At 36.7% G+C, this 258491-nt stretch overlaps 13 protein-coding genes and 1 long non-coding RNA gene across 28 annotated transcripts; 4 read left to right on the top strand and 10 right to left on the bottom strand.

Moving 5' to 3' along the window:
- Positions 1-3691: 3691 nt before the first annotated feature.
- Positions 3692-24818, bottom strand: LOC128014213 (harmonin-like). 3 transcript variants are annotated; one of them, XM_052597599.1, is made up of 27 exons: positions 24669-24818; positions 20635-20702; positions 19386-19529; positions 18819-18957; positions 18240-18348; positions 17994-18018; positions 17842-17899; positions 17650-17753; positions 17307-17391; positions 17151-17210; positions 16998-17054; positions 16502-16644; positions 15980-16045; positions 14312-14454; positions 13765-13814; positions 13438-13602; positions 12648-12764; positions 11930-12553; positions 11447-11500; positions 10646-10759; positions 9889-9956; positions 8208-8253; positions 8015-8068; positions 7827-7926; positions 6150-6259; positions 5161-5216; positions 3939-4970 (listed from the first exon to the last, which is right to left on the bottom strand). In XM_052597599.1, the coding sequence occupies exons 1-27, from the start codon at positions 24702-24704 to the stop codon at positions 4853-4855; spliced, it is 2913 nt and encodes a 970-aa protein (XP_052453559.1). In that variant the 5' UTR covers positions 24705-24818; the 3' UTR covers positions 3939-4852. The 3 variants fall into 3 exon arrangements, with proteins under 3 accessions (XP_052453558.1, XP_052453559.1, XP_052453560.1); XM_052597598.1 differs by lacking the exons at positions 3939-4970; positions 9889-9956; positions 10646-10759; ... (3 more) ...; positions 13438-13602; positions 13765-13814 and adding exons at positions 3692-3917; positions 14040-14071 and having other exon boundaries at positions 8208-8249; positions 24669-24811; XM_052597600.1 differs by lacking the exons at positions 9889-9956; positions 10646-10759; positions 11447-11500; ... (2 more) ...; positions 13438-13602; positions 13765-13814 and adding an exon at positions 14040-14071 and having other exon boundaries at positions 3955-4970; positions 8208-8249; positions 24669-24813.
- Positions 24819-90338: 65520 nt separating this feature from the next.
- LOC128014738 (uncharacterized) lies at positions 90339-94364 on the top strand. The gene is made up of 3 exons (XR_008183639.1): positions 90339-90545; positions 91456-91666; positions 93464-94364. It is a non-coding gene; the product is annotated as an uncharacterized LOC128014738 (long non-coding RNA).
- A 1740-nt stretch (positions 94365-96104) lies between these two features.
- LOC128013920 (myoblast determination protein 1 homolog) lies at positions 96105-98351 on the top strand. The gene is made up of 3 exons (XM_052597119.1): positions 96105-96785; positions 97301-97379; positions 97550-98351. The coding sequence occupies exons 1-3, from the start codon at positions 96279-96281 to the stop codon at positions 97786-97788; spliced, it is 825 nt and encodes a 274-aa protein (XP_052453079.1). The 5' UTR covers positions 96105-96278; the 3' UTR covers positions 97789-98351.
- A 1701-nt stretch (positions 98352-100052) lies between these two features.
- tnnt3a (troponin T type 3a (skeletal, fast)) lies at positions 100053-104270 on the bottom strand. The gene is made up of 11 exons (XM_052597387.1): positions 104235-104270; positions 104084-104097; positions 102613-102631; positions 102490-102535; positions 102273-102389; positions 102114-102191; positions 101234-101347; positions 101032-101144; positions 100865-100955; positions 100690-100730; positions 100053-100267 (listed from the first exon to the last, which is right to left on the bottom strand). Exons 1-11 carry the CDS (start codon positions 104252-104254, stop codon positions 100231-100233), a joined length of 690 nt encoding a protein of 229 aa, XP_052453347.1. The 5' UTR covers positions 104255-104270; the 3' UTR covers positions 100053-100230.
- A 2444-nt stretch (positions 104271-106714) lies between these two features.
- On the top strand, positions 106715-112686 carry LOC128014106 (mediator of DNA damage checkpoint protein 1-like). Its single transcript, XM_052597370.1, has 3 exons — positions 106715-106920; positions 107213-107263; positions 109405-112686. Exon 3 carries the CDS (start codon positions 109420-109422, stop codon positions 112378-112380), a length of 2961 nt encoding a protein of 986 aa, XP_052453330.1. The 5' UTR covers positions 106715-106920; positions 107213-107263; positions 109405-109419; the 3' UTR covers positions 112381-112686.
- On the bottom strand, positions 108448-170883 carry LOC128014107 (caldesmon, smooth muscle-like). Of its 6 annotated transcripts, none has more exons than XM_052597375.1 (16): positions 170660-170883; positions 168371-168449; positions 166453-166577; positions 134613-134962; positions 126796-126942; positions 121947-122301; positions 121711-121850; positions 121213-121471; positions 120867-120995; positions 117548-117591; positions 116654-116735; positions 116229-116369; positions 115458-115556; positions 114522-114614; positions 114271-114379; positions 108448-109235 (listed from the first exon to the last, which is right to left on the bottom strand). In XM_052597375.1, the coding sequence occupies exons 4-16, from the start codon at positions 134654-134656 to the stop codon at positions 109210-109212; spliced, it is 1668 nt and encodes a 555-aa protein (XP_052453335.1). In that variant the 5' UTR covers positions 134657-134962; positions 166453-166577; positions 168371-168449; positions 170660-170883; the 3' UTR covers positions 108448-109209. The 6 variants fall into 6 exon arrangements, with proteins under 6 accessions (XP_052453335.1, XP_052453331.1, XP_052453336.1 ...); XM_052597371.1 differs by having other exon boundaries at positions 121213-121474; positions 170660-170877; XM_052597376.1 differs by lacking the exon at positions 115458-115556 and having other exon boundaries at positions 121213-121474; positions 170660-170882.
- On the bottom strand, positions 156268-179092 carry LOC128014110 (troponin I, fast skeletal muscle-like). 3 transcript variants are annotated; one of them, XM_052597381.1, is made up of 7 exons: positions 158578-158856; positions 158086-158118; positions 157968-158004; positions 157713-157841; positions 156915-157004; positions 156643-156819; positions 156268-156524 (listed from the first exon to the last, which is right to left on the bottom strand). In XM_052597381.1, exons 2-7 carry the CDS (start codon positions 158091-158093, stop codon positions 156435-156437), a joined length of 531 nt encoding a protein of 176 aa, XP_052453341.1. In that variant the 5' UTR covers positions 158094-158118; positions 158578-158856; the 3' UTR covers positions 156268-156434. The 3 variants fall into 3 exon arrangements, with proteins under 3 accessions (XP_052453341.1, XP_052453342.1, XP_052453345.1); XM_052597382.1 differs by lacking the exons at positions 158086-158118; positions 158578-158856 and adding an exon at positions 179084-179092; XM_052597385.1 differs by lacking the exons at positions 158086-158118; positions 158578-158856 and having other exon boundaries at positions 157968-158012.
- Positions 159612-165007, bottom strand: LOC128014111 (troponin I, fast skeletal muscle-like). The gene is made up of 7 exons (XM_052597386.1): positions 164908-165007; positions 164054-164085; positions 163917-163953; positions 160829-160957; positions 160417-160506; positions 160137-160313; positions 159612-159899 (listed from the first exon to the last, which is right to left on the bottom strand). Exons 2-7 carry the CDS (start codon positions 164059-164061, stop codon positions 159813-159815), a joined length of 528 nt encoding a protein of 175 aa, XP_052453346.1. The 5' UTR covers positions 164062-164085; positions 164908-165007; the 3' UTR covers positions 159612-159812.
- Positions 171504-177116, bottom strand: LOC128014109 (troponin I, fast skeletal muscle-like). The gene is made up of 7 exons (XM_052597380.1): positions 177057-177116; positions 172929-172956; positions 172531-172567; positions 172305-172433; positions 172132-172221; positions 171876-172052; positions 171504-171787 (listed from the first exon to the last, which is right to left on the bottom strand). Exons 2-7 carry the CDS (start codon positions 172934-172936, stop codon positions 171692-171694), a joined length of 537 nt encoding a protein of 178 aa, XP_052453340.1. The 5' UTR covers positions 172937-172956; positions 177057-177116; the 3' UTR covers positions 171504-171691.
- Positions 177757-180610, bottom strand: LOC128014108 (troponin I, fast skeletal muscle-like). Of its 2 annotated transcripts, XM_052597379.1 has the most exons (7): positions 180546-180610; positions 179084-179115; positions 178870-178906; positions 178655-178783; positions 178483-178572; positions 178219-178395; positions 177757-178083 (listed from the first exon to the last, which is right to left on the bottom strand). In XM_052597379.1, the coding sequence occupies exons 2-7, from the start codon at positions 179089-179091 to the stop codon at positions 177988-177990; spliced, it is 537 nt and encodes a 178-aa protein (XP_052453339.1). In that variant the 5' UTR covers positions 179092-179115; positions 180546-180610; the 3' UTR covers positions 177757-177987. The 2 variants fall into 2 exon arrangements, with proteins under 2 accessions (XP_052453339.1, XP_052453338.1); XM_052597378.1 differs by lacking the exons at positions 179084-179115; positions 180546-180610 and having other exon boundaries at positions 178870-178926.
- Positions 180611-182946: 2336 nt separating this feature from the next.
- Positions 182947-188911, bottom strand: LOC128013913 (uncharacterized). Of its 3 annotated transcripts, none has more exons than XM_052597106.1 (5): positions 188813-188911; positions 188277-188365; positions 187334-187456; positions 185948-186129; positions 182947-185857 (listed from the first exon to the last, which is right to left on the bottom strand). In XM_052597106.1, the coding sequence occupies exons 2-5, from the start codon at positions 188353-188355 to the stop codon at positions 184985-184987; spliced, it is 1257 nt and encodes a 418-aa protein (XP_052453066.1). In that variant the 5' UTR covers positions 188356-188365; positions 188813-188911; the 3' UTR covers positions 182947-184984. The 3 variants fall into 3 exon arrangements, with proteins under 3 accessions (XP_052453066.1, XP_052453068.1, XP_052453067.1); XM_052597108.1 differs by having other exon boundaries at positions 187334-187420; XM_052597107.1 differs by having other exon boundaries at positions 187334-187420; positions 188277-188868.
- Positions 188912-198160: 9249 nt separating this feature from the next.
- LOC128013950 (synaptotagmin-1-like) lies at positions 198161-203385 on the bottom strand. The gene is made up of 8 exons (XM_052597148.1): positions 203253-203385; positions 202850-203019; positions 201801-201896; positions 201011-201178; positions 200668-200835; positions 200211-200328; positions 199483-199616; positions 198161-199219 (listed from the first exon to the last, which is right to left on the bottom strand). The coding sequence occupies exons 1-8, from the start codon at positions 203362-203364 to the stop codon at positions 198980-198982; spliced, it is 1206 nt and encodes a 401-aa protein (XP_052453108.1). The 5' UTR covers positions 203365-203385; the 3' UTR covers positions 198161-198979.
- A 6442-nt stretch (positions 203386-209827) lies between these two features.
- Positions 209828-229831, bottom strand: LOC128014640 (ras association domain-containing protein 8). Its single transcript, XM_052598321.1, has 5 exons — positions 229550-229831; positions 220894-221098; positions 216827-217791; positions 214182-214326; positions 209828-213322 (listed from the first exon to the last, which is right to left on the bottom strand). The coding sequence occupies exons 2-5, from the start codon at positions 220994-220996 to the stop codon at positions 213201-213203; spliced, it is 1335 nt and encodes a 444-aa protein (XP_052454281.1). The 5' UTR covers positions 220997-221098; positions 229550-229831; the 3' UTR covers positions 209828-213200.
- A 1506-nt stretch (positions 229832-231337) lies between these two features.
- On the top strand, positions 231338-239993 carry LOC128014233 (GTPase KRas). 3 transcript variants are annotated; one of them, XM_052597630.1, is made up of 6 exons: positions 231338-231683; positions 233445-233562; positions 234486-234664; positions 234781-234940; positions 236911-237035; positions 237412-239993. In XM_052597630.1, exons 2-5 carry the CDS (start codon positions 233452-233454, stop codon positions 237028-237030), a joined length of 570 nt encoding a protein of 189 aa, XP_052453590.1. In that variant the 5' UTR covers positions 231338-231683; positions 233445-233451; the 3' UTR covers positions 237031-237035; positions 237412-239993. The 3 variants fall into 3 exon arrangements, with proteins under 3 accessions (XP_052453590.1, XP_052453592.1, XP_052453591.1); XM_052597631.1 differs by lacking the exon at positions 231338-231683 and adding an exon at positions 231725-231961; XM_052597632.1 differs by lacking the exon at positions 236911-237035.
- Positions 239994-258491: the final 18498 nt, after the last annotated feature.

Genomic DNA, 258491 nt, shown 5'->3' with positions numbered 1-258491 from the left:
TCAAGGAAGCGCAAGGACACGGCACAGCGATTAGCTTCCTTTGTGATCAGATTGAGCAGAACTGACTGTCTGACAGAGGAAGGGGAGAGTTCTGTGAGGCTGATCATTCAAAGACATTTAAATACTGAAAGTCCCATTGTGTACACCTCTCTCTCCCCTTCTGCCCTTCTCTTTCTCCCTTCCTGATCAGTGCAATCAGTAAAAGCACCATCTGTTTGGTCCTTGAGTTTGAAAAACTCATTATAATCAGTGAGTGGAACAGCGATTGGTGCAACAATCAAACCAATGAGTTGAAGTCGTAAAGATTCAGTAGCTTATGCATGTAAAAACATGGGTCCTTGTCGTCTTACCATGGTCTCAGATCAAAGAACGTGTCTATGTGAGGTCTGAAAGAGGCTATTTGCTATGTAAAGGTTTGCAGTAATGGTCATAAACTTAAGGTCATTAGATGTAGAGTTGGAAAGAAATCTCTTGATAGGTTTAGCGTAGGGATGGGCGATACCACATATTTTGTTTTCGATACGATACCAATACTTTTAATGGCAGTATCATCGATATCAATATCGATACGATACTTCTAAACTGAACTTTTAGATTATGAAATTTAATTAATTATTATGAGTACAATGGGTAATAATATCTACTTTACATTTGAAATGCATTTTAACATTCAATATGCCTTAATTACAACTTATTAGGTTATATTTTTGTTTACACATGGTTAAAATACGATTACTGTAGTGTTAACCAAGGAAATCTACAAATACTATAGTTAAACTGTGTTCACTTGAACATGGTTCACTGTCATAAGGGACTGCCAGTAATAGGCTGTTGCTTGCATAAAATGCAAACTTTTTATTTGGAGAGTGTATGATTTATATCAACAATACAGAATTGAACATGAGCAATATTAACTTTAACATTCAAATTTAAATAAATGTACTGCACAAACTAGGGTACCGTTTCAATATGTTTATTGTGAAATGTTTTATTTATTTTTTTCTGCATTGTTCTGGGCTGCCTTTTCCAAAAACATAAATGCTTTTTTATTATAGGCTACTCTTGGGAAACGCAGCTCTATTTAAATGCACTGTCAGAAGTGAGTGCACTCTCTGTAATTGATTGATTCTGCCTTATCATTTAAACATTTACGTGTGTTCAGATGAGCAGGAATTTCCCTTCCCCCACAATTATTTGCTAAGAGAGGTTATTCGTCCAATTTAAGGCATACTGTAGGCATTGTTTTTTGTTTAATAAACAAAATCACTGGTAAATAAAAACACCTTTGTATCGATATTTTTTATTGAGTATCGGTACTTTCGATACTAGCATCAGTATCGATTCACCCATCCTTAGTATAGAGAGCTGTTGGAAGGATAGGATATTTTGCACCCTTATTTTATACTCTTCCTCTCTATACTACAGTTTGCATTAAGCTGACCTGCATATGTTATACAAGCATGACAAGTCTGATTTATGCTAAGATTTAAATTTTCCTTTGGAAATACCAATCTTCTTCTCACACTTTTCTTAATTCTGAGACAGACGATACTTACACTTAATGCACAGTCATCTACCCTGACATGCCTGCTAAATAATTACTGAGGAGATATATAAGGAGATATATGTTTGGAATGAACACAGTCAACAAAAATGATCCCTTTTTCAGTTAACAATAACCTGTTAAATAAAATTTCCTTAATGCCATATTGATTATACAACAATTTAAACACATTTCCACTTATGATCAAAATATTAACACCATGCGTTGTATGTATTGTATTATTTGTGACTGAATATTGTAATTTTGTAACAAGATCCTGCCCAGAAACTGCAGATGCAAATTAGCTTTATAGCTAATTCTGGCACAACACTTTAGTTGTGAGTTGTCCCTGTACAAATAAATGAAATAAACTAAACTAAACTATGAAGAGATAATGAATAACATTTTGTAAGTAATAAAGCATAATTATAATAGCATTTATTTATAAAAAAAAATAATAATGAAGTATTTAAGTACATACTGTAGTGATGTGATGCCCTGTACTCTGAATTTGTACTCTACATTTATCCCATCCAAGTGCACACACAAAGCAAAACCCCCAAAAATTCTGATTTTTTTCTTTTTATTAAAGAGTCTTTATTTTAGACACACAGAGATAACAAGAATCAGTGTGAGCATCACAACAATGGTGACCATCAAAAAAGCATGTTGTAGCCAATAAAAACTCATCCATGGCCCCCATCATGCATTGCGACATGAATAAATTATGAGCTGAACTGTCTTTTTAACTTTTTATTCCATCTATATATTTTATTTTTGCTGTTTTTATGTTAATTTTTAGTATCTTGTTTTGTGATGTTCAGAGTAGATCTGTTTATCTGAATATGCTGTTTGTCACCATTGTTGAGATTCATACACTGATTCTGGTTATCTCTGTGTGTCTAAAATAAAGACTCTTTAATAAAAAGAAAAAAATCAGAATCACAGAATCACATGAAATGCCTACAAAATGTATGGAAAATAAAGACTCTTTCATTTTGGAATCAAAGCTGTTATAATCAATAATGAACAATAAGAAGAGAAGAGGCTGTAAATGAGTTCAGTGATTAAGGTCAAGCAACAATTACATTAAAACATAATCATCATCACCAGATGATTTTTGCTCTTGGCTTGACACACAAATTTGAAAATTAAAAAGTTACAAGCCAAGATCCCAACTAAAGCAAACACTGACCACTATAATGGTGACACATAAATTGTGATTTTCTCATTTGGTGATTCTGTTTGTTAACATCAGGTGTCTTAAATAATGGTCAATCATAACTAAATTAACTTCTTAATTATCTCATTAACTTCAACTCTGCTTCAGTGTTACTTTTAACTCTGCTTCAGTGTTTATATGAGTCCACACTCAGTTTTAAATTAACACTGGGGATTTTGCTGTGTAAGACCTTGCTTGATTACCTCTTGCTTTTCATCTTGGGACTTCACACTCATTAGCATCCATTCCCTTTTCGAATCGCTTATCTCCATGCCGTGATCCCTACTCGTTTTGTTGATCTTGTCAATGAGGCTTAGAAGTCAGTGTAATATAAATAAGTTTAAAAAAAAGAAGCGGACCCAAAATGGAGCCCTGAGGTACTCCACTAATCAACTCCAAGTAAAATATAATTGGAGACTTAAACATACAATCAACATCACAACACATAATCAGTGCTATGATTAGCAGAGAAACCTGAATGGAATGGTTCAGATGGTACTGCATGAATGCACATTTTGTGTGTTTATTGGGACATGGCCAAATAGTATCACAAGTGTTTGTGTTGCTGGAAATCACTCATTGAAAATTAATGAGTGCAGGTTGTCACTGCACTCTGCTGTCAGTGTGAATGACCAGAACTGAGAAACTATAGAGTGGTTCTGTTTTGCCCTGCACTTAAATACAAGTGGTTGAGATTGAATTGAAAGGAGAGTATTACTGCACTTGACTGAAAGCAATCCTACAAAACAGTTACTAAGTGACCACTATTTGACATTTGTTGGAGATATTACAAGAGAAAATGAGCTAATCGGGACAGCTGAGGATGTCGTCATCAAAGAAAAAAATCAAATTTTTATGGCTTGAAATTAAGAACTCATTTGATCAACCATATTAGAAGGCTCAAAAACACCTTTTTTTTTTATTAATATTAATGCATGTTTATTATTTTGTAAATTACACCAATATAGTCTAAAGACAGAATTTCTAAAACACAGATGCCTCATTTATAAATTATGTGAATAACTGCATTTGCTGGATTCACAACAAAAATAGTAAATTATTAGCTTTTTGCTAAATTACTACTAAGGAATGGCTATTGATTCTCCCCGTGGTCCGTTGTATGATGCAATGGTGGGTTTTTAAAAGAATGTCCTGTAAAAAGAGTGACAAATATAAAAATCAGATTAATCTGACATATTTAAGAGACGTTTTGTATTGCACATTCACACAAGGGTTAAAGAAAACAAGGTTGCACACATAGTAAGGAAACAGACTTAAATCAGCAGGTTGCTGTATAAAGCCTATAAATAAACAGAAGAATATGTCAGTCCATTGGTTCACAGATTTGAAAAAATGCTCGAAAGTATAGTTCACCTAAAAATTAACATTCTGTCATCATTTATTCACCCTAATGTCATTTCAAATCCATAAAACACAAATAAATAGATTTATAATGGCATTATAATTTCTAAGAATACTTGGATTAAACAGCTTGATTGATGGACTTTTAATGTAATTGACTTTCAGTGGGGACACAGAAATCCACCTTTTCAAAGAAGAATGGAAAACTTATGGCTCTGGAATGACATGAAGGTGAGTATTTTTGGGTGAACTATTCTTTTAAAGGCACAATTACTATCTGCTGCAATCACCACACCATTACCGGTAGCGAAGCAATTAGCGCTTTCAAACACAAATGTTGTTTTCATGAGCATCTGTATTCATCCGTCAACTGTTTTAGTTTCAGAGATTGTTTCTGGGGAACCAATGGCGGTATCTTTTCATGAGTCCATACACAGTAATGCTAAAGACATTTCTAGTAACATGCAGTAGCAAAACCAATCAAAGCAGCAAAAATCAATGCACAAGTCATTACATGTAACAGTCCCTTTGAACAACATCAATCAGAATGACTGCATAGCCTTGACAACAAGAGTATTGCCTAATGCATAACTGAATCATTAGCACAGGATATCCCCAACTGAAAACATCTGGGTTGGTTTCTGGTTTGACAAAGAGATTGTCACATGTACATGATGCACACTGCAGAATGGTATGGATGGGTTTGGAGGGCTTTTACCACTGGGCTAGTGGCGATCAGTTTGGGGGGTCCTCATCTGAAGGACGTAGCCCTGCCTGTACACAGGGGCACTGCCTTGGAAAACATTTTTCTTTGCAGTGGGACTGACTGATGCTGCTTTAGGACTGAAGACATACAGCAGATGACAGGTTCACTACTGAGAGCCGTTTACACCACTGATTGCTTTTTTTCATTAGGAGTTGGAAGACAAGCAACATAATGCATTGAAATTAAGTGAATTTGGGGGAACACTTGAGCTGTCATTGTGTGCGGTTATATATCATTTGTTAAAAGAAGCAATGAAACTATACGTACACTTCATCTTCATATTCCTTTGGTGGAGACACTGCGATGACCAGGTCAATCCAGTCCTGTGAGAACATGCATGGAAAAATGTCAAGCACATGCATACAGTATGAAGGTTTTAATGTTTGATAGGCACAATGACACAATGTTCTTGTTACATTCTGCTGCATTTCTCTTTCAAGCCTTCATCTATATTTGATCATGCTTACTGGAGAAATCATTCTAGCATGTGTAACCATGTGTGCTTTCTTGTGATTCACGTTTTACAAAAAAAAAAAAAAAAAAGAATTTAGAATGTATTAACACAAATAGCACAGAAATACTAAGACTCAATACTTTTTTTTTAAGAATAAGCTTATGCTCTTTTAACTTTCTTTAAGGATCGAAAATTAATGGATAACTACAGCCACGTGAATTTCTGTTACGAAGGTGTAAGAAAATTAACATAAATTTGCAGAATTTATTTTATAGCATTTGTCGTGTTAAAATTACGGTAATTACTCTGTGCAATTCAGACCTTAGAAATTCTACATTTTGCTATTCATGACATTGTATTCTGAAATAGTTCATTTTCGAATTCAATGCTAATAACAATAATAAGATCCTTGTGCAGCTTTGTTATTGATGACGGAAAAATACATACTGTAAATCACTACATTTCCGTGTTCTTCAAACCCAATATTGTGGGAAAAATGAAGAAATTTACATTTTAGTGAATTTGTGGTCAGTTCATACATATTTGCTAAAAAACTAAACATGAAGTTCCAACCCTAAACCAAAAACTCACTGGGGCGTAATAGATTGTAGGAAAATGTACAAATTCACAAAATTCATCAAAAAGTAAATTAGTCACAAACTGTCACCCAGGTGTGTGGATTCTTCCGTAAAATCTTTTAGAATAAGGAAAGAGCACCTGGGCTATGATAAAATGACATATAACAGTAGACCGATCATATGATTTAAAGTGATAAGTTGTTTTATTTTAATAACAGTCATACCCCTCCACTTTTCCAGGCCTGAGCCAATGAGGTCTGTCCTTCAGCTAAAGTCACATCCGTCAGGATCTTTCCATTCACAGCCATGATCTCATCACCTGACACGACACCACCTGAGATAACATGTACAAAAATGGCAGTAACAAATTGAACAAACAATGCAGGGAATATTAAAACACAACCAAATGATCTTAAAGGGGTCATTTGATGCGATTTCAATTTTTCCTTCATCTTGGAAGTCTTATAAGCTCTTGGTGCATAAAGAAGATCTGTAATGTTGCAAAGGCTAAAGTCTCAAATCCAAAGAGATATTCTTTATCAAAGTTAAGACTCTGCCATGCCCCCTAAAACATCTCATTCAAACACGCTCCCACATGTCTACATCACTATGTGGAAATATTTGTGTAATGCCACCCAAATGTTCACACAAAGAAAGAAGGCGTGGTTTCATTAACAACAGTTAGTGTTGAAGCAATCATGTCAAGGACGTTCAGCCAAGTATGGTGACCCATACTCAGAATTCGTGCTCTGCATTTAACCCCAAAGTGCACACAGTGAACACACACACACACACACACTGTGAACACACACCCGGAGCAGTGAGCAGCCATTTATGCTGCGGCGCCCGGGGAGCAGTTGGGGGTTCAATGCCTTGCTCAAGGGCACCTAAGTCGTGGTATTGAAGGTGGAGAGAGAACTGTACATGCACTCCCCCCACCCACAATTCCTGCCGGCCCGAGACTAGAACTCACAACCCTTCGATTGGGAGTCCAACCCTCTAACCATTAGGCCACGACTTCCCCTTTCCCTTTGGCCTTCTGAAAGTAGAAGCATTTTAGAACCTAAAGATTACTTACGACAGAACAGCAACGCATTTTATGGACGACCGTTTCTTGAACCTAAGAGAGGAGGTAACTCTGCTACGACAATCTGGTGCTTCTGAATCAGCTACTTTAAGTATGTTTTTTTTATTAGTTTAAGTATTTGCTATTGACTCCAAATGTGGAGTTTTGCGCGTTACGTGCGTGTGTGTGCACGCGTCTGTGAGTGAGAGAGAGAGAGAGAGAGAGAGAGAGAGAGAGAGAGAGAGACAGGATCACAACAGTGGAGTCAGTTGTCTTAACCGTCTGTGGCTTGTGTACTTCAAACACATAAGAGCTTCATCACTGTGTCTGTCACACCACTCTGTTCCCCCTTCAGGCTTGAAGTGATGGTAAAACTAAGGACATTATTATGTCTTTACATTTATTGTGAAAGATGAAGCTTTGAAATTATGGAAAGGGGCATTACATTTCCAACATGAGCTTGCAGTGTTCGGCCAATCACAATGCACTTGACGCGTTTGAGAGAGGCAGGGCATAGAGGACCAACAATAATGTACAGTATTGGAATAATAATGTGCTTTTTGAATATTAATGCATGTCAGCATATTCTGTTTCACTAAATACACAAAATAATGATCTTTAAAAAAAAGCATCATATGACCTCTTTGAGTCAATATAATCAATCTCACTAATGAATGTAGAGAGCTAAACTAGATTTTTGCATGATATTCGCATGACAGTTTTTAGAGGGTTTCTGAGCAGTTGCTGTGGTTTTTTTGGGGGTGTTTTCTAAAACCTTCAAGTCAAAAGAACCAAGCCCCAAATCTCTATTATGCATTATTTTTGTACAACTCACCATGTTTATCTGCCGCACCTCCCTCATAGATGGATGACACCACAATCTTTCCCAGTGGGGAGTCGATTCCTCCTTCTATGGCCAGATCAAGCTTTCCTTCCTAAATAATGTGTACAGAATTAAACAAATCTTTCATTTTTATTGTCCAATGTCATATGTTGCTCACATTTCTGTTCTACCTAAATTACCTTCTTGATTCTCAAAAGTCGTACATCTCTGCCAGCTAACTCCTCAGCCGTGAACTGTTAAACGTTTGAGCAAATTTGATGAAACAAATACTCCACAGAAGAGCATTTGGTGAGTTTGGAATAAATGTGCTATACAATATAAAAATAGCAAATGGGTACAGAGTGAAATTGTTAATGTAAAGAGTTACTGTACCATGGAATATGGATCAAAATCATCCACATATTTTTGAAATCCCTGTAAAACAGAAGGCAGAAACAGACAGTGGTGTATACAGTCTGTAAAAATGTGAAGTGGCAAACAGAGCAGTGAGGACTGAGCAGAAACAAATTACTGCTCACTCTTTTCAAAGAAAAGACAAATGAACACTATATGTCTGGATAATTGTCACCTCCAATCCAATCAATGGCAGGTTCTACTTCCTCTTAATGAACTATTTAAGGCAAAGAAAGATCCGTGTTTAAAAACATGCCTTATTAGTTTGACCATAAGTCAATTGATGGTATGACCATCAAATCAATCTATAAAAAGCATCTGAACATGTTAACAATCTACTAAATATGTAACTTTATTTTTAAATGCAAAACTGAACAATATACTGTAAACAGAATATAATGTAACAATATTAGAAACAGTACAACACATTGCATCATTATCTACAGTACTGTACTACATATTATAAACATTATAAACTATAAACATATTAATACTGAGCAAGGATGTGTTTGCTTTGTTGGATTCACTGGTAGCTTTTCAGTTGGTTCTGGATCTGCAATGATGTTTAAATACAATATAAAGGCTTTTCCCAATCCACTACACACTCACAACCACTGGCATTCCATCAAGACAAATAATCAATTCATATTTAACACCCACAGAACCAACAAAATGGAAAAACGCAGACTTTCTGGTCAAGATCTCCCTCATAAAAGATGAAAACGTACACCGAGATTCCATTTGGTGCAGAGGCAATCTGATATTTTAGAACCTTCAGTTGCAGTCTCCCATTTGTGCTGTGTATATGAGATCCACTCAAAGGCTGCTTTCACAGCAAACAAGATGTATGATTGCAGTAAACTAGTATGATTGCATGAGAATATATTAGTGTGACTGAGAGAACATTTCAGTATGATGGAAAGGTGAAAATATTATGTCTTAACCGAAATATGCACAATATTGCAATCATACACCTGATGTCCTTAAGCATTTAAAGAGATGTTTAGAACATATAACATAGACATTTACCAGAACAGAACAGAATAAAATCTACACTACTCGGTTACTAACGTAATCTTGGTTCCCTTTCAATACAGTTCACACGCTCTGCATCAGTTGCTGACACTTTGGGGATTGCAATCCTATAGTGCCATGGTGAAAGTGCAGAATGAAGAACCCACCCTGCAAGCCCAGCCTATGGGCAGTCAGGAATAAGGGCCCTAAATAAACTGCTAAGAGCCCGTAGTAGGGCAGAAGAGTCAGGTTTTAGGCTGACAAGGTCATGTCATGTTGTATAGACCACATGATGAGGAGCGCTGGTCTTTGTGGGAAAACAGTACCAGGGAAACCTTTTGCGCTGTACTCAGCTGAGAGCGCAGTCAGAGACATAATCTGCTGCTGGGACTCTTCCATGATGAGCAGGAAGGCTTCTTCATATTCTTATTTGTCTTTTGATGATCTTTGCACTGAATGAGAAAGAGTCTGATGAAATGGCATTCAGTATTGAAAGGGAACTAGTTTTAAAATTACGTCAAGGATACATTTTACCAATATCCTCCAGGGAAATACTGTTAGAAATGTAATAGACACACTCAGACAGCCGAGACTTCACTCAAAATAAAAAGAGAGGAGGGGTTGTAATTCTAAGTAATGACGGAAAGTTACTTGTTGTTTGCTGGATTTAAAGGACGTGTTGTATGTGACCATCCGTTTGAGCATCTCTGGGGGCTGAAACACACAGGCTCTTAAAAACACAGCACAATAACACACACACACACACTAAATGCTTGCACTCATTACATGCAACAAAAAGATTTCCTCAGATTTGTGCCAAAGTAAAGGAAATGGTCCACAGTTTAGCCCATATAGAAGTCTGTTGTGCTCACTATGTGACGTGTGGTGAGGCGTGGTGACATAAGTATTGAAAAATGAGTCCTAGTGATGTTAAAAAAATATATATATATATTATTAATAATACTGTTATCTTGTTCTAATCTAGAACCCTGAACACTAATTAATAAATGCTGAGTACAACAAGGTCTTGTCCTTTCTTGCCCTTCTTGTTACCCTTCTAAAACAACCAAAAAATCGTCAAGACCCCATTTATTAATTAAGGACTTAAATATTAAATATAGGACTGACTATCTGGAGGACGAAGGAGACAGCAGGTCTGGGTCTGTCAGGCTGATGAATCAAAGACATTTAATACTCAAAGTCCCATCGTGTAAGCAGATTTAAACTTTTTTTTTTTCCATTTTCTCTCCCCTTCCGTTTCTGTCTTCTTAATCAGTGCAATCAGTAAAAGCAACATCTGTTTGTCCCGTTTGAGTTGGAGTCAAACAGCAATCCAACCAATGAGTGTCTTATGCATGCATCATCATCATTGCACGTACACACACGGGTACTTGCCATCTTACCATGGTCTCAAAGTGAAGTGTGGGTCTATGTGAGGTCTGACTTGGTAGCATGATGGGTTTGGACATGACAGGGTTGATCTGTCTCCGCTGGTTCGGAGGACTGGGAGCAATTTGCTATGTAGAGGTTAGCAGTAAGCGACACAAACTTAAGGTCAAGGCACGATCTATCTTCAAGAGTTACGCAATCTTAACCAAACAGCACAAGACTTTAGGAACCTTCCATATAGCACAAATACTGAATTGCAGCTTTCATGTCCAACAAAAGATGATTTTCATGCAAAATGTAAGTTATTATCTTTCTAGTAATGATGACTGTCTTTTGAAATGGCTCTTAAAATGTCATTACTTTCCAAGTAAATCCTATGCATAGAGGTATGCATATCTATAAAACGGTTTAAAGAGTTACAGTTTTATAAGTCCCCCTCCCCATATCTCAGAAAACAGGTAAAAAGGTACATATTTATACCTTATTTACCCCTAAATGGTACATATTAGTGCCTGGAGTGTACATATTGGTACCTAATGAAATGGTACTGCCCCAGTGACAATACCCTATTTTTTTTGAGAGTGTGTAAGATATGTGTCAACTAGAAACTAGAAATGCACTTCCTGTAGGTTGTGCCAGAGTAATCTCCTAATATAGGCATGGAGATCTGTTGGAAGACATTTCCTCTTCTAAGATGTAATGTTTTCATTAAGCTGACATTACATATGTTTCACAAGCATGGCAAGTCTGATTTGTGCTAAAAATGAAACAGAAGACCCAGAGCAGCATGTACCATTTAGAAACTGAGGACTCACCAGTGGATTATTAGAGGTGGATACCCTGCTAGCATGAGATGTGTTTCTCTTCACCTGTGCCAAGGATAAAGTATTCAACAGTCTAACAGTGATAGGAATCACTACAACTTCAAGATCATCAAACCAAATGACAGCATGTTTTCTTTTCTTTCAAAAATGATTATCTGTTTTCTGACAAATAACTATAATAAGACACTAATCATGGTTAACCTCATCTGCAAACACCACACTCAAGGCAAAAATGCATGTATGTCCAACATAAGGGGTGGGTATATATAAAAAATAAAAATAAAAAAAACAACGGTAGACTGCAGTATTCACTTCAGTGAAGACCGAAATATTCATGTGAGATGGAATCAATTTTGGAATCGAATTGGATTGAAATATGATGTGCCTAAAGATTCCCACACCTATACAACATACATAATCAATTCTCACACTGCCAAATGCTTTAACTATGCTAACCGTCATGTTGTGGTCAGCCTTCGGGCTGGGTGGGCGTGAGAGATCACTGGGAATGGTAGAGTGGAAGCCCCCTCTCTGTCTGTAACCATTGTCCCCAAACCTGCTTCCCTGTTCGGATAAGCTTGGGGAGCGGGGATAGTTGGACAACCCTACATGGTACTTGTCCTCCATGTGCAGGGGTGGAGGAGGTGGTGGAGGAGGAGGAGGTGGTGGTGGAGGGGGAGGAGGTGGTGGTGGGGGAGGTGGCTGAGATGAGGACAGACCCCTAGAGGAGAATAGCGAGTTGAGAGGAGGTTGTCGGCTATGACCTATTGAGGAAGGGGGCACTCTTGTGGCTGGTGGAGAAGGTGGGCGTTGAGGGGCTAGTCTAGAACTGGGTTGCATTGGGAGCTGTGGTCTTGGAGATGGAGGGCGATGGTTGGATGTGTGGTAAAGACGGGGTGAGGGTGGAGGGAGAGGTAAGGGAGGGGGAGCTTGGTTGGATGTAGGTGGGGTTGGGGCGAGTCTTTTCAAAGGTTGCCTTAGACTCGAGTCCACATCATCTAAGTTGATGTCATCAAGGTCAGTAGTGGCCAAGGTCAAGCCTCCAGGGAACCTCCGATTGGTGGGACCAGTTGACGCAGGGGAACGGGTTGGAGACATCTGAAGGTACATTTTAACTGCTTAGAACTCTGAATTAACAAACTATAGTCTAGAAGAGCAGCACACATAAGGATTGGAACTGGACAGATTTTACCTCTGAAGAATCATTTTCAACTGAGGAGATTTGCTCTAATCTGGTTTGACAGAGCCTCTCCACCCAATGCTGCACCTTCTCCGACTCTTCCAGATCTTCCCTCTCAGTTTCTGACACCTGATTGAATTAGTAAAGCCACATCCAAACATGGAAACCTTGATATACCAATGAGAACTTGCTAGACTGCCACTGGAAAGGGTACAACTTTTCACATGGGAACATTCAAGCAATAAAGGTCAAGTGCCAAAGAGATGGAATCAAATACACACAATTAAAAAGGGATAGGGATTACTCACAAGTCACAAGACTTTTGATCATCTTTGGAACACAACTTAAGGTATTTTTGATGGAATCTGAGGATATTACTACGATCAACGCACAGCAATGTAGCAAGGACATCGGTAAAAGAGTCTATGTGACATCAGGGGTTCAACCATAATGTTTGTGCGCAAAGAAAAAAATAATAACATAATTTATTCAACAATTCTTCTCCACAAGTTAATGGCTTCCACCATTTTAGAGAGTACCCCAGAACATAATCAAAGTAATCAGCGTTGTTTACATTCAGCATGCGCACTCTCTACTGAACATAAACAATGCAAAAAATAATGCTCAAAAATATCTTAATTTGTGATCCGAAGAAGAAAGAAGGTCTTACTGGTTTGGAGCGACATGAGGGTGAGTAATTAATGACAGATTTTTTTTTTTTTGGGTGAACTAACCCTTTAAACAAGTAGTACAATCTGAATCAAAAAACCCTCCTGTAACCTCACTGGAAAATGTCTGATACCTCTTGCAGAAGTCTGCTGATTTTCATCTGCTTCTCTCGCTCAAGTATCTCTTCCTTCTCCTTTGCAAGTTTCAGCTCAAATTCCATCTCTTTTTTGTTCTTTTTCTCAGCTGGGAGAGTGTCAGTCTTGGACATCTTCTTCTTCTTTTTGGTCTCTTTTCCTTTCTAAATATCCAAAGTGATTTGAGAACACCTGGTGGACTTTGAACCAAGGTCAATCCAACTTCCATGCAAACCCTAACTTTTGGGCATATCTCCAAGATGAACAACATATTCCATAGTTCTAGCACACCAAACCAGCACAACATGCTTGCACACACAGTGTACCTTTTTGAGTGTAGGCAACTTTCCTTCGTAACGGTAGAACCAACCGAATGCTAAGAGATTAAGGATGATACATTAAATCCCATGCAAAAAGTTCAACAAAAACTCAACCATGATATGGTGTATTCTGCAGATTCATCCATCTGAAAGCTACCAAAGGATCCAACCAAACAAAATGACAAAGGAAGATAGTCTACATGCAATAGAAGCGTCTCGAAAAAGGGTAAGTTTGTCAAAGGGAGTCTTCTTCTTTAAAGCCATCTGAATTCTTTACTTACTTCGCCAATCTCTTCTTCATCGGACTCAGCAGCTGATGGAACCAGGAATTGATGAACAAGGCACAACAAAAAGGCAAAAGTTCAGACAGAAAGACAAAGATCACGCAAAGAGATGATGCATTCCCAACATAAATGCACATCTGTTCATGCAGAGGAAAATTGAGTAACATTGGGAAAGGGTAACTTTTTGTTTTTTTAGAGAATAATATAGTTCTACAGACTTCATTCAGAGTTCATGCACTGGAGAGGTTTTGTCGGTATTGTCAACTTACTGGAGGTTTTGGGTTTGGGTGAAGGTGCATTACGTGCAGGAGGTGGGGGTGAGGGAGAGGGGGAAGGAGATTTGGATATTTCTTTCGAACCCCCCCAATCTTCTTCCCACTCTTTGTGTTGCTTCTTTTCTGTGGCTTCAATTCTGAGACATACAAAACATACATTCAATGGACTAATCTTGTCTATCTAAATCATTTCTGAGGAGATTTTTTTTTCATGAACAGAAGCAATTTTTCAATCCCGCAGTGAAACTGCATGGCCATTGGTTTGTGCAGTGTATAAAGAAATGAACCAGTGTCCTTGGTGACAAAGCCCGCTAGAATGGGCGGGGCCATCTGGCTTTATAAGCGGGCGTTCGCCACAGCATTCTCTGGTTACTTAGACTGAAAATACAGTACTCGTTCCCATATCTCAGGGAACCAAGGTTACATTTGTAACCGAGTACATTCTCTGTCGATACTACACTTGTACTGCATCTGCTTAAGACACTACTGGAACACAGCACAATCATGCCGTGCTAGGGAAGAGGAACGACTATAAAAGTATTCTAACTTCCATAAGCAAGGAATGCCCATAGAGAAATTAACAATAACCCAAGGCTACTACGGACTGAGGTCACACCCGGCCTGGTTTATCGTTCCAGAATACTCATGCAACGTTGGCACCCAGGGGGACGAGAAGTGACAAGTAAACTAATTCCAGGCCCCGTCCACACGGAGACGCGTTTCTGTGAATACGCACAAATTTTTTATCGGATCGGCGTTTTGTCCACACGGATCCGCCGTTTTCGTAAGGTGAAACCGCTATTTTTTGAAACCAGGTCCCAGAGTGAATAAATTCAGACAGCTCTACGTCACGTAACAGCAACAAAAACATGAACAAACACTGAACGATTGTCTTTTTATTAACTAACATTAACACTGATTAATAAATGTATTGTTCCATGTTCGTTTGTGTACCACGCGCAAGGTTTATGAGCATAGTCCAAGTCTTCTTCTCTGTTTTTAGTGTATCTCTGTGGCAGAATTACAGGGCCACATACTGGTCTGGCATGTATACTACTGTACATCATTATGCGGTTTCGTGTGGACGCGGATATTTCTTGAGACGAGGAAAAAAAAGATTGGATTGGGATAAGCTCCGTCTCCGTGTGCACGGGGCCCCGAGAGCTTGACGGTGATATGATCAAGGGCTCTCTGTCATACTTGTTTGCACAGCAGAGAGGACCCTGGCCTGCAAGAACGGGACTTCCAGGTCAACGGCGAGCAGGCTTCGGGATCAGCATGGAGCGTAGAGTCTTCACTGAAGGTGATGTCTAGGGCCTATGGCTTTGTCGCCATAGGCTCATTGGTTCGTTTCTTTATACACTGCAAGAACCAATAGCCATGCAGTTTCACTGCATGATTGAAAAAAGGCTTCAGTCCAGGAGAAAAATACTTTTTGCATTTTTCAGTTCAGGAGTAAAAGTGCTTTTTGAACTCGTACAGAAGCAGTGTAGTATTGACAGGGAACTAGACCTACAGTATAGTACATTTAGAACAAGCTGTACTTCCATTCCTCACAGCTCTGCTTTCATCAACATCAAATTGCTCTACTCCGCCTTCTGAGGTCTATTTACTTTATTACTCTAAAAATATATTTTTGCTTGGCAGCATTACACGTGTTACCTCTCCATCTCTTTGCGATAGCGTTCTTCTTCCTCTGCAGACTTCTGTGATATCTCCATCTTCCTCCTGCAAAATGTTGCACATATGAAACCATGAAATTGACGACATTTTCGAGCAGATTTCATGCAGGAATTTGAATTATCTGTCACCTTTTCATCAGCGGTAAAAAAAGTAAAAAGTGACTCAGAATTCATGCTATGCATTTAATCCATCCAAGGTGCACACACACAGCAGTGAACACACACACGCACACACACACACACACTGTGAACACACACCCGAAGCAGTTACGATTCATGGTTACGGTGACGTTGACTAACATCATGTAAGTACGTATAGATACATTATGTAACATAAAGGTGTATTTTAATGATAATGAAAACCATTATAAAGTGGATATTTATTTTTGTTTTTACAACAAGAGAACAGTACCTGATATTTTGATGATAAAAGGTTAATTTTAAGAAATCATGCATCAATGTAAAGTAAGTGTAATTGCTTGTGTATGTCTTTTCCACTGACTGGCGCTCTTTCTCCTGCTGTTCTTTGAGGATTTTGTTGGCCTCTAATGCCACTCTCTTCTGATGCATTAGCTCTTGTCTTTCAAGCTCACGGCGAGCTTCAGCCGCCAGCCGCTCCTCATCCGTCATAAACAGCTCGCTTCCCTGAAACATACAGTAGACAAATCAATACTTTCAGAGAAATATGTACACAAATACAGCAGTACGATCCATTATATCCTCTACAGATCACAGACGTAAAGCAAAAAAAGCTTATGTTGTGAAACTCCTTTATTATTGCCATGTCTAAATTGCAAAAGTACCATTTAAAGACCATAAACACACCAATAAATAATGAAGGGGTTTACAGTTAAATACAAACAACATCTCCATAACGCTTTGCCCTCATACAGCTTTATACTAAGCAAATGGCTTTTTTTTTTTGTATACAGCCCCTCAAGGAGAGATAAAAGTACTGCAGTGGCAGGAATGTATTAGTGGGCTCTCAGTAAACTTACAGCTCCAGTGAGGACGGTGATGGTTAGACTCCTGCTGCTCTTTAACACTCGCACCGCCTAAAAACACACACATTAGCCGACACAGCTACCAGTTTAAATACGCAGAGAGGTTTTTAATTAACTGTTTGACATTTTCAGCAAGATCCTGCTCACTTCATGATGACTCAGGTTAGTGAAATCCACCCCATTGACCTCAACAATCTGGTCGCCAACCTACACACACACACACACATATTAGAGTTACTATGCTAAAATCAAACAGTAAATGATCTGTTAATGCAGTTCAAGCTGGGATTTAAATGAAATCACCTGTAAGCCCACTTCAGCTGAGACTGAACCCGGCTTCACATTGCTCACATAGATGCCTGGTTTCTGTGTTGGTCCACTAGATATACTACAATGGAAAGTCATAAGAAATATTTAGGAATTAATACCTTGTCACAAGATTAAACTAATAAAGGTAGGTTTCAAAATAGGCACCAAAGAAACAACAGAATTTCAGTACAAAGACAAATGCTGTGTACCTCATGACATTTTTTAATATTTTGCGACAAAATTCCAATAAACAAAGGGTTTTATTATAATTTTCAATGTAGTTAATCTGTGTGCTGTAGTTGTGTATATAGTTATGATAAACCAATCACTCTCTTACCTGATTCCCATGCCTTTGGTGCCCACCAAACTCAGGAAAACTTTCTTTTCCTTGATTTCTTTCCCTCCAACTGAAGCCAAACCAGCCACACTAGTCCTTTTCTCCTGAGACAAAACAATAAAACAAGACTAAATAAAAAAACAACAACAACAACAACAACAACAACTTCAGCTGCGAGAAGGAAACTCTTACCCCTGATTCAGACACAAACTGATCCACAAACTGCCACTTCAGAGGCTCTTCAGAGGAGCTGACGATGGCAAATGTATAATTTTGCAATATCGTTATGGAAAGCGAGAACATTAATAAATCAGAGAATACTGTATAATTACTAACTAAATTACCTCTTGACAGGAATCATTCCCACGTCTGTGAAGAGAGTGTCACAATGGGAATAATTAAAAAAACATGAATAAATCATGAATAATTAATAGAGTTTGCTGACGGCAATCCCAATAATTAATTCTCTGAAGGAAACCACAGTTTCCTAATGAACAGCAATCGACTGATTAACCCCAGAGGAATTGGTTTTTCGCTCTAATTAATAAATTCAGCTCTGCAAATGACAATATAAAACCCTAAGATCTTACAGCGGACTTTCAGAGACACAATCTTCTTGGTCTTAATGAGATTGATGACCTCCTCATGAATGCAGGAGGAGATGGAGTAGCCATTAATACGCACAATCTCATCGCCAACCTGAAGGAAACACAGCAGACCACATTCATATAAAAGATGTCGTTTGAAAATGTTTATAAAAGTGTGGCGCAAAAAATACAAGTCACAACTGAATTATAGCCAGAATAGACACAATTTGCACTCGAAACACAAGAGCGACATTTGCAGGACACACATTAATCATGTAATGGACAAGTAAAGAGTGTTTGGAATCAGAGGAAGGGAAGAAATTAAGAAGGCTTATTGCGCCCCCTAGAGAAGAGGAGACAAGCTGGTCATGTTTTTTTTTTTTTTTGTTTGTTTTTGTGCAGGCCTTGTAAATTACCTGTTGTCAGATATAAGGCAAGATTAAGTATTTAGTAAAGTACTTTGGGTCAACATTTTCAACGTAGCAACAAACGTGGTACAACGGTACGTTATTTGAAACAGTGAAAGCCATGCTTTGTAAATACATACGAGTTATTATAACATAAACACCTTGAGTTTCTTACCTGCAGGCCGACATTTCCTGCCTGTCCGTCTTTGACTATCTGGGATATGAAGAGGCCACAGCCGAACTCCAGCCCACCTCGAACACTCAAACCCAGCCCCTCAGGATGTGTGCGGTCCAGACGGACTTCCTTCAACTTCCTGCTCACCACAAAAGAGGACAAAATAGTGGCATGGCTTCACTTTAATTATTTGGTTAACTAGAATAACCCAGATGTATATAATCAAATTTATTGTTGTTATTTTTTCCTCTTTTCTCGGAGAAAGACAAAAGACACAATGAGAGGAAACAGAATCCAGTTCACTGTGGGCCTATTAGCGTTGTGTATTAGACACGGTTGAATAGCGCTCCTGTGTCTGTGCTCATAACGCTCTGCCACGTCTGACTGAGCACGAGAGAAAACAATGCTTCTCTTTGGAGATGAGATTCCCAATGTCCTCTTTCTCCCAGCCTTTATTGCTCTGCTATTCATGCACACTAACATTTCCATTCTTCTCAGAAGCATCACGCCCTATGAACCCCTTTTTAGCAGCTCATTACCGTCTGTGTTTCTGGTTTCTTCTCTCACCTGGATCTCTTGGGCGTGAGCTGGTCGTACTGCACCTGGTGCTTCAGAGGAATCAGGGGTCTGATGGCATCAAACAGCGGAAGGCGTTTGGGCTCATTTATCACCAGCTTCAGGTCGCCGACCAGGACAGGAATGTCCATGGATCTAGAAGGGCGGAGCAGAGTGATTTAAACAGGACCTGATTGAACACATGCAAACAACGTACAAACAGTGTGTGGATTAAAATGACTTTTCTTAGACTACACTGATTCAACATACTGTCTTGATACCGAATCTCTGTTATTCAATCATTATATAATATATTCTATAAAGTTAAATGATTATGAACATAAAACATAGGATATGTTCATAGAATAAGGTTGGGTTTAATGGTGAAGTGTCTAAATTCTGAACCACCAAACAGAATTGCAAAAATAATGACTGCCGTCAAACAGGTTTCTAAAAATAATAGAGGGATTATACAGTACATATATATATATATATATATATATATGCATATGCGTTTATTTATATACATGTGTGTGTGTGTGTATATATATATATATATATATATATATATATATATATATATATATATATATATATATATATATATATATAAATCCATACATTAAACGATAAATGGCATTTCTAATTATTATACATGTATAACTTTTCTCTTTGATTTTGTAAGATTACCTTACATTAATTATTTCAAAAATAGTCTGACATGTTGCTTGCTGTGGAAAATGCCACATTATACCCACATAAAGTCAGCTTATGAATTTGGAGGTAGTTGCTCTATGAATCATTGATATTTCACTCCTGACTCAGATATCAGAGACAAAGGGACGCGAGAGAATGGCTGCCCTTGAATGCAGCGAGGACAGTGGAAATGACCTGATCCAAGTTACTTTTCCATTGGATTAAGCCTCTTATTGCAGGCCAGTGGAGCAGTGAAGTGTTGATTTACACAGAAGATTACTCATAAGATGCATTCAGCATTTCCTACCTATTTTTACACTTAACCCACACTTAATACTTTTTGGGTTAAAGTCTTTTTGAATGTGCCATGCAGTTTTCATTTGATCAACAGATTACCAGAACCACTGATGGAAAACTACATTATTCATCAGCTTCTAAAAACTCCTGTATTATATATATATATAATATTAACAACAACAAAAATAACTATCATTTATTTAAATAATTTAGAGAACCACAACACAAGCAAACAAACCAATAAATCATTATTTTCGAGTGTACTCACTGGTGGTACATGCGGAGAACATCATACAGATAGTCCTTCTCTGCTTCATTATCAATCAGCAGCTCCACCTGAACAACACAAACACACAAACCTCTGATCAGATCATCAATAACAACCAGAAAACCAACCATACGCCCATCTTTTACCTGATGGTGGCTAATCTGCTGTAGAAATGTTTTGAGGAAGCGTTTTGGCCAGTCAATGATGTAACACATCTCTCTCTCACTGAGCGAGAGACTAAGACGGAGGGTCAGGAGGAGGTGGAGGAACTACTGTGTGTCTGTTAGTTGAGCGGCTCTCAGATTGGCTGGGTCTGCTGTTGTTTTTTAGTTGAATGGGTCAGGTGGATCTTTTACTGTATTGTGAGTATCATTAGTTCAGATCTGCTCCACTGGACCTGCTAATGTTCCTGAGCTCAGATAAAGACGTTTATCATGCTAGCAGTCTCACCTTACATAAGAGTGAAGGTGCATTATTATCATGAGAATGGTAATGAAGTTAATGTGATGTGAGGTTAGCATGCTAAACTAAAAAACTCTGCTCAAACTAACAAATTGAATCGACTGAATGAACAGACAAATGAACTAACAAAGCAAAAACAAACAAACAATTAAATAAAATAGCTGGATAAAAAAACAAAAACAAAGGAATGAACAAAAACATGGACTGAATGAACAAACAAACAATTAACAAAATAAACATAAAATGGCTTGAAAACAAACAAATAAATACATTTAACTGACCGAATGAACACACAAAAACAGACAGATAAAGAAAACAAATCAAATGACTTGAAAACAAATGAATGAACAAAACCAAAAACAAATAAACAAATGAAATGACTGGATAAACAAACAAATTAACAAAATAAATCAATAAATAACACGGACTGAATAAACAAACAAAAATTACAGTTTTTCGCAGCCACTTTGGTAGTTTCTCAAATCAGAAATGAAATTCTCAGAACTACTTGTCGAACCTCCACACCATCCAGTCATGTACATTCATGCAATTAATTACGCGCATTTATCTGCGGTTTCCTACATTATCAGATGCTAATGTTATGTTGCTCAAAATGTATTATGTAGTTTTCTGTGCAATAGTCTTACCCCTCAAAACATCTAGACTTTAGTTCATCGTAAAAGTCATTAAATGCAAAATGGTTAATCTAGTTTGTCATAAACTGCCAAGCACATTTTTTATTATTTTTACACATTATTACAGTTTTTCTCAGTCACTTTGCTACATTTCTCGAATCATCCTTGCATTTCATCCATGCATTTCTCAAAAAAAAACTCGTACAAATAGCAAAACACCATGGATTACCTGCAAAAACCAGTCTCTTGCTCAAAATCCTCAGTTCATCTCTCAAAAATAAATATCTGTGTCAGTGAAGTCCTTGTGTCATAGTTTACGGATAAGAGTCGTGTCTCAATATAACAGTGTACTCTGGAAGGATGTTCTGATGTAAACTATGGCAATATTTTGGATTACAGTTACTGTATTGAACAGTAAAACAAATTGATAAACAAAACAAACAAATAAAATGGCTGGATAAACAAACAAATTAACAAAATATATAAATGAATAAATAAATAGTATTGACTGACTGAATGAACAAACAAAAATGAATGGATGAACAAAGTAAACAAATAGTTTTTACAATAATTTGTGCACTAATAACAGAGCCTTCATGTCATTTTTCAAAACTCTAGACACAGAATTCACACCTGATGATCAAAATGCACATTTTTTCCCCTAAATGCTTGGATACAATACACATGAACCAAATATCTTTTGTTCACTGAGCTAAAACTGAACTAAGTGTCTTATTCATTTCATTACTATGACCTGACTGATATAACTGCTCAAAATGCTGACTGTTTATACTCTGAAGCATATATTTTATGGAAAATGTTGAGCAATATGAAATGTTAAGATTATGAAAGTGAAGCTATATTACATCAAATTCTATATCAATGTTATCAGCATTTGTTTTTCCTACAATAAATGTCTTTTTAGAGGGTGATAGAGGAGAGGTTGAGAGCGGCCCAGAACAATGTTTTTTGGGGGTCCTGACCACCCCCCACTGAACTTGATATTGAGAAGGCCCTAAAGCAAAATCAGTGCTATAGACCCAGAATTCCTAGAAACAGCACTGAGAGCAATCATGTTTTCAGGCCCATCCACGGTTTATTACTTCACCGCCCAACCGCCTGCTGTAGTTTTTTCTTATCTATTTCTCTTTTTTTTTTCTGAAAAACCTGTTGTGAGTTGATTATTTAATCAATGCTTTTCAAATTTTGTTTAATGATTCCAGTGTCTGTACTTCTCTGCACTGTTCAGTCTGTAGTGTTCTCTCTAGTCTATTACAATGATGTATGTATGTGAACCATAATCAAAGCTGCATTGTGTTTTGAACAACTACAGTTGATGATTCTACTAAAAAGTACACAGTGAAACTATGGTTATCTGATCTAAAGTAATGTTCCTATAATATTTTATATTAATAATTAACCAATTCTTCTGCAAATGCAAGGCTTCTTTAAATATATGAATGCAATATGCAAAGTTTTGCACACTGGACAAACTGTTTTGAGTTTTGTGTCTAGACTCTAGAGTTTTGAAAAATTACATGAAGGTTCTGTTATTAGTGCAAAAATGATTGTTAAAATAAAAAAAAATAAAAAATAAACCCTGTAAAATGACTTGAAAAATACCAAACAAACAAACAAAGAAGTAAATAAAATGGCTATTATGCAAGAAAGAAAGAAAGAAAGAAAGAAAAAAAGTTTTTATTTTAGATTTTTAATTTTGCTTTCACAATAATTACATGAGGTGAACATCTGAATTCTTAAAAAAATATAAAATATCCATAATAAATGATTCATTCTGTAAACTATGTGAACATTGCAGGACAATAAAAAGCATATCCAAATAGTTTGATATCAACACCAGTGTCAGGCAACATAATAAAACTGACTGTGTGCTCAAAGGTCATTTAAGGTGTCATAAACCTTTAATTTAGACGAGATGCCAGCCCACCTTTGGACTTTAGCATCATAAACTGATGCTGAAAGCAGAAATCTGTAACTTAAATCAGCTTCATATCCTCTGCAGGTTATGCTAAGTGATTTGAAAGAGACAAATGAACAGAAAGGTCGACAGCATAATGTATTCGTCATAGAGGGGAAACTAAAATTACATGCAAAGCTTTATAATTTATAGTGTGGCACAGCTTTCCCACCCTCATCTACAGGCAATAAAACAAGCTGGACAATAAATGCCGCAATCGTTTCCGCCTGACCACACATCTCTGCCGCTTCAGCTAATGCTGTGAAACACTGTGCATTGTGTAACTCACACAACAGATGGTACAATTCTACAGTTACACACATGGGTCACATGGTGTCTTAAAAATAAGCTTGAGCATATAAATAGGTATCAGTTAATTAAGTAATTCAGTGTAATTTAAAAACATTTATCAAACATAAAGTTGTAACTTAAGTTTAGGAGATAAAAAAAATTATCAATACCTATTGTACAACAATTTCCAAAACACACAGTAGCATACACCTGTCACCTGCTCAGCCAATTAGAACGCGTACATTATGTGACGTCACACATATCCTTCCTTTCTACCGGTAAATTTTATAAAGTAATCAAATTTGGCATCGTTACGTCAAAATTATAACTACTAGTAATGTTAACTGTAATGATAAAAACATCTAAAACACCACAGAGCTGAAGACTGGCATGCTAGATGTGGACACCTTTTCAGAGCAAAACAAACTTCACCGAACAAATAACGACGGTTTCTATGGATACAGAAACACTTGTCGTGTCGAAAGCTTGGCGAATATTAATTTGACTTACTTCAGTAATATTTTATAGGGTAAATATGAAGCGATGCGTGCTCCTTCGCCATTCGAGAGCAGCGAGATCAAAAGAACGAGACTAATAATAACTAATAATGCGAACAAAACAATTAAGTTAACACAGTTTCATTAGAGAGTAACCGTTTAAAAGCCCACCTTATGCCGAAATTCCCTCGCTACTTTTCTCTCCATGGTGAACGGCGGGTGTTTTCCGGGTGTTTGCTGTTGTGTGCGAGAGTCAGTCAGCTGTGAGCGCGCGCCCGGTCATAGGTCGAGTCCTGCTGCAGTAATATTGCTGTCAGCTTTATTACACGTGCTGACGTGGATGGGGGTTAATCAGAGAGATGTCTAACACCATACCTTTTCATTTTTCATTTTTCAGTCAGTCTGTCTGTCTGTCATTCTATCTCTCTTTCTCAGTCTCTATCTATCTATCTATCTATCTATCTATCTATCTATCTATCTATCTATCTATCTATCTATCTATCTATCTATCTATCTATCTATCTATCTATCTATCTATCTATCTGGCTGTCTGTCTGTCTGTCTGTCTGCCATTCTATCTCTCTCTCTCTCTCTCTCTCTATCTATCTATCTATCTATCTGTCTATCTGTCTATCTATCGTTTTTATGATTATATAGTGAATAATAAAGTTTATGATGAACAGTTTAAAATGTGCATAAACGGTTATGTGTAGACTTGACCAAACAGGAGAGCAACTGCTCACAGTTCCTATTAACTTCTACCAATAGTGTTTTTAATCACACTGTATGTTTATGTACGGTAATTCACAATATTTTACCCTGTGTGTGTTCTTCAGCCCTGTTTCGGGGGTCTTTGTAATTACCATTATTTATCACCATGACAAAATATTAGGCCTAAGACCACACACGTTCACAGGATAGTGTGTGTGCTCGTATGTGTCCTGAGGTTAGGGCTGGCATATTCGTGTGTGTGTGTGTGTGGGAGACTGTGTATGTGGGAGTGTGTGTGTGTGTGTGAAGTGCTCATTTTCAGGGGAAGCAGTCAGGTTGGCCCCTGCTGGTTCAGCTGTTGGCAGTGTGGTGCTCTCGGGGGGTTCGAGGCCCTCCACTGACCCAAAGGCTTACAGAGAGGGATTACAGCCTGTAATACTATCTCATCAACACACCATCAAAACACACGGATGGACAAAACTTTAGAGGGCCAGGACCGAATAACTCTTCGGACTGAATTAAGCATAAATTCATTTTAAAACAGTTTTAAGCATGCAATTTCATTTAAAATAGCTATAGAGATTAATATAAGATGAAAAAAGACCATGTCACTTTAAAGTTCAAAAATATGTGAAACAAAAAATATACAGTTTCTCTCATTTACTTTAGAGGGTTAAAACAAATGATAAAAATTGTGGTGCTAAAGTTTTGAGGTTTGACACATTTCATATTTAACATCATTTACATTTTTCAGTCGCTTTAGTGCATTTCTCGATTCATCCTTAATATTTGCAAAGAAGTATGTGCATTTCTCAAAAAAAACAACAACAACAACAACAACAAAAAAACACAGCAAGCACCACACAGTGGATTACCTGCAAAAGCATGTAACTTACTCAAAATCTTAAATATATCTCTCAAAAGAATTTATGTCAGTCAACATATGATGGCCATCAAAATGAAATGCCCTTGAGTTATTGTTCACAAACAAGACCATAACACTGCTTTGTCATGTTGTCAATATAACAGTGTACTCTGTTGGTATTACCTGATGTAAACTGGCAACAGTCAAAGTTACTGTACTGAAATGCAGAAACCTGCACTTCTTATGTATGCCAATATACATGTCCATTTCAAAAGTGCAAATTCACACATTACTGTATTTAAGATATTGATTGAAAGAGACTGTATAGGGTTCACAGTTAAAAAAATATATATTGGTCTGATCAAAACCAGAAAGAGCTACTGTTGATTTGCCAGGCTAACAGAATTTGTTACTCTTGTGTTGTCCTCTGTCTGTATGCCTTCCAGTTGAAGGTTCATGAGATGCACATTTGCACAATTTCAGAGAACTTGTTTATCATTAGCTGATCTACATTATCTTCATCAGTGAAAGTCAAGATTCACCTGCACAATTCATGGTAAATTTGCAAAAACTCTAATAGAAATGTGTAGAAAATGTGCTTAACAGTTTATGACAACTAGATCAACCATTTTGCATTTAATGACGATTAACTAATGTCTAGATGTTTTGGGGAGTAAGACTGTTGCACAGAGAACTATATAATACATTTTGAGCAACGTGTGCACAACTGACTGGATGAAGTGGAGGTTGAACGAGTAGTTTTGGGAATTTCATTTCTGATCTGAGTAATGCACCAAAGCAAATGAGAGAAACCGTAACCAGAAAATTATAGCTATATTGCATTTTAATATATAGTGTAATATCACTGTAATATGTCTGAATGTTTTGCTTTTGCATTTTTATTTTTCATTATTCACACTGATAATCATGATTTGCATTCATGTAATAAAGTAGGAATAACCTTGCATTTGTTAAATGTTATTACAATCCAATAATATAAAACCAATATATTAAAAAGATGATATATACACACAGAAAATATGAAACTCAAAACTCTTCTGCAAGTCACTTTTGATAAAAGTGTCTCCAACGTAAAACAACGTAATTGTACAAAATATTAAGATGAAGTTTTAAAAACAGTTTCCCCAGTTCCCCCAATAAACGTCATACAAAACAACAAATCAAGCAAAACCACACTTCTTTTGACGATAAGATCAATTCATAAAAGCAGTAATATGATAATTGTCCTCTAGGTGGCAGTATGGGAAGGCAAGTCTTGGTGTCCCGTTGGCGACAGTCAGGCATCAGCCCACTCTTCCTGTAAGTTATGACACTCATGCATCATAACGCGGTCTGGCTTAGCGATGACCAGACGGATTTTTTATATGCATGCTCATATTCTACATCAAGCTTTACTCAATCAATTAAATGGATATTTCACACCAACATTACATTTTGTCATTATATTAACTCACCCTCAGGTCGTTTCAAACATATAAAAGAATGAGTCAGTAATGATGATTTAGTAACTCATTGTAGTAGTAGTAGTATTTCTAAGTTTTATAATTTTTTGACTTCTCGTGTTTTCTATTTCCAGTCACACTCCTCTGTGACACACTTGTAATCATCCTCCGCCCAGCCCTTGTGTTTCAGGCTCACAGGAAGAGCCACATTGTGAAGGTGTTGAAAGGAAACAGGCAAATGTGCTAGCCTAGCACTTACACTAAATGCTCTTGCACCTACAAAAATGTGTGTGGTTCAAAGTGTGTGACTCCAGCAACTGATGTGCGGCCTGTGGCTGAGCATAATATGCGAATAAAGCATCCACAGTTTCTTGTGTAAAAACTACAATTTTATTATTTCTGAAGAAAAAACGTGATTGGTTTTACCACAATGTTAAGGTACGGAGTAGTTTGAGTGGGTTTTACTATGCTGTTAATATAAAATTACTAGGGTGTTGTATGTCTAAATTTGTTCCTTATTTTTTCATCCACTAAGTCTGAGGTTTATTCCCATGCTAAAGGAGCTCTAAAGGCCGTAATAAAAAATAAAAAATACATGTTTTGTTCTTGTATTTTTATTTTTATTATTTTCATATTTGTAGTTAGTCTACATTTACCTGAGCGATTAATCATGCTATTTTTAATTATTATTATTTCCACTAATACTGATTATTTTCCTAATTGTGCTAATGTATATATCTTGAGTATTATTACATTTTAAAAACAATTTATTCAGGGGCCTCAACAAACAAACATATCATTTCTATGTGAAAAACTAAACTAAATAAAAGGAAGCAAAAAATAAAAAATAAAATAAAATAGTATGATTATAATATATATATATATATATATATATATATATATATATATATATATATATATATATATATATATATATATATATATAATAAAAACAATTTCCCCAGAGTCCTCCAACAAACAAATATATCATCTCTATGTGAAAAACAAAACAAAGCAAAACAAAACAAAAAACAAAACAGTATGATTAAATTTTAAAAACAAGTCCTCCAACAAACAAACAAACATATCTTTATGTTCAAAACAAGCAAAAATACATAAATAAATAAAACAGTATGATTACATTTTAAAAACAATTTCTTCAGGGTCCTCAACAAACAAACAAATAATCTTTATGTGCAAAATAAAACAAAATAAACATAAAATAAAGCAGTATGATTACATTTTGAAAACAGTTTCCTCAGAGTCGTCCAACAAACAAACATATCATCTTTATGTGCAATACAAGCAAAAATAATTAAATAAAACAGTATGATTACATTTAAAAAAAAAAAATCATCAGGGTCCTCCAACAAACATGTTATGTGCAGAACAAAACAAAACAAATATTTCACTTGACAATAAGATCAAAACATACTTAGATTTTTTTTTAATCACATTTTATTGTATATACCAAGCCAAAATAGCAGGTCTGAGTTTTATTTTCATGGTTAAAGCATCTCAACAGGCATTGATTAAATATAGCTCTAATATGTTTTCATATTTATGCTTATATTTAGCTGAGCGATTCCTCATATTTTCACTGCGTGAGGTGCTGGTAGTCTGTGAGGGACGTTGGGAGACGTGTGTCCTGGAAACTTGCTGAAGAGAAGTGCGGGACAGTATTCACAGTAACTCATGGTGGCCTGAATATCAGGTTCCTATACACGGCAATCCAACCCCAATTCCTCCGTCCATCTCGCTGTGTGACAAATTATGAGCTGCCTACTACTGCTGCTGAACAGCAAAACAAGCTGAGGGTTGCATGTAAACAACAACAACAAAAACTATTTGACTGCAAAATCAATTCAATGTCATTTGTAATTTGTTATATTTAAGCAAATATTTAATAATGGTAAAGTAGGGGACTTAAAAGACAATATGTGTTCTGTCAAAGCAATTTACAGACATATCTGACCTATTGACCTTTACCTTGGTCAAACTTTACTCAACTGCAGTGACTGGGCATCTTAGTGTCTAAATATGTCTACTTTATGAATGTGTGAGTGTACTTCAAGGTTACACTTTATTTATGTTGTTATTTTTGTTCATTTGCTCATGTCATGGGAATTGAAAATGTATATGTTAATAGCGCAAGACACTTTAAATAAGCCCACCTTTTATTTTATTATTATATATTTTTTTATCCCATATCTGGTTTAAACCCTGAAGCATTGTCACCAATGCTGGTATATATATATATATATATATATATATATATATATATATATATATATATATATATATATATATATATATATATATATATATATATATATATATGACAATAACTTAACAAAGAAAAGCTTTTTTTTCATATTGCAGATTCAGTTAATCAAAAATGTCAGTAAATTGTAATTTACTTTAAAGTAAACATTTTGGAACCAACCATATGAATTAATTTAATTAGTTTGTTTGTTGTTTTTACCCATTTTTACTAAATACTCATTTAACTAATGTTGCATTCAACCATTTATTATTTATTTATTTACATTTTTACTTATTTAATCAATCATTTATTTATTTACTCAGTAATTTATTTGTTTTTTAATTAAATTTTATATTCACTTTTTATCATTTATCATTTATTTAGGTAGGGTTAGAGAGTAGTAGTTAGTAAGTTAGTCTGTCGTTTATTTATCATTTGAACACTGACAAGGGGAATTTTTTTCTCTTTATATATTTACAATTTTAGTAATTAAAAAAAAAAAATTATATATTTTTTTTATTAATTTGACAGTTTATTGATTTACTTTTTCATTTATTTGGTTGTTCGTTTAAACTTTGAACATATTTGCTGTTGGTTTCTTCTCTTTTAGTTCAGTGTCACCTGTTTCTGTCACATGACATCGGGGCTTTTGGGGCCGGCAGAGTTTTCATGACCTGACATAATGCATAGTACGCCAAAGTCTTTACCGCATGCTTGATATATGCATTAAATGAATATTATATTACACCTCCTGCATTACTCCATTGATCTCCATGATCATTGGCCATGGTTGGGTCTGAGGGAACAATGGTTGTGTTGATGGGACACAGGCCCCGCAGAGCTCTGGTCGTCCCTCCAGCGTCCCGGCCAGCAGCCGTGGGGTTGCACTAATGGGCGGGGGGCGGCAGGGCTGCTGGTAAAGGCTTGAGCCCTGCAGCTGTCAGCTGGCACACTCCCACCTCACAGAGAAACGACAGCTTTTGTCAAAGCCAAACGCCTGCACGCTAAAAAATGCTGGGTTAAATATGGACAAACCCAGCGATTGGGTTGTTTTCAGCCAACAGTTGGGTCAAAAACAACCCAATCGCTGGGTTTGTCCATATTTAACGCAGCGCATTTAACGCATTTTTAAGAGTGTGCTGGGGATGAGAGGGCCTTTAATCACACACAAACTAAGATCTGGAGGAGAGTTTACCAACTCCAGCATGCCATGAGATGTTTTATGAGCACTGTCTGGAAATCAATTTTCAATTGTTAATACTCCAGGTGACATATCATGCACTTTCTTTCCCAGCTGTTTATCTTAGCAGACATAACCAGCTTGTGTGTTTTTAACATAATCCTGTGTATCTGACAGTAATAAGACATGAAAGAGAATATCGATAAGTACTCACATGCTGTGTGACAGCTGCTTTCTGTGCGTGTGCTTCATATATGTGTGTTCAGGTAACCCTATATCAGAAATTTAAACGAATATGCTTTAAAATACATGATTTCAGTACTATAGACATGATAATCAAAACCAAACAGATGATTTTAGTATCAGAGTATCTGAGATCCGAGCTGTAATGACCACAGCTCTATTCTGGAAAAGGGGGTGGGGAAGAGCAACTCATTTGCATTTAAAGAGACATGCACGAAAACAGCCTGTTTCTGCTTACACTCAAAATAGGCATTTTCAGAAATATACAATAGATGAACTGTGGGGTAATTTGAGCTGAAACTTAGGCCCCGTCCGCACGGAGACGCATTTCTGTGAATATGTAAAAAAAATTTATCGGATAGGCGTTTCGTCCACACGGATCCGCCGTTTTCGTAAGGTGAAACCGCTATTTTTTGAAACCGGGTCCCAGAGTGGATAAATTTGAAAACGCCGTCTTTGCGTTTTCTTCTGGACGGCTAATCCGTATATCTGTATACACCTCTACGCCACCTAACAGCAACAAAAACATGAACAAACACTGAACGATTGTCTTTTTATTAACTAACATTAACACTGATTAATAAATGTATTGTTCCATGTTCGTTTGTGTACCACGCGCAAGGTTTATGAGCATAGTCCAAGTCTTCTTCTCCATTTTTAGTGTATGTCTGTGGCAGAATTACAGCGCCACATACTGGTCTGGCATGTATACTACATCATTTTGCGGTTTCGTGTGGACGCCTTAATAGCAATATACAGTTAATAAATCAATAAATCCACTGCTCTCTTGTCTCCACTGAGGCTGGGACTCTAAATAGTGTTCTGTGCAGCCAAAGACGGAACAGTTAGCATGCTTTGCTCAAACTTTTGCCATGGCATTAGAACTGGTACACCTTTGTTGCTTGCAAATCAAAATGACAGCCACACGGGTGGAAACTTACAGATTAATGGGTGGTAATATTATAATGAGATCCCTTTCCAACGTCACTAGGAGAGCGAAATCAGACACACTCGTTTTCTTGGATGCCAAAAGAAAGTTACTGGGTCAATCTTTTTCACGTTTCCTTGGTTGGTCGATGCACTGGAGACTGGATTACTCCTAAAACCTGGAAAAGTCAGATTTTCATGACATGTCACCTTTAAAAATAGTGGACTTAATGAAAGTCATGCTGAAATTCAACTCACACAGCAGATCTAAAGCAGAATTGTACTATATAGAAAGTACATTGTCATCCAAAGTAGAATTTCTCAATTTGTCCAAATGGAAAAATCACACCTCCGCCCCAGGGCCATCAGCGCCTCTTAACAGTCTTAACCTGAGTTCATGTTTCACTGGGGGTTTGGGGTGTATCTGTTCTTCTTCCAAGAGCTGGATGCTGAGACAGGCCAATTACTGAAGCTAAAAATATGGCAGCATTTGTTTTAGCTAATGGCAAAGTTACACCCAAGGCCAAACTCCTGCGGCACAGAGCAGATAGAGTTTCGCTGCTGACCGTGCTGGATGCCTGACATACTGCAGTAAGGAGACGGGACGAGGGTCAGAGACACTGCACCCTCCGGAGAGTTCAGATACCTGCGTGAGATAAACGTGACTCTCAACAAAAATGAATTTGAGTTGTTGGGAATGATCAATAATGCAAAATTAAAGACAATAGCAAAAGACTCTGGCACATTACAATAAATACAATGTAAAAATGCACAGATCAGTGAATGAATGAATTAATGAATATATATATATTAGCAACTTAATTATTGTACTTAATAAACAAGTTACTAGTTACCAGTTTATAATGTGTTAGTATAAACATGTTGAGTGTTAATAAATCTGCAGGTTAAGGATTGTGCTGTATGGTGTTAACAGATGAAGTGTGTGCATACCTTGATTGACTCTGAATGGACTGCACACACACACACGCACACACACGTTAGCCTATTTGAGGAGTGTGCCACCAATACAGCTCCATTACGCCAAACACATTTGCTGTGTGCCTTATTTACTGATCCCTCCATGCATTACATCAGCACACGCCACTATCCTGTTTCTCAAAAGTTGAAATATTCATCGCAACATCTGTTTAATTAAAGCCCTGGACATAATCTCCCGTGCCAAAGTTTGTAGATTTAGAGCTCTGCCACAAGTTATGCATTTACATCCCCCTCTCTCTTTTCTTGAATGGGAGTTCTTATCTAACAGTTGTTTTATTATTTATCCTCCTGGCATTAGGCTAACAGTTGCTGTTGGGCCCTCTGCTCCCCCCCGGCCCGTGTCGACACCTGCAGCTGTCATTTCTGCCGTCCCCACGGCTACCGTGGCCCTCTCGCTGGCACGCTCCACCCCTCCTCCAGCGGTGGGCCTCTTTGTAGGCCCCTATCTGAAGAGCCCGAACCTGCTGCGACAGAAGGTCAAACATTCACAGATACTTACATGAATGACATTCACTCCGGACAAAAAGAAATAAGAAACCCATTATATACTATATATATATATATATATATATATATATATATATATATATATATATATATATATATATATATATATATATATATATATATATATATATATACACACAATTATGCTAAACTACTTATATATATATATATATATATATATATATATATATATATATATATATATATATATATATATATTAAAAATATAAAGCAGATATTTAAAATTGTAAGACTATTGTATAATATTACTGTTTTTACTGGATTTTTGATCCAATAAATGTAGCCGTGATTAGCATTTCTATAAAAAACATAAAAAAAATCTTGCAAGACTTTTAAATGGCATATTTATCTTATTTTTGTTTGTTTATTTATAATAAATATATATGTTATTTATAATAATCTATAATTAATAATAATTAATACATGTATAAGTACTATACATATAAAATATTACTCTAAACTGTTTTGGCTCACATGTAACTACTGCTGTGGATGAAATTGTTTTTTGTAATTATGTTTTCAGTTATATTTTACACTAATTATATCATTCAGTAATAATATTTTCAGTCATGTTTATACACTGTAAAAAACATAATTTTTCATATGAAAGATTATTGTTTTCGAAGAAAATACTATTTCAATCTTTCTACTTCAAAATTACAAGTATAGTTCTATGAGATTTTATTGGACTTATTTGTGAAATTTACTAGCAATGTACTTTTAGGAATTTTATATTTTGTTCTATTTATATTCTGTATTTATATTTGCAATGTGGATACTATAATGTAAAATGTTACCCAGACTTCCTGCACAACAAAGTTGCAGCTATGCTCATTCATAGACATTTTGGCTTGCACAAGCTGTATGAACGGCTGCAGCACTTTCTGAAGAACATTTGTGGATTAAAGGCTCACTTTCTCTTGGACTGGACTCCAGTACATCCGCAGGTACAGGGCTCTTGTTTCTGCAGCTGCCGCTGGGCCTGAATTCCCTGGTGGAAATCCTTTGCTAGGAAATGTTTGGTTTTGCTGCACTGCTGTGTCTCCATCTGATCTCTGCCGACCTGTCAGCAACGTCTTTGAACAGAGCACATCTCAAAGCTGGTGAGAAATCTCTGCAAAACATAATGGATAGAATCTAAAACGTAATCATTTTACAACCTTGAGGAACTTTAGAATCCTTTTAGGTTTATAGATGGAATTAATTTATTGGTTTTATTGTATTTAAACAGATTAATTACATATCTTCTATTCCATCACAATTACCATGTAACCCATAATTACATTTACAGAACATCATTATAATGTCTAAATTTAACCTAATCCTAACTAATTTTTAATGATTTTTAAAAACTATATTTGAACGATTTGTAAAAGTTTTTGTTTTGTTTGTATATTACTGCATATATATCCAAAATTACTAACAAATACTGATGAGATCAGAATGAAATAGTATGAAAATTATGCGATTATTGCCATACTTATTTCTGTATGATCTGAATCTTTGAAAAACAAAGCGATAAGGGATCCTTCTTTTCTTTTCTTTTTTTCAGTCTAGCCCCTTTGAAAAATATTTACTTCAATTCCCCGAGAACTGAAAAGTTAATATTTCAAGAATTTCACAACACATTCACATTCATTATTAGCTTCCCGTCAATTTAGGTCAAAAGTAATCTAAAAGTAATCCAAAAGTGATCAGAATGCATTACTTAAACTGAGTTATCTAGATTTCATGAGTACTTGAGTACATCAGTAATTGACTAATTTGTAATGTACTGTGAGATTATGTGGTGCATTGGACCTATGTTGTAAACATGATGTGTAAATGTTATATATGTGGTTTATTTCTGCTCAAAAGTCACTGCCAAGCTTTGTAATAAACATAAAATGTCATTTCATGTCTATAAACCTATATATATATACAGGTCTATACCATCTATATATACAGTGCATGTAGTTCTGTGACCAGCATTGTGCTCATGAAACGAGATTAGCACATTTAGCAAGGTTAGCTATGTCAAACATGATTACAGGCCATGAAGGAAAACAAAATAATGTGAACATTTCCAAACTAGAAAGCATGTTGTACTTCAAATAAGCATTATTGAGCAGACTGTATGTGTGGCCACTAATAAAGCCTCCCACGTGTCAGTAAGGACACTGTCACTTACTGTGACAATAAAATATCCAGTAAAGTCGACAGTTAGCCACGACCGGGACCTACAAAGAGACAACAGCAGCTTCTCCCAGATGGTTTTCTACTCAGTGAGGTGATTCAGGTTTAACACACACAGATATAGTCTACACTTTTCCAACCTAGTTTGAAGATATACACAAGTTTCATTTACCTTTAAATATAAGGGCTTTGGTGTACAGTTTCACACTGTTTAAGCTCAAGTCTCTTGTAAAACAGTAGTCTAGCAACGCTAATGCTAATGCTAATGCAGCAGAATCCAGCAGAGAACCTTCCCAAAACAGGGAATTCATTTCATAAGATCACTACAAAGTCTTAACAATCCTGAAAAAATAATCTTTGAAATCTGATAAAAGTTTTTTTTTTATTTTTTTTTAGACTTCATTCACTTTCAAAATAATTGCCCAAATGTTGTCAACAAAGCCCTAGTGGCCTTGAATTTATAACTCAAACCAAAACTACGTCTTACTCATCGGGCCATGTGGGATTTCATGGTCAAACTTGAGGTAAGAACAGACCACAAAACACATTGAGTCGATCTGTTCACTCCTGCTCTCTGACAAACTGTTTTTACAATAGGTAGAACCCGAATTCTTCCAGTCTTAGCAAGATCCAGAAACGTGAGCCAAGTGAGCATACAGAAGCATCTGAAGCAATAGCATGGTGTCTTGGGATTACTGTTGACTACATTGTACAGTATGTGCTGGGTGAGAAAATAATTTAATTTACTGCATTTTAGTGAACATTAGTGGCAGTAAAACATCAACCACTTGAAATCCTGTTGAAACAAGGAAATAAATCACGATGAAAGATTTTTGAATAATAGATTTATTGTCATGCAGTTCCTTGCACAATGCATCCTATATCAAATCTTTTGTTTTCTGTTTTTCAAAAATACTTGTGTATTGTTGCCTCTCACTTGTGTAACCAGCTCACAATTACTAACCTATTTGAACCCCTTCAGTTGGGTTTTTGTACATTTCACAGATGACTTTGGTCAAACTCACCAATAATTTGTTGATGGCTTCTGGCTTCCATTCTTTGATTCCTTCTTGATTAAAGATCTGCTTTTGTACTGCTTTTAATATTGTTGATCACAGTCTATTACTCAAATGACTTGAAAGAGTGTTTGGTGTTTCAGGGACTGATTTGAAGTGGTTTATACCCTATTTTACTGACCTTTCCCAGTTTATTTCTATGAGTGGTCACAGATCTGAGATTGGCTCTGTTTTCAGTGGTGTTCCTCAGGGGTCAGTCTCAGGCCCTTTATATTTTAATATCTGTCACCACTTGGTCATCTCTTGAGCCTCCATTATCTTTTGCTTGCTGGCGCAGATTTATATGCATTCAAAACTTGATGAGCACTCTGACATGGCTTTTCTTTCTGACTGTTTTACTGAGATAAAAACATAGATGATTAATAATTTACTCATAGATGAGTTTGCTTATTGGTCCCCATCATCAAATTTCTAAAGCTGGATCTCTGTCTTTGATTTTTGATGGCTCAGTTTTGTAAATCCAGAGTAGAGTAAGTAACCTTGGAGTTATTTTTAGTCCTAATCTGTAATTTGATTATTTTGTTCAGAGTATTGTTAAAACATCTTTCCATCTCAGAAACAAAATTGTATATTATGTTAAATTTTACTGTAGCAAAAATGTTCATAAATTCCTTCATAATTTCTCAGATAGATTACTGTAACGCCCTTTTAGCCAGAGTTTGTAAATCCAGAATAAACAAGCTGCAATATGTACTAAATTCGGCCACCAGAATCTGTACAGGGACCAGGGTACGCAACCATATTATTCCAGTTTTAGAATCCTGGCATTGGCTCCTGGTCAGGTTCCGAGTTAATTTTAAAATTATAATGCTTAAATAGGTCATGATCTGAGAAACCAAATATGCTTTGATCTTTTGACATATGAGAGGTCATTGTATAATATGTGTGTCACATTTTCAGAACACAAAACTCAAAACTGTCATCTAAAAGCAACTTATAATCAAGGCAGTATGCCAAAATGTCCGCTTTTGAAAGTTATGTGACATACAGCCAAGTATCCATACTCAGAATTCGTGCTCTGCATTTAACCCATCCAAAGTGCACACACAAACAGCAGTGAACACACACACACACACACGCACCCGGAGCAGTGGACAGCCATTTATGCTGCGGCACCCAGGGAGCAGTTGGGGGTCTGGTGCCTTGCTCAAGGGCATAGTATTGCCAGTCCGAGACTCAAACCCACAACCCTAGGGTTAGGAGTCAAACTCTCTAACCACTAGGCCACGACTTCCCCCTGTTGTAATGTTCTACTCTATGATGCAATAGTGTGGATCAACACCGCCTCTGCAGAAGAAGATCAACACCTTGACATCACTGCCTGTTTAGCCCTGCTCACCATTTTGCGCATGTACGAATGAGGCAAACATTATAAGTGGACCTCGGAGAACAGTACAAATTAATAAACAAAGGCAGTTCATGACCCCTTTAAGATCTATGGCTGACAGGACTTTCTCTTCCTGTGCTCCTGGCCCACGGAATCTCTGCCTTTTGAACACAGGGAAGTTCAGACCCATGACAATTTTTTTTTTAAACTTGCATTTTCTTATTGATGTTGTTTCATGTTTTCAATTCTTTCTACCTTAATTGCTTATATTGTGTACAGCACTCTGAGAAGCTCCTTTTAAACATGCTTTATAAAACAAAGTGAATTGTCATTATAACATTTTTACCATAGTGCATTATTTGTAAACTAATAGTCTTTTTGTGTTTGCATCACATGTCCATATGTGTGTATTTTTCAGATGTAATAAACTTGCTCAATAGCGCACCCGGTACAGCATTGCACTTGTGATCTGGAACACTTGGGTACAAGTCCTGTGAAGCAGGAGTCATGAAGCTTGTTTTACTTGTTTCACGTTTTTCCAATAAGCACAAGTTGATAAAATCAGTGTGCCAATCTGACCACACTCTTTTTGTAAATGGTGTTACCCTGCTAGCATATCAAGTCATATGGACTATTTTAATAGTGCTTTTCACACTTTTGAACTCGTATAATTTGACTGTGTTAGTAAGCACGTGGACATTGTTAAATATATCTTCACTTGTGTTCTACAGAAGAAACCAGTTCTTAAAAAGAGGATGAGTAAATCATTACAACATGAGAACCGTTTAATACCTGAGTGAACTCTTTCTTCAACATGTTGACATTGTCAGCCTGATTAGAAACACTGGCGTCTCATAGACTCAATCTGAGATGGAGCATCGGGGGCAAGGTGGAATCATAGAGAAACGTTAGCATCCACCTGCTGCAGCTGTTGCTAAAGAACCACGCAGCATTCCTCATGCTAACTCATGGCTCAACATCAGTGGAGAGAGGGTAACTGGTAAAGGACCACACGATAGCCACAGCACACAGATTTCATGTGCGAAGGGAGCAACATGTGCACACAAAAGTCTTTCAGTGCTGAAGAAATCCCTCCGCTCTGCTGCCAGAGCTCGAGTTACCTACACAATTTTCAATGGGGTTTAACGTCTTCCTGTGGAAATCAATATATTCTCTGTGTTAAAATGATTCACGTCCATGATAGAAGCAGAGAGAATGTTGAGCCCCATGCCATGCTTGATGCCACTGCTGAAAGGCAGTACTTCAAAGCGCTCATCCAAACTGTCTTCTGACATGAGCTGGAGTTGCCTTCAGGGATCATACTCTTCTGTCCAAATCTTCCCCATTTAAAGGAATAGTTTATGAAGAAATTAGTTATATCTTCTCTCATGTTGCTCACCCTCATTTCACTCCAAACCTAAACTTATTAGTTAAAGTTATCCTGAAGAATCTTTATGCTGTTGCATATCATACAGGGCCTATTTTCTGTCACTCAAGCATCCAAAACATCAAAAAATGACCTAATGCATTATATTTTATCATACATTAGAAGTGTCAATCATGGACTGCCGCTTGGAATTCGGAGCTAAATTTTGTCAAATTTAACAAATCGAGTGACAATTTTTGTAATCAATGCAAGTATTTCAAGAAATATTTTTATCTGCATACTTTGTTTAGTCTTTTCACTTCCAGCTTGAACTCAACTAAAAACATTGGAGAGTCCTAATAATTAAAAAATGTAATATGTAATACTAATAATACTAATAATAATAACAAATTATATGACCTCAAGCGTCAATCTGTTAACAAAAACAAAAGTTTTTGAAGGCAGATGCTGAATTTTGAGTTGGCTGCTTCAAAAAGTTGCTGAAAGAGGAGAAGAGGGTGGAGTAGAGTGTGGCGGGCACGGTCGGAGACTAGTGTTGCTCTCCTCCCCAGATCTATGGCTTTGCTCAGTAAAAGTTACTAGCAGTCGATATTTTTAAGTCCATCGTCTTTATTCACATCAACCCATGGGAAGCTAAAACCCCATGCCTTAAACTATTAAAGGTATACTCCACTACTTACGAGACAGTCACAAGCCTCCCGGATTTCATCCAAAATATATTAAATTGCATTCCGAAGACAAACAAAGCTTTTTACGGGTTTGGAACAACATGAGGGTGAGTGATTGATGACAACATTTTCATTTTGGGGTGGAGTAATCCATAAAGCGAACAGTCTTTCACCTTTGTCTTTTTTTAGCCTAACTTTCAAACACTTTTCTTTTTTGCTTTAAATCAAAGTTTGTAATGTTGTGATACATCTTGTAGCTGGTTGATTTTGATCATGGTCTTATCACTCTTAAACAAAATCTGAAAACAATACTTCACTGAAAAAGTTGGCAGGCACTAATAATATGCTCTTCTGCAATTCACTTCCTGTCATTCAAGTTTAACTTCCTGTGGGATGCAGCCAGTTCAAATTCCAGCCCATGAACTGAATACTGTAACATTTCCTATGACATTTGAAGATAAAAATCCTTTGGATAAAAAGATAATAACGTGACAAAATACAAAATGATGCAATTTCCTGTATCACAGCCGTTCATTATACACAAGCTGAATTCTTTGCTATTATGAATGTGTTTTCAAACGACAGGCCAATTAGCCTGTCGAAAACTCAGCTTCTCTGCTTAATGGTCAGTCCGTGACTCATGGCCGACTTCTAAGTTCACCTCAAAAGAAAGTACCGGGGGTGCGTGAGGACTTTTGGTTGTGCAGGGTTAATATGACCCATGGGGGAGCTTGAACCCCCTGCATCCACTCCACACACACTGTACCAGCCTAATCCTCCCAAAGCAAATGGATTAAGTATAATTTGCACCACAGCTGTCCGGCCTGGAAGAAACAAGAAATTGTACTGCACATGTTCAGCTGCAAGAACAAATGTCACGGAGCGAATGAAAAAACAAGATGCCCCCCCATGAAAAAAGCGAGATGAACAGAAAATCCCCTGCAGCCTGTTCGGCCCGTCCATCTGAACACGTGGGTGTCATGGTCTTATAGTTGGGGGTTTTGCTGGCGCATCGTCCCACTTGATGCATTTACTGTGAAGGATTATTGAGGGGCTGTGCGCGTTCGCGATTTCGCGCATAGAAGCTGCGTCGATCTCCCGTGAGACATATGATTAACTACAGTACTTTCATAATTACGCCCTTAGTCAAAGACAGCTCATTGCTGGAGCTGCCAGAGGTCGAGGTCGTCTAATCTAATGCATGGCTGCTGGCACACACACGGCCCACTCAGGCATCATGGGAAATCTGATGCCTGTTCATAAGCAAGAAAATGATTCTTAGTCTATGTCCAATTTTATCACAATCTGTGAAGAAAAAAACGTCCCACTTTATATAAGTCTCAAATCCAAAGAGATATTCCTTATAAAAGTTGAGACTCGTCCATGCCCCCCTTAATCGGCTCATTCAAACACGAAGAAGAACACAAGAAGGCGTACCTTTTTTTCTCGTTGTAGTATTGTTGTTGCCGCCACTGCCATGTCGTATAGACGCAGTGCGTTTCACTGTGAAAGCGAAATTACTTTGTTTCAGAAGGCAGGGTATAGAGGAGAAATAATAATGTACAGTATGTGGAACATAATGTGTTTTTTGAACCGTAAACCGCATAAACACATTTCACTACACCAAATAATGTTCTTTTAAGCAGCATCATATGACCTCTTTAAAAAACTGCAAAAGTGTGGTACTGCAGGACAATTTCCTTGAGAGTCCCAGGCCTCTGGACCTGACTGTGTGTTTCTTTTGTTCTTTAGCATCGGGCAGCTGCAGCAGGAGTGTGCTCATTGCCCAGATCTGCTGCTGCGTGGGTTCATCCCCCCTCAGTGAGGCTCTAATGCTGAATTTAGCTGCCTGGCATGTGCACGGAGCACTAAAAAGCAACCAGCTAGCATACCGTGAACATCCAGACCCTCTGAAATCGTACGGCAGACAAAAAGCATGAAGCCGTAGGTATCAGCACGGGGCCAAATGCTGGAGCCCTGACAGACAGCACTGCCCATGTGAGAGGGACTGATCATTTGGGCATAAACTGAGCATTTGAAACTGCTTACATTGACTGTATACTCCATATTGCAGCTTATCATAGCAATACTAGCCATGCATCATGCATCAGACAGGAAGACTGCAGAGTCAGCCAGAGGCATTTACCCATGAATGCCAGGAATGGCTTTGGTCTCAGCGAGCATTATCAGCTTCTGAGACAGACATGCCAGCCGACAACAGGACACAACATCATGCCATCCACAGGCATGTGTCTGAGAGTTAATGACCTTTGACCTCTGCTTGATTTAGCACAGGCTTTTAAAATATATCAACATTTGGGTGGATGTAGGTGTGTGAATCATTACACCAATTGTTTTCAATGGATTAAATGTCATTAAAGCTCATATAAAAACTACAGCTAGATTTTCTTGTAGTAGTTCATATATAAAATGTGGTTGCAGCATCAAGACCTTTTCACATTTCTGATCATGCACTTACATGTATATTATTAGAATATATAATATCTATGATTTCCACAAAATATTAAGCAGCACAAGTGTTTTCAACATTGGTAATAATCAGAAATGTTTCTAAAGAATCAAATCAGCATATTGTTCTAGAAGGATTTCTATGAGATCATGTGAAACCGAAGACTGGAGTGAGGATGCTAAAAACTCAGCTTTGATCACAGGAATAAATTTCATTTTACAGTATATTGACATAGTAAACTGTTATTTGAAATTGTAATAATATTTCACAATATCGATATTTTTTAATGTACTGTACTTTTGATCAAATAAATGCAGGCTTCTGAGACTAATTTTTAAAACATAATAATAATAATAATAATAATAATAATAATAATAATAATAATAATAATAATAATAATGTACTGATCCCAATAGTGCCCTATTTTAAAAGGGACTGCATATTACTTGGCTGTAGCCTTTAATACTATCTAAAACATTATACAGTGAAGATATAGAAATTAATCTTAATTTAATTTTATTTATTTTTTACTTTTTTTTCAATAAAGCAAATCATACCAATTTTAGATAGCTAAAATGATTCAGACCCTACAATATGAAATGAGTCATTCATAACAAAACGCCCCCTTGTGGGCAATTCTTTAACTGTGACTCTGTAGCTTTAAAATGTGTTCCTACAAAATGAATGAGAGATTTAAGTTTTTCCTGTTAATAATAATAATAGAATAGGGCCTAAGATCCAAACCGGTGGAAACCATAGAGGGAATCGAATATTAACGTCAGGCCTTGATCTCTGAACTTCTGATCAGCTTCACGTGCTCAGCTCTGATTGGCTAGTGTCCCACTGACGCTGAGGACAAGAATAAAGTCATAAAGACATCTATCAAACACAAATGTTATATAGCCCACTCTTTATGTCCTCATTACATAAATGATAAGGTTCAAAGAGGCTAGAATATTCAGTGAGAACCGACTTTTATGTTGATTTGATAGGATTAGGAAATGAAGGAGGGGAACGGCTGTGCGGTGTGAGAAAGCTACTCAAATTTAATTTGTTTAATCCTGCCTTAATCATAGACACAGAGAGTGCATGGCTGTTGCTTTTCTTTCAGCTTAAAGAGTCTGGTCTCGGAGACACCTCGACATTTCCTCCCAGCCGTCCCACACATGAATGAAAGCCAAACAAATCAGCGCTCACGTCCATATTCCATTCATAAAGAATAACAAACCAATTAAGATTGTTGATCAACTATAAATATCAAACGATTGCTGGCCCCAGATGCACGGGATTATCTGCTTTAAAGTCATTACGTTCACATCCTTCGCCTAATCTCTCAATTCCCTTTGTAATTCCAGCCCAGGATCACTTTTCCATGTTAGACGGCCTGTTTGCCAACAGGATTTATTGATGCTTTTGTTTCGGAGGCTGGACACAAAGGACCTCACCGTGAGATAAAAAGCAAAGCGTGATTTAATCGATTAAATGCTAAGGACAATAATATCAAGAGAATCGGTGGAACGGAGAACTTTGGAGGAAGATCCTCTGACGCACTTTGAAGTGGAACTGCTTCAGACACGAAGAAAATCCCTAGACTTTTTGGAACTAGAGAAACGTGAGTGCTAGCGCTGGGATTAGCACCTTATCGTATTTTTTATAGCGTTTTGATATTGATTAGATTAGCGTCCATCTAATACTGGTGGAATAACAACTGCATTGGTGTGATGTGCTGGTCTAGTCTATCTGTCCCGCAGCGTGTTAAAGAAAGGTCTGTCAAATACACACTTAACTATTAAAACTTGTGCTAACTCAAACGAGAAATCATCTTTCAACTGTTTTGCTGAGCTATATCCTAATCTTTTCCCCACATGCTAACAAGCTAAAAATGAAATGTGATGGCAATGGGTTAAATAATGTGATATACTAGAAGATTAGAAGGCTTCTGAGGCTTTTGACAAACTTGTCAAGCTAGTTAGATCAATATACATCTTAAAAGACTCTTTTAGCTCTGCTACTTAGCCAACTTGTTTAAATATGCTAATCTGAGTTAGCAAGCTATAGTAAAAAATAAAGAGGTAGAACACACTAATATTTTTTTTTTTTACTTCAAACTGCAGCAAAATCAGATATGACAAAATAAATTAACATTTTTTAATGACTATTTTTGGAAATATGGACTGGATTCACATTTCTTTTTTTTTTTCTTTTTTTTGACACCAATGCAGGTATTGGTGTCAAAAAAAAAAAAAATAGAAAAAAAAAATTGTGAATCCAGGTCTGAATCATAAACTGTATGTCTATGGATGACAACTCAATCTTAAAGGGTTATTTCATCAAAAAAATCAAAATTCTGTCATTACTCACCCTCATGTCGTTTCAAACCTTAAGACCATCATTCATCTTCGGAACACAAATCAAGATATTTTTGATGAGTTCCGAGAACTCTCTGACCATCCATAGACAGCAAGGATACTAACACAATCAAGGTCCAGAAACATAGTAAGGACATGGATAAAATAGTCCATGTTACATCAAGGACTCGACCATAAGTTTACGAAGTTAGAAGAAAACCTTTTGTGCGCAAATAAAAATATAGTCAGCCGCAACACGTGGATACATTATTTTCATTCAGATCAAAGCATAAACAATGTAGAAAACATATCTACATGGCGCAGCTGACACAGAACATCATATGATGTTTACGTTCAGTGGATACCCTCCAAAATGGCGCAAGGGTGACGCGGAGGAGACAAATTGTTGAATAAAGTCATTGTTTTTGTTTTCTTTGCACACAAAAAGTAATCTTGTGGCTTTGTAAACTTACGGTTGAACCCTTGATGTCACATGGATTATTTTGTCGATCTACTTGCTGCGTTCCTGGATCTTGATCGTGTTACTTACATTGCTCTCTATGGAGGATCAGAGAGCTGTCAGAATGCATCAAAAATATCTTTATTTGGTCTTACAGGTTTGGTACGACAATTTTTGTGCTCCAGGGTCACAAATGTCTGGGTTTTGGCTTTGTGGTCATATCTGCTGAAGGTAATGAATGAAAAGTTGCTTGACCAATAGTCTGCAGGCATTGAGTAATAATGACAGAACTTTCATTTTGGAGGAAAGTCTCTTTAAGTATGTTGCATGATCTAAATTGTATATTTTGAATCTAATAAATAAATAAATAAATAAAATACTCAAACATAAGATTTATTAAATATTACCACAGTTCTAAGGAAAACTCCAACATCTTATTAGTGAGTTTTGCACAGATGAGCATTAGCATCACCCCCTTTTTTTCGCTTTCCAAATTTATAGATTAAGATAAAAACTTTAAAAAATGGTAATCTATCTATTCATTCTTTAAACTGCTGATCAGTTCATTGTTCCCGTCCTGTTAAACAACTAAGGTTTTTCTAAACCGTGAGATGGGCTGAATCGGGAGGTCTGTTGATAAACCAGCACAATCCTGTCCGTTAATTAACGTGGTCTCTTGAACCCACCCACTGCTTACAAGCGGTATGCAAACATCTCCACGGCCGGCTCTGATTTCAAAGTCAAGTCCAGAGGACCAGCTGTAGACCATGGGACAATTTCATCAGCTTTTTGAAACACAAGCTGGGTAGGCCTGTTTGAGCGGTATTGGGCAAGAGAGACAGAGAGAGAAAGAGAGAGTGAAATGGGAACAAAAACACCAACAGCGATGTCTGAGACACTGCAGATGTCGAATTGAATCTGCTAGTGGCTGTTGACAGTATTTTGAGGAAAGACAGCTTGAAGGGTTCAGTGTGTGTAGAGTGCTTGTACGCACACGTGTGTTTGTTCGTATATATACTCACATGCACATGCGTGCACTCAACACTTGCTTGCTGCTAATGCTTTGATTTGCGGCTCGTCGTGCAGCATGCAATTCTAAATGCTGTGATGCAATGAAAGATGTTTGCTTGAATTGAGACGTTGCCTCGCTTTTCTCTTCACTTTAACACCTTCATTCCACGTCAAGAGCTAATCAGAGGAAACATTCCTTTGCAATCCTTTAATCCCATTTCCTGATCAAAACAGTGTTGTTGATAGTTTCACTAAGGCCAAATACAACCTCAATTAGCCCTGGCTTTACACCACACAAACTGAGAGGTGACAATTTCACAAATTTCAGGCTAATTGTGACACAAAGACTGGCAATTATGATTCTCTGTGATTTAGGCACTATATATATATATACACACACACACACACACAGGTCCTTCTCAAAAAATTAGCATATTGTGATAAAAGTTCATTATTTTCCATAATGTAATGATAAAAATTTAACTTTCATATATTTTAGATGCACACCAACTGAAATATTTCAGGTCTTTTATTGTTTTAATACTGATGTTTTTGGTATACAGCTCATGAAAACCCAAAATTCCTATCTCAAAAAAATTGCATATTTCATCCGACCAATAAAAGAAAAGTGTTTTTAATACAAAAAAGTCAACCTTCAAATAATTATGTTCAGTTATGCACTCAATACTTGGTTGGGAATCCTTTTGCAGAAATGACTGCTTCAATGCGGCGTGGCATGGAGGCAATCAGCCTGTGGCACTGCTGAGGTGTTATGGAGGCCCAGGATGCTTCGATAGCGGCCTTAAGCTCATCCAGAGTGTTGGGTCTTGCGTCTCTCAACTTTCTCTTCACAGTATCCCACAGATTCTCTATGGGGTTCAGGTCAGGAGATTTGGCAGGCCAATTAAGCACAGTAATACCATGGTCAGTAAACCATTTACCAGTGGTTTTGGCACTGTGAGCATGTGCCAGGTCGTGCTGAAAAATGAAATCTTCATCTCCATAAAGCTTTTCAGCAGATGGAAGCATGAAGTGCTCCAAAATCTCCTGATAGCTAGCTGCATTGACCCTGCCCTTGATAAAACACAGTGGCATTTTGGCATTTCCTTCTCCCTAGTCTTCCTCCAGACTCTGGCACCTTGATTTTAGAATGACATGCAAAATTTGCTTTTATCCAAAAAAAGTACTTTGGACCACTGAGCAACAGTCCAGTGCTGCTTCTCTGTAGCCCATTTCCTGCACACACCTGTGCACGGTGGCTCTGGATGTTTCTACTCCAGACTCAGTCTGGAAGATTCTCCACAATCTTCCTCAGGGTCCGGTCACCTCTTCTCGTTGTGCAGCGTTTTTTGCCACACTTTTTCCTTACCACAGACTTCCTACTGAGGTGCCTTGATACAGCACTCGAATAGGGAACAGCCTATTCGTTCAGAAATTTCTTTCTGTGTCTTACCCTCTCGCTTGAGGGTGTCAATGACAGCAGTCAAGTCGGCAGTCTTACCCATGATTGCAGTTTTGAGTAATGAACCAGGCTGGGAGTTTTTAAAAGCCTCAGAAATCTTTTGCAGGTGTTTAGAGTTAATTAGTTGATTCAGATGATTAGGTTAATAGCTCGTTTAAAGAACCTTTTCATGATAAGCTAATTTTTTTGAGATAGGAATTTTGGGTTTTCATGAGTTGCATGCCAAAATCATCAGTATTAAAACAATAAAAGGCCTGAAATATTTCAGTTGGTGTGCAATGAATCTAAAATATATGAAAGTAAAATTTTTATCATTACATTATGGAAAATAATGAACTTTTATCACAATATGCTAATTATATATATATATATATATATATATAGTCATGGGTGGAAGGAACACATGACAAGGAGAGCTCAAAATAAATCCCCCTGGAGGGTTGATTTATTTGTAACAGGGTGAGGACAAGGTGAGTTAACCGGTCCTGAGGTGAGTAGGTGTTCTTCAACGTCGTGTCCAGTGTCTTTGTGTGGTTACTAGTGGCACTCCGGCGGGGTTGATCGGCTATCCAATTGTCTCTGGAAAAGGAGAGGGGAAAGCACATTAGTCTCTAGCGTGAAGGGGTCTCACCCTGGATGCCATGCCTTGAGCGGCTTATGTGGCCATTGGCCGATGATGAGCACATGCAGGTATTCCTCGTCCGTTTCAAGGGCAATGCTGATAGTCGGTCGGTCGCTCGTTACTTTTGGCCTAGCAGGTAGTATCGCAGCTCCACGACTGCCCACTTCACGACCAGCGCTTCCTTCTCCAACGTGGCATAATTGTTCTCGGCCCTGTTCAACTTCCTGCTGAAGAACAATACGGGATGTATTAGAGGCAAGGTTCAAAAGAAAGATGGTTAAAACAAACTAAGTGAAATTTTGCATGAACAAAGAAACAAAAATCAAATCAAGAAACAAGTAACATGACAGCCAAAAACCCCAAGAAAGCAAAAAGGTCTCTAGTTCACTTCCTTGCACGTCCTTTTATCTGATGGTGGAAACTTTTACTGGCAATGGATAGGTCGGTGTCACATTGATTAATGAAGACGGACAGGTTCCAGAGCCAATCAGCAAACAAGGGAGGCGCCTAAGAGATTGACAACCAGGGAGGGAAAAAGCGAGAGAGAGAGAGAGCAGGCACTCACAGGAATTTATGGATGTAACACTCACTCTCCTCAACTTAGGACAGGATGGCTCCCAATCCCGTATCCGAGGCGTCTGTTTGTAGCAGGAAGGGGCAGCTGAAATCCGGGGCACATAGTACCAGCTCCGCAGTGAGTGCCTGCTTGATTCCCCAGAATGCTTATTCTGCCACAGGGCTCCAGACCACGGGCTCAGGCTGCCCCTTCCTGGTCAGGTCTGTCAAGGGGGCGGCTAAAGTAGAGAAGTTAGGGATGAAGCAGCGATAATACTCCGTCAACCCTAGGAATGCTCGTGCCTGCGTTTTCGTGCCAGGTCTTGGGGCGGCACGTACGACATCCACCTATTTCCTGGGGCTTGATAAGGCCCTGCCCTAACCGAAACCCCAGGTACTTTGCTTCAGAGAGTGCCAGATGACATTTGCGAGGGTTGGCGGTGAGCCCAGCCCGCCGAAGCTCCATCAGCACCCTCCGCAGTTGATCCAGGTGGTCTTCCCAATACTCTGAGTGGATGACCACATCATCGATATAGGCCACGGCATACTACTGGTGCGGACGTAGTAGCACATCCATCAAGCGTTGAAAATGGCCAGGGCCCCATGTACCCTGAAGAGGAGGATCCGATACTGCCAGTGGCCACTTGGGGTCGAGAAAGCCGTCTTTGGTTTGGCATCCTCTGACAGGGTTACTTGCCAATATCCCTTTGTGAATTCAAGTGTGGAGATGTTCCGGGCCCTTCCTAGCTGATCTAATAACTCGTCCACTCTGGGCATTGGGTACCTGTCAAACTCTGAAACCTTGTAAAGCCAGTGGAAGTCATTGCAGAAGAGGAGGGTGCCATCTGGTTTGTTTACCAGGAAGACTGGACTGGACCACGGGTTGTGCGATGGTTCAATCACCCGTAACTTGTTGGACTTTCTTCTTCAATAGCCTGCTGACAAGCCTCTGGGACCCAGCAAGGCCATTGCTTAATGATGACCCCTGGTGGCTTGATCTCATGCTGTAGGACCTGGGTTTTCCTTGGGTCTGTGGAGAAACACGTCTGAGAACTGACCGATCAGGTGTTGTAGCTCAGCTTTTTGCCCCTGAGATAGTTCGGCATTCATATCGACCAGCATGGGCTCGAGGGCAGTGGTGAGTGTGGTGGCCTGGTGCCTGGTCCCCACCCATCTCTTCAGTAAGTTTACGTGGTATAGTTGCTCTGGGTTCCTCTGCCCAGGCTGGTGTTCTCAATAAATCGTTGGCCCGCTCTTCTCCACCACCGTGTAGGGCCCCTGCCAGGTAGCAAGAAACTTCCATGCCGTGGTAGGAAACCTTGTAAAGCCAGTGGAAGTCATTGCAGAAGAGGAGGGTGCCATCTGGTTTGTTTACCAGGAAGACTGGACTGGACCACGGGTTGTGCGATGGTTCAATCACCTGTAACTTGTTGGACTTTCTTCTTCAATAGCCTGCTGACAAGCCTCTGGGACCCAGCAAGGCCATTGCTTAATGATGACCCCTGGTGGCTTGATCTCATGCTGTAGGACCTGGGTTTTCCTTGGGTCTGTGGAGAAACACGTCTGAGAACTGACCGATCAGGTGTTGTAGCTCAGCTTTTTGCCCCTGAGATAGTTCGGCATTCATATCGACCAGCATGGGCTCGAGGGCAGTGGTGAGTGTGGTGGCCTGGTGCCTGGTCCCCACCCATCTCTTCAGTAAGTTTACGTGGTATAGTTGCTCTGGGTTCCTCTGCCCAGGCTGGTGTTCTCAATAAATCGTTGGCCCGCTCTTCTCCACCACCGTGTAGGGCCCCTGCCAGGTAGCAAGAAACTTCCATGCCGTGGTAGGGACCAGTACTATCACTCGATCCCCGGTCTGGAATTCCTGGGGCTGGGTCCCCCGTCATACTGCTGTCGCTGGGTCTGCTGAGCTTTTGTCAGGTGTTCCCGGACAAATTGCACTAATATGTTGGGTGGTGTTAGCTGCGCTGAGATGTCATGCCAAGGGATGGGTATGTGTCAGCTGCAGTACAGTTTCCGTCTTGGAGTGGGGTACCACCATTAACTTCTTGTCCTCCTCCCTCTGCGGGGTGACACAATAGAGCAGGTCATTCTCTACTATAAAGTGGGGCACTGGATGGGGTTTTGGCCGCATATCCTTGCCATCCACAGTACAAACCAATGCCCAGCAGTGCTTGAGTCAGTCATCCTCCCGCTGGGCCCGGACAAACGAGCCCCCTCCCGTGACCTGTTGGTAGACATCATAAAAGATGCATGGCGGCGGCCAAGAGACTCTCAAACCCCGGCCAGTCTCTCCCTAGCAGAACCGGCACTGGTAGCTCCTTTACCACCCCGACTTCTGTGGGCCAGGTCCAGGGGACGCTCAGATAGTTACACACAGGGCCGGCACCTGTGGTGTATCCCCATGGATGCAAGTTATCGGCAGTAGAGTCTTGGCTTCTACACAGGGAGGTAAGATGTGCGCTTGGACAAGGCTGACGTCACTACCTGAGTCCAGCAGTGCCCTGAATGTTCGGCCGTTGACTTTTATCTTCACTCTGGGGGCTTTAGGGGGGAGATCTTTGTGAAGCATGCAGCCTCCCAGCCATGTCCGTGCGGGATTGTCCGCACTGGTGACAGCCACACCCGAGCCAGGATTTCCCTCTTGATGTCATCATAGTGCTCGGCGGTTGCTGTGGGTAGGCTGAAAAAGTCAGCTGGGCTTCCCCCGTAAGCAGGGGGGCCAGTGCTTGCGTCCAGTTGTCATGGCCCCATCCCTCCATCGTGGCCATGTTCTGACATTTGGAGATACATTTCGATGTTGATGTGGGCAGGTCATTTTGGGCAGCAGCTGGGTAGCCTGCAACCTTGGGCTAGGTAAAGGAACGCGCTAGCGGGCGGCCGTATGGAGGGAGGCGAGCTCCTGCTCTGTCTCGCCCTGATGGGTGGCGAGGTGCTCCACAGTTTAATGTTGGTGGATGCTGACCTCAGCCAGACGCAGCAAGAGTTCGTCCATTGCGAGGGGAGGAGCATCCGCCGATCTAGAAAGGAAAAAATACAGGGGTAGGTAAGTGTACGGAGATCACTTGCCAGTGTAACTTCCACTAATGTCCCCGCATTCTCAAACAGTCTGTCTCGGGTGGTAGAAACACACGACAAGGAGAGTTCAAAATAAATACCCCGGAGGGTTGGTTTAATTATAACAGTGGTGCCCAAGGTGAGTAAACTGGTGCTGTGGTTCCGTGTTGCGCTCATGGCGGGCTGATCAGGTGTCCACTTGTCTCTGGAAAAGGAGAGGAGTGGGCACATTAGTATCTAGTGTGGAGGAGTCACGCCCCAGATGTCATGCCTCGATTGGCTTATGTGGCCGTCGGCCGATGAGCCATGGCTGGGGCTGATCAGCCTGTGAAGAGCATGTGCAGGTGCTCCTCATCCGTTTCCAGGGCAACGCTGATAGTCAGTCGGGACGCTCATCACAATATATATAAATATATATATATTGCTTTTTTTTGTATAGCGGAAATAAGTTTACATAGATATCACTTTCTCACAACATTCTTCACATTAGAAATGGATTATGAAATGGAGCGCACTGCATTATGCACAATTTTGTATACTGCGCATTTTGGTAAAAGTAATAGATTGTGCTGGTATTCCAAGCATACAGAATATTACTGTGCATTTATGTTTAAATGCACAGTAAACCGTTTCAGGATTTTATGACATGAAAAATATCCCAATACTGCCGTTTTCTTTTGCTACTTTCACATCAACAACAAAGTATGTACTTTGTGTGTAGGAGCCTATTTATAGACACATTACTTAGTCTTCTTTGTCAACAGGCCAGTTATAAAAGTTAGGTAATCACTTCAAATCAAAGGCTTGACATGCTTAACTATCTTTGTAATTTAGGCAACTAAAATGTTCAAGAACTGATTGACTTAAACAATTTCAAATATGCACAAATATAATAATAGGCTATAAAGGAGTTGCAAATATAAAAGAGTCGGTAACACTTTAGTATAGGGACAAAACCTCACTATTAGCTAGTTGTTTATTAGCATGCCTATTATTAACATATTGGCTGTTTATTAGCACTTATAAAACACACATTCTGCATGACCATATTCTACATCCCTAATTTCACCAAATTAGGGGCGCTGCACAAGATCCCGGGCCCTATGCATAGGCAGTCCTAATGGGCCCCCCTCCCTTTGAAAATATATATTCCAGACTTTTCGAGGGCCCTCTCTTCCTTTGAGGCCCTGGTAATCAGTACTGGTTTTACCCCCAGTCCGACGCCCCTGCACCCAATACCCAAACTTTAACACCTACCTTACTAACTCTCGATAAGCAGTAAATTAGTAGTTTATTAAGGCAAAAGTCATAGTTAATGGTTTGTTAATAGTGAGAATTGAACCTTAAAATAAAGTGTGACCGAAGAGTCAATCAAACAATGTTCATTTTATTCTTCATTTATTTTGGATCTCGCTTCATCCATTTAGAACAAAATGTTTCTGAATCATAGCAACACAAGCCGTCAGAATCCTGCTGTAAACACATCTATGACACTGGCCTTCACGTAACAAGAACAAGTATCCATTTACAAGCCACTTCTATATTAAGAACACACACATACACACAGGTTATTTTCATGTATGCCATGACTTCACACAACGTTTTGTGAAAGGATGGTTAATCCTTGAATGTTTGTCGCTGGAAGAACAGAATGTTAGTATGACTGACTCAGAGACCAAACACAGGCTGACGACCAACACACTGTTGAATGATTTCTATATAGTCTATTTTGTTCCATTCTCAATTATTATGGCCATTTTTCTCTCCTTAGTGAGAATTAAATGAATTCAAAGTACAAAGAAAAAACACTACCCGAGTTTAGTAAAGGCTACTTTGTGTAAGCCTCCAAAATCCTGTTTTCCTCTCATGTAGTAGTCATGACTATCCTCATACTTCAGGCATAGAGTCATATCTAATGAAAGTGTGGATTACCTCACTTGATTTTGCATGGTGAGCAGAGTAGTGCTTGACGGAGACATACTTTCCAGTTTAGTCTTCAGAAGATATTGAGCCCACCATCAAATGGAACATCTATGCGTCAACCTGCTTTTATTCGCTTCATGTTGGCTTATGTCATTTATGATTGTCTATCCCTTATTAGGGACACAACATACATTTGCTCGGTGTAATGATAGCACACTAGAAATAGTGTGAAATCTGCTACAAACATATTAGAATTGGTGCTAGTCCCAAAACTACTAATACTAATTTTAAACACAAAATGATTGACTTTTAGTCCATATTTTTTATGCATCTCTAATGGGTAACCAAATCTCAAAAGAAAACATTGCTCTGCGCAAAAAAAAAAGCGTCAGTCTGTGACAATGTGTGCCTTGTTTTGGAGAGTTTAATAAGCCTTGTTTATTTTTGACTTAATTTAGGATGATTTGGTTATCTCTCAATGTTTTTATCAAGATTAGTTGTTTGAGAAAATGGGCTGATTAGTGAAAAAGTAAATGCTTCCCACGAGTGATGCAATCAGTGACAGATAAAACTGCACCCAATGGATTTAGACTGTTATTACTATACTATTACATATTAATTACTGTATCTCATAATTCAAACTATTGAGAAAAACAATGAAATGAGCTAAACGAGTGAGAAGTGAGCTAAGCGGTCAGAAGTGGATAGATAATTGTGCTGGTGGGCTCCCGCAGAGAACTGTCTGTTTAGACCGGCGATTATTTATGAAAGCCACCCGGCTCCTGGGCTACAGTTGCCACTGGGCTGAAGGGGGATAAAAAGTTGGTCATCAGGTCAAGGGCCAAGGGGAGCATGCAGTGAACAGGTGGGGCATACAGAGGCTTCTGGGACGGACTCAGGATGGTCCACACCTGCCCTGACTGTCAATCAATTGCAGCTGAAAGAAAAGAGACACTGAAGTATACTCTAAACTCCTCTAGAGTTTAGAAAGAACTTCTCTGGATTTAACCTTTCTGCTGGTAAGTCTGACAGACTGAGAAAATTTATATTTTTATTGCAGACACAGCCTTGTCTAGGAGAGGTATATCTAATGGCTAACATCCAGAGACCTAAAATGTAGGTAATACTTGGGTAACATTGAAATATTGTGTTAAAAATGGCTTCAAAAACTTGGAGGCTGCCAACATTGCAGGCTGCAGTTAGTTTCCAAAACTTGGCAATATTAAAACAAAGATTTTTGGAGATTGCCTTTGAGGAAAAACCCTAGCGGTCAGAGAATATAACCTTGTTTTTAGACCAACAATGATATAAGTACTAACAAATCTACTAAAAACAATAAACTCTAATATCTTTTTTTATTTTAAAAATACTTGACAAAAATGCTCCAGTAGGCAAATGTGTCCTAAAAAGAATATTTAGAAATTATCACAAAATAAGACATTAGACTGAAAAAATGAATCAAGAAACCAATGACAAACAACAAAAATAAATCCTAAAAATGATGTTCAAGTGCCATTTTCATACAAGCATATTTTTAAAAAACACTTTCAGATCAAATCCCTCATGGCTCCTTTGGGCTACAAAGAGGTTATCACTTCATTAGTTGATTTTCCTCTCATCTGCCTTCATTCTGCATCCTGTAAATCTTTCAAACATCCATGTATCATCCATCCATCAATGTGGGACATCCAGTCCGGACTACAGTAGCAGTTCCCATTGGTTTCGGACAGCTAATGGCCCTTGTGAAATGGCACCAGCTCTTATAGTAGCCAGCCGGACCCGTGTGTGCTGGGTGGGCAGCAGGTGTGAGCAAGAAGGACAGCTCAACTGCTCCACTGTACAGCACACATACATACTGTACACACAACACACATACCGACTCTCAGACAAACCAGAATTTCTAAGAATCTTACAATAACTGGTCAGTTCTATTGTCTGAGACACACAATTTAGAAGGAAATCAGACTGGAATCAAGAAAACATGTAATATGTTGGTATTCATATAATCACTGGCTGATATATATTGTTGTTGCACATTTTAAGATTACTTACTTTATTTGCATCAGCAGTAAACTTAGAGTTCAATTATTCATTCATTCATTCATTCATAAATTCATTCATACATACCAGATCTTGGTTTGCAAGTGGAAAGTCACAAGTGGAAAAGCTCATATTTATATACTTACTGTACATATACTTACTATTTTATTAATATTACATCGATATTGATGTTTTAATTAGTATATACAAATTATACAGATATATATATCATTGTAATAACTGAACATAATGAGCATATACCTACATGTTAATATTAATAAAAATATTAAATCTAAATGCAGTTTTAAAAGTGAAATATTAACATGTATACACAGTATATTATTGTAATAATAATTTTTTTTTTAAAGATATTGTTCTAAAGATTTGTAGATTATTAAATTGTACAGAATAATTATTAATGTTAAAATATGAAATAGATAATTCTAGGTAGATATAGATATCTAGATAGAAAGTCACGTGTCATGTGACTTTCATATTTTAAAATATGAAATAGATAATTCTAGATAGATATTATAATTATAGATAATTCATATTTTAAAATATGAATTATTTTTAACCTGTTAACCAGACCCCCCATTATGGGACTCACAGCTAAAAGTGCCCTCCCTTATTTAAGATTGCAACAGTTCTTCACTTATATGAACTCCTGGAGCAATCTAGAAAAGTAATGGGTTGAATGTCACATGTGTCGTGAGTTTCTGTTTCAAATCTGAAGAAGATTGCATGAAAAATGAGACTCCTGCAACCATTTTTCTGAGAGTATGTTTAGCACCCCCCCCCAAATATAACAAATATTTACCATCTGTATTAAAGGGTTCTATAAAATATTTTAGTCATTAAACTTACCATTGCATAGTTTTTCAGTTACAAAACAATAGACATAATCTTAGACCTCAAATAAGTGATTTATTTGAGCTCTAGAAAAATACTACAAGAATAATTTGAGTAATAAAAAAAAAGAAAAAAAACTATTTAACTATGTATGCCACTTACAGTATATCCCGAGATTGCTAGAAATGCAGCATTTACAATGAATTCTGGTTATATATTAAATTATCACGTGCTGACGTGCTGATGGCCAGTTATAGAGATGGTTATCATAGAGATGCGCCATAAAGTCAATAATCACACTCTATTCATATAGACAGCGTTCACATTGATAGCTGTGATTACACAGTAATAGCGTGTTGATTTTCGCTCAAACGAGCCATCACGAGAGAGCACCAGAATTCAAATAAACAATCTTCTGCTTATCTTTCACTCCATGAGATGTTGTTCAGTGAACCCTTACCTTTCTAACCAAATCGGTATTTACAGCTGTAGATGTGTTTATGACTCGTTATTACGATGAATCTGGTATTTACTGCATTTTTATTCTTCATGTTTTGATGCGTACTGCTTGCACAAATACAGTACAATGTAGCAAATACAGTCTTTATAATCTTTCCATTGAAAAACAGTGATCTGTCATCAATGATTGAGGCTTATAATGATATATAGTTTGTCAAGATTAATTTTGTCCCATATTTTGTTAAATATCATCTGCTAGTGCGAAGCAAATCTGGCTGAGCCTTTATCTTAATTTCGTTATTGCCATATACCCATCTTAATTTAAAATGTATCTTAATTTAATTTGTAAAAAATGACTCGTTTTTATTGGTGTGTTGGTCTATTTATAGGTGAAATGAACCTATGTCTAGAATGATGTTACGATGTCACAGAGGACTTATTTTATTTCTTTATTCCAACTTCCAAGTGGTCGAGTCTACGTTAGTTATGAATAAATACTGTTAAATCATGTATAAATGACTCATTCTTAACAAAAGGCAAAAGAGTTGTGTGCGTGCGCACATTTGAATAATGTCGAGCTGTAAACGGGTTCAGGCTTTAAAAAAGCTGTCAATCAAGATTACTTATCGGGCTCGGGTCCTGTCGGGCCTAACTTTTAAGGCCCGAGTACAGCTCTAGTTCAGTACACTGGTGTCCAGGTGCACGTTAACAGGTTAAAACTGCCACAATACACTGCTGAATGGAACAAATGAGCTGTGAATGAACGAAACTGTCATTTATTTAATCCAACACGCAAGTAAATCCACACTTGGTAAGGAAGGAAGACACACGTACAAAACTGGCAGACCCAACAAACACGGACTGAACAGACTTAAATACACAGGATAACGAGGGAATTGGGAGGAGCACAGGTGAACACAATGACTAATTAGACGGGAGAAACTGGGTCATGGAGCACATGGGGAGGGAAAAAACAACAAAGACAATTCAGGGCGTGACAAAAACATTACAAATAAAAATATATAAACATTAAAATATTTGTGTACATACACACGCCAGTTACCATTATCTGCATATTATCAACATAAAATGTATTATTATTATTATTAGAAAGTTAAACTAAAAATGATCAGATTACTGCAGAACTATTTTTGTTAGTGTTTAAATATTTATGTACATTTTATTCACTTTCTGTAAGCGAATTTTTAGATGTTACTAATACTTAATATTTCTTATTTATGTCGTATTTATCTCCGGAAACAGAAGTTTTGAGGCCTCTGTGAGCGTATATAATACACACACCCTTAGAGGGCGCTGTTCCTTATTTGTGTTGGCTGGTTTGAGGTCAGTGTGTGGTGTGGAGGCCATGAGGGACTTTGGGATTCTCCAATTGCAGGCAGGCAGACTGGCTGGCACCCCAAATGTAGCTTCTTCATCCTGGAGACAGCTGTTGTCTCTGTGACGAAACTAGCGGCCAATGAGGTTTGGGTCCGATCTGGGGGTGGTGGGCTGGAGAGGAGGCTTATGGGTCTGAACACGATCAACTGCTGCAGAATCGGAGGGGGCAGTTGGCCGTGGACAGTAAACACCATTCCAAACCCTGCCGCACACTGGAGCGCTGCTTCACCCGACGCAAATATACATCTTGACACTTCCTCCTATGAGAATACACTCTATATTTTATCTGTTCTCATCTTGTCAACGGGTGGTCCGGGAAGTTCCTGTCAACTCCTTACACTCTAAAGGCATACTTTGCTATATTTGTGAGTTACTTGGATGGGACTTCACATCGACTGACTAATAATACCACTGAGGGTTGAAATTAATACAGATAGATATTTTCAATGTGAAAATGTATACGTCTTCATAAATGAATAGTATTTTTGGTCACACCTTATTTTAGGGTCCAATTCTCACTATTAACTAACCATTAACTATGACGTTTGCCTTAATTAACTCTTTATTTGCTGCTTATTAATAGTTTATAAGGTAGTTGTTAAGTTTAGGGTATTGGGTAGGATTATGGATGTCATGAATTATATGTACTTTATAAGCACTAATAAACAGCCAGTATTTTAGTAATAGACATGCTAATAAGCAACTAGTGTGAATTGGACCCTATACTAAAGTGTTACCGTATTTGTTATAAATGTGTTTAAAATGCTGCATACATAAGATCATATTCACAGCCCAAAATAGCTAGTTTATTTCTACATAAAGTGGGTAGCCTACTCATGGCAGCGGCCATTTTGAGGTCACATGACCAGGCATGTCTTGAATGATTCCCGGCGTCTTGAGTTTAGGGTTTATTACTGTATAATGCTGTCATGTTATGCTCAATAACCGATAAATGCAGCACGAAAACTTGCAATCTATCAACCTTACATTTCAAATGCTATGAAGTGAATTCAGGCATGTATGAACAATCGATTTTATCGATTAATTGATTAACATACAATTAAATATCCAACATCAGCACGCACTGATTAACTTACTGTATTTGTGCACACTTTAAATGCATACAGATAAAACTCTTACTCTACGATGGTTGGAGAAGCTTTACATTTATATTTATCATGATGGCAATATTTTGATCCAAAGGTGCTTAAATGCATGAAATCACAATATGAATTGCCCATGCATCTGAATTTAATTAAAAAAGTAAAAGTTTTTTGAAACAGGATCCATTTTGAAATTTAAATGAATTAGTTTGAGTGGAAAAAGGTCTTAATTTGATTGACATTTAATATGCACTATGTAATGCATAAAATTAATTCACTACATAACATCAAATTGTTTAAAAAAAAATGTGACTTTAGCATTATTTTAAAATATAATGCTGGGTGTGTTCAACCCTTTGACTGGTAAAGTGTAAAAAATCATGCATCAGTGTGCAAAATTAAAAAAAAAAAATATGAGTGCATGTTTATGTGAGCTATTTGGACACAAATATGTATAATGACATGGTTACTTCACTGGTATAACAACATTTCCGTGTTTTATGAAGATAGAGTTCTCATAATTAAAATAGCTTTATAAACATACTAAACAAAGTTTTATTAACAATGTAAAAATGCAGGAAGTTTTATATGAGGGGTAAGTTTAGGGGGATAAAAGATACAGTCTTTGAGGAAAAGTGTGATCACCCAAGCAGCAGGTCCTGAGCTGCACCTGCCTAAACGACGAGGGCCGCGCTCTCCCGCACTCACTCACGAGTCACGACTGATGCAGTCCACAGACGCTAACCGCTCTCACTGGGACTAGAACAGCAGCTGCCTCCAAAACATCACTGCAGCCTTCACCGCACACTAAAACAGCTTTTGAGTAGTGATGATCATCATCTGATGTGTTCAGTAACAATCCAGCATTCAACAGTTTACTGTCAAACCATGTTTGCATAAATAGTTTAAGATTATTTTTACATGTAAATCTGTATTATTAATCTGTCATTATTAAAGGTATTTGTGTGATATCTCACAAATATTAAGCACATAAAGTTGAACAAGGATGCTCTCCAACTCAAGCCTATAGGAAATAATTCAGTTAATGAGAGAAAGCATTATAGTTCTGTATGTGAACAGTATATTGTCCTTTAGGTAACTTCCTTAAACACAATTATGTGTAATTTAATAAAACACATGCCATAATATATATTTTTGTTTATATACATCTGCATATCCTTCTGTATCATTTAGTTTTCTCTATATTATTATTATTATTATTATTATTATTATTATTATTATTATTATTATTATTATTATTCCACCAGCATTAACAAACTTAATTAAATGAATAATAAAATGACATATAAAAAATAAGAAGAAATATATAATTAAATCATAATTATGTAATTCACATTTAAATAAGTATTATTAAAATAATTTAATATATGTAACATAATGATATAATATAATAATTTATATCAGAAAAAAAAACAGTAGGATATAATAACATTGAATAATTAATAGGTAAAAACTGATAGCCTGAATGCACTGTAAGTCGCTTTGGATAAAACCGTCTGCTAAATGCATAAATTTAATTTTTAATTTATTTTAATTTAATTAAATAAAATTGAAATTTACATTGATATATATCATTGTAAATGTTAAACTGAAATTGTAAACTGAATATTATAATAACTAATAATTAACAATATATCTGAAAAAAAGTTAATGTTATAAAAATAAATACCATTATTGCTAAACTGGTATTTTAGCAATAATAAAAAATTTTTACAATAACTTTTTTTTTTTTTTTTAAATATTCTCATACAGTAAAAAACAGGAAAATTAAAACTATTTTTTATATATATTTTGCTGCTCTAGAAATTATAATTTAATATTATTCTATTTTATTATTATTATTATTATTATTATTATTATTATTATTATTATTATTATTATTATTACCTTAAATTGTAAATATTATTATCAATGCTAAAAACTGTTTTCATGGCTGGACTTACCATTGGACTTGAGTGGACTGCAGCCCATGGGCCTGGGATGTATAGGGGGCACACTTGTCAGCTGTGCTTTAGTTTTATTCATTGATTAAATAAGAACTGGACATAAGAGGACACAGATATGACAATACATTTTTTTTATTAATTGTTTTGCTCAAAGTTATTTCAGGGTTTTGATCTCTCAACAGAGAGAACACATCTTGTTTATTATATTATAAGGCATATTTTAAATTACAAATTTTGACTAGCCAAGACATGTTGTATATTAACTGTACTATATATGAACCTCAAAACATATGTTTGTGTATTTTGTGTTACTCCATAATGATGTTCTATTTGAGGCTATTTGTAGTTTAGGTATAGAAAGTCCTGCCCTGGCTGTTATATATTTTTTTGTGAAAACAGTCATACATTTTTTAGTATTCTTTGATAAAAATGAATAGAACAGCATTTATTGGAAACAGAAAAGTTGAAAAAGATGTAAAATCTCTTTTCTGTGGTTTATTGGACTAACCAACGTGAATATTCAAACTGCATAATTACTGTAAATACCACAGCACATGCATAAACATTCGTCAACTTTAGTCAGTTGTCCTTGTTAAGCCAACAAGTGAAAAATCCCCTCAATGACAAGTCGCCTATCAGAGACTGCTTTCACAGACCCTAAAAGTGTGTGATTGGGGTCGTTTCCAGACGGGGGAGGGGGGCTCGAGCGTGGGAACACATGCTAATGTTAGAATCAGGTGTAGCGGCTGCTTTAATGAGCTGAGCACGGACAGGCCTGCTCCTGTCAGCCCAGAGAAATGAAGTGACCATGTGACAGGAAGGAGAGAGCACGACATCTGTCCCCCGTACACCTCTGAGGAAGTGACCTGCCACCTCTCACACACCCACAGGACGAGCTCCTTTTTGTGGAGGTCGTCTTTAACTGACTATTTTGACAGCAGGAGAGGCAATGATGATCTGTGAGGACGGCCGTGGGCTTTTGATCTCCACGAGCTTTGTTTGAAGGCAAGTGGAAATCTGAAGCTAGCCGCTACGCTAAAGTGGATATGACATAAAAAAAAGGTGCAGATATGAGACAAGCTGCAGGACTGCTAACAACTTAATTTGCATAGTGACGATTAAATGTAACAATTGAAGATTAGCATCTTTTATCCTATTGTAGTTTTTACTCTTATGAAAACAAGTCTATTGAAGCTCACTTTAACCACTGTAACACAAAACCTTTAGCTTAGCATGAAACATAGTACATTCTCACTGAGGTAAAAATGTTGTTTCTGATAAGGTTCGATTTGGCATTTGAGAAGCCCACACGGACTAAAATGCTACAAATGTATCCTTTCATCTGGCAGAAACATATTTGTTGATATTCCAGAGGGCAAATCCCAGATCCATTTGCAGGAGGTCAGGGCGTCCTGCTGTATGTGTTTCTGATGATTTGTGCAGTTAGCTGACTGTCAGTGTTGACAGGCCCGTGACAGACTCTGTCACTATACGCCCCGTACGGGGCTTTTCAAGAGCAGAGCGGGACAGGAGCACTTTAGCCGCCCCATCTGGTCCATATCCAACATCACAAGGGGTGTTTGCTTAAATTGTTAGTCCATTAAGGGAACAGAAGAGAGAAATTTGAAACTAATGATGGCACTATGAAACGCTGGAGCCCACCGGGCAATATTTACAAACAATGAACAGAAAATCATGGATTTGATTAGATGTATTAGGCATATTGAGCACTGAATTTGATCTGAGGCAATGGATGTCCTCTATAAAGAAAAAAGTTTATATATATATATATATATATATATATATATATATATATATATATATTTAAATATCATTCTTAGAAATGTATAATTTGTATTTAGCTTCAGAATTATTTTAAGCAATGCATCAAAAAATAAAATAAATCATTCCGTCAATTTACTGACTCTAAAAAACAAATCAAAATGTCAAAATAAGATGCATTATTAATTTATAATTTTTTAGAAAGTCACACCACATGACATCTGAAATATTACAACACAGATTATAATAAGCCTTGAAGCATTTTCTTAAGAAAAACTACATAATTACAGTAATTAAAATCTTGTTATGAGTTTTGTATATAATAAAACATAATTGTTTTTATCTGAGGATGAAAAATAAGGGTGAAAAATGTCAACATGATAATTTTTGAATATTTATATAGGCCTACTATAATAGTATTTATTAATATTTTGAATTATCTTTTATTAAAAATTATTTTTTTATGTTTTATGTTTTGAATAAATTTGTATATTTAAATTCAACTTGTTCCAACGTACATTTATTTTTATTTCATCTGATAATTTTAATTTCATTACATTTCAGTTTAATTTCAATTTTAGTCTACAGTAACAGCAGTGGTTTAAATATCATTTTTCATGTATTTATAAATAAATATACAGAAAGAAAAAAGAAAGAAAGAAAGATGAAGAAAGGAAAGAAGGAAGGAAAGAAGTACGAAAGGAATGAAGGAAGGAAGGCACGAAGGATGAAGGAAGGAAATAAAGAAAGAAAGAAAGAAAGAAGGACAGAGGAACGAAGGAAAGAGAAAGAAAGAAAGAAAGAAGGAAGGAATAAAAGAAAGGAAGAAAAGAAAGAAAGAAAGACAAAGGAAGGACGAAAAGAAGTACGAAAGGAAGAAAGGAAGTCAAGTCAAATCAAGTCTGCTTTATTGTCAATTCTTCCACATGTAAAGTACATACATACATACAGGAAGGAAGGACGAAAGAAAGAAAGAAAGAAAGAAAGAAAGAAAGAAAGAAAGAAAGAAAGAAAGAAAGAAAGACTCAAAAGTGACTCAAAAAAACATGATATAAGTATGGGCGAAGTATGTTTTTTTAAATTTAAAACTTACATTGACTATTAAAAGTACTGAATTTGTACAGTGAAAAATGTAAGCTAAACAGTGAGTAATCTATGGGAGGCTGTTTGAGACAAAACCCATTGAAACACTTGCAATACACATTGAAAACTTGCGATACACATTGAAATGCTTGCGCATACATGTGAAACACTATATATCTCTGCATATATATGAAAGTACGGAGCCCCGCACATAACATGCAAAAAATAAACATTCTGCGCATGATTTACTAATTCGTTCCCTCAATTTACTAAAAGGTGAATTTACTATTGCGTTCTACTATTGCGTTCGCTCAATTTGAGCCTCATTTTTTTTCCTGCGTGTCATGTGCGGGGCTCCGTATGAAAGACACGTGGTTACATAGAAACTCTTTCCATATACCCTGTAAGTAATGTTGTACCTGCACAAAGACTGCACTTTCAAACATTCTCGCCTGTAAGAGAGCATAAACAATTTCAGTGTGTCCGGAAGTCGTTTTGCTGCAAACAGAAGTTTAGTTCATTTGGAAACAGAAGCGTGGTTTTATGCAAAGAGTTTCTATGTAACCGCATGTCTTTCATATATATGCACAGATATATAGTTTCACATGCGCAAGTGATTCACATATATGCACAAGTGTATCGCACGTTTTCATGAGTATTGCAAGTGTTTCAATTGGTTTCGTCTCAAACGGCCTCCCATAGTAATAAGTGTAAAGTTCTTTTTTTCAAATCCAGTTTTCTCCCCCATTACCCTCTGTACCCACAGCCACACTGATCTCAGGTCAGTGTAACGGTTCCATTCCCAGAGCAAGTAAGTGTTTGAAGCTCCGCACTTTTAAGCATGTAATGCATGCATCATGCAGAGATGCTAAACAGACTGTAGTGTTGGCTTTGGACCGTCTACACCACACTGGATGTGATCTCACCTTAATCAGCATGACAAGATCTGAAGCCCTAAACCAGAACAAACTCTAGCTTTAATGTATTTCACAGCAGTTTCCACACAGGCTTTACAGTTACACACCACACAGTGCTATTCCTAAACATCAAAGAATATATCAGAGGGTGCAAAGAGAGCATTAAATCATATGGGGTTTTATTAACAATGACCACGATTAGATAATCATCCAATTTGGCACAGGTGCATCTCGTTTAGCTAACCATCTTAAATAGCACAACAAGTGTATATATATATATATATCGGCATCCTTCCTCCACTCCAACTCCTCACTTCTAATCTATTTTCTCCAAAATTAGGGATAGGGAGAGCTCTTTGGGTTTGGGCTATGCTCCGGACCCCTCCCCCAGGACAGCGCGCCAAAATATGCTTACCATTCGCTTTCAGATTAGATGTAAGGGTGAACCCGTGAACTGTATAAATCTGTGATGAATGTACTAGCTATTAAAGACTTTAATTGAGTTTTAATTTTAGGCAGAGAAAAGTCTTAATGAAATCCACGACAGCTGAAATAATACCGTGACTGACCCAGATCAGATTCAGATCCAATAACAGTTTCCCATTACTGATAAACAGGATAAAACCATAATGAATTTCAGCTTGTTTCTAAACAAAATAACTGTTATGGAAAGTGTGGCCTAAGTGATGCCTTAAAGGGACAGTTCACCCAAAAATTACAGTTGGGGTCAAAAGTTTTCATCCCCCCATAGTATATATATATATATATATATATATATATATATATTAGTATATATATTATTCTGCCTTTTAGATGTCAGAATCAGAACTTCTTTTCATGTGTTTAGGAGACATTTGTAGAATTTAGAACTATCAACCTACACTTTTTTTCTTGCAGAAAAAAAAAAAGTCAATTTACAATTTACACAAGGAATCCCAGTCTTTTGAATTTTGGTCAAAGCAACATTTTAAAATATTTCATATTTCCTGCCCAGTAGGTCCTGCAGGGCTGAAATTGTGTATGTACATTCAGAACACGCTTGTGACTACCAATTCTGATCTGAATATGCTAAAGTGGAAAATTTCTCTTAAAAAGTGTGTATTTTGGTGTGTTCTTGGACAAATTTGTTTGTGCATTATTCAAAAATGGTTTGACTAATAACTTTTAATTTCTTAAATTTTTGTCATTATAGTCTGTATATGATCTGTGCCAATTTTGGTAAAAATCGGACAAACAGCTTAAAAGGAGTTCGAAAAAGTAAAAATGTAAAGATGCATATATTTTTTTTTTTTTAAATGCTTTTTCATATTTTCTTGCAAGTTTAATATGTGCAGAAATCCCACACATCAGCATTTCTCCAGCTTTCTGGTCCAAGGGTCATTTGTCAGCATTAACATGGATCATGTCAAGAATCAGACATTAGGGTTAGGACACAGCAGTTGAGTAAACAGTGGCTGGAATCATCACGCCGTATCCATTTCCACACCTAAATCATGGAACGACTAGGTCTACCTAAAGATAAACAGAAAAGTCAAAAAGAAGAGAATATATGTGGTCAGAATTTAATATACACAATTACAATTTTAAAGTTGTGTAACATTGACAATTAAAGCTCTACCAATAGCAATAGTTTGGGGTGGGACTACCTGTTTAATTGACCAATGGAAAACAAAGGGAGTGTTCATTTAATAAAAAATAAAAAAAACGTTCTATTTAGTTTTATTGCAATATAAACAATAATTGCCATGACTCGAATTAACATAAAATAAGACATTAGTATAATCAAGTTTCCCTAAACTCAAATCTTTAATACAAATACAAAATTTTTCTTGATGAAGGCGTTTTCTGTCCTTGGACTTGGAGCTTGTTGATTCCAGTGTATTTACTAGAAGATTAGACTGATTATAAAGCTTCATCCGTGTCTGGTTCTTCCCAGACGTCTGACCCGGCTTCCTCAGCTGCTGATATGCGTGTTATGTGAGTATGACTTGGCTGTTCTTATTTTGGTTCATCACTATCAATCAAACTTCTGGATGGGATGGCCAACTTGACCCTGACGCCCTGAGAAACCTGAGGCGAGTAGAACAAGAAACTCCCCATTTTTTTTAAAGCCAACTGGACCAATGAGAGTCTTGAAATAAACCAGAATGGACTGGTTATGAAATGTTCTGCTGGAAATGAACATTTCAGTAAACATGTATTGGGGTGTGTCTACATCTTTGGGCGTTTTTGTCCCTGTGGACTAAAGGAACTAAATTAACTCCTGAAAATAAAGGTTCTTTATTGGAATTGATGGTTTCATGAAGAACCTTTCATATTCATGGAACCTTTCTTGAGATTTTAAAAATGTTCTTCACACTATATCTTTTATGTTAAGAACTGTTCACTAATGACTTCTTTGTGAAACCAAAATATGGTTATTCTATAGTATTGTTACTTCTTACCATTTTTCCATTGGAAGTAATGAAAATTCCCGCTACAGTGTCATTTCCACGACATCCAAAATTATATTTTGTGGTGGAAATGACAAAAATGGAAATAAGATTTTAAAAGCTTTTTGAATAAAATGGCAGACTACTTTGTCTAGTTAAGGCTATTTTCATAAATAAACGTTTTATTCTATTTTCTTTTCGCATAATCTCAGTTTGATTGGAAATGACGCACAATAAACATTTTGCGCATATGGATAGTGATATCAATTTACAGTACCTATCTTCACACATCAAATGTCTTTTATCTAAAACATCTTTATTAACAATCTCATCTCCTTGGTAAACACACTCATTTTCTACACAGTAAATATAACAAATGTTTACGATTGTTTTTGATGATCATAGTTCTAAACATTTCATAATTTACATTTATATTATAGAATCTATGCATATTGATATTATGGTTTACATGGATTATATTTGTGGTGAATAATGGTGAAAGCATTTTAAAATGTTTCCAACTCCAAGTTTTAATGTGATTATTTAAAAATAAAATACTAGCTTTTATTAAATGAATTCAACTAAATTATTAATATTTAAAAAGTATTTTAATTTAAATCATTTTAATAACCTCAGGGACATGAAAGTTCCCCCTTTTTTGTGGATTCACCACTTGCATATTCAATTTCATAGACAAATGTACAGGGTTTGTCGAAATATTCACAGTTGCTTGGGTTTCTGTCTTGCTCTAAGCAAAAGCTGAATCATGTTGCTCACACATTGGCCCAGATTATCACCATACCAGAATCTCAAGCACAAGCAATAAGGGTTTGGGCTACATCACACAATAACACACTCATGGGACTATTTATAATGTGTCTTGTGCCACAGAAGGTAACATTTTTTTCACACTTTCCTTGCAAGTGTTGAAAATGTCCTGCTTCAAATGGAGTAGCCAGACGGAGCATTTAAATGCTGTTTTCATCAGGTTCCACTGCGTTTTCACCTCTCGGGTCCTCGCTGTTGATAGCTAAGAGGATCTTTAGCTTTTTTGTTTGGAGCCAGACTGACTCGGATTGATGTCTTGGAGAAAGTCACTGGTTAATTAGAGAGAAAGCTGTGTAATGTCACAGTTCACGTTATCCCGAGGGATTTAAAGTTGAAGGAGAGACAGCAGCTAAAAGAAATAACAAGGATATGACCATGACTTTGTCGCGTTCATGCTTTAAAATCCATTTAGACACCAATTGCTCAAAAAAGTTTCAATGAAAGTTTGCACTTAAAATGTGTTGTGCCTATTGAAATTTGGTTATGTTTACATGTGTTAGTCAGATTCATTGCTCAGTTGGACTGAATATCCTTTGAGAAAACACCTCAAATGATCCAAGTGAGCTTCAACCAAGTACACTTTAGTTCAGATTGAAAAAGGTGGTGTAGATCTGAAATCATTCAAATTTAACTGACTTATCTCCCGGATATGATGTCAAGGCTTTGCATAACATTATATCTCATAAACAGAAGAATGTTCCTTACCCTATGCTTCTATACATGCCATCCATCTCCATCTAATCATTCTTTTGTTTTCGCTCTTCTGATAGTTTTCAGGTTTCTCTTTCAGCAAAATATATAGAGGTTTTCCGGGTCCAAAAATTTTTGCCCGAACCCAAAAGAGACCCATAATTTAGTACACCGAACCGACCCGGACCCGTCTATTATTTCAAAAGCTGGACCCAGACCCATGTAGATCCGAGAAATGCCGACCCGGACCTGTCTATTATTTGAAAGCTGGACCTGAACCCGCCGGGAAGACACAGACCTGACTGGACCCGATTGTCACATATTCCACCTTAAATTGCTATGACAAGTCGATAAACCTGTTGCGAAAAATACAACTTTTTGCCTACATTATTTAAGGAGCCGTAGACTCTCTTACCTGACTGCCTGTGGTGCATTACAATACTCCGACAAGAAAGTTATCCAAGTTATCCAAATGTTATTCCTCTCATTATTCCAAGTCCAAGCTTAATCCACTCACTATTTCAGCTTCAAAAGTCCAGTTTTGTTTATCTTTATTACCGTGCTTAACTTGGATTAACTCTGAGTCTGCACGCTCTGCTTCTAACAGCAGAGAGAGTGATAGAGATCGCTTTTTTTTTTTGGCTCATACTTTTCTTTTCCTAATTTTACAAGTTGCAAGTTATAAAAAACACAATCAGTGTTTGATCACGGCCGGTTGTTCTCCGAGTCTGATGACTCCGATCGCATGGGTATTACACACAATCTTAAACAGACCCGGGACCTGAGGTAATAGATTCGGACCTGACCCCGACCCGGCTGATCATTTAAAATATAGACCCGAACATGTACGGGTCCCGGGTCGACGGGTCGACGGGTCGACGGGTCGACGGGTCTCAGGTGCACTGTGAAGACCTCTAGTATGGTGTATTAGCGACCCAAAATACAATCAAAACACTCCAACACAGTCTCCATTCTTCACGAAAGATAAATAAAAAGACGCAGAGGTAACAAAAACAATACAGAGATCTGGATTAAATAATAACAATAATAATAAATAAATGTTCAATTAAAAATTATAAAACGGATGGTTCTAGTCCTTGATTTTGAATTGGTTGTGCCATGTTCGAAGCTGTTGTAAATTACCAAGAAAGATTACTATAAAGATCACTATAAAGATAACGATATTATCGTCCACACCAGCGAACGATATTGTCTGTTTAACCTTAGCGCAGGCGCGTCTGCCGCTTTAAATTCTCAAGCTTGTGATAGCGGTATAGATTCTGATTGGCTGTCAATATTTTTATTGTTCATCAGCAGGGAAAAAATAGTACTGAAAGTTATTCCGACGATATTGTTTCTCCTTTATCGTTAAAGTTGTTGTGTGGACTCTGCTATTTTTTAATATTGAGAATAATTTTTATAACTATATCTTTATCGTTATCTTTATAGTTATCGTCCTTGATGTGAACGGGCCCTTTGTTTACATTTGTGTGTCGCTTTGCAACCACTTTATTGCAACCACAACTGTTTCTGAGGAACTACATTGTTTGGTAGAAGAATACTCTTTTTATTAACATCATTACACTTTATTTGCTCTGTTTTAATTTTTGAAACCTTACTACGTATATGAAATAACCGTTTTATAAAAGCAATAAGCCCCATGAAGCCGTGGTTTACAGTGAATTTATAACAGCTAAAGAGGTTTTAGGCACTCTGCTTTGTGTAAACCACAACTTCTTGGGGCTTATTGCTTCAAAATAAAATAAAATAAAATAAATGTAGTGTTCTCATTTTCAAAACTCATTTACTCAATGCTCATTCTTGAAAATAAACATTCCAAAAGGAATCGCTCCAAAGCCATATAGGAAAAAAAAAAAGTTGGCTCCCCAAAGATATTTTTAATGAACAAAAGCCCAGTGCAGAAGCCCACCTTAAACATCTCATCCCCAGTCGGGGGCCACAGACTCCTGGTAACTGAAACTACAGCACAGTTGGACAACACAGCATGATAATTGGAGAATTACAGCTGTTAGTCACACTAAATACACTGCAGTTGTAGGTCGGGGACCTGGAGGTCGAGGCACAGGAAGCTGAAGTGTAATTTAGAGGCAGCCAGTGCCAATTTCATACCCACAACCCCCTCCACGAAGTCCACCTGTTAACTAGAGCCTTGTCAGGCAAAGACTAAACATAATCAATGAATAATTCATAACAATTCATTTTCGCTATGCTGGCATGTCTCTCGTCATTTCTATTGAGATTAATGAGTTGGGCTTGTCTGATGTGTGCTATGAAAGAAACGTTTAATGTGCCGATATTGCTGCTCTATGAGCACTTTAGCCACAAAGAATCGTATCGAAGTCGATGTCTGTTTAGATGATGTGTAGTTACTGTTGGCCAGACACACTTTAAAAACTAAAATATATGAGAATGTTATGTATAATATTCGATCTGCTTTATGAAATGAGGATTTCCCTCCATGAATGCTCAGAGAATTCGAGATCGACAGACTAAAACAGAATGCAATGCTATCAAGGGGTCTCTTTTAGGGGTAGACGTGCTTATGCACATTTTAATAAAAGTGTAGTGAGTAAAGTGTTACCAGTATTTGTTGTAATAAAGCAGGCCTATTTTTCAACACTTTTCAAATGATAAATTGTACTAAATGAACATGTTAAACTGACAGGCCTCACTGTGCAGTGTTTCTTTTGAATATTTCTGGTTTATGTGTTTTGCAGATGTCCAGTCAGAGTTCAGACCACCTGTTTGGATTTCCTGTTTCAGAGTAACCTGTCCAGGAAGGTCATTGTGCTTTCCAGTGAACAACAAAGCACAATAGTGCTCAGGTCAAGGGTGAGGACAGGATCTGTAGACACAGAACACGATAACATCAGTACAATTCCAGATCATCAATACATAAATCATAGAGTCATCTGTGCATTATAACAGAGAAGACACAAACAAAACGAAAACACAGCAAAAACTAACATAAACAAAGCAGTACTTGGGGAAAATCCCAGCGCTCATATGGAAAGTTCATCTGAAGTCACCTCAGTAAAGACCCCTCATTCAGACGGCCCTCTAAAGACCCCCTGCAGGGGCAGGGCAGGTTGGGGACAGTCCAGCGTGATTAACACCCAGGCGGGAACAGCATGTTGGAACATGTCCCTTCCAGGGATCCCTCCCTTTGACGGAAACGCTGATCTGAGATCAGCTTCTAGTCTGTTTGGTAAAGCGTGTGACTGAAGACGCTGAGCTCAGGTCAGAGAGGAAGGGAGCGTTGTGACAAGCGCTTCTCAAGTCAGTGCTCCAGCGATTGGGAAGAAGCTGGAAGTGTTGGTCCCACAGAACCCAACCTGTCAAAGCTACCGAGGGCGCCCTAATTAGGGTCAAAGATTTGTTTGCAGAGGAGCGCAATGTGGTGGACCAATTCAGAGCAAACTCATGAGAAAGCACTGAATCAGAAGTGGGACAACTCATCTGACAGTTAAATCCTCAGATCTGGAGATTTTCAAAGCTGATAACACCAAAATATATCATGGATTATCAGATTTTGCTCTAGTGTGTGGAGATCGTGTTAGCTTGCATGCTGCTGCCAAGAAAGTGCAGTTTTAAAATTCAACCTTTTACTCAAATTGTTAATAATATGATTGTGCTATTGACATGATTTCAAATCCTTCAACGCCAAAACGTCTATGACACTTTTAACTTAAAATGCATAAAACAAAGTTTGATTAGAAGCTTTAGAGAGTGTAAATAGTTCTTAAGTTAGATTTTAGATTTTTTTTTTTTATCGTCAGGCAGTTCTTAAAATGACAAAATCTGGTGGGAAAAAAAAAAGTGCTATGAAAGTACGGCAAAGTGATGTACACAACCAATGCACTGCAACCTCAATAATCCACAAGTAATCCACACCACTCCAACAAATACATTGTGAAGGATTTATTTTTTTATTTTTTTATTTTTTTTTACTTCAAATCATTGCTTTTGACTAAAATACAAAGTTCCCTATCCATAGTCTTGTTTTCTCCAGTAAAAAAAAAAAAGAAAAAGAAAAAGAAAAGAAAAAGAAATCATCCTGTCTGAATCAGGAGAGAAATATGCACAGATCAGACACTGTTTACGAGCAAAAGCAGTCCAAATCAACTCTTAACAAATATGTGTGGTGGGATTTGATGTGAGAGGACAAGAGATGGACTTTCTCACTAGAAGAAGGGTTTTAATCATGGATTGTAGATGTTTTGTCCAGAAGTAATGATTTAAAACATGCAGCTTCTGGCTTCACAAGATGTTAACTGTTGCTCTGAAGAGGTGTGGGTTACTTGAGGATTATTGTGATGTTTTTATCAGCTGTTTGGACTCTTTTTCTGACGGCACCCATTCACTGCAGAGGATCCACTCTGGTGAGCAAGTGATGAAATGCTAAACTTCACCAAAACTGTTCTGATGAAGAAAAAAACTCATCTACATCTTAGATGGCCTGAGTGTGATTAATTTCCACCATTTTTTTATTTGTATTTTTGGGGTGAACAGTTCTTTTACAAACATCACTAGTGCTAGTTTAGTATATTTTGTGTGTATTCAAAGATGTAATATTGAGCCTAGAACATTTCTAAAGCCTTGAAAGAATCCTCTCAAATGACAAACCTGCCAGAGAGACCCAATCTGAAGAGATGAGCGAATCAGAGTTTGTATACAGTCAAAAGAGAGAAAACTCTCTACTAACGGCAATGTTTCCCACAGGCCTTGAGTGTCAAAACATGTCACATCTGGATTTTTAAATGGATTACAGCAACACAACTATATCCAAAAGTCCAGACCAACCAATTTACAACCCTGTCTGCCACCCAGACTAAATACACCTGGATGTGGCGCGATTATTCACACTCGCTCACGTTCCAGCATGCATGGGGCACAAGCGCTTTACCACGCTCTTTAGGAGCACAGAGCATACAGACATACAGGTTGATATTAAATCTGATACCCAATGGTGTTTATCCTGCCAGACAGGGCAATCCAAAGCGGTAAAACACATTGGGCTTTAACTACACACAGTACGAGACTGTGAGAAAGGCGAGGTTCAGCCTGTTTAGTCCTGAGCTTGAGAACGGGTTGTGTTTCAACTTAATTAACTCCGTAATGGCACCAATCACAACAAATCTGTGAAGTAATGAAGCTGACATGAAACTCACTTAGGATACTGAACCTATGAATTGTAATACATTTTTTTGAAGAAACGATTAATGTAACATTAAGAATAAGAAGTTCTTTAATAAATGTTTGAAAAAATTTATAACTTACTATAAATAATTGAAATTTTTCATTACATCGTACTGTATATTAAAAACATAGCATTATATTTTAAAAATCATTATATTTGTATTTTTTAATGTTGCATAAAAAACACACACACGTATATATATATATATATAGATCTTTTATAGAATTCCCTGAATAAAAGTAAAAAACATATATATATATATATATATATATATATATATATATATATATATATATATATATATATATAGCTTGTTATATTGAATTTTCACTTTAATTGCATGTATTAATAGTATATTATATAACATTATATATTTACATTTATTAATATATTTTATTTTATTTATAATTTAAGTCTATTTAAACATTTGAAAATCATATATATATATATATATATATATATATATATATATATATATATATATATATATATATATATATATATATATATATATATATATTATAGTGTTACCAAAAAAAATCATACTAAACTAAACTGGACCACAAGACATTTTACACAAGGATCCGAACATGAGAATTTTCCCAAGTCATACATGAAAATTTATTGCTGTGAGAGATTAAGTTAATCAGAATGTATGGCAGTGGGCTTTCTGTGTCTCTTGCTTCAAGTGTGCAAGAGCAGACGTTCAGGAAGTGATCGCATGTTAATGGGCCGTGTGAATGCAGCGTGGACGATGGGATTGGGCATGGCAAGGACCCTAGCAGAACGTCCACTGTCAACACCTCGCAGAGCCTTTCCATGCCACCCCACTAGAGCAGTTAAAGAGTTAAGCCATTGAGACGCATTGTGCCCAGAACTGCGGACTAGATCAACTATCAGAGCTGTTCTCCTTTTGCTGAAAACAAAAAAATCACATGTTTGGATTTTACACTTTTAAATTAAGTTCAAATAAAAGCTTTTTAACGGAACAGAAAATTAATAAAGAATTTAAATTCAGTTGATATATACTCACCCTCATTTTGTTACATATGCACAATTTAATAGAAAAAACTTTTCATTTAAAATTTTCACAAATTTAATTTCAATTTAAACATATCAATTAACTAAAACAACCATAAAGGTATTAGTAAAAAAAAAAACATTTTAACTTGTGTTCCACAGAAACAGCATTGAGAAAATAATTCTCATTTATGGCTGAACTGTTTCTTTAAAGTGGATCAAGCTTTTGGTCTCTGTGTAAACAAGTATGAACACAGCCGTGTCTCTTCCGTGGCATCAAAGCTTTTTTCTTTGTGTCCGGCCCTACTGGGACAGGGGTTGGTGGAGGGCCATGACCACAGCCCCTCGGCATCTCTCATCGTTTGGACCCGATTGCCACTTCGTTGACATTCCTCTCTCTCCCGGCAAAACGCGTTCCCATTTTCCGAGCTCAGTGCCAGCAGCACAGACCCCCCACCCTGAGGCTGGCATGGTGCCCGCATTAAGTGCAGAACAGGCTGGACGGCGCCACTGGCGCTTAAAGAAACATTTAATGTTTCACAAGGCTGTAGGAGTCAGGATTACACTCCGCATACTTTAAAGCCTGCAGTGCGGGAAACAATCAGCATGCTGCTTTTTTGCCTCGGTACACAAGGGCACGGTTGGGGAAAGGATCCAGATCTGGAGGGCTACACCTGCACCTGGCATGGGCATGAAATGACCAATAAAAGCCTTTCCCAGTGCCGCCTGACATTTGATCTAACCGAATGCGGCCCATTGCGTTAACATTTTCAAAACCACTTCAGAAATGGTAATAAAACCTTGTTTGGGAAGGAAGGGGGATTTGAGAGTCTGGATTTGGTCAGAGTGCCCCTTTGAGACAACTGGTTTGGCATTCAATGAGAAATGACAGGAGCACTATAGAATCTTTGGTTAATCTTCAAAACACACATTTCAATCTGTTCATCATATGAGGCAATCGTATCTCTTCACAAGACTTGGATTAAACGGTTCATTTCATATGGTTCGGTTTTATGATGCCTTTATGAGGCATTCAGTCCTGCTCCTGGAGAGACACTGTCCTGCAGAATCAAGGAATCAAGGTTTTCAGACTCACTTGAACTTCCGAGCAAGTGTGTTGCAGGATACTTGGATCTCTCGTAAACACGTTTGACAGTTAGTGGAAGCTAGAGATTACTTACTTACTTTAGAATGTTTTAATAAGGATATTTTTCTTACACACATGCGTTGATTTGCTTCAGAAGGCCTTTATTTACCCCACAGAGCTGTGCAGAGTACTTTTTTATGATGGATGGATGCTCTTTTTTGGGCCTCAAAATGTCAAGACCCATTCACATTAATGATAAAGCTTGGAAGAGCCACAACATTATTTAATACGGAGGTTCCCAACCACCGCGTCGCAACCCACTACCGGGTCATGGAAGAATTGCTACCGGGAGAGCATTCTGGGAAAAATGTGTATAGATATGACACTCTGTTATTTATTGTGTTTTAATGATTGCTGTTATTGTTCAGTATTTTCGTTGTATGCGGTTGATATGGAGTAGCAGTTTGATGATTTCATGTTAAATAAGTAAATGAAAGATTGCTCTGATGTGTCAGATATAAGGGGTCAAACAGATTGCAGTTGATCCTTAAGTAACTTACGGACGAGGTCCTATACTGTTCAACACGCACATGATTCGCAGATTAATTTGCCAATTTACCCATTCAAGCAATTTTAAACCAAGAAAATAAGAAACGAAAGAGAGCTCAATTCGATACTAACACGCTGTTCTCACACTCAATCAGTGCGCACAAGCATATAGAGACGTGTTTCCGCCCCTTTCCCTCGCGTCCAGCTGATCCGCAAGAAAATTTTCCAAATGTAACAGTCCGTGGTGTAAAAAAGGTTGGAGACCCCTGCTTTAATATAACTCCAATCATATTTGTCTGAAAAAAATCTAATATACACCTAGGATGGCTTGAGGGTAAGTAAATCATAGGGGAATTTTCCCTTTATAAAACGCTCCAGGTTCTACCAAACCTTCATCTAAACGAATGTGGTCCATTGGCCACAATGGCTGTGTATGAAATGATAATAAATAAAAGGAGGGGGGATTTGAAAGTCTGGATTGGGTCGGGAAGCTCCTTAGATGAGACACTCAGCATGGCATTTAAGGAGAAACAATGGAAGCGTTACAGAATCCAAATGGCGCTGTCAGAAATGCAGTAGTTTTGCCAACGCACTCAAAATCCCCTAAAGTGATGTCCACCCATTGCATGTTCTACTCAGGACATTAATCACATCATTTCCATTCCCATTTTGTCTGTACGCTTTTGTTTTGAAAAAGCGAAAAGCTCCTGTTTCACTTCTTGGAACCTTAGTAGGGCCTCCAGAGTTCAGCTCTGGGCTTTAATGTGCCACTTGGTTTCAGACACTTTTGCTCCGTTTGACCGAGGCCAGTTGGGGAGATTTGGCAGAGGGCGCAAGTGCTGATAGGACAAAGTCCATAATGTTGCACACGCACGCCAAAGTTTTCAGTAATGGCAGCACTGACAAAAAGAGAATTATGAGGGGATGGCGTAGCTGAGAGTTTGCCAGAGGGGAACTAGCATTTTGGACATGGGGGATATTAGATCTCAGCATACCAAAGGTACTGAATTCAAGCTGTAGTGTAATATATGACCTACACATTTAAAGGGACAGTTCATACAAAAATGAAAATTCTGTCATTGTTTACTCACATTCACATTGTTCCAAACCAATAAAGCTTTGGTTCATTTTCTTTTACACAAATTATGATATTTTTAATTAAACTTGAGTGGGCACAACCTATGTCATCTGCTTGAACACCAGTCTCTCATGAACGCGCATATGGTAGTTAACGAAAGGTAAAGATTACAGTTTATAAAGTTTTTAATATGGATGTGTATCTTACAAAAATGCATCGATTTGCATCAGGAGGCCTTTACTAACTCTCTGGAGCTGTGTGGAGCACTTTTTACGATGGATGGATGCACTTGATTGGACTGCAAAGTCTCAATACCCATTCACTGCCATTATAAAGCTTGGAAGAAGAAAAAAATAGCATTTTCAAGACCCCAAAACACAGTTGTCATGTAAATGAACATAAAAAAAAAAAAAAACACACAAAGTTTGACATTTTTAGTTGAAAAGGGTGCAAAGTAAATGCCCCCTTAATTTTGGTCGCTTTGACTTTAAATGGGGAGACAGAAACTTAATTTGGGTTTCGAAGATTAACCAATTTTACAGATCTGTACAGATGAAGGTGAGTAAATGATGAAAGAAGTTTAATTTTGGGTTGAACTGGCCATTTACGGTGAACTGCATTTCAGAGTTGGTGTTAATCTTGAATTCAGGTCTCATTTAAGAGTTTTTCTTCCACTATCTGCACTTTTGTTCCTGTATGAAATGTAAAATTTAGACTAGACTTAAAACTTTGTCTTCCAATATTGTCCAGCACTAAATAGTCATAGGTCACAGACGGATTATGCCATTTTCTGAATCAACAAATCTCATTTCCACAACAGTGTCATGTATTGTGTTTAATAGTATTTTATGATACAACATGTTTTTAGCTAAATGATAGCATTTGATTACAAACAATTACAAATTTCATACCGACTTTGAATTAGACTTCAGTCAAAATATAACAGTAATAATGAGCAATGTCAAACACTTTGTGTAGATTTTTAGGCTTAAAGCCCCAAAACCTGAAAGCACCCACTGGCTATTGTGAAGTTCACCCTCATGCTCGTGTAACCTAAGATAGCAGTATTACAGGGGTCCCGACACCTCGCATTAGGAGGGGAACTGCATCTCTCTGGCTGTAAACACCAAGGTGGACTCATAACTGTCCACACCAAGCACATTCCAGAGCTTTTGTCACAGCCACGCTTCAGATTAGCATTAAATTATTTTAGCAGTAACTAAGTCCCTTGAATGCTGAGAGGGTAATAACAGGAACTCAGGGAATTAAGACGTAAAAAGTTCATTATTTAGGTCATTGTGAATTGAGAGAAAATTAGGTTTGCAATCTTTATGCGTTGCCTATTAAAAATGCCAGATGCAATGCATTTATCATTGATAATGATAATTATTATTGTCAGTTATCATTAAGAAATTTGTCAGTCTTATTTTATTTTAAAATATTTAAACAAAAATTATATTTGTATATAATATTATTTACTGACACAAAATCTGCTAAATTGTACGTTTTTATTGTCATATTTTCAGTAAAATTTCAAGAAGACGTATCGGTGAAATTAAACTAAAGGAAACAAATCTGATGCAACTAAACAAAAGAACAGAAAACTCGACTAAAAATGTTCAACAAATGCAAAACGTTTTACAATAGCTGAATTTATTTCATAATTTGAAAAAAGTTTGGGTATCTGAAAGTCTGAGATTTATTTCTTCACATCAAAATGAAAATAGAATTAACAATTTTTTTAGAATGTGACATTTTGTGTGAATTGTTGACACACCACCAAATAAGAAATTATTATTTTAAAAACGGAACCTATTTAGAATCAACGAACAATGTTAAACATTAAAGTTTGATTTCCTTTCAGAAAAAAAAGTCCCCAAAATAATTGATGTAAAGTTACACACTATGGTGCTTGTCTCTTTAAGGACACACCCAGTGTTAACAGGTTGAACCAAATGTTAACAAAGACCAGGTCTTTCAAACAGTAGGTGACAGATTTAAGATATTCTCTTCCATCCATGCGATTAGTGACACTCAGTAAATAAGCCAGGTGGATGAGAGATATGCCCACCTCACTAATTACTGTAAATTAGAGTAATTAGCAAGAAGCACCTTCTGTTTCACACAATCTCTTCCCAGTATGCATGTGGCATCCATTTAGCATCAGACTGTTAATACTTAAATTAGCCTTTTAAAGCTAAAGGTGCGAACCATTTTTGAAAAGGATACTGTAAATTTTCAGTTTTTGTCTAATTGACTTGACAAGCATTCCTTGGCATTCAATTTTTTTTTTTAAAGACCAAGCAAAAGTTTTCATTTAAAAATACAGTAAATTACTCATTCAACACCATTCGTTGCATTCCATTCCATCTACAAACAATTAAGACACTCAAAGGTGTGAATCTCGCTGAGTGAAATTGCCACTGGTAGCAGTACACATTCCTCATATCACCTAAAGCCTACATTTGGGCCACCATGCATCTCAAACCCTTCCACCATTTGCATGTGACAAAAATGTTGCAAAATGGACCACCAAGACAAAAGCAACAAAGCCATGGAGGTGACAGCAGCTAACTACAACAGAGACATCACTCTGGGCCATCACCCCCTTATTCTTGGCCTCCAGTAGCTAAATTTGGCAAAAGTCGGTGTGTCTTCAGGCTGGTTTTCACACCTGTCACCCCGTCACCATCCATGTCCCAAACCCTGAGCTTACGTTTTAATGTCCTGTTGTCGCAGGGCAAAGTCACTGTGTGTGTTCCCCAGGACTCTCACCATGGGATGCAAGCTAACACAGGGAGATCAAAGAGAGGACACTATGAAAATATTGAATTTCTCTGATCTTGGTCAGACTGTTGAAGGATACACAGTGGACCCAACAGAGGGCCGTTACTGCTAGAAACATCTTACGAGAGAATCGAAAGACGGAAAGGTCGAGCAGTTCTTTTGTATTCTTCTTCATGCAGATATCTCAAACTTAAACCACATTTTTCAATATGCTAGCAAGGATATATGAAGGTGAACATGAAAACAAGAAGATGCCATCCTGCTTTGTGATTTGTATCGCCATAATGTACTGGTATTAAAGGTAAAATTAAGAAGATGTGCCTCATCACTGTTCTTAAAATATTTCTAAGAGCACTTTGGAACCACTGAGAGGTGAAAGACCTCACAGAAAGCCCCCTGTCTCTTTCACACGTACCACACTTTGGAATGACTTCATGCCTAACCTATAATGTAACATAACTCTCATTAAAATATTCTGGATTATTTGGAGTGATCATGAGGGTGTATATAGAACAAAGTCCCTCTAGCCTTGTCCACTCCACTGATCAAGATTGGCATGACGGACATAGCTCATTACAGAGGACATCATGAAGGTATTCTCTCTGGCCAGATAAGTGAACCCGAGACTAGACCACTGATGTCATAGATGTACATTGACAATCATCTGATGCACATGATGTCTGTGTCAACAACTTGGACTCATTTATCTAAACTCAATGAACAGAAACACAGCAACAAAAATAACCCATGAAAGTTCCCAGCAGAACTTGTCTTTGGGTGGGCCAAACTGAAGGTGTACCTTGATGACCACTAGTGTTGTTTTTATAGGACTCCTCTTCAAAGCACATGTTTACAGGGGTGCCAAAAATTGGGCACAGAACACCAGGGATTCTGACACCAGGGACACACACACACAGAGAGAGAGTTAAGTAGGGCAGCTATGGACCCCGTTCCCAATCCACGTTTCTAGCTATTCAAGTATTCAATCCCCAAGTATTCAGTTTCATCCCTGTATCTTCATAGAGGTGAGTTTAGATTTAAAGCCCTACTGAGTTCCCCTTCCCCCACCTCGTTCAAGTCCTTGGCCATCTGAAAAATCCACACCATGACACTTTATACACCTTTAATCCATTCATTATCATGTGTCATCCCCATTGCCCAACTACTTTAGTGGCTAATAGACATAAGAAACAAGTTTTGGGTACTGACAAATTATTGTTGCCAGAAGGAAAACATTTGTTGAAGTATGTTGTACTCTTGTTCAGGGGTCTCAATTTTGAAAAGGCATATCTCATTTTAAGCTAGTGCCTATATGGTCACTAATAGGCAAGGTATAATTAAACTTTTGAGTAGGAAGTAGCCAGCCCAACAATACGATGTCGATGGAACAGTTATGAGGCCAAGATGACTTTCATATGGTACAGGCGTCATCATCACTATTCACAGAATCTCCTGAAACATGAGCCTGTGGTCAGCGCAGCAGTGCCAGAGCTCTACCTTCCCAAATATTTCCCCCGGACCAACTCATGCCATCACAACCTACTCACTTTCTACTCAACGTCAGAGAGCTGGAGCCTCCAACCAACTTTACAGCCAAGAGAACATCCAAGTCTAACATGCAAACTTGGATGTCCAACACCAGTGATTCTTGGTTATTAAATTTAACTCTTCATTTCCATAATCAGCATACACTTACGTCACTGGTGGTTCCTGTAGAACTGTTTTAGTCCCTACTCTGAATTAAAAGCTAATTTAGTTTCCCCAAGAATGAAAACTGTTCCTAGTTCCTGCGGTGCGAACATGCCAAAAAGGTACTTATGAAATGATGGGAATTATAAAAAGGTTCCTCTGGTCCGGAAGCCCCTGTAGAGACTTGGATCTTCAAAGAGGTGGGATCTTTCAACTTGGTCCAAAACGTAGACACCTATAACACCCTAAACGAGGTGCATCATAACAGGTTGGAAGATTAGGATGATTTCAAGGGCCCTGATCAGAGAGGGAGCCCGATGCAGACACCCACCAAGCGGGCCCGAGTCAATACGCTGTTCAGGGGGCCCAGAAATTGGAACAGCACCACTACCCTAAACTGCCAGAAAAAGTAGTGTAAAATTGTACATTCAGAGGTACAACAGCTTGTCACTAGGCAAGAACCATCAGAAGTACATCTTTGTACCTGCTCTACCACTAAAGGGTGGTATGCTGTTACATTGGGGAAAGTTGTGGACTAATGGTTAGAGAGTCGGACTTATAACTTAAAGTTTGCGGGTTCGATTCTCGTACCGACAGGGTTTGTATTTGGGGGAGTGAATGTACAGGGCTTTCTCCCACCTTCAATACCACGATTGAGGTGCCCTTGAGCAAGGCACTGAACCCGTAACTGCTTCCTGGGCGCCTCCGAAAAAAATGGCTGCCCACTGCTCCAGGTGTGTGTTCACTGCTGTGTGTGTGCACTTTGTACGGGATAAATGCGGAGCACTAATTCCGGGTATGGGTCACCATACTGGGCCACATGTCACATCAAACCGTTAAGGATAGATAAGAGGTAAGATAACAAGCAAAAGGTACACTTCTTGCACATATTAAAGGCAGTGTCTCATGTGACATGGAGTTTTATTTAAAGTGTTTACCTAGTTGTAACAGATAATGCTGAAAACAACCAGGCATCTGATGACCGGAGCTCTCCGGCAGATCTACCGTCAGCATTTCTCATTTCTTCATTCATGGCACATAACGTGGAGGATTTCATTACATGCAACAAAATGCACTTCTCTATATTTATCTCTTTAATGAGGGCCCAGCATTCCGTAGAGCTTTCAGCCTAATCATTGTGTCTAGGGCAACTACGCCTGGACACCCCCTCACTCGAACCCATATCATATCCACATAACGCACGCTGATCGTCAACAATACGGCATGCATCTGACTCACAGTGCTTTTAACTACACCTTTACCAGCGCTACAAACGACAGCCACCAGTTGGTTACGCACACTCCGAAACCCCCTTACACAACCGTAAAGGATCCCATAACAGAGTCTTTCCAACAGGGATGACTTTAGGGACGGTGTCAAATGCCAGCTATGAAAGCGCATGCCGACCGAAGGATTAGCTTTCGAGTGTTATGATCCACCATTGTATTTTTCTTTGCCCTTCTTTCCACCCTGTTTAGATGGCAATTAGTGAGCTGCCAGCTTGGGTCGAGTTGTGCTGGTGACGTTACTGAGTATTGTTTATAGACAGCTGCTGGCCCCGATAAAAGCTAAGGTCCATTGATGTATTTACCAGCTGTGCTTGTAAGCTACAGGCTGCCTCCAATACTCTGTCAAGAGCTGCCCAACCTGAAGAGTGACCCCTCGTATAGCTCGCACTGACAGTTCGTCTGTTCGTTTTGAGTGCAAAATGGACACAGTATGTATCGCGGTGTGCGTACACTGATTAAAAACAGTCACAGGGCGGTACGTGGTACCTTTTCAAATGATACACCTTTGTACTTTATTTGTCACAATAGGATGCATATAAGAAGCTTAAAGGTATAAATTAGTAGCTAGATGATACATATTAGTACAATTTGAAAGGGTAACGCTCCAGTTACAGTTCTTGTACCTTTTTTTCAGAGAGTGTATTATTTGTACGCTACTATGCAAAGCTAGCAAACAAGATGTTGAAATGTTATGGGCGGTTTCCAGGGAATGCTAGCTGCTTGCTTTTTGTAGACAAGATTTCTATAAAAAATATTTGCTAACAATTTTTTTTTTTTTTTTTAGTTAACATCAAAGGCCAAAAATGTGCATCCTGAAAAATTAAACCGTTTTAATTAATACATACCTGCCTTTTCTTAAATGTCTAAGAATTATGAATATTTTGTGTTCAAATAATTAATAGTAACTATTATTAATAATAATATTAATAATTAATTATTAATATAATTCATTAACCTAATTGACAAAATATTGACCAAATTTAAGTTACAAATAAAAACTTAAATAAATGAATGAATGAATGAATAAATAAATAGTCCACAAAATTGGAATACTTTCTGAAAATACATAATCAGTAAGCAATTTTAAAAGGAAAAAATTTAAAAGGTAAAAATAAATCATTATTGAGATTCAGTAAATTAGAATTAATTCATTGCTAATGTGTCAATAATATGTTATCATATAATCCAGAAAAAAAGTAACTATAGTTGGATTAAGAGTATATTAAAATGTGCTTGATTTTTTTGTGGAATCTGATGACATAATCCACATTACGTGTAATCAGTTGCCACAGTTTTATTGATATTTTGGTTACTGGATATAGGTGAGGCCTTCCTTAATGTTAATCTATGTTTATATATATATATATATATATATATATATATATATATATATGCAGATGAAGTGTTTTGCAATTTAACATGAACACAATAGGCACATTGTACCTAATTTTTCATTATTTTATTTTTAAATATACAGTTTCTTAAGAAACCTAATATAAAGTGGGACCAGAAAGGTTTAAATAAAGCCAATAATGTAACAACAAATCTGCATTTCCACACTTCCACATTATGAATGCAGCCCTAAACAAAATAAACCTATAAATATACGTCGCTTTCAGAGTGTTAATGCGTCTTCTCTGTTAAAAACAAGTGCCAAGGCACTGCGATAAATTCCTAAGTCTCAGATGAGTGCGAGTTACTTCTTATATTTTGAGTCGTGCGATGAAAGACGGGCATTAAAAGCAAAAGGCCACATTCCAGTGCTGATGTGGAATGAATTTACACACACACTCCCTGATGTCCAGGATCAACAACCACAAAAATAGCTCCACAAATGAGATGGTAAACTATAAAGGAGAAGACACCCTCATTAATCTGAAAGAAAACACTCGGGTGACTTTTTAAGAATGTATTAGAAATATGAGACAATATCCTTTAACAGTTTAGACTGTAATTGATAAATGGGGTCGGATTTACATAGCTGGTGTAATGACCCAACTGGGCAGTCCTTCCAGACATCTAAAGAGGAATACTTCGGAAAGGACATCCCTTAATTACTGTGGGATGGTAGAACAAAACTAGTTGTATTTTTCAAGCTAAGTAAGGCTTGGTGCATAATAACATACACTAGTATGTTTATGCATAAAATATATATAAGTTTGGAATAAAATCTGATTTTTAAAAGTATTAATGTTTTAAAAAGAAGACTCTTATGCTCACCAAGGCTCCGTTTATTTGATGAAAAATACTGGAAAATTGTGAAATATTATTATAAAATAAATTAACTTTTTACTATATAAATATATGTTAAAGTGTCATTTATACCTGTAATAAAAAGCTGAATTTTTAGCATTATTACTCCAGTCTTCAGTGTTGCACAGTCATTCAAAAATCATTCTTACATGCTGATTAGCTGCTCAGTTATTAATAAAGGTTCTTCTTATTATCATCAACGATGAAAACAGTTTTTGCTGTCTAATATTTAGGAAAGTGTGACTTGTTTGGCTTCTTTGATGAATAGAAAGTTCATAAACTATTTACTATTGTAACTTTTGTAACAATATAAATATCTTTACTGTTACTTTTGACACATTTAATGCATACTCATTGAATGGAAGAATGTTTTTTAATTTTTTTTAATGATAGTGTATTACTGTTTTCACAAAGCAACAACATTTATTATTACATTGATAGTAAATATGCACACACACACAAACACACATATTATACAATAAAAATACAACACATATTTCCTTGGTTACAAATAAATACTGAATAATCACAACTGGAAGATACTGTAACTGACATCCCAAGCCCCACAAAAGAAGCTTTAAAATAATTTAGCTCCACAAACGTTCATTTAAGGGTGCGTGAATCTTCTGCTCAGGCAGAAAGTGATATCTCTTTGGGCTAAACAGCTAAGCCTCTGCTGCGTTTGGGTAACATGAAGGGGGAGACGTCTAGCCTGCATGAGCCACCCAAGACTATTAATAAATAAAGACAATACTACTGGTCTTTAATAAAGAACCTCGTCCCTTTAAGCCTATACAGAGCTGAAGAGAAACAGCGACTATGACTGGCTCCTAAATGTCATATTCATAAATCTGTTTTTGGGGCTATTAGCCCCTTAATCCTGCAACACGGTCGAGCCCACATGTCCAGCAGAAGCCTCTGTCCACTCATTGTCCATTGTGTAATCCATTGGAAATGTAATCTAGCACTGGGCCTGTCCAAACACAGAGTGAGGGCTGTTGTAAAAATGTCTCGTCAGGGCACTTCACCATCTTTACAGCTCAGAGCAGGTGTGAGAAGCACTCGTCCCATCACCAACATGCATCAGAGCTGATTTTCTGTGCCTACACATGGAAATATATGAAATAAGTACTGAGAATACACAGTAAAGAGCAAACATAAACCACAAAAAATATCAAGTCTGGTCACATTTCACCTAAAAAAGCAAAAGAAAGAAATGTAAATCACTTTAAAAATAAATATATTAAAATAGCATAAAGAACGTGAACCACCAATTCTTCAATTTCTGGCATGCATTTGTAAAGATAAGTATTTACAAATGAAGGTAGTATTTATTAAAGGTACTTCTTGAAATAAATAAATAATGAAATACCTAATGGGATTCGAATAATCTCATTAAGAATAATAAAAATATTTATTTATTTATTTAAAAAAAAAAAAAAAAAAAAAAAATATATATATATATATATATATATATATATATATATATATATATATATATTTTTTTTTTTTTTTAAATTGCTACTTTTATTTAGCAAGAAAGCTTTAAATTGATCAAAGGTGGTACTAAAGACGTTTAACATCTTGTACGAGATTCAATATATGTTCCAATTCTATTCTAACATTCTAATTCTATTTGATTTCTGTTCTATTTCAAATAAAGTGTCATTTTGAACTTTGTATACATGAAACAAAAAAAAGTGTACAAATTCCCAGAAGTTGCTATCACAGGAATAAAATACATTTTAAAATAGAAAACAAAATTGGTAATCACATTTCATAATATTACTTTTTATAGAATATTATATTTTTATAGAAATATTTCAGTTTTATTAATAATTCACAATATTACGGTTTTTCTTTTTAATGCAGAAAAGAGAAAGCCATAAGAGAAAGCCATAAGAACTTTAATAAGAGAGGTGTATATATATATATATATATATATATATATATATATATATATATATATATATATAAATAAAATATCACTAGACCCCCCCCCCTTCTCTCTCTCTCTCTCTCTCTCTCTCTCTATCTCTGTATATATATATATATATATATATATATATATATATATATATATATATATATATATATATATATATATATATATATATATATATTACATTTCTGCACACACATGATAAAACCTACAACAAATGATAAAAAGTCAAAGAATATATATATATATATATATATATATATATATATATATATATATATATATATATATATATATATATATCAAGTCAGACATTGTTGTGACTGGATTTAGAAGTGTATTAAGAGTAGTCAACACAAACAACATTTGAAGAATGTTTGGAGAACATTTCAGGTGAGACGAGAAACAAAACCAGGAACAAGACTGAGAGTCTTGAATGTTTTTGGACAGCTGCACTAAGAAACTCACAGGCAAAGACAAAACATGGACAAAAGGCAGGTGGTATTCTTGAAGGAGGTCTACAGCGAGCCGCCCAAATGTATGACAGCTCTGTTGCATCGTTATCTCAGGGCACATACCCACCACGATGTACAAGAGCCACAGGCTGTGACCTGAAATGAGGGTCACGCTCGCAACCTCAAATCTGAATTCAAACTGAAATAGAACCAGATCCGGGCCTGTTCCTCCAGAGTGAGTGTGTGTAATTTGTTACACTTTAGTTCAGCTCAGGTCATCGTATATGTGTCTGAGAGGTGCAGAGGTCAAGTCAAGAGTGCAGGTCCTGCTCACCCGATGCTGGACGTACGCTGAGTGTTCCCCTTTCTTCCATCCAGACCCAACAGGCCCCCGGGGATCTCCCAGTCCCTCGTGTCAGTCATCCGCACTGATGAAACAAGAGACGGGTCCACCAGGGAAGAGGACGGGGGGCACAGTGAAGACCAAAAGACAACCGAAAAGGAGCATGTTATCACATATACATGACTCTTAATGCCGACTTCTATGTGCCAGTGTTTGCACAAGTATTAAATAGTGACCTGCAGGCCTGTCTATACAAATATGTCTTTCGTGCAAATCACTTCACATACAAGTCCATTTTTTATTTTAATTTTTTTTAAATGGCCAAAGAGAGACAATTTCTTTTAATGCATCTGTTGTTATCAGAGAAGACTGCTGTTTGCTTGCTTCTAGACAGTTTAGAAGAAGAAGAAAAAATACATCTGGCATTGCCAACTAATAAGAAGATAGTTAAAGTGGCAAAAAAAAAAAAAAAAAAAAAAAAAACTTAATGATTGGATGCATGGCCAATGATTTGAATGGATGAATGAGTAAAGGATGATAACTATAACAGTAACTAAGTTGTAATTCTTCATAATGAGCAGATCATAGAGCTTGAGCATTTAAAGCAGCTTGTCTACTTAATATTAATCAAGTATACAAGCCAGTCAAACCTAATGAAGTGAACATCTGCAGATGAAATATATATTCTTTTTAGAATACATTTAGTCATTTAGCACTTCTTTTCTTTTCTTTTCTTTTCTTTTTTTATTTAGATAATACCAAAACACAGTGTAAAACCATGGATAGTTAGTCTTTTGGCAGGTTTTCTAAGAGACTTTTGAGCAGCTGAGCATCAGCGTGAACGCGTGAAATCACCGAGGACAGACTATTGATGTCCGTTACAGCAAACATGTCGGAACCGAGAGTAAAACGAATAAAAAACGTGCCTTCCCCTCTGTAAAACTTATATATCTTCTGCTGGGAGTCTAGCGAGGGCAAAACTTCCCGACTGTGGTGGAGGAAAGTCTGTGTGGGGTTTCCACTTTGCTTCTGGAGGTCTCTTACAGACTGAAGCGCTGGTAAGAGCTTTACTGTAAAATATCACGCTCCCCAAATCATCAGTCGACTGCTTTTATTTGCCACACTGTTTTATAAAGATCTATATTTATAGAGATGGATGCCAAAGGTTTATCAGATTTTTGTCAGCTTTCTGTATTAACCCCCACCCAACCCGAGCCATCCAAAGACGCCCTCTAGCCCATAAAAACACTGGATCGCTGTTTTATTAAAACTTCACAGGGTAAAAGAACAACAAAATATGTCTGAGATGATAAACATACTGTAAGGAATCTTAAAAAATGTACTTTTAGGAAAAATCCTTAGAAAGGTCAAATTTGAATTCAAGTTGAATTGAGTTATATCCAAAGTTGGCCAACTAAAACACTTTACACTTTACTAAACACTTTAGGCTACGTTTTTTTTTTTTTTATGTATTAACATTTACTTTTTGTTGTTGTTGTTGTTGTTGTTACAAAGATAACAAATCATGAATATCAGAGACTTCCTGATCTCAACACAGTCGAGGGGGTCTAAAGTGGTCCTCACTGTTACTTCTGTTCACATGGCATCAAAATGTCTTCTTGTCACATGACATGACACTTTTTAAAAATATATATTATTATCAATGATAAAGTATCTTACCACTTCTTTTGCCAAATTTCAGTGTGAAAGTAACAGATTTAGTGTTTATTTATAAATTAAAATAATAATAATAAAATGATATGCATTTAGTGAAGGCTGAAATAGAAGGGGCTAATATGATGATGATGATGATGATTATTATTATCATTATTATGTTTAATATAAATAATAAATAGTAAAAACAATCTTATAAACGAAACAAAAATACCAGTTTCTTCTCTTACAGGAAACATAACAGGAAACTGTGGTTAGCGAAGTCATTTTGGACTTGGTTTTGTTCTGTTTCAGGCCAGAGTCTTTGAGCAGAGTGATCTGACTCTTCCCAGAGTGTCTGTGTACTTTCAGCAGGAGTCAGTGAAGGAGCTCGAGCGGAGGAAAATACTGCAGGAAGAACATCCAGCTAACTCACCCGTCTAACCAGTTAACCAGCACAAGACTTGTCCCAAGTGCCCTCTATTTCTTCTTAAAAGAAATAGCGCCTAGATATGGAACAAAGAAGGTATATCTCATTCGTTTAAACTCACGTTTACTCAAAGTGCCTATTTTGTCTTCATACTCTTGTCTGTATGGGGCAGCAGCAGCTCTGAAGGGAGGGAACGAGAGCAATGGGGGTAAACCAGCGGGGGGTTTAGCAGAGATCTCCCCTTTAATGCCTGTTAGGGGTATACGTTTCCCCCGAGTTCCGGAAAAGTGCTGAGATTAATGTGAAGGCGGAAGGACAGTGCATTAATTGTAGGTCCAGCTGGATTCTGTGGCACTCGCACTGCTGTCACTTTAGAGTCCTCTCTTCTCCTTTCTCTTCTCTCTATTTTTTTTTTTACTTTCCAGCCTTCCCCGATTTTATGATTCGTGTAAAATCGATCCGGGCTGGGACTGGTGAGCGTCCATCAGCAGCGATTTTGAACACCTTGTTATCCGCTCATCCGTGCTGGGTGAAAGTTGACCCATACATGGACTGATCCGTGGAGATGGTTTATGAGTGGTTTAATTTGCTGCATTTTTACAGCATAGAAGAGTTATTTGCATTATTTCAATGATTATTTATTCAAAGATACAGATTTGTTATTTATATTCACTAAGACTGCATATACAGTAAGTATTTGTGAAATATTATTGCAATTTACAATAACTGTTTCCTATCTGAATATATTGTTATTTGTTCCTGTGAACAAAGCTGAAGCTTTACTCCAGTCTTCAGTGTCACATGATCCTTCAGAAATCAATATGAAATGCCGATTATGCTGAAATTGCTTATTAAGATTAGTTTTGAAAACTGCTTAATGTTTTTGTGAAAAATTCGGACATGAACTGAAAGTTCAAAAAACCGCTTTTATTTTACTCACAAGTCTTCGGTAACATTATTAATGTTTTTACGGTCACCTTTAATCGGTTTAATACGTCCTTACAGAATAAAAGCATTAACCTATTTTTAATTATGAGCCAGTTTTTACATTTCTGAATTAAAGTTTGATATCTTTTGGAACATTGCTACATAGTGCTGTCCTGTTATATTATGAAGAAAGACGCGATTAAAAGACTTAAATTCTTAAAAAATAAAATAAAATAAAAATATATTTTTTAAGTATTTTGGCATAATATTTTATTAGGAAAAATTGTTTAATTAAATATTTATTATTATTATTAGTAGTAGTAGTAGTAATAGTAGTAGTAGTATTGAAAAAAAATCTTTATATTACATATTTTTTCCGATTTGTGGAATGTCATGTGGTGCAACTCTCAAAAAACTTATTTTGAATAAGTAATCAATGATATTTGTAAAACCTTTTAACCTTAAAAAAAAAGTGTCAGGAAAATGTTACTATTCACTTAATGGTAACACCGCATGACATTCTTATAGTGATTCAAGTGAAACTTTTCTTTAAAGCGTTAAGGTTTTTTAAAACCATATGAAACCAACATAAAAACCAAATGTATATTTCAAATTACTTTGTGTAAAAGTTTTAATTTATTAATTATTTGTATTTTTTTTTTTTTTTTATCATAGCCACTTTTATTTTTTCTCTGGCCCAATTGTGACCTGCAGTGATTTTACCATGATGAATACCTAACCATTTAGTTTAGAAAAGCATGTGTAACTTCAATAGCACTCAAGGCCAAGCTACATCAGCCCCGGCCCAAATGGCACACTTGACACAGACTTCCTCACAAGCGTCTGTGAAGTCCAAGAGACTGAAGCACTATTAGGTTTCGGAAGGGTGCTGGAACGCTGCATTCACCAATCAGCACCCAGAACCCATTCCTTTTATCTCTAACCTACATTATGTAACACCTACAGAGGCCAGGCACTGGTGAGGTGTGTGCCGTCCTCCCAGCTCTGGAGGTCATGCTTACCCAGTGGAAGGAGGAGATGAGCGTCATGCTGGAGCTGCGTAGTCAAGAGTCAGTTCATTCAGCCCCTCGTCCCAAAGGTCAAACTCGTCGGTGACCTCTTGACCAGCGCTCGCAGAGTGGGCTGCAGCGGTGACCGCACGGGTGGCTTTGGCGGAGTACCTCATCGACCGGCTGCAAGAGACCGCTTAGACTTCCTCTTTGTTAATCATTTAGGAACCATGGTCGCACTGTAAAAAGTGATTATTCAAAGTAGTAAAGTAAAAAAACAAACTACAAGAATAGCCTATTTCATCTTAATATTTCACCTTATTTCATTTCAACTTAATAATTTAGTGTATAATTCAATGTTACTTGCCATTTCTTTGTGATTATTTGTGAAACTGACTAGCCTAATAATGTTTCAAAGTAAACCCAACACCTGATTTTCTTTTGTGTGTGTCTTTGGCTCTTAATAAGATTATATATTACACCTGTCTGAGACAGATTACATATTCGTCCAAAAACTAAAGTGCATAAATGCACTCACCATAATGCCAGTTTTGTATGTCTCTCCAGTTGGAGGTATTGTAATGTCATTCCAGTAAAATCAGTGTATTCTCTCTCTCTTTCTCATTTTATTTGATCATTTTTATTATTTTGTAGTGCTTCACAAATATATATGGAACACTGCATTGCTCTGTTTATCCTGTGTGTGAGAAGTTTATTTGGATTTATTTTTTTTCTTTTTTAAGTAGTCTTTGTTTGGTAAGCATTATTTCAAGTGAAAATGTCATCTGTATTTTTTGAAAAAATTAAATATTTTCGTTTATTTTAGAATATTTTACCCTGTGAATGTTGTCCTGCACTGTTTTTAATAAACACAACATATATATGCATACATGTGGGGTTTTTTTCTTTCTTTTTTTTTCTTTATATTATAAAACGTGCTGGTAAAAGAAATACAGTAAAATATAATTGTGTCACACAGTAGTCTGGTTTTGTGACAGATGAGTTTAACATAAAACTTTTTTAACAAAATCTAAGGATATATGTTAACACCGTTTACAATAGGATTTTAACTCCAGCGGGCTGTATTCAGGTGAAACCTACTAATAGGAGAGACAGAGGAACTCTCTCTCTCTCTCTCTCTCTCACACACACACACACACACACACATGCAGGTTTGTTTTTGTGAAAAGTGGGGACATTCCATAGGTGTAATGGTTTTATACTGTACAAACTGTATATTCTATGGCTCTGCACATAACCCTAGCCCTAACAGGAAACTTTGTGCTATTGCAGATTTTTTAGTAGCTACACTCCATTCTGTGTGGTTTATATGTGTTTTGAAAGTGGGGACATGGGGCAATGTCCTGAAAAGTCAACTTCTACTTGTAATACCTATGTCATACCCTTGTCATTATACAAATCTGTGTCCTGATATGTCACAAAAACGCGCTCTCTCTCTCTCTCTCTCTCTCTCTCTCTCTCTTTCTCTCTCTGTATCACACACACACACACACACACACACACACACACACACACACACTTGGGGCTTTTCAAGCAAAAGTAGTTTTTAACTCTCATCTGGCTCTTTAACGCCCTCTATTGTTGTACTGTTGTACGTCTGGCAGCTATTGTAAGAAACGCAAAGTAAACTTGGCAACATCATAAACAGATCATGAAATGAATTAGCTTTAGCTTGTAGATAAAAAAAAAATTGTAATAATAAAAATAAAGTGCACATTGGAAAAAAGCATCTGTAATATATTGTGCTGGTGTTTGTGCGTGTGTGTGTATGTTTTATTTTATTTTTTTAAAGCATGTTTACTATATAAGTGTATTAATACAGGAGTGTAGTTGTGCTACAGTGTTTCATTAAACAATTGATCCAAACCAAAAACGATTCAGGGTAGGCCTAGTTTATTATTATTATTATTATTATTATTATTAAACACAGGTAAGGATCCATAACTTTCAGTAGGCCTATATTTAAGCCTTAACTGCTATACACATGTGCATGTATTTCGATGTATTTTAACAATATTTTGAGTTATTTATCACTCGTTTTTTGAATAAGCATACTATGGAGATACATATTTATACATGGAGCACTGGAAACCCAATATGTTAACAGCTTCTTTTTTTGTTCTATTCTGTTCGGTTATTACTGATTGTTTGTCATCTTATCTAATGCAGTAGTAGGCTACAAACTTATATATTTACTAAGCGACAAATGATGGTCGAACGATTCCCTTAGAAAAGATAAAACGGAAGTTCTGCCTCGAATGTTTCCTGGGAAATTTCAGGAAAATTGTAAGCTAAGATCTGTGACTTGAGGACAAATAAACAAATCAATGTGATTTCAACTCAATACACATACGAAACGACGCAGTAATAGCAACTTTTAGCATTATTTATAAATGAATTCATCATTTTAACATTTTTATGGCCCCGTCATTAGCTGAAGTACCAGGCCTTCAAAACCACGCCCTCTTTCTAAACGCACGTTCATTGGTCCATCTGTCTTCTGCAGGACACGCCCCTGACCGGCTAGGCTGTATATAAACAGGCCCTGCTCTCTCACCAGCAACAAGTACCTGAGGGGTACAAGCAAAGAAACCTTTGTAGGATCTGCGATTTTTAAAGGTTGTCTCGAGCAACACGTTTTTTCAGGATCGGAAGGAATTTGTCTTAATATTCCTAAATCCTCAAAAACCACTTTGGAAGCATTAAAGTATATGACTATACATTTATTATTTTTACCTTAACACATAAAAATGGAGTTGTCGGATATTCCTTTCCCCATCCCGTCAGCTGATGATTTCTACGACGACCCTTGCTTCAACACCAACGACATGCACTTCTTTGAAGACCTGGACCCGAGGCTCGTCCACGTGAGCCTGCTGAAGCCCGACGAGCATCACCTCGAGGACGAGCACGTGAGGGCGCCCAGCGGGCATCACCAGGCCGGCAGGTGCCTGCTGTGGGCATGCAAAGCCTGCAAGAGAAAAACCACCAACGCGGACCGCCGCAAAGCCGCCACCATGAGGGAGAGGAGAAGACTGAGCAAAGTCAACGACGCCTTCGAGACCCTCAAGAGATGCACGTCCACCAACCCCAACCAGAGGCTGCCCAAAGTGGAGATCCTGAGAAACGCCATCAGTTACATCGAGTCTCTGCAGGCGCTGCTCAGAGGGCAAGAGGAAAACTACTACCCCGTCCTGGAACATTACAGCGGAGACTCCGACGCCTCCAGCCCGAGATCCAACTGCTCGGACGGCATGGTGAGAGAGAGGCTCATTCTATAGACCTACAGCTACTCTAGCTAGAGATTAATATCGTAATTATATTACTTGATTTAGTTTAGGCTATATTTATTTGCTCGTTCATTCATTCGTTCGTTCATTCAATAACGCAAGGTTGGGGGTTCGATTCCCCGGGAACACATGATATGTAAAAATTGATAGCCTGAATGCACTGTAGGTCGCTTTGGATAAAAGCGTCTGCTAAATGCATAAATTTTATTTAAATTGTATTTAAATTTAATAACGCTTTACTTGGTTTCAAAAGGTTTTATACGTGAAAACTTGGTTTATTTGGGTAAATAAGAATTATTATTATAGACTACCGGATTATAACTTTGAAGTAGGCCTATTCTATCTTTGTAGAATGATAATGTCACATCAAAAAATTAAGCTGAACAATATTAAGCATTAATAGGATTTTTAATAGTTATTTGTAAAATAGGCTGTGCTTTAAATGCGCGTCCTTTAACGAATTTTCTTCTTGTATTTTCCAGATGGATTTCATGGGTCCTACATGTCAGTCGAGAAGACGGAGCAGATATGACAGCTCATACTTCAGCGATGCTCCAAACGGTATGGCCACGCGTCATTGCTCTAAATAAACAAACAAACATTGAGTCACAGCTCAAACGATCTTACACAGCTCTACAGATATGGGTGTTAAAGTTCAAATCGCAATTGAGTTCAAATGAAATATTTCAAATAAATCTTAAATCTAAAATTGTATTAAAAATATTTTCCAGCTGACGCACGGAATACTAAAAGCTCGGTGGTGTCGAGTTTGGATTGTCTGTCCAGCATCGTGGAGCGCATCTCCACAGAGACCCCGGCGTGCCCGGTGCTGTCGGTACCGGAGGGGCACGAGGGGAGCCCGTGTTCTCCGCAGGAGGGGTCTGTCCTGAGTGAGACCGGGGCCCCCGCACCGTCCCCGACCAACTGCCCTCAACAGCAGGCTCAGGACCCCGTCTATCAAGTGCTTTAAAGATCTACTGCACTCCAAAACGAATTGAAAAAGACTATTGGGAAACATTCAGCAGGAAATCCGACCTTAACGACAAAAGAAAGACTATTTCGATCCACTGCTGGAAACTATAGGAACGAATGTTCTTTCTTTCTTTCTTTCTTTCTTTCTTTCTTTCTTTCTTTCTTTCTTTCTATGCTGTGGAAAACGAATTCCATTCTGAAAAGGGCTCAGCAGATCCGCAGAAGTGAGTTTCTTAACTACGCTTATTTATATTATCGCATCCACGTGAAAATGTGACCATATTTTCTTTCCCCCCTTTGTGAATATATTTTCTGTCACCGTCAGCTTTTATTTCCTAATTGTTTACGAGAGAGTCGTAATCCAGATAGGAAAAGTAGGACCACTTTTGTACATGTGTAAATAAGATGTGTTTTGTTAAAGCGATGGAAACGAACAAACATATTATTGTATTTAATGATGCCTGTTTGAAACACTTGCTTGTTGTGTCTTGTGTTAAACTTTATATTTATACTTCTTAAACGAGTGAATGTCGGATTAATAAAAAAAGAAATGACTATTTATACTCGAATGTTTTGATTTAGCTGTTCCATGAATTGGCCTAAATAATGAAACAATGGAATATTAATCGAAGACGAAACGGTTTTAGCGGGACTGAAAACAATGATGAAAGTCAAGGTTGTTGTTCTTAAAATTTAATCATGGTAAAACTCGTTCAACACAAAGTTTTCAAAACAAATTACCAGTTTAGTTTATGAAATAATATATTTTAGGTGTTTACATTTTGTCCATTGCCAACGAACTCAGTTGATGAAGTTGATGAAACAATGTTTTTCTCGAAGCTTCCCCAAATTATTTGGTTCTAGTCTAGTGGACCATCTCAATCAAAATAGCTAAAAGCAAATAGCCGTTTATGAAATGAAGTGAAACGCTACACATTATGGCGATTCGATAACATTTTGATCCATAATCTATAAACTTTCATTCATGTAGGCTACAATATGAATGCATCCAAATATCGAATGGTTTAGTCTGCATGGCTTTAATGAAAAATTTCCAATTTAATCTACAGGAAAATGTTCGGTGATGTTAATGAAAACACGAGTTATAGCCTACTATCTTTATTTTATTATTATTATTATTATTTTTTATAATAGATAGGCTATTATTTAGCATCGAATATTCCAGGGATGATCATTTTATTTGTATTTTTTAATTTATTGTATTATTTTATTTTTGCTTTAAAAAAAGGAGCTCTAGTAGAAGACAGACATGATATAGGCTAGCAACAGCACCATCTTGTGTACTGCCCTTCACACATCTTTAATAAACCGTCACATACGGCAAACATATTTGCACAATGTTAACATTTTATATTTTATCTGACTGATCATCAAATTGTGCATTATCATATCTATCATGTGCTGCTGTAGGCTACCCACGCAAGATGCATGTTTAATGTGCAGGTTGTAAAGATATTTCATAAATGCATCCAGAAGAAATTAATGTGGCAGATCTAGGAACTTTCTGCCACATTTATTAAAAAAAAAAAAAGCTTATAGACAGTAGCCTATCTGTGACTATCGGCTACCACAAAATATTTTCGATAGTTAATAGTTTCCTCAGGCTGACAAAACGCTAAAACACAGTCTACGGATTGATGGTTTGAATAATTTATGTGGAGTTCACGAATTTGTTAAAATGCTTATATTGATTCTTACTTCCAAAAAAAAAAAAAAAAAAAAACCTTGGTTATTTGAGGTAGAAAACTGGAATTGGGACTGACCTATACTTGGACTATCATCGAAGGCGGATGAACTTCTAATTGCTCGTGACACGGTAGGTTGAGATTTCACTAAAGTGGCAAATCTGTATCCTTCCGCCTGTCACTCGAAAGTTACAATTTACCGGCGTTACATAATTTTATAATGAAATACAATTCGCAAAATATAGGCTATGGTAAGAATGTGATTTTGTCTCACGAGTTACATCACTTACCATGATTAAATCTTGTGATTACGGGTGTTAATATATCGCGGAACAGTGTATTTATCCTGATTCAGTAAAAACCGCGAATACGGTTTGAGGTTATCAGTGGTAATCTAGGCCTACTAAAACGTTTATTTCAGATGTAGTATCAATACAACCTAATGTATCTTGAACTTGAAACATGTTTATCCACTAGTGAACTTAAACAAAAACGGTCTTGCAATATCTAAAAACAACTATTTTATTGATGTTTCAATGACAAGTAGCTACTGACAAAGGCTTTAAGTCACACTTTATTTACATGACATAAAAAGGGAACTAAATAGCCAAACAGTCCAAGACGAGAAAGAGTTGGTTGATCAACAACTACGGAGCCCTGTGTGGTCCGCACAGATCGAGGGGTGTATCTTGTCCTTCATCATTGTGGTGGTCTTGGCCTGCAGGACGACGCACTTACTTTCTGCGACGAGCGGCGGCGCCCTTCTTGCTGCTGCAATACAGGAATTCGAAGATAACAGGTGAGCAAATTAGACTTTTATTGAAGTCAACTAAAACACGTTATTTTCTGTCATATTCACTGGTTTTGAACTGCATGTTGATAAGTTAATAACAAATGTAATTAAATCCTTAACATTTTTGGAAGCTTCCCAGACAGCAAGAAGTTTCGGCCCAGATCTGGCCCACATTTGGATTTTACGAGGGCCAGATGTGGGCCGGTTCTGGGCCAAAACTGCTTGCTGTCTGGGATTCTCCATGGAACTTCCTGGAATCTGTCTCTAGTACTGTTCTCAGAAAGTGAGTGCAGTGTTCTTGCTTATTAAGTTTTCACCAACACAACACAGTTGTCAAGCAGCCACATGAAGGCCATGCACAGCAGGGGGCGCCGTAACATTCATGAAAACTGTGACTTACAATTTGCTGAGCTCCTCCACTCTCCTGCGCAGTGTAGTGACCTGGAGAACATCAGAGATTTATCAGTGATCTCTAAACGAACCTCAAGGAATCAGATACTGGTTGGGACAGCGTCATGCACAGGTGCGTAAATGTGTCTTGTCCTCTTGTCACTATCCACTATTCGTTCTCTCACCTCATACTTCTGTCTCTTCAGCCTCTCCATGTGCTCAAACTTCTCAGCCTCCAGGGTCTTAATCCATTCAAACAGCTCCAGTGCTTTGTCCCTGAAGTCCACGAGACAGAAGTGAGCAAGACTGGACTGTTTGCATGGCCACTTCAACTGTTTGGGGTGTAACTCACCTCAGTTTGTCCTCGTTGAGATGGTCGACGTTGAGTGGTTTGCGTCTGTCAGCCAGGATCTTTTTCTTCTTCTCTCTCTCTGTTTGTTTCTTGCCACCTTTCTTGGCGTCGGCCTGAAGGACAACAGAATGCAGGGTTTCAGTCACAGTTGTTTCAAGCCATGCTCTTTCACTGATTTTAAATGTTTTGAAGTGGAGCTGACCTTCTGCAGATGGCTGCTGTAGTTGGAGCCCATACCAGACAGAGCTGACTTCTTCTTGGCGTCTTCCTCTGCCTTCTTCTTGGCATCCTCCTCCTCTTTCCTTCGCCTCTCCTCCTGAAGGAGTCGTCAGAGTCAGGGTTTTCACAGAAGATGGACACTTTCCAGATTTTGTCAGCTGTTGTTTAGTTTCATCATAGTGCTCAACTTATCCTGTCCCCCCCCCCCCCCCCCTTCAAATTTTGGTTGCCAGATCATTTCAGAATTGACTTATATGATACTTTAATAAATCAGGAAACTAGATAAGTTAACACACTGTACATTATGACATATGGTAAAGCTCAAAAGCTTCTTCCAGATGCTAAAATGGTGAAATTCCTAATATTAATTCAGTTAATTCCAAATTATGTCTTTTTTTGTCTATTAAAACAACAACATTTATGTATTAATAATAATAATAATAATAATATTTTTCTGTCTTCTCATGGTTCCCAGGTTGTTTATATATATATATATATATATATATATATATATATATATATATATATACATATATATATGTGTGTGTGTGTGTGTGTGTGTGTGTGTGTGTGTACTCATGGTTGCCAGGTTGCTAAGATAAAGTAAAACACAGGGAAGAAATGTGTTCTTTTAAGAAACAAGCTCTAATTGTTGACATTTGGCAACCCCAAGTATAAAAACATATGGATTTTTTTAATTTTTATTTTTAAACTACATCTTAGTCTCACATGTTAAAAAAGGCAAAGTTTGTGTTAAAGGTCATCTTGACTACATTATTGGGGAAAGAGTCGTCAATGAACATTTGTTTTTTATTTCTTGGAAATGAATGAACTCCTAGGTCCGCAGGGTCAGTGATACACACCTCACGTCTGGCCTGGCGCTCCTTATCCTTTTCAGTTCGGATCCTCTGCTGCTCGGCCCTCTCAGCTCTGCGCTTCTCCTGTTTGGAGACAGAAAACACGTTTTCATTTACGACTTCTTTTGAAGAAGATTAGGTTAGGCTAACATCTTATTTCCTTACCATTCTCTCCTTGAGGGCGATCAGTTCCTGCTCCTCCTTCTTCCTCTGCTCGAAGTGAGTATCGATGAGGCCCTGCAGCTCAAGAGTATCCTTGTTGTGACGTTTCTTCTGAATGTCCTGCGTTGAGACACGCGAGAAACAAAGTTGTCAGCACAGTGACAGATACATACATGGATATTTGTATTTTAAATACTCCCAAGGATACATGAACTCTTACATCAAAGTCCACTTTCTCACCATCTGGGATCTTAGGTGCCGAAGGCCTGTAGTTAAAGAATTCAAATGAGTCTGGAAATCTTTTCAAATAGTTTGCTGTAATGCGCAAATTCCGGCTACTTACTTGAACTTTGGCTTCTCTTCTGTATTAGGAGTAAGAGGAGACAAGTACATGTTAATTGTGTTATTGGGAGATCCACACAGTTAACGATACGCAGCAGTATTCAAACATCGGCATAGCACTGCCACAGAATTAGTATTTTTTAGAAGGAATGAAAAAATGTAATTATTTGGTAGATATATTAAGATAAAAATAAATATATCCTTCTTTCATTTTGAAATGGAAATTAAATAGTTAAAATTTACTGGATTTTTATATATAATAAAATAAATAAAAATATATATATAATTATAATGTAGATCATTTATTAAAAATAATAAATAATATTAAAAAAATATATAATTAATATGCATTCTAGAAATGTAAAACTAATTAAATAAGATATAAAATTATTATATATTTTTTTACAATGTGTTAAAACATTAAAGTATTGAAAGTTGACCATGAAAGCTTAACATATACTTAATTCCTGTCCCTGTCATGGTGTATGTTTTTCTTCTGACATTTAAAATAACAGCTTGGTTTGAAATGAATGGTTTAGCTTTCAATATGAGCCATGCAAAGCAAACTCAAACAACAGATCACTGCACGGTTGTTATTATTTGAAACTCATTACTTAGCCTAGTCTGATTATTGCCCAGATTTAGTCTATGGTTAGCTTGTGTATATTTTTGGATTATAGGCAATCTTGCTCCAATTAGCTAGACTAGACTAGAATAGACTAGACTAGACTAGAATAGTTATATGTGTTGTCCACTAGGAAGAGACGCAGCTGTCCCTTCAACAAAATAAAGTGGAATACATCTGTAATCAACATACCTTCCCCTTCAATGACAGCAAGCATTAAACAAGAACAGAAAGCAAGAACAGAATAGATGCTATTAGCAACTGTAATAATAAGGGACAGAGTCTGCCAACAACGGCATTTTTTCGCCAACAGAAATATTTTTAAAAAGAAATACCTGCCTTTTTATTGTTTTATTGTACATTTATTTCAAATAAATCTATTTGCACATTTATTTTTCTATACTTTATGCTTGTAAAATAATATTCATCACATTGTCTGATGTATCCGCTACAAATTCAGTATAAGTAAAAAAAAAAAAAACATTTTATATACCGTATTGTGTAATAAAATTGATAAAATAGAATGTAAAAATAAAATTTCAGAGGGAGAATGGAGAACAGGATGTTGTACTGCTTGTAGGCATATACAGCAATATAACTTTTTACTAACAGATGCATTCATACAATAATAATTTTAGAAATTATTTTATCACCAGTGCAGCAGTATCACGGATTGCACGGTTATTACATTAAAGTCTCGATATCTCGTTGTGATTGCCTACTTTCATCGTTTTCTTCAAAGAACAATGAACATACAGTAGGGCGAAATGATGAATGTATACAGCCCAAATATTTATATTGTTTAGAATAAAAAATAAAATAAAAAACATTGAAAACCTGTACTCACCCTCAAAATGCTCGCTGTAAAAAACAAATAATTAACAGAAATCTGATTATACTCGGTCAGTGTACGTCATACAAATTCAGTTCAATATGCAGAGAAAAGCATGTTTTAAAGTTCAGTTGGACTACAAAATGACAAACTTTATGATACTTACACTTCCTCTGTGTCTGACATGGTGATAGTGGACTTTGAGACTAAAAGAAAATGAAAGAATGACGCACAAATCAGAATTTCAAAGGCAAGACTGCAAAGAGTCTAATGAACACATACATAGTGATTCATAAAACTGTCATGAAACTATCTCTTCCCTTTCCCCTGTTGACCCCTTCATGCTGAACTAATGGGCTTTTTGCCTAATTAAATTATCAAGATTGTTAGTGATGACTAAGAATGTAGGGTTCAAATACTTATGTTGACATATACCAGAATAGATATTACATTTTAATGCAACAATTCAGTTTTGGTTTATAGTAGTCTGCTATGTTTTTTCGCTTTTCAGGTTCTCACAAGATGTTTGAAGTAATTTTGGCCAAGCATTGACTGAATAGTATTATTAGCTGACCTATGAACTGGCTGACACATGAAAAATGAGAAGTGTCCTTGCTTATATGGAAGTCTGTTTTTCCAATTTGGGAAATGGTCTTGTCAGGAACATTGAATTAATCAAAAGACAGACACTTTCCTTTAGAACATCTTTAGTGGATAAAATGTTGTTTCACAATTTTATATGTAATATTTCTTTATATATTGCAAGGCTCTGATACAAAATACTACACAATCATAAATAATTAAAGGGTTGATCAAAATAGAAAAACAATTAATTGTTAACTTCTGAATAACAGGCAGGAAATATATGTAAGCAATCCCTAGACATCTCAAGTCAAAAAGAATTGGACTTTGACAAGACAGCTGCACTTAATAGGCCCAAACATTTTTCAGGATCCAGTTTCCAAGTTCCAGCTCAAGTTTTTTTTTTTTTTTTTCTATATTTGGACATAGTAAATATAGATAATATAGGCTGAATACATTGTCATACACACAACATACATGTGAATGTAACTGTATTATATATGTTACATTTGAGGAGTCAATAATTGACCAAGCTTTTGATGCAACTAAATGCATTAGACTATATGAACTCTAAGTTTGTGTAAAAACCTGATGCGTTCATACATCCATGGTCACAAATTGTCTTAAACTCACACAAAACTACACACAATATTTACCACTCTCACTATTTCCTCACCCGCTGCACTTGTGCCCTCTTGCACTCTTACCTCAGAAAAGATGAAAGAAGTGAATTCCCTGCTGGCAGAGACTGGTTGTAAAGTTCAGCAAACGTGCAGGCATGAAAAAGTCTTTCTGTTATAGTGACACTTGATCTGTGAAAATATCCCATTGGTGGAGATTCTGTAGTGGGAAGGTCCAGATCTTGGCCCAGGCACTGAATAAGGAGATGGACGAGGGTTTGAGGAAATGTAACAGAGGCATAAGTTTGGAGGAGTGGGCCGAGACGCTGTTGCTATATTTACTGTGGTACTACATAAGCACAATTAGCACATTTTCTGAATGGGATGCATGTAAGTGTGATCAGCTTGCCTTTTGGTGTTATTTTCAAAATAATGGATAGATTCTTCAAACAGAGTTTTGGGGTGTTCCCCATGGCTCGCTCCCAAGTCTGCATATGTTGTGTTAAGAAGTCCTCAGCGATATGAAACTGTGAAATGATATGAGTTCTACTCCAACTTACTCCAACTGGTGTAGGTGTTTCCTACAGATACTTTTTCATTTTTTCAGTGTAAATGTCTAGAGGTCACTAATATAGCAATACATTTCTACAACTAAATTTGAATGTCATTAAATAATTAGATGCGAGTTAGTAACTCTAAACTTTATTTTACATTGTTAATGCACATTCATTGAAGTACAAATTTGAGTGACTCCAGCCTGTCGGCAACAATGCATATATAATCATTGATTACATCAAATAGTATATTTGAAATAATACATTTACATAAATCAGGGAGTGGTGAAACCTTTTATATAAATTTACACACAACAGATTAATGAATTCACCAGTTACATTATGCTCATGTACCATTAATTTGAGTTTCATGCTCTTCTCTTTTATAATGTGAAAAGTATAAATATCAGCTTCATCATATATGCCTGGAAGATTGATGATTGTAATGTAACACTTTGAGCTCTTCAGTGAAATCAAATCAGATGGCTTTTTATTCCAATTGTTACTCCTTGTCAGAGGCTTCCATAAATATTAAGTTAGTTCACAGAATTAAATTTTAAACTAAGTTTATTCACACTTACTGCTCCTTTACACAACAACTACTCAAAGTTCAGCTGCAACATTGGCAATCAAGATGAAAAAAGAAAAATCACTTTAATTTCTTGTTTAACGTTGTGTTTGGCACTTCTGAATAAAAGTCTTGCAAAGACAATTCATAGTGGACTACTGCACAGATTTGGCCCACAATATAGCTCCTAAAGAACCAACTACTGCTTCTTATCTGTAGGGGGCACTGTGCTAATAGATTGTGTAAATGAGGGTGTGCGTCTGGTGTCATGGGGGAGGGGGGACACTTGATGATATCTAAGGTGACCTGGATCCCCCCTGCTTCGCTGACGGTTCCCTCTACACCGTCACCACTCGCCATGCATTCTGAGTAACGGACTCAGGGTTTTATTTTTGGACTGCTATGGAGCCTGTGCTTTCCATTTGAAGGAAGGGGAGATAGTTGAACTCAACATGAGTCTCCCGTTCTGACAGTCCAAGCTGGGACAAGCAGGCAGCCGCCGGACACCCCTGAACAGCAGACGAACAGGTATAAAACCAGAAAAAATCGGCTTGAAATTTGATATTTTTGTCTTCTGGCTATTATTAAATGAATGCCTAGTGTGGAAGTGCATGCCATGTCTGTCCTTTGGGAAAATGCTTCAGCACTTTGTTTCAGGCTAACTTGATAGGTTTGTGCAATAGGCACTGTAATATAGCTCTATAAATCTGAGATTAATAATACTGATATTGGTTTCCTTGTCACCATATATTACGTCTTTATTTAAATTCAGTTGCTTATTGTAAAGGACATGTAAAATAAATAATGTTTATATTTACAGGGGACCTCGTCTGAAGTGTCTTCAACTGTCTTCTGTTACAGTCATCTCTTGGTAAGTTATATTTTTTAAGCACATGCTTACAAATGTACATATTATCACAGAGCATATATTTTTACATGTACGACGATGAATTTTTTCACCAGGTGGTTGCTAAGAAGCAATTATGCTGTGCATGATTTTACTGCTTTGCTATTCTTGCCCTTTCCTCTTTTGAACTTGGATCTTGGAAATGTTCCAAACTGCCCAGCCTACCAGGGCCTTAAAAGGACGACCTCCTCTCAAATGGTTCTTCTTGTCACTCTAGCTTTTACAGGTGGCCTACATTTGCACTATTGCAAAAAGATTATGTGTTATATACATACACAAAATAATTCATTTTGCTCAGTATTTTATCTTTAAAAAAGTTCCTAAGTCCACTGGATTTCATTGGTAGTCAAATATCTACACATCCCTAAAATAAGATTAAGCAATTGCTTATACTAAAACCTGTTTTGGGAGAATAAAATCATTTTTCCCTAATGGCTTGTTTTTAAACTTATTTCAAGCTCAAATATAGCAAAATTTAGTGTAATTTATTATTATATCAATATATACCCGTATTCTTCTTTTGTACCGTAAGCAGTGCCATGGATTCCTTTTTTTTATAATAGATTTATTCTTACTTTTATGCTTTCTAAAAAATTATTATGAACCCAGAGATTCAAAACCTTTATATATAATTAGGTATTATCTAAATTATTGCATAAATGAGCCTGGAAAGGTCCATGAGTGTTTTATGAGTATCATTTATGAAAAGTCCAGTCTAAAAGCGAATTATTGTCTTTGTTTTATAGTAAGGTAGTTTAGAAAACATATCAATACATTATGAAAAACTTAAAAGCAGCTCTGTGATATGTGATCTTCGGTTGTGCGTCAAAAGAAACCACTGAATCTGTTAGGGAGTACATTTTCAGTGATTTATTATGTAATTTAATGTAGCTGCTCCACCTATGGCTGAAGCAGCGACTGCTTGGCATTAGTTTACAGTGAGAGTGGAAAGTGGCCCCACACTCTGTGACATGGAGCAGATGACTTGCTCATTTGCTTTCACCCTAAAATTAGGCCAAGGAGCTATCCTAGATGTGTTGTGGAAGTTCAATGCATGTGAACATGCCATTAACCGAGACATTGTTTCAAGTTAAAACTATTTTGATATTTTCATCTTACATTGAGAATAAGCAGACAAAATCCAAATGAAGAATCATACAAAATATCAAATTTATTGAAAATAAAAGCTGTTATTGCCTATAAATGAAATTCTTATTTTCTCAATACCATTGGGTAGCAAAATGCTCATACCTAAACAAAAATGTTTATTTTAATATTATAAATATGATAAATGGGGTTATTCCAGTGTTTTCATGAAAACCAAAATGAAAATCAATGTCATATTTGAAATAAAGTATAACTGTAAGAGATTGGTTGTGGTTTAAAATGCATACGAATCAGCAGCAGGAATTTTGGAATATGTTTTTGGATTATTCTACTGTTCAACTATTCAAGTATTTATAAATGAAACAATGTGCCATAGTATAAAAAAGCATAGATAATCAATATAAAAACAGTTGGTAAAAGTCATGACTTTGATCTATTTGACATTAACATTCACTTCATACTTATATGTTGTTAGAAGTGGCCATAATATCAGCACAAATACTGCAGATAATACTAAGGAAAAAAGAAAAGATTCTGTTGCAGTCAGAATAAGTCAACAGGTCTGAGAATAATTTTACATTATATATATTTATGTGACAAATTGATTGTAGAAAAATGTTCAAAGCCATGCCATTAGAACAGTCATAAATGGAACAATCATAAAAATAAAAAATAAAAACACATATAATGTAGTGTGATTGTTTCTTCCATTTTGAAAAGTTGATTGAAAGATTGTACTACATATATGCCAATTAATGTGTTCTTGGTGAATTAGGAAAGATGTTATTGCTGAAGTAAATTCCTCACAAGCGATCGCTGGAAAATTCACCTGAAAAAGAGAGAGAGAGAAAAAAAAAACTGTATTAGAAAGCAATACTTTTTGCAAATTTATTTTACGATGCCTATTTTTGGAATGGTTTGCACCTTTTTACCATTATTAGCAAAAACATTCATTGTTATGTTCAGAGTACAAAATAACTGTTATTAATTTGTTTCAGAGGGCTGAAGATTTAATGGCTGTCAATATTGGCACTGCTGCCCAGGCAGGCCTGCTTTCCCAGCAGTACCCCCCACCTTTGTTTCCCAAACCTGGGAAAGAAAATGTCCGGCTCCAAAAACTACTCAAAAAGACAGCAAAGAAAAAAGCTGCAGCCCAGGCCTCCCAACCGTCGGTCCCCTTCCGCTCAAGCCTCTCTCCAGTAAATGAAGCAAGCCCTGACCTGGAGCACAGTGATCACTCAACTCCTCCTAAGACTCCAGAGACACCTTACTACATTGGCACGGTACACCCACGCTTCAACGTCCGACCACTGTATCAGCATGTGTCGTCTCCTTATCCTCATCACAGAGAATTCACTTATGGCAAGACGGCAAGGTTTTCACCACAACCATATGCAGCTCCCCAACGCCTGTCTCCAGCATTTACATACACAGCCTCACCAGTACCAGGACTTGATACACATGAACCTGTTCCAGTCACCATTCTACAAACTTCAAAAAGAGTGGAAGTCAGCTCAAATCTTACCACTCATGTAACCTCAAAATCTCCAAGCCCTCAGCCTGCCACTTTAAATGTTTCTAGAACAGCAAAACCATTGTTTGAAGTTCCTCAAATCACCAATTACACAGCAAAGTCAGTAGGTGTGAGAACATCTCATGCATCGCCAACAAGGAGTAAAACACCCACTGCAGAGTTACTGAGAGGCCCGACGCCAACATTTGAGGTTAGAAGGATAGTGACACCAACATCTGAAATAAGAAGAGACAGAACACCAACCAGAGACATCAGAAGGGTTAAAACACCAACATTTGAAGTCAAGAGGGTTACAACCCCAACTTCAGAAATTAAGAAAAGCCAAACTCCAATTTCTGAAGTCAAGAAAGAGACAATTCCATCTTCTGAAATGAATAGGGTCAGTACTGCTGCTTCAGAGATTAAACAAAATGCAACACTGACTCCTGAGACAAAATGTGGCACAACTCCAACGCTGATGGCAAAGGGGGCTACAACACCAACAAGAGTAAAGACGCCAACATTTGACTTTATTCCAACAAAAATACCTTCAGGGCATCCCAAGACACCTTCAAATCATGTGTTACGTGTTAGAGTACCTGTGATTGAGATTTCAAGACCAAATCCTCTTTTATTTGCTGTGTCTCCTGTGCACATGGAGGGCAGAAGATCCAAAACCCCAACCTCAAGTTTGACTGGTCCACATGATGAAATGCATAAAATATCAAATCAGGTGAATGACACCAGTCATTCAGAAATATTACAAAATGGGGACACAGATGTCAAAACAACTGAACCATTACGAGAAAAGCTTGATAAGGACACAGAAAACCTGTCAGAACTTGAGTCATCAAAGAACAAAATTCAGGAAAGCCAAAATGAGGAGCCAAAGCCTAAAACCCCAACAACACCCAAGATTGAACCTGCACAGCCTGCTTTATCTGCTGGGTATCAAAAAACGTTATCTACAGTCCCTTCATTTGCAGGTCAAAGACCCAAAACACCAACAGCACCTAAATCCAAACCAACATATTATGGATTGACTCCTTCTGAATATGTTGCCCATGGAGGAATAAAGAGTTACACGCCCAGTTTTAGCATTTCTACACCAGCTGCACTACCAAGTGCAGAGACAACTCCTCTTCCAAAACAGGAACCAGTAGTACCTCAACCTGGTGCAAATGTGACCTTGATGAATGACAAGTCTGAGGTAGAGCGTAAAGAAAACGTTGAAGTCCCGCCACCTCAGGCTGGTGTTGTTGTGGTGGCTCCACCTCCAGAGGTTTCGAAGTTAGTATCTGAGCCAGAAGCAAACTCTATAAGGGACATTCCCAAGTCAACTGTGCCAGAATTAAAAGCAACAAATTCTGATGTTAAAATTCCAACTATTGTGGTATCTGTAGCTGACACACTACCATCAGAAGCAAAAGCAGAACCAATAAGTACAGTGAAACCAAGAGTCAGAACTCCAACCTATGGATCTCCCAGACTTTCCCAAATGACACCGACCCCTCCAATTGTGAAGGTTACTCCGAAATCTGATAGTAAGGCTGTGCTGTTATCTGACAAAGATGTGGGAAAGCCAGCTCTTCCAAAGGTGTCAGAAGGTAAAGTTAATGCTGAAACAACCAAAGTAACAGAGAAGCCAACAGAGGCAAAAATGTCTTTGTTAGAGAAAATTAAGAAGCAGAAGCTTGAAGCTGCTTCTTCTGAAAAAACTCCTGAAAAAGGAGAGGTTACAGATGTGGTTAAGCCACTGGCTAAACCAAAAGAAGACCAAAAGAACCTTGAAACAAAGGACAATGAACCTGAAAAGGTTGAGACAAAAGCTAGCTCACAACAGGAGATCAGGTCTGCAGTAGAAAAGGAGGAGGTTGAGGAAGGTTCCTCCCTAACTGCAGAGCCTCTCCTAAAGGTGATGCAGAAACCAAAAGGCATGAAGTCAAAATTCAGTGGCTGGTCTCGCCTTAAGAAACACATGGTGGTTGAAGCAGAGGAGCCCAAGTTTCCAGAGGCAGAGCCTGCATCAAACAAAGATGTCCCTGCCAGCACTGATCAAAATGTAAGTGAAATGCAAAATAAGTCTGAAGCCGAAGCTACGCCTACAGACAGCCAGGACAGTAGAGACTCCCCAAGGGCAGCCAAAATGTGGGATGCTGTCCTCTTCCAAATGTTCTCCACTAAAGAGAATATAATGCAACAAATTGAAGCCAATAAAACCGAGGAACAAAAGAAGATGGAGTCAGAACAGAAAATGCCAAAAGAGATTCCCACATTTGCGCATCGTTTGCCAGTTCTCCTATACAGCCCGCGGTTTGATGCCAGACGACTAAGAGAGGCAACTTCGCGTCCAGCAACAAAGATTGCAACAGTTTTTGAAATGGGACTCATAGGCCGCAAAAATAAAGAGGAAGAACCAAAAGACTTTAATAGAACAGCCAAAGGCTTCAGTACTTCTTAAACCACTGACGTCTAACTGGATAACATATAAATAGTGGGCAAGGTTGTTGTTAGCTTTCATTGCGATCGTAGAGTTCTGTCTATTATCCAGTCCAATTCTTTACATATGCTTTTAGAACTTTAAACCAGGTCAACTGGCAAGTAAACTAAAGAAAAAATACTATCTCTCAAATACACAATAACTTATTTGCAGTAAGTAATTGCCCACTTGTGAACTGGCATTAGCCATTTAAGCTAATTACAATATTGAATAAAGAAAAATCATATTGTTTTGAATCTTTTAAATTAAAGAGTTTATTGCTTAAGACTTTAAAAGCTCATCATTTTTTGAGCATGTTAAATATGGTAATAATTTTTATAATACTAACATCCCTGAACACCTTTATCAAAAATAATAATAGTAATAATAATTTAAATTATTTAATAATACAGAAATATCACTCCTGCCTGCCACAAGAGACAAAATCTAAGTTTTTTGGGGTACGAGCATGTAAAATATAATCCAGGATTTAGATATTGAAAATCTTTAGTTACCCGACAGTATTCTTTTTTAACATTTAAAATGAAATACATCACACCTTTCTCTCAGCAATATTATATGGTGCTTAATGAGGCATAAAAAGTATTTGTGAGGATAAGATAAGAGAGATAAATATATATTTGATTACATGGTGTTAAGGGACAAATTGCTATTGTATGTTTTTTTAAGGTGTAGGGACAGCTGAGAGTGAGTTTTAGGTGGGAGGGCAAGTGCAAACAGTTAACTGCGGAAGAAAGAATTAAGAGATCGTATAAGAAAGAGATGTATACAGTAAGTATGCAGTAAGTTTTGGAAATTTGTTCTAAGCCTTATTTGTACAGAAAGCAAGGTATGGCGCACTCTGCTTGGTGCTTAATGTTGACAAAGAGCTTTCACTGATGGAGCCTCAAAAGGGGCTTTCCAAACCTTTAATATAAACTCTCCCGTTGCTTCAGTATGATTAAGTGAATAACAGTGAATGCTGATTGTCAACTCAAACTCATGCATGTTCTTATTTCAGCCTTAGGTAATGTTAAGTTTGTAGGCTTGGCCTTTTTTGCATGTTGGTCTTTTGTTGCAGAAACCATCAGAATGAGAATACTTTCTCTTTACTGATGCTGATGTGTATAATGCTTTGCATTCTGAGGTGCACTGTACTAGATTTAATGTTATTTTATATATATTTTTTAATAAAATACCTGTTTTGAGAGAGGATATTTTGAATTACTACTTTTATGACACTAGCCATTGAATGAAACAAATTGCATTGTGTTAGAAGCTTGCTGTGATTTGTTTGGGATATATTATCAATGTCTTGTCAAACATGTGTATGAAAAATCTTTAGACAGCGAGATTTCAAAATCTAAACATTTTCAGGTGTTTTCACTCTATTTTAAAATGAATTATATTAGCTCTCCAAGGTTTACTTTTGATGGCATCTTCACTTTTTATGTGATATTCTTATTTCAAGAATGTTTTGAATTTTTTTGAATTTGAATATGACTTTTTAGAGCTATCCTTTATGGACTTGGGGTAAATGGATATCATACCATAAGGCACTGGAAATTAGATTTTTTGTGTCTTTTCAAAGTATTCTAAAAGCATATTTTATGCTCTAATGCTACAACAGTCAGTATTTTAAAACTAATCTTGGCTAGCTTGCTATGTAGCTAGTTAATATGACATAACATTACCTAGCATGCCTTTGTTGGCCTGTAAAAAGGCATCAAGACCATGCATCCATATTGTATTGTTTTGCCATTTTTATCTAAAGAAACATATTTTAAGCTCTTTTACTCGTTAAACAAACTAATGTACATGTGAACTGTTTTATTAGCTTCAAATTATGTCAATTAGAAGAAAGTGCCTCACTTGTTTTTCCATTCGGGTAGACACTGTAATGATCACCATCAGTGGAAATCTTCTCGTATTTTCCGTGGCCTGTCACAACAAACTTGTACCGTTTACCCGAGGAGGAGCCCTAAAATTTAAAATGGTGAGTAGAAGAAATAGTGAAAGTGGCATTAAGCAAGAGATTCATTCAACTTAAAAAAAAAAAACAATTTATCAGTACAAGTTTACAGTACAAATTTATCAGTACAAGGTTTTATCTGAATTTTTACCTTTCCTCCCAGTCCTGACCTCTCTCCTGCAGAACCTTCTCCAATAATTTCCCACATGTTCTTTTTCTGCAGAACATCTCCAGGTTTAACGTCCTGGAAATGAGCATTAGAGAGCATTTGTTAAGAATGACTGTATTTTCCTAAATCAGCTGTAGTACTGGGGTACTACCCCAATGTCCTTTTATGCTGACCTGAAATCCAAGTCATTTTTCACTGATTAACTGACTAGACCATTGAGTTGAACTCATTGTGAACCGGTTTAACAGACTTCTTGAATTCATTGAAAATTCTAAGTTTCTCACAAAAAAAAGTTATTGAATCACTTCAGAAGACTTGGAATATGGTGTAGAAGTGGTGCTTTCTTGTCCTTTTAGAAACTCGAAAGCTTCAGACCCCATTCATTGCGAGAAACCATCACAGTCTTCAGAATTACTCCTTTTGTTTTCCAAAATAAGTAAATCAAAAAGATTTGGAACAACATGAGGGTGAGTAAATGACTTTGGGTGGACTATTGATTTGACATAAACCAGATGTCATAATCTACTATCACTCAATTATTAAAAGATAAAATTCAATCATACAGCCTTTTTTATCGTTTTCAAAAGCTTACATTTCTTCGAAACAATGTTCATTACATCTGGATGTAATGATCCAAGGATTTTTTCTTCAGACTTTAACCGCTAGAATTATAAACCACATGCTCACATCAAAGAACATTGGGGTTTACTCATACTGGACATGATGATTGATTAACTGGATTTTGGGAAAATAAGTGAAGTTGCAGTAGCTCATTCTACCACAAGGGGGGAACTTAAATGTACCTTTGTTATTATACTATATTATACTATTATACCATGGGACAAATACACGTACTGTATCTCTCCCCAGCACATTGGTTACCATCTAAAGATTTTCAAGGTTCATTAATAGACTTACAGATGGTGTGGAAGGGGATTGTCTGTTCCCGCCTTCTGGACTTCCTTTCACCCAATGGTTGATCAGGTTTGCTACACCCACTTTCACACATTCTGTATCCTAAAAATATAAAACCGTTCCAGAACTGCATGTATAAGAAAACTGCATTCCAAATAATCTAAATGAGTTTCTTTTTGTATGTTTTTGGCTTCATATGTTGATGGTGAAGTGCAATTCATGAGGTTATGATTGATATGGCAAACATTTCCCAAGAATTCCTACACAAGAGCTTCCCATTGATGGCTGTTCATGTGCGTCAGACTCTGGCAAACCAAGAGTGTGGGTGTGAATGTGAAAGTGTAAAGAGCAGATGTTGTTCCACACTACATGACGACATGACCTATCTCACGCTGCAAAGCTGAAGCCACCTCTTGACCTCCAAACTTGCACAATCTGAGACTCATTCAAAGCACTAATAGAAGTGCCCTGACATCACTGTTTTCCCTCATAAGATTTAAAGGGGTGATATGAAACAGCTGGTTTCTTATTAGTTTGACATGTTCCTTAATGCTTCTTCCACTATTACTCCCATAAAGACTTGAAGTACAGAACACAGAGCATTTTTATGATTCTTTCTTTTTCATGCTTGAAAGGTTTAGCACCTTTGTATGAACGACCAGTACGATATTCAAAGTGTTAGCTTTTCTGAAACAACCTTAAAAATAAGTGAGTGAAGACCTAGTTTTCTTTTTTGGTGTGAGTCAATGAATGAAATGAAATCTGATTTCTGACCTTCAAAGGCGTTCCTTTCGGGCTGCTTTGACTCCTGACCTCTCCTGCTTCGAACAAGTTTTTTTTGGAGGCCACCGGAGCAGAGACACTAGGCATGTCTACTGTTGCTGACTTAGTCAATTTAGCATCTTTAGAGGAGATCTGCAACACATTAAGACAGTTAGGCTCAGTGAAAATATCGCAAATGTAATGATCTCATTTAATCACTCTAAATATAAACCATCTGATCCATTGGTTGCGAATGCTGCCAGAGACAAGCCTGATTTCTTTAAATAATGGTTTGACTAAGAGACCGTTCTTTAAATAGGCATAAGATAATAAAATAAGAATTTACTGTCCACAGTTTGACTACAGATTAACATAAAGATCAGTAATACATAAAAGGTATACCAAGACATAACAAGATATAAGACTGTAAACTTAACCTCAATTGCATTAGTGTATTGTTCCAGTTTGTCATCAATCTTGGGCAGAAGTACAGGTCTCTGAGTCTTCTTGAAACTGTTACTGTTTTCAAAACAAAGATTCATATGAACCAGTGTCGTTTTGATAATACAAACTAAAAAAACAAAAGGAAAAAAAAATATGTAAAATTTTAAAGTTCAGCATATTAGCTGAAAAACTAATAAAATAATAAGATACGTAAAAATGAGAAGCACTAACAGTACAAAAACTGAAATAAAATGAAAGCATATTATATTTGGGAATATATAGTTTACAGAAATATATAAAAATAAGAAAAATGACAAAAGCATGTTACAAAAATTAATCAAACTTTAACATGAAAATTGAAAATCTAAAAATAAAAGCTAATTCAAAATATAAATATATACTATAATAGTAATAATACTAAAATGAACAGGCAAAATGCATTAAAATATGCTCAATCTTATAATTATTTGTAAGGCTACCATATATCGTAACAATTCACATATTTACGTTTAAAAAAGCCTAGAAAATTGCAACCATCTGACATGACATTTACCAAAAAAGTAACAAATAAAAAGTGCTAGTAGTAGTAGTAGTAGTAGTAGTCCTGAATGTTTTGCTTGTATAGATAAGTCTAATTTGTGTTTTTGTCCAACACAATATCTTGAAATCAGGTTAAAGAGTATACACTCCACATCTGGTTAAAGTTAGCCGACCCATAAATCATTGCTGACAAGGCAATGGACTAACAAAGTAATACCATTAATGTCAATATTTACTTTTACACAACAGCCATTTTGACAACATACTTGCTAGTTTTTGTCAAGAATCTTGTCAAGTAGATTGCTAATTACTAATTTTATTAATTTTATGTTGATGAATGAACTCACCTCTTCTTTAATGATTGATTCAAGGATTCTGTTCTCGCTGTGATCTGCAATTAAAAGAAAGTTAAGTTTAAAAAAAGATATAAGCAGAGTTTGAAAAAGGATGAGAGGATTCCATGTCATATTTAATTAAAGGTTGTGTTATTATTAGCAACAAAAGATAATAGTTTTCCCCTCCAGTGAGCTGTTACCTCGAGTCAATGAGCTGAATGACAAAAACTCATACAGAGGCATTCTTTGCACCAATATCTTGAATTTTAACTTAATTTATGGAGTTGTTACCCTGCAACAGTCAACTGTATGAAATGTAATATTAGGTACAGGTCTGGGGGCGGAGCCAGTGCGTTAACTGCGTAATAACGGGAGAAATCCATGTTGTACATGTTAACAAGCTCCTGTTTCAGGCTCCCAGAAAGATCCCTTGTGTTGCTGTTGGGCCCACTAGCTTTTTAACCTCTACTCACTGAGAATGTACTTTCAGCTGTCAATCACTTCTGTTTCTTACGTAAATACACAGCCAAGCATTGGTCCCCAAACCACAGACTGCAAATCCCCACGTTATCAAGTCAAATTGGGTTTTAAAGGAAAAACTACCATGCTGGTCTATAGATGAGGTCACGCTTTTGTTGTTTTGTTGTCAACATACAATAATTGAAACAATAATCTGTGCGATTGAAAGTTTGTTTGTTTGAGGGCAAAAAAAAAAAAACTCCCAATGTTGCTAACCTTAGTTTTGTGTGGTACCATTCGTTTCAGATTAAGATATTACAGGGTCTATTTCAGATATTTTTAGATATATCAGTGGATAAACACAAGGAATAGAGACAATAACAGAAACGCCTAACCTTATAGTGTAATAAACTTAATAGCTGGGGGACTGGGGCTTCATTTGTAGTCTTTGCACTCTTGAGAGGAATTGCACAATTCAAGAAAGAAACAGCTCCTGTTGTTTGCAATTTTAGGATGTGAACATATGCTTTGTCCTCAAGACCTTTCCATAAATGTTCAAGATGATCAGACATGGTCACTTCAGATCTTGTAGGAAGATGATTGTTTTCTTTGTTTTTTTTTTTTGTTTTTTGCACAGGTGTCCAGGTTTTATGCTCCTCATACTATGCTTTGCATCTTTGTGGATTGACGTTGGGTACCAGTGGATAAAAGCCAGATTAGCTATGAATTCAAAATTTTCTTAGCTCGAGACCTACAGGTTGTGTTTAGACTGAGTCACTGAGGGCCTGTGTAATTTGTTTTATTTATGTTGGTTATGTTTGACTAGAAACTAATCCCCTTTGACATTAAAGAGTCTGCAGAACCATGCACACCATGCAAACACCATAATGCTGTGTAGTTAGTTGCTAGTGCATCGATTAAGCTGTTGTTAAGATGTTTTGGTCCGTTACTAGGTGGTTACACAACTCTCCAATATTTTGGTCTCTATGATTAGGGGTTTATTTGTTGTTGTGCCTTAAGCACCACTGGTTATGAATCGACCATTATGGTGTTTCCATTTATATATGTTATGTTTTTCGGAAATGTTGGCAGTTCGTTAATGAATGTGTCTATGCGAATTCTTAAAAAATCACAGAATGTCACGTAAAATTGATTCAAAGGCCTCTGAACATGTGTTTTTCCATTAAATGAAGACATGTTACTTGCCAGCTGTCTGTAATCACTCAAACAAGTGGTGGAACGTCTTCAAGAAATGGAAAAATTAGTCAGAACTAATATTTTCAAGATGTACAATAATGAAAGTCCTATAAGTGCATATATAAAACCACAGATCTTTTCACACAATTGAAAGCAAGTGCAGCAGATACTGTAAACTAATTGTATTTGTGAAGCGGTTTTGGTCGTTAAACTAAATAAACAAAAATATGCCCTAAAATAAAATCAATGTAAAGGAATATTCCAAGTTGCAAAGTGAGGTTCTAATCGCATTGCATTTATTTACCAATTTATTATTATTAATGTTATTATATATCTTATATTGTTTGTTTTTACTAAAATACAGGTCATAATAACTTTATGTAATATTCAAAAACATGTTGATTTGTTCTGAACCTGGAATATTCCTGTAATCTATCTGAAGACCAATAGATGAATATACATGCTTGTTACTTGATGTGGTCAACCATTTATACACTGCAAACATGTGGGTTTGTTCACAGCACAGCCAGCACAAGCAACTTACAAAATAAAATGGAGCTTGCATTCTGTAAAAAAACAAAACAAAACAAAAACAGAGCAGGATTATTTGTCATAATTCTTCAATGTCCTAGAAAAGTTCATTTGTTGTGATTGATTTCTAGGTTGTACAAAAAAAGGTCCTGTGTATAAAAATAAAAAGTTACTAGATGTTTCATAGTGATCCAACAGAAGAACCATTTAACCTTCAAATAATTTTAATTAAACATAAAGGTCCCTAGTTGGCATGGATGGTTCCATAAAGAAGGTTAAACATACATCTATGCAACCTTTCCTCTGGACAAATGTTGATTATAGTGAAAAGAGTTCTTTAGATTTTTAAAATGTTCTTTTAAGAACTGTTCGCTGAAAGAACCAAAAATGATTCTTCTATGACATCATTGTTAAAACCTACTTTTGGAACCTTATTTTTTAAGAGTGTAGTGTGAAGTACATTTAATTAATCAAAAGAACCTTTTGTGAATGGTACGTTTCCATGGATGTTAAAGGTTCCTCATGGAAGCATTGATGCCATTGTAAAGAACCTTTATTTTTAAAAGAATACCATTAAGGAACTCGGTTCTAGGAACTAGCCAGCAGGGTCATTCCTAGAGAACCACCGGCAGCAGGAACTCTGAAGCGGCCGACCGTGACATCTTTATTTGTGGCATTTACAAACATTAACAACCAGTGAATAAAGGACGCTGTGTTCGGAGCGTCGTAGGTTTCATTAAAATGGAGATGGAATGTAAACATACAATCTGACTAAATCTCCTATGAGAACTTTTAGTGACATCTTTGAGGCCTACAGAGTTCCTATTATTATTCTTATTCTGAAAATTAGCTCCCCCAAACGTTACTAGAACTAAATATGTTCCTAGTTCCTATGGAGCGAACACGTCAAAAAGTGGCAACTTCCGCCAATAGATCTAGATTCCTGCGATGCGAAAGCACCTATAATAACCTTTTTTTTTTGCTACCTTGGAGTATCATGAAAAACCATATGGATGGTTATCAATTAGCACCACGGCGAAGTTCAGTGACATTAATTACTGATACCATCACTATACTACAGTAGTGCCACGGTTCTTGTTTGTAAGGAAAGGTTGAGAATGTTTATGCAGATTTGTATAGTTACCTTGAAAGTTGGACTCATTGGGTTTAGAGGGTTAAATGGATCATCACCATCTGTAGCATTCTTCATTCTCTTCTCCGCTGCTTCTATTCTTCTCCTCTCAATGTCTTCCTTCATCTGTCTCTTTTCCTCCTGTAATCAATACAAATGAAACTATGTTTTATACAAGCTCTAATAAATACTATTCTTTAGTTTAATATTCCCACCAAAATAGAAAGTTCTGTCATGACATCTCTCAGAGGGATCGGCATGGTTCTTTAAACACCAATGTTAATGTGTTTGGTCTTGGTGGAATAGATCTGCTACGCCATAACTTTGGATTTAGACGGATAGAAATCAGCTCAGCCACCTCTTTTTTGGTTAGTTTCTGCTGTTCCTCTTCCTCTTTCTTCCGCTCCTCCTCTTCACGAGCCTTGCGTCGTTCCTCTCTCTTCTTCTTCAGTTCCTCCAGCTCCAGCTCAGCCTCGGCTTGACGCTGCCGTAGCTGCTCCATTTCCTTGCTCTCCTTCTCCTGGTGACTACGTCTGATCTTCTCCAGCTTCAGCTCGGTCTCCAGACCAGCGTGCACGTCCTTCTTAGTCTCGAAGATCTGATCGACATCAACAGTCCTGCTGGAGAAAAGTGGAGAACAGGAAAACGGGGTTAGTCTCGGACAGCATGTTGGTCATTTCTATGAAACAATCAGTAATTAATACTATTGGACCAGCAGATTTTCTCATAGTCTATTATGAATCTATCTCAGACGAAGTTAAATGGCACATAAAAATAAAACAAATTGTGATTGGTAAGTTTCCTTTTAGTCAGACTCTGCGAAGTTGATAGTTCTCGGCAGGTCTAAGCAGGTTACCTGGGTGATCTTTTGGTTTTCACCAGATGTGATGTCATTTCCTCTGCAGCTGCCTCTCCATTGCCATTAGGCACTCTGTCTTTCTGTAGGAATACTTGTGACGTGTATGACACCTTCACCTCCTTTCTCTCCTCTTTCATCTGTGAGTTATAGTATTGATTGTATTTAGACATAGTAACGTACATGATATGATGTTCTGTAGTTCTAATACCGTACTGTACTAATTCTCGTGGCACCTTGTTCTCCATCAGTGGTTTTATTTCCTGTAGTCTTCTCTTGCTGTCGTCATGCCATTCCTCCGACCTCGGACTGATCTCCGTTCGTCTCTCGGCGCTCCTCCTCCTCTCTGGTCTTTTCTCCTCGTCCTCTCTGTCCTGTATTTGCTGACGCTGTGTAGAAGTGGTGAAGCTGCTTCTGTCACTTTGTCTAGATCTCTCATTCCCGTCTTTTTCCTCCTGTTGTAACTGTTCTCCACTGCCGTTCTCAGCCATTCTGGACCTTGTTCTCCGTTCCAGCTTTTGGGTCCAGTCGCTGAAACCTTCATCCTCATCCACAGCAGTCGGGATGCTAGGTTTGAACTCACTTTCATAGCTGAATAAAACAACAACAGCATGTTATAAGTACTGTAAGTACTGTAAAAACAATCGTATGTGAGCCAAGGCTTAGCAGTTAGTGCATGTGCATTGAGCTGTGGTGCTCATGTAGGAAATGAAGATTTGAATCTTGCTTTTACAATTAAACTAAAAAGGAAGAAGTTTATTCTTAATCCCTATAAAATGATCTAAAGCTTGCCAGAACTTTACTGTAGCAACATTGCAAGTTTTACAGATCTAAACTTAAATTGACAGTATAAAATGTATTTCATTAACTCAAATAATGTTCATGTGCCACATTACTAAAATTGAGGCAGTTTTTTTTATCTTTTTATGAGGGTATATATAGAATGTAAACAGTGCCATAAGCGCAAAAGACCATCGTAATAACATACATGACACAAAAATAATGCTATAAATATTAATTTTACAGCAAATTTGAGCCTTTCACAGAGAATTCAAGGAATGTCAATTTATGTTTTTTCATTAAATTATAAGATATTTTTTTTCTTTTATGAATCCAAAAATTTAATATTTGACAGTGTTTACATGAAATATCCCATTAGATCAATTACAGTTTTTTTCCCTGTATAGAGTAAGGGAACTTACGAACATGTTTTATAAAAAACTTTACAGTCTTTATCATTACAATTACAATCATTTTAAAATGTAATTAAACATAATAATAACTTTAACTCATTTTGCAAAATAGGTAAAATATACTTAATCATGCCCTTCCAAAATGAACCGCCTTCATAAATACTTGCATATATTTTTTAAAATAAATGTGACAGTATAAGAATTCCAGAAATATGAAATATATAAATGAATACGAAAATGTCCATATACCCACACACAAAAAAATCCTGAATGATTTCCACTCTTTACATCTTTTTTACATAATGTGAAAAATCACATCAACTCCATCTAGAGAAAGCCCACAATACGGTTAGAAAAACAAAATGTATATCATTAATAAATGCATTTTAGTGACATAAATATCACAAAGCAGTTGCTCATTTGCACGTTCATTAATATATCATTTTTTAAAAACTACTGGAATATTTAATTACTGGTATATACAAGCACACACGCACAAAAAAAGTTTGCACACGTGCCCTTTAGTTGCCGAATGCATAACATTCACATACTGTACTAGTTTTTGCCTTTATTAATTTTGCCTAATTTGTTCCTCATTTTCAACATAGGCTGGAATCTATTTAATCTAGACCCCAGATACACACACACACACGCACACACACACACACATATATGATGTAGACTCTTAGAGCAATGTGAGGCAGACCTATAATTACATTGACAGAGAATCAGTGCAAGCTAACAGCCAGTCATTCAGTCACACACCTGTGATGGTTTTACTTTGACGAGAGAAACTATGTGCTGAAGTCACTGTGCCAGCCTGTTAACACCAGAGTCAGACTTCAAACACTCCTCGCAAAACAGATGTGAACAGAGGTGTGTGTGACGATCTAACAGGTGCTGGTTTGTTGTTGTGTTCTTTCGTTTGCCAGGGGCGACCAGAGGATTTTGATGAAGTGCCATGAAATGTTGTTGCACAATGCTAACTATTTCACACACACACATGCACACACACACACACACCCACATATAGCCTATATATATATATTAAATAGGCAGTATGCTGGCCACAATTGACTAAAACAAGGGAACAAACTCTAAATTTGGGCCCACAATTTATCTAAAATGAGAAAATTAATTAATTAATTAATTTTGAGAATGAACAACATACTTCATATGTCATGTGCAAGGCTTCATACTATTGACAGTAAACCTTTTTTGCCTGTGAAAATTTGCAAAAAAATGTTGCTAATTCGCAGAAATGTAAAAGAAATTTAGAAAAACAGTTCCATTATTATTTAATGTCTGACCTTTGCATTAAATCATAAAACTCTTTATGACATCATTTCCTTTTTTTATGCATTTTGGTAGGTTCCACTTCACTGATTGGTCGGCTGATCTAATCTGATTTGGTAAACAAAAATGTTTTAATAATAAAATTAGGGCTGCCAATCGATTCAAAAGTTAACTCGCGATTAATTGCACATTTTTATCCTTTCTAAATGTACCTCAAATACTTTTGAATACTTTTCAAGTTGTTAATAGGATCTAATCAACATGGGCGTGGACAAATATAAATGTTTTATGCAAATATATGTTTAATTATTAGTGAAACCATAGTCAACATAGAGCAGGAAAAGTAGACATCTTTCAAAGGTCATAGATATTTTTCAAATAACTTAAACCGAGAAATACCAGGTTCCCATTACTTTGCACTGAACAATTTACTTACACAAGCCTGTTTACATTTTTCGCAGGACAGGGCAGCTCACTTCTCAGAAACATGCAAAATGTACATTTAGCCTAAGTGTGTGTGCAGCGCGAAAGAGAGACCTCACGCTCATGCAACAGTACCAGCGAGTCTCAGATACTAAATAAGGTTTGGGTAAACTCTAAAGATTTGTCGCTAGACGCTAGACTCTCTGAAAAGTCGCTAAATCTAGCGCAGAAAAAGTCACTAAGTTGGCAACACTGTGCATCTCCATTTCTCCAACTATGGGCAAGGCCATGGGTCAAACAGAAAAGGCCCGCTGCATTAATCACGCCTAAATATAAGGCTGTTACGCGTTAATTTTGACGGTCCTAATTAAATTTTTTTGACATAATGTCATTGTATATATGAATTGCAATTGAAATGTATTTTTGTTTGGATTAAATGAACATCACTTCATCATCTCTGACCCATATACTCTACTAACTGTTGTTACAATGGTACATTTGTATAAGAGTTCACACAAGGTTTAAACACACACACCATGCAACAGAGCTCATAATAGTGATAACAGAGGCCGTTTTTACTGAGAAAAAAACTGCACCTCTCACCCTGTTCATTGCAAAGTCTTGAATTAAAAACGGTTTCATCTGCCCAGGAGCGGCCAGAAAGGAACGCAAAGCACATTCCACAAGATTATTAAGCAGATTTTCAGCAAAGCATAACGAGTGAACATCAACAGTCAGTCAATACAATTCAGCTGCACAGTTATAAATCTCAGTGCTTATTTACTTCACCCGATCTTATTGTATGAGCCCAGTTTGAAAACCTCTAAACGGGCTTTACTAAAAACCTCTTTCCGCGTTGAACCGATCTAAAAAGTCTTGAAAATGATTCATGTGTCTCTAATTCAAGAGCGCGCCTTTAAATCTTCTCTGATCAAGGATAATTACAAAGTGGCCCTAGATGACCTATTTCTGCTTTAAACAGGTCGACTCGGAGAGCTGTGTTTAACTTCACACGTATAAAATATGTGGGGTGTGAGGACCGTAATGTTTCTCTGATTAAAAGCAAGGCGCTGTGGTGTGGGGTATGACATAAACCCTGCTCCAAAGGAACGCTTGCTGAAAATTCTTTAGAGATTCGGTAATGATGAAAGAAAAGCTGTGCCATTGTATATATGCACGTGTAGGTTTAGTTGAGAGGAAAGGAGAGAGAGAGAGACTAAGCCTAACATTAAACCATAATCCTGACACTAAATACATCTGATAGGGATAAAAATCGCATAATATGAATTATTTTTTCATCCACATCTGTGTTCAAAAATACATAAAAAATGCAATTCATATACATACAATTGCTTGTGTATTTATATATTTTAGCATGATTTAAATTTTTTATTTAGTTGTTAATGTTAAAAAGTCAAAATTGTCGAACAGTTCTTGAAAATAAACCTTATTAAGTATCCTGGGACACCACCTTAATATTTTTTTCTAAAAAAGAATAGTAATAAAGCAGTGAAATATTAGTATTTGCAAAACATTTGCGTGCCGAACAATGTCAAGTGGCGTGACCAACATGAAGAAAACAAATCAAAACTAGAAAAAACTGAAATCGTGTAATGAAGAGAACGAATGATTTAATGTCAAGATTGATAAGTCTCTAAAATATAAGTCTCTAAATATCAGATAATTCACATTTTTATGTCAAGCAAAGGTTAGTTACGATTGTAAAATGTGATGTGGTGTAACTCCTAAAATGTTACTTTACATTTTTATGTTTATCCATTTCATTTCCATCTTTTTCTCCTTCGTAAGTCCGTTTGGAAGCTTCTGCTAAATGACTAAATGTACTTGTCTTGAGAATTAAACCAACATGAATACAAGGAGTGCATTTTCGTAGAACTTGGCAGATGTATTTTTTAAACTTTCCTTTACTTTGTCATGGACACTCGTATATTTGACCTTAAAACTAAGCAAACTGTGGTTAGTTGCTTTGCATGTCAGTCAGACGGTCTCCTTCTCTCGAAGTGGACAGACTTTGTTCAGAAAAAGCGGCAATGAGAACCAGACATGTTGTAAGACTGTATTTCCATATTTCACAAGGAAATCAGCCAGGCAACAAAACAAGCCTAACAAAAACCAGGTGAAGTGCGAAGAATAGAGCGGCGTTCACACTTACAGGCCGGTCTCAGGTGGGTTCACACTGTCCTGAAGGGAACCGGCAGATCCAGAGAGGCTTTGTTGATTGCGGAAAGCCTCCCGAGCACGACGCCTCCTTTCTCTCTCGATCTCCTCAGCATCTTCGATACTCCGCTGAGCCGTCACTCTGCAGGAAGAGAAACGAAAACGAGCCCCTTGTTACACCAGAAGACAATCGTTTCTCTTTCTTGACCCATATGTGAGAGCCATGGTGGAATGATGAATGACCCCGGGCCCAGAAGAGTGTTGTTGTCTATGACACATGGACCTCTTTGTTTAGTCTCTTGTTTGAGCTTCAGAGCCAGTGGAACATCTGCTCTGGCATTCGACACCACCAATACTTGAGTGACCAAGACCCTGCAAACTCACCCTTAAGATACTGAAGCATCTCTGTGTTTGTCTAGCTTACAGAAACACAGATATGCTCTTCATGTCTTCTATGCTGGAAAAAGTAGGCCAAACTACTAATTTCAGTTGCTACTTATTAATGCTATCGTGCTAAATGATTATGATAGCAAGCATTAACTTTCAGTGTATGTTCAACCAAAAATAATTTATTTTTGTTGCAAACTTGTATGACTTTCTTTCTTCTGTGGGGCATAAAAGAAGATATTTTGTTCATATTTTGTGAGTGGAAGTCAATGGGCTCCAATGTTATTTGGATCCAAAGATTTTCCAAGATAGTTTGGGCTCTGTAGAAGCAAGACCTTCACACAGGTTTGGAAGGACAGGAGTTTGAGGAATGATTTTAGGACTTTAGGGATCCTTGGTCAATTAAAGGTGAACACAGGTCACCAGTGACCCTCAGAAGAATTTCAGGCCAGCTTAAAAGCTGAGGTCAAAGGTTGATATGATGACTTTACAGCTAGCCATAAAAGCATGCTGACAGGTCAATACTCATTCATCAACATGAAAAAAGTTCCAGTTAGAAACTAAAAGGTTTTTCAGACTGATGCCATAGGTAACACCTTTTAGGTTCCACAACTTTATTTTTTTGAGTTCTTTTTTAATGATAGTGGTGAAACCGACATGAAGAACCTATAATGTAACACCAAAAACCTATTTTAAGTTACTAAATGAGCAGATCGCAACTGAAGAGTCTACAAACCCCACAAAACTCCTTCAGTTAACTTCTTAGGCAAATAACTGTTTTAAATGTGATTCTTGATTCAATATGTATATGAGTTTGTTTCTTCATCAGAACAGATTTTGGAGAAATTTAGCAGATGAGTCCACTGTTCATAATATTCATAACATTGCTTTCTCCAGTAGTATTGTCTGAATCAGGAGAGAAATATGCACAGTTCTGCCACTGTTTACAAGCAAAAACAGTTCTATTCAAATGTGTTGGTGTGTTTTGATGTGAAAGGACAAAAGCAGGAAGACTTTGTCACTGAAGGCACTGTTATTCATGCCATATTGATGCATTTGTTTCTTGTATTTATTGATGGACTGGTCCATCAAAAATATCCTGATTGGTGTTCAGAAGAGGGACGAAGGTCTTACAGGGTTTTTTAAGTACAAACCAGTCTCTACTCATAACCCAGCTACATAAAATAAACACACACACACATCTGAAACCAACCGTACAGTTTCATAAAGGGCTTATGGCAAGATCTCATGTGTCACACTCAGTTCCCGTGCCTCTGATTATTATAGGCTGTTAATCACCCAGACAGGATTACTTCATTTTTTTGGCAGAAGCCACGTGAATGATGTCAATCCTGCCAGTGATGTCATGCAATATCTGATTAATTTGCCACTATCAGTCCGATTATGTAGCCTGGTTTTTTTTTTCCTTCACGTCTGGAAATACCGTTTTCCAAGAGTTCAGTCATGGTGCACTTATTGTCAAACGCAGACTGACAAAATGTTTCCTGAGACCCATTTCTGAATTAAATGGAAACTATAAAGTGAGAGTGAGGGAATGGGAATGGGAAAAGAAAACAAGAGCCTGGCTTAGATTCAGCATGTAACACCTCCCTTGACAGTGTGTTGACTAAACTTCCACAGCCTGGTGCCCTGAGGCTGAAAGGATTTGGAGGGCTTGACAGATTGGGAAATGTTTTTCGCCATTGTTGCCTGCCCTAATTTTCCACAACCAAGTCTGGTCTTGAAGAGCACCGGCTGATCTAGATTGGTCAGTCTCAAATGGGTCACATAGAAGTTGACCTCCAAACTGAGTTTCCCTTTCCAGCTCTTAACCCTAATTATAAAGTGAAACTGCTCAGTAAATGTCAATTGTCTGCTACATGATCTCCAGACAGGGTGTTGTTATTGCTGGTGGAAGGGCAAAATTGATGGCTCACCCAAAAATGAAAATAATTGCATTATTTACACTGTCTTTATTTATCCTTGTTCCAAACCTATGACTTTAATTCTTTTGCTGAACACAAAACAAGATATTTTGAATACATATTTGTAATATACGTAAATATTTGTATGTTCCACAGAAGAAAGTAATGCATACAGGTTTGAAACGGCATGAAGGTGAGTAAATGATCACAATCTATTTTTTGTTTGTTTGTTTGTTTGTTGATTGAACTCCTTTTAAGCCCTGTTTACACCAGCAACATTCATCAAGTTGTCATTGTAATGTGACCTACCAACTTCAGATGTGTTGCACGCTACCAACACCTCTACCTCTCCTCATAGTAAACTGTCCAGTGCCTTTACACTCCAGAATCCACAATACTTGTTTTTCGCCTACTATAGTGCATATGATATTTGGATGCAGTCCGAGATTAATACGTTTTTGGTAAAATATTCCTTTAAGCCCTAGTTTACACTGACACTGACAAAGCAACTGGAAGTGTTCGTTCAGTCGAAGACACAGAAGTAGTTATGGGCGCTTTCGAAACACTGCTTCATGACGCTTCGAAACGTTTGTGAATCTTTTGTATCGAATCAGCGTTTCGGAGCGAGTATCAAACCGGCCAGGTCACGTGATATTAGCAAACAAAGCTTTGTTACGTCACACTGTTTCAGATTGTTTCGAAACCCCGATGGTTCACCACTAGGGGGTGTCGATCTCAAAGTGAACCCATGAACCACTTCTGGTTACCCAGTTAATCATGTGACATGAAATCGCATGAAAATTTACTATAAACGAAAAAAAATTTCAGGGCCCGATGTTACGGGTCATTAAGCAGGAGGAGAACTATATTATTTGAGAAAGAGCATATGAATGGCATTTAATAATTAATTTAGTTCATTGTGTGTTAAGAGTTTGATTAAACTTAAATAAAACTCGTAACACAAGCACTAATATTTAATAATATTTGTGTTTGGTCTGAGTTCTTTTTGCTTTTACAATGTTTTCACCAGCAGGTGTCCTCAGCATTTACTGTTTCAAGAAACATCGAATAATTTTTCGAAGCGATTAATTCAATTTGCAATTTCCAATATTTTGTTCATTTTAACATTATTCTTTAAACACTATTTCTGTAAAATGGTGCTTTAGAATAATTATGGCAGAAATAATTATTTTATAATTATTAAATCATTATTTACATTGATTAGCCGCGTAAAACCTACTATGTTTTTATTTTGGGAGTTATTTGATATGTGTCGATGCATTCATACATTAATTAAATTCATTGAAATCATTCATTTTACCATGGTATATATGCCGAGGTAACGGTTGCTGCATGACCAGTTTGAAAGTTCTGTGCGAATGCCACTAGGGGGAGAAATGTGTCAGTCGTGTCCAAATGTTTTGTGCAGTGGAAAGGCGGCTTAAAACTTGTGTGAAATACGAAAGTGTCCAGCGAACCAGTAAATGTTACTGTGAGGAATTTATATATTTCTTCCAGTGCATATATATATATATATATATATATATATATATATATATATATATATTAAGGACACAAGGCAGGGAGTGATGCAAAGAGGAGCAGAAAAATAATATAGAGGTAAAAATGTTAATGACTGTGAATTAGCCCCTGATGTTTATGCAGTATTTTGAAATAGCCTTCTGATAACATCCTAACTGATAACACTGACACCTTAAAATGTTTTTGCTTGAGTTAACGGCTTATTTCATTTTACTTGATTTTATTTCAAATAAATTTAAGCTTCTGTAATGTTGTTTTAATTTCAGTTACATTACTGCTTGCTTTTAATTCACCAAAAAGTGTCTAAATGTCAAAAAATCTCGCCTACGCCAAATGCGACGTTACCTCAGCGAAGTCATTCAGTCCTATTAATAAGCTAGAAAAAAAGAATGTTACAGTAAATCATATCCCTAAGTTCATTATTAAATAGATATATGCACAAAATAAGATTCAGAGGAAATTTTTACCACAGCATCCAGAGGCTGAAAAACACCTACAGTTTATGCAACTGGTCCCAGCTGCAATTGCAAAAACACTCACATCCATTTTAAAGTGTTCAGTTTTTCCATCTCGGACTTAAACGTGAAAGGGTAAAAAAGTTCCTGCTGTACAACCTTTTTCTTAACTCTACTCTTTTCTGATCTTCTTTGTATGAAATAACAACTCATTGTCCTTAATTGAAACCATTTAAATGTTCCCTTTTGTTCTTGTTCACAGGGAAGCAAGTCCTTGTTTTGTGTTTGTTCACAGGGAAGCATATCCTGCGCTTTGAGATCTAACTGATGGGTGCTGTTATTTGCTCCTCTCTCATTTTGTTTCTGCATTGAAGGGCAACTGTGAGGTTTATTGAGTCCGATGATGTCATCTTAACGACAGATTTAAAGAGCAAAGGAGGGTTATTTTCCCAGGCATGTTAGTATCTTCCTGCTGTCAGTGTGTGGTCGCATCACTGCAAACCTCCCAGAGATTTCCCAGTGTTCCCTGAGCGGCTGACGACATGTCAAACCACTGAGCTAAGCTGTGGAGAATGTGGCGTTATGAATCATGAGAACCGAAATCAATAATTATGTCGAGCTCTAAAAATGGTTTATTTCCAAGCACACTTCAAAGAGAGAGGATGGGTTCATAAATGGCATAAAATTCAAATAAATGATCACTTTATCAAAAGGAATTTGAATATGAAATGATTGATTCTCTGTATTTTTATGGCCCAGGAATAGACACTTGTTCTCATTTCAGTTAACTGATTGATATACATGTACTAGCCCTAATTTCACCTCATTGCAATTTTTGTCTCATTGCGAATAGAGACTATCCTCTGTGGCTCATCTTACCCCCACCCCATATACCTCTCTAAATGCTCTTGTAATGCTTAACTAAACATAACACAGTGTTAATTCTATTCTGCTGCCTAAAAGCTTTAGAAAAGCACACTGCCACAGTGATGGTAAAGTTTATTCACCCTTTCAGTCAAACGGCTAAACCCCCTGCATTCCAGCAGCTCTTATCAGAGTATCGTAAATAGAAGAGCGGCTCACGTGAAGTCATGGCTTAGTCCACAATGAGAGAGAGACTTCTCGAGCAACTTAAAAAACAATGGTGTGAGATTCTTACCTTACAGAATCAACATCACAAAACTAAAAACCAAGAGCCTGCCAAATCTACAATGAGAGAAAAATGACAGAAATTGCTATTATAAAAGCCCGTTTCCACCTAAGGATAGGTGTATATATATATATTGTTTTTTTTCACAATTGCAAGTTTATATCATACAATTCTTACTTTTTTCTCAGAATTGTGTGATTTATTTTTTTCAAAGTTTACATCTCACAATTCTCTCTCTCTCTTTGGCTTCATAATAAACAGTGAATTTCTTTATCACAATTCTGTCTTTTTTTCTTTAGAAATTACACATTTATATCTCACAATTCAGACTTTTCTTCTCAGAACTGCAGTTTTTTATATTTGCAGTTGTGAGATATAAACTCGCAGTAACATTTTTTGTTATTACTCGTATTTGTGCAGATTTTTGTAGTTTGTATCATGAGTTAACATGAGGTTTTTTTTTCTTCTCAGAATTGTGAGTTTACATTATAGTGCTTTTTATTTATTTTTATTTTTTTTTACTATTTTTTTTTTTTAGAAAGATTTTCATCAGCTGGTTTTGCGGTCAGTGTCAGTTTAACATGCTGTGTGTACTGTACAATCTGCAGGCATTGGGATGGTTTTCAAAATACTGCGACAAGCGTACAGTATACAAAATATTGCATATGCAGCATCGTAATTGATGTATCCGGTATGTGTCTAAGCAAACCACACAATAGTTCTGATGAATTTGGGCTGTTTTAATAGAGAAAGCAGCTTGCTGAGTGTGAGAAAAGGCCTTGGGGAAATAAATCCTGTCTGCCATTAATGCAACCTGTTTGTGTTTGACAAAGCACACCTGATCCGTCTCAAATCCTCTCTGTCCAGAAGTGAACACAGCATACACATCCACAGAGGTAATGCTATTTGTTTAGTCTTTCGCTATATATGTTTTTAAAACTGAAATCTTTAAAAATAAACCACTCCCTTTGTGTTCCACGGGAGAAAGACCATTATAGGGGTTTGACGTGATGGGTAAACAATGACTGAAGGTTCATTTTTAGTTGAACTAAGCTGTTTCTGGATCGTTTTAGTCCAATTCTGAACAGACACGCTTGTGTTTGTGGAAAAACGCAGTCGGCTAGATTCTGGTATTTGAATGGGTATATTGCTTCATTGTTTACAGTAAACAAACTGCAGTTTTCGACCTAAATTATAGTTGGTTTGCGGCACCTTTACAGATAACCGGTCAGATTACTGTGTGTCACAATGAATGTCAACAGGTCACATGTTTAATTAGGGTGCCCTCAACCCTTCCTTCCTCCCTTTCCTGTCCCATCATCCATCCACAATCCCACAGCACCTCTGGAAGAGACAATAAACTCTCATCTGGACCCCTGACAACTTTCCAGCTTATAAAAGTGCCAGTAAACTATTTCTCTATAAAGACAACAGCGCATGAAGGTGCAACAAATTGTTAAGATGTAGTAAAATGTGCTTTAATTAGTTAATTATTGTATTTTTTCGAATATATGTAAATTGATCTTACTACTTTCAGGGGTTTTTCAGTCTTCTACTTTAGGTCGTTTTGTTAGGTAATTGATAAGCTATTAAAACAAACACAATGCTAACAATTTCAAGTTTTCTTGTTAAAAAATGTCTATGATGAACGTAAACATGAATATACGTGTAAACAGGTACACTGCAAAAACAAATACATTTTTTTTGCTTCAAAATCCAGATTTTTCCTCACAGATTTTTTTCTAGTTTATAGTAATTGCGACTAGTTACTGTTTTTTGTTTGTTAGTTAGTTTTTTCATCCTTTGGCAGAAATAAGCTTCCATATTCACAAATCCCAATGTATTACTTGCCATTTCTTTTTTGCTAATTTATGGAACAGTTTATTAGTTTACTAGTGAATTGTTGGAATATTTATACTGTTTAGTTTATATATTCATATTGATGCTCCACAAACCCATTTGAAACTAATAAAAATAAAAATGTGGTTGAATTCTTTTAAACAATTTTATGATTAAGTATATAAAATAATTATAATAAAACTTCACAAAAACATAATTAACGAAAGAAATGATTACTAGTTTCTTTCATGTATGTGCAAAGTTTAAACTACAGCCTAAATGTTTAATGTTTTGGTCTTCCCATAACAAAGGATGACAGGTTCTTAAAGAACACAAAGGGAATCACTTTCATTTCAAACAAGAATAAACATTGTTTCATCTTTACCCATAAAACAGACATCAGCAATTGTGAAAAAAACAAAACAAACATTCGTCCCTCATCACACCTGAGATCCCATCTTCAAGCCTTACATTTTATTTTTTTATGTTAAAGTCTGGCACACAAAGTCCTCACCTCAGGAGGTTCTGCAAGCCTTGCTTGCTGGAGCTTCGTCTCATGATGGCACTTGATATTGTTCTTTCTTCTCCAAGCTCGGAATTCTTGGAAGTTTTGTACTCCGTGGAATCTGATTCACAAACGCTGACGTTCTCTTTCCTCGGACACTCGAGCTTTTGAGGAGAGATCCACGCGGCACTCGGTCTGGTTTCACAGGCTGGCTTTAGTCACACTCTGTCCCCTCCTCCTCTCCTCCCTCTGTTTTTTTTTTTTCTTCCTGCATGTGGTTCTCATTGAGAGAGCTCAGACCATAACCTTACATCTTTTCCCCCTCCTTTACCCTCTTTTCCTGGGTCATGCGGCCGTCCCTGGGGGAAAATGTAAGTTGATACCCCATGCTATGAATCCAGCCCCCCACAAGAACTCAGTCTTTCTATAACAGTGTTTACATTGGTAACAAAGCTCTTAGACATGCTTACAAACAAGCATTTTGATACTTCCCATTGTTTGTCTCCTCTACCTGCATTATTAGTTATACCCGATCACAATTACACTACCAGTTTGAGGTCAGTGGGATTTGATTTTTAAAGAAAAATTTTATATATCTTTATTCATCAAGGATGCATTTAATTTATCAAAAGTGACAGAAAAGAAGTTTATAATGTTACAAAAAAAGTATATTTCAAATAAATGCTGTTCTTTTGAACTTTGTTTGCATCAAAAACATGGTTCCCATAAAAATTTGAAACATGTTTTGTTTTCAGCATTGATAATAATCAGAATTGTTTCTTGAGCAGCAAATCAGTATATCAGAATGATTTCTGACAAAATCATGAAAACACTGAAGACTGGAGTAATGATGCAGAATATTCAGATCTGCATCACAGGAATAAATTCTATTTTACAATATATTGAGTAATAATATTTCACAATATTACTGTTTTATTGTATAATAATTGTACAATACAGCCTTGGTGTTATTTATAAGTATTACCCAACCCCAAAATTTAGAATGGTAGTTTATGTATTTCTTCAAATTTGACCACTTTATGCATTTACATTACATTTACATTTATGATATATGTTTTCTATTCAAATTTGTCAAGGAGTCACATCATGCCTTTAATGACAATGACATTAATTTATCTATCTATTGTTTTACTTTTGTTCCAAGCCCAGACTTTCAGATGAAAATACATACTTATTTTTGACCCTGGAGCCAAAAGCAGTCATAAGTAGCACAGGTATATTTATAGCAATAGCCAAAATATTGTATGGGTCAAAATTATACATTTTTCTCTGTCAAAAATCTGTAAATATATCGAAACATAATTTTTTAATAGTGTTATGCATTGCTAAGAACTTCATTTGGACATCTTTAAAGGTGATTTCCTCAATATTTAGATTTTTCTCCCCACCCTCAGATTCCAGATTTTCAAATAAGTTATATCTAGGCCAAATATTGGTCCAGGATCACATGTGAGATGCTATAATACCTTTTACCAAGACAAAGCATGAGAGGTTTTCCATTTTTATGAGCAACTATAAATATATATAGTTTATAGTTGCTATAAATATATATATATATATATATATATATATATATATATATATATATATATATATATATATATATATATATATATATATATCAGGAAATCAACCTACAAATTGCTTATTTATAGTTTTCTCTGCATATTAAACTGACATTTTAACCAGAAAAATAATAACAGAATTTGCTTTTAATTCTCAACCTCAGCAACTGAAGCTAATCAGCTTGTTTCTCATTTGCTCAAAGCAGATTTCCATATTTACCCCGTCTCTCATTGCTCTCATTTTTCACCACACACAGGCACATTCACACTCATGAACACATGGGTTTCTCAGTCCACTAAATAACCGCCTCGTTAACCCGGTTACTATGGTAAACTACACAGCATTCAGGCCTGTAGACTGAGTCTCTCTCCAGACAATAGCAGCACTCAGCATTGCAGTCCTCTGCGTTTTACTGAGCCATGTTTAACAAGTCTGTCCCTCGCTTGAACACAGAGAGGGACATCAGGAAGAACTCAAGTCCTTCAGCTGAGTTACAGCTTTCTGTTTGAGTTTCAGTTACAGATATAATCGCCTTGTTGATATTTGTAAAGGAATAGTTAAACATTTCCCCCAAAAAGATGAGTCTGTATGTCTATCTATCTGACTGTCTGTCTGTCTGTGTCTGTCTGTGTCTGTCTGTGTCTGTCTGTCTGTCTGTGTCTGTCTGTCTGTCTGTCTGTGTCTATCTGTCTGTGTCTGTCTGCCTGTCTGTCTGTGTCTATCTGTCTGTCTGTCTGTCTGTCTGTGTCTATCTGTCTGTCTGTCTGTCTGTGTCTGTCTGTCTGTCTGTGTCTATCTGTCTGTCTGTCTGTCTGTGTCTGTCTGTCTGTCTGTCTGTCTGTCTGTGTCTGTCTGTCTGTCTGTCTGTCTGTCTGTGTCTGTCTGTCTGTCTGTCTGTCTGTGTCTGTCTGTCTGTTTGTCTGTCTGTATCTATCTGTCTGTCTGTCTGTCTGTGTCCATCTGTCTGTCTGTCTGTCTGTGTCTGTCTGTCTGTCTGTCTATGTCTATCTGTCTGTCTGTGTCTGTCTGTCTGTCTATGTCTATCTGTCTGTCTGTCTGTGTCTGTCTGTCTGTCTGTCTATGTCTATCTGTCTGTCTGTGTCTGTCTGTCTATGTCTATCTGTCTGTCTGTCTGTGTCTATCTGTCTGTCTGTCTGTGTCTGTCTGTCTGTCTGTCTGTCTGTGTCTATCTGTCTGTCTGTGTCTGTCTGTCTGTCTGTCTGTGTCTATCTGTCTGTCGGTCTGTCTGTGTCTGTCTGTTTGTCTGTCTGTCTGTGTCTATCTGTCTGTCTGTCTGTCTGTGTCTATCTGTCTGTCTGTCTGTCTGTCTGTGTCTATCTGTCTGTCTGTATGTGTCTGTCTGTCTGTCTGTCTGTCTGTGTCTGTCTGTCTGTCTGTCTGTGTCTATCTGTCTGTCTGTCTGTGTCTATCTGTCTGTCTGTCTGTGTCTATCTGTCTGTCTGTCTGTCTGTGTCTGTGTCTGTCTGTGTCTATCTGTCTGTCTGTCTGTCTGTGTCTATCTGTCTGTCTGTCTGTCTGTGTCTGTGTCTGTGTCTGTCTGTCTGTCACAGTATCTGTCTGTCACAGTATCACATTAGCACTCATGTGATATTGCACTTAGCCTACAGCTCGTGGGATAATTCTTAACTATGTGATGTAAATGTGAGACAGAATTTCAAACAGGTTCTAATTTCATATGACAAAACTGGTTGGGACACTCTGTAGGCTAGACCATGACAGTTTCAGTGGGTGAATCATCTGATAGTAAATGTGATTGTGAGTAAGTCAAAGCATATAAGGAAGAACTCACAGACCTCCATTAGTGCTCAAAAAAGATATGCTTTCCAAAGAATGCCTTTCTTTCTGTATTGTGAGATTGATATATCTTCATTATGGGAAAAAATTATCATAGAGATCATATGATGCAATTAAAATTGTTCCTTTATCTTTAGAGTGTTACAGGCTCTTGGTACATAAAGAAGATCTGTAAAGTTGCAGAAACTAAAGTCTCAAATCCAAAGAGATATTCTCCATAAAAGTTAAGTGTCAACCACGCCCCCCCTAAAACATCTCATTCTAACACGCACACACATCTCTACGTCACTATGTGGGAAGATTTGCATAGCGCCGCCCAAATGTTCACGCAAAGAAAGAAAACATACTTTTTATTCTCGTTGTAGTATTGTTGTTGCCACAGCCATTATGTCGTACAGATGCTGTGTGTTTCACTGTGAAAGTGAAACTATTTTGTTTGGCTTTCCACAAGAGGACAATATCTGTCTTGCCTACGTAGAGCTGATCCATGCTGAAGTAATTCACACCATTCCAGTCCATCAGTTTATATAACATCTTGTCAAGTGGAAAGCTGCATGTTTGTAAGAAACAAATCCATTATGCGTTTTAACCATGAAAAAGTCTATCCCCTGTTGTCCTTTCATATCCAAATCCACCCACATATGTACAGTATTTAGTACTGTATTTACTGTTATCACTTGTAAATGGTCCTGAATCTTTGCAAATTTCTCTCTAATTCAGACTTTTTTTGAGGGAGAAAGCACTATTACGATAGAGGACATTCTTTAGCTGAAACCAATGGTCTGAATGGTTTGAATTGGATTACTTTATGAGTTATTGTAATATTTTTTATCAGTCGTTTGGACTCTCATTCTGACAGCACCCATTCACTGCAGATAATACATTGGTGAGCAAGTGATAGAATGTTAAATTTCTCCAAATCCATTCTGAAACTCAATTGCATCCTGAACAAATTAAGGGTGAGTACACTTTCATCAAATTTAAATTTTTTGGGGGTGAACTATTCCTTTAATTCCATGAAGACAAGAACTTATACATGTTTTCTTGCCACCGCATGCTAAGCATGATGTCTGGTTTTAGTGAAGTTGAAGTACACCAACAGCAGTCTGACAATAATAAATTGCTGCACTGAAACATTTGCGTGTCATAAACCTCACAGGGTATGTTAGAGACTTAAGCACCTGCAGCCATCTGCCTCCCTCTCCAAGATACAACTCCACAGAGAGAAAAATTCAGAGAACTTAGTCTAGATTCTAGACCATAAAGCATCCCTCGGAGACCATTCACTGTAGTACACTAAAATATGCTCTCTCTCGCTCTCTCTCTCTCTCATATATATATATATATATATATATATATATATATATGTATAACTTATTCCACCTTTGAAAAATTTTAATGGAGGATCATACAAATTTTGAGATAGTGGTGCTATGGGTTTAGTGAAAGAGCTGACTGGGTATTTCTCACTCAACCTTTCACTTTTTGCTTGTCTCAACCCACAGATAAAAAGAAAATGCTAAAGATCACAGGAAATAGACCCTGTAATTTCACAGGACTATGCGCTGACCTATGACTCACCAAGGGAATGCAGAGTCCTGTTCTCCCTCACACACACTCACACACATCAAGAGTTTCAAGCCACTACCCATATTCCCCTTGTCTCCCACTTATACAGTCCTGCCATTAAATACACAAAACACACATAAACTAGAAAACCCTTAGCAATACCCTAACAACCATCTTAAACATTTTAGAAGCTCCAAGGCAACATGTTGGCCGTCACCAGGAATATCCTTGTGACTGTGCACAGGCTTCAATAAAAGGGAAAACATACCATATATAGAATTTTTAAATTCTAAAATTATTTCATTTATCTTTGAGATAATTATGTGCCAATCAGTGTTGGGTAAGTTACTCTTAAAAAGTAATAAATAACTAGTTACTAACTACATCTTTAACAGTGTAATTAGATTTCTGTACAAATAACTCTCTCCAAAAAGTATTTAATTACTTATTACCAATTACTTTCTAAGTATCAGCATCGACAAGTTAATAAAAACAAGGATGGACATGATTATAATTTTTTTTTAAATAAATGAAATATACTGTAACTACATTATTCTGATCACTCTTAAGATTAGAGTCCAATTCTCAATATTAACTAACTGTTAACCATGACTTTTGCCTCAATATACTCCTAATTACTGCTTATTAAAACTTAGTAAAGTAGTTGTTAATTAAGTTTGGAATAAGGTCTTGCAGAATAAGACATTAATATGTGTTTTTAAAGGGGGGGGGGGGGGGGGGGGTGAAATGCTCGTTTTCACTCAATATCCTGTTAATCTTGAGTACCTATAGAGTAGTACTGCATCCTTCATAACTCCAAAAAGTCTTTAGTTTTATTATATTCATAAGAGAAAGATAGTCTGTACCGATTTTTCCCGGAAAAACACGACCGGCTGGAGACGTGACGTGTGGGTGGAGCTAAAGAATCACGAGCGCGAGTAGGCTTTTTCGTTGAGAGTGTTTGGAAGCTGTGACATTACCGTGAGGAAAAAACCATCATCCAAAACAAACCATGGGTAACAGTCAGATTCAGCCGTTTATTTATGATCCAGATTCAGATCCAGAGGCTGAAATTTAACAAGAGCAGCATCAGCAACGACGTCTCTATGTGGTATGTACTGAAACTGTATATATTTGCTTAGCGGTTTTGGAAAATGACTAAGTTCCACTTTGTCGTTTTTTTTTTTTTTTTTTAAGCTGTACATGTGGAAAGTGCAGTTTGATGACAACATTGCATGTTGTTTACTTGATGTGCTTACGCGCCGATAGCTAAGTTAACAACACAGAGATATTTGAAGCAGTTTTACTCACCGCCTGCGGTTCCAACACACGATCGTGACACTTTTTCGTTGGGACTGCATTATCCTTAAGAAATAAACGATGTGCAAATCCGGCGTCAAACTTGGCCTTGTTGGTAAAACAAGCATCTTCGAAATGCAGGGAACAAACACAAACACTTGCACAACTCCGTTGATGCTCTGTAAAAATAAACTCCATCCACTGGTCCCTTAATGCTGTTTTTTTTTTGGTAATCTGTGCAGGGTTGTCTTGCCCTGGCAACCAAAAACACACTTCTTTTGTGACATTTCGCGACGCTCTCGCTCTGATCAGTGAATGTCTGTGCTCTCAGTGCTCTGCTATACGGGAGCGCGCGCTATTCCGGCAGACGTGCCCTTAGGACCCATATAAGGAAATTCCGCTCCATCTAACGTCACACAGAGCCATACTCGAAAAAAACTTTCCGAAACTTGTGACAAACCGGAAGGAGTATTTTTGGAACAGAAATACTCCTTCAAACGTACAACTTAATTTTTGAAACTTTGTCCATGTTTAGCATGGGAATCCAACTCTTTAACAGTGTAAAAAACTCAGTATGCATGAAATAGCCCCCCTTAAGTAATAATAAACAGTCAATACTAGTTAACAGGTTAATAGTGAGAATTAGACACAAAAGTGTTACCAATATTCTTATTAACTCACCAAAGCATTTAAAGTAAAAATGATACATGAAAAGCATGCATTTTAAGGTTAGACTTTAGATTTTGAAGTTAAATCCAATATTGTGTTGTATTGTCTATAAATGGTCTACAGGCTATACACAGTATAAAGTTAAATTACATAAGAAGTAAATGTAATTAAATAATTGAAAAAAAAAATAGGAGTAATCCCTCGCTTTACTTTTTCAAGGGAAAAAGTAAAAAGTTTTTTTTTTTTTTCATTACAGTAACTAATTGCACCCATGTATTTTAAATTTGGAGTTGTGGAAAGAATACAATAGGGCCCATAACATAACCCTGGGGGACAGCCATTAATGATGCGCTAATCTGGGCTTTGATTATCCAGACATTATGCTTGCACTTAAATATAGAAAAAGTCAGGTAAAGATCGAAATGAGATGGGAGAACCTTCAGGAAAAACAACCTTCTCAGCAGGACGTTATCAATCAGGTCTTTATGGCGGAGGGGCTGGATGGACATTACTTTTAGAGAGGCTAATGACAAACCCCCTGGAGTTTGACAAATGGCTTTTACTGGACCCAAAGAGCAAGAGTTAAACATTCTCTGCCCTGATGAGACAAGAATTGTGGTCTTCAGGGTAACAGATGACACAGATTATATTACTCTTTCCATTGCTCCCAGGTCCCAGTGCTGCCATAAATTCTAAGGTCAGAGAGATTTGTGGCACTGCCCTGATTTTATATTCAGTCATTACTATGACACAACACTTCAAATACTTTTTAACAAGTATTAGTCTGGGGTTAGTTGTCTTGCTTAAGGCTGAACTGCTGCTGTAGATGAAGCAGGGATTGAACCAGCTATGTTCAGATTTTATGGGCCAAAATTATGTCAATTTTCACAGAGCATCTCTCTCAAAGCTGCAAGCCAAGGATATAGCCTTTTTAAATGAATTGAAAACCAGAGGCCATTTCCAGCTCTAAAGCTAAAGTTCAAATTACCAAAATAAATAGGTTAATAAAGAAAAACATTTCAAAGTGTTAACCAGTTTTGGGAAAATGTACTTTTAAAATGAATGCATAACAATATACAGTACAGTTACTTCCTTAAAAAGTAACCAGTTGCATTACTTAGTTACTTTTTATGAAAATTAACGCATTGCTTAATTTTGCATAACTTTTTTCTCTTGGCACCAACTCCAGATTTTACATCAGTTCCTGTTTGTTGCTGCCGTGTGTCTTAAATTTGAGCTCCATCACGTTAATTCTTTATCGACAATTTTTTTATCGTAAAAATCTATTTTATACACCATAATTTTTGTTTCTCTAATGTGTGAATATATTCTCTATCATGTTCTACAAAAGAGTAGAGAAAAGAGTAGGGGTGTTACCTCGGCATCCTGGCCAAATTCACCCATTGGCCTCTGACCATCATGGCCTTCTGACAATCCCCATACACTGATTGTCTTCATCACTCCGTCTCCTCTCCACCAGTAAATTGGTGTGTGGTGGGCGTTCTGGCGCAATATGGCTGCCTTCGCATCATCCAGGTGGATGCTGCACACTGGTGGTGGATGAGGAAATACCCCCTGACAATGTAAAGTGCTTTGAGTGCTTTGAAAAGCGCTATATAAATGTAAGGAATTATTAATATAATTATTATTACAACAAAAATAATTAGAGTGCTGTTAGCATTGCCAGCGTGGTTGCCGATAATCCCGCTTGCATTGCTAATACTCTATTCACACACATAACCATTGCTTTAATGGCGGATGTATGTCTACCTTTGAGTGCAGGTGAGGACACATTCGAGCTGCATTAAGAGCCGTGGAGAAGCAGATTTGTGACCTGGAGGTGAGGCAGGCCAAACTGAGAGAGCGGAGCGCTGTGCTAAAAAAAAAGCCTTGGTGCATCCAAAGCAGAGGACGCGAGCCAGGCCCAGGGCGATGACTTCTCCCCCTCCGGTCTTCGAGATCTCCAACCGGAAACGCTTTGCTCCTTTGTGCAAGATGAAACATGATGCTGTGATCATCAGAGACTCCATCGTCCGACATGCCCGTACTATGTTAGCCAAAGGTAAAGTGCACACTAACTGTTTCCCCGGTGCCTGTGTTCTCGATGTTTCTACGCAGATACCCGCGATCCTGAATGCTGAAGAGAGCACTGGAGCAGTCGTACTTCGTGCCGGGGTTAATAACACCATGCTGCGGGAGGCGGAGACACTGAAGAGGGACTTCAGTAGCCTGATCGAGACAACAGTGATCATCATGTCAGGACCACTCCTCACATATTGATGAGGACACAAAAGGCTTATTCACACTAATGGCCTGCATCCCACCAGAGTCAGAGCGGAACTCCTGTCGGACAACATCTCCAGGAATCTTCACTCAATATGACTAGTAAGCCAATTCTCAAATAACTACAATGTGGCTTTAATTTATTAAGACTGTGTCTGTTCCCCAAATAGTGAGGTCAAAATATAAATTTAGTGTAGGATCTAGAGAAAATCTTATCATGATTAAACCATTTTTTATAAGCATGAGCCCCGTCAGACTGGTCGTGGCGGAGGTGTTGCAACAATATCAAATGAAAAGAATCAGCAGATTTCCTCTCAGACCTTTTGGATACAGCTGATGAAGTGCTAATTGTTGTGCTAATTCACGATGATAATACAAATGATACATTAGGACTTGAGTTCACTGACCTTAAAAACCTTTTGCAGTCAAGCAAAATGTCACCGGGACCACTCATCGTTTTAATCATACACTAGATTTAATTATATCGCATGGAATCGATCTTACTGATATAGATATCGTTCCTCAAAGTGATGGTGTTACTGACCATTTCCTTCTATCATGCATGCACAGTATCACTGATATTAACTATATGTCTCAGCCATACCGTCTGGGCAGAACTATTGTTCCAGCCACCAAAGACAGATTCACAAATAACCTGCATGATTAATCTCAACTGCTCTGTGTAACCAAAAATACACACGAACTAGACGAAATGACGGGCAACATGGGCACTATTTTCTCTAATACATTAGAAGCTGCCGTCCCCATCAAACTGAAAAAAGTTAGAAAAAAACATACTGTGCCATGGTATAACAGTAATACCCACTCTCTCAAGAAAGAAACTCATAGTTTTGAGCATAAATGGAGAAAACATGGAAGTTTTTAGAATTGCGTGGAAAAACAGTATGTTCAGCTATAGACAGGCTCTAAAAACTGCCAGGGTCAAGCATATCCACAAACTCATTGAAAATAACCAAAACAATCCAAGGTTTTTATTTAGCACAGTGGCTAGGTTAAAGCTGCATCTCATTGCTAGTTTTACTTAATCTTAGTGCTGCGTTTTGACACCATAGATCATGACATACTCATAGATCGATTACAAAACTATACAGGGCAAGGACTATACTATTTATGGGCAGACGCTTAGATCCTACCTGTCTGATCGCTACAACTTTGTTTATTTAAATGGGGAGTTATCTCATTTATCACCAGTAAAATATGGAGTGCCACAAGGATCTGTCCTAGGTCCTCGGCTATTTTCAATATACATGTTTCCCCCTGGTAATATTCTTAGAAAATATGGGATTAGTGTCCACTGTTATGCTGATGATACTCAAATATATATCTAATCGAGACCAGAAAAAACTTCTAAATTATCTAAGCTAAGAGAGTGTGTTAAAAATGTTAAATATTGGATGATCAGTTATTTTCTCCTATTAAATTTGTATATAATTACTTATTTTACCAAAAAAAAAAAAAAAACAGTTCACAGTATCTCATTGATTACAGTTACTTCCTCTACAGTCAAAAATCTGGGTGTTATATTAGACAGCAACTTCTCTTTTGAAAACCATATTTCCCATATTACATTATAACAGCATTCTTCCATCTTATGCCGCGTTTCCACCGAAATTACCCGTAACATTTGTTCCAGGAACTTTTTTTTACCCAGGAGCTTTTTTTCCCCCAGACCTGTAGCTTTCTGCGTCTAAAGTACCGGGTAGATAAGGCAAATAGTCTGGACATATGTCTATGACGTGACGACGCAAATCCGGAAATTCTGCAAACAGCAGAGTACTTGATAACATCAGTCAGGGGTGCATTTCCCAAAAACATAGTAACTAAGTTAGCAACTTTGTTGGTTGCAATATAATTTCCCATTGCCAACCAACTAAGTTGCTAAAAGTTAACAGGTTAGCAACTGCTTTTGGGGAACGCACCCCTGCTCACCTTGGTTACTGCAATTTTCCTCACTGTATATTTACAATTAAATGAAATAGGATGTCAAATACCACTGCCTCCTTTCGTTTTCATTTAAACATAATAATAGCTGCCGTAATGTACTTAGTTCAGGGAAATGTGTATATATATATTACAATGAAACGGAATATAATATCAATTTGCCTTTTTTATTTTCATTTTAACATATAGATAAATTGAATACAGACAAAAGATTACCTGTTAGATTTATCCAAAATGAATTATATCTTATGTTTAACCTCTAAAGTGAAATCAGAGCAGCACATATCAGAAGGTCTAACCGAGTTGAGACTGCTCTCGGCGGATACATGATTTCTGACCGTCTCCGAAATCAGCGAGAAATATTTTAAAATAGGAGCTGTAAATAAATAAATAAATAAAACACAGATTTGAGTTTTAAACAACTACATTCTTGCCTGAAATACTTTTAAAATTACATTTCATGACACAATAACAGTAATATTTTGAAAATGATCAGAATAAATGGTAGTTGAAATCGCAGTGCTGCGTGAACTCAACCAATCCGAATGTTTAGTGACCAAGTCCTGCCCCCGAAAGTTCCAGAACTTTGAAAAAGTACTACGTCGCCACCAGGGACTTTCTGAGGGGCATTTTTTTTATCCATAACTTTATTTAGTTTCTGGTTCCTGCTGTGGAAACACACCGAGTACCAGCCCAAAGTCCCTAGTTTCTGCGGTCGAAACGCGGCTTTAGAAACATTGCCGAGCTACGAAACACGTTACCCGTTTCTGATGCAGAAAAGCTCGTTCATGCATTCATGACCTCTAGACTGGACTATTGTAATATACTGCTAGGTGGTTGTCATGCATCTTTAATAAACAAGCTACAGGTAGTCCAAAATGCAGCAGCTAGAGTCCTTACCAGGTGAAGAAAATATGATCATATTACCCCAATTCTACAGTCTATGCTCTGGCTACCTATTAAAGGGGGGGGGGGGGGTACAATGGTGTTTTGTGTATTCAGAGTTGTTCACAGTGTTAAAGAGATGGATTCTCATGCTAAACATGCCCAAAGTTTTAAAAAATAATTTAGAAGAATGACTGAGAATTTCTGTGCCGAAAATATTACTTACGGGTTGGTACACGTTTCGGCTTGTTTTTTTCCATAATAGATCTAATGACGTAGACGAGAACGGAACTCCTTATATGAGCATTTCTCCCGGAAAAGCTCGCCCACGCACACATTGACCAGAGGAGAGCGAGAAAGTCACGGCACACCTCCAGAAGCTCTACTTTTTCCAGAAAGAATCGGAAAGCTGTATTTTTTCTTTTATAAATATGATAAAACTAAAGACTTTTTGGATATATGAAGGATGCAGTACTACTCTATAGGATACTAAAGATTAACAGGAGATTAGGTGAAACTGTGTATGTTATGTACACTTTAAGTTCTTTATCAGTTACAAAATATTATTACTTATAAAGCCCTAAATGGTTTAGCTAAGGTCACAAAATGCATAAAAAATGCATCAAATGCGCATTATTATTCCGTAGCTTGGGTTAAACTAATTATTTTTTCTTGGTTGGAACAGCAACTATGCTAATTTTGTCTCTATTTGTTTCTCTGTTTTCCATGGAATTGAGATTCTGTGATAATGAGATTTCACACAAGCTCCAGTCTAGATCCAGAACACCTGAAAAGAGATGATGCCAACCACTCAGATGACCTCAGATGATGCTAACCCTGAATCAACATACAGAACTAACAAATTTTGCTACAAGTGTGATTGCATGATATAATAATTGCTGTTAATAGTGTTCATCGTCTGTTTGATTATGTCTTTGATTAATTTTTCTGAAAATGTCTCCACTGATAAGCTACTACTAAATATTTTAGAAACTCAGTTTTCTGCTTTGCAATGATTTGTATCGTAAAAAGTGTTATAGAGTGTGATTAATTTTGGTTAATTTAATTATGGTTCAGTTATTGATAATTAGCCACATTCAGGATATAACACTCACTGTTATCTCAGGGTACCATTCAGTAGTGCAAAAACAATGTTAATTGTTTTTATTAGTTTTTGTCTTATCAGTGGTGGTCCATTGCATTTTCTTTGTTTCTAGCATTGCCTCAGCCTAAAGCTATACAGCGCAAAGGCAAAGCATCATGTCCTGACAGACTAATGCCCCACTAATCTGTCCCCACTATGAGGAATTAAGTTTCCAGAGGTTGTTAACCCCGCTGTGTTTTGGGAATTGAAACAGCATGCAGCACATACCAACCAACTGAGATAACAGCTCAGAGGTGATACTTTTTTCTAATAGGGTAATCACATGCCATGTGGCCCACTTCTTACAAGTGGGCGATTGGGTGCGAATGGAGTTTGACGTCAGTGGATGTTTACAACAACGTTTGATTCCGGATCAAGGCCAAGGCAAAACCTTTGTAAGAAGATTGGCAATTTAAAAAGCCAGAATTTTGGAGGAAGAATAAAAACAGCCATATTTGGTGTTATGGAGTCAGTTCTAAGAGAAGAAGAGAGCATGTTAGGTCATGAGGCTGGGTATATTCATTGTCAGATCCAGCAGGTTTGATGAGAAACATACATGATTGTAGTTCCAGGCGTAGCAAGATGGCAAGCAAAGCATAAGTGCTTTTAATTATATTTTGTTCTAATTTACACACATGTATACCTCAAAAATGACTTTTTATAAGATGTGAAGTCAAATTTTTCACGTTTGCTTGTCTAGTTGGAAATACGCTAACTGAACTCACCCAATTTAGGCAAAGAAATGTTGAATAATGACTTGGATTCCCATCATAGGGCTTAGATGAAATAAGGTTTAAAAATGTCCCATGACATCTCAATCCCATCATTCTTTCTCAGACCCTCTCTGAATGCCCTCAAGTGTTTCTCATTTTTGATACCCCAGTTTAAACAATGAAATGTATTAATAGTCTAAGACTTAGTCTGAGGACACAAATGTATTTGTTTTCTTATCTAGAAATTAAATTTTGTAGCAAAAAAGATCATGTTCAATATGCATTTTCGAGTTTTTTTAAATAATAATAAAAAAATAATGTGAAATTAATAGTTAGATACAATTCATTTTAGTTGAATTAATATTTCATAACTAGTGTTACCTCACAGCCGTGATAAAAGTCACTACCAATTTTGTTACCTATTAGCTATTAAACTTCAGACAGCTGAAGAAAAACAAAAACAAACAAAAAGGAGTAAAGAAAACACAAATCTATGACTTAATCTGCCCTCTAATGGCCAAATACACAAACACCAGATGAGACCCAGGCACATTCCTGTCGTGCTGATGTAATCACAGTCCCTCTTTCCATGGGAACAGAAGTGCAATATCCATAAGCAAGACACAAGGTGACATTCTCATGGCCTGGACGATAGCACACTCAGGACTGCACAGAAATATTCTGGATTTGGAGTAATCAGGTTTGTATTAACATGGATTTGCCTCTGACACTGGATTTCCAGTGAATGACCAGATGGTGGTAGAGTTGACCAGCAGTCCAGAAGAAGCTGTAACCCACAGCCAAACACCAATCAATTCTGTCTGCCATCCAAAATCTTAAAATCATAAAAAATGCCAAAATAAAAATGAAACATAAAATTCAAATATTTATACGTGCATAAATGAAATGAAATTAAGTTGATAAATTACAAGGTATAAAAGTGTTAAGTGTAAATATTAAATATAAACAAAACATTTTTAAATTGGACTAATATAAATGTGAGATAATGTGGTTGCTAATGTTTTGTAAGTGTGAACTGATCATTTAACCTAAAAATAAGTTATGAAATGGACTGTATATATGATGACTGAATCAACCTGAATACTGAAGTCACATTCACATTAATAGCCAAGTTAAGCAGAAATAGTTATTCTCCGATCTTGTGAGAAAGTATTACTGTTGTACATTTTAGTGAATTGATTGTGAATTTATATTAAGTTATATATTAAGAAATATATGATTGTCCCTCATTCAATTTAAGTTCAATGAAATATTTTAATCACCTATTTTATTGTTCTAAAAGGTAAATTAATAGCATAGAGTTCAAGTGTATAAACCAACAAATAAGAATGATAACTATATTAGCATCCACGTTAATAAATGTTGGTGCCAGAACAATACCATTCTGTTTATTATAAGCATGCACAGTCATTTTCATCAGCTTATAGTGGTTAAAGGGGGGCTACAATTCAGACATTTCAAAATGTAAGATATTAAGTTTAAATTATGACAGAAGTAATGTTAATGACAAAAAAAGTTTCACAATTATGAGATGAACAGACATAATTATTAGAGAAAAATGGTATCTGTGAGGATTTCCAGTCAGGATTTAGACCGTATCATAGTACTGAGACTGCTCTCCTTAGAGTTACAAATGACCTGCTCTTATCATCTGATCGTGGTTGTATCTCTCTATTAGTTCTATTGGATCTTAGTGCGGGGTTTGACACAATTGACCACAACATTCTTTTGCATAGACTTAATGGCATTAATAATAGGCATTAATGGAAGTGCGTTAGCATGGTTTAAATCGTACTTATATGGCCGCCATCAATTCGAAGCAGTGAATGAAGAGGTATCATATCGATAACAAGTGCAGTAAGGAGTACCTCAAGGCTCAGTACTAGGGGCGCTACTCTTCACGCTTTATATGTTACCCCTGGGAGATATCATCAGGAAACATAGTGTTAGCTTTCACTGTTATGCTGATGATCCTCAGCTCTATATTTCTTCGCGGCCCAGTGAAACACACCAATTTGAAAAATTAATGGAATGCATAGTCGATATAAAAAACTGGATGACGAGTAATTTCTTACTGCTAAATTCTGAAAAAAACAGAGGTGTTAATTATAGGACCTAAAAACTCTGCTTGTAATAACCTAGAACACTGTCTAAGACTTGATGGCTGCTCTGTCAATTCTTCGTCATCAGTTAGGAACCTAGGTCTGCTATTTGATCGCAATCTTTCCTTAGAAAGCCACGTCTCTAGTATTTGTAAAGCTGCATTTTTTCCATCTCAAAAATCTATCTAAATTATGGCCTATGCTCTCAATGTCAAATGCAGAAATGTTAATCCATGCATTTATGACCTCAAGGTTAGACTATTGTAATGCTTTATTGGGTGGTTGTTCTGCACGCTTAGTAAACAAACTACAGCTAGTCCAAAATGCAGCAGCAAGAGTTCTTACTAAAACCAGGAAGTATGACCATATTAGCCCGGTCCTGTCAACACTACACTGGCTCCCTATCAAACATTGTATATATTTTAAAATATTGCTTATTACTTATAAAGCCCTGAATGGTTTAGCACCTCAGTATTTGAATGAGCTCCTTTTACATTATACTCCTCTACGTCCGCTACGTTCTCAAAACTCAGGCAATTTGATAATACCTAGAATATCAAAATCAACTGCGGGCGGCAGAACCTTTTCCTATTTGGTGCCTAAACTCTGGAATAACCTACCTAACATTGTTCGGGAGGCAGACACACTCTTCCAGTTTAAATCTAGATTAAAGGCCCATCTCTTTAACCTGGCTTACACATAACATACTAATATGCCTTTAATATCCAAATACGTTAAAGGATTTTTAGGCTGCATTAATTAGGTAAACCGGAACCGGGAACACTTCCCATAACACCCGATGTACTTGCTACATCATTAGAAGAATGGCATCTACGCTAATATTAGTCTGTTTCTCTCTTATTCCGAGGTCACAATCTGACTTTGCTGCAGCCTGGAATTGAACTACTAGTTTCGTCTGGTCAACTGAGCCTGGTTTCTCCCAAGGTTTTTTTTCTCCATTCTGTCACCGATGGAGTTTTGGTTCCTTACCGCTGTCCCCTCTGGCTTGCTTAGTTGGGGTCACTTCATCTACAGCGATATCGTTGACTTCATTACAAATGAATGCACAGACACTATTTAAACTGAACAGAGATGACATCACTGAATTCAATGATGAACTGCCTTTAACTGTCATTTTTGCATTATTGATACACTGTTTTCTTAATGAATGTTGTTCAGTTGCTTTGACGCAATGTATTTTGTTTAAAGCACTATATAAATAAATGTGACTTGACAGATTTTCAAAATGATACAATTCTGAGTCATAATGATGAAATTATTTTTTTAAAGAGGTTTAAGGTAAAAGTAGTAATAGTCCCTGAAAATTTAAATCATGAGATAAAAAGTAAATTTGGACATAATCTTAAAATTTGCCATATAAAGTTGAATTTATGAGACGAGTGTTTATGACAGATAAAGTTTAAGGTATGAAGAAAAGTCATAATTATGATAAACATTTAAAATGATATAATACCCTGTCATGAATAGATTTGAAAGTCAAATTCACGACATCCTAAATCAATTAGTCGGAATTATGAGATAATAATTAAGTCAATATTAGATTTTTAAAAAATGGTGACTTTTCATTTAAAAAAATTCCATTTGCATTGGACTTCCCATTTGGGAAGGAATAGGCTTCCATACCTTTTGTTATCAGTATACTGTAGTTGTAGTGTGGACTTTTATTATTGATTATTGAAGCTTTACAACTATAGCTATACCACTATATAATCCTTGCAAATTTCAGAGCAGTAGTACTTGCATGTTGGCTGTACGTGCCAGTTAAAAGCAGCTGTTTCTCATAAGTTCATGTGACAGAGCAAGGTCAGAGACCACAGATGGGTCATGACATTACTGACATCATAATGTGTCATAGCACTGCATAGAGTGGAACCTCATTAGCTATTAAAAGCTCTTACCATTCATGCCATTTGCATTTGATTCTAAAGCAGTATCCAAAGGGTTAAAAAATGATGACAACACTAATAATATGTATGTAAATGGTTGTTTTTAACCTGAAATTCAATCTCCTAAATGGACCCAAAGGACACCGGATCTCATTGGTGGCAATTTTCCAAATGTTATAACCCTTGTTTTAGGTTTCAGGGTATCTTTCTAGGTGCGTGTGGAAATTATGTGAACTCAATATAGTTTGGCATCTTCTTGCATTTGGTGCAGCCGGGTCAGGAGATATACTTAGCAAGTCAGCTCCTCACAGTTCAACACTTGAGCTCCTCGAAGAAATCCAAGAGGGTCCCTGAACATGGCCGGACCACACAAGCTATTAAATCCAGGCCGGCCTGACCTTACATGGAGGCGATGAGAGACCTGGATCCAGAAAGAGGAGCTGATGGGTGGGCTGGGTGTGAAAGTGCAAGCCTGAAATGGTTCAGGGTCCCACAGTGAAAGTGCTGGGGGTTTCTGTGTTGCCTTGGTCAAAAATGAAATGGCCAGGCCCAATATATTATATATTATTATTAGGGGTGTAACGATACGCGTATTCGTATTGAACCGTTCGGTACGACGCTTTCGGTTCGGTACGCGGTACGCATTATGTACCGAACGGTTCGTTGGACTAATTAATTATATTTGAAAAAGAAATATAATGATATGCGTTCAACAAGGTAGCCCAATAACCCAAACGACGTAACAGGCAACGCCCCTGACACTCCCGAAGAAGAAAAAAACAGCAACTTATATGTTTATGTTAGGCTCAGTCAGGCGCTCGCTCACTCAGCACGCGCTGAAGGCTCGTTGCAAAATGGCCAATGCGTTTAACAGACTAGAAATACAGGATCCTCCAATAACCAACAGGTCTGGTGTTTGGGTGCACTTTGGATTCCCTTTAAGCTATAATGGTGATGGCAAGAGAGTGGTGGATAAAAAAAACAACGGTATGTCGCATCATATCGTCAACTCATTTACGCTGACATCACCTTATTGTGTCAGTATCTGGGAAAAGACGAAAAAAAGGAGAAACATGCACGCAACAAACTATCCCTGCAGCATTTAGACACCGGTATTATAGCTTACAGGGAATCCAAAGTGCACCCAAACACCAGACCTGTTGGTTATTTTAGGATCTTATATTTCTGGTCTGTTAAATGCATTAGACATTTTGCAACGAGCCTTCAGCGCGTGCTGAGTGAGCGAGCGCCTTAGGGGCCGTTCACATATCGTGCCTAAAAACGCATGGAAAACGCTAAGCGCGTCTTTCTCCTCCTTTCCAAAGCGCTCGGGCAGAAGCGCTCATGAGGCGTCTGTCTTTGCTAAGCAACAATGACGTGCTCTCTCCATGAGACGCGGAAATTTCAGCGAAGGATAAATGGATTTGCAGGTCTAAAAATCGCTTGCAGTAGCTCTGCTACTAAATTTATTTCAAAATTGCAATCCATATACAACTATGATCAGCTGTTCCTTCATCTTGGCTGAGTTTTCAATGTTGTTACGGGAAAGGATGAAGCTGATTGGTTAGTTCTTGTCACATGACCCGCGGTGCGCTTGCGGCATTCTGAAAAGTTGAGATGTTTTTACATTTTGCTATATCTAAAACGTACCGAACCGAACCGAACCGTGACATCAGTGTATCGTATCGAACCGAACCGTGAATTTTGTGAACCGTTACACCCCTAATTATTATATAGTAGGAATGGCTGGGATGATGGAAAAGGATAGTTTACTTTTTAAAATCGAAATATTTTCTGGAAGATCTCATTAAAATGTGTCAGGTTTTACAAAGGGCCCTGGAAATATTCATAATAATAATTTAAACACAGAATACTTTGTTATATTATTTCAAATATTTAAAATGTTTATAATCAGTGAAATCATGAGCTAATCATAAATTGAGATAAGTTATAATTGAGGCAAAAAGTAAATTCTTAAATGAAAAGCCATAATTATGAAAGTCGAAATTATATAATACTTAAGTCATAATGATTTGATTAAAAAGTCTAAATTTTGAGAAAAAGGTTTAATAGACATACTAAAAGATAAAATTATTATGTTATCAAATTCAAGGTCAATTCAGACAAACTTTTAAAGTTTGAGATACAAAGTTGAAATTATGAGAGAAGCCAAGTATGACAAAAAGTTTAAATTATGAGATGTAAAGGCGTAACTATGAGTCAAAATTTGAATAATAACTAATAATGATAAGATTAAAAAGTAGAATTTTTTTAGATAAATATCATAGTAGGCTCCTACTGTAAAGATGAAATTCTGAAATAATAACCTCTATTATCAAATTCAAAGTCAATTTAGACATTAACATTCAGAATTTGAGATACAAAATTTAAAATATGAGGGAAGCCATAAATATGACAAAAACATTTAAATTATAAGACGGAAAAGTCCTAATTTTGACAAACAGCAAAATTCTCTAAAACTGAGTCTTAATGATGAGATTGAAAAGCTGCAATATTAAGGTGAAAGTCAAAGTAGTCCCAAAAAGTTGAAATGATGAATTATAATTATGAAATTATGACAAAAATTCTAAAGTCAATTTGGACATAAATTCAGAATTTCGGGTTCAACGTGGAAATTATGAGATACATCATGTTTATGGCAAAACATTTAATTTATGACATGAAAGTTCATTTATAATAAGTTACAGAATCAAACATTAAAAATAAATAAATAAACAAACAAATGAAAAGATTAAATAAAATGTCATGGTTTACCATCTGATACCATTACAGTACCATGGAAGGAAAGTACTTTTTTAAAGAATCATATTTGCCTATTAATAACCAGCTGTCTCAGTCATTAATGCTTTATACCCGTAATTAGAGTTCTTTCATTAATGTTTACAAAAGTGTAATAAATCAAGAAAAAATACCTTATGTACCATTTAATTACCATGCTTTATTGGTAACTGTGCATGATACTGTGGTATTACCATGGTATTCTCAGGGGACCACGTCAATAATATGGGACGTGAATATGGTACTGGAATAATTTAGTAGAATTCCATTAAAAAAAAGTGGCATGCTTTTTATCATATGATACTATTACTGTATAGTGGTACTACTTCAGTACAAGTCATTATAATAATTATTATAATAATATAAATAATTTGTTAATACAGTCAATTAAAATAAATCAATTAATGCCTTTTAAGATCTTTCATCAAAAGTAAACACATATTGCAAAATGCTATATTAAATGTTTTATGTATCATTCACCCAAAAATAAATTAATACTTTTTTTATGATCAAAAGTTAAAGTCATTTGTTTCCATTTATAATGTTGTTGTTGTTGTTGTTTTAATCAAAGAATCCTGAAAAAATGTACCAGTTTCCAAAAACTGTTTTCAACATTGATAAGAAATGTTTCTTGAGCAGCAAATCAGCGTATCAGAATGATTTCTGAAGATCATGTGACACTGACGACTGGAGGAATGATGCTGAAAATCAGCTTTGATCACAGGAATAAAAATTATATTTTAAAATATATTAAAACAGAAAAATAATATTTCACAGATTACTGTATATTTAATCAAATAAATCCAGCCTTTATAAGCAAAAGAGACTTCTTTCCAAAAATCTCAAGTGGTAATATAATTATCATCTGTTCACTACTGCTGTAACTCTGAGCAAAGACACAAAGGCATATACATATGTATACACTAATCTTTAATGCCATGCCATTCAACACTGGAGCAATGTACAATGTGCAAAACAGTCCAGGAAAAATATTTTTATTGGAACGGGAGGTTCACAGGATAGAAAGATGTTTACCGGATAATTTTTAAGACATATTAGAGAATAAACAATACATCTTAAGCCTCGGACTCAAACATCTTCTTCCTGCCGTCCATACCAGCCTTATCCTCGATGTTCTTACGCCAGTCGCCGACTTGTTCTGCAGACTGTGGAAACATACAAACATCAGACGTGAGCACGTGACGTGAGAGGATCCAGACCAAACACATCCCACTGGGAGAGGGTTTCCTGTTAAACACGGCCAATCAAAGACAAGAAACTCACCTCCTCTTTGACCTCCTTCTTGACTTGTTTGAGGTTGGCTCTCAGGTCCATGGAGACCTTGTGTTTGGAGCCCAGCAGAGCCTGGAGCATAGCGTCAGCAGACATGCGCACTTTCTTCAGCGCAGGTTTCTTGAACTTGCCTTGCAGGTCGACCACCTTGATCTTCAGATCCTCGATCTATACACACATCAAACACAAATCAAACTGGAGCTACTTGGAGAAACATATAAATGGATGAATCACTGGACAAACTGAAGTTGGACGATTTTTACCTCCTTGTTTGACTTGGCAACCTTGGACTCCAAGTCATATCTCTCCTCATCAATCTTGTCGATCTGTTGGTGAAGCTTCTTGCACAGTTCCTGGAAGGCCCACACAACATTATACACCTCAGATATCCATCCATACATCTATTACATTAATATAAAACTGTGTAATTATATTCAGGGTTATTATATTTAACTAAAACTAAATCTAAAATTGAATCCAGCGTTAACTTATTACTTTTTCAGCTATTTTAACATTCAATATTTCTAGTTAAACTTCATTTAATACATTAAGTAAACTAAAACTGAAATTAATATTGAGAAAAACTACAAATGACAAAAGCACAACACAAAAGTTGACAATATTAAAATAAAGGATTCGAAATATTAATTAAAATCTATAATAGTATCTCAATCATTCTAAAATAAAGTATATTAAATATGTTGTCACTGAAATATTTATATTACTTATGTAGCTCAAAGAGTAAAGCTATATAAAACATTTATATATACATACATATATATATATATATATATATATATATATATATATATATATATATATAATGCAATTATATTTATTAAATGTATATCGATATGTGGTAATTTAACTATATATGACTATATGTATGCTTGTGTGTGTGTGTGTGTGTGTGTGTGTGTGTGTGCTTAAACATACTCATATAATACATACCACAATACATGCAAAACGAATACAAAAAAGTTCAAATTAAAACAATAGTCTTGATATGATAATCAATAGCATAATTATTGTTAATAATAATCCTAATACTGCATTGGCACCTGCAGCTCTTGCGTGGATCCAGGCAGATCGAGAGCAGGGCAGTTTTCACTCATATGAGCCTCCTTACTAACAACAAGCTGCTTGGCTTCAGCGTCCATCAGACCGAAGGCAATGGAGAGCAGCAGGCTCTGAAGACACAGACCGACAAACAATTCAATCATTTCACTTCTGTTTCTTTTAAAACATAGTCCTTTTAGCCAGATTTTACACTTAAAATCTGCGATTCATGAAATTCCGGTAAAAACATGTCTTACCTTCAGATGATGCCTACGGCTGGAGGTCATCTTTTTTCTGTTCATGAAACAAGTTCACCGTGAGACACACTGTGCATGTGCTGGATTACTCAATAAAGAACAAATCAAGAATACTTACTCTGACATCTTGGCGGTTTAGTGTGTTCTCACGCTGGATCGGATAGAAATCAGTTATTAGATGGCAGCTGAGCTAATCAGCTAATCCAAGACAAGCACTTTAAGAAATACATTCAATCAGGGACACACAAGTCTAATTTTAGTCCAACGCCCTTGAGACGACCTCATGGACAGTTCATTTGACACACCACACCAGAGACCAGCTGCTGTGTTCGATTCAAATTCAGTTAAAGATTATAATATATAACAGGTACACTATAAAAGACAAGTATTTGCATATTTAAGTTCAAATGTAAAATTGAAAATTGAAAACATAGCAATTAAATTGCATACTTTATCTGCTAATTCATAACTCTGTTTAAAATCACACTTATTAACATATTCTAATTGCTCATGAATATAAAAAAACAATGTGTCTAGACACATATTAGACGCAGTTGATATGAAACGACTGTTTGTACAGATCTAGAGAGAGTTCTGGATGCACGCTCACCTATGAGAGAAGAAGAGGGCAGTACACACTTGGAAGAAGAACAGGAAAGACTGGTGAGCCCCAGAGAGAAAAAAGTTCAATAGGATATATATGTTGTGGTCTGATGGCTCAGCAGATCCTGGGAGTCCTGTTTATGGAAGTGGATTCCTCCTCAGACCAATAGGCCTCCGAGCTCCTGAAATATCCCCAGCCCATCCTCGGAAAGCCTCGTAAATATCCCTTCCTTCAAGACGCATGTGTGTGGGTGTGTGCTGTAAATGGAAGCAATGCGTAACACACCAAGATACAAAAATCATTAACCGCTTAAACTAAACAGAGTGATTTAAGCCAAATTAATAAGAGATATTTCAGCCAAACAATGTTAAGTTACTTACCATACAGCAAAAGAGGATATGTCCATAAATATGATCTGAAATGCCATCCATATTTCTTCTGGATGTCGTGCACAAAAAATAAAAAAATAAAATAAATAAAATAAATAAAGTAAACAGACAAAAAAAATAAAACAAACAAAAAACGAAAGAAAAACAAACAAACAAACCACAAAAACAAAACACCAAAAGAAATCAAAACAAAAAACACAAAACAAAACATAAAACTAAAAAAATAAAAAAAACACAAAACAAAATACAAAATACAACCGCCCCCCAAAAAAACACAAAACAATACACAAAACTGAAAGAAAAAAAAAACACCAAAGCAAATAAAAACAAAAAGTACAAAACAAAATACAAAACCAAAAAAAAAACACAAAACAATACACAAAACTGAAAAGAAAAAAAAACACCAAAACAAATAAAAACAAAAAGTACAAAACAAAACATAAAATCAAAAAAAAAAAAACACAAAACAAAATACAAATGAAATAAAATGTAATAATTTAAAATCTAATTAAATTAAAGGAAGGAAGATGCAATGAAGTTGAGAAAGACAGGAGACTGCTGTAATAGCAGCACTACAGTATTTATAGTCAAAACAAGCCACTAGTCATAGACTGGAAAAGAATGAAAGGACCAAACAAACGTGAAAAAGCATTTAACTCAGAAGCATTCGTTTAATAGTAGTGGCACTGCGATGATACACATGAGTTAATTCCCTTTCAGGATGCTCACACTGCGTGAAACAAATGCTCATTTGAGGCACAGAGAACAGAAAAGATGAAATGACAAAAAGATAAATGACCGCACAGCTCTGACAAGTTCCTATGATAAGTAAAGAAAGAAACGTCCGGGAATTTAGGCCTCGCCCTCGAACATCTTCTTCCTGCCGTCCATACCGGCCTTGTCTTCAACGTTCTTACGCCAGTCGCCGACATCTGCAACCTGGATTATGAGAGAGGGATGGAGTGTGAAGGGATGATACACATGTTCACATATACACATACAGCATAACACAAAAACACATTATAAACCACTAATTATCTTTAAAATATGTTTATTGAAGGAGTAAACCATGAGATGGTTTTCATTTTGTATCCTTTCAGACTTCACAGCCATAACTATTCATATCTGTTCTGTTCTCTTCACAGGAATAAAGGCCCAATATCATATTTCACCCACCTCCTCTTTGACCTCCTTCTTGACTTGTTTGAGGTTGGATCTCAGATCCAGAGACACCTTGTGTTTGGAGCCCAGCAGAGCCTGGAGCATCTGATCGGCAGACAGACGCACTTTCTTCAGCGCAGGTTTCTTGAACTTGCCCTGCAGGTCGACCACCTTGATCTTCAGATCCTCGATCTATACACACATCAAACACAAATCAAACTGGAGCTCAGAAAACCCAGTATACACACCCATCAGAAACACTGTCACCGTCATAAGAAGATAGATTTGTCATCACCTCTTTGTTGGCCTTGCCCACTTTGGACTCCAGGTCATACCTCTCCTCATCAACCTTGTCGATTTGCTGGTGAAGTTTCTTGCATAGCTCCTAAATGGAGGTGTTTAAATATTCAGATTCAGTTTTTGAACCATCTTTTGCAACATATTGTTTCAGGAAAGTGCAATACAACTTCGATCAGCCCTAGGTGTACACACGTTATTGCAAAACATCTGGTTATGCACCAATAATACATATATGATATATGTGTTATTAAGCATATATAATATGGTTATTACTGTTTTTGTAAGGAACATATTTAAAGTAATGGAAAAAAATCCATCTTCCTGGTGAAATTGTATATACAAATAAATATCTAGGTGATGTAGATGTGCTAAGGACTTCTGAACTGATGGTGGATGAGGAACCAGACCTGCAGTTCCTGTGTAGATCCGGGCATAGACAGAGGAGGGCAGTTCTCTGACATGTATTTCTCCTTGTCCACTTTAATCTGAGCCGTTTCTTTCTCCAGAAGACCCTTCGCAATGCTGAGCACCAAACTCTGTGGACAAATACATCTGGATTGTGAATCTGATAAAACACCATTACAGTGTTGCTTACAGCAATAAACACATACTGTCAAATACAGGGGCAGTCGGCGAAAAAAGCACTTACACAGTCAGTTAGCCAGATCTAGATGGTATTAAACGCAGGGCATTGGTTTGGACAAAGTCATATATTTTTTGCTCTGTATTTGTAGAAGAGTAAACCTCAAAAGTAAAATTCAATTAGGATGTGTTTGGTGAAAGTTTATTTAATTAACATTTAATTCATTAATTAACATCCAGCCACAAAAGTTAAATATTCCTTAGAGGTACCACTTTAGTATAGGGTCCAATTCACACTGATAACTAGTTGCTTATTAGCATGTCTATTATTAACATATTGGCTGTTTATTAGTGCTTATAAACTACATCTAATGCATGACATCCATAATCCTACCCAATACCCTAAACTTAACAACTACCTTATAAACTATTAAGCAGCAAATAAAGAGTTAATTAAGGCAAAAGTTATAGTTAATGGTTAGTTAATAGTGAGAATTGGACCCTAAAATAAAGTGTGACTATTAATTTAATGTGGTCTTTATATTATATTTAGCATTTTAGTGTGTTATTAAAGAGATTAAAGTCGTAATATTTTGAGAATAGTCAAATTGCTAAGAATTAAGCCGTAGCAATTAGGAGATTAATGTTATAACTAGGGGTTTATGATATATATCGGCCGTTGATTAATGCGCATCTCGTCAGTAAAGCCTGATGTCGAATCAGCGGTAAATACCATCAGGTGCGTGATTTCACATAGAGCAAGTTCATTATCAGCGTTGATTTGTGCAGCGGCTCCGTGTAGCACCAGCTGTTCAATGAGAAATCACACATCTGATGGATTTAACCGGCTTTGGTGACTAGATGCACATTAATCATCGGCCGATATATATCGTGCACCCCCAGTTATAATACTTTGAGAGTATAGTCTATATTGTGCTTAGCACTGGGCGCTTAGCGGCCTGTTAACTGATTTCAATATATGCTGGATTATTAGCAGAAATCATACCATGTGTCATATACTCTCAGGGATAGTATGCTGGCAAACAATATTTCCCATTTCTTCGAATGCATTCATTATTTGTAGTGTGGCAGCCCCCAATAATAGCAATAATATTTACACGTTTTGTACTTTTAATATAAAACAAAGGATCGGCTTTCAAATTCTGTCAGTTTTATAGAGAAATGCAAACGATGTCATAAAATAATGTTTTTTTTTATGCGTTTTTTTTATTACAATAAAACATTTGTTTCATTAAATTAATATTTTGATTTAATATATTATATCATGTCATGTCATATTATGTTATACTAAAGGCCACAAAGTCAAATACTGATTACATCGGTTCCTTAATACAGTACATTAATTATATTATACTATATTATATTATATTATATTATATTATATTACTAATAATCAGTATTATATTCAAATACTGATTACATTGGGTCCTTAATACATATTATATTATATTATATTATATTATATTATATTATATTATATTATATTATATTATATTATATTAATTACTAATAATCAGTATTATAGTCAAATCCTTATTACATCGGGTCCTTAATATATTATATTATATTATATTATATTATATTATATTATATTATATTATATTATATTACTAATAATCAGTATTATCGTCAAATACTGATTACATCGGGTCCTTAATACAAATTATATTATATTATATTATATTATATTATATTATATTATATTATATTACTAATAATCAGTATTATAGTCAAATACTGATTACATCGGGTCCTTAATACAAATTATATTATATTATATTATATTATATTATATTATATTATATTATATTATATTATATTATATTACTAATAATCAGTATTATAGTCAAATACTGATTACATCGGGTCCTTAATACAAATTATATTATATTATATTATATTATATTATATTATATTATATTATATTATATTATATTATATTACTAATAATCAGTATTATAGTCAAATACTGATTACATCGGGTCCTTAATACAAATTATATTATATTATATTATATTATATTATATTATATTATATTATATTATATTATATTATATTATATTACTAATAATCAGTATTATAGTCAAATACTGATTACATCTGGTCCTTAATACAAATTATATTATATTATATTATATTATATTATATTATATTATATTATATTATATTATATTATATTATATTACTAATAATCAGTATTATAGTCAAATCCTGATTACATCGGGTCCTTAATACAAATTATATTATATTATATTATATTATATTATATTATATTATATTATATTATATTACTAATAATCAGTATTATAGTCAAATACTGATTACATCGGGTCCTTAATACAAATTATATTATATTATATTATATTATATTATATTATATTATATTATATTATATTACTAATAATCAGTATTATAGTCAAATACTGATTACATCTGGTCCTTAATACAAATTATATTATATTATATTATATTATATTATATTATATTACTAATAATCAGTATTATAGTCAAATCCTGATTACATCGGGTCCTTAATACATGATTATATTATATTAATTACTAATAATCAGTATTATCGTCAAATACTGATTACATCTGGTCCTTAATACAAATTATATTATATTATATTATATTATATTATATTAATTACTAATAATCAGTATTATCATCAAATACTGATTACATCGGGTCCTTAATACAAATTATATTATATTATATTATATTAATTACTAATAATCAGTATTATAGTCAAATACTGATTACATCTGGTCCTTAATACATATTATATTATATTATATTATATTATATTATATTATATTATATTATATTATATTATATTATATTATATTATATTATATTATATAAAAAACATCTGTGCATTATTTCCTCTACCTTGAGATTGTGCCGGCGGCTCGATGTCATCTTTTTTCTGTCATGAGGAAATGAAGGAATTACAATTTAGCAAGGCAAGAACAGAATCCCATTTGTTTGATATCAAATGCAATTAACTGATATGTTCATATACTCACTCAGACATCTTGTCCACCTGTTTTCTTCACCCCTGTAGAGAGAAAAACACAGCAGATATCTCAAGTCAAGAAACCACTTTGACACATTGACTTGTCGATGGTATACAGAGGTCCTCAATATATGCATGTAGAGAGAATCATCTGGAATCATATAGAGGTGGCTATATTTTCTGCATTCCTAATTTGAAACCAGCTCTTGGAAACGTCTTGTAAGCGTGCCCACTGTGATCCACCGGGAGGGGGGTGAATATCGCCCCTCTGGTATCCAGTGTCCCAATCTACCTGCTTCTGGAGAAATCTATGCAGATCCCAACAATACAACCAATCTGAAACCCTGTCTGCAGACAGCGGCATGAATCACACAGAGCAGATTTTGCTGTGTCCAGAATTCTTAAATAAATATAACAGCTTCTTCAAAAATCTGTTTAAGACATATCTAGCTTTTCCATGAATACTGGGTGTTTTCACAGATGCATTAATGCTAGGATCAGAATGCATTAGAAATACACTTCTGTCACCACCTGATTGGCGTTTTAACAAAGATATCATGCCTTTAAAATGTCCCTTTTGTGCCAAGCTCATTTTGGCAGCTCAACATGCACTGCAAGTTATTCACCTGCCATTTATCAGAATTCAGCAGCAAGGAAATAAAATAAAGGTTTTAATAATTAGAGAATAAAAACACTCATTTAGTTTAAAAACTAATGTTAAAATCTTTTTTTTAAATCATAAAATGTGTAGTTATTGTATGGTTTTGTATAGCCTTGTATAGCCTAACATTCCATAGTGTATAACACCCCAAAAAACGAGGGACAAAATGTAATCATCTGTAAAAAGGCAGACGTTCTCCTCACCTATATGAGAAAGTTAGGCAGCCGTGCAGACCTGGAACAGGAACGTCAGGAGGAAGCAGAGAACTAGCAGAAGAGCTGCGCTCAAGAAGCGTATATAAGGCTGGCATCATCATCCGGCTTCCCTCTTTATGGTAAGGCACTAAACGCAGTTTGTTTGCCAGGCTCTTGAAATATCCACTTCTTATGTCTGCCAATCAGGCAGCTTAAAATAGACGAATGAGAAAGACCGAATTTCCAGATGTCGGCAAGATTAAACTAAGATGAAGGGATGTTGGATGTGATCTGATATGGGCCGCCGGGAATCCTTCCTCTGCCAGATGAATCGATTAACATCAGTTGCACACTTGCGTTTGTGTTTCTTACATTTGCTGTTATTTTTTATTTTTTTTAAATTTTATTATAACTAAGATAAACTAGTGATTTTTTTTGAAACAAAAAATTGTGGCTGAGTTGAACATCTGCTTTGTAATGATCAAGTTTTTTTTTATATATGTTTCATTCATAGAAACCACTTATTTATTGTGTTTCGAAGAGGTGCCCCCCCTGCTTCACATTAATTTGATCCTGCATAGTCAGCAGTGCTTACTAATAAGCATAAGATCATTTACAGATACTTACACAGTTGTTAAGCTGGTAGTGAACTATTTTCAGACACTCCTCAGAGTGCATCCTTGTGCTGCCAACAGGATATTACATACATTATGCAATGTGTTATGTTCTTGGTCAAATTGCAATTGTGGATGACAATGGCATCTTCGTACACTGCTGGTTAAATATTTGTAATACAGTAAGTAAAAACAGTAATACTGTGATTTTTTTTCTATTTGAAATTATAGTAGAACGTAATTTATTCCTGTGATCAAAGCCGGATTTTCTTCCTCATTACTCCAGTCTTCAGTGTCACATGATCCTTCAGAAATCATTCATATGGGATGCTCAATAAACAATTGTTATTATTTTAGTAGGATCTGCGGTTACATTTGAGTCACTTAAAAAAAGGTTGGTTGTTTTAGCGCAACACTGGCAACCCGTTTGACTTCTATAATGTGACGTGTTTCCCTTTGAAATTGGATATTTAATGAGAAAACAAAAAAACAGAATGGGGCTTTATTTATTTCCTTCCAAACCTGAATTTATCAAGAAAAGTAGGTGTTACATTAATAAATCAAACAAAGAAACAAAGGGTCAGTATTTTATACTTGCATGCAGAATGTTATATTTATTATAGTCATCTTGCATTATGAGAGTAAACTCATTAATGAATGAATGAATTAAGTTTATTTGAAGACAGTGATGTCTAATACCAAAATACCATAAAAGTAGGTGTTACACGAATAAATCAAACAAAGAAAAGTGTTACATTCCAAGACTGATGCAAACCTGACTCCAAGTTTGCTAAAACAATGGCTGAATTGTAAGCAATTTGTTGAAATTACCAAATGATGTTAGAGAAACTAATTTGAGGTTGAATTTCTTGACTAATTACCATTGGCTCTAAATACATTTCAAATCAGAGGCAAATGGCAGTAGACTCCGTAAACTTACCATCAGCTTCAAGGCATCTTACAGAACCTCGGATTTAAGAGAAGAGGAAACATGGTTTCGTCAGACTACTGTATTTCCACTGATGAAATCATCTTCCTCTCCTCATTTGGCGTCCGTCATCAGTTCTGTAAAAGTAATGATGATGGATTTAAAACAGCAGTCGACCATTTCAACGGAACAGTGCATTCGGAAAGTATTCACAACCTTTTCCCAATTGTTTTGTTACAGCCTTCAAATTCACATTTTTGGGGTTAAATATTACGTTATTGGGGTTGCTTAGGAAAATAATGAATTCAATCTATTTTTAAATAAGACTGTAACAACAAAATATGGAAAAAGTCCGGCAATACTTTCTGGATGCACTATATATAAGAAACTGTGTTCTCTGAGAAAGAAAAGATTCTATTTCCAGTTGTGAAGAAACCGTAGCTTTGTTTGTTTACTCACAGGAGATGAAGACTCACACGAGTAGATGTTAACTGCACTAGTGGCAGCTCGGCCCCTCATGGTGGCTGCCATGTTGAGATCACATGACCACACTAATACTACTTCATTCCCATTTACAGACACTTGGTTGCAGTATAAATTAGTAAAAAAATAACCAAAAAACTTGTCTGTGACTATAGGATTAACTCAATGCAGGCATCAGTGACTGCAAACTAATGCTCGGGCCTGCATCCACATCAGCATATAGCAATATAAAATGCAATACCACTGTCGAATCAGTAAGTGAAAAGAAAAAGAAAAACATACCAAAGAATTTTATTCCAAATTACTATTAATATATACTTTTTAAATAATGCTTTAAAAATGAATTAGACTGAGGATACTCTATTTCTCTATTTTTGCTGTGTAAAACATATTTAGACTTTTTAGACGCCCCCCAAAAATGTCTCGTTTAAACACGCCCCTCATGTTTATGTCAATGTTTGCGAAGATTTGCATAACAACGCCCAAATATTCACACAATCACAAATGCAGACATACCCAAAGCAATGCGTAAAAACAAAGTATAAGTCATTATCATCAGTAATTATGTCCCCACTGGATGCAACGAATGCCTCTTTTGTAATGGGTTTTACAAAAGAGTGTTCTAAAGATTTGGGCTACCTGTCTAATTTTGCCCATTAAATTTATTAAAAACGATGGTAGCATAATTCAGAAGCAAAATCTTTACAACTACTCCAACCCTAAAGCCTACACTTACGGTAGAATAAATACAGTGTTGGTAGCATAATTTGATAGGTAGCATTATTTGTTTGAACAGCGGGACACACAGCAACAAAGTATGACAAGGGACTAATGTTTACATGCTTGAGGTATTCAGCCAATCACAAAGCACTGAAAAGCTGGCCAATCAGAGCACACCTCGCTTTTCAGACAATGGGCCTTGTAAAAATCAAAGTGTTTCAGAAAGGCAACGCACAGAGGCGAAACAACAATGTACAGTAGGTGTACGTTTTTTTTTTTACCTTAAACCGACCGCATAAACACATTTTCATTACACCAAATACACAAAATAATGTTCTTTTTAGCAGCATCATACTGTATATGACCCCTTTCACAACGACCAACTACTGTCATGCATGTTTTCACTCACACTTCATCACACTGGCTATGATTGGAACAGCACACTTAACAACTATGCATTCCTGTCTTTGATTAAAAAATAACCATACGTTTCACTCAGGTAATGGACTCCATTGACAAACTGTACGTAAACTGTGGTTTGTGACAACAAAAACACTCAAATTAAACAATCAGTATCATTGCCTACTGCATACCGTATGGAGTTGAAAAAGAAAAAGCGGCCAGTATTCTGTTTCCATCAATTTCAGCAATGTATTATGCATTAAACACACGATAATGTGAATCTATTAAGGGTTTATAAGTGTGGAGGAAGCGCATGTCGTTTTACCTGCAGCTTTTACTATGACCAGCAGATATCGCTAGAGACTTCACCAACTCTCCATCCATCTCTTCTTCATCTTTAGTCCCTGAAGAGAGGCATCAAACCGGAGGTTAAAAACACATGCTCCAGGAGTAAGGTGAGTGATTAAGTCATATTTCAACCGACAGATGCTTTCAGGGCAGGTTACAAAACACTTCTCCAGTTATTCGACAAACACGAGCCCCGCCTTCAACCGACGCAGACTGCCAAGCGATCTGATTGGTTAATACACGCCGTCAGACTCAATACACTTCTCTAATGATATTGAACTTGTTTAACCAGTAAATAATTCTGATATTACGTAAAGAGTTCTGGAAAAAAAAATATATATATATATATATAGCCAGGCTATATATAATTTTGAATACACATTTTTCCATTGTTTAAATACATTTGAAAAGTTAATTTGCAAAAGCCTCTAAGAGGCGTTTGAAATTTTCTCCTAAAATTAGTATTTTTACCAGGCTCCTATGTGCATGCTCAGTAATTTTACGTTAATGGCAATGAGTAGGTTCATTTCATTGCAATAAAAGTGAAATAACTGAAATGAACACAAAAATAGGAGCCTGAGAAAAATTTACATTTTAGAAAAAAAATGTCAGACGGCACTTAAAGTCTTATTTTGCATCTGAACTCTTCATTTATATGTTTTTAGGGAATAATAAATTAATTTTCATGACAGATTTGATTACGGTGTGGTAAAATTACCACATTTACTATTTCTTTCTTTCTTTTAGGAACAGTTTTGATGAAATTTGGCATGGGACGTTAAACAATGTATACTTTTCATACTATGATGTAGCCTATAAATCAGGGCCATATATCTACTTCAGACTCTTTGATATGTTTGTCTTGGATTTGTTTCGACCCCCTGACTTGTTAACAATGCTGCCATTTGAAACTGATAGTGACATAATCATGGCAAGTACAGCTTTGATTACAGCTTTTTGTTTCTTATGTATTTTTGATATTAACATTAAGTAAAATACTATGGTAACTAAACTACATAAACCTTAAAAATGACAAAACTAGAGCATTTGTATATGCATTATGTATATATGATTTAAATAAAATGCCATTATGCAGTCTAGTCTTCATATCAGTGTCAGATTCATAATTAAGATGTTAACAGAGATACAGTAGGCTACGTAATTGCCCAGTTTAGTAATACATGCCTTAGGATCCTGGACAAATGCATCTTTTTCACTTTGCAAATAATTGTGCAGCCAAACAATCAGTTGTCACAGCACATATGTTATCCCTCTTTATTTTGTTAGAAAATTTATGCTTGCATACATAAATTTGGAGCAAATGCAAACCAAGTGAAATCATAGCCCAAATAAGCTCCTCACAGTGGGATTCAGTTTCTAAGTGTCAAATCATCACTTCATAAGTCATCGAGAAGCATGCGAGCCGTACTGAAGAGGACCACGTTTATTCTATAAAGTGTAAAGATTCAGAATTCATAACTATTGAAAACCATACTATATATTAGACTTAAAGTAACTGTCACGATGACATGTTAGGTAATTCCTTTAAGCTTCACAATATCAGATCACTTCAAATCAAAACACACATTTTCATGACATTTACAATTGCAATAATAAAGGACTTTTTATTATTGCAAAATTAGTACATCGTCACAGGCCTAACTTGTACTAATGCAAACAGTTCGACAGTTTATGAATAAAGTTGCTTAGATTACATGTAAATGTTGCTATTCTCAACAGTGTTAAATAGATTAATAGTGGAATTACAGGTTTAATCCGGAAAGCAGGTGTTCGCAGTTAGATCCAGTAAAGAAAGAGTGCGTTAAATCCTTCAGATCCGAGGTAAGATTGAGGGGAGTCAACCGAGGGGTGCTCACCACCCATAGAAGAGGCGGCAAGCAGGATTCACATGCTGTTGACAGGCAATGAGTGTTTTTAATGTGCATTCTTTGATGGCTCAGCAAAACCTCAGATATCTCTTTAAGGAACACTGCTGTGTTGCTAAGACCAGTGGATCAGAGCACACATCTGAAATTCACACCACAGATACTTTCCATGTTCCCTTCTTAAAAATAACTCAACCTTTAAAGATGTCTTTCTTATTTTTTGTTTATTTATTTATTTAATTGGTGTTTTTTTAAGAGACATCTGCTAGTTGCGGTGCTTACCAAAAGTTGTTAAAGCAAAAAGACAGACATATACAGTTTAAGATGAAGAAATACACCAGCAAATATAGGGAGATGTTGTGAGTCATGACTTTACTCACCCAATGATCCATCAAGACATATACAGGACGTCATTCTGCAAGAATTATAAGATATTCTAATCATATTTTAACCTCATGCTAAATATTAAACTTATAAAGACAAAAAATTTGAAATCTTACCTTGAAGATAAAACGAGCAGTACTTAATTTAGATTTGAAGTTACAAAGAATTATAAAAATTGTGTGTAATGAAAAAAAAGAAAAAAAAAATTGTAACCCAGTTCACTTTCATGCTAGCGACTGATTTCAGAGTGAAATGTATGGTATACAGAAAAAAAATAGTAGGCTAAATCCTGTGCACTATTTATTATTTTGTTCAGTCGATTTATAAATTGTGCGCATGATTTACAAATTGAGAGAACGAATTAGAAAATCATGTGCGTGATTTAGCAAATGGAGGGAACGTAATAGAAATCGTATGCATGGTTTAGAACATCGAGGGAACAAATTAGTATATTGTGCGCACAATTTATTTATCATTGCATGTCATGCGTGGGGCTCCGTAAAAAAGGGATATTCAATTTGGAAACATCTAGGGTGGGTCTGTGAAATATAAAAAGTTGTATCAGGTGGGTTGAGGGACTGAAAAATAATACGTCAACCGAAAAGGAAAGTCATTTCAACATCGACAAATTGATCGCAATAAGACCAACGTAAATAGGGTTGATTTTGATCCCTTGTTCACTTTAAGCAATTTAAATAAATAAATAAAAATACAACAAGGAAAAGGTTACAATTATAGTTAAAAAGATTCTAAAATAAAGAAAATGTTTAAAATAGCAGAAAGCAACAGTTATTACAGTTGGGTTATTTATTTAGAAAAAAAAAAACATAATTTTGACAAACAGTCTGTGTGTATGGAAGTACAAACTGAACACTTAATTGTCCAAGAGAACAGTTCAAGTTTTGACTGGCATTTTTATGGATTATATATTGAACGGTCCACTGAACAGTTCCTGCAAAACCTTTAAGTATTTTATTCAGATACTTAAATAAATCAAGATCATGGTGGAATACTCATCAGAAACATCTTCAAGCTTCAGTTTCAAACATCTTCTTCCTGCCACCCATACCAGCCTTATCCTCGATGTTCTTACGCCAGTCACCAACATCACGCAGTTCTTTATCCTGTGAAGGAATGTGAGGTTTTCAGCTTCTGCAAACTGGAATTTCTTGATCTTATCATGTAAAAAATGCGGTCGTCTGTTGTACTCACCTCCTCTTTGACCTCCTTCTTGACTTGTTTGAGGTTGGCTCTCAGGTCCATGGAGACCTTGTGCTTGGATCCCAACAAAGCTTGAAGCATAGCGTCAGCAGACATGCGCACTTTCTTCAAAGGTGGCTTCTTGAACTTACCCTTCAGGTCAACGATCTTAATGTTTAAGTCTTTAACCTAAAACACACGAAAAAAAGAATCTAAAGAGTACCTTGCTCAAGACCACATAGAAGGAGATCCACGTGAAACATCTTACCTCATTGACAACCATGATGGCTTTGTGCTCTAGATTATATCTCTCCTCATCAACAGCTTCAATTTTTGCATGTAACTCTTTGCAGAGCTCCTGTTGGAAGTATTTCATGCTTTAGCTTTGAATTTCTAAAAAAAAAAATCTAACTTCTATTTGTAGTAATAATTGAATTGGACCTCTAGTTCTTGTTTGGAGCTTGGGTATGACAACACAGGGCAATGTTCTTCCATGTATCTCTTCCTCTCCTCTTTCTTCTCAATCCCCTCTGCATCCAGTAACTCTTTTGCAACCTGGAGCATCATGCTCTACAAGCAAATGTGACTCATTAAGGCTCATTATTCCTTTACTTTTATTTGTAACTGTGTGATGTTGCATTGGGAAAAATAAGGCATGAGCTCTTACCTTCAGGCTGTGTTTTTTACTGCTAGACATGCGTTTTCTAATCAAGAGGAGAAATAAGGACATACTTTATACATTAGGATATTGATTTCTCTTTTGTGCTACCATAGATACTGTATATTGTACTTTGTCAGGACTGATCTACAATATTTACAGTGTTTGTAAAGCAGCACAGCAATAATATTCCTAAGGCATTCTGGTTAGTGTTTGTTTTCTACCATGAACCCAAACTTTTAAACTTCTGCAGCAAATTCAGCCCAAACTGCTTAAAATACAGAATTTTGATGCCGTTTTCTTGCATACATTTTACTATATAGTCATCCAGTGGTATTATACTGTGTGATGATTATTATAGATAGTGTCAAGTCTAATCACACTGAGTCATGGAATGGCATACTTACTCCGACATTTTCAAGAGTTTATTTGCACCTTTTTGATAGAAAGAAAAAAGAGAAATGCATCAGAGCTATGGCACAGTGGGTTATGCATCAGAGCCCTCTCCCTACACTGCTTTCTGAACTCTACTCTAAAATAAAATAACCAATAGATGATCTAGAGCAGTGGTTCCCAACCCTGGTCCTTGAGGCACAACAACACTGTACATTTAGCATGTCTCTGTTCTCTGTAACATCAGCTTCAAATCTTGGAGTCTCTACTAATGAGCTGATGGCCTGAATTGCATGCAAATTGCATACTTCAGTGTGTGTTTTTCTAGGTTATGTTTTCTGGTCTGTCAACAAGTTCTACACCACAATTTTCACTGTACAACAACTTTGGTGAAGAGTTCAGTAGTGGTAGGGCAAGGTTTGTTTATTACAGAGGTTGGATCTACAATCCAATCTCTCTAGTGTATTCACACTTGTCTCTTAGTTTTTTTTTTTCTCCCCAAAATACACCCTTAAGTATTTTAGGTATTACATTAATGGCATATTAACACCTAAAGTGTGCTAAATGTTATATAATTATTTTGCACCAGGGAGTTTAAGGAACTCTGTAATAGGAACTTGCCACCAGGGAGGTCCACTGAGAACTAAATTTTCCCATAGGGCCAATTATGGGATTTACACCACCAGCAGGAAGTGACGTAAGCAAGTGATGTCAATCAAGCGCGGTATTCAACAGTGTCAACAGTTAAAGGATGGGCAGTGTTGGGGAGTAACTAGTTACATTTAACAGTGTTACATAATTTAATTACAAAATAAATGCAGCTGTAATCCATTACAGTTACTGAGAAAAAAAAAGTGTAATTAAATTACAGTTACATATTAAAAAGTTAGCGATTATAAAGGGGGTTACATCTGAATATTTTCTGCAAAAAGCTAGGATAGGTTGACTAATATAAATTTTTTACTTCGTTGTTATTTTTTTTATGTGCAGAATGCCTCTTGGCATTTAAAGGCTGTTTAGTAAAACAATGCCATTCTGATGCTTTTCTTTGAATTTGCAGCTAAAAGCTTTAGGCTACTACCTGTCTGAGAGTTGCCACAATGGCGAGTGATAAAAATGCATTCCAGTGCTGGAAATTCAGCAATAATCAGAACGTTCTTAAATTAAAAAGAGGTGCTAAAGTCTGATTGGTTGATGGCGGTGCTTTGATTTATTATAGTATTATAACCTTAATTCATGTGATGAAGGTTTTTGAAAGTTTGACAGTAATTAGTTTAGAGTACTATAGCATTTGTTAGAAATTTAGAAAAAATAATCAAATGTAATCAGTTACATAATAGGTTAACATGTAATCTGTAACCTATTACATTTCCAAGCTAACCTTCCCAACCTTGAGGATAGAGGATGGAAAAGTGCCTGGACCTCGGAATTAGTAGTTCCTATTGTGGTGGGTTACACCCTACTCTGAAATAGGAGCTAATTTAGTCCCTCAAAAAGATGCTACTAAAGTTAAAATCATTCCCATTTCCAAAAAACGCCAAAAAGCAAGTACTATGAAAACGTTCCTGTGGTGCAGCCCTTTTGAAAGGGTACCACCCAGTGACAGCCTTTGTATCTTTTTTTCTGAGAGCGTAACCATTGCATGTGGACATAATCCAATGGCACCAAATCCATAGACATTCTGATCGTGTGACCTTTTCACATCACCCTTAATGTCAGCAGTTGTCTCTCAAGTGGGTTCCCAAGTGTCTTTGACTCATCCGAGGGGATTTTCTCAAGGAGCTTGATGCAATATGATCTCAAGGCCAGTACATCAGCTGCAGACACAGTCCTATCCTCAAGAGCATCTCTGAGATGCCAAAGATATGACAACACAGCTCTCCTTTATTCCCTGCTAAACAACCATCTCAAATGTCTTTTTTTAATATACTCCCGCTCCAAGAGACAGACCTGACTAACTGGCTAACTGGTGACAAACTGATTGACTAATTTAGTATACTTAAATGGACTCCTAATACCTCAGTGACATAGTTAGAAAGCTGTGAAGACAACAGTCAGGTCACATAAGGCTATTTGAAGAAAGCTATTATAAGTAGCCATGGAAGAAGACTGAGGACATGTTTAGCAGAAAACACATGGCGGAATAGATCAAGTAGTACAGTACAATGGTCTTCTTGTGTGAAGGTTTGGTAAATGAGCAACTTAAGAAATCTTACAAGTCAAGACCAAGCAAGTTTCTGAGGAAATAGATGCATATTCCAGATGTTCCAGAAGGTTAAGCCATTTCAGATCATTACACAAGATGTATAAGATGAACGACTATGTTTTTGTTAATGTACAGCATTGTCTTTCGGATTAATAAGTACTGCGACTCAGTTTTATATGAGACCGTATTGTAAATCAGTTGTTAATAAGGAAGGCCGTAAAAAGGTGCTGACAGGTGTAGTAAGACTTAAGGATCATTTTCTAATTTATGCTTTAGTCGGTGTTCGCTTTCCAGTAGTCACTTCAGCAGCCGGTATATCAAATCTGACCTCACTCTGTGGGTGACCAATAAAAATGGTTTCTTTGCATTTCAACATGGTGTTTCCAGAATAAAAAACTTCTGATTAGTCCAAAAACAAACTTTTCATGAGTCAGAATAACGAGCAATGATAATACATTATTTTGCAGACAAATTTAAGCTAATTTCTAGAGGTGACCCCGAATAGTCGACGATTCGATGCTTCGATTCGAGGAGCCTGATTCGACTACCATTTTCGCAGTCGAATATTCGCGGGTGTTATTGATTATGCCATTCAGACCATATGGGGGAGCTCAAATGTCTGATTTCACTATTATGATAAAGCTGTGAATAAGAATCTGAAAATAAAGAAGCTTCAAATTAATATTTTAAAGTGCGTGAATAAATCCAACCACCCCTATAGATTTATGTTTCACTTTCCATAATCCATGACCGACAGAGGAGCATCTTGGCGGCAGGGATTTAAAACTTTACCAAGACTCAACCTGACATAGGCAGAGACTGGATTTTTTCGAACAGGTAGGGTTCAGGTGATTTCAAAACATTTCAGCCGGTGTAGATATATCGTGGATATATTAATCACCTGATATAAAATGTGTTTGGTTCAGTCAAGCGCCTGCTTCATTGTAGTACTACGGTGATATCTCTTCAGCACACAGCGCGAGCAGGTCAAACTACAATTCAGAATATTAATAACTATGACTGGACTGTCACATCCATACTATTATAATGAGAAGACCATTATAATAAAACGCTGTGAATCTTTAGAGTTTAGCTGCCATGTTTCAGCACATTGTTTCGTGAAGAACGCATCCACAAAAGGAGTTTGCATTTACTGCCGTGCAGACAGGTTAATTTGCAATCGGGCTCTTTTTGCAGATAGCCTATAAGTCTTAATATTAATTTTATGTTGTATAAATAACGAAGCGTATTCTACATGAAAGAATGAGGTTAATCCCATTGATTAAAAATTTGCTATCAAATGCTCACTCTACTGGTCATCTTCAGCGCGCGCAGCTCAAAACAGAAATGCAGAACATTAATAACTTCTGTCATATAGGCTAACTTTATAATGAGATCACGAATGTAAAAATTGTGAATTGTTAGGGTTTCGCTGACGTTTAGTGTTAACTATCTTTTAATCAAGACATGAAAACATTATTTACCCCGTTTGTATCTGCAAGGCACTTGTTACACATTTTCCCTGTTTGTGTTAACATCAGTAATTATGGCTGTCGAATGTCTGACTTGACTCAATGTATTTTGCCCCGCCCCCAAACATATGATTTGACTATCAGTCGAATATCAGCAAGATTCGAAAATTCTGATTCGACTATGAAAATCCTTAGTCGGGGACACCCATACTATTTTTTTTAACAAATGATTAACAATTCAACTTGGTCTAAATGCCTATAAGACTAGTACAGCAATATATACTTTACAATTATGTTCTCAACAGGTGGCTTCTTACCATAGTGACATACGGTGGAAGAAGCAACTCCTATTACAACCCTCTCCATCACCTCCATCATCAATCCCACAAACTACATTTTACAACTTCCAACAAAAAATTTGTTTTCGCAAGACTAAGACAAAGAAACAAGGGAACTGCTCTCACCTTTCTAGAAGAACCGAGGAACGTCTTCAAGAGACAGACACAGACGAGACACAGGCTACGGTCGTGTTAAGAAGGTATATATTGCATTCTCTGTAAATCCATGGTTTCTCTTTATGGAAGTGGATTATCCGCCACACCAATGAGCTGACAAGGTCATGAAATACGGCACTATCCCTCCTTCGCTGTGCTATCAGTATAAATAACCTGTCCTTCAAGAGAGCCATTCTTTTATTCTGAGGATGACTTTTCAACAAAGGCCTTTTGCTTTATATGAATCTAACGTCCACCAATCTATTTATCCATATATCCATCTATCCATCTATCTATCTATCTATCTATCTATCTATCTATCTATCTATCTATCTATCTACCTATCTATCTATCTATCTATCTATCTATCTATCTATCTATTTATCTATCTATCTATCTATCCATCCACAGAAGATTGTACCTCCAGGATTGTTTGTTCAGCATTCTTCAGTTTCCAGTCTGTTTCTTTCAGGTGCCAGGAAGGCGTCACTGTTACCTGTTGTTTTTAATCATAGTAAAAAATGTTATCCACTTGTATTAAGTCATAAACCAAATACATAATACAACTGACAATAAATACTTACTTGTTCCACAGATCGGTGAGGAAATAATGCAAGATATAAAGTTGGTTACAAAGTGGTTTATGTAGCAAAATGAACACAGGACTTCATTCTTGCTTAACCGATTTAATGATGATGTAAGACTTTGAGACATGGGATGTTAATACACATTTCAATACCAGTTTTGAACAGAAAACTAAATGATCATATTTACTTTTATAGATTTGTGATTATCAAAAGTAAATGAGTGTGGTTTAGGTACATAAAGAGTTTATCGCATCATTTTAGGCCAATTCTGATTCAGCAGCATATTGAACTTCAAAAAAAACGAATTAAAAAAATTAAGCCTCGGTTTCAAACATCTTCTTCCTGCCATCCATGCCAGCCTTGTCTTCAACATTCTTACGCCAGTCGCCAACATCACGCAGCTCCTTATCCTTTGAAGTGTACATGAAAGACATTTGGTCAATTAGCCAAAAGATTCAAAGATCAGCATCTTTCAGAATTGTGAAGGTCCTTTAGGACCGGAACCACAAAGGAACCTCATGAGAACAATGCAGTTTATCGCTCACCTCCTCTTTGACCTCCTTCTTGACTTGTTTGAGGTTGGCTCTCAGATCCAGAGACACCTTGTGTTTGGAGCCCAGCAGAGCCTGAAGCATAGCGTCAGCAGACATGCGCACCTTCCTCAGAGTTGGCTTCTTGAACTTGCCCTTCAGGTCAATAACTTTGATATTCAGGTCCTCGATCTAGAGTTAGTGAATGAGGGCTGTCAGTATAGAAACTACAGGATAAAACAAAAACTTTACTGGATTCAAATAGAGATGACATCTTACCTCCTTTGCACTCTTGTTGACTTTCATTTGCAGGTCGTATCTCTCCTCATCAATGACATCAATTTTGTGGTGAAGCTCCCTGCAGAGTTCCTATAAACCATATGTTTATTTTATTTTAGTTATCCATTCACGATGTTTTCTTTTTTTAGAAAGTGAATGTATTGTTCTTCACCTGTAATGCCTGTATGCCTGAAGGTAGAGACAGAGGCTGGCAGGTCTCTGCCATGTATCTCTCCCTCTCCACCTCTCTGTCCTTTACTTCCTGTTCCAGTATACCTTTAGCGATGGAAAGCATCAAGCTCTGCAACATAGCGAAGCTAGATGTCATTGCTACTCATTAATGAATACTGAAAGATAGAATTAATTTTGAATCTTATACTGTAGTACCTTCAGATGATGCTTGCGACTCGACGACATCTTTTTCCTGAGGTGTTTTGGAATCATTCAAATATATTGTGTTAAAGCAACAACCAATCACCACAAGAGACTGCACTTTTTTATTGTTTTATGTCCATTGTACACAAGTATAAAAACAAACAATTTCTGATAGTTGAGGAAGATGCTGATAATCAATAATGAAGAAATCAAAATAGTTACTTACTCTGACATCTTGGCTGATTTTAATTTTTGCCCCTGTGAAATAAAATACCCAGTTTACAATTAACACAAAGCACTGGCAATATTACAACTTAATTAAAAGACGTTCTAAAATATATTCATAAATGAATATATATATATATATATATATATATATATATATATATATATATATATATATATATATATATATATATATATATATGCAACACTGTACTGTGACGTTAAACAAAACCATTCATTCAAGCATGCATTTTGTGCAGTAATGTTTTAACAACAAGGAAATTATCTGCAAAATGACAAGTAACCAATCAAACCACCAATCATCGCCATAAGTCTTCTCTAAAGTGAATCATGTGCTATTTTTGAGCAGAAAATCTCGAGAGATTCACTGTGCTAAGCCTGTTTCTGGGTGATAATCAAAATCATGACCCCACCTCTGTTCCTTCCCTTCCAATCGTCTGAAACTGATCTAAAATAATCAGATCATGACATCAATTTTTTTTTTTTAATGCAAACCCCTTTCTTGTGAGTTTGATTTATATTTGTTTAAAGGCTGAGCCTAACATAACTGAAAAAGGCAAAATTCACCCAATGAAAAATTCTATAATTTACTCTCATATTATATTATATTATATTATATTATATTATATTATATTATATTATATTATATTATATTATATTATATTATATTATATTATATTCAAATATATGTGATAAGATTAAAATACTATTTAATATAATAATTAAATATTCTTTATAATTTTTAATTAAATTGTACAAGATGAATTTTCGTACTGAGATCAAAACAGTAAGTTAAAATACCTCAAAACTAAACAATTGCCAGCTCTCTAACTACTTTGTATCTCAGGATTACTTTCAGAATGCAAATTGCAATGCCAGGTCTACCGTTTGACAATGGGTATCATTGTGATAATGTGAGTAAATATGTAGTAAAGGCATTTACATTTGAACTATGCCAACACCATAGATTTTAACCATAGCATCATTGTCTAAGAAATCCGAAGAGATCCCCGTGCATCATTTTAGACCCATTAGTTGAAGCCTAATATTTATCTATTGACAGCAAGATAAACACAGGCATATCACCTTCCCATCCTAAAAGCCAAAACAGATGGCATTTCCAAACATTGCTAACAAGTGTACATCTAAAAATAGGAAAGTGATTTTTCAATATAAGTTTTCTGTATTCTGTATTATATGATCGTTTGTCCCCCAACATATCAATGTAAGTCTAAACAAACAATTTGCAAAAGCTTTCAACATCTCTGTCACACAAAGCAACTTGCCTCAAATTATGCTTACAAAGAAAAAAAAAATTAACAATTGTCTGTCAACCCCACCAGTTTATTTACAGCTGGCTAAGAAGCATCTTGCAATTCCAATGTAATAAAGTCATAAACAAAAGGATAAGCAAAGGAAAAACAGAGAAAAACGCATTTTACCTATGAGCTGAGGCAGACACAGCCAGAAGAATGGAGGAAGAATATTGTCTCTGTGGGCAGCTGGCATCATAAGTATATATTGTATTCCCCTATGACCAAGGAAATCCCATCTCTCTGTTTATGGTAGTAGATGCTTTCAGAGAACCAATAGGCTCTCAAACACCTGAAACACAATATCAAATCCCTCATCTCCACCCCAAACCCCCTGCATATAAATAACCCCTCTTTAGATTGTGTATATTTTTAATCAAAGTGAAGCCCACACAAGATGCTGAGATCATGAATATCAAGACCCCAGCAAGACCACTGCATTACTGTGCTAAGCTAATAAACACAAGGCATTTCTTGAGCTTCACATTACAGTCAAAATTGTATTCAACCTTCACTTTTAAAGTGAAAACAGTGCCCCACAAATGGTTTTGATTGAGCTGTGTCTTATAAATTAAGAAAAAAAAAAATTATTACTTAAAATATTGTTTCTGACCAATGCTGGAAAGTTATCATGACTAGAGATGGAAATGATCAGAAATGTAGATTCTGGTTCACTGCTTGGGAAAAAGTAATTCATTCTTATTGTTAACCGCAGATTAACTGCTATTCTAAGACCCCATAAGATGTGTTTCTAGCGGAAACACATGGGAAAATAGCCAATAGACATACAAACTGACGCCATTCATTTATAAAAATGAGTTCAACTTATTGTTTGAAAACTCTAGTACCACTTGTCAATATATAATAAAAAAGTAAAAAGTGCTTATATCGCACATTTGACAAAACCTAAAGTATAGCAGCAAGTTTACATTCTATTTCCAGCTTAACAAATTAACTGGAAGGAATATCAACTGCCATTTGATCTCTGCAAAGCGAGGCAGGTTTTAAGAGACTGGAAACACTATTGCTCATTCAGTGGACGAGCTTGTGAATACATACGGAGCAGCATATTTCCAACTGTTCTATTTTGGTTTCAAACGGCTGGTCTGGTGCTGATGGCTACCTGGGACTCTTCCACCCCAGGCATTCAAATATAGTGGTGTAATTGGTACAGCTGTCAAACAGAGAGCAGTGTGAGTGAAAATGTGGCAAATAAAGACCTTAATAATTTTGAGTCCATTTTTAGAATTCCAATATTGGAAACAAATGTTTTTATCTTCTTTAAAGAATCTTTTAAATTAGTAATGTGTCAACTGAGAGTAACACCTCTACCACTACCAATACAATTATAATTTAATATCTTAATCGTAATATAACCAATGTTACTACTTACTATAAACCTCATTCTTAAGTTAAGATTTTCATCATGCTTGTGCAAATAAATGATATGCACATCACATTCTTGTATTCCAACTCAAGCATCTGCCCTGATACCATTGCCTTGTTAAACAAATGCAATTACTTAAAAAATAATAATAATTAATTCACTTCCAGAATAATCCTTTCCTGATCATTTCCTCACCCCTATATCATCCAACGTTTTTGAGGAATAGTTGCAGGATTTTCTCCATATAGTGGACTTCAATGGTAGCCAATGGGTTGAAGGTCCACACTGCAGTTTCAATGCAACTTCAAAGGGCAAAATTACTTAAAAGTGTAAAATACTTTTAACCACAAATGCTTATTTTGCACTAGCTCAGTTTCGCGCATTACGTAGTCAAGTTGGAAAGGTCATGCATGACGTAGGTGAAAGCACCAACCCAGTGTTTACAAAGTGAATGTTTAAAGAAAGTTGAACGCCTTTTCCAAAAAATGGTAAAACAACGAAGTCATACGATTTCAAAGTTGGAGGACAAAATGAGAGTTTGCATTTTTTGTCCGACCCTACCTTTTTGAACAGTAGTACACAAACAAATAACAAACTACATGTGAACTTTCCAACGTGTTTACGCAATGTGTGAAGTCGAGCGTTTGTGGTTAAGAAATTTATACATTTTCATTTAATTTTTTTATAAAACGACTGGTTTCACTAGATAGGACCCTTATTCCATCAGTTTTAAATGTCATAGCTAACTGTTTAAATCATAATAGCTAATAGTATATATTTGTAACATTTGTAATATATTGATGAAATTCAAAATTTTGTAAAGAACAAAAGGTACATCATTTAAGACATTTGCAAAGTATCAAAAATACATTTTACAGGTATGTTAAAATGTTTCAAGGACAGATTTAATGACATTCGTACTTCACAAACACTAAACACTAAAAAAGTATCCTAAACAACAGCAGTGCTCCCAACCACTAGGGGCAGATATTTGTGAACCCGGGTACCGTTACTAGTACTACTTGACATTATCAGCTTACAGTACCATAGCATGTAAGAGCAAAACTGTAGCCTCTTGCTAAAACATATTTTCCAAAATTCACGTCACATTTCCTTTTGGAAAAAATCATACATGACAAGAAAGTCAGTGCATCAGATTCTCTTTAATATCAACATGTACAAATGCATTTTCTTCAAAAACGTGATACAGAAAATACATTGCCTCACATTATTCTGGTTTCTAACGCATTGAGAATGTTTTCTAGGCCAATAAAGTTAACCTGAGAGTTCATGTTGTTAGACCTTTACAGGGCAAGATCAACCATCCAAAAATATAGATTTAAATAGGCTAATGAATAAGAATAAAACAACAGTAAATGTTCCATTTGAATCTAAATACAGCTTTGCTAATGTCAGAAGCTAATTGCAGGCCCGTAGAAGAAAGTAAATGATCACACTGATTGACGTCATCACCACCACACTAATTGAAGTACAGGCACTGTTCACTGTGAGCACTGCTATGAAACCTTTACAACGGCGTATTCAGATGAAACTGATCTCTGCCATACATCAAAAAATTACACCAACATGGAGCATTTCCTGAACATGTCAAAGCATAAGGACGACATTTTGTCAATACCCGATGAGTGCATATAGTGTGCGCGTGTGAATGTCACAATAAATCACACTGGATGATTTCAAACGAAAGGCACCAAAACATAGGAGGGTCTTTCTTCACCAAACTGCACACTAAATATCAAAATAAAAGAATCACTGCTGATAAGCATAAGCCATGTCAAACATATTTCCCCTTAAGCACATGTACGTCACCAAGATACATTATATTTGCGTGCAGACGTCAAAACAACAGCAGATTACTATAAACTTAAAAACCTAAATGTTGCAGAAAACATTCCAATCTACACTAGAAGCAAACATCTTGCAAAGTAACAAAACTATTGATCACATTATAATCAACAATATATCCAATCGATTATCATGACAGCTATCTATCTTTGTTGCATTTGTCTTTTATTTAATTATTTGTATGTATGCTTGTGTGTGCGTGTATATATATATATATATATATATATATATATATACACACACACACTGCAAACTAGATAATGCTCTTAAAGAAAATGCACACATTCAAGTAGCCTCAGTGACGTACATTTGCTATCAGGGTTACATTTGTCAAAATGGCTAAATCAAAATACAATAGAAACCATGGAACAACAATCATTATATATATATATATAAGCATAAACATTATCGTAATAAAAATATTTTGATCTATATTCACTGTGCAACATTAAGTCAAACCATGTTTCAGCAAAACTTGTGCATTTCCTTGTTGTAAGTGCAATATCAAGCCTTAGCAATTGAGCATTGCTCCACAACTCTGTTTAACTCGTTTTCCAAATACCAACAAACCATACAAGGTATAAAGTGGGTTAGTTTCAATGCTTTACACGATCACAAAATTCACATTGTTTCCAAGCACTGAATTATTCGATTAAACATGTTGAATAGTACACATTTAATAAAAGACACTTAACCTAGTAAATGAAATGTCTCCTCATAGAGGACTACTCTTACTGTACATCTTTCAACCCTGGTTAACTGTCAAATGAATAAGGAGGCCAACAAAGGTTGTGCTATGTACTACCAGATTCAGTGATTAATCATGTTTAGTCCTCAATTTGTCCTCAGAGTGTTTAAGATGTTTAGTTGATATAGTACTCCAGTTTGACGTTTCAGCCTCAGTAGTGGTGTTTGCAGCCATATATGACATCGTTTTGTATCCTGAGGGCTCCCGCTAACTTCTTCCTCAACATAAACCTGCACAGCATGGCTATGTACCCACGTGAAGAAGAATAAACAGGAGATATATTCCCAGACAAATCGCATTGTTTAGCAGCTGCACAAAGCATGTTTGTTCTTGTTTTGTATAGCCAGAAGCAAAACGAATGACTCAAATTCCCAGGCTTTGTTTTGCTAAAATGGCCACTGAACAACAAAGTACATTTTCACAATTAGTACTCACACCATGACATCCAGCTCAGTTAAAACAATAAAAAACTGCCTTCCACAGAGTTAACAATGGAAATAATATTCAAAATTAAATTTACAAAATACAAAACGCTAAAATAAAAGTGAGGTTCCCCAAGGTTCGCTATCAGGTCCAAGCCACTTTTCGAGAGATGGCCTGTTTAAAGCACTCTGGGTCCGTGTTCCCACCCGGTCTCAGAGCTCTTTCGAGACTTACCAGAACGTTCTGATGGGACTCCCGAATGTTGACTGGGTGTTTGGCTCTGAGCAGCTCGTAGGCGGCAATAAGCCTCATATTTTGTTTGACCATGAGGTACTGAATAATGCAAGTGGGGGCGAGGGAAAAACCATCACGACAATGCACCAGAACTCGCTTCCTCTTCTCCGTGGAGGCATCGATACACTCATTGATGTCATCGAAGCATCGATGCTTGAGTGCCAGCCCTTCTTGGACTGTGTCCGGAAGGTCACTTATGTCCACTTTGAGACGAGACCAACTATGCTTGACACCCCTTGAACAAGTGCAAGGAATGACTCTCAAACAAGTCTCCCCAGGCAGGCTGCTCATGTCGATGATACTGTCGATATTATTGCGGCACAACGTACGCCCACTATAAGCCGCGTTCAGGTTTCCCACAAAAATGTAGTCTGTAACCTTCGATATGACTGGTTCTGAGTACTGGAAATGCTCAGGGACGCTCTGCTTGGGTTCTGGAGTCTCTGGGCCCGTTTTGGCACTGCCAGGACCAGCTCTGCGACTGTAGTTGCGCATTTTCTTAGATCCGGAGCGGGAAGGTGGATTGGAGTCAGACTCTGAGCTGCTGTTCCAAGGTGGGGAGAAAAGTGAAAAGCGACTAGAGGACTTGCTCTTGGTGAGGTGCTCCACCGGACTGGAGAGGCCAGAGCTGGAGGTGGTGGTGGAGCCAGAAGCGCAAAAGAGAGACGCTCTTTCCAGGGAACCTGTGCTGCTGGCTGCTCCAGCACTATGGGCCTGCTCCATCTAATGGATAAAGTCACACAATAAGATGGGTAACTCAAACTGAACCTCCAACAAGTTACGAACAGCTGACTTAAGAGCACTTCCACCTACCTGAGCTTTGAGGTTGTTCTTCCATTCCTGGGTCTCCAGAGCTTTGAAGCGTCCATTGCTGTCAGAGGACACTGAGAGACACAGGGGACGATGAGTTCTTGGGGGTAGCTGGGGCGTCAGGGCCACGGCAAGCGGCCGGGAGTCTGGCTGCTCGTTCCTACTCATCAGATCTGGACATGAGCCTTAGATACAAATCAGAGGGTTTGAGGTCGGCGAACAGATCTTTTACGTCAAATTTTGTTCAAATACCAGAACAAAAGCAAGAGAATGTGCTTTAATACAAAGTTTACTTATTTTAATAACCTTCATGTTTGATGTAAAGGGGTCCATAGGGATGCATTAAAATATGTATCTAAAATTAGTTTCTGAATAAACAAGATGACTGGATAGATACAAGATCAATAAAAATTCAGTACGCAAAGAAATGTAGGACTTTCTTAAAACCATTCCAACAAGTCACTAATTTAAACAATTCTCAGATCGCAGAGTAAATGCTAATTATTTTACAAATCAAATAATTTCTATCAATGTTTATCAGTGCCCAATCATTTAAATAAGTATTTTTTTCTATTACTTCTGCCCACTGAAAACTGACAAAGACCACAAGGTTTAAGACGTTCTAATGACATGTTAATGATTGTGGGCATTATGAAATCTCCCAAAGCAAAACAAGAGTGTTACTTCAGCCATCTTCTTAAGTGCTCAACAGGCTAATAAGGAACTGCCCTTAAGTTTCTCCCTATAAGGCACCTGTCTGTCAGCGAGTGTGTTTGATTCAATGAGGATGCTCATTAATGGAGCTGAGTTTGTTTGATCCAGGAAAACACGACTCATGCATTAAAACACCCACATATCTCACTTCAGACAGCCATTCCATCGTTTTATTGTTCCGCCAATTGACAATGTGCATGTTTGTTAACACGACACAGCGCTAAACAGCAAATCTGACAAAATCTGTCTGAGGATTCATTCAGCATTGACTAAATTAAATTTGCACATTAGTGAAAATAAAGAACCATTGTCAATGCTATCAGACTCATTCAATATTGTCACTTGCATTAATTACAGTTTCATACAAGTTATTTTAAGGAAATTAATTTTTACAAGCTTATACAATTTTTGCAACAGATTCCCATTAATATGATTTATATATTTTACAGTTTTTATTTTATTTTAAGATTTCTTTAATAAATTGTAATAAGACTTTTCAATTTACAATGAATAATTTTGCTAAATCAGGTTTGAATATATATGGACATCATACTAAAAAAGATAAACTTTTGTTAGACAGTGACCTACACGGTATATGAATGTCATAACAAAAAATGTGATTGATGTCCTGAATAATCCCAAAAAATTTACATAAACACATACTGTAGTTCTTACCAGTGGCACATGCTGAGCGAGAAATTGGCTGGAGCTGCAAATGATTGCGTTTCTTAAGAGAGTTGAGAAGATTTTTTGCAATCATGCCTGAATAAAACAGACCAAAAGACAAAAAAAGGTTTCCTGAAAGAGAACCAAAGCACCAGTACAATAAAAATAAAATGATCTTGAGAAATCAAAATTGGAGTATTGAGGTCTGCACTACAAACATTTATCCAATCAAATCAAATGAGCTCAAGAAAATACTGGTTCACTTTTTATTTTATTATTAATAAAAAAAAAAAATAAAAAAAAAATCACAAACAAAATGCAAATCAAAAACAAAAACAAAACAAAAAGTTACTTCAAGACGTGTAACGTTGTTAACGATTTTTAGGGACATAATTCAGAAGCTGAAAATTGGTCAAATTTTAACATTTGAGTCACTCGTAAGATTTCCAACAAGTCCCCAGAGATCCATGTGTGATGCATCACACTTAATTATTTCATTTAAATACTTACATTTGTTCTCATTTTGTGAACGGTTACCTAAGTTATAGAGTTCTGCGTGACATTTTATGTTGTTAACGTTTGGCATTATGAGCATTATGCATGTTACCCTGATGGATGCTTGTGGAAAGCTTTATGGTTTAGAACAGCACTTCTGATGAAGCGTAATTCATATTCTGGCCATCTATTTGACTTTTTTTGTTAATAATAATGGTAATCATCAATATGGTTTTTTTAGATGCACCGTCCGAGAATGTCGGTATATTTATAAAACTTACTGCCTAAAACTTTGTCAATATTTCTTTTTACAATGCCTTTGCGATCTTACAATTGCGTTTGTGCATTTTAACATAAATTTGACCAGATTGATTACATTAAAGACATTTGAAAGACACAATCCTTATTTCCAAAAGAATAAAAATAAATAAATAGGCAGGTTTGAAGCAAATCTCACCATTTTGTTTGGACTGTGCCTTCTTATCCAGCTGATGAGGTGCCATGATGTCTCTGCTCCATTTTTCCAACGTTTCCATCTTCCACCCCCTGTAAACAAGTCAAATACCATTTCCAAAGCCATGTATTTCTCATCCTGAGTGTTGTTTGCAGCGTGAGGCATGCATATGCTGTTCAGATGTGTGACTGCAGTGAAGGGGACAGACAGACACCCCCGCACTCAAGCATTCCAGGACTTCAGTCTGCTTCACTAATATATGGCGTGATTTCACGATCAAATCCTGGTTTCATGCAGCCGAGCGCAGGCATGGTTACATAAAACCAGAGTGAATGGCTCGGAAAAAAAGACCACTGCGTTAAATGAGCGTTTGTGTCTCATCAGATGTGTTTGTGCAGCTTCATACAGATGGCTGTGCGGTATCACTGCATGCATGCGACTCAAAACACCAGAGAGCAACAAACAGAAGTTACGCATACAAGACATTTATAACATGTATGAGCAGATAACATAATAAACATATAATTTTTTAAACAAACCCCAGCCATTCATCCTTGCAGCGCTCAGCTGAATGAAGCTCACGTGGACAAATAACGTCACGGAAGCGACGAGCTGCGCTTCATGGGAAATGTAGTTCACATGTGTTGGCGGTAGTTGACGAACAACATCTTTAAGATAACTTAGCTTAATATTATAATAATGTATATAGGTATTTGTACATTAAGTTGCTGATAATATCCCACTATTAGTGAATGATGAATGAAAAGCTCATATTGAGGTACATTAACTGTCTGGACTCAGAGTGGACACAGTGACAACGAATAAATACGGTTTAGAAACCTTAAAAAAACAAATAATAATAATAATAATAATTATATATATATATATATATATATATATATATATATATATATATATATATATATATATATATATATATATATATATATATATATAAACCTGCAATTCAAACTGTGACTGTGATTTACTGTGATTGTGAAGTATAAATTGTAAACATTAGCCCCTCAATTAATATGAGCTCATTTAAACAAAAATGTAGGCCTAGTAACGATTTATGACAGTATAGGCCTATTTAGGCCATCTGTTTTTATCTATTTTTATTTTATTTTATTTTTACCTTTGTTTAAATAGTAAAGGAGCGTGAATAGTGTACAAGGACAAATATTACATTTTAGTATCTCGATGAGCTCAAAGAAAATGCAAAAAAGTTAAACAATGAAAGTAGGCTAGATTGATTCTTTTCGTTTTTCTGTTATTACTTTTATTATATGTTTCTTAAATGTTGTTTTTTTATGAATAAATAGTAATGCAGTGACACAGTGAAAATGCTGTACAAATACAACGTACAAATATTAATTTGTAGCTAATACTTTAGTAGTTAATGTGAGCTCGTAAAATCCCGCGCAAAATATGAAAACATGCTAGATGAGCTCAAAAAAGTAAAATTTTTACCGTAGTCTGCTCTTCTATGTTTTGGGTGTGTTTTTCTTAAATTTTTACTGTTTAAACATAGCCTATAGAAATAGCCTGTTCAATAACAGGCTTCGCTGTGACAACATGCCCCACTAAAACCTCATCTTGAGAGTTAACCCATAATGAAAACGTTTAAAAGTTTTGGCAGCCTTTAAATTAAAAACTTAGGAATCTAAAGACATATTTACTGCAGTAAAATGTATCTTCTTTTATAACACAATACTAAATGATTAACATATTAACACACCATAATTTACAGTAGTATAACCAGAGTAGCACCAAGATTCTCTTTTGTCACAATTCCATTTGCAAAGCACTGTACAAAAGAAAGAAAACCTCTTGAATAAACCAAAACTCATACCTTGTTTTGTAACTGTTGCAGACACTAGAGTCAGAAAGCTGAAATCGTTAGTGACGGCTTGTTATCTGTGCTCAGGATAATCACAGACAGCTTCAGGCTGCTGCAAGTATCCAAGAAACCCCTCCGGATCCTGACGTCACACGCTGCTCTCTAGTAACAAAACTACACCGGTAACTCCATTCACTATTTCACAGCAAGTCTCCTTCATTCAGAATCAGAAAGCTACAAAATAATCATTCAAAATAGAAATTAACTAACAGCATTGTTGAAATGTAAGAGTTAGATGTCAACAAAGCCAATCAAAAAAGATCCAAAAAAATGGATTTCCGATGGCTGTCGATGCGGTTCATCCTTAACAAACCGCTTGGTAACGCAGCCTCATAAACGCTGGATAAAATGCGGCCCAACACCATTGGGTGATATAAGGCTTTATTTACATAACAAAAGGTTGTCTGTGCTCCTCCGTCATTCAATTGCACACAAGATCTGAATTACTTATAACCTGGCTCTCTCATCTGCTCAAACACACACTCTTATTATTCCCACCTGCTTCAGAGGTGTGGTCTCCTGACCACAAAGAACAAGATTTCAGTCAGAGACGCGAGACATGCAAATGAGAAGATGTGTTTCATAAAGGTACTCAGGACTAAATCATTCATAACTGGATTGCCTTGTATGGCTGTATTGCAGCTGAAGTGTACTGTCCATGTGATGTCCGTTGTTGCCGAATCCAATTCAGAACACATGCATAAACAATTTTGAGCAGTTAATTAACTGAATTTTAAGATATATTAGAATGATTTCTGAAGGATCACATGACACTGAAGACTGGAGTAATGATGCCTCACAGAAATAAGTTGCATTTTAACATAGGTATTCAAATATAAAGCTGTTTTAAATTGTTATAATATTTCACAATATTACTGTATTTTTGATCGAATAAAGCAGCATGGATGTATCCTGCACAGCTAGTAGGAATATTCCTTTGATCGGAGATGAAAGCTGATCTCTAGTAGTAAAGAGACTTTAAAGGTTGTGTCAACAGTGTTTACTGTCTCTGCAGATCATAAACCTGCTGTGTGCTTGCATTTGCGATGGTTAAGGGACATGGATCATGGAAATTGCTTCTAAATCAGCTGTAAGTGCTCTATATTGTTCTTTTCTGTCGAGCCATTTTGTTCGGAGTGGCTCAAGCTGTGCGAGAAAATCCATGCATAAAATAATATTTCATAAATAATGGCAAGTCTCACAGAGTCTGCATTTATTTGATTATGAATACAATACAAACAAGTAATATTGTGAAGTAATATTACCTTTTAAAATAGCTGTTTTCCATTTGAATGTACTCTAAAATCATTTATCCCTGTGATGCAAAGCTGAATTTAAAGCATCAGTGAAAAAAAAAGCTGAAAGTGTATGGTAACCCATACTCTGAACTGGTGCTCTGCATTTAACCCATCCAAGTGCCCACACAAAGCAGTGAGAAGTGAACACACACCTGGAGCAGTGGGCAGCTATATCCAGCGCCCGGGGAGCAGTTGGGGGTTCAGTGCCTTGCTCGTGTTACAAGTGTGACTCTCTAACCATTAGGCCACGGCTGCCCAAAACCAAAGTCTGGAACAGAAGCAACATTAACCACCCTGGATTCGGACCCACAACCTGAGAGGTTCGGGGCCAGTGGCTTAGCAAAGTGTGCCACTCAGTTGACGCACAAAGTGCAGAGCAGATTAACAACCACTGTTAACTGCAAGGAATGACAAAAATGGGGATTTGAACCCACGCGTACTGAACACAATGGATTAGCAGTCCATCGATTTAACCACTCGGCCAAAAACACTTACTCACCACATCATTACTCCAATCTTCAGTGTCACATGATTCACATATTGTCACTTAATTCATCCTTGCTGAAAAAAACAACAACGTCACTTAAGATATATGTGGTAATTTTAAGTAAAATGTAAGATATTTAAGTTAAATAACTATGTATATACACGGAACAAAATTATAAACGCAACACTTTTGTTTTTGCTCCCATTTTTCATGAGCTGAACTCAAAGATATACAACTTTTTCTATGTACCATATTTTCCGGACTATAAGTCACACTTTTTTTCATAGTTTGGCTGGTCCTGCGACTTATAGTATTTGTATTTTTGGACTGATGCGACTTTTACTTAGGTGTGACTTAAAAATACGGTACACGAAAGGACTATATCTCTCAAATATTGTTCACAAATCTGTCTAAATCTGTGTTGGTAAGCACTCCTCCTTTGCCGAGATAATCCATCCACCTCACAGGTGTGGCATATCAAGATGCTGACAAGACAGCATGACAGGTTTGCCTTAGGCTGGCCACAATAAAATGAAATTATTAATTATTAAAATTAAATTGTGCAGTTTTACTGTATTTGGGGCTCCGAAAACCAGTCAGTATCTGGTGTGACCACCATTTGTCTCATGCATTATCTGGCTCAGCTCGGTGTTCATCTCTCTCTTCACAGCAGTTCAGTCAGTGTACTGTTAGAGTCAATGAATTACTCCGGGATATTGGTTTGTTTGAACTCAGAGGGAGTGTCAGCCACATTAAAAAAGTTAACAGCTTAAGTCATTTGTGGATTAATGCGTATTAGAGATGCGAACCGTTTAAAACGATTCAGTTCGATTTGGTGAACTGAATGATTCGTTCGCGAACCAGATATCACAAACTGCTTTGTTTTGAACTCTCTCACACAACTGACAAGGAAGAGTCATAGTTTTTGCTATTTTTGGACCAAAATGTATTTTCGATGCTTTAACAAATTCCAACGGACCCTCTGATGTCACATGGACTACTTTGATGATGTTTTTCTTACCTTTCTGGACATGGACAGTGTACCGTACACACAGCTTCAATGGAGGGACTGAGAGCTCTCGGACTAAATCTAAAATATCTTAAACTGTGTTCCAAAAATAAACGGTTTGGGTTTGGAACAACATGAGGGTGAGTTATTAATGACATAATTTTCGTTTTTGGGTGAACTAATGATTTAAGTTTCATTTTGAATGTCCACCGGTTTCTGCCTCCTTCCCAATGATTGTGAAGTTTTTAAAGTGTACACTGTTGCCGAAACCTGGGAGGAAGGAGGGACAATCTGCCGAAGATCCCTTGCTGCTGTGGTGAACCCATAGTGCCATCGAGCAGGGGACTGACGAACTCGCTGCCAGCCGCCCTCGATGTGGAGGGGCGGCTGCCGTCCGTGAGGGAGCGGAGGAGTTGGGCCATTCGCCAGGGGGCCGGAGCCTGCTTCCGTCCACCAAGAATGGGGAGGAGCAGGCAACAGGGGACTCCTGCCGGCTGCCCAAGATCGGAGGAGCAGTCAGTGTCACCGAGGGCCACTTAGTGCCACCGCCAGGCACCGTGGAAGAGGTGGTGAACAAGTGAACAAGCTAGGGAACAACTCCTCTCTCCCCTCTCTCGTTTCTGCCGCTCCTCATCCTTCCATCTCCTTTTTCTCTTGCCTCGTGTGTCCTACCCCCAGGTTCCCGCTGGTCACAGTGAGCGCGGAGGGAGGGGGGGGGGGGGAGTATAGCGCAGTCTCAGATAAAAAAAAAACACAACTAGTCCCCAAAGAACTAGTTAACTACGTTTGACACTATTGACCACAACATTCTCTTGAATAGACTAGAAAACTTTGCTGGCATTATTGGAAGTGTATTGGCATGGTTCAAATCGCACTTATCTGAGCACCATTAATTTGTTGCAGTGAATGAAGAGGTACAGTATCATATCGATCACCTGGGTGAGGAGTAATTTCCTACGGCTAAATTAAAAAAAAAAAAAAAAAAAAAAACAGGGTTTCATTATAGGACCTAAAAACTCTGCATGTAATAACCTAGAACACTGTAGAAGACTTGATGGCTGCTCTGTCAATTCTTCGTCATCAGTTAGGCATCTAGGTGTGTTATTTGATAGTAATCTTTCCTTTGAAAGCCAAATTTATAGCATTTGTAAAACTGAGTTTTTCCATCTCAAAAATAGGGGAAGGTGGATGAATGGCACAACAATGGGCCTCAGGATCTTGTCATGGTGTCTCTGTGCATTCAAAATGCCATCAACAAAATGCACCTGTGTTCGTTTGTCCATAACATTTGCCAGCCTATACCATAACCCCTACGCCACCATGGGCCACAACATTTACATCAGCAAAACGCTTACCCACACGACACCATACACACTGTCTGCCATCTGCCCTATAAAGTGAAAACTGAGATTCATCTGTGAAGAGAACATCTCTCCAAAGTACCAGATGCCATCACATGTGAGCATTTGCCCACTCAAGTTGGTTACGACAATGACGAACTGCAGTCAGGTCGAGACCCTGATGAAGACGACGAGCATGCAGATGAGCTTCCCTGAGATGGTTTCTGACAGTTTGTGCAGAAATTCTTTGGTAATGCAAATCAATTGTTGCTGTCCGGGTGGCTGGTCTCAGATGATCTTGGAGGTGAAGACGCTGGATGTGGAGGTCCTGGGCTGGTGTGGTTACACATGGTCTGTGGTTGTGAGGCTGGTTGGATGTACTGCCAAATTCTCTGAAATGCCTTTGGAGACGGCTTATGTTAGAGAAATGAACATTCAATTCATGGGCAACAGCTCTGGTGGACATTCCTGCAGTCAGCATGCCAATTGCATGCTCCCTCAAAACTTGCGACATCTGTGGCATTGTGCTGTGTGATAAAAGTGTGCATTTTAGAGTGGCTTTTTATTGTGGCCAGCCTAAGGCACACCTGTGCGATAATCATGCTGTCCATTCAGCATCTAGATATGCCACACCTGTGTTGTGGATGGATTATCATGGCAAAGGTAACACAGATTTAGACAGATTTGTGTACAATATTTGAGAGATATAGGCCTTTTGTGTACATAGAAAAAAGTCTTAGATGTTTGTGTTCGGCTCATGACAAGTGAGGCAAAAACAAAAGCTTTGCGTTTATAATTTTGTTCAGTATATTTATAATGCCCAGGGACTGTAACATTATAAAGACACTTTTTGAACTGGGCCAACAACCAACAATTTAGCAACTGCTCAGAACACCAGTTAACAAATACCAGTTCAGCCATTCTTGTATCATGGTAGCAAGTTTTAAATGAGCTCGCAAAAAAAAAAAAAAAAATTGTGTAATGGCAGTTTTGAAATGCTTCGGCTTCATTCATTTTATACAAACAGACAATACATCAATCAAAGTACATCTTAAAGAATGTAAAAAAAGTGCTGAACCATTTTCCTGTGTGCTTGTTGATGACAGAAAAGAATGAAATTCTTTAAAACATGACTGTGCAAGAGCAACTAATGAGTTCTCCAGCCTTTATTATTCTGTAAACTTGCTTAATAGAAGAAACCTCATTAAAACGCTGTAATTGGCCCACATGTGTGCTGACAGCCTGATATTCACACCCTTATGTAGTGCTTACTGTAGTCACAAGAGAAATCAACATGCGCCTGTCTGTCTGTGTGTTGACCCAAACCTGATTAAACTGTCTCACCTGTGCATTTTTAAAACCTCAGCACTGAACGTGTCATCTTTTTTTATCCCAAGCTTCAAAACATAAGAAGGTTTTGCTGGTTTTAAAGACATGTTAAAAAGGTCGTAGCACCAAACAGTCATCCAAAAATTAATTCTGCAAATAATATAAGGTGCATTGATCCAAAAAATACAAAGATGGAAGAGATCCGCACTTGTCCAAGTTTAGCCCAAAAGGCTTATTTCATTTATTGCTCGGAGGTCATAAAAATGTGCAAAAAAGTGCAGGACGTTTCTGGATATTAACCCTTCATTAGTGCCATGTGCTAACAAGCAACACCTGCGCTCATTAAAGGGATACTCCACCCCAAAATGAAAATTTTGTCATTAATCATTTACTCCCATGTCATTCCAAACCTGTATGTTCATCTTCGGAACTCAATTTAAGATATTAAATGGATAATAAATCAGCTCATATTCTCCAAATAATATTCTCCAAAATGTCGCTACCATGACGAGGAGAGACACAGAGCAGACAAATTGTTGAATAAAGTCATTATTTTTGTTTTCTGCAGGTAAATAAAGTATTCTCATCGCTTCGTAACGGTTGAACCACGGATGGTAGATGGACTATAGCTTCCCAGTTTTCATCCAAAATATCTTAAATTGTGTTCCGAAGATGACAGAAGCTTTTACGGGTTTGGAACCACATGGGGGTAAGTGATTAATGACAAAACTTTCATTTTCAGTTGGAGTATCCCTTTAAAACATGTATTACCGTAATACACATAATATCATGAAGATACAAAAAAAAAAATACCCACATACATATCAAACATGTAACAAAGCAAATACAACATCAATAAACATCGATTAAACATCCAAAATATCCATATACAAAAGTATACATCGAATTATAAAACAATACATATCTCACAAGTTCTCAGCATCAGTTTATATATACAAAAAGTAAATATCATCCCCAAGTACATTCCCAAGGTTCCCCCATATATTTTCCCCCATATATATCCTTAAATTATTTAAAAAAAAATAATTCAAATCTTCATTCATACCAAGAGGTTGTAGAGTTTTAAGATCAAAAATCCACCTATACATTCCTTCTGCAAGTTAAAAGTTATAAGTGTGATCAGGTATACAACTCAAAAACTCAAAGCATCTTTTGCATAAATTTTAACATGCCGCACATTTAAGACTACAATAAAAACCAACATCCCTGCTTATGCACCCATCAATACCATGCTTGACATTAGAGATGTTAGTTTCATTTCACAAAACCTCACCATCACTGTGGTCAGTGTTTGCTTTAGTTGGGCTCTTGACCCTTACATTTACAACATTATTATTTAGTTAATGCTGTAATTATGTGGTTACAAGCACATTAATATAGCAAAGAAAACTTGGAGAAAATATGACGCTGGAAACAATCATCTTGTAGTGGCTTGATTCACTGATTGTTACATTTTACACTGTGGAATTTAGAAGCCATTTGTTTCTGGAGGTTGTATTTTAATAGTGTTCGGACGACTTAAACAATTGAAAAACAACTCTGCACAAGACGTTTTTGTCTATGGCACACATAGACATGAAGAATCATCATATGAATCTTAACAATGGTGATGATCAACAAAATATTCTGATAAACATCTTTGAACATTACAATTCAAGCTACTTAAAAGTCACAACAAAAATAGCAAAAATTAAAGCAAATAGTAAGAATAAAATAAAATTGTAAGACAATTCCGGTGCATAATTTATTCATGTTGCAATGCATTCTCGGAACCAATTAGTTTTACTTGGTGCACCCATAATGCACTGCTGCATAACGCTTTTTGTTTGTCTCCATCATTGAGATTAATTTGCTGATTCTTGATGAATGTTTGCATCGAATTCACACAGATGTTCAAAATGCCTTGTACAAAGTGTTTTATTATTATTATCTGATTAAAACTTTAACAGTAATAAGTCACTGATCAGCCAAAACCAACTGATCATGTTTACTTCAATTGTTTTTTGTCATAATAAATATTTAGCAAACACAGATTTACAGAGAAAAACTAATGTTATAAAAACTATAATGTTATAAAGTCAAGGTTCAAGATCCCAACTAAATCAAACACTGATCACCGTAATGGTGACTCCAAACTAAACTTTGAAATCTAAACCTTTGTCCTAAATAATAACTTTTTTAGACAAACTGGTTAGTAATAAGTGAAGCTGGTGATGCTGTTTGTGCAGTTGTTTAATCCTCCTCTGATGAGATCTTTAGAGAATTCATGTGTTTTATTTCAGTTGATTTTCTGGGCTGTTAGTGGATGGCTGTGACTAAATCAGTTGTAGTTATGTTTCCGTTTGTCTCTCTATTTTTTCTGTTTTTATTTCCTTAATTAATTCTGCTTGTTAACATTCTCATTAAGTTTCTCAACTCTGATTCAGTGTTACTTTCACACTCTGTATTGTGGGACCAAATGCACTCTGAGCAGTGTTAATCCCTTAAGATTCTCCAAATAATGTCCCCCCATCCCTATAAAGAACTCCACATCATGACCATCTTGGGAAAGGTTCTGGGAACGTCACTGACACCAGCGGGACGTTCTGAGAACATTACATTTCTAGAGGGGTAGATGTTGTTCATTCTAATAGTGCTTGTGAACTACTTTTTGTATTATCAATGTTCAGTATTCAAATCATGTTTAAATATTCACCTGGCAATAAGGAAGGGAAAACGTTCTGCACTTTTGCATCTTTACATTTTTTTTGCACATTTCTGTGACCTCTTAGCAATAAATGAAATAAGCCGTTTGGGCTAGATTTGGACAAGTGTTGATTTCTTTCATCTTTGTGTGAGACAATATGAACAATAAAACTGTGAAATTCCTTTAAACGTAGGTTCATCAGAATAGTGGCAAACCAATGCAATGCAACCAATGCAACAAATTAGCGTGATGTGACAGCATTAAATGAATCTGGCAGATAAAGTTATGCTAAAACAACAAATACAATTATATGTATCATTATAGCTTATTTGAAATGACAAACAGCTATATTTAACTATAATTTCTAATTTATATACTATTTCTAAAGAAGATAATTCTTATAAACAGATTTACAAAGTACTTTCATATGAACAATTCAGTAAAATGTATTGGACTTGCTAACAGCTCAAAATTATGGAGAAGACAACGTAGGAGAGAGTAATGAAATGTTTCACTACAACAATATGGATCAACTATATAAAAAACAATGGCCCTGGTCCATAGTCTGTCCTACATTATAACTTATAGAAATTCTTGAGATTATTGTAACAAAGGAATGGGAATGGAGGTTTTTCAGAAGGCTTTGTTTGTGAAGGGGATCTTTAGCGTGTGTTTCAAGGCCAGCGTTGTGTCCACCTGTTCAGAGGAGAGTAATGTGTGCCATTGAGTCACAGGCTTGCGTGGGTTGGACAGCATGTCCGCCCAGTGACGCAGCTGGTTTCCTGTAGCATCACAGCCCAGATATATCTTGCCGATCGCATCATTTCTGCTCATTTTGTCATGGTCCCACACAGAGATGACCAGCTGGACTTTCTGTATGAGGGATAATAAGTGAAACAAACAGTTATACGCATGAATGATGTGGTTACTTGATGTGGTTGAAAACATAATGCAAGAATGATATTATGATATTACAATGCTATTTTATTTTCACAGACACAGATCAAACCTCCAAGAATCAAACAATCTAACAGAGATAAACATCACAATGGGTTCAGAAGATCACACTATATGTTGTCAACTTATTTGCCATTGGACCCTTAATTCATCTAAGCAACCAGTTAGGCTTCACTCACCTGAATCTTTTCAAATGACACTTCAAAGGTGAACGATTCATTGAAGTATGGATTCAGTGTCTGCTTCTTCACTGATGTTCTCTTCTTCTTCCACTTCTTCTTATCCAGAATCAATTGAACTTTCACATAGGGGTCTTCAGAACAACAACAACAAAAACGGAGTGAATAATCCATTTTTAAGTTAAACATACTCTCCGTAGCTGAAATAATGCAACATCTGATACATTTTGCAATTGAAATAACAGTTGCAACATTGTGGCCTGTAGCAACATTTCAGCAAAATGATATTATATTGCTTCTTTCATGCTTAGTGACACTTCCTAAGTAAAATATACAGTAAGTGGCGCTAAAATCACTTTCGGATTTATCTAAAACAGATGGCAATGTTTTTTTTTCTGCTTTAGCTTGCTTTTTCATGTGAACTCTTTTATCGTGGCTCATGTTTTCCAGGACTCGTACCTGAGCTTTTCATCGCAAATGCAGAGCAGTACTAGATGAGCCACTGAGCAACTTTAACATGTCAGAGAAGCAATTCAGGCGTTTTACTGCCACTAGTGTTCATTTCAGCTGGAAATGGCAGTGAATTGTATGTATTGGTACATTTTGCGAAACTTTGTTTTGTTTAGTTTTTTTCTGTGAGGCCTGATTTTTAGTGTTTGAGAAGTTTTGTTTCTGTCAGTACGGATTGCAGACTAGACTAGAGGATGTAGGATATTTCAGTATGTCACCTGAAGAGCCTCCGTGGTCCATCATCTTCAGGTTCTTGGCTTCCAGTATGATCACAGTGAGTTTACTACTAGCTGGGACATAACGAAGAGAAAAGCAGATCTCCCCCAGATGTTCTTGCTGCAACATAGGTAACATTCAAGATGCGATTACACTCAAATGACGCTCAAATGACTGTTGTGTCTTGTTCAGACAATCTTGATTTTCAGTCTTGACTTGCATGGGGTCATAATGTAAATTACGTCAAGAACTGAGTGAAGATGAGCAAAGATGGCAGAATTCAATTAGTCACCAGTGTGCCATTGTAATTTTATATGATGGTCTATGGTGACGTGATCACCATCCATACTGAAAAACTGCTATTCAAGACCTCCAATTTTCTGGTTCATACAGAAAGACACTTTGCACTGCAAATCATTTGTGTCCTAATTTTGAACTTGAGAAAGTATTTAACTGAACCTCATGTTTGGAGGCTTCGCTCAGATCTCTCCACTCCTCAATCACATGATTCCAGTCCACAGTGGACAGACTGAGTCTGATCTCACCGATGATGTCGTGTTTGGAGAATCTGTTGAAGTCATAGACTTGCATCACCAGTGTCGACTCAATCAGCTCCTTCTGAGGGATCTTCAAGCAATGAAAACAACACATCAGTGTTTAGTTACTGTAAATTTAACAACCGCACTTTAATGAGCTCGATATTGACCTCATCAGGTCAATGTTTGATCTGACAGCTGATTATTTCCCTACATTAATCTATGCGCATATGATAATGAATTATTTTACATGCTGCATGGTTTACCTGATATTTGAAATGTTCATTGAACACTGGGTTAAGGGTTTTCCTGAAGACTTTCGTCTCAAATGTTTTGGACTTGTTGGGACAAATGTAGACTTTCACATAAGGGTCAGATGTTCCTCCTGAGTCCATCGCTTTCAGATCGGCAGCTTCTTTTATCCCTACAGTCAGCTGATGAGTACAGGGAATATAAGATTGAGAAAGATTATGAAAACTGTCTTATTGACAGTTTTAATCTCAAAGCATATTCCACATGAATTTACATGTGACCCGATACTTTATTAGTACACATTACTAAACCTGTGCTGAAAAATTCATCAATGCACGTTAATCCACAGACGAAACTGTTTTTCAGTCATTTTTTTAATGCTTCTTCACCCTGCTATTTATTTACATTTTTTATTCGATATTCCAAATTTAGGTTTTAAAGTCGATCACAGCTTCCATTTCATGTGGGCTTTAATTAAAAAGATGCACCTCAGTTAATTGATCGAATGTCTTGAGCAAGCATAAAAACTGAATCTAGACAAATAATGAATTTGGATGAAATATAAGGAAATAAAATATAAGGTAATTCTGACTTTTTTTTCTTTTCTTTTTTTTTGAATTCAATTTCATAGTTTCAGTGACTTTGTTGTCATTCTAAAATTAAAAACTAGCTTTATAATATAATATTAAGGATATATTTGTATTTTGGAATAAACAGATGTATGAAGCAGGTAGATGAAAGTTAGAAATGAGTTGTTTATACGTCTTGCCGGAAGGGTGCACTGCTTTAAAACGATATGATTACCTCTGATCTGGATGCGTTGAACTCCAGTGAGTACTGCAGTTTTCCTCTCTGCTGGTCATCTGAGCCGTACTCCACATCCTCTGTCTCGGGCTGGACCTGTCAGTACATCCAGTGACCCGTTAGTGAACGCCACCCAGACGAATATTTTATTGCTCATGAGTTTGCACTCTTGAGAAACTTAAAGGAATTGTTCAAACAAAAATGAAAATCTGAAAAAGAAAACTTACCTTTCAAGTCATTCAAGATGTAAATTAGTTTGATTCTTCATCAGAACAGATTTGTAGAAATGTAGAATTATATCATTTGCTCACCATTGGATTGTATGCAGTGAATGGGTGCCGTCAGAATAAGCGTCCAAATAGCAGATAAAACATCATAATAATCCACAAGTAACCCATACCACTACAGTGCAGCAATTAACATCTTGTTTCTTATAAACACCCAGATTTTTACTTCATAAGATGTTAATTTGTGGTCTGTAGATTACTTGTGGATTATTGTGATATCAGCTATTTGGACACTCATTCTGACGGCACCCATTCACTGCAAAGCATCCACTGGTGAGCAAATGAGGTAATGCTGCATTTATACAAATATGTTCTAGTGGGAAGACAAGCTCATCTAAATTATGAGAGAGTAAACGTTCAGCAAATTGTCTTTTTTGGGTGAAATATTCCTTTAAAGGACTATGTCAACAATTGTAGCCAATGGGGTAAGTTTGGGGGATTCTACTTGGATGTTGGGAGTCTATGAGGATAAAATTGTATTTTAATTTTTTTTTTATCTTGCCACACTAGTGAACACATTACACACATTACTTTAAAAATCTTTTTATAAAGAAATAAACACAGGCACAAATGAGTTTATCATTGATATATTTCAAGATTATAGAGCAAAAAAAGTTAAAAAGTGTGGAAAAATTTGATGAGAAATGTTGAAGATACTATCTATTACTTTGAAAGGCTTTGGTTTCTTGGAAAAGCAATCTTAGTGCCAACGAGAAGACCAATTTAATCAGCATTCACAAACATGGATGAGCCATCTCTCACCAGTGCTGCGGTTGTAGTTCCTGAGATCCCTTTCATACTGATCTTCTGGTCCAGCTTCTTCTTCCTCTTCTTTTTCCCTTTGCAGCAGCATTTTACACAGCAGCATATCACACAGATGAGAATGAGCAGGACGATGGCAGTGAATATAGCATAGATGGCCCATCTTGGCACTGTTGTGGCAAAACCAACAATATTCCATCACACATCAAAGTAAGAGGTCCAGTATAGCAATAGCACCATGACACACATCTGAAGGATGAGGCGAGACCTTGGCCAGGAGACTTTTGACAAGTTAAACTTGTAACCAGTGAAAATTGAGTAGCAAGAAATGTGCAAAAGTGGCAGAATTAGATCGGGGCCCATTGAGCAGGTGCTGAAAAGAGGATTCATATGATATACTCACAAGGAATCCTGTCCAGTAAAGAGGCCAGGAAGCCTGGAGCAGCTGTTGTGGTGCTGGTGTGAAGGGTTTTAGTTGGTTTTAATGTCGGTCCTTGTGTCATGGTGAAATGCATGGGACCAGTGGGTCACTGGAAATAGACATTCAAAAGAAAGTGAGTGGCTGGCAAGTTTTGGCTGAGTTAGTAACCTTGTTTTGTGATGCCCCCTACTGGTTACAATAAATGATGGGAACAGTTTACTCAAAATGAAAGGAATAGTTCACCCCAAAAAATGAAAATTCTGTCAGAATGTCATTTCAAACCCTTAGTGAATATAAAATTGCACCATACAGTGAAGTCATACGTTTGGTAAACATTCTGATAAACATGTATTGTTTTCCACTGGAAAAATAATGATGAACAACAATTTTAAATGTAACTATTCCTATTGAAGGCCATTTCTGAATAAAAAATGTAAATGCTAATTGCAAATAACAAATATATATAAATATAAATAATATATATATATAGTTTATAAGTTTATCATATTCTAGCTGAATAAAAGTGTTAAATTCTTTCAAAATAAATAAATAAAACTGACCCCAAAAAGTTGTTCCAAAAGAGTTCTATTTTGAATAAATTCTAATCTTTTTATACACACACACACACACACACACACACACACACACATATATATATATATATATATATATATATATATATATATATATATATATATATATATACATATAATATGAACACAGAATAGCTAGATGTAAGTGAACTGTGAGATGTAAACTCAGAATTGCAAGGAAAAAGTTGTGATTACCTTTTTTACTCTGTGGTGAAAAAAAAAAATGTAAACAAACAAACATTTTTTTTAAAGAATTGCTAGATGTAAACTTAGAATTTTGAGAAAAAAAGTCAGAATTATAAGATATAAACTCACAGTTGAGAGATGCAGATTGGGAACTTTGAGAAAAAAAATTCAGAATTCTAAATTTATATCTCGCAATTGTGATTTTATATAAAAAGTCTGTGGTTCCATAATGTATCCCTTTTATAAAATAAAGTAAAGTTTAGAAACAAATCAAATTAAGTAAATATAACTGTAACTGAAACAAGAAAATTATTTGAAGTTACGGAAAGTCTTCCGTAAGGTTTAAACTGTATACTAACGCATTAAACTTTCGGTTGCATGACAAAAGGAGCATGTCGTTACCACCAAAGTTAAACATGCTAGTGTTGACAGCCACCTGGAGTCCATTAAACTGGGTGTGCTTAAAGTGTACAGATAACATTGTTTTTCAGTGAAACGTTGTAATAAAAATAAAACTGCCTTGAGAATACAATTAAAACATTTGCTGTCATATTTCAACATTTTCATAAACAAGACTGTCGCAATTCAACAACAAAGTAGTCCAAGTCCCAGTTTTGAGAAAAAAATAAAATAAAACTGACAAAATATCATGTCTGAAAATGATGTAAACAAGAGTAGCAGAATGGAACTATTATTAAAAGCACAAATTAGCTACAAACCCAGCATAAATGCACATTTACGACATGAAGTGAACTTCAGTATAAAAACAGAGCATTATGGTGACACTTACTGTTGCAGAATTAGTTCACTTTGGATATTGGCTTCTCGGTTGTAGTTTAAAACATAAAGAATAATATTCTAATACTCAGATCACATTCCTAAACTGTTCACTGTGTGCAGGCCTTCAGAGAGGGGAAGGAAGTCACTGCCCACAGCAGAAACTGCATTAGCTCAGGAAAGAGCCATTAGAATGTCCATTTACTAACTAATGAGGCTTTAATCATTCCCTAAAACAAGATTCTGTTGTTTGTCTCAGTTCAGTCTTCTATTACAATTCATACAATTCAGTATTTTCAACATTCAGCTTAAATTGGGCCTTTTGTTTACTCTCTTAATTACTTTTTATGACAATTAGAATCTTATGACAATGATGAATAAATGAACAAGAGAGAGAGAGAGAGAGAGAGAGAGACTTTAGAGCGAGTGGAGAAAGATGAAGAGAGAAAAAATAGAGATAGAGATAATAAATAAATAAATAAATAAATAAGACAAAGGGAATGAATTGCAGGTTTATACTGTTATATTGTATCATATCATCCATATATTCCATTTCTCAAACCGATTATTATATGTATACTGTAAGGAAAAATAGTGCAGAGGAAAAACAAAATACGGCATTATGTCTAAAAAATATTATATTTAAAAAATATATATTTTCAGGTACAATGGAGCTATAATTAAATTTTTATTTATTTTTTGTATTATAGTGACACAAACTTAAGTAAAATTAGTTCACTCTTGATATTGACTCAGTTCCTTGCATTTCCAAAATGCTTTAGAGTTATAGGGATGCTGGAACCCTGCATTACAGGCTATAGACAGAGAAACACACATCGATCTGTTTTATCAACGCAGAGATGTTTTCTGAAAACACCTGCAATCACTGCCAAAAAAGCAAGTTTCCAAAAAACCAAAAGTCAAGGGTCAAGAGCCCAACTAAAGCAAACACTGATCTCCATGATGATGACTTTAAATGAAAAATGTCAACATCTAAACCTCTGTTAATTCTCAATAAGAACTTATGTAGACGTCTAACATCAATAACGTCAGTCTAGGTATAATAACTGAAGCTTGTGATGCTGTTTGTGGAGTTGGTTAATCAAATATTTTATCTTCAGTTCATATCAGTTCAAATCTTTTATCTTCAGTTCATCTAAGGCTGTGGCTGAGGTAGTTTGTGTTCTTATTTCTCTTTCTTTTAGTGCTTGTTCGCAGCAGGTGTTTAAATGATTGAATGTTTCAGGGGCATCATACTAACCTTTAAATAACATTATACCAACATTAAGGAAACTGGATATTTTTATGTTCTTGGAATGTTACAAATCAATGTTCCTAGAATGTTGCATTTTAAATCAAAATCAAGTTAGCAGAACGTTTGAGGAACTTCATACTCTTTAAAAACGTTCCTCTAACATCAAGAAAAACATTTTTATGTTCCCGTTAACATCATATTTTGCTAAATGTCATCCAGTATATCAAGTGGTATTTTTGTTTACAGAGTTCGGCCTGAACACAGCCTTGTTCTCAAACACTTAACTAGATCTTGTGGGATCCAGCTGAAACCTGTCTAGAAAGGACAGTGAAATACACAATAACTGAACTTGCCTTTTTCACCCTTCACTCCCCGCTCCAGTTAGAGTCTTGTCCAGTCCAGCGGGATCAAACAATTAAGTCATTGTCTTGTGCTGGAATCCAAAAATAGTTGGAAACAAAGACCAGGCCACTTAGACAGCTCTCCTCAAAGTGTTCCTTCAGTAGAGAAAGAAATGTTGGGCACCTGCCACACCTCAATAATACACAAAACTGCCTCTGCATGTGCTCTTACAGGACTAGGTTAACTGGTGTGGAGGAAGAAGCACAAACAGTAAGATATTAAATATACAAATGCATTCTTAACCAAGAGCGAAATATCCGATTAAGTGTTGGAAGAACTCAATGCATGAACAGCTTTCTTCTTGCTCCTGAAATATGTTCTGCTGTGATGAGCAGTGAAAACATTCAAACATGACTGGGAATTACAACAGAAACCAGTCTTGCCACGCTGCTGTTTAAATATTAATGGTAACCTGATACTGTGGAAAGTCATCTTTAGGAGAATGTGTTTAATTATCATTCTAACGTCATTTATTTGTTTAAATCCATGTTCAGTAATGTAGAACATTGTACTGTATGTATTCTGGATATATCTACAGGTTGTGAATAATTAAATAATGCTTGTTAATTCACTGTTTATCTTCACATTAAATAAACAGTTCACCCAAAATATGATATTAGGTTGAAATTAATTTATGCTGGGTACATAAATAATTAGCTGTATTCAAAACAGAATAAATCTGCCTCCAAAGGGCATTTTGGAGTGATAACAATATGGCAGTCACATTGAAGGGTCGTTGCAAACCAATGAAGGATTTACAACTGAGGGACACTTCACTTCCCAGATTCTTTCATTTTACTAAGTTTGTAATTTTTTTTAGAAATTCAAGCACAAAATATGGTTTAGTTGCTCTTTAATGTGTGGTGACAGATTACGCCTCAAGCAGCACGTCAATCAAACATATTTTCATATTTAGGGGAGACCGGGGATGAAAGTAACACTTTTTGTTTGAGCATCAGTACTCAGTGGATGATTGTGTGAGTGTGTACTGTATTCGGTCACTAGCTGTGATGCCATCTACCAATTTTTATGTGAATTTTGGAATATCACATAAAAAAATTGATGGATTGAAAAGTTAAGATGCACATAAATTCTAACCGTGCACACATACACACACTGATCAGTTGAGGAAGATGGTGTTTTTATCCAATAAGAAGATGTGGTCATGAACCTAGGATGGTTAAACATGGAGTCCCACATGGATGGGAAATGATATGCAGGTGCCGTTGTGCTAATTAAAACTAGGCATTGCAAGCTCCATAAATCGGGGAGGAGATTCATGTACGCACAATCTTCTGCTGACTGGGTATTGCTAAGGGAATTTTGACTGCATCTCATGTGTTCATGCAGAATGGTGCTCTTCTGATTGTGCTGCAGGATGATGACCTATTTGACTTGGACTCGATCTCAACGTCCACAGACGCAGATGCATTCACTTTTATTAAGGTAGATCAAGTTATTAGGATGCATGGCCAATTTGAGAGGAAGTTTATGCTGATTTATTATTATTTTAAAATGTTTCCTGTGAATGTAGGCTGTGCAAATGAATTAATGAGTGAATGAGAGACTTGTGGAACAGAATAAGACTGACTGTTTGCATTTTGAAGTGATCCTCATTTCAAAGGAGTGCTCAGAAGAAATCAAAATGAAGTTGAGAGTGTTATGGTAAGCATTACGGCAAGTTCACTTTGGTAAGGCCATTTTAATACAGCACTTGCATATTATAGAATGGGGCTAAATGTATGTTTGATGAAATTAGATACTAGCTATAAAATTAGGTTATGACAGAATGGAATCACCATTTTATGGCAGATGATACATTTAATGTGCTTAAAAATCGTATTTTTATGAAAAATATTTAAGATGTTTCACAATAATAGTAAACAAACATGGGATATTTTCTTAAATGCTTAGATGCTTTTCTGTATACTCTTGTTTTTATGCAATTCTTATTACACATTATATGCCTATGTGCTTTTTACTTTTTTTCCATCATTAGGTCTAGAACTTGGCAATTTTAATTTTATGTTTTTTTTTTTTTTGCAAAAAGGAAGAACTCATAAATACTCTAGAGTCGAAGAAAGTCAAGCTGTTCCTCTACTGAAAGGGATGATGTCTATGTAGCTCTGCAATACATCACTTCATGAACATTTAACAAGTTTGTTTTAAAAATATATATTTTTAATGCATGATTCAAATTTTATTTTATATGCATTGATACACATTAGTTTATACGACGGCGTTTTAGTGCCATGTTGAAAAAAAAAATCTAAGATTACGAGATTATAGAAGTCGTAATATTTTGAGAATAAAGTTGAAATATTTTGAGAATAAAGTCGTAATAGGCCTACTATGCGAATAAAGTTGAAATATTAAGAGAATAAAGTCGTAATACTATGCGAATAAAGTCGAAATATTAAGAGAATAAAGTCGTAATACTATGCGAATAAAGTCGAAATATTAAGAGAATAAAGTCGTAATACTATGAGAATAACGTCGAAATATTAAGAGAATAAAGTCGTAATACTACGAGAATAAAGTCGAAATATTAAGAGAATAAAGTTGTAATACTACGAGAATAAAGTTGAACTATTTCAAGAAAAAAAGTCAAAATGTTTCGAGAATAAAGTCGACTCGAGATATTAAAAGAAATTTATATTTTATATACAGCGTTCTGATCATTAAAGAGCTTGAGAAACACATTATTGTAAGACACATAATTTGTGTTCCACTATAAAACTGATTTTGAAAGCTGAGACACTAAAAGTACGTTGATCATAAGCACAAATCTTAATGGTATCGGGTGGCTGGTGCACTATAAATAATGAATGCAATGGAAGATATTAAATATTATTTCCAAGCATACTGTCCCTGTGAGTATGACACATGGTATGATTTCTGCTAATCTATATTTATAGTGTTTTTTTTTTTTAAAGTGTTAAATAAGAGAGCTACAGCGCCCCCTGAAGGAATGTCGATTGGGTGTGTGAGTTGATGTTAAGACAAACAATTTTCTTGTTCAGTCTGTTAATAAATATCATATTCTTGATATTAAGCTGTCAGCAAGTCCTTAAAATAGACTCTTCCTCGTCCCAGTAAGATGCTGCGGTAAATTTCTCAGGTGATGTTATTGGCTTCTCTGAGGATTCACTTGACAGTCTTTCAGATTTTGGATTCAGTGAAACCCAAATAGAGACCTTCAAATCAGCAAAGGTAAATTATGAAATAATTGTATTTACACAACGATCATTTTTTAATCAGGTGCCAATTCTGTTCTCTTGATGTTACACTTGACTTTGTATATTATATTCAAAAGAGTTATGTTGTAAAATAAGAAGCATCCATACGGGGTGATTAGTGTTTAATAGTAGTTCACAGTACTATATAGATTTTTTAAGGGTTTGTATGAAGCTTTTCTAAGTTTATAACAAATATGGTACATGCTTGACAGTAGAAAAAAAAAAAACAACAAAAAAAAGTTTAAATGCCCCTAAAAATCTTCTGAAATTAAATGCAGCCATATTTAGAAGACACAATATGAGCAAAGTCTGAGCATAAAACGTCTTAATATATTTTATATCATCTAAATTCACAGACTCAGCATGCTTGCACCATCGTAAAAGTTGATCCTAACATGGCTTGAATTTCAGAAAGGCACTACTTTCAGCTAAACAGCTGTGATTTCATATATTGAACCACATTGTATATAGCAAATATATAATATTAAAGATATAGTTCACCCAAAATGAAAATTCCATTAAAACATTTTTTTTTTAATATCTCCCAAGTCATAATAATTCGAATAGAAGCGTGAACATTTTCATTTCGGGGTGAACTATTCCTTTAAGAGTAAAAGTACATTTTCAAGCAGTATCTGTTACATTTTATGCATACTTCGACAATAATGACACTGGCAAATTAAAGCAAGGAGTACAATATTTTGCAGTCATGCAGTAACACATTGCAACTAAAATAAGTGATTGTCTTTGGCTCAACATTAATACACTTACACAAATTGATAAATCAGTATGAAATGGAAAAAACAAAACAAAAAACAAAGACTAAATCTCACAGGTCAGATTGAGCTCCACTAACAGTAAACACAAATGTGAAAGTTGCACATTCATACAAATGTTTTCAGAGGCTAAAATAAGAATAAAAAAATATATTTATGCTTCCAAAGTTATTCATCCTTCATCTGCTTGTTTTTATGTGACAAGGTTACAGACAGAGATGGGACCAAGTCACACATGTGCAAGTCTCAAGTAAGTCTCAAGTCTTAACCTTCAAGTCTCAAGTAAGTCCCAAGTATTTTTTTCTTGGGCAAGTCAAGTCAAGTCAAGTCACAAGCTATGTCAAGTCAAGTCCAAGTCAAGTCACCTTAATATTGTTATTTTACCTGCAGAATCTGATCTTAATAAAGTTAAAAGACAAGATATAAGTAACTGTCAGTAAATTAAAATAATTTGGATTTGCATTGTAAATACTCATGTTCAGTAAAATACATCATGGAATCAAACAAAATTGTAACTTCCTAAAATTATTTATTTTTCACTTCTGCCAACAGTGTTTGAAATGTTTTACATTTTCAACATTGAGTCCATAAAACAAATAACAGCTAAACATCCAACAGACTCCTCTCTGAACACCTCTCTCTCTCTCTCTCTCTCAAACACAGTTTACATACAACATTAAACTGTTACATTTCTCCTCTCTCTCTCTCTCTCTCTCTCTCTCTCTCTCTCTCACACACACACACACACACACACACTCTCTCTCTCTCTCAGAGTATAGAATATAAATATGACGTATTTTCAGTTGTTTCATACTTTTTTTGTTATGTACAGTACAGACCAAAAGTTTGGAAACACCTTCTCATTCAAAGAGTTTTCTTATTTTCATGACTATGAAAATTGTAGATTCACACTGAAGGCATCAAAACTATGAATTAACACATGTGGAATTATATATGGAATTATATACATAACAAACAAGTGTGAAACAACTGAAAATATGTAATATTCTTGGTTCTTCAAAATAGCCACCTTTTGCTTTGATAACAGCTTTGCACACTCTTGGCATTCTCTTGATGAGCTTCAAGAGGTAGTCACCTGAAATGGTCTTCCAACAGTCTTGAAGGAGTTCCCCGAGAGATACTTAGCACTTGTTGGCCCTTTTGCCTTCTGTCTGCGGTCCAGCTCACCCCTAAACCATCTGGATTGGGTTCAGGTCCGGTGACTGTGGAGGCCAGGTCATCTGGAGCAGCACCCCATCACTCTCCTTCTTGCTCAAATAGCCCTTGATGCCTTCAGTGTGACTCTACAATTCTCATAGTCATGAAAATAAAGAAAACTCTTTGAATGAGAAGGTGTGTCCAAACTTTTGGTCTGTACTGTACATAACAAAAAAGTATGAAACAACTTAAAATACGTCATATTTATATTCTGTACTGTATATATATATATATATATATATATATATATATATATATATATATATATATATATATATATATATATGCACTTCTCATGATTGGGTAATCGCGGCAGCTACATTAGTTTTTCTGATTAATTGTTTTGCTCTATGAGAAAGACAAGGTAACAAAATATTCGGGGCCGTTCACATCACGTCTTTTGCGCGCGCAAGTTCGTTATTTCCAATGTAGGCGCGCGGTATTAACCGCATCCAGTTAAAAACATCTAAACTTTTCAGAATGCCGCAAGCGCACCGCGGGTCATGTGACAATAACTAACGAATCAGCTTCATCCTTTCCCGTATCAACGTTGAAAGCTCAGCTAAAATGAAGGAACAGCTGTTCATAGCTGTATATGAATTGCCATTTTGAAATGAATTTAGTAGCAGAGCTACTGCGAGCGATTTTTAGTGCTGCAAATCCATTTATACTTTGCTGAAATTTCCGCATCTTCATTGAGAGAGAGCGTGTCATGGATGCTTAGCAACGACAGACGCCCCAGGAGCACTTCTGTCCGAGCGCTTTGGAAAGAAGGAGAAAGCGGCGCGACTAGCGTTTTCCACGCGTTTTTAGGCGCGAACTATTGAAGACAAAAGCGATGACCCTCTGTACCTCTCAGGCTGACATGTCGATGTGATGTGATATCTGATTTAAGTGGGCGTGGTGTGTGTAAGGTAGAGAGGGCATGACTGATGATAGTGTCCTGATCCAGTCACGACGCTATTCTCAGCCTGCGCTCCAGCTGAGTAATCAACTTTATTTAAAAAAATAATTTATATATTTTATATTCAAACTGAAAACATGATGTGATTAACACTCAAGTCATTCAAGTCATCGTGTCTCAAGTCAAGTCAAGTCCCGAGTCTTTAACTTCCAAGTCCGAGTCAAGTCTCAAGTCCTAAAAATAGCGACTCGAGTCGACTCGAGTCCAAGTCACCAAGTCACAAGTCCCCATGTCTGGTTACAGATATCACTTTCTAACATTAGACACTACAATGATACTATGAAAATCAGCACACGTACTGTTTGTATTTGAAATGGTATGCAGCTTTGTGATCAAGATCAAGTATTCTGAGTCTGACAGGAAACTGAAAACTGCTTAAGAGGTGTTCATGAGGCCACTGGAGTTCTCCTTCATGCTGAGCACATCGGCTGTCGGTTTTGCTTGAATTAGCATCAAATAAAATGTATTCAGTCTCAAACATATATGAAGAGGGGGGAAAAAAGAAGAAAAAAAGTGGTCCTTAGACGTAGATGCCCTCAGGATTTAACCCTGAGAAGATCGGACTATGGAGTCCACGGATCCCGCCAACCTCTGGATGAGATAAACCCGGTCGTTTCAGTGAGCCAGTTAATGCAGCAAAGTCTGGGAAATGAAAGAAAACAACTTAATTTAAGAACTTTGTATAATGTCTCAGTGGGCTTACAGGGATTGAAAGGCTCTATATAAACTAAATTAGTGTAGTCTTGACCAAATATATTTCCATAGATCTTTGCTTAATTCCAATAAGAGTTGCTTGTTTGGAATATCATATCACCATAATACTATTCCTGTGGTATATAGTATGGATACAATGCATGTAATGTGAATGCATAGAATATGCAAATACAACGGAGCACAATGCACTATCCACAATGCAATGCAGTTTACTTATTTCTAGTGTGACGAAATAAGCTGGAAATAATATCATCTGTGATTTTGACTCATTATTCGATCAGATTCAGGCTGCATGCAGTACGCTAATATTCAAACTGTACAAAAACAACTCTAACCACAAGGTGGCACTTTGGATTATTAATATAAACAAAAACAGAAAAAGCACTTTGAAGGCTTGCAAAGGCAATGATATTTTTCATCCAGGCTTGACGTCAGCAGTAAAAAAGAAACAACAGATTTTTGTACTCGACAAGGCGAATGACAGACAAGACCGCTGAGTCCCTCATTGCAACTATAATCTGTCACAGCACTAATGAAGCAGGATCACGCAAAAGCTCGGCAGGAAAATACTTTTTAACTCGGCCCTACATGGGCCAGCAGTTTTTTGCTAGATATGTAAGTGAAAAGGCACTGCACTAAATTAAAAACAGATGCGGTCTGGCCATTACTGACACTTGTAAAATAGACTTGTTACTCATTATGGTTGAGGTCTCATATTAACAGAATCCACACTGCATGGAGCATATCCCTGGGGCTTTAGATATATTGTCAGCACTAAAAGCAATACCTTTATCATCTGTTGTGCTGCTGGAGTCATCATCACCAGGCTCCACGGGCAGAACAGTGACTTTGGTGCCGGTTTGTTGTATGAACTGCTGGAGGTTTACCTGCCTCAACTCTTTGGTGAGCTGCTCCAGTTCATAATGACTCTCCTGGTGGAGAGAGGGTGGGTGAAGAAGGTGCTAATGAAATGTTTGTGTAGTATTGCAACTGGCACTCAGCCTGCAGCAATGCAGTAACGACTGGCTTATAAAGAGTAAAAATGTTCCAATGTACTTGCATTCACAACAATCGCAAGAAGTGAGAAATATTTTAGATTTAGAAATTCTTAAGCAGCTAAGACCAGCATGAATGACTTTTGTTAGTGAATGCTGGTTTGGAACTCGTCTAGTTAAAGTGTACTTCAACCAGCTACGTTGTTTACCATTTGTCGTTTGTTGAGGCTAGTCAACCTTCTCCAGCATTTTGCTGGTTTAACTTCTTAAGAAGCCTTGTGGAGAAAACCACAGGGTCAAGTTTTCGCCGTTTTGCTCGATCGAGTCCCTGCTGGTAGATGCAGATATTTTTGGATGGCTCTTAAAAGCGTGAAATGGAAATCCTCCCTGCTGCCTTTAAAATCACAGCTAAGGCTAGTCGCTAATGAAGGTCTAATGTTGGCACCTTGATTCGTGTGGTGCCTTCAGCTAATCATCATTGTCACCATGTCATGATGTCAAAAACGTTTTTCCATATTCCACTATGTTCTTCCCTTAACTTAGATGAGTCGATATGTACCTCTCGTCTCAGTGCGTGCACTCAATAGTTGTAGCGTGCGACACCACTATGTTAGCATTTAGCTTAGCACCATTCATTCCTTAGGATCCAAACAGGGATTAATTTAGAAGCTACCAAACACTTCCATGTTTTGCCTTTTCAAAGAAGGTTACATGAGTAGTTACACAAGTATGGTGACAAAATTAAATGTGGTGATTTCCTAAGCGGATAAAAATGATGACTAAGATGTATGGAGAGCACTTTGCAGCACTTCGATCTTGGCGCAGTAATAAAATCTGAAGAATGGCTCTGACATCTGTCAACTTTGAAAACTAGTGTCAACTCATCCAGACTGCAAATTAGAGCAAACTGTTTAGTAGTGTATTTTAGCCTTTAATTTTAGGCACTTCTAGGGCAACCTGCACCATCCAATTTCTGAAATAAACAGAAATAGACTGCATTCAAGCCCTTCACTTGCAAACCTCCCTCCGTCTCATTTACTTGGAGGTACATTATTGATTACGCTGGATTGGTGCCCACTATAGGTGGAGCCGTGGAACCCTTGCAATGGGCTGAACTGGAATGTGGTATGCTTGGGCATTTATAAATATATATATAAGAAGATACAAATCTATATATTAGAGTTTGGGGTGGGGATAAATTAAACGTGATCTGCAATGACGTAACAATTGTGTTGCATTGTGGTCTATGGAGCAGCCTGAAGTATGCATATGAAGCAGACTTGCTCCCGCTGTCAAAATCAAGGGGTCGAGGGTCAGGCCATATAAACTTCCCGAAGTGGAATGCACTTCAAAATGGCAGCAGGTATTCCCCCAAAGGGGAAGTGCTTAGGGAAGTTTGCGAGTGCGTGTCTAAAAGTGGAGTGGAACGCAGCCATAGTTAACAGTTTTATCCAGGTATTGTAGACTTCTTTGCAGCCAACACAACACATACTGGTAAAAAGTAGGAATGTTCATTTTAACCGGAAGTAAAATAAATGAATGATTAATACCATCCGTAATTTTTTTTAAAAAAATATTTCCCCCCAAGTATCTCAATTAAGTTTGCTGCATGGTGAAAGAAAAGTATGCTATACTTATTAGTTTACACGCGGGGAAAAGTAGCCTGATTCCGTGGAAAAAACGCGAACTTTGCAACCCTGCATCCAACACGAGCTTGACTGATCACGGGTCGAGGGTAGGATAGATGACTGCAGACCATGCTGGAGTATTTGCTGCTCAGCAGGTGAATCGAAAGTGAACAGTGAGTGCGCATTCAAAAGAGATATCAATACCCGCATACTGATAGCGTAAAAATGATAAGCAATATAAGAATGTTTGCGGGAGCGGCCACAAAAATCACGGGAGTGGAACACACACAATGCGGGAACTGGCGGTAATGGTCAGAAATTCAGCAGGAGCGGCATTATTATTGAAATTGAATTTAAAAATATTTAGTGTAGGCCTATTTATCTTATTATTTTTATTTGTAATTTTATTCTGTTTTTCTTTGTTCTCAGAAGCACTGCCGGTATGTGATAATTTGACGATGTGTGAATCCAGGTTCTGTTTTTGCTCTGTTGTTCTGTATGCTGCTGTTTGCACGTTAAAATTAACCCTGTGAAAATGTATTTTGTATGTTTAATGGGTCACAGACACTCCATTATATTTATTAAATAATAATTTATTATTCTAATCTTATCAGTTGACAGTTAATGTTCTGATAACAAGTAACGACTGTCGGTCGAAAAAATTTACCAAAATGACCATCTCTTGTGAAAAGCAATGCTTATCTTTTTAATAACAATCTCTGGCACAAGACCAGTGATTACCACTGTAGTCTTCAATTTCAAAATTTCATATGGATTACTCAAACTTTTGTTTGTTAAACTTGACGTACCTGCAGTCTCTTGCATGACTCAGCCAGTGAGCGCTCCACTGCTCTTGAGCTGTTTTCAAGCTGGGCCGTGTGTTGAGCCTGAGCCTTGAGTTCTGATTTCACTCTCTGGAGTCTAGCCTTCACTTCCCCCTCACTGGCCTGCTGGCTCTCTCTGATCTCCTTATGTTGCTTTTGAGCCTCTATTCCTGCCTCTACGCCCTGCAGAGACATCAGCCGCTGTTCCAGATCCGCCTCACAGCCGCGCAGCCGACTGCTCAACTCCTGAAGGTGCTCCTGCAGCTGCCTCTCGCTCTCCCGCTCAATCTCCAGCTCAGTCGCCCAAAACTCCTCTTCCTCAATCTCCACCTTGTTCCTTCGCACCTGCTTTTCCAAACTTGAAACCTCCTCTGTCATCTTCACATACAGTTCGTCGTCCTCTAGTCCAGCTCTTTTCTCAGTCAACATTCGGAGCTCTGCCTCGTACGCCTCTATCCTGCTGTCTAGAACCGAAAGAGTCTCCCTCTGCAGTCTCACCAGTTGGGAAAGATCCTTCACGCGGTGGCCTGATAACCGAGGGGACATCGACGGTGAATTGTGAGCACTTCTCACTAAAACCTCTCGTTGTTTGGCACTACTGTCACTGAGCCTGCCTCCACTGAGGATGTCCCTCAGACTGCGGGGCACACCGGTGAAGGTCAGAGACTTTCGCCGTGGCTCGCGCCGACAGAGGGAACGGTCACCTGGAGCTCGCAGCTTGGCCATCAATGGAAGGCTCTGCCGATGCAAGCCACGCTCTGGGCCCCGACGATTCAGACCTTCGGTTGAGGGGTACTCATTGAGAGATGGACCAGTGCGGTGCAGGATAAACTGCACGTCACCGGCATACTGCCCCCAAGTGTTCAGAGAGGCCACTGGACTCTCGTGAGGAACGAGATGTCGCTCGGTGTCCCTCCATTTTTCAACCAATGTATACCGTCCTGTGCGACCTATAAAAGAACAAGGATTACAGTGCTGAACAAGATTACCAACAAGCCATACAGTAGGTATTAAAGGGAATGTTTACCAAGAAATTTACAAAGAAAACAAAAATAATAGCTTTATTCAACAATTTCTTCTCTTCCATGTCAGGCGTTCTGATGTAGAACCGGGATTTGCTGTGCATTGTTTACAATCAGAAGATGCACAGTGTACATTAAACATTAAGATGTCTTAAGATTTCGAGAGGATGACTTGCAATTTTTTTGCCCAGCCTTACTTATTTGAACCAGAATATACAGATGAATAAAGAGAGATGGACGGTCTACATCAGAAAGCAGGCTTTTGCGTCAGCAGTACCACTCACATCCACCGTGATACTCTTGTGAACATGCGTCGAAGACTGGCACGGAAGAAATCCTTGAATAAAGTTGTTATTTTTATTTTATTTTCACACAAAAAGTATTCTTGCAATTCCATAAAATAACAGTTAAACCACTGATGTCACACAGACTATTTCAACATTGTCCTTACTACCTTTCTGGGTCTTGAATGTGGTAGTTGAGTTTCTGTCAGAAAGCTCTCGGATTTCATTAAAAACATCTTAATTTGTGTTCCAAAGATGAAGAAAGGTTTCGTGGGTTTGGAACGACATGAGGATGTATAATTAATGACAGAATTTTACATTTTTGGTTGAATTAATTGTTAGGTGCTCTCAAAAATTTTTTGTTGACTAATTTACCTAATGCTTAGCATCATGCCTAAAGCAAAAATGTGTAAAGTAAAACAGTATGATTTACAATCTCACATTAGTGTATATCATTATAAACACTTTCCCAAAGTAATATTACTTTACTTCTCTAAAACCTTTTAAAGGGGGAAAAACCAAAGGGTAATTCTTGTTTAAATCTGTCATGACTTATATCATTGTTATGTGAATACACAAATATATAAGGGATGTGTTTCCCAATCCCATTCCACCCTCTTCCGCCCATCATTTCCTGTTCTTCTCCACTACCATATAATTTGCTGGAGGGCAAAATGACAGAATAATTCTTCATCTAAAGATACACATTTGAAATAAGCGAGCAATTATTATAATTTTTTACACCCTCTTCCCCCAATAAAAACATACAAATTACTTTCAAAGCTGCCAAAGAAGATTGAGGTGTTCTTCAGAGTTGTTTCTTTCAGTAAAATGAGTCAGATTTTCCATGTCAGCGGGCACTTTGGTTGCGCCAGCACGTTTCTCACTAATACAAGAGGGGGGCCCTTAGATTGTACCTGTTTGAGTGCAGCTGAAAATAGATTCAAACGATGACGTCAACCAAGACAGGTCTGAATCAAAACCAAATTGCTTTGGGTCCCACTGGTGATGTAATTAACTGAAATCAGCCTTCTAAACTATTCGCGCCCTCTCCTTGAAACTCCTTAAAATATGGCTGATGTCTTTAAACAAGTTGTTAAACTAGTCTCAAGCTGTTGGAAAGCCAAAACAAACTCTCCGATACTTAATCTTCTTTTAATTATGAAATGGATGATGATTACTCAACCTCAATGCCAGATGGTTTCCGCATTACTCAAAATTTATGGCATCTGTGTAAGCAACTATAGCTTCCATGATTTAAGTCTTCCATGCCACTGCTGGGGAGTAACCAAACAAAAAAAAGAAGCACAGCTTTTTGCTAGTTTGGTAGTCTTCTCCATTAAAGAACTTTTTTTCAATAGATAGCAGTAGCATGACAGAATTGTTTATCAGTGTTTTTGTGTCATACTGTGTTACTCCTTGTGTGTTGGGATGTCTAAATCATTTTAGTGAACATGTTTGATCAGGTAATTAATTTAATTAATTCATTTATTTTGTACTGTTCTCTGATAATGTCATCAAGATTTTTACATCAGAAAACATCATTCAGAAGACTCAAACACCCACTGATTTGATTGTGTATGCAGCGATTTAGGTTAAAAATGCATAAATACTCAGTACATATCAAACAATCTGTAATAACAGACAAATCAAGAGAAATCACGTAATGAAAACAGTTACTCACACTTTATAGTCGGCAAAGTGTTCTTTTATTTTCAATCTTTCTGAAAATCCTGCATCGGATTGTGCCTAGTTTGTAAACGAATCCGCAGTAAAACGAAGTGAACTAAGGACGTTATTCCTGACGTGGTCTGGATCTTCATTAAAAATAAATTTAATCGACTTTTTCCTAATGTTTACATCAGAAGGAAGCCAGTGCACTGCTTGGCACTGCACAAAAACAAAATGATAAAGATTGCTTCAAGGTCAACAAAATTTGTCTTCAGAGCCATCTTTATCATTTGGTTTCTGTCTACGCGCACCAATCGGGGGGCGGGGCTAAAGAGGCAGCAGTGTACAGGCACTTAATCTACGCCTACGTCCTACATCGTCCTCTGGAACACCACTCTCTTGTGAACGCATGTATGAAAGTTAGCAAAAGCTAGAGATTGTGGACTATAAAGTTGTAAATATAGATGTTGCTAAGCCATGCTAAATACTTTTTATGATGGATGGACGCAGGTTTTTGGATTTCAAAATCTTAACCCCCAATCACTGCCTTTGTAAAGCTTGAAAAAGCCAGGATATTTTTTTTAATATTAACTCCGACTGTATTCGTCTGAAAGAACGTCCTATACACCTATGATCGCTTGAGGGTGAGTAAATCATAGGGTAATTTCCATTTTTGGGTTAAAAAAATTTAATTAAATTAAAAATTAAATTTATGCATTTAGCAGACACTTTTATCCAAAGCGACTTACAGTGCATTCAGATTATCAATTTTTACATATCATGTGTTCCCGGGGAATCGAACCCCCAACCTTGCGCTTGCTTGCTTGCTAGTGCAGTGCTCTGCCAGTTGAGCTACAGGAACACTAAATTGTTAAGTGTTAACTGGGTTAACTGTCCTTTAAAGTCATACAAGTTTTGAACGACATGAGGATTAGTGATTTATGAGTTTTCATTCTTAGTTGAACTAATCCTTGTGAATACTTTCAAAGTAGCTTCGTCAGCACTTTTCCATTCAATTCATTTTTTGACATGGAAAACAACATTAAAAGAGGAACTCAAAATTGACACTACCTACCAATAGCTTGAGCCAGAGCGATGACCACTTCCTGGCAGGTGGTGGCCTCTGTGACCCCACAGACCACGCGCTGAACTCCATCGACCCACACCTTCAGCTCCATCCTGAGTCAATCTCTGGAGGATCTGGGGCTGCTGGTCTGTGACGTCATACTGTCCTGCTCCAGGGGTCCAGTGGTACAGCCGTCACCCCCCTCACAGCAACTCTGCAACAACCCCAACACGGGTTAGGAAACACATGGGAATGATATATATCTCTGCCTCCTGCAGATTCTCATATTCTCATACTGATAAGTGTGAAATGAATTTGATCTTGTGTTTTTGAATGTCTTTTGTTAAATTTGTATTTTTAAGTCAAAGACACATTACTGAATGTTTTTTTTGTTTAGCAAGTGTGTTCTGGTGCTATTTTAAGGGACCAGAAGACTTGAAATATAGCACACATGTGGGTCACTTATGGTTTTATCTTTTGTTTAAGAGCAGAAGACTGCTAATTCGGTATGAAATGTAATTTCAAGAGGGTAAGTAAATGATGACAAAAATGCCTTTTTGGGTGAACTATTGTTTTGCTGCTTTTTTTTCTGTAAATGCAAATTATTTATTCCCACAGGATTTGTTCCGTCTCTTTGTTCCCAGCTGAATGTTTCCTTTTAATGAGGTTACAAAGTGGCATTTGTGGTTAGAAAGCCATTAAAATAATTTCTAACTTTTTTTTAGCTTAAACAAATAACCATTAACTTTACAATAATCTGAAATGCATCTTTCTAGAAACAAAGACAAGTGTTATAATGGTCAGGAAAGCTTTGTAAAAGGAAATGACTGTGCTATTAGCAGGAGACCCCTGTGCTTCCAGATGGACACATTTCCTTCCTCAGATCTCTGACTAGTTGAACAATCAGCGCTTCTTCTGTATTTAACAAAGAAACAAGATACTGCTGTCTAAAAAATGAGTCAGTCTCTTTGAAACAACAGCTCACACATGGTCCCAAAATAGCATATTTTCCAAGAAACGAGTTGGCCATGATTCTGTGCTTTTTGTGGAGGTGTGCCGAGGGTGTGAAGAGGAGGAGGATGACACGAAAAACAGTTGGCTGCAGTGTGGACGTCCTGCTGGAATCAGTGAGACCAGCTGGACCTGACATTATGTTCCTCCCACTTCTATGAACAGGTACAATTTTAGGACGAAGGGGTTGCAACCACGCACGCCTGAGCAAATCTTCAGCTTTGCAGAGAAAATTCACAAGATCTCAGTTTATTCTCTCAGCAAAGAAAATATTACACAAACTGTGACATAAAAGAGTCTTAATGGTGTGTGCACAGTCTGCACACCAAAAGTGAATTTAAGTATTTGAATGTGCCGCGAAAATACTTTCTTCCAGTGTTTAGCTTAAACCCTAATCAAACACACCTGAGCATGCTAATCAATGTTTTCAGGATCATTCAAAAAATCACAGGTAGGTGAGTTTGATCAGGGTTGGAGCTAAACACTGCAGCGCATTGGCCCTCCGGGGCAAGATTTGAGGAACCCTGCTCTAAAACAAGTAATGCGAAGCAAATATTTGCTTCGCTTTTAGTGTGAACCATAGACTGTATAAAAACATAGGTTTCCAAAGAGAGTTTTTGAAACCAAAAGTGGACAGAGCGGGCCGTCACTATCTTGGCAGTGCTTCACCGCCTGTCACTCTGGGGTAATCAAAAATAGGCAAAAATGCGGGAACTAGTTGCCGAAGCCACGCCCACCTAGCGCGACGGCAGTGACAGCAGCGGCAATCCACCTGTCACTCTAGTGGCCACGCCCTTAATAATGCAGAACTTTAATGCTTAACATAATTTAAACGGATGAGTTATAAAAAAATGCAGATAAAAAATTGATATATAGACCAAAATAATTTTTTGCACCAGGCTGTAAATATATTTTTTTTCTGCTGTAAAGTTGGGCATTTTAACATGGGGAGTCTATGGGATTGACTCCCTTTTGCAGCCAGCCTCAAGTGGCCAGTTGATGAATTACAGTTTTAGTCACTTCCGTATGGGCTTCACGAGAGAGAGCAGGAGGTTGGCCCTCGGTGTCAACGCGCCCAGTGAGTTAACACACACACACATATATATATATATATATATATATTATTATTATTACCATGCAGCAAAAAAAACAACTTTAACTGATAGTATTAGGGGCCATTCACATGTTGCTAGGCGTGTTATTTTCTCATTCTTTCCAAAGCGATCGGGCAGTTGCGCTCCTGAGGCATCTGTCGTTGCTAAGCATCCATCAGTTGCGATATCCGTTACAACAAGGAAATTTCTGTTTGGGTGCACCCCATTTTTCAAAAACAATGGGGAATTCCACCCCGAAGGAAGCTGATTGAGTTGGTTCTTTTCACATGACCTGGTGCGCTTGCGTCATTCTGAAAAGCTTAGATGTTTTTTAAATAGATGTGGTGCGGACGCGCTTGGAAAAAAACGAGCGTGTTGCGACCGCTGTTTCCATTATGAGCGCGCATACCGCATTTTAAATAACGAACTTGAGCACCCCAAAAACACGATATGTGAACGGCATCTACATCGGTCAAAATGTTTATTTTCGGTTAACGGTTAATCGGTCAATATGAGCATCCCTAACTAGCATAGAAACATATATAGATATAACATACAAACATACAAAATTAATTAATTTTAAGCCACACAAAGTCAACATGTTAATATTTCTTGCTAAGAATCTGCCATAAAATAAAAATGTTTATTGATCTTTGAAAAGGTGTACCTGCATTATTATGTTATTATCATTATATTAGTTGAAACTGGTCTTCTGAACAACAATATTATCGTTTATCGCGATAATTTCTTGGACAATTTATCGTCCAGCAAAATTTGTTATCGTTACAGGCCTATCCAAAGACATTCAACAGCTACGATACATTTTTATCCACAATTTTTTTGATAATGTTGTCAGAACGTACAATTACAAGATAATCCATGACGTCCTTTATTGTTTATTACATGCCAGACAATTTTATTTTGTCCACTCTTAGTTTCTTTGAAGTTCTAATATAAAAACAAATTTGTTCTCTGAGCTTTGAGTTTGGCTCCAGCAGAGGGACAGGGACGATTTACTGACTGTATGGGGCACTGCGCTGGAAAAGTAAAGCACTGCAGCAGCCAAAGTCCACAGCATCAAGTCAGAGCTCCTCTCTGAATGAAATACTACACCCGTCCTAGGCTAATAAAATCTGCAGCAACACAAAATTATGCATTACTCACAAAAAACGATGTGCAGTCAAAGGACAACTCTTTTTGGGACTAAAAACCAGGTTGTTAAAACATATAGCTTAGCATATATGTGTTTTTTTTTTTTTTTAAGCAGAAGTCTTTAGTTAAAAATCCTTCATAATTGAAAAATAAAAATTGATGATATAGTAAAAATAACAAAAACAATTCTTAAACAGGCAGTTCTGGAATATCTTTCACAGTATAATTAAATCATTAATTTTGCTTAATAATAGTTTGTTTTTTGATCTAAAAATTTAAATGGCATAAATCTCAATCGGCAGTTTTTATCATTATACATTTTATCAGGACATGTTTCCTAGGAATCAAACCATGACCTTGGCTTTTCTATTGCCATATTCTACCATTTCTTCAACAGTAACCCAATTGTTTGCATACATGGTGTAATAATAGGTGTCTTTTCAACTGCTTTTTTCGACCCTGTAAAAAGGAGCACACTGAATATCTCTGGTTTAGCGCGGAGACATATGGTGTGGAGGAACCCCTATAAGAGCTCTTCTGTCTGAGCCAAAATGGAAAGTAGAGAGCTTATTAGAAAAAACAAAACAAATAGCTACCGCAGTCAATGTGGAGTTCTTGCCAAATTTCTAATTTTTGATTTATACATGGTTTGGAATCATTCAGAAACCAGGCTGCCAATGCAAGGACATTCAAATAACATTTTAAATTGGACCATAAATTTATTTAAAAAAATTCCACTTGGAATTGTCACGCAACATGCACTCTTTCTTTCTAATCTGTATTTAGGTGTGTGATCCTCAGCAAATGTCAAAGGTTTGTTGCAAGCTGCATACCATTTTCACTCCATTTTGCCCTACTGTAAGAAGATAAGTTTTGTCCTTCATTTTTACTGCCCTTTAGCGTCTATGACAACAGATGGAGTCTTGTAGCCAATAGTCAGATGCATAGTGGGGCCATTTTATGTGTCCTTTTCTGACTTAAGCAAAAGTGGCCTGCAGCCGACTCTATTCTGACATTTTTCCAGGAGCGATCACTGAATCAAGGAAGCCCAGTTAACGGATGACTTCACGTCGGCTGCATATATGTTTGACTGAATTAACCAAAAACACAAGAGAAGAACCAAGGTTGTCTGATCAGACAGAGTACAAAATGTAATATCAAAACGTGTGTTATTTAAAGTTTGACCTTCTAAGAATTAGATCACAAGTCCATAGTATATGTTGTCTTTTTCACAATGCAAGAGCAGAATAAAAACAAAAAGTTAGTGGCAAAAATAGTGGCAAAGTGACACATTATGATTATTTGTATTTTGTAAGACAACCTCAGGCGTAGAGGCTTCATGGAAGCACAAGCAAATGTCATGAGGCACGTCCAAGTCGTGTAGAAACTGAGAAGTATTGAAGCTATATTGGCCATTTGAATGGTTTTGTTCAGGCCACCAGACTTAATCAGGAAGAGACTGTGTTGAATTTGATTGCTGCCTCACCATGAGTGCTCCATTCAATCATCTGCGCTTAATGCTGAGCACAAGTGATCACTTAAGTCTAAAACGAGCACTGCAGAAGTGAATCAAGAACCATTTGTGCAAGTCACAATGAAGTATTTGGGAACTGACTGTCCATTTGCTAGATCCATCAATGACTTCATGATGACATCATTCCACATGAAAACTATGGGCCAGATTTACCTACAATTTGCACTAACACAAATCCTTTGGCATTAAAACCTACTGTTTGGATTTACTTACTGCATATGCATTTGTAGGAGTTTCTATCTGTGTCACAAAATGTATGGGTAAATAAATCATGCAAGGTGATTTAGTATAGTTTATGGTAGTCGACTTACTGGTTTTATATTTACGGCATTATTTAACGTCCCCAAAAAGCATGTCTTAATCAACTTTGTGCTTGTGTTGTTAGTATATTACACGCACCTGATTATCAATGGCTCTGTTTGTTTGCGACCCTACACTAATTTGCGTTGCTTTTGGTAGATTGCATTATTCATTATGGAAACACATTGGCTGCATCCGAGTTCTTTCATAAACAGCGAATGTCTCTTCTCAGGTCCTGATGTCTATAAATCACCTATTTCTATATCATTTACCTATACTCTATTAGCATTCAGACCATCAGCATGGTGTGAATGAAACTCTTGCACTGTAAAATGTGACTTTGGCTGTTGTTTGCAGACAGAAAGCAGGAAGGAGGTATAAATTCCACCAGCGTTGATTTTGAGACTGTCTTTATAAGCCTAACTCAATGAACTCAACTGAGTAATATCCTCTAACCATTGCTCATACTTCTGATTCAGGCATCTGAATTGTCCCTCAGGAATCAACGAAGTAAGGTACCCAACGTTTTCCCGCCAATTTCACTGTACTCCTTGTCCAAATTCATGCGTAAATATAAACAACATATTTCATTTCATCCTGCTTATTAAAAACATTTGGCAAACTCGTCTTCCTTATGCTTTGTCCGGGACCAAGAGAATAAATTGTGGTGATTGCTAAGACAAACAAAACATATTATTGCTCAAACTTAATGTTAAACAAACCACTAACCCAGAGTTAAACTTTGGGTGGCATTTCTAGATGAGGGTTTTTGTATGGACACTCACAAGTTCTTCAGGAAAAACTCAAGATTTGGCTGATTCAAAAACTGCATAAAAGCAAATATAGAAAAGAAATATCCCCCGAATATTCCTCCAAATGGGAAGTTAACATAGCATATGTCTAAAAAACCTAACATTGGGTTATTAAGAATCAAGTGAGCTTTTGGCAGCGGCTAAACTCTAAAGTCTGTAAGGAAAGGATCAAATTAAAAACCAATGATACAAGTTTGGAGGTCTATCCAAAACCAAAGAGAATGAGCTAATTTCTCATGGAAAGATGGTGTGCTGTTACTATTGCTGAGCTATTTTGGATTAACCTTTTATTCTGTTGTGCTTGCACTAGCTGCCATGCTACATGTAATTACTAGCGATCTATGCACTCTCCCATAATTAGTTGCAGGCCTCGGCTGAAACCGTTCCAAGAGTAAAAACACCCCAAAAAACACACATAGATAGATAGATAGATAGATAGATAGATAGATAGATAGATAGATCTTTTGAACAATCTTATTTTGTCAGTTTATGAAAGTAAATGTGACCCAAAGCTTTCGAGGTCAAACCTCACGTCACGTGACCAAATGGTAGACTAATGGTTGATCAATGTTTTAATTCGAGTGAATGAAGCCCTAGATTTTGATCAGTTCTTCACTGAATGTGACTGTGTTGCTTCAAAAACAGTAATCTGGATTAGTTTCATCCCACCATTTGATCCTTATTGGAGCTTGGAAGATTTGGCTCCTAGACTTTCATAATATGGACAAAAACAGCTGAAACATTCTTCATATCATCTTCTTTTATGCTCCACAGACAAATGAAAGTCACACAGGTTTGGAACAGTGTCAGGTTGAGTAAAAGATGACAGAAGTTTTTGGGTCCGCTGTTAATTTACTGAAAAGATTAGCTAGTGACTAAGGCATTGTTGAGGCTTGACGGCATGCAGGTAGTTATCCAAAGACTTAGGCCTTGATTTTACACCATGGAAACTGATAACATTGAGGTTACACATTCCACACAGCTGGGCACTGAGCGCTTCAGGAGATAAGACGTTTCTAGCCCCCTTCGCGCTTTCTCTTATCAAAGACTTTCAGTTGTAGCCATCATCCATGAGTTATATGGCTAAGAAATGTTATTTATAACATGGCAGGTTTTGATACTAAAGTTCAAATACTTTTTTTTATATTTAGAAGAACTGTTTGTTCTTGGTTATTCTTTTATGTGACCTACGGCAGTATTGGAATATATATTTAAACCTCGTGTTTTGAATCTCGTTCCTTCCCAAGGGAAAATGAAGGTGCAAATCAAACACTAAGTAAACAAACAACACCACTACACAATCAAACTGAACCACGAAAGACCTCCCGTCAGCCAAACACAGAGGAGAACTGTGTCCTCACCAAATCTCCCATCTGGGATGCCAGAGGAAGGAAAACAAACCTTCTTTCTCCACCCCAGTAAAACAATAACCTGAGGTTTTGGAAGAAAGCGAGTGAATTCACAGCGAAATCTCCAAATCTTGCTCCTAAATCCCCTGGGTGTCCTAAAATGTACTTTGCTACGCTTGATTCTTTCACGAAGTTTGTCACATTTAGCCAAACAATGAGGAGCTTTCATGGAAGGTAACAGGAAAACAAAGCTTTCCTCAGAACTATGAAGGGAATAAAACCATGCCAGGTTTTTAAACAAAGTCCTTCAACCTAAGAAAAGTCTACCTGATGTGGTCTTTAACTACAGACTAGCGAAAGCTGCCTTCGTTCTTGTAAATCTCAGAGTTTGTTGAGTCTCAAGTCTCAGTTGAGGTGCTTTAATAAACTTGAGAATAAACGTCGGCCCCCCAAAACCCACCTCCACGACCAACGGCTAGGACGTAGACTGGCAGAATCGCTAACATCTGGATGGCACGTTGAGCTGGATATAATACTGCCTTTGTTCTTTTGCCATGGTTGTGATCAGCAGGCTAGCTTTGAAGGACCAGCCAAAAACTGAGTTAGGAGCGTACTGGATGAAGTGTCAACGTGACTAAGTGGTTTATTATTAATCTCTCATCTTACCACTTTCAATAAAGTAGTTAGGCATTCCCACTGTGAAGCATTTGCATACTTTGATGGCAATACAAAAATGCACTAAAGACACTTTGTTGGATTAAATGAGCATTTTGCTTACATGATATGATAAAATAATAACCAATCTTTGTTAGAACCACCAAAACCAACTTTCTATGGCAATGCATGACAACATGGATTCTACATGACATAGTAATTATTTAGTAGTAACCTCATATTGCATCAAATAGACGTGTTTAAATTGTCAAACACCGATTTTGTTAAGAAGACCTATCCTTCAAATATCAATAATTGAATAAAAATGAAAAGGCAAAATCTTTGAGAGAATTTACTAATTAAATAACACTGATCTACCATCGTTATTTAGGTAATGTTAACAAATAATTTCATACACATATAGAGGAGGATAAAAAAAAGTAGCAGTGAAAAACGACTTTTAACTGTTGGGTGTTATTGCATGCGTTTTCCCAGTGTTAAAAGCAAATCTCTTTGGATTTGATTAATAAACTCTGATTTTGTGTTGATGTCCACGGATGTGATTGTCTGTATAATACTAAAAACATGCTGTTTAAATACTGTTTTTATATTTACACGAAATATTCATCTTGATTTTGATGTTCTGTTAAAACGTTCGATGCAAAATTATAATATTTTAGATTGTGATGCTGAATGCGTATGAACAGCAATGCTATGAGGTATTACATTTTTCCGCATGCAAAATCTGTACATTCTTACCTTTATGACTAAATGTAGGAAACAGTTATCCACTTTTTGTCCGAGCCGATGATACAACGACCAAAGTGTCTGCAATAAATTAAAAAGACGCTGAAACAACATTCAGGGTTTTTTTTTCTGTGTTAAGTCTTACTATACAGCTCCGACTGCTAAATATAAACGAACTGTTCTTATATTTGGTGTTTTTTACAGCGCAAAAGTCTGAGAAAATTAGCGGATTTCATCCGTTTGGATCACCGCCCCAGAGGAAAAAGTTTTCACGCTGTGCTGCAGTCGGTCCATCCCACATAAAACTGTGTGGAAAACACGACCATCTGATCTTAGTCGCTGCATTCTGTCAAGTCCCGCCCTCAATCTCATGATTGTGTGCTATTATTGGAACACCTTGTGAAGGGCCTTTAAACTGTCCAATCAGAGCTCGCTTTTGAGAGGCTCCTATTGGCCCATCTCTTCACAGAAGGTGGGACTTGTGTGAATTCAGGATTCGTCCTCAAGAGGGCGATAGACGGCTCAGAAAACAAAAATCTCCATTGAGATGCGTTAATCTAAGCACGTTTTTTAATACGAAAAGGTGTAATTTAAAACATTTCGATGATTAATAAATCATTTTAAAGGATGTAAAACTGAAATATAAATAGCCCCACCAATCTCTATTTTATTTATTTATTTAACAAAGTATGATCATCCTACTAGCGCAGAGAAAAGTAATTCAAACCACGTGACAATCAACCATATCAAAAGCGCGTTTCATAGAGCTGTTTGAACAAAATATTACAACAGAGTAATGATGCTTAACATTTTGAATAACCATAAATAAAAAATATATAAATTTGAATACAAATTTGAATACAGCAAACCGGTTTGACGTCATTATTTAAATAAAGACTGACTTGCAAAACCATGGAAATACTGACCTCTTGTGTCTTTTGCGTTTTTTGATTTTAATGCATCTTGTAAAACCAAAATATTAATTATTATTTATTATATATTTGTAACAGATGTATAGATCAAATAATAGACTGTACTAAAATCGTAAATCTTCAACCATCAACTGTGTTGCAAAATATTTTGTAATTACTTCCAGGATAATAAAAATATATAAATAATAATTAAATGTGAACTCAAAAATAAATCTTACCGCAAGGTTTGTGCAGAGTAAATATCAAGTATAATTTATGCAATAATTTATCATTTTAATTCAAGCTACGTATTACAAAAGTAATCCACCCACTTTAATAATGTATTTTATTATGTAATTTAGTGCATTTTCTTTGAATGTTATTGCACACACACACACACACACACACACACACACACACACATATATATATATATATATATATATATATATATATATATATATATATATATATATATATATATATATAATTTTAATTATGATAAAAACTAAAACATCTCTTCACAAAATGTAAATTCACTAATGCAATACAAATATTTTCGCTCTTTTACATTTTTAATGAAACCTTCTTCTTTTTTACTTTGTATGCTCTTTCAAAATTATGTGTATCTGTTAACTATATTTACATAAAATGGCTAAAAAAAAAAACGTAAAGAGTCAAGCCATACCAAGCCAAACAATAAACATCTAGGTCGAGTAATTAATTTGTATTATTCTGTCGATAACCGTAGACGATTGGCTCCTCGCACACCGTATGCAAAACCCTTAATTCTGATTGACAGGTGAAACAGCCAATAGGATTCCGCATTCGCGATGACGCGCGCACGTACACGTTCCGGTTATATTTAGGGCCTATTTAAGCAGCAAGCCAGTCTACACCAATATTGCCCTCAGCGCTTGTCAAAAGCCGGTCTGTGCCCAGTATCGAAAATGTCACAGCACATTCTCTTGTGCTACTACACAGTAAATTAAAGTGCATTTATCATCCGTCGTCTAACCACATTTAGCCTGGATTACCAGTGTTGATTATCGGTCAGTTATTGATTAAGCACATCTCATCGGGATTGTTTGCACCTACAGATGTTTCGTCCATTATAATGCAAGATGCATGCTGATGCTCGGAAGTGGCTGCTCGACTGCGTGTTACTCGTCCTTTTAACCTCCTCCACCTACTGAAAATAGCCGTAAACAGCTGAAAATCGTTGATATTTTGGGGTAAGTGATCATTCCGAACTGTGTCCGCCCATATCTGTGAAAGCACAGCCTCCGAGCGCAGGCCATGCAACGTTAGCCTAGAAAGAAGAAATTAATCTCTATTTCGTTAGAAAGTGTCAGTTTTCGGTTAGAAAAACCCTTTAAACACTTGGATTGGAAACGGATATATGCGGCTTTATACACGCTGTATAAAAGGATAATAACATCATAGCAAGGTCATGATAAACGCTTGAGTCATTAGAGGCTTTTCAGATGCGGAACTTACTACTAACCCAGAGGTAAAACATAATAATAATAATAATAATAGAAAAGCTGTTTTAACGTGTGTATTTACAGTCACTAACAGTCAAATAAAGATACAGCTAAGAATTGGTTATATGTGAGCTTTTGTAAGTGTATATTTTGTTCCTATGTGTTATTGCCATCGCACGCCCAAGTGAGCTCGGGCCCTACGGTACAATGCGCTTAACTGCACTTCTCTCAACGATTAACTTATTAAAACTCGATTTAAAATCGAAATCACACAAAATTATTAAACATACGTAAATCATTTAACCTCAAAATGGTACATAACAAAACTTTAAGAATGGTAGCCCGTACAAACACAGTGAAACATGTCCCATAATGTCGAATGGTAGTATTATGTTGTAGTCGAGTATTTTAGTTAATCGATTTTAAATGATTATAAAGAAAAGTCGTAAAAATGCCTTACAGAAGACTAGGCTTTAGATTCATAACTTAAAATTGCTAAATAATTTTATTCTGCTACTGTATCACGTTTTGAATTGATTGTTTTCTGTCGATTAATTGGTTTTGCTGAGTTATTGTAACAAAGTGATAACGATTATACACGAGGTGAAGTTATATAGTAGCATCATGTAAGATAATACATAAACTCATATCATGTCAAATCATCATGTTCTGTCATCTGTTATGCATGGAATCGGTTTATTTAACTGGACTTTTTAGTTATAGTGTAGAAAATCTATTATAGCATAACCATAAGGTTAAACATATTTGAATTAACCTTTATTTAACCAGACAAATTAATTAATAACAAGTTCTTATTTTCAATGCCAGTCTAGCAGGAGAATTATTATACAATTTAAAAAAAAAATATTAATTTTTAGAATTAATATCTTCTGAGAAACATGCAAACAGATGTTAAAATACGTAAAACAAATAAAATAAAATCTCAGTTAAAACATTGCAATTTTAAGATGTCAACAATGTTCTATATAGTCATATTTGTAACTCTTATTTCAGTTGTAGTATTCTTTTGAGGATCAGCTGATTCAGTTCCATAATGACCATTTCTGTAAATATATCTGTAAATTTATTTAAAATGGATTATAGTTTTAATAGTAAGATAGAAGTTGAGAAGAGTGTTTAATGTTTTATATAAAGTTATTTTGGGTCAGTCCAGTAGACTTGGCATTTTAAGTAATGTCAGAGTGACAAACCTTGGCAGTCTTGCCTTAATTTAGGGTGCTGTGGTGTAATGGTTAAACATCTGAACTGGTAGCTGAAAAGTTGTAAGTTCAAACTGCAAAAGGCTTTATTATTGAGCTATCACTGATTCTCCATTGAGCAACGTTACTTCAGTGGACTGAACCTGTAATTAGTGAACTGTAAGTCACTTTGGATAATGGTGTAAGTCAATTAGCACTTATCTGAAGTCTGGTAAGTACATTAAAGCTGGAGCAGAAAAAGTCTTTAACTGCTCATTGATTTTCAGCGCTTGTTTTTTTTCTATTACAGGTGAAGAATGACTGAATATAAACTTGTGGTTGTGGGGGCTGGAGGCGTGGGCAAAAGCGCTCTCACCATCCAACTCATCCAGAACCACTTTGTGGACGAATACGACCCAACCATAGAGGTGAGGCATGTGTACCTCTGTGTCTAGCGCTGTCAGGACACTCACTTTGTACTGCCACAGCAAGCTGTGAAACTCATCCACATGTGAATATGCAAAACATCCACTGTTATAGATTCAACAGTGCGATCTGGTTATTCTGGTTTAAGAGGTGGATTCCACATCGAAGGCCATTGTGTCTCTTGCCTTTCACTTTTCTGGCTTGGCACTCTTCTAAGTTTAGATTTTTAAATTTGCATAATAGCAAATAAGTTTGTTTGTTTGCTTTTTCTTTGGTGCTTAACGTGTGTGTTTTGGGGGGCTAAAATTAAAGTTGTTCTTGGTTGTTTATTGAATGTTTTGAATTATTTTAACTTATTTGAAGTTATTTTAGGTGTTTTTGTAGTTTTGTTTAAAGTTTTTAGGTCACTTTAGTTTTCTTCTGTAGTTTTAGATGCTTGTTTTTTTTTGTAATTTTAGATGCTTGTTTTTGTCGTTTTAGATGCTTGTTTTTTTTTTGTAGTTTTAGATGCGTGTTTAATTAGATTTTTTTTAGGTGTAGTTATTAGATGTTTGGTAGTTGTTTTTTAAATGTCTGTAGAGGTTTTGAAGGTATTAACAGATTATTTATGAGATGTTTGTAGATGTTTTGTAGTTTCGTCACAAGATTACAAAGACAAATTGTATATGAACTAATATGCGCTGATTAAGACCAAAAGCATGCATGAAAATAATCTTTCTAATTTGAATGTAATGTTGACTTCTACACCATTTTGCTAATATTCAAATGCAGTTTTTGCCTACATGGACAATTTGTCATTTTACAAATGTCAGGTTTTTGGTATATTTTAGGCTTGGGTATTGTGAAAAATCTATATTACAGAACCAGTAAAGTTTGGGATTTATATACTGCTCAATATGCTCAAAATATCTTTTCACTTGTGCAGGACTCGTACAGGAAGCAGGTGGTGATTGACGGAGAGACGTGTCTCCTGGACATCTTGGACACTGCAGGTCAGGAGGAGTACAGCGCCATGAGGGACCAGTACATGAGGACAGGAGAGGGCTTCCTCTGTGTCTTCGCCATCAATAACACCAAGTCCTTTGAGGACATTCACCACTACAGGTATACACCACATGCTGTGCAGTCACAGAACCTGCAGAATCAGGTCTGTAAAGGGTTAAAACACCTCAAAAGGAGAAACTAATTCTAGATGTGCAATGTTCTGTGTGCTTTGACAGAGAGCAGATAAAGAGAGTAAAGGACTCTGAGGACGTCCCCATGGTCCTGGTGGGGAATAAGTGTGATCTTCCTTCCCGCAGTGTGGACACCAAGCAGGCTCAGGATTTAGCACGGAGCTACGGCATCCCATTTATAGAGACCTCGGCAAAGACGAGACAGGTATGGAAAACATGGGCGCTCGTGTGCTGAATACAAGCCTGTTTGACGTATTAATGAAAATAAAAGTTTTCACATTGAAAGACTATTATTTTGACTGACTTAAAGACAGCATGAAATCTGAACATCATTGGTCTTGTTCATCATTACAAAAAACATTTGTCCACTTCTGAAACTACGGTAACGCTGAGGACACAATTAAAACGAGTCTATAATTTCGCAGTGTATCTTAGGGTTTAGTCAAATTCTGATTCATAATCACCCCAATTTTTTCTGCCCCACTGTATAATTTTGCTCAGAAATGCATCATTATGGAAGTTAAATGAGTTGTGAATACCATTTCATGGTGTATTTAGTGCATTATGGGGTTAAATATGATTTAAAATCTGTAATAAAAGCTGACTATAGCCCGATTTGATATACAGCCATTAAAGCTGCAGTAGGTAACTTTTGTAAAATATAATATAAACATAAAAATATAGTTCCGGCTACGATGTTCTTACGCAGGACGCAAGCAGTTCTGTTTATTAACCGTTAGAGCGTCAAAAGTTACCTACCGCAGCTTTAAGGGTCAGCTGTAAAGCTTTTCAAGAACATGTCTGGGTCACATTTAACCCCAAAATCAAAATAAAGTAGAAATTATTGTTATTAATTTAGTGTATTGTAATGTTTTTATTTTATTATAAAACCTTTTCTTTTGCTTAAAAAGTAACGCTTTTTGGGGTGGTAACAAATTGTACAAAAATGCAACTATGTATCCTGGATAATGACAAATCTGTGTAGTTCACCCAAATGGAAAGTTTAGCTAATTTTATTAAATATGGCACATTAAATATGGTAAATACAGAAACTCGCACACTTCCCATGTTGTTTGTTTTTCATAAATTAAAACAAAATTGAATTTTTAAATAATGCAATATTTCAAACGATTTAAATTGATGTAAAAGAGGACAGAGCCCAAGAATATGTCTTAAATAATTGTTTTCAGTTAAGCAGAATCCTTAATATTTCTGTGCATATTATATATTTGTGAACTGTTTACAATGTCTTTGGAAATAATTATTTAACTACTTCAGTAAGGTTTTTTTTTTGTTATTGCATCATGAGATCAATGTCGTATATTGAACAGTGTATTGTTACACTCCCTTATTGCTGTTTCTATTTATTACATTTACAAAAAAAATCATCTTATTGCATAAATGTGTATTTTACTAGATTGTTTTTCTGGGGGGTAAATGTGACTCAGACGTGGTTTTTGTGTCATTCACACACCAGCTGAAGGCGGTTGAAATCTGTAGTGGTGTAGGAAAACTGGTCGCTGCGTCCTTGTGCTTCACACTGGGTTTATGCATGAGTTCGTTCTGACGAGCTTTATGAATAATCAATCAGGTCATATCACACGACACAACTGCTCTTCCTCTGGGTTTGTGCCTGGCCTCTCTTGTGCGTTCATTATAATTTGTCTGCGTTTGATTTCATTAATGACTCTCTTAATGGCAAAGAATGCTATTTGGATTGATTGATGGGGGGTTTAATCACTATAAATCAGCTGGGGACATTGAACCGCTCTCTCCGTCATGTTAAAGATCAGAGCAAATGCTCTACCTCCCTCTGCAGTGCTCCAATCACAACTCCTTGTGGTGCCGGGGTGTAATAAAAGCTCCTGAATTCATTTCTTTTCTCTGTTTCGAGCCTCACATGCTCCCCACCGACACCACAGTCTCCAATACCCACAAATCCCTCTCTGGCCGCAGGCTGAAATGGTTTTGTGTGTATTCCTCAAATAGCAGATTCACTTTCTAATTCTCTTGTCTTTGTTTATTATATGTTTTTATGTAAATGTATGTTCTGGCACATTACTTACTAATTTAGAAACCCTTAAAATGTTGTCCGAAGCTAATATTAATGGTGCCGCCATAAACCAATTTGGATGGTTTCCCCAACACTGAAGGGAGTTGTGTTTTGCACTGCAGAGAGTGGAAGATGCCTTTTATACTCTGGTACGGGAGATCAGGCAATACCGGCTGAGGAAACTCAGTAAAGAAGAAAAGACGACTCAATGCATCAAGCTTAAAAATTGTGTTTTGATGTGAGCGGGGTAAGTTTGCTGCCCAGCTGTGGGGTACGACATCTGTACTGCAGTTTACACCTGTTCTTGGGTGGATCTCAATTAAATATCTGGGTCATATTTCAGCCCATACATTTCATAAAGAAATTTTAGGACTGGTAATGTACAATGCTAACTGTAATGGTTATCTTATTACTATTAGTTGTACTGAATTGAAACGATGCTATTGTTTTTTGTATTTAAGCACAGTGTTTTTATTTATAGTGCAGAATTGCTGTTAAGTGGCTAATGTTTGGGAATATGGCGGCAAACGTTTGGCCATAGATCTGTGAAAAGTCATTCTTATTTTGTGTTCTAGTGTTCGATGCTTAAGATAATCACCTTTTGTTTCCCCTTTATTTTGAAGGGCGTGGACGACGCGTTTTATACTCTAGTCCGAGAAATCCGGAAGCACAAGGAGAAGATGAGCAAGGAGGGCAAGAAGAAAAAGAAGAAATCCAAAACAAAATGTGTTTTAATGTGAACAAGCCTTTCCTGTCATTATAGACTCGGAAAAAGAAAAGAAAAAAAGGTTCACAACTGCATTTTGTACATTACACTAAATTATTAGCCTGCTCCGAATACAGAATGGATCCTTATTCTACTTGTTTTCTTAAAAGAAATAAGCTTTACTTCTCGTTCGGTGCCAGTTGCCCCAAAGTGTTGGTCACCTTTATGGCTTATTTTATCGGGTGGGCTTTAAAACTGGTGTTATTTTGCAGTTGGTTTAGAGTAGTTTAGCAGGTTTCTAAAGAAAGGTGTGGAATTGAAAACGAGGCTTTGGTGTGCTGTATGAGAGAGATCTAGACGTGTAGCTGAATTTTGCATGTGAGTCACTTGATTTTGCAGGAACCGAAACATTGAGGAATTAGTTTTTTTTTTAGGACCAACACTTTCAGAGGGAGTTTTGATGCATTATCACTGTGTATGACCCTGCCTTTGTATGTCCCAGACTTCCAAAAACAACCTGCATGTGAACTTCCATTGTAGTCGGATTAACGATGGTAATGTGTGTGTGTGTGTGTATATATGGTGAAATCTTAACCTTATTTCCCTGTTTGCATGCTGTGTTCTGTTCTGTAAACTCCCAGGGAACGGTAATGCGTTGAATACTGTATAATAGCCACTGCTGTGTAGAAAGGATGTTCTCAGTTGGTCCAAACAGGCGCTACGGTTTCAACAAGGCCATTGTGATCTTTTCAGTTAAATTCATGAAGGTTTATATACAAGTCAAAATCTGGTAAGAAGAAAATGATGATCTTAAGCAACGAAACCAAACATTTTTTTTAATATATAATTTAATTTTTTAAAGGACTGAGAAGATGGTGATCTGCATTTTAATAAAAGCCACCTGTTAGTTTCAGGGAGTGAAGAACAAAGGTATACTCGCATCTGTTCTGTTTTAGGTATGTTACGTTTCTGACAGACGGCGTGTTTTAGCCGCGCGGTCCACATTTTCTTTCTGGAAGGCGATAACCGTCAAAACGTTTGTGTGTAGGTACATTTGTTTTTAGGAAATGTGTGCACTCCCTGAACCTCCGCTAGCTTCTCCTACATTCTTCCACCGAATGTTCTGCACGTTATTTTTGACGGACAAATCGTTAAATTCAGCTGTCGTAAATGAATCGACTTTTGAAAACCAAATTGTCTCTTATAACACAAATCTTTTATTTAATCCCATGAGAAAAAAATGCAGATCCTGTTGTAAGTAATATTGATAAATCTCTTTTTTAAACCGTTTTTGCATTACTCCCCCTTAGCAGATTTTGACTAAAATATAAAGCTGGCCAATCAGAATCCAGTATTCCAGGGAGTGCGTAATAATTCGAATCTCTTTTCTGTAACGTTCTACGCTCACGAACGCCTCACTTCTGCACTCAGAGGAGGATTTTTATGACGTATGAATATAAACCCTCTTGTGCCCAGCCAAACAGCGCCTTAGAAGTCCGAGTAATTAATTACATTGAATTGTTTTTGCTAAATTTTGATTAGTGAATATAACCTACTGTACCACTAGTTGTTGTGATGAAAATATATGTTTATATATTTAAAAAAAGACAACAAATGCCTTGTTTGTTTATGCTGCCATCAACTATCAAGACCTTATAGTTCTAGAAGCCCAATTCTAGTCGAATCGAAACTGAAACGCATACATTTCCAAGAGTCAGTTGTGTACTATGGTAAAACGTGGCTAGCTTAGCTCTGGAGGGCACATTTTCAGCCATCACTCAAACCAAAGAGAGTGATCGAAAGATTTATTTTGTGTGGCAATACTTGATGTCATGAGATGATGTCATTTGTGGGATATTTTCGATATAAGAGCAAAATGTTGCTTTAAAACCGTCGGTGAGCTATTTTACCATGCATCCTTAACTATTACTAGTTTGTTTTTTCTAATAATTGTTTCTATATCACAGTTTGACTAATACAGAGAAATCTAAACCGGAAATAAATCAGGACGTCCGCTCTTATGCAAAGTTTAAAGTGTTTTGGGTGATTTCTGTTCCCTTTAAAACCATTTAGCCTACTAGCCGTCTGTAACGCGAGTAGCGAAGTCATTAGATATTTTTTGAATCGTTTCTGAAATGTTTTCTGTCTGTTTGTGTGCCAATTGCACATGTTGATAAAATGGTTCACCTGAACATGGACCTTGTTTTAACAGCCTTTGTACGGTTGTGATAAGAAAGATGACTATTTTGTAAATTGTGCTTATTTTTTTTTTTTTGGTTTAATGAATTGAATGACGCTTAATTGTAATGAAGGGTCACGTGTTCACGTATATGAGAAAGTGCCGATCTGAGGTCGTCTTTCACATCTGTCATGTTTTGGTGAATTTGATTATTAAGATGAGGCAAGCTGTTCTCAGATCTGCACGGTTTTATAAATGCATTAATCTCATCAGTCTTATTTAATGTGTAATTAAAAGAAATACATAAACCCCACAGGAAAGACTCCGTCTGTTTGATTGTTAAGAATGATTGCTTTGTAAAAGTATACCAAAAATTGGTATGATGTGAAATTAGTTTGAATTTAATCGCTAAATTTAATTATTTTCAGAAGTGTATCTCATGAAACCTCAGAAGAACATTTATCCTAAAAATCTAATTTTGTATGACTAGTCATTTTAAACGGTTAAGTATTTTACATCAATGTTTTAGAAAGCATCCGTTTTTGCCCCCCAAAAAATGAGAAATTATTACACTATAAAATAAGTGTTTTCTACTGGAATATGCTTTAAAAATTAATTTACTCCTGTGACGCAAAGATGAGTTTTCAGCACTGATCTATATTATAGATCGGTGGTTTTCAGCATCACTACAGGCTTCAGTGTCACATGATCCTTCAGAAATCATTTTGACTGGATGCTTTCTCATTATCAGTGTTTTTTTTTTTTTGGAGACTGTCATACATTTGTTTTTCAGGACTCTCTAATTTAATAGAAATTAATAGACCGTTTATTTGTAATAGAAATCGCTTGTAGCATTATAAAAGTATTGACTGTCACTTTAAATCAATTTAATCTAACTTCTGAATGGTAAGTGGTATACATGCATGCATAGATTTTATATATATATATATATATATATATATATATATATATATATATATATAATTTAAACCGTCATTTTTTAAGAGATCGAGTTTTATACCTCCTCATGCAAGTCCCTTATGTGCCACAAAGTGGCAGTGTTCTCTCATGTCATGATATAATACTTTCTCAGCTGGTCTTCTGTAATATCATCCTAACGGAATTAAAATTACAGGCACTCTCAATAACTCCCTGATTTAATCCGGGGCACGGTATCATTTCTTCACGTAATTACATTCACCACGTGAAATTAAATATCGAGCTTGCTGTGGATTTGAAACCTACCTTTGTGTCTGGTACCGAGATGAATCGGTTGTTCCATATTAGTTTAGCTGCAGGAGAAAAGGACACGTTTCATAGGATAAGCCATTTGCCATTAATAATGCAGTTTTTAAATGTGATTGCGGTGCTCTGGTGTCCTCTCTGGTGTCTTGAATACAATTTTACAAGAAATACAAAAATAGAAATGCTTGGTTTAATTTTGCTGTGTAGAAAACCTATACAGAAACCTTAATAAAACTGTTGGGCCCAACAGTGATCTTGTTTGTAAAATGTATTTTCACCCTATTAATCCTCTTAAAGCCAAGATAAACATTCTGAGCAGTTTTCATTATTTTTTTATGACCTTTTTGTCATTCATTCGAGATTCGTGATTACTAGATAATGATTTTTAATCCTTCTAGGCAGATATCATTTGTATTTCAGGTACTAATCTTTTGAATTAATATATTTAGTATGTAATCCCATTTCTTCCACATCAGAAAATCATTCTAATCATAAAAAGTAGTAATTGTGACATAGGCAAAATTGAGAAACGTTAAGTCATAATTCTGAAATAAACAGTCACAAGAGATTAAGACATTTATGATAAAAATATAAAAATGATGAAAGAAAGTAGATATAAGTCATTATGACAATGCATTATAAGATATTGAAATAATAATCTAAAAAAGTGTTTATGGTGTGTCATAATTGTGATTTGTTTATATATATATATATATATATATATATATATATATATATATATATATTGACAGTTAAAATTATGATACTTATTATAATTCTAAGATAACAAGTCAAGATTATGAAACTGTTGACATTTTTCCTAATTGTGACTTTTTCTTAGTTCCGACTTAATTTTGTCTTGTAATTTTGAGTGTATCTTACTTTTGAATGTCATATTCCATGACTTTTATTTAAATTTTGACTTTTTATCTTACAATTATAGTTGTTTATAGCTGACATAATTCTGATTTACCAAATGATTTACCAAAATTTTCTTTCTTTTTTTTTCATATATGGCAGAAATAACACACAGAGCTGATGAACCATTTTATATTTGAAATGATTAAAAATGATATCACTTTCATTCACAGAAGCAAAACTTTTAGAGACAGTGTATTATTTCTCGTCTCAATGTATTCAAAATGCTTTGGGGACCAAAGGCAGGGCCCAAGTATATGTTTCAGTCCACAGCTAAATTTTGATCGTCCCTTCCCTTCAGCTCTGAACTAATTGTGTCCTAACTCTTGAAAAATGTGTCTGTGACCACAGTTGTTCGTTGTTCATCCTTGTCTCGCAGTGGACAAGCGGGTGACCTTGATACTCAATCACTGTCTTCTGGTTCTCAGATGGTCTAGATTAGGACCAGTTCACTTTCAAATATTTTTTTCCAAAGCTCTGTCCAAAACCCAATTTACGTTAAAATAAAAATAAAAAACACACCAATACGTGTTGCACTTGAAATGCCACATAAATAATGTGATAGACTCTCAAATCCTCTTGTTAACCTTTAATATAGAAATAACTGTGGCTTCCCCAACTCCAAGAGCACAAATAGTGAGAGAAAATGGGAGCCTCTATTAAATTATGCAGACTATTTCTTGACTGTATGATAGACCTGAGTCCTGACAGGAGAGAATGGAGAGGAAAATACAAGCTGGAGCAGTCACTGTAAATCCTCCTCTTGATTCTCCTGGGTGCACCTCAGGCCAGCCCCTGTCAGTCAAACCTCCTCCACAGCTGTAATCTCTGGACAACACTGAGGGGCCTGCATGTCTGATAAAACTGCTGAAACCGAGCAATCCTCATCCGCAGCACCTCAGGTCGGCCGAGAGGACAGTGAAATGGTGGGTGTTCAGAAGTTGACAGACTCACAGCTCTCTCAAACATGTCTGTGAAATCACTCGCAAACTGGGACAAAGACATTTTGTCAACATTGCAAAATGTTCCTGGATGCAAAGTGAATTTTGAACAGTCTCTTCAAAAGTCATACTTTCTTGCATTGTTTGAGAAGACAGTAATGAGGCCAGTAAGGAGACAGTATGACTGCAAAATAAAGCACACACAACTACATTAATTATTGTGCTATTTTTCCCCCTCAAATTAAAAGTTTTCTGTTTTCATATATTTTAAAATTAAATTTGTTTTTGTGATGACAAAGCTGAATTTTCATCTTGTTAAAAATTCTGTTTTCAGTGTCATGAACAGTTTCATGATGAACAGATGCTGATTTGGTGCTCAAGGAAGATTTCTTATTTTTGTCAGTGATGAAAAAAATTGTGTTGCTTAATATTTTGTGGAATCCAAGATCTTTCTTCATCATTTTATGATAAGTAGATAAACAAAGCTCAAAGGAAGAGCATGCACATGTTTTTACTGTCAGTTTTAATATATTTAATAGTGAATCAAATTTTTTATCAAAATTCTTTAAGAAAATCTTACTGACCCCAAACATAATACTAGTTTAGTTACTACATATGTAAGACATATATATATATATATATATATATATATATATATATATATATATATATATATATATATATATATATATATATATATAGCCTGTATTGAGAATTGGCCTAGTATTTATTGTGACAATTTTTCCAGCGGCTAAATAAAAAAAGAGAGTGTTTGGCAGGTAGGACAAAAATATACATAGTAGCAGTTCAGCTATTAAATAACTAGTGCTCTGTAAAGGAGTAGATTGTGGATAACGGAGGAACTTGTTTTCCTTTTATTGTACTGCATAAAGCAGCAGGACAGGGCAGTCATCATAATAGGATCCCAACAAAAACACTATGAATTTTTAAACACCTAGAGGCAACGACTGTGTGACAGCGATAAAGAGAGATTTGCTGAGGGTCACAGCTGAGAGAAAGAAGATCTCAGTCTTGTCAAGATTAAGACTGAGTATGTTTGATATGTCAGTCAGCGATACAGAGATTGCAGACATAGAGACAGAAGGGGACATGTATATAAATGTCTGAGTGTAGAAAGGAAAGAGTAACGTTGCCAGCAGTGAACCCTGTGGGATTCCCACAATAGGGATTTCTAGCTAACTTGGTGTGGTTCTCTTGGGAAGTGCCTTCTTGTTGGGAAAACACACACCTTAGACCATACTGAAATTTACATGGACGAAAACTAGGCTGTGAGTTATAGACTTACAATTTTTACAATAGAATGAGCCAAACAAATGTCCTAGATTTAATGCATTTTTCAAAACTCAGAACTTTCAAAAGTGTTTCATGAAGTTTTTGTCTGATGAAAGTTTTCTCTCTCTTTTTTTTTTTTTTTTTAAAGTTATTACTTATTACATCAACTGAACAGTTGGTATGTTGTCAAACTACATTACAATCCATTGAACACACTGTACTTATATCCCTCACAGCCTTGTTTTCATTTCTATCAAATAATTAATATGGACCTGCATTAAAGGGATTTTGGCAAGAACAATATGAATTGTTGCTCAGGTTTTTTTTTTTTTTTGGTTAGTTTATAATAATGTTTTCTAATTTGAGTGGTATGGGTAGGTTTTCGCAGGAAATTCAAGCATGCTTTTGCGTCATTATGTCACGTCTCTAAACATAGAAAAGTTGTCCCGTCTACTAGTCTTTCTCATGTGAGGATCCTGCAGCTGGAGGATTGTTTATAGCCTTTTTTTCACAGCAGCTGGAATAAACACATTTAGCGTTTTGATGGCGGATTGTAATCCAGCAAGGATTATGTGTTTATAAAACATGTTAATGAAATTAAATGACATTACAATTTTAAATGAGCTTCTTATTACAGATAGCCTAGGATAACAAAAATTTGTATTTTAAAGATAACCAGTTCAAAGGGAGCATAATAGGTTTTTTAGGTTTGTAACAAATTAAACCTTCATAATTATTGGGAAGAAGGAGGCGGGAACCGGCAGACACGGACGACTGACGCGCACAAATAAAAACCAAATACAAAATAAAGTCCAGGCCTGGTCCTCTCTCGTCCGTCACTGTCGTCGCTCCGGTTTTCCATCTCCTCCGTGGGACTCGAGACCGGTGGGTCGAGCAGGTGTCGCTCATTTCCAATCACTCCACCGGCCTCGCTCCTGTTCCCACATCTCTCGTCCCCGCCCTACTCGTCACAAGATTAAAATAATTTCTTAATATGAAATTCAAGTGGTACGACCAGTACAGATTAAACTGTAGAGAAATTGAATTCTACTCGCTTATAAACACATTTATATATCATTTAATGCTGATGTTGTTCACATTAACAATTTGAGAATAAAGTATAACAGTAATAATAATTTGTACGGTTTAATCTGATATGAGCTAATTTAGATTAAATCACCATTGGTAGCGATATTTATTGCAATGCTTTTTTCCTCAGTTGGTCAGAACAAACTTGGCAGACTTGTTACTTACTTGTTCAGATGACAATATACAGTGAAAATTCTTATTTGGGTCACGTATTCCAAGATGTAGGCTAGAATCTGTGATTGCGAAGTACAGTAACACTTGTGCAGTGACTGACTGCTACACATACTCCTCAAAACGCTAGATTCATCCACACTGGAGCTGTGCAGCGCACAACCCATGCAAGGAAGATAATTCCGCAAACAGTTGCAAATTACAAAGCTGCAGTCCATAGGTTTTGCCTCTTTGTCGCCATCTCTGTTCATAAAAGTTGCAGTTTCTTGCAGAATTATCTTTCTTGTGTGGGTTGTTCTCCGGCACGGCTCCAGCGCCATTGTAATGCCATTAGAATTTCATACCAAGAAATTATTTTACCCCATAAAGCACACTATGTTCCTTTTGAACTGGTTGTCTTTAAAATACAAATCTTGGGTAATCCCAGGCTATCTGCAATCAGAAGCACATTTACAACTGGAATATAATTAAATTTCATTCGCATGTGTTTCATATAATCCTTTCTGGATTACAATCTGCCATCAAAATGATTTTTTTTTTTTTAAATATATTTAATTATTCCAGCAACTGAGAGAAAAGGCTATAAACGGTCCTCCAGCTGTAGGATCCTCATACGCCGAGTAGCCGAGATAACTTCTTTATGTTTACAGACGTAATGTAATAATGCAGCAACCTACCCATACAACTTAAATTAGAAAACATTAATTAGTTTATAATTATATAAAGAGTTTATAATTATATAAATATTGATTTCGGATAATTTTGAATTCGGCAATTTCTAAGTTGGCCTATGTGAATGAAGGGAAATTAAGTTTTGTGGCATGTCTCCTTAAAAGTAAAATGAGTAAACTGTGTGGCAAGTTTTATTCTTCATCAACAGTATCTTACATAAACTCATAAAAAAACTAAACCTTACACTTCTACAATTGATAAAAATAAATAAATACAAACTCCCACATGACTTTGCATTGACTCGCCATGCTTCCCGCCAATCATCATTCACAGAAAGCACGAGGCAGCCGCGAGAGAAGAAAACGATACAAACAGCGACACAAGACAGTTTGGACACGTTCACAACTGTTTTAATTTGCTTTCGATAATAAATATTATGGCGAATGAGTTGGTGAAGAGTAGTTTTACAAAGGAAAAAGTCTTGTTTTGGTAAGCTGATCAGCACAAATGCAAAATATGCTAACAGACCACAATTGCAGGTGTTAAAATAATACAATTTAAATCTATCTATCTATGCTCATTCCTTATAGAATCTAATACAATATGCTGATTTTGACAATTGTACTGTAACGTTACATGAAACGGACTATTATCTTCATTTTTTTTTTTTTTTTTTTTATCCAAAAAAAGGATGAATATTTGTGCATGTAATAGCAATAAACGAGCATTTCTGTTAATATTGCCTGGTAAGATCTTGAAGTGAGCAGGCCCTCTCTTATAAATGCAGGTCAGGTTTATGGCAAACCCATCCATTTTGAGAGGAAGAGTTATTCAATTCACGGATGTTTTATTGATGCCGAGCCACCCAACTAAGCCTGAAGGAACTTCACCTAGGCAAAAGAAGAATAACAGACAAGGATCTCAAGATCTGTGCTGAGGTAAGACTGTGTCATCCTCGCACAACGCAACATTTACAGCTGAAGTGGACCTGGACTCTCCTGTTTGTCTTGAAAGATGTAAAACTCTTGAGAAAAAGATTGCAAAGCCTTGAGTTTTTTTATTTTTTATTATTATTACTTATTTCTGCAAGGCTTTACAGCCTTGAGAGAGGGAGCGAGAGATGACCAGTCATTTTTGAAGTTGATGGATTTTTTGAGCCTTGTTTCAAAAGTAAAATGAACTTCATAGAGACATGCAGTGTGACCTATAACAAAGCAACCAGACAGTGGTCAAGCAAATCTGATAAAATTGACAAATTGGCCAAAAGCTGAAAAGGGCTTCTGCCAAAAACTGTATGTACATTTATAATAAGTACCGTACATATTTAATAACCTTTCTCAGTGCATATGTGGACTGACTGTAAGAACGGTCAGGGAGAATGGTGTTGGTTTGGCACAGGGTTATTTTCAGGGTTTTAATTGGGTGCTGTCACAAAAATGTGACTTTTTACCCTCTTGATCCACACTCGGAGATTCTATCAGTACATTAGAAAATTAAAACCTGTCAAGCTGAAGACAGTTTGTCAGATTTGCTATGTCAAAACAAAAATGAACCCCATTCGGCTACAAATATTAAGATAATGTGAGATTTAAAATATGGCAGGGTTTGTTAGCGATAGAAACCGGTAATAAGTGTTTTTGACATTCACATTAGCACATATTTACTTCAGCATTTACATGAATTAAACATATTTCGTATTTTTAGGTTTTACTCAAATCATTTTTAATATTTCAATATTTTTTTATTATTATTATTTTTTTATCACTTATTTACCAAGGCAACATTTCTCATTTTCATTACATTTATTTTATTTTAATTTTTTTATGCACATTTTTTGTTTTGTTTTTAATAACTTTAACAAAAACCACTCCGGTTACAGATAATATATTTTACTGTATGTATGACAAACTGATTGAAATGTACAATTATTCCTTGATAATCGTATCTGCCACAATTCTCATATCTCATTCACGTATATTCAGATCGAACCCATCAAGATTGTGTCAAACCAGGCTTGACTCCAAACATGATTGAACCAAATGAGACTCCTAACCAGTTGAAATGGAACTATAAGCATATTTAAATCCGATTTGAGAGTTCCAGAGAAAGGAAATCTAGTTATTCACACAAAGCTATTGTGTGGGTGTTGTGTAACTTTTTTGGAGTTAACCCTCGTCGCCGTTCCCTTTCATTGTATGGAAAAATGCACTGTTAACATACTAGCTAACATTTCCTTTAATGTTGCACAGAAGAAAGAGAATCACACATTCGAGGGTGAATAAATGATGAGAGAATTTTCATGTTGGCTCAACTATTTCTTTACGTGTTCAACCGTATTTTGTTGGGTTATCGTAATGTTTGTTTCTCCAGAGAAGAAAGAAATTTGTGTGTAAAGAGTGCAAACACAACTCTGTAAGTCCCATCACCATCATTTCACTCAAACCAGAATGCCGATGGTCTCTTTGTTGAGAAGCGTGTTGTTTTGTAAGACAACACATTCTGCTCTGCTGCTTTGTGGAAGTCATGACTGCTAGGGCCGGGTTTGTGTGTGCGTTTCCTCGTATATACGTGTGCCCGAGGGGGCAGGGATAGCCTCGGCATCTTTCTCTTGCTCTGTACGGCCTCAGATGGGTGATTCATACTGGTTCCTTATTGGTAACAGGAGGGACATCCAGCTCTTTATTACCCTCATCCGTCACCATCAGTTCATCAATCCAAAGACCGGCAGCTCTGACCAGTGGCTGCGCTTCCTGAGTCCCTCGCCGCCTCTTTCTGCGATGAATGAGAAATGTAGCCTGTCTCAGATGCACACGAACACGGAGGCAGCGGCCCATCAGCCTCGAGACAGTGTCAGGGATGTGTGAAGACGCTGCCGTCTCGTTTTCATTTTCCCTGCTTCCTCTAACGTCAGTTACGTTGGGTTTATTAACAGAAAACACCCATTTGCTTCCACATTTCGATGCATTTCTAATTGAAACAATATTTAACAAGAAAAACAAGACTTTAATTTTAGCCATTAGTTTTGACTGTTTTTGAAAACGTGCTTGTTACATACAAGAATGCAGGTTGGTGTATGTTTGCTAATGCTGTGTTTTGCTGGATGGTTGCCTTAATGTTGTTTTTCAGTTGTTAATAAGCTCTGGGTAGCTTTAAGCATGTTGCTAGGAGGTTGCAGGGTGTTCTCGGTTGGTGCTAGATAGTTGATTACATTCCCAAGTTAAAAGAGTGCACTAAAAGTCTCTATGAAGGTCTGTATGACTCTGGTCCCTCCTTTAATGTAAGTCTATGGGGTGTTTTCATATTTATAATCATTTGGTAGGTGAAAAAAGTCATATCTCTCCTAGCAAGCTGCGTGATTTGAGGTGTTGTTCATGTCTGTAGAGCTAACAGTGGGGATGCACAGTATACTGGAATCATACGTGCTGATATTACACATTATTTATTTATAGGTTGATATTAGACTTTGCATTTCTAAATGCCTATTTGCCCAATTTTTCTTTTACATTATTTCCTCTGCAGTCATCTAACTCTTGTTTTTAAAGTCGATCCTTAAAAATACAAAAAAATAATAACAATCTTTAATTTTAAGCAATTCTGTGATTTATAATATTAGGATGTCTTCATTCACTGCTAGTAATTAATAGGGGTGCTCCAATCAGGATTTTTGAGGCCGATCACAGAAAGCAGTATCTGCCGCTACCGATCACCTATACCGATCTTTTTAAAGGCTTCTTTTAATCATTTATAACTATATATATATATATATATATATATATATATATATATATATATATACTGATACTCCAATCAGGATTTTTAGAAATGTATTCAGGGCCTGAATTAAATTTTTTAATGAACACATTATTCAATACTTTTATTTAGCATTTACTTCTAGATTTATATATTAATTTGCTTAAGCAAGTGGCAAAACATTTAAAATACTTTTCTTACGTTATCAAAAACTTACCATTGGCAGAAATAGTCAGCTCTGCTGCCTTTTCTTTTTTGTAATATTTATTACAAGCAATCCTGCCGTTCATAAAGAACTTTATTTTTCTTCCTCAACGAGTGCCATCTTAAGCCGCGTTTCCACCGCAGGAACTTTACCCAGGAACTAGGGACTTTGGGCTGGTACTCGTGTGTTTCCACCGCAGGAACCAGGAACTAAATAAAGTTCCGGGTAAAAAAAATGCCCCTCAGAAAGTCCCTGCTGGCGAGGTGGTACTTTTTCAAAGTTCCAGAACTTTCGGGGGCGGGACTTTGGCGCTAAACATCCTGATTGGTTGAGTTCACACAGCATTGGTTGAGTTCAACCACCATTTATTCAAATCATTTTCAAAATATTACTGTTATTGTGTCATGAAATGTAATTTTAAAAGTATTTCAGGCGAGAATGTAGTTGTTTAAAACTCAAATCTGTTGTTTATTTATAAAGAAAGCGCCTATTTAAAAAAGTGTTTCGCTGATCTCGATCAGCGGGAGCTCAGTGATCAACTATCCGACGAGAAGCAGACTCACCTTGGATAGACCTTCTGATATGTGCCGCTGGCTCTGATGTGTCTTTAGTGGTTAAACATAAAATATAATTCAGCTGCGGGGTAAATCTAACAGGTTTCCTTTGGTCTGTATTCAATTTATCTATATGTTAAAACTAAAATAAAAAAGGCAAGTCTATATAATATTTTGTTTCATTGTAATGGCTGTATATAACGTTACACATATCCTGTCATGATTCTGCCCTCGTGTCCTTGATTTTTCTCTACTCTTGAGGCAGGATCATGACAGGCCCGTGTTTTGTGTGCAAGCACATGGCCTGGTCGTTGGGCCATGTGCTTGTGTTGTCTCGTTTCCTTGCCCCGCCCCCTTGTTATCCTAGTTTTGTCATTTTTGCTTTACCTGTGTCACCTGTTATGTCTTCATTAGTCTCCCTATTTCTATCCCCTTGTGTTCACTGTCTTGTGCGGTTCATTGTTACACTTTGAAGAGACGTTGTATAACCTGTGTTTGTTTATCTGTAGTAAGAGTTCTTGTGTAAAGAGTTTTTTGTTAATTGTTTGGTCCTTGTCTTGTTAAGGTATTTGTCTTTGCCCTAGTCGTGGTTTTCCCCCTCCTGGGTTTTGTTTTCCCCTTTTTTCAAGAATAAACCCTGTGTTACGTGCATCCTGTCTGCGCCTGAGTTCATCCCTAACCTCCACGTGACATATCCCTGAACTAAGTACATTTCTGCAGCTGTTATTATGTTTAAATGAAAACGAAAGGAGGCAGTGGTATTTTATATCCTATTTCGTTTTATTGTCAATATACTAAGGGGAAAATTGCAGTAGCCAAAGGGATCTGAGTTCACACAGCATTGGTTGAGTTCAAACACCATTTATTCGGATCATTTTCAAATATTACTGTTATTGTGTCATGAAATGTAATTTTAAAAGTATTTCAGGCGAGAATGTAGTTGTTTAAAACTCAGATCTATGGTTTATTTATAAAGACAGCGCCTATTTAAAAATGTGTTTCGCCGATCTCTGAGACGGTGAGCTCCACTCGATCAGCGGGAGCTCAGTGATCATCTATCTGCCGAGAAGCAGCCTCACCTTGGATAGATCTTCTGATGTGTGCCGCTGGCTCTGATGTCTCTTTAGTGGTTAAACAATAAAATATAATTCAGCTGCGGGGTAAATCTAACAGGTTTTCTTTGGTCTGTATTCAATTTACCTATATGTTAAAATGAAAATAATGGCAAATTTGTATAATATTTCGTTTCATTGTAATGGCTGTTTATATACACACATATCCCTGAACTAAGTACATTTCTGCAGCTGTTATTATGTTTAAATGAAAACGAAAGGAGGCAGCGGTATTTGATATCCTATTTCGTTTTATTTTAAATATACAGTAAGGAAAATTACAGTAGCCAAGACGAGCTGACTGAAGTTATCAAGTACGCTGCTGTTTATAGATTTACCGGACTTGCGTTGTTGCGGACATCACACTCCCCAGACTAATGCACAAAGTCTGAACTAACTACCAAGGATGCACGTCCAAAATCAGCTTACTTTTTTTTTTTTTTTTTTTTTAAATCAGCGGTACTTTGTATTGAGAAACGCGCAGACCTACATCACCAGTCTATTTGCCTAATCTTCCCGGTACTTTTCACCGCGGTGGAAACACAGAAAGCAACAGGTCTGGGGGGAAAAAAAGTTCCTGGTACAAATGTTCCAAGTAATTTCGGTGGAAACGCGGCATTATTGCTTTGTTGATCTAAAAGTGCTCTTTCACTTTAAACCTAACCAAAAAGACATAAGTGTTGACTGTGAAACATAGTAGACTTTAATAATATGCATGTATGGTGTAATTACTACTTTTACATGTCAGTCCATGTTTATATTTAATAAAAATAAAATGCTGTTACTTTAATTCAGCGCTTGCAGCGCAGCAATAGACTCGGTGTGGAAACGATCTCTACACTGCTGCAGACGCGCTGCGTGAACGCTTTCCATTACAAATCCGTTAACATGAGTGTAGGAAAAAAATACGTACTGCAAACGGAGTAATATGAACCTCGCTGAATGGTTAACACGGGCAAGAATTAAAAAGAAATGCAATTTATAAATTTTTGTGACGATGTGTCAGTGCCTCGATTGTGCAAGTGACAATTCTTGTCACCTATGCAGCTTGCTTATAGACAGATGCGATGTGTGGTGATTTGTAGCCATTTGTGTATTTTGAGATAGAAAGAGAGAGCACGCGCACACGTGGTGATTCACTCTCACTGTTTGTGAAGTTACTTCTCACACAAGATTTTCAAATGACTCACTGCAGGCGCGTCATCAGCTTGAGATTGGTTTTTTGAGCTCTGCCTTTTTAGAGGCCGCCGATCAGTCATCCCAAAGCGATTATCGACCGATTGTGATCAGTAGCCGATCAATCGGAATACCCCTAGTAATTAATATAAATGGTTTTATTTTTTTCTTTATTTAGAATCTGTTAGACTAAATAGTATAAGATTTTAATATCAGCCAGTTATCTGTCATTGGCTCTAACATGAAAAAATATTATTGGCTTATTGTACCAGTCAAAATTTTAACATCACTGCATCCCTGTTTCCTTCATTTCAGACAGTTCAAGTTATCAATTTCTGTAAATGAGAGAATTCTGCAACCTCACGAGAATGCCTGTCAATACTGATCTAGTGTCAATAAGCAATACAAATACTGTACTTCAGATATATTTTCATCAGCCAGATTCTGAAATCACTGATGCAACTAATTATGCATTTGGTAAAACAAGCTAATAAGATGAATCAGCTGCAGACACAGGTTAATACCTGAAGGACACCAAATCCTTGAGGATAAATTAGTTCTTTACAAACATTTCCATCATCTTGTGACTTTCTTGTGACCTGAGCGAAGTGACTGGAATAATAATGCAAATTTTGTTTTTATAAAATCTGTTCTGCGTTAGAGAATAATACATGCTGCTCTGGCTGTTTTAGTTTTTTTATTCATCCAGGTCAGTTTTTAGAGGAATTTTGGATGTACTGGTTTTCTCAACTTTGCATATCATTATAAATTGCATATCCACAATGTTACGTTTTTGCAATGCAAAAATGTTCTCAATCCATGGATATGGTAATGGATTCCCATTACAGTTTCAACCTCAAAAAAGGTTATTGGAAATATAAACATTTATCTTAATGTGTAAATTGGGGATGCTGCTGCTGACAACTGCATAAATCCACATAAAATAGTCCCCTACAATGTATCAGGGACTTGGCAAACAAGTCTGAGTTTGAGCATTGAGCCAATTGCACCAGATAAAAGGAAATCACGGAAACAATGTGCAATTAAGCTGATTTTGTTTTTGGTTCATTTCAAAACCTTTTCTCATTTACTGTCCGTTAAATGCCAACAAGCTACTTTAAATTCACATAGATCATTAATTCATTGCTATTGATCTCAAATGAAGTAAACACAAGTTAAACTGGCCCTAAATCACGAGACCTAAAGTTTCAATCAGCGGCTTCTGAATTTGTAATTCATAAGCTCGTATAAATGGATGGATCTCACTTTTCTGCCATGGTTTTGCCACTAATGGCTCATAAGGGGCTCTATCCATGGAGACCACTGTGTAGCAGTGCACTAGACTGAATGTATAAATTAGTAGCTGCATCATGTTTACTCAACTGAAAGGCTAGTGCGGGCAGAGCCAGAGTGTTTATCCGCCAATGTTCCTCATGAGGAAAAATTATGCTTTTAATGCAAGTGGCAGTGAGTGGAGAGTGAATTTGTGGGTACGCGTGGTTACCTTAGTGACAACACAGACTGCAAACACGTATAGACTATTGCTCAAGTGTAGTCTGAAATGTTGTGTGGGGAAGAGCTATCGATTTAAAGTTTATTCAGTGCTGGTGGACGATATGCTAATTTTCCACATTGATGTCAATATGAAACGGCTTGGGATTCGTTTAAAAAAATTACTCGTTTAGATGATTTGTAGTCGACTAGTTGTACTTTCATATTTAAAACTTTGCAGGATGGTTTAATTCACATAGAGCTGTGTTACACACTGCATGAAAGGTCATTTTCAAAAATCGATAATTTTAATGAGAGTTTTTTTACATTCAAAAACAACTGAATATAACCTCACAAAAATGAAACGCAATGTAGGTAGAGATTTGTTTACAATAAAAATAAAAGGTTGATTATGTTAAAAGATCAATTGAATGTCTTATGATAAATTTATATTAAATCACGAAATAATTCAGAAAAAGATTAAAACAGAATTTTAGGGCGCTAATGTTGTGAAACAGTTAATAAATGTTTAGTTTGTTTAAAGGTTTAATTGATTTACTTGATTCAGTTTATTATAGAAAAAAAATGGAAATGAAAATTCTGAAAAATAAAACAGAATTTCAGAAAACCAAATACATTTCATAGGGAACGTCTCTGTTACGTGTGGTAACCCTCGTTCCCTGAAGGAGGGAACGGAGATGCCACGTCGATGACTGACGAATATGGGATATCGCTTCGATAGACCAATCTACTTCGAGTGTAAACTAAACGAGCCAATGCACATTGGCATCACTGTGTGAGTATAAGAGGGCAGCAGGAGCAATGCATACCAGTTTTTATATACCAGCATACCAGCGGTACAGCAACCATGGCTTACCATGGCTTACGAGGGTTACCATACGTAACCGAGACGTTCCCTTTCAGTCGGTCACTCTCGACGACCTACGAATATGGGATCCCTATCAAAGCGCCATGGGTGCTGTCATTTCCAGTGCCCTGTGCGAGCCGCCTGCGCCCCTATTAGGTGTAGGCCGGGGCTCAGAACAAGTAGCTTCACTCACCGTTGTCAAAGCACTACTGGGTGAGACTGGATGACACTGGGAAAACGAACCTTGTCCGCTTGGAGCCGGGACGCTGCGGAAGCCCCATCCTTCCCGAAGGAGGTCTCGGAGGCAAATACACATATAGCATCCGTTTAGGAGTATAAGGAGAAATTTGAGGTGATTAAAACCCTCTTGGGAAGGCAGAAGTCTGCTGGGGAAACACAGGCTCAAAGGCTATACTGTGGACTATACACATACGAGTACCACTTAGGTCTCAATATGGAACCCACCCTTTCATGGTTCTCACGGATACATCATGAAGGCCTGGCGCCAGACATTCCGCCGCGTCCAGCTGCTTAGGGTGATAGAGGATCTCAACAGCGTCTACAGTACGGACACTCTGGAGTAGTTTAAGCAAGCTGACACTAACCGGGGCCTCTCAGTGCCACTACCCGTTTGAGGTGAGAACACAGGAGGATATCGGCTCTACACGAAGGCTATAGAATCTAGCAAACGTGTTAGGGGTCGCTCAGCCCGCAGCTCTACAAATATCTGTCAGCAAGGCGCCACGAGCCAGCGCCTAGGAGGATGCAACACTTCTAGTTGAGTGAGCCCGCAACCTGAATGGGCAGGGCACATCCTGAGCCTGATAAGCCAGGGTTATGGCATCCACAATCCAATGGGCCATCCTCTGCTTAGAGCGGCACTCCCTTTCTGCCAGCCTCCGTAACAGACAAAGAGCTGGTCTGAGGTCCTGAAGCTTTGCGTCCGGTCTACGTAGCACCTTAATGCTCAGACGCGACAAAGCAAAGCCAGGGCTTGGTCTGCCTCCTCCATGGGCAGCATTTGCAGGATCACCACTTGGTCTTTTAAGGAACCTTGGGCACGTAGCCGGGCCAGGGCCTCAGGATTACCTGGGAGTCAGCCGGCCCGAACTCTAGGCATGAATCGTCGACCGAAAATGCATGCAGGTCCCCTTTCCTCTTGATGGAGGTCAGTGCAAGCAGGAGCAGAGTTTTCAATGAAAGAAACTTTAGCTCAACTGAATGCAAAGGCTCGAATGGGCCCTGCTGTAGTGATTTAAGCACTAGAGACAGGTCCCAAGAGGGTATACGGGGGGCCAGGATGGATTTAACCTCCTGGCCCCTCTAAGGAACCTGATGATGAGGTCATGCTTACCCAAAGACTTCCCATTCACAGGGGGCATGGTACACAGCAATAGCAGCAACCTGGACTTTGAGGGTGGAGGGAGACAGCCTTCGCTCCAGCCCTTGCTGCAGAAAGGACAGCACCACCGCAATCGGGCATCTTCGAGGGTCTTCTCGGCGGGAAGAACACCACTCGACGAACAGGTTCCACTACAAGGCCGAAGTGATGGTGTCCGCTACCTCTTGGGGTAGGTCACCTAGAAAATCTGCGTCCCGACCAGGGACCAGACATGGAGTTTCCAAAGGTCTGGACGTGGGTGCCAAATGGTGCCCCATCTCTGAGTCAGTAGATCCTTCTTCAGAGGAATTGGCCAAGGAGGGGCTGTCGCAAGGAGCACTAGTTCGGGGAACCAGGTCCCTGTGGGCCAATATGGCGCTACTAGCAAGACTTGCTCCTCGTCCTCCTGGACTTTGCACAGTGTCTGTGCGAGAAGGCTCACTGGGGGAAATGTATACTTGCGTAGGTCCTGCGGCCAGCTGTGTGCCAGTACGTCCATGCCGAGAATTCCCTGGCAGAACAACTGGCAGTGAGAGGTTTCTGGAGCAGCAAACAGGTCTACCTGAGCGGCTCTGAACCGCCTCCAAATCAGCTGGACCGTCAGGGGATGGAGTCGCAGGATGGAGCAGAACGAGAAGGTAGCGGAGCCTTGTTTGCAGCTCCGAGATGGTCATATTCCTGCAGTGAGAACATGACTCATCCACGAAAGCCACCGCAGCGTGCTCGACGCCCAGACATGTGAGGCAGCGATCGTGACCATCACCCATTGCCAGGTAACGACCGCACCCAGAAACGCTCGGGTGAAACGGCATCCTTATAAGGACGATCCGTCGTCTTTACAAAGACGCACCCGTAAAGCTCTTTTAGAGAAATTTGCTCTTTAGGAAATGCTCTTTTAGTGCTGAGGCGCACAGGGGAATTGGCCGTTTGCAACACAACAGGGGTAGTGCAGCCTGAAGTGTGCAATCCACTCGACACAGGAACGACCGCCGCTGAAGCGCCATCTCGCCAACACACGAAGCTTCCGAGAGTGTGCTGAACTCGTAGTTCACAGCAGACACAGTTGAGCAGAGCAATACTAACGCTCGGCTCTGAAGCGAAAACCTGGTATCCATTGCACCTGCTGCCCTCTTATACTCACGCAGTGATCAGTGGCAGCTGAATGCAATAATTGCATGCCAATGTGCATTGGCTCGTTTAGTTTACACTCAAAGTAGATTGGTCTATCGAAGCGATATCCCATATTCGTCGGTCAACGACGTGGCGTCGAGAGTGACTGACTGAAAGGGAACTACAATTTTTTTGGTTAAACTTAATAAAGTGTTGTAGAATAATTAAAATGTAATTTACCCATTAAATAACAAAACAAAATAAAAAACAGATTCTGGGGGGGTGGGGGTTGGGATAAAACAAGTGTCATAGGGCCATATATGGGGGTCTAAGGATTTGTATTTTAATAGTTTTATAAAGAGACTGCTTCTTTGGCAGTAAATTGTGTTTAAGTTGATTTTTTATTATTATTATTATTTATCTTTTAAGTAGCTAATTATAGCTTTATTTGGTGTTCTTTTGTTTGCTTCTTGTATTCTTTTTCTGTTGCACTGATAAACACTAAATTCTCTCATCTGCTACAATGTAATGTCAAATTTCATTTTAATTTGGGGACTTTTCTTACTAAATTTTTATTTGTGACTTACTGATACTTTAAGCAGTTGGGCTTGGAAAAAAATATAGATATCTCTATTTTAAAAGATTAAAATTTTTATGAAACAATATCGATTTTTAATTCCTAAGAATTGATTAGTCATGTGAGATTCCTGTGCCAAATTATTATCAGCATTAGTTAAGAGATTTTTTTTTCTTGAGAAAATTTGGCATGTGTACCTGAGATATATTCAAAATAATTAATACTGGATAGAATCGAATCACAAACTGAGAATCGGACCGAATAA

Source organism: Carassius gibelio, chromosome B25 (assembly GCF_023724105.1).
Source record: "Carassius gibelio isolate Cgi1373 ecotype wild population from Czech Republic chromosome B25, carGib1.2-hapl.c, whole genome shotgun sequence".
Classification (NCBI taxonomy): domain Eukaryota; kingdom Metazoa; phylum Chordata; class Actinopteri; order Cypriniformes; family Cyprinidae; genus Carassius; species Carassius gibelio.
The sequence above is the reverse complement of the archived record's forward strand: the minus strand, read 5'-3'. Positions and strand labels throughout refer to the sequence as shown.

What these genes read in the sequence shown, in the direction of transcription:
- LOC128014111 (XM_052597386.1), bottom strand. An exon ending in GATCTACACAGGAACTGCAG is followed by an intron (nt 160,507 to 160,828) that starts GTCTGGTTCCTC and finishes ACCTCCATTTAG; the next exon opens with GAGCTATGCAAGAAACTTCA. An exon ending in TGGGCAAGGCCAACAAAGAG is followed by an intron (nt 160,314 to 160,416) that starts GTGATGACAAAT and finishes ATGTGTGTATAG; the next exon opens with ATCGAGGATCTGAAGATCAA.
- tnnt3a (XM_052597387.1), bottom strand. Translation starts at nt 104,254, where the DNA reads ATGTCAGACACAGAGGAAGT. An exon ending in AGCGCCAGGCCAGACGTGAG is followed by an intron (nt 101,348 to 102,113) that starts GTGTGTATCACT and finishes CGACTCCTTCAG; the next exon opens with GAGGAGAGGCGAAGGAAAGA. An exon ending in GTGGAGGAGCTCAGCAAATT is followed by an intron (nt 100,268 to 100,689) that starts GTAAGTCACAGT and finishes CCTGTATTGCAG; the next exon opens with CAGCAAGAAGGGCGCCGCCG.
- LOC128013913 (XM_052597106.1), bottom strand. Translation starts at nt 188,355, where the DNA reads ATGGAAACGTTGGAAAAATGGAGCAGAGACATCATGGCACCTCATCAG. An exon ending in GGCACAGTCCAAACAAAATG is followed by an intron (nt 187,457 to 188,276) that starts GTGAGATTTGCT and finishes GTTCTCTTTCAG; the next exon opens with GAAACCTTTTTTTGTCTTTT. An exon ending in AGAACAACCTCAAAGCTCAG is followed by an intron (nt 185,858 to 185,947) that starts GTAGGTGGAAGT and finishes TTTATCCATTAG; the next exon opens with ATGGAGCAGGCCCATAGTGC.
- LOC128013920 (XM_052597119.1), top strand. Translation starts at nt 96,279, where the DNA reads ATGGAGTTGTCGGATATTCCTTTCCCCATCCCGTCAGCTGATGATTTC. An exon ending in CCAACTGCTCGGACGGCATG is followed by an intron (nt 96,786 to 97,300) that starts GTGAGAGAGAGG and finishes TGTATTTTCCAG; the next exon opens with ATGGATTTCATGGGTCCTAC. An exon ending in CTTCAGCGATGCTCCAAACG is followed by an intron (nt 97,380 to 97,549) that starts GTATGGCCACGC and finishes AATATTTTCCAG; the next exon opens with CTGACGCACGGAATACTAAA.
- LOC128014109 (XM_052597380.1), bottom strand. An exon ending in GCTCCAAACAAGAACTAGAG is followed by an intron (nt 172,222 to 172,304) that starts GTCCAATTCAAT and finishes TACTTCCAACAG; the next exon opens with GAGCTCTGCAAAGAGTTACA. An exon ending in CCATCATGGTTGTCAATGAG is followed by an intron (nt 172,053 to 172,131) that starts GTAAGATGTTTC and finishes CGTGTGTTTTAG; the next exon opens with GTTAAAGACTTAAACATTAA.
- LOC128014106 (XM_052597370.1), top strand. Translation starts at nt 109,420, where the DNA reads ATGGCTGTCAATATTGGCACTGCTGCCCAGGCAGGCCTGCTTTCCCAG.
- LOC128014233 (XM_052597630.1), top strand. Translation starts at nt 233,452, where the DNA reads ATGACTGAATATAAACTTGTGGTTGTGGGGGCTGGAGGCGTGGGCAAA. An exon ending in GAGGACATTCACCACTACAG is followed by an intron (nt 234,665 to 234,780) that starts GTATACACCACA and finishes GTGCTTTGACAG; the next exon opens with AGAGCAGATAAAGAGAGTAA. An exon ending in CCTCGGCAAAGACGAGACAG is followed by an intron (nt 234,941 to 236,910) that starts GTATGGAAAACA and finishes TTTGCACTGCAG; the next exon opens with AGAGTGGAAGATGCCTTTTA.
- LOC128014213 (XM_052597599.1), bottom strand. Translation starts at nt 24,704, where the DNA reads ATGGAGAGAAAAGTAGCGAGGGAATTTCGGCATAAG. An exon ending in CAGGAAATGTCGGCCTGCAG is followed by an intron (nt 18,349 to 18,818) that starts GTAAGAAACTCA and finishes TGTTTCCTTCAG; the next exon opens with GTTGGCGATGAGATTGTGCG. An exon ending in TATCGCAAAGAGATGGAGAG is followed by an intron (nt 14,455 to 15,979) that starts GTAACACGTGTA and finishes TGTATGTCTCAG; the next exon opens with AATTGAAGCCACAGAAAAGA.
- LOC128014107 (XM_052597371.1), bottom strand. Translation starts at nt 134,656, where the DNA reads ATGAGACGAAGCTCCAGCAAGCAAGGCTTGCAGAACCTCCTGAG. An exon ending in AACCCACCTGAGACCGGCCT is followed by an intron (nt 122,302 to 126,795) that starts GTAAGTGTGAAC and finishes TGTTTTATTCAG; the next exon opens with CTATGAAAGTGAGTTCAAAC. An exon ending in CTACCCGAATGGAAAAACAA is followed by an intron (nt 109,236 to 114,270) that starts GTGAGGCACTTT and finishes TCTCTTTTTCAG; the next exon opens with GTGAATTTTCCAGCGATCGC.
- LOC128014110 (XM_052597382.1), bottom strand. An exon ending in GCCGTAGGCATCATCTGAAG is followed by an intron (nt 157,842 to 157,967) that starts GTAAGACATGTT and finishes CTGTGTCTTCAG; the next exon opens with AGCCTGCTGCTCTCCATTGC. An exon ending in TTGCCAAGTCAAACAAGGAG is followed by an intron (nt 156,820 to 156,914) that starts GTAAAAATCGTC and finishes ATGTGTGTATAG; the next exon opens with ATCGAGGATCTGAAGATCAA.
- LOC128014108 (XM_052597378.1), bottom strand. Translation starts at nt 178,926, where the DNA reads ATGATTCCAAAACACCTCAGGAAAAAGATGTCGTCGAGTCGCAAGCAT. An exon ending in GTCGCAAGCATCATCTGAAG is followed by an intron (nt 178,784 to 178,869) that starts GTACTACAGTAT and finishes GCTATGTTGCAG; the next exon opens with AGCTTGATGCTTTCCATCGC. An exon ending in TCAACAAGAGTGCAAAGGAG is followed by an intron (nt 178,396 to 178,482) that starts GTAAGATGTCAT and finishes CACTAACTCTAG; the next exon opens with ATCGAGGACCTGAATATCAA.
- LOC128013950 (XM_052597148.1), bottom strand. Translation starts at nt 203,364, where the DNA reads ATGCATTTCACCATGACACAAGGACCGACATTAAAACCAACTAAAACC. An exon ending in TTTACTGGACAGGATTCCTT is followed by an intron (nt 203,020 to 203,252) that starts GTGAGTATATCA and finishes TTGCCACAACAG; the next exon opens with TGCCAAGATGGGCCATCTAT. An exon ending in GGACCACGGAGGCTCTTCAG is followed by an intron (nt 199,617 to 200,210) that starts GTGACATACTGA and finishes GTTGTTCTGAAG; the next exon opens with ACCCCTATGTGAAAGTTCAA.
- LOC128014640 (XM_052598321.1), bottom strand. Translation starts at nt 220,996, where the DNA reads ATGGAGCTGAAGGTGTGGGTCGATGGAGTTCAGCGCGTGGTCTGTGGG. An exon ending in AGTCATGCAAGAGACTGCAG is followed by an intron (nt 214,327 to 216,826) that starts GTACGTCAAGTT and finishes TCTCTCCACCAG; the next exon opens with GAGAGTCATTATGAACTGGA. An exon ending in CAGCACAACAGATGATAAAG is followed by an intron (nt 213,323 to 214,181) that starts GTATTGCTTTTA and finishes TTCATTTCCCAG; the next exon opens with ACTTTGCTGCATTAACTGGC.